The sequence below is a fragment of the Neovison vison genome, chromosome 4 (genome assembly GCF_020171115.1).
Source record: "Neovison vison isolate M4711 chromosome 4, ASM_NN_V1, whole genome shotgun sequence".
In the NCBI taxonomy this organism is placed as follows: domain Eukaryota; kingdom Metazoa; phylum Chordata; class Mammalia; order Carnivora; family Mustelidae; genus Neogale; species Neogale vison.
Window position 1 is genome coordinate 29,926,189 of NC_058094.1, and position 288,358 is coordinate 30,214,546.

General features: G+C 36.3%; 1 protein-coding gene, 1 long non-coding RNA gene and 2 pseudogenes across 2 annotated transcripts; 2 read left to right on the top strand and 2 right to left on the bottom strand.

Moving 5' to 3' along the window:
* Positions 1 to 73,498: 73,498 nt before the first annotated feature.
* On the bottom strand, positions 73,499 to 116,330 carry EMC2 (ER membrane protein complex subunit 2). Its single transcript, XM_044245085.1, has 11 exons — positions 116,267 to 116,330; positions 109,491 to 109,604; positions 108,924 to 108,988; positions 106,240 to 106,325; positions 100,740 to 100,797; positions 92,283 to 92,368; positions 92,075 to 92,134; positions 86,075 to 86,156; positions 85,168 to 85,278; positions 82,902 to 83,006; positions 73,499 to 73,893 (listed from the first exon to the last, which is right to left on the bottom strand). Exons 1-11 carry the CDS (start codon positions 116,304 to 116,306, stop codon positions 73,807 to 73,809), a joined length of 894 nt encoding a protein of 297 aa, XP_044101020.1. The 5' UTR covers positions 116,307 to 116,330; the 3' UTR covers positions 73,499 to 73,806.
* Positions 116,331 to 116,502: 172 nt separating this feature from the next.
* Positions 116,503 to 210,193, top strand: LOC122905530. The gene is made up of 3 exons (XR_006384346.1): positions 116,503 to 116,567; positions 126,021 to 126,126; positions 210,151 to 210,193. It is a non-coding gene; the product is annotated as an uncharacterized LOC122905530 (long non-coding RNA).
* A 29,565-nt stretch (positions 210,194 to 239,758) lies between these two features.
* On the top strand, positions 239,759 to 240,091 carry LOC122905532 (annotated as a pseudogene).
* Positions 240,092 to 244,010: 3,919 nt separating this feature from the next.
* On the bottom strand, positions 244,011 to 244,080 carry LOC122905618 (annotated as a pseudogene).
* Between the last annotated feature and the right edge of the window lie 44,278 nt (positions 244,081 to 288,358).

A 288,358-nucleotide genomic window follows, 5' to 3' on the forward strand; every position in this document is an offset into this window, starting at 1 on the left:
CATTAAGGAGGTCACATGACATGATGAGCACTGGGTGTTATATACAACTAACTAATCATTTATCACCACACCAAAGACTAAAGATGTACTATACATTGGCTAATAGAATTTAAATAAAAAAGAAAAATAAAGAAAAGCTAAAAACAAATCATGAACTTTTACAAATGCATATGTTATACACTAAAAAATGTCAGTATTCACAATTAGCACCTAGAAGAAAGCCAATCACATTGTAGCCCTCAATAAATATTGAGGATTTGATCAATTAAAAAATTAATATTATGTTTTCATATGCAATCACCATTACAAAAGATGAGACTAGCTCTACATATCTTAATCTGAAGGTAGCACACCCCTACACGCAAAAGCCATGGCTGAGTCTGAATGCAAGCTCTAATGTTTATTTACTTGTTAACCTGAAAGATTTCCCCAAACTTTCAGCTGTCAGTTTTTTCATCTGCAAGATGAAGGTAGTAACAATGACTTCCCATTATTGTGTTTAGGTTTAAACAAAATAATAAGCATAAAATGCCTGGAATGTACAGAGTGCTTGATAAATGTCTCTCTATAGCCATTTATGTTTTTAAATGAAGAATAGTTTTTCCTTTTCAGATATTTATCTGAATTAAAATTGTGACAGAGGTATTTAATACAAATGTACTTTTAATTTTACATTAAGAGACATTTTATTTAAGAACAATTTTCTATTGTAAGGATTTACTCTCCTTTGTTTTTAAATTTAACCCATCCTCTGTCCCCTCAACAAGCTCAGCAGAAAATAAAGGCCTAAAAAGTCTAAGGAAGAAAAAAAATTTCCATTTGAGTAGGCCTGAATTTGACACTTAGGAGCCACACAGAAAAAGAGAGGGAAAAAAAAGAAAAAAACAGCAGCTTGAAGATTCTTAAATTAATCATTGATTAGGAGTTTACATAATAAAGGAGGTAGTAATCCAAAACCTGTTTCAAATTAGATGACAGTACAAAAGTGATGTGGAAGTAGTTACTGTTAAATTGGAATTCTTCTGATTACACTATTTATCAGGTAGTATTTCAGATAATTAAATAGAACTATGAGTAACATGAAAGATTATAGTTATAGTTCATGTTTGCACAGGTCTGTGGAGACTTAGAAATTATGTGCAGGCAGAGTTGGAAAAATTCCAGCATGGACCATATTGAATTAGGCAACAGCTGGTGAAGAAGGTTTAGTTTAGGGACTGTCCTGACAGCTGGAGAAAAAGTGATATGTGGTCCATACTAAATGTCACATTAAAAATTAGCAGTAAAATAATTACGAGTTAATTAGAAATGTACTGTCTTGATTTCAAGCTTTAACAATCTTCCTTGGGGCCATTTTAAGACCATTTTAAAGTTCTTTAATCTCCACTCAAGAGAATTTATTTTCTAGCAGGTGTGCCTTAAAGCTAAAAATGTAGACATGACTTAAAATCATTTCCATGAGTTTCAAGCATTTCCACATGTTTAAAATAATAGTCATTTCAATGTTTCTTGAAACCCAGGAAAGGTCATGAGGAGAGGAAGCTGTGAAAACCTTAATCCTGCAAATCTTATGGCACATGGCATGATGCAATGGAGTTTGGAGCCAGAGGCTGGGGTTTAAGCCTCTGCTTTGCTAATTACTAAGTAGAAAATTTGGAAAAGAATTCATGCCCTTTTCAAACCTTAGCTTTCTCATCCAAATTGAGAATGATAACACCTACCTTCCAAACTAATATGAGAAGTGATCTAGGCATAGCACTTATGCAATAAGCCCATGGTTCCTATACTGTGTGCAGAGGCAACCTCGGGGCACTGCAGCACCCTTACAGAGGTGCTGTTGGACATTATAAATGTTTATGGGAAATACAGCAATATTCAAAATCTGTCAACCACTGTGTGAACTACCAGCTTAACACAGTTCATTTTCAACATTAAATCACACTACATTCTTTTCAGTGATGTCACATCTTTGTGAAGCTGAGTTTTGATGGTTGCTGGACAGAAAGCAAATGAAAATCAATATAGAACAGGAAATGAAAGTGGTGGTATCCAATATGATTCGAATGTCTGAGAGAAGTATAGTGCCCAAGATGATCACATATATTTTTAGTAAGTAACTGTGGTTAAGACTAAAATTAGACTACACCAAAATAAAAAGTTTCTTCTGCACAGTGAAGAAAACTATCAGCAAAACAAGACAACCAACTGAATGGGAAAAGATAACTGCAAATGACATATCTGATCCAAAATATATAAAGAACTTATACAACTCAACACCAAAAAAGACAAACAATCCAATTAAAAAATGGGCAGAGAACCTAAACAGACATTTTTCCAAGGACAGATAGATGGCCAACAGCTGCATGAAAAGATGCTCAACATCATTCATCATCAGGGAAATGCAATAAAAACCACAGTTAGATATCACCTTATACTTGTCAGAATAACTGAAATCAAAAACACAAAAAATAACAAGTGATAGTGAGGCTGCAGAGAAAAGGGAACCCTTATGCACTGTTGATAGGAATGCAAGCTGGTGCAGCCACCATAGAAAAGAGTATGGAGGTTCCTCAAAAAATTAAAAATAGAATTATCATATCATCTAGTAGTTCCACTACTGGGCATTTACTCAAAGAAAATAAAAATACTCATTCAAAAAAATATATGTACCCCTGTATTAATTACAACATTATTTACAGTAGCCAAGATACAGAAGAAACCCAGGTGCCTATCCATTGATGAAGGATAAAGAAGGTGTGGTAATATCACACACACACACACACACACACGCACACACAGAAAGAGAGAGAGAGAGAGAGAGAAATATTACACAGCCATAAAAAAAAGAATGAGATCTTGCCATTTGCAACAAAATGGCTTGACCTGTTGGGTATAATGATAAGTGAAATAAGACAGTCAGAGAAAGATAAATACCATATGATTTCACTCCTGTGTGTAATTTAAGAAACAAATCAAACAGGGCACCTGGGTGACTCAATCAGTTAAGTATCTGACTCTTTTTTTTTTTTTAAAGGTTTTATTTATTTAATTAACACAGAGAGAGATCACAAGTAGGCAGAGGGGTAGGCAGAGGGAGAGGGAAGCAGAGAGCCTGATACAGGGCTCCATCCCAGCACCCTGAGATCACGACCTGAGCCAAAGGTGGAGGCTTAACCCACTGAACCACCCAGGCACCCCAAGTGTCTGGCTTTTGATTTCATCAGCTCAGGTCATGATCTCAGGCTTATGAAACCGAGTTCTGGGAGGAGCACTAGGCTCAGAGCAAAGCCTGCTTGAGATTCTTTATCTTCCTCTTCCTGTGCCCATCCCTCCCTTTTTTTTCTCCCTTTAAATTAATAAAACCTTTAAAAAAATGAACAAAGGGAAAAAAGAGATGAATAAAAAACAGACTATTAAATATAGAGGACAAATGAGTGGCTGCCAGAGGGGAGGTGGGTTTGGGGGGTGGATGAAATACATAAAGGGGGTTCAAGAGTACACTTAATTGTTATGAGAACTGAGAAATGTATAGAATTGTTGAATTACTATACTGTACACCCGAGACTAATGTAGCACTGTATACTAATTATACTTGAATTGAAAAAAAAAACTAAAATAACATTTTTTTCTTATCCTTAACAAATTTTTGTATTGTTTTATCTGAAGGAACTACTAAGTTGTTAGTACACAAATAAATTTTAAGTTGTTTGGACTTCAATCAACAGCAGAGTTAGTTGCTTATTTTAGCCTAGAAATCAATGCCATAAATAAAAAACATTAGGAAACTCCCACAGTACGTACCCAAAATGTGTTTGTTTCTTCTCAGACCTGATGTGCTTTCATATGATTGAGCCCTCTTTCTCTCAAAATTTAGATAAATTTAGCTCTGGTCTCATTAATAATGCTCACCATGATTCTCAGACTTTACAGTTTGGTGGAGCCATGGGATTACCTCTGACCAGTGGATCTGGAAAGGTATTAAATGCTGTATTCACTCTTCTCTGTTGAGCCATCCTACTGAGATGAGGAGACAAGTGGAGCCTCAAGATCTCAGTAGCTTCAATGGTCGTGTTACAGTATTGAAGAAAAGCTTTCCTGGAGAGTCACGTGGACCAACTAAGTCAAGTCAATGAGATTTGATGGTTTGTTAGCTATGAAGCATAGACTATCTTGATTAATATTCAAACTAGTTCCTCTATTGCCCTCTTGATCACTCCCTGAAAATGGTTTTCTTATGTTTTAAGTTTTATATACTATATGATTTTCATAATAATCTTTTATGATTAAAAGATAATTGGGTAATAATGGATACTGTAGAAAATAGATTGTGAAGAACACCTGGGTGGCTCAGTTGGTTAAGTGGCTGCCTTCAGCTTGATCACGGTCTCAGGGTCCTGGGATAGAGTCCCAAGTCATGTCAGGCTCCCAGATCAGTAGGGAGTCTGGTTCTCCCTCCTTCTGCCCCTCCCTCAACTTGTGCTCAAGCACTCTCTTTCTCTCTCAACTAAATTAATAAAATATTTTAATAAAAGTAAATAGATTGTGGCCTGATTAATAGAAGTCTGGATGGTGGAAAACTCAAAAAGTAATTGTTAAGAACAACAAGTAAAGCAGCCTGATCATAGTGTGATCCCCACAACACAAATCAGTCAAGAACACATTCATTCATTTATTTAATGTCAAGCTTTGGTTTATAACATCTTAAAGTTTAAAAGGAATATCGCAAACATTTTAACAGGATGATTTCCTTTAATAAAATGTTGGAACCTAGGATTTTCCTGAACAAGATTTTTGCTGTGTTCTTGGGGATTTGGCTTTATATCACAGATGAGAAAGCAATTCAAACAGGCACGCATTTCCATGGGGGGGAAATTTCTGATTGGGCTAGAAAGTAGAGAAGCCATCTTTTCTAGTGGCTATAAGAGTAGGAGGATGATGCTTTGAAAGGAAAATTTAAATAAGTTCCTTGATACTTCAGATATTAGAAAAAACTTTGAAAATGACATCCATAGGTCACCTGAAATCCCCTCCACTATACATTGCTACTTTGAATCATAAAGATTTTATTTTCCTTTTTAAAGATCCCCCTAATAAAATACAATGACTCTTGAAAATAGTAATATCTTAAACAATTCTGAATTACTAATTGACAAGATTTAAGAGAGAAAATGCTCTTGGCTAATGAGACATCACAGTGGTATGAGTGTTCTAGAAATAGAGTAATAGAAGAAAGGAACTATTAAATGGGAACCTCTGATGGGGTGCCTGGGTGGCTCAATCATAAAGTGTCTGCCTCTGGCTCAGGTCATGATCCCAGGGTCCTGGGATAGAGCCCTGCATCAAGCTCTCAGCAGGAAGCCTGCTTCTTCCTCTCCCAATCCCCCTGCCTGTATTTCCTGTCTCACTGTCTCTCTTTTTCTCTCTTTGTCAAATAAATAAATATATTCTTTTAAAAAAAGTAAAAATAAATGGGAACCTGTGAGGTCCCAGAGAAACAAGGTTCTTATATGATGATTTGGTTAGAGTCTGGCTATGTTGTCCTTTTTTGTTTGTTTGTTTTGTTTTGTTTGTTTTGGGTTTTGTTTTGTTGTGGGTGTGGTTTTGTGTTGACTATTTGATAACACAGGATAGTTGAGAAAATGTAGGTACAGAGTAGAAATGAATTTCTAAAACAATAGAAAAGTTACTGAGGTATGAATAGTTGCTATCCAGAATCCCAGTTAAGATTTAAGTTACCAGGACACCTGGGTGGCTCAGTTGGTTAAGTGTCTGCCTTTGACCCACATGATGGGATCCAGTCCTGCATTACACTCCCTGCTGAGCAGGGAGCCTGCTTCTTCCTCTCCGTCTGCCTAACACTCCCCCTGCTTGTTCTCTCTCTCTCGCTCTCTCTCTGGCAAATAAATAAATAAAATCTTAAAAAAAAAAAAGATTTTAAGTTACTGCCCTTATGTTGATTACCTCAAACATACTTCTCTAGCATGAATGGCATATTTTGCTACTAGTCTTCATAGCAATGCAGATCCAAAATGAGAATCTTCAATCTATTAACAGCTACTTTACACGTTAATGAATTAATCAAGCATTTATTAAGGATCTACTATGTGCCTAACATTTAGCAAGATAGTATTTGAGTTAAGAAAAAGAAGAATGGGAATTGGGTATTATTATAATTGAAGGGTAAATTTGTAGCATGTTAACATGTAACAAAAGGAATTGTATTTAACATAGATGAGATGGTTCCAAGTTGGCTATAATGTTCATCTCATTAGAAACATAACTGCCACTGTGGGAATAAGAACTCTCTTATAGCCTGTCCAGTCAAAATCTTTTTCACTAAGCAATTTCTCATGAATTTCAATCAAATGGATCTATCCTCTGATAAATCCTTGTTGTAAGCAGCTCCAATTAATTTGTAATTAGTAAATTAATTTGTAATTTATAAATATGTAATTAATTAATTTGTACAAAATTAATTTGTAAATTGTAAATTAATTTGTAATTAACAAATTACAATACTGCCTTCCAAAAAATTCAAAGGAAAAATAATGATTTTATTTCACTCCAAAAATATACATCCATTAATGTCTCTGATCTTCTTCTTTCCTTTTTTTTTGTAATTATAATATCCTTAAATTTTTTTTGTGTGTGTATAATATCACTTTATTATCCTTTTGTGTGTGTGTGTGATTTCAAATTTTTTTTAAATTTCTTTTCAACGTAACAGTATTCATTGTTTTTGCACCACACCCAGTGCTCCATGCAATCTGTGTAAATTTTTTTTTTGGTAGCTGAAACTGCTCTAAAAAAAAGTCTGTTTTAGAAAGTTTGAATGCTTGATGGCAGAGATTATGTTTTTTTCAGGTCTAAGATGGATAAACTTTTATTTATTCTATCACATTATGAAGAAGTTAGAAAATGTGATAAATTTAGATCTACTAGTGACCACAAAAAATGAATTATTAGTTTAAAGAAGAATTCCACAAGTCCCTTCCCATTCCAAATTTTAACTCTGGAATAAGCGAGGTAACTGATTATTTATTATAATAAGAGAAGTACATTTATTATTTACAAGGTACATTACACTATAAGGAGCAATCATAATTAACACATTGAGAAGAGGAGCACACACAGTGTGGGGATTTTACATACAACTCGCACACAGCTCCTTGGGTAACAGCGATACCAAAAAAGAAGCTGTTACAGCTGGGTACAATTTGGCAATACCCTGAAAAATTTAAGACTTTTGAATACTCTTGGTCCAGAAATTCTACTTCTAGGAAGTTATCCTAATGAAATAGTCATAATGTGAGTGAAGATGTACTTACACAGATAGTCATAATAGTTTCTACTGAAAAACTGAAAACTCGGGGCGCCTGGGTGGCTCAGTGGGTTAAGCCGCTGCCTTCGGCTCAGGTCATGATCTCAGGGTCCAGGGATCGAGTCCCGAATCCGGCTCTCTGCTTAGCAGGGAGCCTGCTTCTCTCTCTCTCTCTCTCTCTCTCTCTCTCTGCCTGCCTCTCTGTCTACTTGTGATCTCTCTCTGTCAAATAAATAAATAAAATCTTAAAAAAAAAACCTGAAAACTCAAATATTGCTCAGTAGGAGATGACTCAATAAACTTCTATAATAATTTCCTATGAGGAAAAATTATGTGGTCATTAAAGATTAATATAGAAGAAGGATAAGTGGCAAAGAAATGTTGTGAATTAAAAAAAAGTCAGAGTATAAACAGTATATAAGGTATAATCTATTATATTAAAATATCTATAGCCATAATTATGGATGAACAGAACAAAGACTTGAAGAACCATAGTAGTCAAAGTTATTATTCACCTGGTCTACTGCAATAACCTCCTAACTGGTTTTCATTATTCTTGCTTCTAATAATCCTACTTCTTTTAAAGTACAGTCATATAGTTCCCAATCCTATCATGTTATTTCCAGTTAAAAATATTTTAAAGAGATTCTTCCACTTTTAGGATAAGAACATTCTCTTTTTTATAATTTGCAGTGGTTACCCCCTGCCTGGTTCTCTCTCTCTCCCTTCTCTTGCCATTCTCTTTCAGAATTATCATAACTCCATTGTCTGCATTTCTAATGACTACATCCCAAAATTCAATTCCAGCAGATGAGAGTGAGGTATTCTTATCTTCCTGGAACTAAGCAGTATTTTCATCTTTCCTGATTTGTACAGTACAAGAGGCTTCAAAAATCTAATCCTAAAGAGGAATTTTTATTTCCTACCATACCAAGAAACAGGCAAACGGATTTTTTTTTAAGATTTTATTCATTTATTTGACAGAGAGATCACAAGTAGGCAGAGAGGCAGGCAAAGAGAGAGGGGGAAGCAGTTTCCCTGTTGAACAGAGAGCCTGATGTAGGGCTGGATCCCAGGACCCTGATATCATGACCTAGGCCAAAGGCAGCCACTGAGCCAGCCAGGTGCCCCGCAAATCAACCCTGAAGCAAGATCTTGGCTAGAGAATAAACAAAAATGCACAAAAGCAGTCAGCCTCTCTCTGAAGTGTTCCTCTGGCAAGCTGTTCAGCCTCCCAGAAGAGCAGCATTGCCACCATTTAAATATAGAGAGTAGAGAATTTACCCTTTTGTCTCTGTCTCTGAATCATAATCATAGAAGAATATTTATACATTAAGAATACTCCTATCTGTCCTCATCACATCTATTACTCACACCATGTATCTTTAATACATCCTTTAACTAAATACATCAGTTTTCTATACCACAAAATGGTCATTGAACTCCGTGACATTTTGTCCCAATAGCTATAACTTTAAGACTTGCTGGCCTCAGTGTTCACTTTAACTTGGTTTCACCTGTATACAAATTAGATGTGAAGGATACACATTGATTTGTCCTAGTTATATAAAGCCCAGGAATGGATTTGACCAATATAAGCTACAAAGACAAAGCCACTGTGAGAAATAGACAGTATATGGCATTGGAGCATTGGCTGACAACGCAAAAGCATTTAGACAAATACATTCAAATACACAGGCCAAATCTTGGCAGCCCAAATGTTTCATGAATTTGAGTGGCTGAGGGAACCTCTGAAGTACAGGGTGTGTGGGTGTATGTGCATATGTGCGTGCATGTGCACGCACATGTATGTGTGTGACTGTTCGTGATCTTATTGTAAAGGAAATCCCCCAAAGTGCAAACAACCCCCCTACGTGCCTCAGGCTTGCACTGCTCATGGCTACAATGAGATAAATTCAACAGTGGGTTGTGAAATGGGGATCCTCGGGAGGCTGATAGGCTAATAGACCCTAATCCTCACAATACTCCACATTAAGATTTCTTTGGAAAAGGCACTCATAAAAGGGAAATAACATGTCCTGAAGGGAGAAACCAAGGTAGACAGTGAACTCTTTCCCTCATAATTTTTTCTTACTAGTCTTTCTGATTTTACAGCATGATATGTTCTGAAACTTTTAGTAAAATGGAGGTTTCTCATTTCAGCCTAACTGCTGTTAATCTGTTCCAAATGTTAAAGTTGCAAGTAAGGTCTGGTAACCATCGCTATAGTGAGCTGATAATAGGAATAGAGCTGATCACCATCTGGTTTGGTTCAGAGTACAACTTGCTGCCTAATATTGCAGAATTTGAGTTGGAAGTTCCCCACATTTCATGAATGCCACAAAAAAGAATTTAAACAAACAGCACTCCCCAATAGTCATATGTCCTTATTTATTGCTCTATAGGTTTGCTAAATATGGAATATCACATTACTAATTTTGGCAAATTCCAGGGTATATAAACAGGCCAAAACCTCTTAACATAAATTATGCCAGAGCTGCCTAAGGATAATTTGAAAAATTCATGGTGCTGGTTTTCCAAAGTTATGACAGAAAACCATTTTAGAAATAAGAAACAAAATTTGAAATTGGTTTCTTGTTGCATGCCTTCCTTACCAATGTGCTGTTGCAGATCTATGAAAGTATACTTGATTCTACCACATTATGAATAAATTGGAAAATCTGATTTTTCTAGAACTACCAGTGATTTTTAAAATGGATTCTTGACTCAAAAAGAGACATTTCACAAGTTCTTTCCAATTTCAGAATTTTCTCCTGTAAGTATTATAATTCTGGGAACAATTTAGCTTTATACAAAGGAAACTTTCTCCTAATTATATTAAACTATTACTAGGTATGATATCCTCTTAAGAGCCTGACAGTCCAAATAATGAAAATTTAATGACAAGGACCATTTTTATCTCTTATCATTGTATTTTCAATGTTTTGAATTACTACTGGCAATAGGTGTTTACTTAATGAATGGAACCCAAGAAATCTATATGGGAAGTGGCAAGTCTTTGAATTTGCTTGAAATTTCTACTCTTAAAAGATAATCAAAAGGGGCACCTGGGTAGGTGGTGCAGTTGGTTGAGCTTCTGACTCTTGGTTTCACCTCAGGTCATCTTCTTAGATGACCTTAATCTCTTGTGAGATTAAGCCCCAAGTCAGGCACCATGATGGGTGTATCCCTGCTTAAGATTCTTTCTCCCCCCTCTCCTTCTGCCACTATCCCCCGTTTCTCCCTTTCAAAAAAGAAAAAAAAGAAAATGAAAAGAAAAAAGGAGCCAGAGAATGTAGAACCCCCATAAATGATGCAATAGTATGCAATGCTCCTTTCAGTTATAATATCTATACTGTCGGGAGACCCCAATTTCCTAAAAATTTGTTGCTCATTTACTTGGGATGCATGCCTCTCAAAATACAAAAGCAAGGCAGAGATACAGTAAGGGACATAGCCCACCTTCACAGACCTTTTTATTTATGTAGTTGTGTAAGTACAGAATATCTCAAGGCACTCCCTCTACTACAAAGAAATAAAATATACTTAGATGTGACTTTCTCAATTAGCAAAGACTTCAGGAATTCTCTCTGAAATTGTTGTCCTAGGCCTCCAATCTCTTAACTATATTAATAATTGTGTCATTTCATTTTAACAAGACAGACTTGTAATATGTCTGCATTAAATACTTCTGAATATCTGAAGGTTAATTCCCTTTGGTTAAAACAACCAGAATATAACCACAGATCTACAAGGCTTGAGTAGAAATCATCTAATTCAGCTTCCCGCATCCGTTTGTAGGCAGAACCAGGTGAAAAAGTATCAAAGAAATACAACTGTATCACTTCTGTCTTTATAAACCTCCCAAGCAGACTTTTTTTTTTTTTTAAGATCTTATTTATTTGGCAGAGATCACAAGTAGGCAGAGAGAGAAAGGGAAGCAGGCTCCCTGCTGAGCAGAGAGCCCAATGTGGGGCTAGATCCCAGGACCCTGAAATCATGACCTGAGCCAAAGGCAGAGGCTTTAACCCACTAAGCCACCCAGGTGCCCCCTTCCCAAGCAGATTTTTAAGAACATCCACTGTATGACCTTCAAAGAATCCTCTAAGAATCAGGAATTTCCTTAAACTTCATTTTCCTTCTACACCTTCTGGCCTCCCCATTTGCTAAAAGAACAGTGTTTGCCTCCTAATCAAAAATTAATGTCTGTGAAGTATGGATTTTTTTTTTTTTAAATAGTATCATTCCCATAGTAAGACCAAGGTTGAAGCAAAAGAGCAAACTTGTCTCCCTGTTTCTTTTTCCCCTTCCTTTTCAATCTTCAAGCTCCTTTCTTTTCAGGATCCACACATCATATCTCAGAAGCCTATTGGGTATTTGCTTTGTTACCCTTCAGACATAATTTTGCAAAGGGAAAAGGTGCCTCTGTACCAATAAATCCCCACAGTATCAAGAAAATTCCTTTGTGCTGTGATGAAGGTGCTTTCTATCAGTCAAGAAAAGAAACACCAGTCCACATGTGCACCTTAAAAGAACCTTCATGTACTTTGTTTTTCCTTTCCATCTGACAGCCCTGCAATCTGGGAAGCTAAGCAGAATTGGGTCTGCTTAGTACCTGAAAAGGAGACAGTTTGAGAATACCCAGTACTATAGGCTCTTTCTCTTCCCACCCCCATTACCCACACTCCATGTGGTGTGCTGGTAGAGAAGGCGTGTTGAATTTCAAATAAGAAATTCCAGCTCTACATGTCTAAAACAGACTTTCTTGGGATATCTGTTTATCTATATAGTTAGAAATGGGGCATGATGATCAGTTACTGAACTTGAAGAACTAGAATAAAGTTAAATAAAGTTACTCTGCCTATGTAAGTTCTGTTTCATCCTCAAGATATAGTTCAAATCTAACATTCTGCCTGAAGCTTAATTATTATAAGCCCTATTAAATTCTTTATCTTCTGTATATTAAACTAATAGTCTTGACCACATGGTTATAGGTTTAATTATTCCCTGTGGTTTTTTCATGTATTGGTCTTATTCTCCCACCCATACTGTCAACTCCTTGAGGAAAGTTAACTATGAGCTTTGGTACAACTCCTTCTTTTACCACTTTATAGATGTGTGACCTTGAGCAGATTTTTGAAACTAACTGTGCCTCAGTTTCCATCTCTAAAGCAGAGTTAACAATACCAAGCTTACCTAGTTATTGGTTGATAGTAGATAGTCAATAAATACTTGCTGATGGATCAATACTTCCTTAATTATTTAGGGTATATTTTTTAAGTATTTAAGGATCATCATTATAAAAATCAATTTCCAGTGAACAGAATTTTAGATCTAAGGATAAGCTATCAGGTAATTTTGCCTTAGGTGCTGTCTTTAAAAAAAAAAAAAAAAAAAAAAAACCTCTTAACAGTTGTGCTTGCTCAGGCTCTGCCTCTCTCAAATAAAAGAGGACCAAGAAGAAATTTGCTTGAGATTTGGTGATTGTTTCTATTCAAAATAAGGGGGAATTTACCACATCTTCATTTTACTGATTCAATACATCTGCTTAAAATCTGTAAAAGGCAAAGGAGGCATGTTGAGAAAATTTGTTACCGGCAAGGTTTTAGATACCCAAAGCTTTTGATACACCATTCGAAGGAGGGGTGAGCAGGACTATAAATATTGCCCAATGAACAGGATTAGAGCAGGCCAAGATATCTCTCATCTCAGCTGTCTTTCCCTCTAATGTAGTGCAGAATGAATAGTCCCTTGGGGGTAATGGGCTTAGCTCACTAGAAACTTCTCCTGTTTTATTTTCTGAGAATAACAAACTAAACATAAATGGCAAGAAAGTTCCATAAAAACCTGCTTACCTTTAGTCGCTAAGATATAAAGAAAAAACTTCCAAGCCGGATGAGCATTTTTTATTTGTGTGTATGAATTATATTATTTTGTAGGCTAATGAGCATTAAAATACTCAGTGTAGTTCTTGTAGGAAGACTAAAAGCAACTAGGCACTTTGTGGTTACTATTCTACATATAATATGCTGAAGGAACAACAATGAATAAAACCAGGTACACTTAGATTGGCTCTTCTTGGAGTACACACCAAAAGATTCAAAGGCCCAAGGCCTGGAACTAAGTGTTGCTGTGATTCAGCAAGCACATGATTAAAAAAAAAAAGAAGAAGAAGAAGAAGAAGAAGAAGAAGAAGAAGAAGAAGAAGAAGCTGTGCAGTATGAGGAAATGACTACAGAGAACAGATTTGTCACAATGCAACTGGAAAAGCAATTCTCTAAAAAGGCTTAGTTTGGATGTGAATTTAGCTTGGATCTGAAAGGAGAAATTGCCCAGAATTTTCTGAATGCTAGCACTGATAGAAAGGCATGTAGCTCCACCAAGCAGGGCTAGCCTTCCAACCCACTCATAACAGCTCTTGATGAGGAAGAGGATTCTGGAAAGGTTGTTTCTTCTCCTTTGATTTCATAATGAGCACTGGAGTTTAGGATTATATGAGCTCATCTAAACTGAAGAAAAGTCGGATTACATTTCCCTTGATATCCAACTTTAGAGAAGGGGATTTAAGACACAGACAATCCAAAACATGACAGGACAAAATTCATTCATCTTCTATACTATTGCCAGTGTGATCTTTCTTTAAACCATGACCCTGTTCAACAACTTTCAATGGTTCCCTACTGCTGAAAGGATAAAATCTAAATCTGGTGGTGTGATATACAAGTTTCCTCATGATTTGGCTACTACCTATTTTCCAGCTTCCACTCTCATCACTTTCTCTCATGTACCCTGCAGTCTAGCTATAACAAAATACTTGTATTTACCTGGATCATCTACTCCTTTATACTTTTATCTATTTGCCTGGAATATTCTAGCTTCACACCACTACTCCTCCTGAACTAAGCAAAGAATAGGCTAATTTACTATAAGAAAATCTTTCCCCAATGAATGAAATAATGTTATTATATTATCCATAGATACCAAATGTCTGTTATATTTTTTAAAAGATTTCATTTATTTATTCTACAGAGAGAAAGAGATCACAAGTAGACAGACTGGCAGGCAGAGAGAGGGAGGGGGAGGCAGCTTCCCCACTGAGCAGAGAGCCTGACATGGGGCTCAATTCCAGGACCCTGAGATCATGACCTAGGCTGAAGGCAGAGGCTTAACCCGCTGAGCCACCCAGATGCCCCAGTTATATTTTAAATAATATAAATTTATACCTAACAATCGAGGGGTAGGGTTGGCAAGGCAGCTCTGTTATAACACATAGCTCCCTTGGCTTATATCCAGAGGCAGTTGTTCAAATTCTCATCAGGTCACAGCCTGTAGCAAAGAGGAGAAAGGATAAGAAGGCCATCAGCTTCCTTTTTTAAGGAAGTGACCCAGAGTTGAATAATTTAGTTCCCATATAACAGTGGTCAAAATTTAGTTACAAGGATACACCTCATTGTGAAGGGGGCTAGAAAAAATAGTCACTAGGTGGGCAGTTTTATCATCTTCTAAAGTCCTAGGGTTCTCTGACCAAAAGAAGGGACATATGGCTTTGAGGTAATTAGTTGACTATGCCATGTGTGCTTAAAGAATGAGCACCGAGGTATGACATCAAGTCTCTAACCATCTAGGAAATTGAGTCTGTGTATGTATATAGCCATGACAACTGGTAAGTTGAATATGGAAAACTCATGGTACGACATCAAAAGAATCTCTCACTATCTTTTGGCTCAGTTGGAGGTAAAGCTACATTTACCTCGATAAAAATCTGGGCAGTCCCTTCTTTTTTTATTTCTTCTGAAATCTTTATGGAGTAAAATGTCATATGCTTACTTGGGTCACAAAGATGCAGTCTTGATTTAGAAACTAAAAGGGCCGTTCTGATACATTTACCACCCTTGTCTTCATTCAAGGATAAGTATTTTTGCCCACCTTCCCCATGTAGGCCTGGCTGCACAATAAGATGTAGAAAAGGAAATGTGGCTTTCATCTTCTTCCATTCTTGTTGTATCTCATAATGTGCTTTCAAAGTTTCATCCCATCTATATCCTCTCTGAATCATAAAACAGACCTTCAAATATTTCATTTGAAATCTTCATCTTGGTTTAGAAATTCACTTAGAATTTTAAATCTAATAGATATTTTAAAAATATATGTCAGTCTCAAGCAGACAAAGAGCCCCTGAACTTCAGAATTCTTTTAGTGACAAGCACACAATTTTTTGAATGAATTTTCTGAGCCCTCCAATATAACTTGAATTGCTCATTCTATATATTCTTTAATATAATAATATACAGACCTGGATGAAGATTTCATCTTTACCATTTCTTGCGTGATTTGCTCAAGTAGGTTATAACCATTTTAGTCCTTATTTCTGTGCATTCTAATGGCCTGCATGGATGTCTGTCTTTCTCAGTCAACTGTCAGCTTTCTGAGGGTAGGCATTATGTTTTTGTACTTAGAGTGCTGTATAAATAAGTGTTCAATAAATATTTAATTAATTAACATTTCTTACTTATAAGAGGAAAGAACAAAAAACTGTAAGGCTGGGTACTTTTCCTTAAGAAGTATACAGTTTTATTGAAAAAAAATTACCTCCTCTTCCCTCCTTAATCTTCTACCCTAGCATTCATTTTTCAGTTTTACCACTGGCCTGTTTAAGTGCTGTAGTTATAATCCTAGCACAGTATATGACTGAAGTGAATTAACATTAAAGCTTTAACTTCGCTTTAGGGAATGTATATCAAGGAATTAATCCAATATATACAAAAGACTACTGTCATAAAATTGTCTACTATAGCAGTGTTTATAATAGCAAGACAGGAGAGGAAGTACAGACAGAAATATATAACAAATAAATATTCACTTGAAGAATTAAGTAGTTTTTAAATGGTTATAAATGTACTGTAATAGCATATAAAGTACCTAAAACATAATGCTTTAAAAAAAGAACAAAAAATTGAATGTGCATTAGAATTACAACTATACGAGTATATGTTTACAGAAAAACAATTAGAAGCGAACATATCAAAATAATAATACAAATCACATGACAATAGCATGATTGTGGGTGACTTTTTACTTCATCTTCCAAACATTCTGTAGTAGTGCTAAAATAGTAATGTGTTTTCAATTTACTATTTTAAAAATTACCTTTGAGGGAGACATTCAGATGTCTATTTTTAGAGGCGACTAACTTAAGAAAGAACTTAAAACTAGAATACAAGTTGAAATGTTTGCATTTTCTAGCATTCAACACTGTGAGGCACTGTGGATATAAGGATGAATTAGATATGGTCTCAACCTCTGAAGATTTTCAAATGGATCAGGGAAAATGGCTTTCAAAAGTATACCTATGATACAGTGTTATGAATCCAATTATTAGTATGAATAAGCAATGTGACTTTCAGAAGAGTGATTAATTCAGTTCAGCCAAGGAAATCTTCACAGAAGAAGTGGCATTTAAATAGGGCTTTGGAGAACAAGTAGGGGTTCACCAAATAGGGAAGGGAAAACATAAGGAGAAAATGGAATCTGAAAACTCAGCATAGTAAGCAATAGGCATGGTAGCTATAATAATGAGAAATACAAACAAAAATTAACATGCTGAATGTTTATCACACTCTGAGCATTTTAAATAGATAGCAAATTTAATCCTCACAAAAATTCTAGGGAGTTGTAAACTACTATTGTTCTTATCATTACCAATTTATTGACATGGAAACTGTTCATAGTAAAGTTGAGAACCCTGTTTGAGCAAATCACAGAGGAAGTGAGAAAAATGAAATCTTGCATCCAGGTCTCTGCGACCCAATAGCCCTGGCTTAACCCATTAGCAACAACAATACTGAGGCAGGAAAGGACCTTCATGGCCCTACCAAGAAAGTTAGATTTTTTTTTTTTTTTTAAGATTTTGTTTATTTGACAGACAGAGATCACAGGTAGACAGAGAGGCAGGCAGAGAGAGAGAGAGGGAAGCAGGGCCCCCGCTGAGCAGAGAGCCCCATGTGGGACTCGATCCCAGGACCCCGGGATCACGACCCGAGCCGAAGGCAGCGGCTTAACCCACTGAGCCACCCAGGTGTCCCGAAAGTTAGATTTTGATCCTAAAAAAGGCAAAACAATTAAAAGTTCCAAAGGTACCTTCGGAGGCTAGAGAGATGAGAGGACCAGTTAGGAGCATAATGTAATAGCTTAGTAAGCTCTGAATCAAGGAAATGAAAAGGGAATTGAGAAAAATGAGTCAAGAGGCATTAGAGGTAAACCACATAACCTAATGACCAGAACTTAGTGAAGAGGAGGAAGGAGGTCAAAGTTTATACCCTGGTTACTAAAAAGACAGTAAATAAATTAACCAAGAAAGGGAGCACAGGAAAAAAAAATAGTGAATCTGATTGGAGCAACTTGAATGAAAACTTTCAGCAGCACATCCCAATCTTTGCACAGTTATAAGCAGTCTATGGGCAGAATTATCTTCTGGAGTTTCTTCTGATGTTTTCACTAATCAGTTGCAATTCTAGATTTTAGCTGAATTCCTTTTTCTCTTGATAGTTGGTACAATTAATAGTTTAAAAATAAATCATTTTGTCATGGAGCTTTGGTTGTTATACACAAACAAGGAATCATGGAATATTACATCAAAAACCAACGATGTACTGTATGGTGACTAACATCACACAGTAATATTTTTTCAAAAGACAAAAAAGTAAATAAATCATTTTTAATAATGAAAATTCACTATTGACATGTAATTTTCTTAATTAGCAAAATTTTTTAAAAAATCCACATTTAAATCAGCTATTTTGGGGCACCTGGGTGGCTCAGTGGGTTAAAGCCTCTGCCTTTGGCTCAGGTCATGATTCCAGGGTCCTGGGATGGAACCCCGCATCCGGCTCTCTGCTCAGCAGGGAGCCTGCTTCCTTCTCTCTTGCTCTGCCTGTCTCTCTGCCTACTTGTGATCTTTGTCTGCCAAATAAATAAATAAAATATATAAAAAAAAAACCAGCTATTTCCTGGGTGGCTCAGTGGGTTGAGCCTCTGCCTTCAGCTCGAGTCATGATCTTGGGGTCCTGGGATCAAGAACCACAACCACCTCTCTGTCGGCAGGGAGCCTGATTCCCCCTTTCCCTCTGCCTGCCTCTCTGCCTACTTATGATTGCTCTCTCCTTGTCAAATAAATAAATTAAATCTTTTTTTTTTCAATTTATTTATTTTCAGAAAAACAGTATTCATTATTTTTTCACCACACCCAGTGCTCCATGCAAGCTGTGCCCTCTATAATACCCACCACCTGGTACCCCAACCTCCCACCCACCCGCCACTTCAAACCCCTCAGATTGTTTTTCAGAGTCCATAGTCTCTCATGGTTCATCTCCCCTTCCAATTTACCCAAAAGCACATAACCTCCCCAATGTCCATAACCCTAACCCCCTTCTCCCAACCCCCCTCCCCCCAGTAACCCACAGTTTGTTTCGTGAGATTAAGAGTCACTTATGGTTTGTCTCCCTCCCTATCCCATCTTGTTTCATTGATTCTTCTCCTACCCACTTAAGCCCCCATGTTGCATCACCACTTCCTCATATCAGGGAGATCATATGATAGTTGTCTTTCTCCGCTTGACTTATTTCGCTAAGCATGATACGCTCTAGTTCCATCCATGTTGTCGCAAATGGCAAGATTTCGTTTCTTTTGATGGCTGCATAGTATTCCATTGTGTATATATACCACATCTTCTTGATCCATTCATCTGTTGATGGACATCTAGGTTCTTTCCATAGCAATTGCACTACTGGGAATTTACCCTAAAGATACAAATGTAGTGATCCAAAGGGGCACGTGCACCCGAATGTTTATAGCAGCAATGTCCACAATAGCCAAACTATGGAAATAAATTAAATCTTTTTAAAAAATTTAAAAATATACATGTTTGATAATTTAAAAATAATCTTATTTTATCAGTTATATGTGACATTTAAACAAAAAGCTAGCTCAATTAGGAAAAGGAGAGATTGAGTTTTGTTCCATGTGCAATGATGATCATTTTTTTTTCCCTGAGGCTTCCAAAAAGACTAATGTAATAGAGGCATCTTTAATAGACAACTTCAAATGCCTTCAGTGTTTCTCAGGGAAATAAAAATGCTGAATGAACTATCAGAAATTCCTACATATCAGGCACTTAAGCAGAAAGAATAGCCTCATTAGGATTTGTTGACTTGGGACCACTCTGCTATTAGAGATTTTTCTTCTCTGGCCAAAGGGTTTTTTTTGCAGCACCACTGAGTCAATCTGCTTTAATAATTATTTTCAAAATGAACATAAAGCAGAATTTCCAAAAAAAGACTTCATGGAGAAAACATCTTGAGGAAGGATAAAGAAATAAGTCAAAAATAGAACAATTGGCTATGGAACATTTTAGAATCAAGTCTATATGCTCCCAGAAATTTTAGGTAACAGTGGGAGACTAAGTTTCTTCATTCTCTTCCTTATTCACTTGAAACTTAGATGATTTAATATAATAATATCATCTAAGCATCTGTAATTCATGGTGCTGAATTAAACCATAATACTCAATGCTATAAAAATATTTAGAGGAAAAAGTACAAAGTATGAAAAGCAATGATTTCTAGTGACATTTTAAAAGCCCATGAAATCAGAAGGCTGGGAAGATGGCAAAGTAAGAGGACCCTAAGCTCACCTGAACACATGGATACAAGATAACATTCACATCAGGATAAGTAACCCAGAACATGACCAGAACACTGGCAGAATATACTCCACAAAGGTAGAGAAAAGGCCACATTTAAGAGGGTAGGAAGGGCAGAAACCCAGTGGGCAGCTAAATAGACATTAGTCATCAACTGAGGGAAGAGAATAGAGGGCACAGAGAAGAGAGAAACACACTACCACACAGGGGAGTCTGCATGGGGAAGATGAATCCCCATAACATTAGGCTTTGAAAGCCAAAGGGGCCGAATTTTGTGGGTTCTTACAACATAGGGACTTAGAGTCTGGAATTTTAAAAATCAGTGGACCCCATTCCTGGAGAGCTAGAGGGCAATCAGAAGCCAAGACCCCACCCTTAGAGAGACAGAACAACAAACAGCCCAATGAGATAGAGCTGTAGAAGCAAAATTTTGAAAAATGTCTGGGACATACAGGAGGGGGAGTTTTGTTCACAGGGGGACTCCTCCAGGAACAAAGGAGCTTGCAGATGCCACTCCCCTCCACCATCCCCCAGCATAAACACATGGCCACCTGAAGGACCAACTGCTTAACTGACTTACAACAAGCCCAATCTTATTTACAATTCATATCAAAACCAATAAAATATCTAGGAATAAACTTAACCAAAAAAGACAAAAGACCTATACCCTAAAAACTATAAAACACAGATGAGAGAAATTAGAGATGATTCAAATAAATGGAAAGACATTCCATTCTCAAGGGTTAGAAGAACAAATATTGTTAAAATATCCATACTACCCAAAGAAATCTACACATTTAATGAAACTCCGATCAAAATACCAACAGCAATTTTCATAAAACTAGAATAAAAAATCTTGAAATTTGTATGGGTCCACAAAAGATCCCTAATAGCTAAAGCAGTCTTTAAAAAAAGAAAAACAAAACTGGAGTATCACAATTCCTAATGTTAAATTATATTACAAAGCTGTAGTAATCAAAGCGGTATGGTACTAGCACAAAAATAGACACATAGATCAATGGAACAAAACAGAAAGCCCAAAAATAAACCCATAATAATGTGGTCAATTAATCTTTGACAAAAGAGGCAAGGATATGCAATGGGAAAAAGACATTCTCTTTAACAAATAGTGTTGGGAAAACTAGACAGCTACACAGAAAAGGATGAAACTGGACTACTTTTTGTATAAATAAACTCAAAATGGATTAAGAATATAAATGTTAGACCTGAAACCATAAAAATTCTAGAGGAGAGCACAGACAGTAATGTCTCTGACATCAGTCATAGCAACATCTTTCTACACACATATCCCGAGGCAAAAGAAACAAAGACAAAAATAAACTACATTAAAATAGAGATCTTCTGCACAACAAAGGAAACAACCAACAAAACTAAAGGACAGGGGCTCCTGGGTGGCTCAGTGGGTTGGGCCTCTGCCTCCGGCTTGGGCCATGATCTCGGGGTCCTGGGATCGAGACCCAGGTTGGGCTCTCTGGTTGGTGGAGAGCCTGCTTCCCTTTCTGTCTCTGCCTACCTCTCTGCCTACTTGTGATCTCTGTCAAATAAATAAAATCTTAAAAAAAAAAAAAACTAAAGGACAACCTACTGAATGGGAGAAGATATTTCATATGTGGAATTTAAGAAGCTAGACAAATGAACAAAGGAAAAGAGAGAGAGAAAGAAACCAAAAAACAGACTCTTAATTACAGAAAACAGAGGGGTACCAGAAGGGAGGTGGATAGAGGGATGGGTGAAGTAAATGAAGGCAATTCAGAGTACTTTTCTTGATGAGCACTGAGTATAATAAGGAACATTTGAATCATGATACTGTACACCTTGAAACAAATTTAACATTAAATGTTAAACTACACTGGAATTAAAATAAAATAATAAAATAAAAAATAAATAAATAAGTAAAAACCCCTAAATTCATTGAAGAGTTGAAGATAATAAATATGAAATAGTTAAAGCCAACTTTGTTGTAAATTAAGTCCTAAAGTTACATGCTTTGACACAGTACTATCCAAACTAATAAGAGAAGACTTATATTATCCCTGAGACAGAGTAGTTAGTGAAGAAGAGGAATGACATCCCAAACTCTTCAAATAATAGACTCACCCCCCCAAAAAAAGTCAAGGGAATTCTCTTGAAAAGTTTTGAAATAGACAGTGAAAATCTTTATTCAACTCTTTATTTTGAGGTGAAGTCATTGAAAAGCCCTAAGGAAATTCATGATATGGATCCAGGTAGTCGCAGCATTACTAACAGTTGTAATAGTAGTAGTGGTACACAACCATTACTTTAAATCAGTACCTATCACTATTCAGTGTTTCATATGTGTCAAATACTGCTTCCAATCATTATGCGACTAATCCCTACAACAATCTTAGAAGTAGAAATTCTTATTCCTGTTTTGCCGATTAGAAAATTAAGGTTTCTCTGAATTGTGCCAAACTTGAAATAACCCCAACTATTTTTTCTCAGAAGAAATAAGCTGTAGAAATATATTTATGCAGCTCAGTGGGTAACATTCCAGTCATCAATAAACATTTATTGATTACTGATCATACATATGAATGGTACTATGCTAGGAATTTACATCGCAAGAACAATTTCCTCAGGATGACAGAATTGATAGAAATCATGATGTTTCTAAATATCTTGAGTTAAGGACTGGGCAATTGGGAATAATTTGGTTTAAAATAGTAACAATTGCAAGAAAATAAAATAACAGATAAAGAACACAAAAGTTATCCAGAAGACTAAAATCAATTTAAAATTTAGACCAGCTATAATAGCATTTGCATAGTCAAAATAACATGAAATGCTAAAAATATGTTCAAAATTGTAGTATTAACTGTATTAGAAATATGGGGATGTAGGATATTTTATGTGGTAGGAATGGGGGTGAGAGGTAAATCCTTATCTTTTACAATGAAAAGTCAATATAAAATACTGAAATATCAAGAAGAAACCACACAACTGAAGACATCTATGTAATGGCAAAAATTAAATAGACATAAGTTGAAAGGATGAAGAAATAGGTGACCTTATAGAATCATTTGACTCTAAGTTATGTGAATACATAATTTGATAAAAATTAAATGAACAGCACAAATTACAAACCATGGTGAACTTCTGAGTAAAAGAATAACAAGCTTCTCTTTCATGTGGGGGAGGAGTCAAGATGGCGGAGAAGTAGCAGGCTGAGACTACTTCAGCTAGCAGGAGATCAGCTAGATAGCTTATCTAAAGATTGCAAACACCTACAAATCCATTGACAGATCGAAGATAAGAAGAACAGCAATTCTAGAAACAGAAAAACAACCACTTTCTGATTTTTTTTTCTGAAAGGTAGGACTGGCGGAGAAGTGAATCCAAAGCGATGGGAAGATAGACCCCGGGGGGCGGGGGCCGGCTCCCGGCAAGCGGCAGAGCAACGGAGCACAAAATCGGGACTTTTAAAAGTCTGTTCCACTGAGGGACATTGCTCCAGAGGCTAAACCAGGGTGAAGCCCATGCGGGGTCAGCATGGCCTCAAGTCCCGCAGGACCACAGAAGGATCAGGGGTGTCTGAGTGTCGCAGAGCTTACAGGTATTAGAACGGGGAAGCTGGCTATAGAGACAGAGCTGACAGTGAGCTCACAGCACAGGGTTACCTTGAACTGGTCACAGGCTCGGTGAGCTCGGAGCGCGGCTGGAGGTCAGACAGATGGGAGTTACTGGGCACTGTTCTCTGAGGGCGCACTGAGGAGTGGGGCCCGGGCTCTCGGCTCCTCTGGGCCAGAGGCCAGGAGGCCGCCATTTGTATTCCCATCCTCTGGAACTCTATGGAAAGCGCTCAGGGAACAAAAGCTCCTGAAAGCAAACCCGAGCAGATTACTCAGCCCGCCCCTGGTAAGGGCGGTGCAATTCCGCCTGGGGAAAAGACACTTGAGAATCAATACAACAGGCCCCTCCCCCAGAAGATCAACAAAAAATCCAGCCAAGACCAAGTTCACCTACCAAGGAGTGCAGTTTCAATACCAAGAAGAGCAGCAGAATTCCAGAGGAGGGGAAAGCAAAGCATGGAACTCATGGCTTTCTCCCTATGATTCTTTGGTCTTCCAGTTAATTTGATTTTTTCCCATTTTTTTTCTCTTCTTCTGCTAAAATTTTTTTAACTTTTACACTTTTCTTTTTTAACGTTTTTAACTAGTTTATCTAATATATATATTTTTTCTTTTTTATACTTTTCTTTTTTGTTTTCTTTTTTTAATTCTCTTCTTTTCTTGATTCTTTTCTTTTTGAACCTCTTTTTATCCCCTTTCTCCCCCCTCACGATTTGGGATCTCTTCTGATTTGGTTAAAGCATATTTTCCTGGGGTTGTTGCCACCCTTTTAGTATTTTACTTGCTCCTTCATATACTCTTATCTGGACAAAATGACAAGGCGGAAAAATTCACCACAAAAAAAAAGAACAAGAGACAGTACTGAAGGCTAGGGACCTAATCAATACAGACATTAGTAATATGTCAGATCTAGAGTTCAGAATGATAAGTCTCCAGATTTTAGTCGGGCTCAAATTTAAATGGGCTAAATGCCCCAATCAAAAGACACAAGGTATCAGAATGGATAAATAAACAAAACCCATCTATATGTTGCCAACAAGAAACTCATTTTAAGTCCAAAGACACCTCCAGATTTAAAGTGAGGGGGTGGAAAAGAATTTACCATGCTAATGGACATCAGAAGAAAGCAGGAGTGGCAATCCTTATATCAGATCAATTAGATTTTAAGCCAAAGACTATAATAAGAGATGAGGAAGAACACTATATAATACTCAAAGGGTTTGTCCAACAAGATCTAACAATTTTAAATATCTATGCCCCCAACGTGGAAGCAGCCAACTAAATAAACCAATTAATAACAAAATCAAAGAAACACATCAACAATAATATAATAATATTAGGGGACGTTAACACTCCCCTCACTGAAATGGACAGATCATCCAAGCAAAAGATCAACAAGGAAATAAAGGCCTTAAATGACACACTGGATCAGGTGGACATCACAGATATATTCAGAACATTTCATTCCAAAGCAACAGAATACACACTCTTCTCTAGTGCACATGGAACATTCTCCAGAATAGATCACATCCTTGGTCCTAAATCAGGACTCAACCGGTTTCAAAAGATTGGGATCATTTCCTGCATATTTTCAGATCACAATGCTCTGAAGCTAGAACTCAACCACAAGAGGAAGTTTGGAAAGAACCCAAATACATGGAGACTAAACAGCATCCTACTAAAGAATGAATTCATCAACCAGGAAATTAAAGAAGAATTGAAAAAAATCATGGAAACAAATGATAATGAAAACACAATGGTTCAAAATCTGTGGGACACAACAAAGGCAGTCCTGAGAGGAAAACATATAGCGGTACAAGCCTTTCTCAAGAAACAAGAAAGGTCTCAGGTACACAACCTAACCCTACACCTAAAGGAGCTGGAGAAAGAACAAGAAAGAAACCCTAAGCCCAGCAGGAGAAGAGAAATCATAAAGATCAGAGCAGAAATCAATGACATAGAAACCAAAAAACAATAGAACAAATCAACAAAACTAGGAGCTGGTTCTTTGAAAGAATTAATAAGATTGATAAACCCTGGCCAGACTTATCAAAAAAAAAGAGAAAGGACCCATATAAATAAAATCATGAATGAAAGAGGAGAGATCACAACTAACACCAAAGAAATACAAACAATATAAGAACATACTATGAGCAACTCTATGCCAACAAATTTGACAATCTGGAAGAAATGGATGCATTCCTAGAAACATATAAACTACCACAACTGAACCAGGAAGAAATAGAAAGCCTGAACAGACCCATTACCAGTAAGGAGATTGAAACAGTCATTAAAAATCTCCAAACAAACAAAAGCCCAGGGCTAGACGGCTTTCCGGGGGAATTCTACCAAACATTTAAAGAAGAACTAATTCCCATTCTCCTGAAACTGTTCCAAAAAATAGAAATGGAAGGAAAACTTCCAAAGTCATTTTATGAGGCCAGCATCACTTTGATCCCAAAACCAGACAAGGATCCCATTAAAAAAGAGAATTACAGACCCATATCCTTGATGAACAGAGATGCAAAAATTCTCACCAAAATACTAGCCAATAGGATTCAACAGTACATTAAAAGGATTATTCATCATGACCAAGTAGGATTTATTCCAGGCTTGCAAGGTTGAAACATCTGCAAATCAATCAATATGATACAACACATCAATAAAAGAAAGAACAAGAACCATATGATATTCTCAATAAATGCTGAAAAAGCATTTGACAAAGTACAGCATCCCTTCCTGATCAAAACTCTTCAAAGTGTAGGGATAGAGGGCACATACCTCAATATTATCAAAGCCATCTATGAAAAACCCACCGCAAATATCATTCTCAATGGAGAAAAACTGAAAGCTTTTCCGCTAAGGTCAGGAACATGGCAGGGATATCCATTATCACCACTGCTATTCAACATAGTACTAGAAGTCCTAGCCTCAGCAATCAGACAACAAAAGAAAATTAAAGGCATCCAAATTAGCAAAGAAGAAGTCAAATTATCACTCTTCGCAGATGATATGATACTATATGTGGAAAACCCAAAAGATTCCACTCCAAAATTGCTAGAACTTGTACAGGAATTCAGTAAAGTGTCAGGATATAAAATCAAGGCACAGAAATCAGTTGCATTTCTCTACACCAACAACAAGACAGAAGAAAGAGAAATTAAGGAGTCAATCCCATTTACAATTGCACCCAAAACCATAAGATACCTAGGAGTATACCTAACCAAAGAGGCTAAGAATCTATACTCAGAATACTATAAAGTACTCATGAAAAAAATTGAGGAAGACACAAAGAAATGGAAAAATGTTCCATGCTCTTGGATTGGAAGAATAAATATTGTGAAAATGTCTATGCTACCTAAAGCAATCTACATATTTAATGCAATTCCTATCAAAATACCATCCATCTTTTTCAAAGAAATAGAACAAATAATTTTAAAATTTATATGGAACCAGAAAAGACCTCGAATAGCCAAAGGAATATTGAAAAAGAAAGCCAAAATTGGTGGCATCACAATACCAGACTTCAAGCTCTATTACAAAGCTGTCATCATCAAGACAGCATCGTACTGGCACAAAAACAGACACATAGATCAATGGAACAGAATAGAGAGCCCAGAAATAGACCCTCAACTCTATGGTCAACTAATCTTTGACAAAGCAGGAAAGAATGTCCAATGGAAAAAAGACAGCCTCTTCAATAAATGGTGTTGGGAAAATTGGACAGCCACATGCAGAAAAATGAAATTGGACCATTTCCTTACACCACACATGAAAATAGACCCAAAATGGATGAAGGACCTCAATGTTTGAAAGGAATCCATCCAAGTTCTTGAGGAGAACAGAGGCAGCAACCTCTTCGACCTCAGCCGCAGCAACATCTTCCTAGGAACATCACCAAAAGCAAGAGAAGCAAGGGAAAAAATGAACTATTGGGATTTCATCAAGATCAAAAGCTTTTGCACAGCAAAGGAAACAGTTAACAAATCCAAAAGACAACTGACAGAATGGGAGAAGATATTTGCAAACGACATATCAGATAAAGGGCTAGTGTCCAAAATCTATAAAGAACTTATCAAACTCAACACCCAAAGAACAAATAATCCAATCAAGAAATGGGCAGAGGACATGAACAGACATTTCTGCAAAGAAGACATCCAGATGGCCAATAGACACATGAAAAAGTGCTCCATATCACTCGGCATCAGGGCAATACAAATCAAAACCACAATGAGATATCACTTCACACCAGTCAGAATGGCTAAAATCAACAAGTCAGGAAATGACAGATGCTGGTGAGGATGTGGAGAAAGGGGAAGCCTCCTACCCTGTTGGTGGGAATGCAAGCTGGTGCAACCACTCTGGAAAACAGCATGGAGGTTCCTCAAAATGTTGAAAATAGAACTGCCCTATGACCCAGCAATTGCACTACTGGGTATTTACCCTAAAGATACAAACGTAGTGATCCGAAGGGGCACGTGCACCCAAATGTTTATAGCAGCAATGTCCACAATAGCCAAACTATGGAAAGAACCTAGATGTCCATCAACAGATGAATGGATAAAGAAGAGGTGGTATATATACACAATGGAATACTATGCAGCCATCAAAAGAAAGGAAATCTTGCCATTTGTGACAACGTGGATGGAACTAGAGCATATCATGGTTAGCGAAATAAGTCAAGCGGAGAAAGGCAACTATCATATGATCTCCCTGATATGAGGAAGTGGTGATGCAACATGGAGGCTTAAGGGTGTAGGAGAAGAATAAATGAAACAAGATGGGATCAGGAGGAAGACAAACCATTAGTGACTCTTAATCTCACAAAACAAACAGAGGGTTGCTGGGGGGAGGGGGTTTAGAAGAAGGGGGGTGGGGTTATGGACATTGGGGAGGGTATGTGCTTTGGTGAGTGCTGTGAAGTGTGTAAACCTGGCGATTCACAGACCTGTACCCCTGGGGATAAAAATATATTATATGTTTATAAAAAATTAAAAATTAAAAAAAAGAATAACAAGCTTGTTCTGAATGTAGTAAGAACTTTTCTGTTGGCATTGCAAAAGAAATGATTAAAGGAAGAGAGGGAAATTAATTGGAAATATATTCCTCCAGGCTAAATAAATATAATAAAGATTTGAACCAAGTTAGTGTCAGTAGGACCAGAAGGAAAGAGGATAACTTAGAAGATAGTTTATAAATAGAATCATAAGGACTTGGAGATTAACTGAATAAAAAATATGCAGAAGGGGATGTTTGGAACAATTAAGAGGGATGTTTAAGATAAGTCAGAGGTTTATAACCTGAGTTGCTAGGCAGAGCTGCTCTCTAAAGTTTTTCCTATTAATTACTACTAATAACATATGTATTATTATGTATTATATGTAAATATATAAAACATGTAATATTTTATTTTTATCATACATATAATTATAGAAATTATATATAATATTCTAGAGAGATACTAATCTGTTGTTGGCTATATATATTGCAAGTATCACTTCTCAGTGTTTTAGCTCTTCACTTTTTTTTTGTAGTTTCAAGTTTTTATTTAAATTCCAGTTAGATAACATACAATGTAATACCAGTTTCCAGTGTAGAATTTACTGATTCATCACTTACATACAACATCCAGTGCTCATTACATCATGTGTCCTCCTTAATATCCATCTTGCATTTAGCCCGTCCCCCACCCACCTCCTCTCCAGCAACTCTGTTTGTTCTCTAGAGTTAAGAGTCTCTTATGGTTTGTCTCTTTCTTTCTCTCTCTCTCTTTTTTCCTCTTTCCCCTATGTTTACCTGTTTTGTTTCTTTAATTCTACATATGAGTAAAATCATATTGTATTTCTTTTTCTCTGACTGATTCATTTCCCTTAGCATAATACTCTCTAACCCCATCCATGTCATTGCAAATGGCCAGATTTCATTCTTTTTATGGCTGAGTAGTAGTCCATTGTATATACATACCACATCTTCTTTTATTCATCAGTTGATGGACACTTGGGTTGTTTCCATAGGTTGGCTATTGTAGACTATGCTGCTATAAACATTGGGGTACATGTATCCCTTTGAATCACTATTTTTGTATTTTGGGGGTAAATACTTAGTAGTGAAATTATTGAATTATAGGGTAGTTCTACTTTTAACTTTTTAAGATTTTATTTATTTATTTATTTGACAGAGAAAGAGACAACGAGAGAGGGAACAGAAGCATAGGGAGTGAGAGAGGGAGAAGCAGGCTTCCCACTGAGTAGGGAGCCCAATGTGGGGCTCGATCCCAGGACCCTGGGATCATGACATGAGCCGAAGGCAGATGCTTAACAACTGAGCCACCCAGGCGCCCTTCTACTTTTAACTTTTTAAGGAATCTCCATACTGTTTTTCAGAGTGGCTGCACCAGTTTGCATTTCCAGCAACAGTGCAAGAGAGTTCCCCTGTGTCCACATCCTTGCCAACACCAGTCGTTTCTTGTGTTGTTGATTTTAGCCATTCTGACATGTGAGGGGCTATCTCATTGTAGTTTTGATTTGTATTTCCCTAATGATCAGTGATGCTGAGCATCTTTTCATGTGTCTGTTGGCCATGTGTATAGTATATCTTCTTTGGAGAAATATGTATTCATGTCCTCTGCCCATTTTTAAGTTGAATTATTTGATTTTTGGGGTGTTGAGTTTTATAAGTTCTTTATATAATTTGATACTAACCCTTTATCAGATATGTTACTTGCAAATATCTCTTCCCATTCCATAGGTTGTCTTTTAGTTTTGTTGACTACTTCTCATCTGAAAACAGGGCTTTTACTTAGTGATATCTGAAGTAACTCTTTACTGTAATACTGTATAAATGGGTATTTCCTTCAACAAAACTAAATGGACATGCTTTATTTTTTGTGTGGACTATAAGGTTGGATGATTTTCCTATATATACAGTTTTATAGCAAAGAATTATTTCAGATATTACTAAGTAAAAGCCCTATATTCATATAGAATCATTGGCAAATTGACAAAATCAAAATGCAAACCAATAACTTGCATGTTTAGCCTAAAATTTCATGTCATGAAAATGGTTTGTTCTTAATCCAGCTGGCTAACAGATATGCCTAATGACTCTTATATTGGGGAATGAATAAAATAGTAGTATGGTATTAAGAAATAACTTAAATTCAATCATTAGAAACATTACTTATATTACACATTTAAAATTAGAATTAAACAAATTCATGGTGCTAATGAAGCAGAAATACAACTGAAAAAAGGACTCAGCCCTACCCAAAGATTAGAGAGATTTATATTCCAATTTTTCTACTTCCTGAACATAATTATATCCAGTTATTTTGCTCACTCTAGAGCCACACAAACACAGACTGGGGCATGTTATTGTCACTGAGCTTTATCCTTACCACAAACTTTGAGGAGATCCATACCTACTCCCCCAACCTGAATCAATTTTTTCCCCTTAGTTAAACATAAGAAAAAATAAACTATAAGACACAGTCAGATGCTTCAGTGCTGAAGGAAACTGTTTTGGTATAATCCAAAAAAAGGGAAAAAGTCAGAAAATTTGGAAGGCTCAGGCCATTTTAGACCACACCCAGTCTAAGCAATGTAGGCACCATATAGGTTCAGCATTTAAGTATTAAATATGTGCAGCCTGAATTGACTCCTACCAATTGACTATCTTATTTCATGCAATCCAAATCAGCCTCAGTGTTAAATACCCTTCAAACTAAATTAAACTGAGCACAAAGCTGACAGACAAAAAAAATGGCAGGAAAAGAGGACTCTTAGGTTGAAAGATGCAACAACTAGTTACTGACTCATCAAGAAAGACACTGGATTGTATTATGTCTTTAATTGATTAAAGTGAAAGTGAATATGCCTAAAAATTCAGCAACCACCATAGCAAATCAGAGACTCTTTAGAGATTTAGGAAGAGAAAAATAATCACTGGCACTTAAAATGCTTCATAAGCTAAGGAGATCAACTTTCACCATAGGTGCAGTCAGATTCTATTTCTTTTCTCAGGTTCAGAGGATTTTAGTATTATTGAATTCCTTTCTTACTTCATTGGGAATTTAGATTAGTAAAAGATAGTGCTTTTGGTATAGAATGCCTTCCATAAGCAATATAATACACATTGCAAAACAATTTATTTTGTTTTTGCCATATTGGAAAGTAAGGTTGTCCATGATCTGAGTTTTGTACGTTGTTTACTCAGCAGTTCTAACCTACAAAAGCTTTCTGTCATGCTACTTTTGAAACAAAAGTATTTTTAATATATGGTAACTCAGGTCCTAAAAGAAATTTATCTGTTTCAGCTTCTCTTTGGTGTAATTTGTTCCTTTATACTGATCTACCCAAACTTTTAATGCAAAAAGAAACAGACCTAGATTGAAGTATCAAGAGAAAACACACCTATTCTTAAAATGGAAAGAGAATAACTGTGCCTACTCCCACTTAATAAAAATCCAGACCCTGTTTTGTTATTTTTCTTCAGAAATTAAGGTCTAATTAGTATTAGATAACACTTAACTGGAATATATTTACTTCTTTTATTCATTTAGAAAGCAAGGCTCTGATGGAACATTTGTGTTTCTTAGTTTTTTTTTTTCCCTTGCTGGCCTTTAACCAGCTTGCTATTTTCCAAATGATATTTCATTTCTAGGCTTTGATACATGCTAATTATTTTACTCATTTCCTTATTACCCAAATTCAATAACTTACTTTGAACCAAAGCAGTGTTTTAAGTGTTGCATCAAAACCTAAAATTACATGAAACTATTTATTAACCTTGTCATATAATGTTATCATTTAGATCTGTGCCACAAATTGGCATTGTTTTCTTTCTTTTAATTTGGTCTCTTTTATTTGAAAATATTCTAAATTAAGTCAAATTTGAAAGTGGACAGATAAATGTACACAAATAGAATTTCTATGAATTACCTTTCTATCAAATTTGGGTAAGTGGCAATGCCAAAGCAGAAGGCATTGATCATTTTTTCAGTATCCATTTTCATGTTATTAAATGGATTTTTCAAAATGTTTTACATATCATTTTGAAAGGGCATTTCTATATGCCATAAGAACTGAAAGTTAGAATGTTTTACATAGAAAAACATCTATGCATCTCAAATGAGCTTCTTTATTTCTTATGGTTAACTGAACTTCTACAGAGAAAATGATACCACGTTACAGTAAAGAATCTCTAAATCAAAAATTGTTACCTGACACAAAGAAGAAATATTAAATGACAACTGTATCCCTTTCTCTATTCTCTAAGTGAAATTGAAGTATTCTTTTTTATTTTAAATATCAACCAGAACTAAATCTAGTGGCAAAAATCTTAACACCCAGTGCTCATCACAATTGCCCTCCTTAATATCCAACACCCATTTTATCCATCCCCTGTCCATGCTCCTCCTCCAGAAACCGTCAGTTTGTTCTCTATAGCTAAGTGTTTTCTGGGAGCACTTGGGTGGCGCATTTGGTTAGGTGGCCAACGCTTGGTTTTGGCTCATGTTGTGATCTCAGCGTTGTGGGAGCAAGCTCCATGTTGGGCTCTGCACCACCCTGGAGTTGGCTTGGATTTCTCTTTCCCTCTACCATGCTCTCTTTCTCTCTCTCTCTCAAAAAATAAATAAATAAGTCTTAAAAAAAAAAAAAAGAATGTTTTCTTTTTTTTTTTGGTCCCCTATGTTCATCTCTTTTGTTAAATTCCACATATAAGTGAAATCATACGGTATTTGTCATTCTCTTATTTCACTTAGCCTAATACTCTCTAGCTCCATCTACATCCTTTTCATCATGTCTTACTCCTTTTAAGTTTTATTTCTTAAATCTGCTCATTTTCTCTCATCTCGTTTTTCTTTACCATAGTCACATTTTTTTCTCACCTACATAGTCTGCCTAACACTTTCCTCCACCAGCTCAACTCTATTTTGAGTACATCAATTACAGCACTAATAAAGATAATGTTATTTCAATGTGGAAAGCACTTTATTAAATTCCCACCATCTACAAGACAAAGTGCACACTGCAGAGTATGACGCACAAAAACTACTTGCTCCTTTTAGATTCCTACCATACCCTGCTTTTATTAATAAATATTTATTGAACCTTATTCTGCTAAATATCACCTTCTGTGAACTATCTGTTTATATACTTTGCCCATTTTCATTGATTTTTTTAAAAAATTCATAAATGTGTGCAATTATACTAAATATTTTTTATCTACTGAAAAATTACTTATCAGCATTTTATATAGTAAGTTTTTTTTAAAAGTTATAGTTATCATTAATTTAAGATAGACCTGAATTTCTGTGACCCTACTTTGTCTAAAGTTATAGATTTTGGTGGTATTACTGACTTACAGCAGCGACAACAGGAAAAGACAGAGTAAGGGAAAAATTGGAGATACAATCTTCTTCTTGGACTCCAAAAGCCGAACCCAGTGACTCATACACCATCCATCTTTGCTTTTCATCATTTAACACCTATATTATTTCCATTTATCATCATCTTCAAACCATCAGTCCTTCTGTGGATCACTCCTCAGAGTGCCATCACCCTTTGGATCATCAATATCCACCAAGGCCTTAGACTGATTCTATCAAGACCCTTCTGACCTGCAATCAACATTAGTCATGTTCTTGCAAAATCTTAGTCTGGTGCCTGCTTCAGGCAAAACTCTGTGCTAAGCCTTGGGGATATCAGGATAAAATGAGTAAGACATAACACTAATAGCATAAAACACAAGTCTTGTGTGAAAAAAAAAATCATATCTCTTTAACTCCACAGATTATAGCTTTGTCTCTTCAAGCTCCTGGAGCCAGACCTACAAGGCCCCTCCAATTCCAGTGATTTTCCTGAGATTTCATTTTGCTTGATGTTACTGCCACATCTAATTTAGAACATTTTCTTGTTAAAGCTCTTCTTTAAATTTTATTATATCACCCTCTTAAAAGCATGAACTTTATTACAGATCTAGCTATGAATCTTCATTGCTCCACCATTTACTGGGTCACCGTGGGCAAATCACTTACATTTCTGAGTTGTAATTTTCTCATTCTAATTAGGTTAGGATACTGTATGAAATGAGATACAGTATATAATGCCATTCATTCAATGGCAATTGCTCTGGAGTTATTTTATTTCCTTAGTTCTTCATCCTTTACTATTTTTTTTCTTCTCCCACTCCCCAAATTTTGTTTAATTTTAATTTTCAAAAATGTTTATTATTTAAGTATGTTGACATACAATGTTACTTAGTTTCAGGTGTACAGAACAGTGATTCAACAATTCTGTACATTAGTCAATGCTCACCATGTTAAGCATAGTCATCATTTGTCACCATATGTTATTACAATGTTATTGACTATATGTCTTATGTTGTATTTTTCATTTCTCTGACTTATTCATTTTATAACTGGAAGTTTATACCTCTTAATCTCATTCACTTATTTTGTTAGCCCCCCCACCTTTCCTTGTATTTGTTTGGCAACCAGGTGTTTGCTCTCTGTATTTATGGTGCAAATCAAAATCACAATGAGATACCACTTCACACCAATCAGGATAGCTAGTTTCAAAAAGATGTGAAATGACAAGTGTCAGCTAGGATGCGGAGCAAAGGGAACCTTTGTGCATTGTTACTGGAAAATGTAAATTGGTGCAACCACTATGGAAAACAGTATGGAAGTTCCTCAAAAGGTTAAAAAATGAAATATCACAAGATCTAGTAATTCCACTACTGGGTATTTATCCATCCCCAAAATTGAAATAAGCCTGAAATTTCAGTCCTTCACTCTCTGTTCTCCCCTCTCTACATTCTCTGTTTTCTTTAGGAATTACATGGAAATCCATGCTTACATTAGTTCCTGTTTGGCCATTTCCCAATTAGTAATCTTCACGGATTCACAAAGGTCTTGTAAGAGATTATGATGCTAAACTTAACAGCACTGTCTGTTTCAGCATCTACATTTAAAAATGTTAATAAAAATATTTGTTTTACACATTCATCTAAAATGGAATATTTGTAGAGCCTGGGAGAGCAAATACTATAGAATGAACAGTGATTAACAGAAATCAGAGGAAGGTCCTTCAGATATAGTCACTGTTAGTTTTTTATGACCTAGCAGACTACTGATAGTCATCATAAAGGTAGTAATCATTATTTAGTTTTAAATAGCCTATTTTTGGGGCTTATATTATCTAATTTATGCCCATAATTAGTCATTGATTAAAGAAAGATGACCTAAGAAAGTCCTTGAGTCCATATTAACACATATTTTGTTGTTGTTGTTGTTGTTGTTTTTTAATTTTTTCAATTTATTTATTTTCAGAAAAACAGTATTCATTATTTTTTCACCACACCCAGTGCTCCATGCAATCTGTGCCCTCTATAATACCCACCACCTGGTACCCCAACCTCCCACACCCCCGCCACTTCAAACCCCTCAGATTGTTTTTCAGAGTCCATAGTCTCTTATGATTCACCTCCCCTTCCAATTTACCCCAACTCCCTTCTCCTCTCTAACACCCCTTGTCCTCCATGATATTTGTTATGCTCCACAAATAAGTGAAACCATATGATAATTGACTCTCTCTGCTTGACTTATTTCACTCAGCATAATCTCTTCCAGTCCCATCCATGTTGCTACAAAAGTTGGGTATTCATCCTTTCTGATGGAGGCATAATACTCCATAGTGTATATGGACCACATCTTCCTTATCCATTCGTCCGTTGAAGGGCATCTTCGTTCTTTCCATAGTTTGGCGACCATGGCCATTGCTGCTATAAACATTGGGGTACAGATGGCCCTTCTTTTCACGACATCTGTATCTTTGGGGTAAATACCCAGGAGTGCAATTGCAGGGTCATAGGGAAGCTCTGTTTTTAATTTCTTGAGGAATCTCCACACTGTTCTCCAAAGAGGCTGCACCAACTTGCATTCCCACCAACAGTGGAAGAGGGTTCCCCTTTCTCTACATCCTCTCCAACACATGTTGTTTCCTGTTTTGTTAATTTTGGCCATTCTAACTGGTGTAAGGTGATATCTCAATGTGGTTTTAATTTGAATCTCCCTGAGGGCTAATGATGATGAACATTTTTTCATGTGTCTGATAGCCATTTGTATGTCTTGACTGGAGAAGTGTCTGTTCATATCTTCTTCCCATTTTTTGATATGTTTGCCTGTTTCGTGTGTGTTGAGTTTGAGGAGTTCATTATAGATCCCGGATATGGTGAAAGTGGGCATCCTTGTCTTGTTCCTGATCTCAACGGGAAGGCTGCAAGCTTTCTCATTGAGGATGATATTTGCTGTGTGTCTTTCATAGATAGATTTGATGAGGTTCAGGAATGTTCCCTCTATCCCTATACTTTGAAGTGTTTTAATCAGGAATGGGTGCTGGATTTTGTCAAATGCTTTTTCTGCATCAATTTAGAGGACTATGTGGTTCTTCTCTCTTCTCATATTAATTTGTTGTATCACATTGATTGATTTGCGAATGTTGAACCATCCTTGTAGCCCAGGGATGAATCCCACCTGATCATGGTGGATAATCTTTTTAATGTGCTGTTGGATCTTGTTGGCTAGGATCTTGTTGAGGATCTTAGCATCCATATTCATCAGTGATATTGGTCTAAAATTCTCCTTTTTGGTGGGGTCTTTGCCTGGTTTGGGTATCAGGGACCACCTTGTTTAAGAATGCTTGGATCAACCAGGAGATCAAAGAAGAACTGAAACAATTCATGGAAACCAATGAGAATGAAGACACTTTGGTCCAAAATCTATGGGATACAGCAAAGGCTGTCCTAAGGGGGAAATACATAGCCATCCAAGCCTCCCTCAAAAAATTGAAAAATCCAGAATACACCAGCTGTCTCTACACCTTAAAGAACTGGAGAATCAACAACAAATCAAACCAACTCCACACATAAGTAGGGAAACCATCAAGTGGCCATTAGTGGCCACACTAATCCACACTAATCCAAAAGAAAAGAGAGAAAGCCCAAATTCATAAAATTATGAATGAAAAGGGAGCGATCACAACTAACACCAAGGAAGTAGAAACAATCATCAGAAGTTATTATCAACAGTTATATGCCAATAAGCTTAGCAACCTAGATGAAATGGATGCATTCCTGGAAAAATATAAACTACCAAAATTGAACCAGGAAGAAATTGACAACCTGAATAGACTGATATCTAATAATGAGATTGAGTCAGTGATCAAAAACCTGTCAAAAAACAAGAGCCCAGGACCTGACGGATTCCCTGGGGAATTCTACCAAACCTTCAAAGAAGAAATAACACCTATTCTCCTGAAGCTGTTTCAAAAAATTGAAGCAGAAGGAAAACTTCCAGACTCTTTCTATGAAGCCAGCATATTAACACATATTAAGTACAAACATGATAAACATGCAAATTTGTCTCAAAATGATTTCCTTCACATCCATAAGGTCAGTCTGTCTGATCCAAATTCTTTAAAAGTGCATCAATATTTCTTGTATCTCAGGAAGTAATGCTAATAGAGTAAACCATACTGACTATTATATCCAATTTGCCTTTATTTTAACTGGGAATGTAAACAACTAACATCTGTGATATACTTGTGGAGGTATACTAATAAGTAGCAACCTTTTCTCTTAGGTCATAACTTAAGAATAAAATATAGTAATTACAAAAATTTTTTACTAAGTCACTTCATTACATGCCACAGAAAAAATGGAAAATAATTTTTAGAACTTCTGAGTTTGAAAAATCATATATTATTGTGAAGTGATCATCCATTCATAAAGCTTAGGAATTATTACCTACATCAGTAGTTCCCAAAATGTATTCCTCAGAACAGTATTTTATGGAATTTTTAAATGTTAAGAAAAATTCCTTTATTGTTTTAGGGGAAAAAAAAATGATGTACATTTAGTTCAGAAAGTATGCTGGAAAGTTCCAGGAAGAAACTAAAATAGATTACCAATATTCTATCACCCAAAAAAATTCACTGCCAACTCTCATTGAACATCTCTACAAATATGTACTATTTGCTAAAGGGTATTTCAGATGGGCAGATACATATACTTTCAGGGAAAAAAATAAAATAATTATGATTATTTTTTATTAGTTTTTTAAATAAATAGAGGCATTATTGAAATTCAGATAAAAGCTTAACCTCCACAGTGGATTACTACATAAAAGAACTCTCTAGAGGTAAGAAGAAAATTGTAAAAATCTTTATTGTCTCTTTTGAAAACTGTGTTCTACCTTTAAACTGTCTCCTTGAGATGAAAGATCTGAGTATCACATTTTTCCTTATACCTAATCTCTACCCTACCCTGATTTTTGTTCTATTTTTCTCTTTATATCATCAAAGCTTTCATTTATACTTTGTTCATCTTTATTTTGTAATAATAATCCCCAGTTGTCTTAGTTCTATATTTAAGGAGGAATAATTTAAATAGGAATAATGAAGATATTACACCACAGGTATTTAAGATTAAATAAGAATTACACATAAATACCTTATAAATTATAACATGCTAGAGAAATATCATTCTTTTTCTATACTCACTTTTCTAAATTCTCATCCTAGAGAAAATAGTTTACTCACTGTATTCCTAGGAGGCTATTTTGTCTTCTCTAAGACTAATGCATATACTGTTGCCCTTACCTTGAATCTAAATTAACATCCAACTTTCAGTATCAAGACTAGGTCTTTCCCCCTTCCCAAGGTCTACAGAACTTTTGACCTGCAGGGACATCTTCATCTAAAGCTGTATAACACTAACATATTAAATCACTAGGCAATAAAAATTACTCTTCGGGGCAACTGGGTGTCTCAGTGATTAAGTGTCTGCCTTTGGCTCAGGTCATGATCACAGAGTCCTGGGATCAAGCCCCACACTGGGCTCTCTGTTTGTCGGGGTGCTTGCTTCTCCCTCTCCCTCTGCCTGCTGCTCTGCCTACTTGTGCTCTCTTTCTATGTCAAATAAATAAAATCTTAAAAAGAAAGAATTACTCTTACATTGCCTACTGGACAGTTATTTGATATTTACGCTAATAGAACTTTCATTCTTATATACTGTCTTTCAAACTAAATTGTAAGCTCTTTAAGGGCATGATCTCAGCATTAGATTTTTGTCTCCATGTGCCTTCTCTTTTATACATACTGGCAACACCAGCATATCCACTTCATATGCTTCTACAGACCAGGGAATATAATTGTGCAATACAGTAGAGGTATACACAAAGTTTTAAGTTAACATAGTAGATACTTATCTAAGCTTTGTCTCAGAGACTTCCAGTATTCAAAAAATAAAACAAAATATGTAACTACAATGAATATAAATCTATAAATCTACAAGTTACAATGAATATCATTTAATGCCAACATTAAAGAGTTAATCTTTATTTTTTTACCTTAAGAATCAATATTAAGAAGATGCTTCTGTGTTTTTAATATTAAGAAGGTACTTCTTGGGATACCTGAAAATCTTTATAAATGTTAAATATCACAGGTTTATGTGGTAGATGTAGATGGTTTAGAACACTGGCTTGTGAGCTTAACATGTGCTGACAATGGGGTGCCTGGGTGGCTCAGTAGGCTAAAGCCTCTGCCTTCCACTCAGGCTATGATCCCAGAGTCCTGGGATGGATCCTGGCATCGGGGCTCTCTTTCAGCAGGGAGCTTGCTTCCCCTCCACCCCAAGAAATCTTCTCTGCCTACTCGTGATCTCTGTCTGTTAAATAAATAAAATATTTAAAAAAAAATTTTTTAAGTCTCAGAATAAGAGACTTTAAAAAAATTTAAAGTCTCAGAAATAAGCTTAAATTTATTTTCTATTTTGTTTATCTTATAAAAATTGAGAAAAAACTTCCTTAATAAGTTCATTTAGATTTTCACTTTTTTTAAGTAGATAAGAGCTTATACAATAATATTAATAATGATGATGAGTTTTCTTTGACCAAAATAAATAAAATAAGTATCATTCTATATAGGCTAATTTCCCATATTAAAATTCCACCTGAAAAGTACCATGTCAACTAATAAGACATAATATTTACTTTTTAACTTTTGGATTTTCATATTATTATATAAGTTTATTATAATGTAAACAGTGTCAGTTATAGGAAGAGTAACTAAGGCACACAACAGAAGTTACATTTGGTGTTCTTAGAATATATGGGTCCAAGTTAACAAGAAGCTACTGCCTCACTGCCAAGAAGTCAAGTTTAATTTGCTTTCTTTTTCTCTCCCTTTTCAAATGGTCAAAATATAAGTTCCACTGCAAACGCAACAACCAGCAAACAGAGATGCCATCGTAAATACATAATGCTGCCAAGTAAGAAACCCCACAGTGACAGATAACAGAACTCCCTACAGCAACTGGAAGATATTCTGGGTGACATAAAGTCTTGAAGCTATACTGGAAATAAAATGCATGCATCTCTTATAAATGAAATATAAATGTGTTCAGTTTTTAGCATTGACATTAACTATTTACTATTACTCAATGGGTAATTTTTCTGTCTGGTTCATATTCATAGTGGGTTAAGAAATTTTTATAAATTTTTCATTCTCACCTTCTGTAATACATAACTGCTATCAAGGAGAGCCAGTTGTGCCTTAAGTAAAATTTTCCATAAGTTGAAAAAAAAAAACCTAAAAAAAAAACCCCTGCTAATTAAAATCACAGTCTTATAACAATTTGAATGCTAACCTTTAGCAACTGAATGACAATCCTCAACAACATCAGTTGGCTTGGAGACAAAATATGAAATCAATAAATACTTATAAACATCCACTTTGCAACAATGTAGGTCAGATGCTATAAGGAAAGAAACTAAAGACAAGACCTCAACTCTGGAGGAATTTTTCCTATACTTAATAGAAATCACTTATCTAGGACAGTTATAAGTCAAAGCAGTATTTTACCAGAAAATCTGATCCCTTGGAGGATGTTATAAGAAACATCCTTTGCCCACAAGTGCTCTAAAGTCTAAATATCCCAAAGCAAAAATTTCAAGCATTACATATCAATAGATACAAAAACTAGAAAAGGATGTTTTAGAGCTAAGATAGAGGTTCGTGATCTCTTTGGTTTTAAATCTAAAATATTTTGCATTGATTTTTATAAAAATCTTTTCCTGTCACATTCATTGTTAACTGTCAGTGCTGAAAAAAACATCCCCAAGATGGCAGAGTAGGAGACCTCACCTTCCATATCCCAACAACTATCAATAATTAGGCAGCTGTTCGTGAAAAAAAAAAATAGCTTTGGGAGAGCTCAGAAGTACACTTAAGAAATTTAGCAACCCTAGCAGAACAAACACCTTCAGAATAGCCACACAAAAAGGAAAGAAAAAAGCAGTTTCATTTTGTCTGCCTTGTCTCCTCGGGCTGGCACTGCTCTTTGCCAAAAGGGAACTTACCAGCTAGAAAAGGTTCCCCTCACTGGGAAAGGGAGAACAGGGTAAGTGATCAGCTTCCCCAACCCTTCAAGTCACTGCATAAAGAATCCACTTCAGTTTCACCTCACCCAGACCCCAGCAAAGCTGAAATGTATAGCTATGGCTAAGAACAAGGAAGGAAAGGGGCTACCAGTATCAGCCAGATAGTGGGAATGACCACGGTTCCCAGTGACCTCCTCTGCAAAGGACCCCTGGAGCTTTTGCCACTGAGGAAACCAGCATAGTCATATAGACCCACCCACAGATTTCACTGGTTTTCACCTGATAGGTTTCCATGTTCACAGAAGCCAGATACCTGAGTTCCTCTCTCCACTATCACATTCCCTTTCTACTCAAGCCTGGGATCTAAACTGGCACTTCGCTATGGCCTCTGCTGCTATGTGATTGCAAGATACCAGCATAGGCCCCTCTGGCTGACCCCCAACACTTTGAAGGTGCTCAGGGATAGCTCCTCCAGATACTCCTTCTCACCTCCAGCCTGATTCCCATCACCAACCTCCACCCCAATATGTACACCAGAGGCAATACCCTGCAGCCATGGGAGTTCCCACTGACAGCCAAGGTCCCCACAGGTGCCAGTGCATTCATAGTTGGCCTTGGCCCTTGCTATTCCCCTGGCCCCTGACACTATGTGGATGTCTGAAACCAGCCCCTGTCACTACACTGGAGCCCACAGTTGGCAATGAAAGAAAGGTTGTATACCACTAGCCCTAACTACTACTACAGTCTGCTCTGGTCCCTAGCCACTGGAACTGGAAGTGCTGATGAGGAAGCAGAAGCCTTGGCAGCCAATGCAGATTCCCCACAATGCTTATCAAGGACAACACTGTTAGATGTTATGGATTCCAGCAGGCCAACCCATTGAGAAATCATGCTCCAAAGGGCTCAGAGCCACCAAACATACCTGCACGTGGTAACCTAAATCAACAGTTCCCATATCACATTCCAGCATGCTCCTTAACACAGGTAAAAGTCTTTCCTTACCAAAGTCAGTCCATAAAGTCTGGAAGGGGTGACTCCTTCTCCAATTTTATAGATACTTATGCTACTGGGATCATGAAGAATCAGGGAAACATGACACCATCAAAGGAACACAGTAAATTTCCAGTAAATGATCCCAAAGAAATGGAGATCCAGGAATTGCCTGATAAAGAATCCAAAATAGTTGTTATAAAGATGTTAACAAAGCTAGAAAAAATATAGACAATTAAATCAAGCAAGTAATTAAAAATAAAATGAGAAATTTCAACAAAGAGATAGAAAACATAAAAAAGAACAAAGGACACATTTTGGAACTAGAGAATATGATGGTTGCACTGAGGATGTTAATAAAACTTCAACAGGGGTGCCTGGGTGGCTCAATGGGTTAAGCCTCTGCCTTTGGTTCAGGTCATGATCCCAGGGTCCTGGGATTGAGTCCCACATCGGGCTCTCTGCTCAGTGGAGAGCCTGCTTCCTCCTCTCTTTCTCTCTCTGCCTGCTTGTGATCTCTCTCTGTCAAATAAATAAATAAAATCTTTAAAAAAATAAATAAAACTTCAACAGGATATTGTACCAGTCTAGCAAAAAAAAAATAAAGATTAAACTCAAAGACAGATCATTTGAAATTATCCAGTCAGATAAGGAAAAATAAAAAATGAAAAAGAATGAGGAAAGTCTATAATATTATGAAACACCATCAAGGGAAACAATTTATACATCAATGAAGTCCCAAAGCAGAAAAGCGGGGGAGAAGGGGAAGAATGTTTATGTAAAGAAATAATGTCTGAGAACTTCCCAAAACTGGGTGAAAATTTAGCTATCAAAATTCATGAAGCTAATAGGTCTCCCAAATTTCAATCTAAAATAATTCTCTCAAGATACATCATAATAAAACTGTCTAAAATAAAAGACAAAGAGAATTTTAAAAGCACAGGAGGAAAATAATTTTCCTCATACAAGTGAATTCCTATTAGACTATCAGTGGTTTTTCTCAGCAGAGAACTTGCAGGCCTGGAGAGAGTGAAATGATATATTCAAAGTGCTAAAAGGTAAAAACTGCCAACCAAGAATACTTTACCTGGCAAAGCTGTCCTTTAGAAATAAAGGCTAGATAAACACCTTCCCAATAAACCAAAGCTGTGGGGAATTCATCACTACCAAAATTGCCTTTTAAAAAAGCTGAAAGGAGTTCTTCAAGCTGAAACAAAAGGACACTAATTAGTAATATGAAAACACATGAAAATATATAATAAACTGGTAAAGGTAAGGATGTAGTCAGATTTGAAATATTCTAATACTGTAATATGATCGTGTGGTAACCACTTAATTTTATGATAAAGGTTAAAGAGAAAAAGCATTAAATACAGCTATAGGTACAAAAAACTTGTTCATAGATACACAATATAAAAAGATATAAATTGTGACATCAAAAATATATGTGAGAGAAAGGAGGAAAAGGGCAGAGTTTTTATATACAATTTAAATTAAGTTGTTATCAGCCTAAAATAATCTGTTATATCTATAAGATGTTTTATGTAAGCTTCAGGAGAAGCATAAAACAAAAACCTATAGTAGATACATACAACATAAGTAGAAGGGAATCAAAGGACACCACAATGGAAAACCATCAACTCACAAAGGAAGATGACAAGAGAAAAAAGAAACAAAGGAACTACAAAAGAGTTTAAAAGGATAGCAATAATAAGCAATAGTAAGTCCTAACCTATCTATAATTTCTTTAAATGTAAATGAGTTAAATTTTCCAATCAAAAGTCATGGGGTGACTAATTGATAAAAAAAAAGACCCAACTATATGATTCCTACAAAAGATACAATTCAATTCCAAGAACTCATAGAGGCTCAAAGTGAAAGGACAGAAAAAGATATGTCATACAAATGGAACCCAGAAAAGGGCAGGTTTACCTACATTTATATCAGAAAAAACAGACTTCAAGTCAAAAAAGGTAGCAGAAAATCAAGGAGGTTATTATATTATGATAAAGGGGTTAATTCATAAAAAATATATAATAATTTGAAATATATACGTACCCCATATCAGAGTACCTAAATATAAGCAAATACTAACAGATCTGAAGGGAATAATAAACAAGAACACAATAATAATAAGGAACTTCAATATCCCACTTTTAACAATGGGTGAATCATGCAAAGTATTAATTAGGAAACACTTATCTTAAATTGCACTTCAGACCAAAAAGACAACAAAAATATACATTCCACTCAACAACAGCAGAACACATATTGTTCTGCTTAGAACACTTAGGTGCACATGAAACATTCTCCAGACTAGATCTATGTGTTAGGTCATAAAACAAATCTCAGAAAATTTAGAAGATTGAAATCATACCAAAAATCCTTTCCAAACACAACAATATGATACAAGAAATAAGAAATAGGACAAAACCTGGAAAATTCACAAACACATGAAAATTAAACACCTAAAGAAACAGTGAGCCAAAGATGAAATCAAAGGGAAGCTGGAAAATATCTTGAAACAAATGATACTGGAAGCACAACATATGAGAATATATGGGATGTAGAAAAAGCAGTGCTAAAAGGAAATTTTATACCAGTAAATGCTTATTAATAAGATCTTTTTAAAAAGGAACTAGAAAAAGTAGAATAAACTAAGCCCAAAGTTAGTAGAAGGAAGAAGATGACAAAGATTTACGGAAATGGAAGGTCAGTAGAGAAATAGAGGATAGAAAATAGTAATAGAGAAATGAAATAGAGAATAGAAAAGCAGGGGCACCTGGGTGTCTTAATTGGTTAAGCAACTGACTCTTGATTTCAGCTCAAGACATGATCTCAGGGTGGTGAGATCAAGCCCTTTGTCTCTCCTTCTTCCTCTGACCTTCTCCTCAACTCAAGAGCACACACGTGCTCTCAAACAAACAAACAAACAAACAAAAAACAGAAAAAAGAGAGAGAGAGAATAGAAAACTAATCAAAAAGATCAACAAAATGAAGAGTTGGTTTTGTGAAAAGACAAACAAAATTCACAAACCTGTACGTAGACTTACCAAGAAGAAAAGAGGGAGGGAGAGAAGGAGCAAGATGGTGGAGGAGTAGGAGAACAGGATATCATCAGATTCCAGGAGTTCAGCTAGATAGTTATCAAACTGATCTGAACAACTACAAATTCAACAGGAGATAGAAGAGAGGAAGAACAGCAATTCTAGGAACAGCATATCGACCACCCTCTGGAAGTTAGGACATGCAGAGAAGTGAATCTGAAGCAATGGGAAGATAGACCATGTGAGAGAGAGGGGCCAGGAGCTGGCAAGTGAGAGAGCAGCTGAGCACAAAATCAGAACTTTTAGAAGTCTGCTTCACTAAGGAATGTCATTCCAGAGGCTAAGTGGGGTGGGTGCTGCAGAGACTTCTCAGGGACATTGTGGCCTCAGGGCCGATGGGGACACAAAAAGACCAAAGGTGTCTGAGTGTGGCAGTGCTCCCAGGTATTGGAGAGGGAAGCTGGCTGCAAAGATGGAGCCAAGCAGTGGGCTCTCAGTTTGGGGTTACCTTAAACTGTGATCCAAACCAGAGTTGGACCACTGCTCTTTGAGCAGAGACCCAACAAGCACCAGATCCAGCGAGACAGACCTTTCTCTTCTGGGAGGAGCAGCATGGGAGTGTGCTGCAGGAACCTAGTGGGTTCAGAGACTCCAAACAGGGCCATGAGCCAGAGATAGAAATGCTCAGTCACAGGCTGGGTAAGCACAGAGTGCAGCTAGAGACCAGGGAGATGGGAGGGATTGACTGCTTTTCTCTGAGGGCATACTGAGGAGTGGGGGGCTAAGCTCTCAACTCCTACTGGGTTGGACATTTGGAGGCTGCCATTTTCATTACCGCCCTCCAAAGCTCTACAGAAAGCATTCAGGGAACAAAAGCTACCAAGAGCAAATATAAGCAGATTACACAGCCTGGCCCCTGGCAAGGGCAGTGTAATTATACCTCATACAAAGACATTTGAGAATCTCTGCAACAGGCCCCTTCCCCAGAATATCAGAAAGAACTTCCAGCTAAGACCAAGTTCACCATCAATGAGAACTGCAGAACTCCAGAGCTAGGGGAAAGCATCTCATAGAATTCATGGCTTTCCTCTCATGATCCTTTAGTCTTTCAAAGTTAAATTTTATTTTTTCTTATCCTATTTTTTAAAATTTTCCTCCCTCCTATTTTAATATTTTGTAACTATTTAATCTTATCAATACTTTTTAAAAATCTTTTTAAATTTTCATTGTTATACTCATATTTTATACCTTCATTGTATTTACCTTATTTCCTGTATGCATATAGGATATTTTATTTAAATTTTTCAAATAAATTTTTTCTAATAGATCAAAATATACACTAGCTTTGTTCTAGTCTCCAGACTGATCTCATTCTTTCCTCCTTTTTTTTAAATTTTCAATCAACTTATCAATTCCTTTTTTAGAATCTTTTTAATTTTCATCTTTATAATCACATTCCATCCCTCATCATGTTTACCCTTATTTTGTATATATATAGTTTTTTTTTTTTTAATTTTGGGAGGTAGTTTCTTCTAACAGACTAAAATACTCCCAAAATCAAGTGTGTGACTCTGTTCTATTTGGCAGGTTGGAAAAAAAAAAATATATATATATATATACATATATGTATATACATGGTATGTATATATGTATATATGTGTGTATATATATATATTTTTTTTTCTATTTTCCCCCTCTCTTCTTTCTCTTCTCCATCTGCTTTTGGGTGACTAATTTATTTGGTTAGTGTGTACTTTTCTCAGGTCATTGGTACCCTTTTATATTTTGTTCTCTCATTCACCTATTCTTATCTGGATAAAATGACAAGGCAGAAAACTCACCACAAAGAAAAAGAACAAGAGGCAGTACCGATGGCTAGGGACCCAATCAATACAGACATTGGTAATATGTCAGAACTAGAGTTCAGAATGACAATTCCCAAGGTGCTAGTTGGGTTCTTAAAAAACATGGAAGATATTAGAGAAGCCCTTTCTGGAGAAATAAAAGAACTAAAGTTGAAATTTAAAAGAAGCTATTAATGAGGTGCAATAAAAAATGGAGGCTCTTACAGCTAGAACAAATGAGGCAGAAGAGAGAATTAGTGATATAGAAGAACAAATTACAGAGAATAAAGAAGCTGAGCAAAAAAGAGAGACAAACAACTACTGGACCATGAGGGGAGAATTCAAGAGATAAGTGATACCATAAGACAAAACCATATTAGAATAATTGGGATTCCAGAAGAAGAAGAAAGAGAGAGAGGGGTAGAAAGTAATTTGGAGAAAATTATAGCAGAGAATTTCCTTAATTTGGTGAAGGGAACAAGCTTCAAAATCTAGGAGGCACAGAGAACCCTCCTCAAAATCAATAAAAACCGGTCCACACCCCATCATCTAATAGTAAAACTTATAAGTCTCAGTGACTAAGACAAAATCCTAAAAGTAGCTCAGGCCAAGAAGTCTATAACACAGACCTCTTGAGGTAGAAATATTATATTGGCAGCAGATATATCCAAAGAGACCTGGCAGGCCAGAAAGGATTGGCATGATATATTCAGAGCACTAAATGAGAAAAATATGCAGCCAAGAATAGTATATCCTGCTAGGCTGGCTGTCACTAAAAAAAGGAAGGAAAAATAAAAAGATTCCAGGACAAACAAAAATTAAAAGAACTTGCAAACACCAAACCAGCCCTATAAGAAATATTGAAAGGGGTCCTCTAACCAAAGAGAGAGCCTAAACATAACAGAACAGAAAGGCCAGACTTATCAAAAAGGAAATAAAAAGGACCCAAATTAATAAAATGACGAATGAAAGAGGAGAGATCACAACCAACACCAAAACATGTAATTATAAGAACATATTATAAGCTACTATACACCAGCAAATTAGACAATCTGGAAGAAATAGATGCATTCCTAGAGACACATAAACTACTCAAATTGAACCAGGAAGAAATAGAAAACATGAACAGACCCATAACCAATAAGGAGATTGAAGCAGTCATCAAAAATCTCCCAAAAAACAAGAGCCCGGGGCCAGATGACTTCCCAGGGGAATTCTAGAAACCATTTAAAGAAGAATTTACACCTATTCTCTTGAAACTGTTTCAAAAAAATAGAAATGGAAGGAAAAGTTCCAAACTCATTTTATGAGGCCAGAATTACCTTGATCCCAAAACCATACAAAGACCACATCAAAAAGGAGAGTTGCGGACCAATACCCTTGATGAACACAGATGTGAAAGTTCTCACCAAAATCTAGCCAATAGGATCCAACAGTACATTAAAAGGATTATTCACCACGACCAAGTGTGATTTATTCCTGGGCTGCAAGGCTGATTCAACATCCACAAATCAATCAATGTGGTACAATACATAAATAAAAGAAAGAACAAGAAACATATGATACTCTTAATAGATGCTGAAAAAGCATTTGACAAAGTACAGTACCCTTTCTTGATCAAAACTCTGCAAAGTGTAGGGATAGAGGATACATACCTCAATATCATCCAAGCCATCTATGAAAAACCCACTGCAAATATCATTCTCAATGGAGAAAACTGATAGCTTTTACCCTAAGGTCAGGAACACAGCAGGGATGTCCACTATCACCACTTCTATTCAACATAGTACTAGAAGTCTATGCTCATGGATAGGAAGAACAAATATTGTAAACATGTCTATGTCACATAGAGCAATCTACACATTTAATGTAATCCCTATCAAAATACGATCCGCTTTTTTCAAAGAAATGGAACAAATAATCCTAAAACTTATATGGAACCAGAAAAGACCCCAAATAGCCAGAGGAATGTTGAAAAAGAAAGCCAAAGTTGGTGGTATAACAATTCCAGACTTCAAGCTCTATTAGAAAGCTGTCATCAAGACAGTATGGTATTGGCACAAAAACAGACACATAGATCAATGGAACAAAGAGCCCAGAAATAGACCCTCAACTCTATGGTCAACTAATCTACGACAAAGCAGAAAAGAATGTCCAATGGAAACAAGACAGTCTCTTCAACAAATGGTGTTGGGAAAATTGGACAGCCACATGCCGAAAAATGAAACTGGACCATTTCTCTACACTACACACAAAAATAGACTCAAAATGGATGAAGGACCTCAATGTGAGAAAGGAATCCATCAAAATCCTTGAGGAGAACACAGGCTGTTGAGCACATGAAAAAGTGCTCCACATCACTCGGCATCAGGGCAATACAAATCAAAACCACAATGAGATATCACCTCACACCAGTCAGAATGGCTATAATCAACAAGTCAGGAAATGACAGATGCTGGCGAGGATGTGGAGAAAGGGGAAGCCTCCTACACTGTTGGTGGGAATGCAAGCTGGTGCAACCACTCTGGAAAACAGCATGGAGGTTCCTCAAAATGTTGAAAATAGAACTGCCCTATGACCCAGCAATTGCACTACTGGGTATTTACCCTAAAGATACAAACGTAGTGATCCGAAGGGGCACGTGCACCCAAATGTTTATAGCAGCAATGTCCACAATAGCCAAACTATGGAAAGAACCTAGATGTCCATCAACAGATGAATGGATAAAGAAGAGGTGGTATATATACACAATGGAATACTATGCAGCCATCAAAAGAAAGGAAATCTTGCCATTTGCGACAACGTGGATGGAACTAGAGCATATCATGGTTAGCGAAATAAGTCAAGCAGAGAAAGACAGCTATCATATGATCTCCCTGATATGAGGAAGTGGTGATGCAACATGGAGGCTTAAGGGTGTAGGAGAAGAATAAATAAAACAAGATGGGATTGGGAGGGAGACAAATCATAAGTGACTCTTAATCTCACAAAACAAACTGAGGGTTGCTGGGGGGAGGGGGGTTGGAAGAAGGGGGGTGGGGTTTTGGACATTGGGGAGGGTATGTGCTTTGGTGAGTGCTGTGAAGTGTGTAAACCTGGCGATTCACAGACCTGTACCCCTGGGGATAAAAATATGTTATATGTTTATAAAAATAAAAAAAATAGAAATTTAAAAAAAAATAAGGGAAAAAAATAAATAAATCTTTTTAAAAAAATGAAAAAAAAATGGATGAAAGGCTTCAATGGGAGATAGGAATCCATCAAAACCCTTGAGGAGAATTCAGGCAACAATCTCTTCCACCTCAGCCACAGCAGCTTCTTCCTAGAAACATTGCCAAGAGAAGGGAACCAAGGGCAAAAATGAACTACTGGGACTTCATCAGGATCAAATGCTTTTCCACAGTAAGGAAACAGTCAACAAAACCAAAAGACACTGATGGAATGAGAGAAGATATTTGCAATGACATATCAGAGAAAGGGCTAGTATCCAAAAACTAGAAAGAACTTATCAATCTCAACACCCAAAGAACAAATAATCCAATCAAGAAATGGGTAAAAGACATGAACAGATATTTCTGCAAAGAAGACATCTGGATGGCCAACAGACATGTGAAAAAGTACTCCACGGCACTCAGCATCAGAGAAATACAAATCAAAACCACAGTCAGATACAAGTTCACACCAGTCTCAGTGGTTAAAATTAAGAAGTCAGGAAATGACGGATGCTGGAGAGGATTCCCACCTATACTGTAGGTGGGAATGTGAGCTGGCATAGCCACTTTGGAAAACAGTATGGAGGTGCCTCAAAAAGTTGAAAATAGAGCTAACCTATGACCCAGCAATTGCACTACTGGTTATTTACCCTGAGGATAGAAGTGTGGTGATCAATGGGCTCATGTACCTGAATGTTCACAGTAGCCAAACTATGGAAAGGACCTGGATGTCCATAAACAGATGAATAGTTAAAGAAGATGTGGTCTATATAAATAATGGAATACTATGCAGCCATCAAAAAACACGAAATCTTGCCATTTGCAATGACATGGGTGGAACCTGAGGGTATCATGCTGAGTAAAATAAGTCAGTCAGAGAAAGACAGTTATCATATGATCTCTCTGATATGAGGAATTTGAGAGGCAGGGTGATGGTTAGTGGTGGGCAGGGAGGGGAAAAATGAAACAAGATGGGATCAGGAGGGAAACAAACCGTAAGAGACTCAATCTTACAAAACAAACTGAGCACTGATGTGGGTTTGGAGGTTAAGGATTGGGTGGCTGGGTATATGCTATGATGAGTGCTCTGAAAAACATAAGCCTGATCATTCATGGACCTGTACCCCTGGGGCAGATAATATATTACATGTTAAATAAATAAATAAATGAGGGAGGACTCAAGTAAATAAAATCATAAATGAAAAAGGAGCCATTACAACTGATACCAGATAAATACAAAGAATCATAAGAGACTACAATGGATGATCATACACTAATAAATGGGACAATGTAGAAGAAATGGATAAATTCCTAGAAACACACAATACATTAAAATTAAATCATGACTAAAAAAATCATAAAAGATCACACTTATCACAAGAAGATTGACTCAATAACCAAAAATCTCCTAACAAAGAAAAGTCCAGCAGCAGATGGCTTCACTAGTGAATTCTATCAAACATTTTAGTAATTAACCCTGATATTCCAAACTCTTCCAAAAATTTGAAGAGAGAACATTCCAAAATCCATTTTACAAGGACAGCACTATTTTGATACCAAAACCAGAATAGAATACAAGAAAACTATAGGCCAGTATCCCTGATGAATACACACACAAAAATTCCAGCAACTAAATACTAGCAAAATACTAGAGACTCAATTCAAAAGCATGTTAAAAGGACCATATACCATAATCAAGTAGAATCTATCCCTAGAATGCAAAGATGGTTAAATGCAAATCAATCAATATGATAAACCACATTAATGCACTAGAGGACAAAAATCACATGATCATCATAATAGATACAGACAAAAAGCACTAAACAAAATTCAAAATTCTTTCATGATAAAAGCACCAACAAGTAGGGTATAGAAGGAATAAAGCTCATATAATAAAGTCCATACCTGACAAGCACACAGTAACATCAAACTCAGCAGTGAACAATTGAAAACTCCCACTAAAATCAGGAACAAGACAATAGTGCCCACTCTTACTACTGCTATCAACAAAGTACTTAAATTTCGTTAGTGTCAGCCCTGGCAATGGTTTTTTTGGATATGACACCAAAGGGACAAGCAACAAAAGCAAAAAATCAACAAGTGAGACTACATCACACTAAAAACTTCTGCACAGCAAAAACAATCAACAAAATAAAAAGGCAACCTAAAACATGGGAGAAAATATTTGTAATCCATACATCTGATAAGTGGTTAATATCCAAATTATATAAGGAACTCATAAAACGCAATAGCATAAATAAATAAATAAATAAATAAATAAATAAATAAAAATGGACATGGATCTGAATTTTTCTAAAGAAACCAAATAGTCACCAGAATGTAAAAAGGCGCTCAATATCAACAGGGAAATGCAAACCAAAACCATAGTGAGATACCACATCACACCTGTTAGAATGACTATCATCAAAATACGAGAAATAATAAATGCTGGAGATGATGTGGCAGAAAAGGAACCCTAGGGCACTATCAGTAGGAATATAAATTGGTACAGCCATTATGGAAAACAATCTCAACGTTCCTTTAAAAATTAAAAATAGAGAGTCAATTATCATATGGTTTCACTTACCTGTGGAGCCTAAGGAATAACACAGAGGACATTGGGAGATGGAGAGAAGTTAGCTGGGGGAAATCATAGGGGAGAAAACCATGAGAGACTATGGACTCTGAGAAATAAACTGGTTTTGGAGGGGAGAGGGGTGGGGGTTGGGTGAGCCTGGTGGTGGGTATTAAGGAGGACATGTATTGCATGGAGTACTGGGTGTGGTGCATAAACAATGAATTTTGGAACACTGAAAAAAATTAAAAAATAAATAAAAATAGAACTACCATATGGGCCATCAATTCTACTTCTGAGTATACATCCAAAATAAATGAAATTACTATCTTGGATAGGCATCTGTACTCCCATGTTCACTGCAGCATTATTCATAATAGCCAAGACAGGGAAAGAACCTAAGTGTCCGCTGATGGATAAATGGATAGAGAAAATGTGGTATATATATATATAATTCAGCTCTAAAAAAGGAGAAGATCCTGTCTTTGTGATAACACAGATGGGCCCCAAAGGCATTATGATAAGTGAAATAAGTCAGAGAAAAAGACGAATATTGTATGATTTCATTTACATGTGGAATCTAAAAATGTCAAACTCACTGAAACAGAGAGTAGACTGATAATTACCAGGGCTAGAGGTTGGGGGAAATGGGAAGATGGTCAAAGGGCACAGACTTTGAATTATAAGATGAGTAAGTTCTAGGAATCTAACATACAGCATGTACATAGTATGTACTGTACACTTGAAAGTTGCTAGGAGAATAAATCTTAAATGTTTTCTTCATAACAAAAACAAAATGGTAATTATATGAGATGAAGATGCATTAATTAATCTTATTATGGTAAGCACTTTGTAATATCTACATGCATCAAATCATTACATTGTGCACCTTAAACTTATACAATGTTATATGTCACTCATATTACAATAAAGCTGGGGAAAAAAGAAAAATAATAATGCTTTTTAACACGCCTAGTTGAAGAAACCTATAAGCTTCAGCATCTTACAGTGCTTTGTCAATAAATAAATTTAAACTTCTTTTATATGCTTCCTTTCCCACCTAAAAAACTGTAAGAAAACAAAGAAGATTCTTTCCATTCACATTTTATTAGCATTTGAAAAACTTCAACTACTTGTATGTTCAGACCTCTAGCATCAAAGCTTAGTCGATGGCTGTATCTTCTAAAATTATACTTTAAAAACATCATTGAACACACCAAGATTAATTTTTACTGTTTGTGTGTATGCCATTATATATAATATCTCTCAAATATTTCCATAATTATTTTAGTTGACATAACATATTAAAATCAGCCCTAATGTCATTAAATCAGGTTTTAAAAAGCATAATTCCTGAACTTGATTTGTTATCCAACTCAAGAGGGCTTATTAAGTAAACTGCTTCTCTGAAACTATTAACAAAAATATTCTGTCTTACATACATCAATACTAAGTCACATGTAGAGGCACCTGGGTGGCTCAGTTGGTTAAGTGTCCAACTCTTGATTTCAGCTCAGGTCTTGACCTCAGGATCATAAGTACGAGCTCCAGATTGGACTCCACACTGGGCTTGGAGTCTACTTAAAAAAAAAAAAAGTCACATGTGAAAACGAAGTATATGAAAAAATCCATAATTATATTATTTAGTTTGATTTTGATTAAGATATGCCTAATTTCTGGGCTTAAAATAACATTAAATCAGCCCAACTGTTTTATATTTTAAAAATTATAAAATTTACTCTAGGTGGCGTACTTCTATAAGTTTGTTGGAGGAATATATATATATATATATATATATATATATATAATTGAAAATAGTTTTTTTCATTTTTGATCAATGACTGTTAAAAATATGAATTCCAGGGGTGCCTGGGTGGCTCAGTGGATTAAAGTCTCTGCTTTCGGCTCAGGTCATGATCCCAGGGTCCTAGGATTGAGCCCCGCATTGGGCTCTCTGCTCAGCAGGGAGCCTGCTTCCCTTCCTCTCTCTGCCTGCCTCTCTGCCTACTTGTGATCTCTGTCTGTCAAATAAATAAATAAAATCTTTAAAAATATATGAATTCCAATATTAGTTCACAGACATTTGAGATCTGTTAATAGAAAATTAAGTGCAAAAAAAATTAAGTGCAAATTTAAAGTTACTAAGCTAAATTAGTATATAATTATTAACACAAAATAGTCCATTTTGATTCTATTTAGACTAGTAAACACCTCCTTGTGGAAAAATCTTTAGAGAAATCTTATGCAGAAAAATGAAATACTGAGAAGTACCCTCCAGAATGAAATAGATATATATATTGTATTCAATTACTTTTACATCTTTAACTTATTTTTTAAAACTCCCTCTCATTCTTTATAAAGACTGCATTTATGCAAGCACCAGAGTTCTGATTCTTGGGTACCACTTATGAGACAATCATATCTTTGGTAGCATGTCTATTTTCTGACTGCTGTTAGTTCCTTTATATCATCATATGAACCATGTTATTTGAATTTCTTGGTAGCAAGACAATGTTTATAGTTTTTCTTCATTTTTTTCTGGAACCTCCCAACTTTGATCCCCCTTGAAAGAATTATGGTCATTTACCCCAGTACTTTTTTTGGTCAGACCAGGGGTGTGGTTACATTGAGGAATTATCAACCAACAGACTGTGTTTTCTCTGGTCCTGACACATAAAACATATAGTGAAATTGGATCTAAAATTAGTTGTCACTGAGTTCAATTCTTTAACCTAACAGCTATAGGTAACACTCTGGAGAACTTGAAACTCATTATAAGTTGATATATTAAGGTAGATGTTGTTACCTAGATTTTTAAAGAATATGCTTTTTGATAAATTTAATTTTTGGTCAATCACCTGATACAATTACATATTCTGATAATCCTTATCCATGTTCTCATGTAATATTTAAGTTCCTTATGAAAGACTTGAATTAACAAAGGATCTCTTAGTAGTATCTCTCAAGTTACTTAGGTATAAACTCACATTTCTTAAAGTTAGTGTCCATTCTCTCTAATTGGAAATGTTCAGTTTTACTTGGACATCTGCAAGCAGATATTTCTCTATCAGTGATTTATTTGCCAAACTACTGTCTCCAAGTTGTTTTGGTGGCAACAGTTTTTTAAGGTAGAGGTAATCTTCCAGGACCTAAAGACCTGAAAATGAATTATATGTTGTATGTTCCTATAATGCCTGTTTTCTTATATTAAACAGTAGACATGCAATTGACCCCACTGGAATTCATTCATTTGAAGCTGAAATGATTTGCTGTGATGTGGTTCTAATTTAACTTAAAAAAAAAAAGTTTATTTATGAGGGAGAGAGAGGGAGGGAAAGAGAGAACATGAGCAGGGAGAGGGGCAGAAGGAGAGGGAGCAGGGAGCCTGACACAGGGCTTGATTCCAGGAACCTAGGATCATGACCTAAGCCAAAGGCAGATGCTTAACCAACTGAGTCACCCAGGTGCCCCAAAATTTAAAATTTTAAGCATCAAAATATTTCTATTAATCTGATTTTTATATTAAGAAACAATGAATGTAGAACAGAGAACTTAATATTATTCTTCTTTTCTACTGTGCCTATTATAATACAAAGCTTACACCCCGATTGTGGTTATTACAATTGTATGCAAAAAGAAATATAAATATACATATATACATAGAAAGATAGAGAGAGAGGAATATATATGAACATCTCCCTGTGTGTAGATATACAAAATTTCTCTTTTTAAAGACCACTGACTCACTTCCACCTCTTTTTTTTTATAAAAAAGTTTAAAAAAAAGTTATTGAGGGCAACTACTATAAATCAAATGAATTCAGTTTGATTTCTAAGAAAGGTAGTATATATGCATATTTAGTATATTTCTACACATACACTATTTTAAAATTACAAAGGGAAAAACATTCCATTCAATATACGAAATATACATCTATACCTCAGTTCTTTATTTGGCATGAAGGGAAAATAGAGTGGCAAAAAACCAAAACGAAATGGGGGAAAAGGTGGGGAGAAGAGAGGATAACACAAAGAACACTATACACAAATATAATGCAGGAAAGAAAATAATACAGATCTCCACAGAAACGTTTGCTTCTTCCAATCAGTCTTCCAATAACCGAGTCAACTGTAGAAAAATGGTTTTCAAATTTTAGTGGACTTCAGGAATGTCTGATGGGTTTGTTAAAACACAAATTGCTGGACTGCATCCTGAGTCTCTCATTTAGTAGACTGTGGTGAGGTATAATAACTTACATTTCTAACAAGTTAAAAAATACTTTGAGAATTGTTAACTAAAATTTTCAATAGTCCATTAATCACTTTTGGTCATTTTCAATATCCTTACTGTTGGGAAATTTCTACAACTTGAGAATGGCTCCAGTTTATATTGTTAATCATTGTATTTTTCTATTATTTATGTTATATATAATCTCTTTGGCAGTCTTATAATATTGTTCATATGATATATACATTAGATTTGTGGGTAACTTTCTGATTATAATTTATTTGACCACAAAACAAAGTGAAGCTAAACTACTTCTGGAAGAAAGATTTGTTAAATAAATTGTATCAAGATGTTCATAGTATTTTTTTGTGTTGAAAGAAAAATGTACCAAGTGCAGGTATCCTGCTAGAAACTAGGATGAAAAACAAGTCCAAATATAGACATAGTTTCTGACCTGTAATTAGAGAATCTACTGAGGGACACAATTATTTGAAAATATAATTAAGGTGATACATGCTCCCAGTGAAAGTTACATGATAACATAAAAGTATACAATAAACTTTTTCTTAAAGATTTTTATTTATTGACAGACAGAGATCACAAGCAGGGAGAGGGCAGGCAGAGTGGGGGGGGGGGGTAGTAGGCTCTCCACGGAGCAGAGAGCCCGATATGGGGCTCGATCCCAAGACCCTGGGATCATGACCTGAGCCGAAGACAGAGGCTTTAACCCACTGAGCCACCCAGGTGCCCCTACAATAAACTTTTTGAGTAGCTAAAAATTTCACATTTCCAAATTGTTCCACATAATCATCAGCACATAAAATTATGGGTATGTTTCCGCCAGTGTAATGAGTGTGAGAGGTATGTCATTATAGCTTCGAGTTGCACTTCCTTATTAAGAGCAAATGATTTTGAACATTTTTCATGTGCATATTTGCTATCCCTCCAGCCTCTTTAAGTGTCTGTGTAAGTCTTTTGCCCATTTTTTTTTTTCTATTGAATTTGGAAGTGCTTTATAGAACAGATGGTTGCAAGTGTTTTCTATGTTTTTTTTTTTTCATCTCTTTTAACTGGTCATTCTCAGAACAAGTTTTTATTTTTGACAAAGTTCAATTTATTCAACTTTTTAAAAAGATTGCACTTTTGCTGTCACTTGAAGAATTCTAGCCTAACCCTAGGTCAAAGAAATTTCTTCCCGTTTTTTTTCCTAAAAACTTTGTAGTTTTATGTTACATCTAGATCCATTACCTATTTTGAGTTAACTTTTTCATAAGGTGGGAAGACTAGGCTGAGGGCTTTACTATCAATGTCTGATTTTTCAGCGTCATTTGTTGAATATGGAATTGCCCCAGACCAATTCCACAACTGAATTGCTTCTGCATCTCTCTCAAACATTTGTTTGCCATAGTGGTGTGGGTGTGTTCTGGACTCTATTTTGTTCCTCTGTTCTGTGTGTCTATCATTCTGATGAAACCACAGAGTCAGTAACAATACCACACTATTTTGATTACTAGAGCTACATATGTCAGTATCTGCTAATCTGATTCTTCCAACTTTATTTTCTCTTGCAGAGTTGATTAGGCTATTCTAGTTCCTTTGTTTTTCACATAAATTTTATAAAGTTCTATCTACAAAGAATCTGCGATTTTGACATATATATTTTCAAAGATTTTATTTGACAGAGAAAGACACAGCGAGAGAGGGAACACAAGTAGGGGGAGTAGGAGGAAAGGCAGGTTTCCTCCTGAGAAGAGAGCCTGATGCGGGGCTCGATCCTAGGACCCTGGGATCATGACCTGAGCCAAAGGCAGACACTTAACAATTGAACTACCCAGGCACCCCTGTAATTTTGATATTACTTGTACTACACCAATAACCCATTTGGAGATAATTAACATCTTTACTATATTGTCTTACACTCCATGAATATGGTATGTCTCTCCATTTATTTGTCTTCTTTCTTGTCTTAATATTTTATTCTTTGAGCAATTGTAATTGATGCTGTTTATTCCTAACATATAGAATTATGGTTTCTGTTGACCTTATATTCTATGATCTTGTAAAACTCACTTACTAGTTCAGGGTGTTTAGGGAGATTTCCTGGGATTTTCTACATAGACCATCAGGTTATCTGTAAATATAGACAGCTTTACTTCTTCCTTTCCAATCTGTATGCAGCTTTACTTCTTCCTTTCCAATCTGTATGTATCTTTCACAAGCAAAGATATCAAGTACTATGCTGACTAGAAGTGATAAGAGTATACATCCTTGCCTCATTCCCAATCTTTGGAAGAAATTATGTATTCTTTCATCAAGATGATGCTAGATGTTTTATTTTCTTAATATTTTATTTATTTGTCAGAGAGAGAGAGCACAAGCAAGGGGAACAGCAGGAAGAGGAAGAAGCAAGTCCCTGCTGAGCAAGGAGCCAATGCAGAACTTAATCCCAGGACATTGTGACCATGACCTGAGCAGATGGCAGATGCATAACCGAGTCACCCAGGTGTCCTTAGATGTAAGTATTACAGGCTTTTTTTAAAAAAATCAGATTAAGGAAGCTTCCTTCTATTGCTACATTAGTTTCTGTCATAAACAGGTATTAAATTTTGTCAAATACTTTCTGTACATCAGTTGATATGATCATGTGGTTTTTCTTATTTTCTTCTTAATGCAATGGATTACATTTACTAAATTGCAAATACTAAAGCAGCCTTGCCTATCTGGAATAAATGCCACTTGGTTGTGGAAACAATTCAGGTCTTTCCATACATGGTGAGCTGATTACTGGACTCAGGTACATCCACACAGTGTAATATTATTTAGCAATAAAAAGGAACAAACTATCGACAGCAACAACACTTATGGATCTAAAGGGCAATATACCGAGTGAAAAGTCAGACTCAGATGGTTTTAAGTTGTACGATTCTATTGATTTAACACTCTTAAAGTTACATTATAGTGATAGAGAAAAGATCAGTAGATGCCAGTCATTAGGGTTAGATGAAGGTATAACTATTAAACAGCAAGAATGAGTTTCTTTATGATATTAAGTTCTAGATTCTGTTTATGGTAATAATAACATGAATCCATATATATAACATTTAATAAACAGAAAAAAAAAAGAGCACATAAATATTGGGAAACCCAAATAAGGCCAGTAGCTGCTGCAATGTAAATTTCCTGGTTTGCCAATATACTATGGTTAAGATAACAGGAAGGGTTCCCTTGGTGGCTCAGTCAGTTAAACATCTACATTTGGCTCAGGTCACGATCCCAGTGTTCTGGGATCCAGCCCCACATCAGGCTCCCTGCTCAGTGAGGACTCTGCTTCTCCCTTTCCCCCTCCCCCCACCTGTGCTCTTTCTCTCTCAAATGAAATCTTAAAAAAAAAAAAAAAAGGTAATAGGAAGAAGTTGGTACACGGGAAATTCCATACTGTTTTGGCAACTTTGTGAGTCAAAGTATTATAAAACATTATTTAAAAAATACAAGTGGGAGGATAGGACTTGCGGCAAGATGGCAGAGGAGTAGCAGACTGAAATGACATCAGATCCCAGGAGTTCAGCTAGATAGGTATCAAACCATTCTGAACACCTACAAACTCAACAGAAGATAGAAGAAGAGCAGCAATTCTAGGAAGAGAAAATCGACCACTTTCTGAAAGGCAGGACATTCAGAGAAGTGAATCTGAAGTGATGGGAAAATAGACCATGGTGGGGAAGGCCGGTTCCTGGAAAGCAGCAGAGCAGTGGGGCAAAATTCAGAACTTTTAGAAGTCTGCTCCACTGAGGGACATTGCTCCAGAGGCTAAGCTGGGGGTAGAGCTCTCATAGGGACAGTGTGGCATCAGGACCTACAGGGTCACAGAAAGATTGGGGGTGTCTGTGTGCCAGAGCTGCCAGGTATCAGAACAGAGAAGCTGGCTGCAGACAGAGACGAAGAGTGCACTTTCAGATTGGGGTTACCTTAAACGGTGATTCAAGGCACAGCCAGGTCACTGTTATTCAAGCAGGGAACACACAAGTGGCATATCCGGGAAGACTCACCTTTCTCCTCCCGGAGAAGCAGCGCTGCAGGAATCTGCTGGGTTTGGAGACTCCAAACGGGGCGGAGTGCCAGAGTTAGCAACACTTCAGCCCGGGAGAGCTCAGAGTGTGGCTGGAGACCAGGTAGACAGGAGGGATGGACTGCTTATCTCTAAGGGCACACTGAAGAGTGGGGCCCTGAGCTCTCAGCTCCTCCAGATCAGAGATTGGGAGGCTGCCATTTCCATTTCTGTCCTCCAAAACGGTATGGAAAGAGTTCAGGGAACAAAAGCTCTGACAGCGAATCCACACAGATTACTTAGCCTGGTCCCTGGCAAGGGTGGTACAATTCTGCCTCAGGCAAAGACATTTGAGAATCACGACAACAGACCCCGCACAAACCCCTCCCCCCCGCACTGGCCCAAGATCAGCAAAAACATCCAGCCAAGACCAAGCTCACTGATCAAGAACGGTGGAACTCCAGAGGTAGGGGAAAGCAATGCATAGAATTCATGGCTTTCCCCTCATGTCCTTTAATCTTGCAAAGTTAATTTTTTATTTTATTTTATTTTTTTCTTTTTCTATATTTTTCTCTTTCCTCTTTTAATGCTTTTTAACTAGTTTCTCTTAACAATACCCTTCTTAAAAAAAAAATTCTTAAACCTTCATTTTTACAGTCATATTTTATCCCTTCATTGTATTTAACCTTATGTTTTGTATATATATAGGAAAATTGTATTTGTATACATATAAAAATTTGGGGACACAATTTCTTCTAATGGATCAAAATATACACTAAATCTAGTACATGGCTTCTGTCTAGTCTCCAGCCTGAGCACATTTCCTCCTCTATTTTTCTTTTTCCACCTAACTTATCAATTCGTTTTTTAGAATTTTTAAAAATTTTCAACTTTACAGTCATATTCCATCCCTTGATCATGTTTACTCTTATTTTCATATATATGTTTTTCTTTCTTTCTTCAAAAACTTGGTAGTTTCTTCTAAGAGACCAAAATACACCCAAAATAAAGTGGGTGGCTCTGCTCTATTATACACACACACACACACACACACACACACACACACAATTTTTTTTTTCTTTTTTCTCCCTTTCTTCTCCCCCCAGGTTTTCAATCTCTTCTGATTTGGTTAGCATGCACTTTTGGGGGGTCTTTACCACCCTTTTAGTATTTTATTCTCTCATTCATATATTCTTATCTGGATAAAATGACAAGGTGGAAAAACTAACCACACACACAAAAAAGAACAAAAGGCAGTATCGACGGCTAGGGACCTAATCAATATGGATATTGGAAATATGTCAGAACTAGAGTTCAGAACAACAATTCTCAAGGTGCTAGTTGGGCTTGAAAAAGGCATGGACAATAGTAGAGAAACCCTGTCTGGAGAATTAAAAGCACTTTCTGGAGAAATAAAAGAACTAAAATCTAACCAAGTTGAAATTTAAAAAGCTATTAATGAGGGGAAATAAAAATGGAGGCTCTTACTGTTAGGATAAATGAGGCTGAGGAGAGAATTAGTGATATAGAAAATCAAATTATAAAGAATAAAGAAGCTGAGCAAAAGAGAGACAAACAACTACTGGACCATGAGGGGAGAATTCGAGAGATAAGTGATACCATAAGACGAAACAATATTAAAATAATGTTAATATAATATAAAAAATATATATGTATATATAATTTACAAAATATAGTAATATAAAATAATATAACTTCTGCCCCTCTCTCTGTTTCGTCTTGCCAGACGAGACAGAGAGAGGGGCAGAAGGTATCTTGGAGCAAACTATAGTAGAGAGTTTCCCTAATATGGCAAAGGGAACAAGCATCAAAATCCAGGAGGTACAGAGAATCCCCCCTCAAAATCAATAAAAATAGGTCCATACTCCATCATCTAACAGTAAAAAACTTATAAGTCTTAGTGACAAAGAGAAAATCCTGAGAGCAGCTCAGGACAAGAAGTCTGTTACATACAATGGTAGAAATATTGGATTGGCAGCAGACATATCCACAGTGTCCTGGCAGCCCAGAAAGGACTGGCATGATATAGTCAGAGCACTAAATGAGAAAAATATGCAGCCAAGAATACTATATCCAGCTAGGCTGTCATTGAAAATAGAAGAAGAGATTTAAAAAAAAACTTCCAGGACAAACAAAAATTAAAATAATTTGCAAACATCAAACCAGCCCTACATGAAATACTGAAAGGGGTCCCTAAGCAAAAAGAGAGCCTAAAAGTAACAGACCAGAAAGGAAGAGAGACAATATACAGTAACAGTCACCTTACAGGCAATACAATGGCACTAAAGTCCTACCTTTCAATAGTTATCCTGAATGTAAATGGGCTAAATACCCCAATCAAAAGGTACACGGTATCAGAATGGATTAAAAAAAACCCATCAATATGCTGTCTATAAGAAACTCATTTTAAACCCAGAGACACCTCAAGATTTAATGTGAGGGAATGGGAAACAATTTACCATGCTAATGGATATCAAAAGAAAGCTGGGGTGGCAATCCTTATTTCAGATAAATTATATTTTAAGCCAAAGACTATATAAAAAGAGATAAGGAAGGACACTATATCATACTTAGAGGCTCTGTCCAACAAGATCTAGCAATTTTAAATAGCTATGCCCCCAATATGGGAGCATCCAATTATATAAACCAATTAATAACAAAAATCAAAGAAACACATCGACAATAATACAGTAATAGTAGAGGACTTTCACACTCCCCACACTGAAAGGGACAGATCATCTAAGCAAAAGAACAACAAAGAAATAAGGCCTTAAATGACACACTGGACCAGATGGACATCATAGATATATTCAGAACATTCTATCCCAAAGCAACAGAATACACATTCTTCTCTAGGGCACATGGAACATTCTCCAGAACAGATCACATCCTGGGTCACAAATCAAGTCTCAGCCGGTACCAAAAGACTGGGATCATTCCCTGCATATTTCCAGACCACAATACTCTGAAGCTAGAACTCAATCACAAGAGGAAAGTTGGAAAGAACTCAAATACATGGAGGCTAAAGAGCATACTACTAAAGAATGAATGGGTCAACCAGGAAATTAAAGAAAAATTGAAAAAATTCATAGAAACAAATGAAAATGAAAACACAACCATTCAAAATCTGCGGTACACAGCAAAGGGGGTCCTGAGAAGAAAGTATATAGCAATACAAGCCTTTCTCAAGAAACAAGAAAGGTCTCAAGTACACAACCTAATGCTACACCAAAGGGAGCTGGAGAAAGACCAGCAAAGAAAGCTTAAACCCAGCAGAAGAAAAGAAATAATAAAGATCAGAGCAGAAAGCAATGAAATAGAAACCAAAAGAACAGTAGAACAAATCAACAAAACTAGAAGTGGCTTCTTTGAAAGAATTTATAAAATCGGCAAACCCCTGGCCAGACTTACCAAAGAGAAAAGAGAAAGGACCCAAATTAATAAAATCATGAATTAAAGGGGAGAGATCAAAACCAACACCAAAGAAATCCAAACAATTATAAAAACATATTATGAGCAACTATAAACCAGCAAATGTGATTATCTGGAAGAAATGGATTCATTCCTAGAGACACATAAACTACCAAAACTGAACCAGGAAGAAATAGAAAACCTGAACAGACCCATAACCAGTAAGTAGATTGAAGCAGCCATCAAAAATCTCCCCAAAAAACAAGAGCCCGGGCCAGAGGGCTTCCCAGGGGAATTCTACCAAACATTTAAAGAATTTATACCTATTCTCTTGACACTGTTCCAAAAAAAAAAAAAAAAAAAAAAGAAAGAAAGAAAGAAATGGAAGGAAAACTTCAGACTCATTTCATGAGGCCAGAATTACCTTGATCCCAAAACAAAGACCCCATCAAAAAGGAGAATTATAGACCAATATCCTTGATGAACACAGATGGAAAAATTCTCACCAAAATACTAGCCAATAGGATTCAACAGTACATTAAAAGGATTATTCACCACAACCAAGTGGGATTTATTCCTGGGCTGCAAGATTGGTTCAACATCTGCAACTCAATCAATGTGATACAATACATAAATAAAAGAAAGAGCAAGAACCATATGATACTCTCAATAGATGCTGGAAAAGCATTTGACAAAGTACAGCATCCTTTCTTGATCAAAACTCTTCACAGTGGAGGGATAGAGGGTTCATTCCTCAGTACCATGAAAGCCACTTATGGAAAACCCACAGCAAATATCGTTCTCTGTGGGGTAAAACTGAGAGCTTTTCCGCTAAGATCAGGAACATGGCAGGGATGTCCACTGTCACCACTGCTATTCAACCGAGTACTGTAAGTCCTAGCCTCAGCAATCAGACAACAAAAAGAAATAAAAGGCATCCAAATTGGCAAAGAACAAGTCAAACTCTCACTCTTTGCAGATGATATGCGACTTTATGTGGAAAACCCAAAAGCCTCCACTCCAAAACCGCTACAACTTGTACAGAAATTCAGTGAAGTGTCAGGATATAAAATCAATGCACAGAAATTAGTTGCATTTCAATACACCAACAAGAAGACATAAGAAAGAGAAATTAAGGAGTTGATCCCATTTACAATTGCACCCCAAACAATAAGATACCTAGGAATAAACCTAACCAAAGAGGCAAAGAATCTATACGCAGGAAACTATGAAGTACTCATGAAAGAAATTGAGGAAGACACAAAGAAATAGAAAAACATTCCATGCTCATGGATTGGAAGAATATTGTGAATATGTCTATCCTACCTAAAGCAATCTGCAATCCCTATAAAAATACCATCAATTTTTTTCAACGAAATGGAAAAAATAATCCTAAAATTTACGTGGAGCCAGATAAGACCCCAAATAGCCAGAAGAATGTTGAAAAAGAAAGTCAAAATTGGTGGCATCACAATTCCAGACTTTGAGCTCTATTACAAAGCTGTCATCACCAAGACAGTATGGTATTGGCACAAAAACAGATACATAGATCAATGGGACAGAATAGAGAGCCCAGAAATAGACCCTCAACTCTATGGTCAACTAATCTTCAACTAAGCAGGAAAGAATGTCCAATGGAAAAAAGACAGTCTCTTTAACAAATGGTGTTGGGAAAACTGGAAAGCCACATGCAGAAAAATGAAACTGGACCATTTCTCTACACTACACACACAAAAAAGACTCAAAATGGATGAAAGCCCTCAATGGGAGATAGGAACAAATCCATCAAAACCCTTGAGGAGAATTCAGGCAGCAACTTCCTCGACCTCAGCTGCAGCAACTTCTTCCTAGAAACATCGCCAAGGCAAGAGAACCAAGGGCAAAAATAAACTTCTGGGACTGCAGCAAGTCCCAATAAAAGGATTTCAGCAAGTCCTTTTGCACAGCAAAGGAAACAGTCGACAAAACCAAAAGACAACTGACAGAATGGGAGAAGATATTTGCAAATGACATATCACAAAAAGGGCTAGTATCCAAAAACTAGAAAGAACTTATCAATCTCAACACCCAAAGAAAAAAAATCCAACCAAGAAATGGGCAGAGGACATGAGCAGACATTTTTGCAAAGAAGACATCCAGATCCAGATCCAACAGACATATAAAAAATGCATTCCACAACACTTGGCATCAGGGAAATACAAATCAAAACCACAATGAGATACCATCTCACACCAGTCAAAATGGCTAAAATCAACATGTTAGGAAATGACAGATGCTGGCGAGGATGCGGAGAAAGAGGAAGCCTCCTACACTGTTGGTGGGAATGCAAGCTGGTACAGCCACTCTAGAAAATAGTATGGAGGTGCCTCAAAAAGTTGAAAATAGAGCTATCCTACGGCCCAGCAATTGCACTACTGGGTATTCACCCTAAAGATACAAACGTAGTGATCTGAAGGGGTGCATGCACCCAAATATTTATAGAAACTATGTCCCCAATAGCCAAACTATGGAAAGAACCTACATGTCCATCAACAGATGAATGGATAAAAGATGTGGTATATATACACAATGCATCCATCAAAAGAAATGAAATCTTTCCATTTGCAACAATGTGGGTGGAACTAGAGGGTATTATGCTGAGTGAAATAAGTCAATCAGAGAAAGACAATTATCAATATGATCTCCCTGATATGAGGAATTTGAGAGGCAACATGGGGGGCCTGGGGGTTAGGGAAGGAAAAAATGAAATAAGATGGGATTGGGAGGGAGACAAAGCATAAGAGACTTAATCTCATGAAAAAACAGGGTTGATTGGGGGAGCGGGGAGGGTGAGGGTGGTTCGGTTATGGGCATTGGGGAGGGTATGTGATATGGTGAGTGCTGTGAAGTGTGTAAGCTTGACAATTCAAACCTGTACCCCTGGGGTAAATAATACATTATATGTTAATAAAAATAATAATAAAAATATGTAAAATTTTAAAAATACAGGTGAGAAAAAAAAGGGGGGCCTCACCTCTGAAAGATGATGAGTCAAAGGTGGCTTTGTTGTATATGGAGGGAATGAGTGCCAAGTTTATAGAAAAAGAAGGTATTAACAACTCCATGGAAATAAATGTGGCTAAATTCGGAAATAGAGGGGAGAGTACAGGAAGATAGTTTACAACAGGGAATCTGAATTGTCCTTTCTGGTTCTGATACTACATAGAACCTTAAAGGCCATTATAGAGCAACAAAGGGAAACTACTGAAGAGTTTTAACGGGAGAGGGTGGTATAAAGATTATTGATGATGTTTAGTCACATTCTAACTACAATGAGAATAGACTGAGAAGTGCAGATGCAGGAGATATAGCTTTCTGGCTATTGTTGTAATTCACGAGTCAGGAGATGATAGCTTGCTTTAGGGTGGTGATGGCAATAAAAATGGAGTAGAATTGGCAGATCCGAAATGTGTAATGCAGCGTAAAATAAACAGAACACCGTTTCTTCAAACAGAAAACATCCATCAGACTGATGACACAGAACTAAACTATTTCAAAGGAATATGGTGGAGGTTGGAGGGGGTTTCCACAGTGGAGGAATTTAAAGAATGGGAGAAGAAAAACAGATACAAGTTTAGAAAACTAAAGGAATTAGGATGTAAAGAAAAACAAAAAACAAAAACCAAAAAGAACGAAGACAACCCGCCTCCAACCCCCCAAAAACAGAAATGGGGCAGTAGTTAGAGGTGGATTCTGAAAATGAAAAGGAGGTATTTTAAAAAAGGTAATGAAATGAGCACTTTTGAGTGTTAATAAGAAGATTTTAGTTGAAATCAAAGAGATAAAAAAAGAAATAATTTAAGGACAAATGTGAAGAAAAGAGATGACATTTTGAAGAAGGAAGGATGTTTTACAGTAGAAATCAGTATGGCAAATTCATGAAACTAAAGTAAGGCTTAAACATAAAAATGAGGGGGACGATGGTGGGAAATCGTTCAGAAAAGGGCAGGGCTACTTCTAGGGTAAGAGAAAAACAGATGAAATCAGGTACAAAAATGTTTGATACTGGGTATGTTTTTCTCTGTGAAATAGTAAGAGAGCTCTATTAGCTTGCTAAGGCTGCCTTAACAAAGTACACAGAGAACTGGGTGTCTTAAAAAACAAATTTATTTCATCACAGCTCTAAAGGCCAGAAGTCCAAGATCAAGGTGTCAGGAGGGTTGGTTTCTTCTGTGGAATCACTCCTTGGCTTGTAGATGGGCATCTTCTCTTTGTCTTCCCATGGTTTTCCTCTGTTGTCTGTGTCCTAATCTTTTCTTAAAAGGATACTAATCATACTGGATTACGGCCCACTCATATGACTAATCTTACCTTCATTATCACTTTAAAGGCCTCTAACTCCAAACAAAATCACATTCAGAGGTAGTGGCATTAGGACTTCAATATATGAATACTGGGGGGGACACAATTCAGTCTATAATAAGAAGTTACTTGTCAAGAATGAGAAGGGAAATAGGATACATCAGAGGTTTAAAGTGAAAAAGGTTCAAAGTAGTTCTAAATAGTCTGAAATAGTTCTCACGATAACTACATGAAGTAATAGCTTAAAAGGGAAAGTTAGTTTAAGTTCAGTTTAATTCAAAATGAAATTATGACTTTAAAAAGAAATGAGTTTATTATTCCACTAAAAAATTGTTTCACAAATCAGAAAATCTGAATTCTAACCCTTGCTCTGCTAATAAGCAATGCCTCTTGTATATATCTGTCTCTTCTTTTTCTCATGTTAAAACAGGAAGAACATATCACAGAACAGACACATGCCTCAGAGTATACTAGAAAGAACACTGACTTGGGAACCCCTGACATCCTGGTCCTGCTCTGTCACAGAAGAGCTTAATTTCTCAAAACCTTGATTCCTCATCCTAAAATGGAATATAGCTAATTAATCTTTGAAGTCTCTTTTAAAGTCCTACAGTTCTATAAAATAAAGTAAAATAAAGTTACTTGGAGAATAAATGGATTATGGCATCAGAAAAAAAGGATTATTTGAAATATTAACCAATAGGGGCGCCTGGGTGGCTCAGTGGGTTAAGCCGCTGCCTTCGGCTCGGGTCAAGATCTCAGGGTCCTGGGATCGAGTCCCGTATCGGGCTCTCTGCTCAGCAGGGAGCCTGCTTACTCCTCTCTCTCTCTGCCTGCCTGACTACTTGTGATCTCTCTCTGTCAAATACATAAATAAATAAAATCTTTAAAAAAAATGAAATATTAACCAATAAAAATTAAATATTCCCAGCATACTGAAGCACAGGTCTTCCATTTCTATCTTTTCTATATCCTCCTCTGTTCCCAAATCAATATTATCCTATAGTTAAGGTGGACTTAAATAGTGTATGCTGAGTTGCAAAAAGATACTACTTTTTTTGTTGTATGTACTCATCTACTTAACTTTAAATCATTATATTCTGAAACAGCATTCCCAGAATGTCCAAAGTACTAGTTTTGCATACTAAAAAAAAAAAAAAAAGCTGATGGATATATTAGTCAGAAACATACATGGCAAAAGTAACAGAAAATCCAAACAATGTCTTAATCAAGAGTTTATTTTTCTCACGTAGTAAGTGTAGAAGTTGGCAAGTGCTCATGTTGGTTCAGGTGTTCAAGATGCCATCAGGTGCACAGGCTCTCACTAATCTTTCTACAAAGCCATCTCTGAAAAGTAGCTTTCGTTCTCCTATTTATTGTGTTCATAGTTGTAAGATGGCTGTTGTGTCTCTAGGCATGTTGCTGACACTTATGGGCTGAAGGAGGAGAAAGAGGCAGAAAGCCTCACTTCACAAAGCTTTGACTTTTTAATTTGAAAGGAAAACCTTTCCCAAAAGGCTTCTGCTCATTTTATTAACCTTAAATAGGCCACAGCCCACACTTAAGATATTTGCACTACCCACTATGGTGGCCATGAGTCACATGCAGCTTTTAAAATTAAATTAAATTAGGGGTGCCTGGGTGGCTCAGTGGGTTAAGCCTCTGCCTTCGGCTCAGGTCATGATCCCGGGGTCCTGGGATCGAGCCCCGCATCGGGCTCTCTGCTCAGCAAGGAGCCTGCTTCCCTTCCTCTCTCTCTGCCTGCCTCTCTGCCTACTTGTGATCTCTGTCAAATCAATAAATTTTTAAAAATCTTAAAAAAAAAAATAAATTAAATTAGAAATTCAATTTCTCCGTTCTGCTGGCCATATTTCAAGTGCTCAAAAGCTAGTTAGTGGCTACCATATCAGACAGCACAAATACAGAATAGTTCCTTCACTGAAAAAAGTTCTGCCTTGGCATCTCAAAGACCATAAGAAATGAAACCACCTCTGTTTTAGATCAATTGTGATATATAACCGAGGGATGAGGTAAGGTAAGGTCCTTATCTCCATGAACAGCAGGGATTTCTGCTCCTACCTGAACAATGTAAGGTAATGTTAACAAGGGGAAAGTGGCGGTAAAAGCAGTTGACAAATGTCTGCCACAACAGGATGATCAGTACATTTACACTGAGGTTTATAAATTACACTTTAACAATGTACTTCATAAAAAATTCCTGGCAAGCAGGTAAAAATTAGAAAAATAAAGTGAAACTTAGGTAACTATTATACAAGGCACTACCTTACACAAATATAATTGCTAAAGTAAACACTACCCTAGTGACTGATAGAAGGTTGAGGTAAGAAAGTAGTGGAATAATATATGAGCACTTTATAACAAACAAATCTGAGACAGCTGATTATGTTGAAAATGCAGTTACTAAATTCACTGGCAAAAAAGAGTGCATCTTGTGATAACAAAGATTTGTTAATAAGAATTACCTTTATATGGGGAAAGTCATTTTACATCTGCTCAATTCTCATGGCAGAAAAATGAAAAAGACTGCAAAATGAAACGATGAGGCCAGATGTGGAGAATAAACTAACAGAGTTATTCAAAAGATTAAAAAACCGATATTGACAACAGGTTTCTTCCTAGAGACTTCCAGGTTGTCAAGTTCTCCATGAATGCTATTTGTCTAAATCCAGCAATGGTAAATATGCAGGAGTTCCTGTATACTATTGTAAACTAACTAAACATTTATATTTATATAAGTAATTATACATGTATGTGACACATAGAACATGTAATTTACATATGTAAATTACAAACTACTACTAACAATACACGCCCTGAATGACTAAATGCCTATTTTTTTTTTTAAGATTTTATTTATTTATTTGACACAGAGAGAGAGAGTTCGCAAGCAGGCAGACAGAGAGAGAGAGGGGGAAGCAGGCTCCCTGCTGAGCAGAGAGCCCAATGCGGGGCTGGATCCCAGGAACCTGAGATCATGACCTGGGCCAAAGGCAGAGGCTTAACCCACTGAGCCACCCAGGTGCCCCTAAATGCCTATTTTAAAAACTGATTTGTGTCTGAATAAAATTCTCAAAGTGTCTCAAAGTTCTTTCTGTTCTACTGAAACATGAAAAATACTCTTGAAGGTAGTATAGTGGTTGTTTATCATGAAAAGAGAAAAAGGAAAAAGAAGTTCTTATTACTACTAAGGAGTAATGAATATGAGAATTGTAAAAATTTTGGTCCTAAGGAAAGTTTAGGTTTTCTTATTTTCCCTAAGTAAAAATAACAGCCACTGAAACCTCTAAAGTCCCCATTGTCTATTTTCTCTTAATATTCTTTTATGTGAAATACTTAAATGTTCAATAAGTAACTTTCATAAAGGTTATAGCATTATAACATAACCTTAGAGCTTTTTATAAGTAAAAATCTCAATTATGTCCTATGGCAAAACAAAAATTTTACAGAGTTATTACTGAACATTATTAAGAAAGATTTATCAGAGTAACATTACAGGACATAAAACAACAGCCTACTGGAATGCCCAGCAAAAATCTTGACACTATAAAGAGATAATCTGCCAACATTTTCCTTGTCAGCAATGCATGCTATGTATTTCTTATCACAAACAAAAAAGAGCTGACTAGAAACTGAATTCTAAAAAATATATCACTATTTGAGTATAACAAAAAGAATCTAGACTCTTCAGAAGCAAGTTTAATAAATCACATGATTTATTTATGGGATTTCTACATCAGGTTGTGGTTTAAAAGAAGTTATATATGTGTGATATGAAGAGAATGATGTACAATCAATATGAATCTTATTAAATCTCTCTTCCGTGGACTTTCTCCATCTTCCTGCTTAGCAATAAAAGGCATTTTTAGGTTTATATAAACATTCTTTACAATTGCCCTCTTAACAAAATATTAGTATATAAATAGCACTAGGCATTTAGTAAATAAATCATAGGCCAGTAAGTTCAATTGTGCAGTTGTGAAATGTAAGAGTTTGAAACCTTAAGACTGGGTGATCTGCAGTGTTTCCAACATGTCTTCGACTGCCTTAAGAGAGTATTTGGTTTCCTTCTTACTTCGACCTGCAAACTGTTTAAAAAAAAATGCAATTAGGTTCAATTTCATGGCAGGTTCAAAATCACAATCTTACCTTCACTTTGCTAACGAGAGTTAACTTTATCTATTTTATCACTAGCATGGAATCAAATATCTTTTCTTCAATAAAACAGGACTTGGGTTTTATTCTTTGCTTTTATTTCCCTTACCTCCAGAGACCTATCTAGAAAAATGTTGCTACAGCCAATGTCAGAGAAATTTTTGCCTGTGCTCTCTTCTAGGATTTTTATGGTTTCAGGTCTCACGTTCAGGTCTTTAATGCATTTTGAGTTTATTTTTCTGTATGGTGTAAGAAAATGGGCCCATCCCATTCTTTTGCATGTGGCTGACATGCAGTTTTCCCAACACCATTTTGTTGAAAGGTTTGTCTTTTCCCACTGCATATTCTTGCCTCTTCTGGTAAAGATTAATTAACCATATAAACATGGATTTGTTTCTGGGCTCTCTATCCTGTTCCACTGATCTACGTGTCTATTTCTGTACCAGTATCATACTGTTTTGATTACTAAAGCTTTGTAATATAACTTGAAATCTGGAATTGTGATACCTCCAGCTTTTTTTGTTGTTTGTTTTTCAAGATTGCTTTGGCTATTCGGGGTCTTTCATGGTTCCATACAAATTTAGGATTATTTGTTCTAGTTCTGTGAACAATACTGCTGGTATTTTGATAGGGACTGAATAAATCTGCAGACTGCTTTGGGGCATTATGCACCTTTTAACAATTACTGTTCTCCCAACCCATGAGTATGGAATATTCTTCTATTTTGCTTGTATTGTCTTGAATTTCTTTCTCCAATGCTCTATATTTGGGGTTTACATTTTCATTAAGTAGTGTGGTAACTTACAAAAACATAAATTTGATTTTAAAACTATCTTCTTTTGACTAGAAAATTTTTATGAAATAAAAAGCATAATTTATAAGTGAAATTTATATTTCTGTAGAAATGTGAATCATTTCTACTTCTTCTAAACAAATGTTTACAGTTTCAACAAAAGTAAAATGTAAATGTAATTTCTATTAAATATTTTAAAGTTGCACATCTCTAAAATTATTTAAAGTCAGTCACAATCTTTAAAATTTTTCTGTAATTATGAGTTGACAAGATAGGTTTCTACAGTAAAGAACTGTCAAATAGTGCTCGCTTCGGCAGCACATATACTAAAATTGGAAGAACTGTCAAATAAAACTCTACGCTACATATTAAAATGAGGTAAACATGTTTTGAAATATGATTTCTAATTTATGAAGTTGTAATTTATTTTATAAAACCAAGCTGGGATTGGATTTTATACTGAAAACAAAATACAATGGATTAAAAATGGTATCTTTGCATATTTAAAAGCCAAATTCATGGCATACTAAATATAGTGCACATAATCAGTAAGAAAAACACTGCTGAACATCCTATGATGATTTTAAAATGGGTTTTCTAATTAGACTGACTATTCTCATCATTTATCAGTTTGACTGAATATTATAGATTTACTAAATAACTGTTCCTTATGCAGTTAAGAGAAGGTTTATTATGAAAATATCTATATTCCCTGAGGCCCTGGTTAAAGTATTGATTAACTTTTGCTATTAGCAAAATATAGTATTTTCAAAATAACATCTAAGCACTCAATACATTTCCTAGTGACTGATCTTCCCTGCAAATACCAATGCTGTCTTAAGCACTTAGCAACTGATTTATGATGTGTTCCTTCTCTTTTAAATAATTAACTTAATTTGGCAAACTTCTCATGACTTGTTGAGAAAGATTAAGTGATCAAGCACAGGTAAAATCACAGAAGCAACAGACTTCAGGAATTGGTAACCTGCCTCTGACCTTTCTGGCTACAGGTTAACATTATGATTCTCCTACTTCCTACACCATTAGCTTCTATGGTTGACTCTTGATTTGATAGAGTAAATAAAGGAGATTTCTAGAAGAAATGCCAGGGGAAGAGAAAAGCTTTTCATAAGAATCAAGATCACTTTACCCTTCACAAAACATTACTAATTCAAGGAATTCAGATGCTAAATATATAATTCATAATAATAAAATACGGTCAATAGCAACACAACATTTAAAACTCCGCCTTTTCATAATTTTCCAAGATGACCAAAGGATGTGGGGTGTGTTATTACTACTATCCAGCTGGTAAATTCACTTTCACAAGGACTTAGCAAGAACAGAAAGCCCTTTCTTTTACTACTGCCTATCCAAAGTAAACAGGAATGGTCCTAATCAGATACTTAAAGGTCTAATTCTAAGAAAAAGCTTTGATGGTTCTGAGCAAAATAGGATACCACATAGTGACATTTACTCCAATATTTTAATTAGCAAAACAGAATAATGAAAATTTTCTGTAGAGCTGAAGTCATAACCAGAATTTTAAAATACAGTACTTTTCTTGATTTGTTCTTAAACATAATAGTAGTAAATATAATCTGTAATTTTTTTAATTAGCAAATTTTTTAAAAAATCACCTAAGATTGTCAACACTACTGACAACCAGTTTAGTTTAGAATAAACCAAACTTATTTGTGTCAGAACAAATAAAAGGAAAGTTGGAAATATAAATCTATCACTTCAAATTTTGTCTGACATGCAATTATTTTGTCTATTCCAGAATTATACGGCAATTTAACTGATTAAGCCGGAATCCTATTTTTCCCTCAAATCATGATTTAATTTTCCATTTCCCAAAAGGATAGTAACAGAATCACCTCTGCAATCATAAATAACATATGGATTGCTAGCACAGACAAATTTAACAGTGTACTAAAGAAGCATTTATCTGGAAAATTATTGTGAGTAGGTTCACATTAAAGTTTTTCATGAGCATTAATCAAACTTGCCTGCCTATACTGAACATGCTAAACCAATTACCTAATTGAAGAGCAAGTAGTAGCCATATTCTGTTTCATTATTAAGTGGAAAGAAAGAAGGAAAACCAGTTCTTAAAATCTCATTTTCTCTAATTTACAAATGCTTAGAAAAACATTACAATAAGAGTATTTATAATATACTTTATACTTGTTTATATGCCTAGACATGAGTCATAAAACTATCAATTAGATCCCAGAGATTTACCTAATTACTAAAATGTCAATCTCTGAAAGTTGTACTTTCCACATTAATCACAAATCCTGAATTTTTGTTTTCATACAGTTAGATTTTACTTAAATAAATTCTTCTTTCATAATTCCCTATGGATCTGAAAGAAAACTCACCAGAAAGCACACTCAAATAATAAAAACTTATTTATCACATTCAAAGATCAATAATTCATCCACTGTGATAAGTGGGAGAAGTTGGCTACAATTTACCTTTGCATAATTTGTGGAAAATAATATGGGTGGACGAAGTACTAGGATAAATAAATTGGAACAGGGAATGGATGAATTTCAGAAACATTAGACTGAGTGAAAGAAGCCAGGCACAAAAGAGTACATAACCTATGATCTCATTTATATAAAATTCTAGTACAGGCAAAACTAATTTATAGTGATAAAAATCATATCAGTGCTTGTCTGCAATGTCAGGACGGACTGACTACAGAGTGCCAGAAGGGACTTCCTGGAGTGACCAAAATGCTGCATATCTTGAATGGGGTGATGGTGAGAAAGAAGTATATATTTGTCAGAACTCAACTGTGCATTTAAAACCTGTGCACGTTATTGTCTATAAATCATCCCTCAATAAAGCAGATAAAAAGGCAAAAATAAATGAAAACAGAAGGTGGAACTATAGAGCTTTACAATAGTGTAATAAACTGCCAAATGACCACATATTTCTCTTCCCATTAAAAGGTGAAGTATTACATCCCCTGAATCTGGGTTGACCATGTGACTTGCTTTTGCTCAATGGAAAATTAGCCCTATGTGACACAGAGACTCAAAAAGGAGCTTGCCTGTTTGCTACTCTTGGAACTCTGAGACCACCACATGAGTAAGTCCAAGCTAGGCAGCCAAATGAGAAACACAAAGCCCAGCACTCCAAGCTGACAGTCAAAGTCAGATATTGAAGTAAGGCCATCAACCACCAGTATAACCATTGCAGAAACATAAATAAGCCCAGTTGAGACTAACAGAATTACTCAACTGAGCCCAAGCCAAACAGCATACCTATAGAATCAAACATAAATAAGTTGTTATTTTAACTCACTAAGTTAGCAAAAGGTAACGGATAGAAGTATTTATGGAATCTGATTCACAGAAAGAACCCAGAGCCTCTACAGAAAAAGCACAGAATATACAAGTTTTAAAAGCACAAAGAAACTTTATTTAAAACCTGTTACTGGTGCCTAAGGGCAAGTAAATTTGGCATGATGGGTTTAGCTGAGGAGTATTGGAGTTGCTATGCAGAAACCTAACAAGACCACCTGAGAGATATGCTGTCTTCCTGCAGTGGTATCTAAAATGACAGAAACTGGCAACAGTTCTTTCTTTGATCCTTTCCTATAGAGTCAAGAGAAGACAAATCATATCTTCAGGAAAGATGTGCAAAACATCGCTGTGGACTACGGAGTTTCTGATACAAAACTCAAATACTGAAGAGTACCAGTGACACTCTTAGAGCTCCTTCCAAAGAACACTGAGACTTTATAAAATAAGTGTAAATAGAATGGATCTAGTTAAGGCAAGATTTAAAAAAAAAAAAAAAGGAACAGCAGGGAGGTAAATGGCAGGGAGGGTACTAAAGAACAAGGTTTAGACCTATGAACAATGGCTTAAAATACTAAAATGATAGGTTCATGTCCGGTGATAAGGTGCATCTCAAAAGGCAGGGAAGTGTGTACTTGTCTGGCCTCGTATTACTGAAGAGACCGGGAGAAAGGAAAACAAAACTAAACTCTGAATTTAGATACTGAATAGAGCTTTAAATCTGAAATGAAAAGAGAAAACAAGTGAGGGTAGACTATCAATCGTTCACATGAGAAAATAACTGAGAAGAGAGTGAAAAACTGTATTTATAGCTGCAGACATTTATATCTGACATTTCTTTAGTGAAAATTATCCCTCAGAAACTTCTATTGTGTCCATCTTGCAGATGAAAGGCTAGGCCCAGAGGTAGTATATAATTTATCCAAAATCACATAAATAATAAATGTCAGAATATGATCTCTCTGATATGAGGAATTTGAGAGGCAGGGCGGGTGGTCATGGGGGGTAGGGAGGGAAAAATAAAACAAAGATGGGACCGCAGAGGGAGACAAACCCTAAGAGCCTCTTAACCTAAGAAAACAAAGTGAGGGTTGCTGGGGATTAGAGGGGGTAGGGATAGGATGGCTGGTTATGGACACTGGGGAGGGTATGTGCTATGGTGAGTACTGTGAATTGTGTAAGCCTGATGATTCACAGACAGGTAGCCTGGGGCAAATAATACATTATATGTTAATAAAAATATATAAATTTTTTAAAAAAGAAACTAAATAATAATAATAATAGTAGTAGTAGTAGTAGTAGTAGTAGTAAATGTCAGAGCCAAACTCTGAACATAGACAATATGGATCCAGCATTTGTATTTTTCTCTTAACTCCTACACGGTAATACTAACTTCCATACATGGGACCCATGACAGAATACAGAAATGGACAGAAATTCTCTAGATTGCTACTTGGGGGAAAATTGACCCTTATTTCTCCTCCTACATAGAAATCAATTCCAAATGGGCTGTAGATCTAAATACAAAAGGTAGAAGGAAAAAACCTCTAAAGACACACAAAATTATCTGTATGACTATGAGTAGGAACTGACCTCTTAAACAATACAAAACATTATTAAAGAATATAAATGATATTTCATTTATATTCCATTAAAGAATATAAATGATATTTCACTTTAGAACTTTCATACATCAATATCATTTGAGAGAAATAGCAAATAAGAAGGTGAAGAAATTTACTGCATATATAACAAAAAGCTCATAATCAGAAAACTAAAAAACAAAGTAAAAAGTCATAAACCCATTAAAAAGAGACTTCATGAAAGATATATCCAAATAGCTAATAAACATGAAAAAGTGTTCAATCTCACTGGTCATCAGGGAGATGCAAAATGAAACTACAAGATACTATACATACTCCAGAATGGCTATAATTATAAAAACTGATAGGACCAAATATTGATAAAGATGTGGAACTACAAGAACTACCAAACATGGCTGGTGAGACTATAAACAACTAATATGGAAAGCAAATTATGACCCAGTATTTCCACTCAAAGGTATACACCCATTAGAAGTACATCTATACCAAAAGACTACACAGCAACATTAATGTAGAATTGTTCAAAGTAGTCCCAAACAGAAGTAACCCAAATGCCTATCAACAACTGACTAAACTGTAGTATGTTCATACAATAGACTATAGTACAATGAAAATGAATGAACTACAGAAACAAAGAGGGATAAATAAACATAACAGTGAAATAGAGTAGACAAAAATGAATATACTATGATACCATAATCAAAAATAAGCCAACATTATGGGATTATCAATCAACACTCTTGAGGTTAACAGAAATAGAAATTAAGAGGATGAACTATGAGGGCTCTGGAATACTGTAATGTTTCTATTTCTTGACCTGGATATCTTTACCTCGTATAATTCATTAAAATGTATATTTATGACTTGGGTTCTTTTTTCTATGCATGTTGTAATAAAAACTGATTTTAAAAATATATTCATGCCATGTCAAAAAAGCACTCTCTGACCTGCTAATTGTTTCTCAAAAATAGCCTAAAAAAACAAGGATGTAGCCTGTAAACCATTACATTAGTTTTTATTATTTATTATAACATTTATTATCTAAGTCTTATCTTTAAAACACACACACACATAAAGACACACTCTAGACCTATTATATGTAGAACCCTACTATAATCTATGCTATCTCAAACTAAATGCATTTGAAGAAGCACAGCCTAGCTGTTTATAAATATTCTGACTTACAATATGCCAACAGAACTAATATCCTCAATTATATATAATAAAAATACATTAAAGTGACTTTAAATAATGTGATCATGTGGACATTAAATTTTTTTAATTTCCCCAACCTTCTCCAATCAGGAGCACAAAAACAAAAGAAAGAGTACCAAAAACAAAATAACAGAAAACAAGCCTAAAGAGAACATCTTCAAAAAAACTACACTAGAGGTAATCCTCCCAAACCCTGTAATGTGGTTTTTATCACCAACAGTGACAATATCTACAAAAGATCGACGGCTGTATGATAGGAGTATGTATGGTAGGATGTACAACATAGTCCTCTACAAGCCACAGAAATGAAAAAAGTATGAACTGATGACTCTACAAATGGCCTGCAAAACCAGGACAGTCTCAAAGCTCTAAATCAAATACGAGGTTAAACAAGTCTACAACCTCAAAATCTCTAATATGTCCAGCAAACACCCTCTTCCAGGAGGGAAAAAAACCTCACAGTGAAGAATAATCACCAGAAACTGAAACCAAATTGAACAGGACAGAAACACTAGGGGTAAAAAAGCAAGATGGTTCAGATAAGAGAAAGGAGTAGATGAGAGGAAGGTAGGGATGTCCACAGGCTGCAAATCCCAGAATAAAATAAATAAAACTAACAACAAAATGCAACATTTCAAGCTGAGAGCAACACCTCAAAATTCAAGATCTACAGAGATCCAAGAGTAGAACAGAAGGCAGAAGACAAAATCTTTCTGAACCAGACTAATTCCGAGAAAGACCATGCATAGAGAAAGGTCATATTTAGCTTCTCTATAACAAAACAGAAGCCATGAAAAGACAAGCTGGCAAAGTTATCCTATCTCTGACGCCCTCACTCCAAAAAAACCCCCCCTAATAAAAACTATCTGATTTAAACAAGGAGAACAGCAACAACAGAAAGAGAATACAGATTAACTCCATAAAAAAATTAATACAGAGGGAAAAAAAAAGAAAATAAAGATTTGAAAGAAAATGAATGACATAAAAAAATTAAAAAAAAAAAAAGAAAGAAAATGAATGACAGTGTAAAGAGGTGAGAAAGGAAATCCAATAAACTTATAATTAGAGATGTGGGAAAAAAACTTAGGCTATCAAACAAAAAATTTTTAACACAAAAGCAACTCTTTGCAGATTAAAAGAGGATTAAATTTACATATTAAATGGGTTTATTGTATATTTAGGAAAACTGACCCAATAACAATCAATAAAACATACTGTAGTAAAACTACTGAATTTTAATGATAAAGAAAAAATTCCTTTGGACATCGAGACAAAAAGTCTATGTCACTCAGGGAAAGAAAATCAGGACAGAATAAGACTTCTTAACAGCAGTATCTTATCCTAAAACACAACGGAACAGTACGTTTAAGATCCTTAAGTAAATATAAGCCAAAGGTTGTATAAAAAGCCAACATTATCCCTCAAATATAAAACAGAGAGACAATACTATCAACATGCAGTCTGTAAGAAGATATTGTTTTGCTATGAGTTCTCTCTGAAGAATCTCCCAGCGACGAGCTTCAAAAAACTGAGAAATGAGTGAAGAAGTTTCAGATAAGATCTGACAAGTAAGCAGAGTACAAAAACTTTTTTATATAGTCTGGCTAGTTTACTTTTAGGCTTTTCTTCCTCCCTTTTAATTACCTGAGATACTCTAATTAATATATAACACACCTAAAATACACTGCACAATTTGTTTCTAAAATACACTGCACAATTTGTTTACCTTTCCTGGATTTTTAGAATCACTTTTTATTTGTCAAATGCTGACTACTGAAATTTCCAGATAGTAAGGCTACTTAAGGGATCTAATAGTAATGCACTGCTTTTGAAAAAAGAAAAAAATAAGTGATCCTACAGGTTAGTTCTACACAGTTAAAATACATTAGATTAAGACCCAAAGGAACAAAAGTTCAATGACAAACATTTGGCTTTGTTAATTTGCTGAAACAAAAACAATTAAGAAATATATTAACTAACCTATATAATATAAAACTATCAATACTGACCTGATAAGCTCTGTTTATTTGACTAGCTGCCCAACTAGCATATTTCATGTTGTCCTTTTTTGTTTTTGCACTTGCTTTTGGATTAGAAGCAATATGACTCGCCGACTAAAAACAAAAAAGAAACATCAAAAACAAAATTCCTTTTTTCTAGCCAAGATAATAAAAAATAAAAAAATAAAAAATAAAAAACATGTAAGAGTCATATCTGCAATGGGATAGCAAAGAATACCAAAACAACTTTAAAAACAAAGTGGAATGAAATTAGTGTTTAAAAATGAAAACATAGTTTAAAATACAAAGTGACAAAAAGAGAAAGAGCATCTTAAATATCTAAATTAATTTTATTAGTTATCCACCACAACTCTTAAAGGTAAAATTAAATACTGTAGAATATCACTTAAATACTATAGGATATTGAAGGTCATTATTATTTTTTATTATGATTTCTAGTTCTTTATTACTGTATTGCTTCAGCTTTCCAATGTCAGAATTATAGAATTACTGAATATTAATGTAAGAAGGAATCTCAAAAATAATTTAGTGCATTTTCCGACACTAACAGGTGAAAAAAAATTTAAGTCCATTAGGAGTGATTTGACTTGACCAAATCAAATTATTTAGAGCTTTAAAAATAGAAAGAGATCCTCACTTCCAATCTAGTTCTCTTTTCACTTTACCAAGAGTTTCCATACTATGTTCCACAGCACCAGTTAGAATCACAGCAATTTGACAGATCCATTCTCTCCTTTTAAAAAATGTACTTAAACAAGGGATTGTTAATCTAGGATCCATGAAAGAATCTGTAAACCACCAAAATTATATACTAATTTTTAAGCATATATTTTATTTCTGGGGAGAGGAAGATCTTTTATCTTGTGTTTAAATATATCTTATTCTTAAGAGGATTCATCTGTGTCATTAAAAAAAAAAAAAATCAAGTCTTTCTTTTATACCTAGCCTGTGTTACAGGTTCTTTCCCACTCCTTCATCCTCTGGCAATGAGGATTTAGGAACTTACTGGCCCAAATCTTATTTTTACAAGTCTATGTCTTTAATGTCACTTTTTTGGTATGAATTTTAGCAAATGAAAGTAATTAAGAGAATGACTCTGCAATCAACCGACTGAGCTGATATCCCAGCTCAATCACTTAGTAAGTCTGTGTTCATCTTTTGACAAATTAACTAGACCACTCTGTATCTTAGGTTCACTTTCTGTGAAATGGTAGTAGTAACAGTATCTTTTCAAATAACTGATATAAGGATTTAATGATTTAAAATAAAAACAGAGTTCAAAACAATGCCCAGCACATAGTGTTATATATAAAATATCATTACTAATCTATTTTTATTCATTTTTAAATTAGTCTTTCATTTATTTGGTAAAAAGAGACAACATCACTATTATACCACACCTCCAACCTCTACAATTGGCACTGGTAGATCCAGGAAAATTTTTGAAATTCCCTGAACTATTTTCTAATCACATTTTGCCATTCCTTTCCTAAAAATTATTTCATTTATATTTCTTCCTGCCTCTATTTCTATAATCAATTCTTTTTCACTGAGCCTCAACAAGACATTTATCGCAAAGTCCTTGAAAAGACCAGAATAAATTAAAATTTCAAAGAATGGGCCTATTAAAAAAAAGCTTTCTGGCTCTAGGAAGGGGCTCATTCTATGTATATTTTAAAGCTCAGCAAATTCTTCCTCTATTTCCCATAGCTCTTATTAACTGACTTTTCTAAGTTCATCACTTGGCACACATAAACCACAGAAATATTTAATTACACGCTTCCCCCAATTTCCAAGCTCTTTTTTGTACCATAGAAAATTTTTAATTTGAAAGTAGAGATTTTTTTTGCTAATGTCTTTTATTGCATACTTTAAAACTATGTCATACAATTATAATTTAAGGTAAGAAATACATATTGGGCTTAAACTAAGATTATCAAAACAATTAAGATACATAATATGGTTTTGTATCTGTTAGCATTTCATAAAAAAGCAGACTTAAATTCAGATAGCATAGAAGATATTTTAAATAATAATAAATAAAATAATTAATAATAAAATAATAAAATGTCAAATAGGATGTATTAACATTTAAAGATAAAACTGCCTTAAAACCTCTTGCCCATTTTTAACTAGAGGAATAAAATACGCTTACCAACAAAATACAAACAGAGGGAAGTGATTGGATGGGATATTTAATGGACTTTAAATGACAGAATTCATAAAATAACATTAAACATGCACCTCTACTCACCATGTAAAGCCCAAACAAAGCTCTCATATTTCTGTTGTTCAGTTTCAGTGCCTGTGCAAAATACTTTCTTGAAAGTTCAAGGTTTTCAAGTCCACCTTGGGTATATTTAACCTGTTAAAAATTGCAGAGTGCTGTAACCTATTTATTTTACTACTTTGAAATACAGCACGTTTCATCATACCACGGGCATTAGTAACTGAAACAGATACTCTGTAAACAAATGCAAGATGTTAAAAGAATTCATCTTAAAGTTGATAAAGCTAAATTTTAAAGCATAACCTCCCTGAAAAACCTATTCTATGAACTTTAAGATCACAGAGTATTTTTTAAAACAAAATACTATCAATAAAAAAACCAATATAATTTCTTTTCAACTGCCTTGCTAATGCCTCACAACTTAATATTTTCTATTAGTAGCATTCTAAATCTATACTTACATACACTGAGTTGCCCTTTACTAGTCACCTTGACATTTATTATTAATGAAATGCTTCTAACCTTAGAGCATTCAGTTGTATTAAAATTCTTAATAGTAAGATAAATACTTCCTACTTCCAAAAATACTGATCTTAGTATGAATGTCCTAGAATATAGATTTAAAAATCGCAATCACTGTAACGTCTCAAAAGTCATTAAATGGTAACAACTGTGGTTAGTTCTTAACTGGGAAGGAAAATACATATTAAAAATACAAAGAATTTCACTGTTTTATGTAAGTGCTTTTATTTTTAAAGCCATATTCCCATTATAATATTAAAAATATAAAGCTTTTACACCTACAGTTCTCATCAGGTGTCTTACATATTTAAATATGTGCCTCACTTAAAGACATATTCTTAGTTCCAAAATAATACCTACACCAACAAAAATAAAATCATGTACACCTGTTGTTTTTGAAAGCACTTACTTCAGCATACTGCTGACAGTATAAGTGGTTGTGTGGATTAGTCATCATTAGCTCCTCTAAACAAAAAGCTGCTTTAGCATAGCTGAAAAATATGAAGAGGAGAAATCAGTTTTAAAAGTCATATATATCATCTTAGCTAAAACAAAAATGATTAAAAATAATTTAAAACAATGCTCAAAAATAATTTTAAAACAATTTTAGTGATGTTACACATTTTATTCCCAAAATTTAAACAGCTTCATTAATAAAATACTTGCTATGCTGAATTTTTTTTTTTTTTTTACTATTTTATTCGACAGAGAGATCACAAGTAGGGAGAGAGGCAGGCAGAGAGAGAGAAGCAGGCTTCCCGCCGAGCAGAGAGCCTGACGTGGGGCTCGATCCCAGGACCCTGAGATCGTGACCTGAGCCGAAAGCAGAAGCTTAATTAACCCACTGAGCCACCCAGGCGCCCTGCTATGCTGAATTCTTAAATACAAATAACAAAAGCTTAAATTCTAAAGCAGCCTGTGAACAATCAGTAAATACTGCATTCTTAAAACTGGGTCTATTATGACTCCAAACATTATTCACAACACAGGCTTCACAAGCTTGGATCAGGTTACATATAAAATAACTTCAAGTCCACTGACTACTGAATAAAATATTCAAATAACTAAAGCGTAAAGAGGAAATAAACATTTTAAGTACCATCTATTCACAAAAATCCTTTACTGACACCTATCTACCAATATATTCTATTAAAAAGACCTTTCATTACTTGTCAATATGAAATTCTAATAAAGTTATAAATTTTTAAACCCATGAAAAATAGATCAAGTTAGTGGTTTTGATATGCACTCTACTAATATTTCATCATGTTAAAGAAACAAACATCCTGCTAAAAATCTGAGGAGAAGACTGCTACAAAGGGTTCTGGAAAAATGGTTTTATACCACATGACTGTAACTTCCCTCAATGTATATAAGTTTAAAGCAATGTGAATATCGTCACTGTTTTTAGGATATCCTAAAGAACACAGATGTTGCAAAATTTATTCCCAGTGAAAGGTGATGACAGTACCCAAAAGAAAAAGGCTACCTACAGTTATTTTTGGATTTGTCACCAACATACAAAGCTACCTATCTTTGATATACTTTTCAAAATATGCATGCTGCAGTTTCACATCCGTATACAAAATAACAGCTAACTTGTATTATGTGCTCATTATGTATCACATACTTTCTCTAGGTGTATTATATGTATTAATTCAATTCTACCAAAACCCTGAGAAGTAGGAAATTATCACCATTTTAGGTTGGTAAGGCAAAGAGATGCAAACTGAAACCTAGGTTATGCCACTCCAAACAGCCTACTCTTAACCACTATGCATACTGCCTCCATGCACTATACACAGTGAAAACTGTGGTGATGATGTAGTGATGAAGAGGTCAGTGGTAACATAAAACCAGGTACAACAATCAAACCCCAAGGGCCAGAGAAACCAAAAACACCCTCTAGATTACCAAAAGTCATAGCATTTTATATATATATGTGTATATATATATATATATATGTGTATATATATGTATGTTATCAAGGATCATACAGCTATTTAGCCTTTTTCATTTTTATACCCCAAACCTAGCAGTGGTTCCTGACATGTGATAGGTAATATAATAAATGACTAAACAAATGACTGAATAAATGTCTAGAACAAAAGTATTATAACTACCGGGGCACCTGGGTGGCTCGGTGGGTTGGGCCTCTGCCTTCCGCTCAGGTCATGATCCCAGGGTCCTGGGATCGAGCCCCGCATCGGGCTCTCTGCTCGGCAGGGAGCCTGCTTCCCCTCCTCTCTCTCTCTGCCTGCCTCTCTGCCTACTTGTGATCTCTCTGTCAAATAAATAAATAAAATCTTTAAAAAAAAAAAAGTAATTATAACTACTATCTAATATCTATTTATCATTCTATAAGAAAGCGATCTCTACCTTAAACACTCAATTTTAAAAAGACAGTTCCTTCTAAATAATTTTGTTTTACTAAGATGACACAAAAATTCATATTAATGCAAAGAATAAATGTTCTCAGATTTAAAAGGGCTGAGCACAACTGTGACTGGTTTTTATACAACATAAAGTAGGATAAAATAGGCAGGTATGAGTTTCTACTTAAAAATAAATGTCAAAAGTATTTTTCTCAGAAATTATTTAGTATCACATACAGAAGAGAATCCCTTCCCCCAATCTTACAAAGTCTAAAATCAAACTAATTTTGTGGATAAAGTATAGAATCAAATACACTTAGAGCTAAAAGGAGCAGAAGATGATCCAATACAATTTTCTCAAGAGAGGTTCATGCAAGAGCATTTAAATCATATGGAAAGTGACCTGAGTGACCATTTTCTCAATTCTCCCCAAAATGGTACATAGCTCATCGCATTCCAAATACATAAAAAAGTTAATTCATCACATACAGTGACTCAGTGATTAGAGAATTAAAATGATTTGAATCTACTTAAAATAACTACTAGTATTAGTATGTTAGAGTCAATAACTAAAGAAAGTTTCAAAGTTCTGTTCCTCACAAAACATTTGTATAGGTTACATATCTACTCCTACATTGCTTTTATCAACAGTATGATTTTTCCTTATAGGATTTTGATAATTCTATTTGGTATTGAATTTCATAATAAGGCTGGACCTACTAAAAGGAACCAGAGTCACGGTCATTATTAACTTATATTAATAATGCCCTTCCTGATATAACATCTAGTTTTAACTGTAAGTAAAGTAAAAAAAAAATTAAGTGTTTTTGTTCAAAATAAATATTTTTGTTTATAATACATATCGGTAGTACTAATATATACATTTTTACTAATTTTTTATATTTAGAACAAGTAAAATGTCTTAATATGGTCAACTACTATGATACATATCACTGCAGTCACAAAATAGGAACTAGAATTTATAAATCAGAAGCAAACTTAAATAAAGGAAACTTAAAGGTATTTAAAAGAAAGCACATGGCAGAATTCTATACCTTCTTTAATCTCTGTAAGGACAATGAACAGGCTTATATGAACATTCTACTTTGGAAATTTATTTGGAGTAAAAATTCTAGACCTATAGTAGCAATGCTGCCTGTGATCTATTATATTTAAAAGAGCTTACTTCTATTGGTTCCTATGCAAAAAGAATGCCAAAATGATAAATATATCTTGCAACTCCGAAATTGCTGCAATTTGCCACTGTGCCCACAAAACTGACATCCCACAGTAACTTACCTCCTCCACCAAAAACAAACAGTAAAACGAAAAAAACCCTACCTACTACAATGACTTGCCCAAATAGGTTAAATGAATTAAATGAACAGATTCTGATTTTCATACAGTTTCAAAAAATCTGGAGATCTTTATTTCCACTCACCCTAAACCTGGATATTTCCTCTGTGTTCGAAAAAATAAATGGTGATTTTGTAAATAACTAGCTTCAAAACCAAAAAGAGTTCTGCAATACAAGATAAAAGGGGAGGATGAACACAATTATCATTTCCCCTAAAAGGAAATTACTTTTCAGGTGCTTTTCTGTCTTCGTATTTCTTGGTTTCTTGGGATTTTTCAGTTCATTCCTCTTAAGTATACATTCAATTCTATCTCAGTGAACTGTTTAGCGACTCAAAATAAAGCAAAACTGAATGTGACCATTACAAGGTGAAGCAAATAATAAATTTAAGTATAGCCTAAAAATAAAGTACAGCCTATTTTAGAATTAAATACAGAACTATTAGAAACATATGCAAAAAAATAAAACTGAGAAAGAAAAAAGAGAACAGAGGTGATATATGTATGTGTTCTCACAGGACGTAAAGCAATAAAAACTGATATATCTGACTATATAAAAACATGAAGTTTCTATAAGTTAAAAACTCAATATTAAAAAGATATATAACAAGGATATATTCTTGACAAAGTTTCATATCACTTATATAAAAAGCTATTAAAAATTTTTACAGAGTTGTAACCAATTTTCACCTCTCAAAACTTACAAAGACTAAAAAAAAAGAACGACAGCACAGCAACCAGTGTTAAGGGTATGCTAATAACTGCAGATGTGAGAGGAAACTGATACTACCTTTCCATTGAAGAACTAGAAATGATGTATCAAAATCACTAAAAATGTGCATATCATTTAATCAAATAATTCTACTTCTAAGAATCTAGTCCAGGAAATGAAATAATTAATACAGAATTATAGTAAGAAGTTTTTTTCTTTTTAAAAAGAAAAAAAACAAACTTTCTATTCTCCTAGGAAACTGATTAAGAATTACTAGAGTACATTAATAAGATGGAATAATATAAAGCCATTAAAATCACACCATGAAATATTTATTGTGATGGGAATGTGTGTCAAAACATAACTTAGTGAAAACCATAAGCTATAAAAAAAAAATAATTCTATCTTGGGTTTCTGTTTCAAGAAGTACTGAAGAAAAAATATATAAATTGTAGATAAGTTAAGATGATGCAACTATACTAGATTTGGTCTTTACTCTTTACTGTGTTTTCCAAATTATCATTAGGTATTTCTTTAATTAAAAAAATTCCTTGATTAATCTGAAATGCTTTTAAAGCTTTTAATCCCAACATCTTCAAAAGGTACAAAAACACTTCAAGTAACTGTCATCTGTTTTAGGGACAAAATAAAACTGATGTTAATTGTTTTAAGCACTCCCAAAATTCAATTTCATGTTATTTAAATTATATATTATATACTTTACAAATGTTGACTTTAAAGCTATGAAAAATAGAATACCTGAAATTAACATAGCACTGTATGTTAACTACACCAGAATAAAAATGAAAATAAATTTTGCAAAAAAGCTATGAAAAATGGAAACATTACCATTTAAACCAAATGCACTACCCTCTCACATACATAAGAGAATCCTGAGTACATTTACATATGTGATCATATAACCATACATACATCTATAAGAACATGATTCAGGAAATAATTTCGTAATGGGAAAAAAAAAAAAATTTGACAGCCAGAGCACAGAAGAGAACTGAAGAATGGTTCCCAGAATACAGTGTACATTCATTAAATCACCGCTATTACTTTAGGTTTTACTAGACATATGCAGATAACTACCTTAATTCTCCATTTCACATTACACATAAAGCCCTTGGCAAAGGTAAGATATAGTATCTTTATTCTATTTTATTTCCTGGGTCAGCTATTTGTAGTATGAGAAAGACGTTAACTATTCATACACAATAAGAATATGCACATAAGAATCTGATTCTATTCCCTCAGAGAGAAGAAACGAAACAATGTGATATACTTCAGATTCAGAAGAACTAAGGGAAAAAAGAAGAAAATCCTGCCTGTAGATGGAGGTTAGCATTAATGCTGCACTATTAGAAAACTTGCACTAAGACAAGGCTAATCCTCTCACACTGGGATTTCCTCCTGTCACTGCATCAATAAAAAAGCTAACAAAAACATTAAATATCCAATAAGCAAGTTCCTACAGCATTCAACATTCTTGATTATTCTTGGTCTTTTGCCCAGGCAACAGAATGCTTCTACTTTGGAAGAGTTGATTCTCTTAATACTAAGGCTAATAAATGCATACAATTGACAGAATTTTTAAAACAGCAGGGAGTATAATACTCTTTGTATATTAGAACAATTTAGACTCTAAAAATTCACAATTTTGAATCACTAAAAATAGCCATATCTATTTTTCTAATGCAGGCCTTTCTACTCCCAAAGAATCCATCTGTATTTGGAAAGAAAAATTTCTCAAACAAAAATAATTTAGCAAATCACAAATGACCTAATTAAAGCAATTCACATATTATAACCAACCAATAAACTGATGATTTATTTTCATTCATTTTGTTCATTTAAAATGACACGATTCATAGCCTCTCTCCAATCTTTCAGAAACTATGTCTTCTGAACTTATAAAATAGTGATAAAAACTGCACTCCTAATAAAATTTACGACTTACTCATGTTCATTGATATAAAGTTCTGCAAGTTCATGCCAGGCTTCTTGGTCCCCAACAAATCTGGTGAGAGGAAAGGGGGAAAAAAAGTGTGTAGATATTCTGTAAATGAACAGCATGGAGGCAAAAAGGAAAATCAAATGCAAATTCCATTTTAATTAAAAAAGATTTATCAGAATAACAAAACACAATCCTCTTGTAAGACACTCACTGTTCCAGATACTCATTCAGTTCCCGAATGGCCTCCACATTTTTCCCCTGGGCTTTTCGAATGGCAATCTTACGCTTTCTTGCAGCCTATAGGTTGACATTAATAAAGGATTAGGCCCTCACGATTCCCTGGGTTTTTGTAAAGAAGGTAATTTGACTGTGCAAATTATTATCTCAATGCCAGTGAAATTCCATTGTAGAACTACTGCTTAGTGGGAGTTTATAAACATACCCCATGACATCCCACTGGGGAATTCAAACATTCCTTTAACAATCACATATGCTTTACTTTTGATGTACACAATGTATGCATCATTTCATTCAAATAAATAACCATCCAGATTCTGATAATTACAAGCCAGCAGGGAATCCTAATCTTTACTCAGCCTAAAGTCCTTTACTCTGTCTCATTCATAAGATTTGTATGTTAAGAGATAGAGGGATAGTGGAGATTAGGGGGGGAAAAAAAATCTCACCATGGCCACTTGAATGTCATTATAAAATCTAGCTCCTGATAACTTTTTTCAGTTTTAAGAGAAAAATATACCTGTAAACTTTTCAAGAATAACCCTGGACCTGAAAAAAAATATTTTATAAATAGACAAAACATGTAAACTTATATTTTAAAGTTTTTAAAATGATAAATACAAATATCAGTATCATTTAGTTATGCATTCATCAAATATGTACTGAATATCTGTTTGACAGGTACTATGCTAAACAATGAAAACATGCCAGGCTTCTTGGCATAGAGTCTCATGAGAAGAAGACACATCAAATAAAAAGACAATGATAGAGATATCTAGGGTGTCAAAGCAACACGGAGGAGAGCCTAATACAGGCTATGGCAGAATGGAGGAGGTGTAAGGGCTAGAAGCAAAGAGGGCCCCAGATGTGATACCTGTACTGAAACAGAAAGAACAAGCAGACATTAAAAAAACAAAAGAGGGAATTGTGTGAAGAAAAGGGCATAAAATGGAGGAGCACAGAACAAAGGCAAAGAAGACAGCAACAGTGTGTAATCAAGACTATCCACTTTAGGATGCAATTAACGGACTGGAGGGGCACCATATCAATATTAAATTTCTATCTCTTTCATCTCTGTTTAATTCAGTGCAGATAGCTAAGCAATAAAACAAACAAAAGCTATAGCTAAGTTAAGTTTATTAATTATGAACATGGTTGTTATTGTTTTACATAATACACACTTCACGAAATGCAGACAAGGGAAGTAAAATGAATGGGGCCTCTTTAGACAAATGGAACTACCTATCATGGGTGAAAAGGGTGGGGGTTTGGCGCTGAAGAAGTGAAAAGTCAGAAAATCAGAGAGAATCAAGAGACTCCCAATAAACAAGACAAAGAGGGGTATTTATAACAAGGATAACAACATTTTGGCAATAAAAAATGAAATGTGTCAAAAATGTATATCCTTGATTATTCAGCTCATGCCAAAGGCCTATCACAATGCCTGCCAAATGGTAGGTACTCAAACATTTTTGGATTAATTTCACTATGTATAACAATGAAAGTGCCATAATAAATGTACTACTAAAAAGCCTCAAGAATTCAGAAAGTAGAAGAAAAGCTCTAAAAGTAACTCAATCCTAAAGACTTTAAAAAGAATATTGGATTTCAAATGAGAGCCTTCTCCCAAGTCTTTCTGAAAATAGGTGGATAAATTAACATATAATTTCAATTAAATATAATAAATATAATATAAATTAAATATATGATATAAATTAAGAAACTAATTTCTTTTGGATATAGCATATCTAATTTCACCAATCCAATATCATCTGAAATGTATTTGACTCTTTATGCCTTTCATTTATGATACTACTACTACTTATTCTATAGACAACATGGTAGAACAGAGTCCACATTTTAAAATAAAAAAGATAAGATACAAATCCCAACTCTTGGCACTTACCAGCTTTCTAACCAAAGGTGAAAATACTACCGCATCTGACATAAGAACCAATTTTTATTTATGATGATAATTTTAAATGAGCATTAAGCAGGGATTTCATCTGGCCGAGATGGAATCAAATTTACCCCATTGCCTAAACCAACGGAAGAATTAAATATCTGAAATAATATTTAAGGCACAGGACACCAGGCAACACAGAACAGTGACCTCTGAGAGGTTGGATGAGTCCTATTTTTATTGCCCTGGCTCACTGCTTTGAGAGAGTTTCAGGGTCCTGTGCAAGAAGAGAAAATCAGGTTGAGTAAAGTGAGCTCTGTGAGTTGAGGAAAAGGAGCTGAGAGCCAGGAAGATCAAAGGCTAGAGTTTGTAGACACAGCATGAGAGAAGAAAGAATACAGAAAAAAAAAACTCTCTATTTCCCCTGAATCTCAAGGGCTTCCCTTGATTACTCAGCTTTGTATTGATCAGTGCATGTGTGTGAAAAAACTACCCAAAGCCAAGGAAAGAACCACCAGAAAGGTTTAAGCGTAAGTGTGTGGAGCTCACACAGGGCTCGGAATAGTGCCTCTTCCTACCAACCAGACTGGAAAATGCCATGATTCCTGTAGCACTGGCAAGAGTATCCAGAAGGATGTAATGGGGAATAACTAGCTAGCCCTATAAGCCATTTCTGGACCTCTTTAACAGAGACCTAAAAGGATCAAATTGTTTTGAGGGTTTTTTTTTTTTAAGATTTTACTTATCTGACAGATATCACAAGTAGGCAGAGAGGCAGGCCGAGAGAGAGGAAGGGAAGCAGGCTCCCTGCTGAGCAGAGAGCCAGATGTGGGCTCAATCCCAGGACCCTGGGATCATGACCTGAGCCGAAGACAGAGGCCTTAACCCACTGAGCCACCCAGGTGCCCCTCAAGTAACTTAATTAACACCCCACAAGAAAGCTCAAGAACATCTTTTGGGAATATAAAAATGGAAAGAAGCAAAGTAAATTTTTGAAGATGACAGTTTTGTTCACTATCTTGACTCTGATGATGGTGTCACTGGTGCATCCAAACATAAAACTTAGCAAATTGCACACCCTACTTAAATATATATTCTTTAACAATTATTTATCATAATAGTTTTAAAATAGTATTCATTGGACTAAATGGTAAAGAGAGTCTTGAATATTTATCAATTTCTATTTATTTAATTCTTATAGTTTTTTTCCTGTAAAATATGCCAATGTTCTGAATTTTTCTAAATGTCTTGTTTGGATCAAACTTTGCAAATGTCAGTTTAAGTCTTAAAAATGAAAACTGTTTCACATTTTATAAGTGATTTTAGTAACAGAGTTAGAATTCCTATTATAAAATATAAAATATTAATGCCACAAATCATCAAACTTGCTACATGCCTTCTGTAACCTTATGTACAATAGGGCTAGCCACCAATTCTTTCTGAAACTCTGGTCAGATCTTAAAAAATAAACTACATGGTTGGTGGGGGGAAGGTATACTACTTAGGAAAGGATTAAAGGATTAAGGTCTACCAGCAAAATACAGACTACAGTCTCTCCCTACTGCAGATGCTGGGACCCAGAAAGAAACAGACCCTTGGCCAACAGAAGGAAAACAGTGTTCTGAGTTCTTTCAGGCATTCTAAAAGCATCTTCTCCCTTGCCACAGAGGCAATTACATCTAATTCTAAAACAAAATTTCAAATATTTGATAAATCACAATAGGCAGCTAACAATTCAAGGTAAAATCTGACCTTTCTGAAATATGAAATTCACCTAAAAAGACAGTAATTATCATACCTGCTTCTGAAAAGTAATCATTCAACAAGTATTCACTGCAGACCTACTATATGCTAGACATTAGTTCATGCAACAGACATATTTTCCCTCAAGAAGCTTTCAAAGGAAGAAGAGCCTACTTTTATTTTAAAAGCAAGCAAACAAAAACTGACTGGTGCTTAGGCAAGCTAAGGGATGAAAGCTCAGTGAGCCTAATTAAATATTTGACTTTCACAGGTTAATGACTAAAATTTTCACATTTGAGAGTTAACCTTCTAAAACCACTCATGGCTAAATAATTATAATTGCTTGTGTACTTTCACTGCAAAATATTCTTTCATCCATTCCCTATCCCTTCCAATTCCACTTGTCCTAGGTTTAGACTCCCATAATCTCTGGCCTAGGACAGGACAGCCTCCAAATTACAAATTATTTCAACTCTGCACCTCCTTCACTATCTCCCATATTATTACCAAAGTTATTTCTAAAAATATCTGGTGGTATTTCCCCAATCAAAATTTGACTATTGTCCATTTTTTTTCTTTTTAGAGAGCACAAGCAAATATGTGAGAAAGGGGGGTGGGGCAGAGAGAGAGAGAATTTTTTTTTTTTTAAAGATTTTATTTATTTATTTGATAGGGAGAAATCATAAGTAGATGGAGAGGCAGGCAGAGAGAGAGAGAGGGAAGCAGGCTCCCTGCTGAGCAGAGAGCCCGACGCGGGACTCGATCCCAGGACCCTGGGATCATGACCTGAGCCGAAGGCAGCGGCTTAACCCACTGAGCCACCCAGGCGCCCGAGAGAGAGAGAATCTTAAGCAGGCTCCATGCTCAGAGCCTGATACAGGGCTTGACCACACAACCCTCAGATCATGACATGAGCCAAAATCAAGAGTTGGATGCCCAGTGGACTGAGAGCCACCCAGGCGCCCCATTCATTGTCCATTTTCCAAGAATAAAAATTAAATTCTGAAGTGTCAACATACCAGGTTGTTCACAAACATAGGTCATCTTGTTGAATCTCCAGTCACTTTGTACAATGAACCAATTCAGAGGTATAAAATATTGTTCCTCAGAACCCCAATTTTTCTCAGAGGTCAATGAGTAGAGAAGAAGGGAGACGTTAACTATGTAGAATACCAGAACCATGCCCTTTCTTCAATAAGAACAGAAATAAAATTTCATTTGAAAAACATATTAAAGGAGGCAGTTCAGAAAGAGAAATACAAATGGCCTTTTAAGCATATTAAAAGATATTCAACATCACTCATAATGCAAATTGTAACAAGATGATGTTTTTTACCAATTACACTGGCAAAGGTTAAAAACAAAAAAGTTGATAATCTACCTTGCTGGGGAATGCAGGAGAAGCAGCACTCTCGTACATCACAGAAATGAATATGGATGGCTAGAAAGCCTTTGTGGAAGGAAATCTGGTGACATCTATCAAAATTTAAAATGCATGGACCTCCAGAATTAGATTCCAGAGTAGGAATCCAACGTACAAATGACATTCACTGCAACACTGTTTCTGGGAGGAAGATACCAAAATCAACCTAAGATTTCATCAAGGGGGACTTACTTCAAGAAATTGTTTTTCAACAAACTAGTTTTCATATATCACACAACACAACACTATATAGCTATTCAGAGGATGATCTAAGGATGTACTAACATATACCATGATCTTTACAAAGACTGCAAGGTAGAATATGCCACCATTTGCATTTCCAACAGTGTTCTCTGTCAAAAGGGACAAACATGCATATTTGTGTGCTCACAAGGGAAAAATCTCTGGAATACGTAAGAAACTGCTAACGATGTTTGCCTAAGTGAAGCAGGATCTGGGATCAGGAGTGAGAAGACAGACTTATTTTTTCACCATATATTCTTTTGTATTGTTTGTTTGTAATTTTTAACACGGGTATGTATTATGTTTCCAAAAAATGTTTCACAATCTTTCAAAAACAGATGTTTTCCCCATATATATTATTTTATATATAAATTTTCATATAAAGTCCATTTCGGCACCCTCCTTAAAGAAAATTCAAAAACTTCCTTTCTAATCACTTCATTCTTTCTTCCCTAGGTAGACTTTTTACTTAACTAGTGCCAAGGGTTCATTCATGAGATACGAAGACTTTCCCCGGTCCATTATCTTTGCTTCCTTTCAACCACACTCATCTTTCAAAGTTTGCAAGGCTCAAAAATTACACAGTAAGTGACTAAGAATTTAACAGTCTATTTTCAAAGTCTATAACCTGTTCACTACATCACTCTGCATCCCTAACACAGTCAAGCTGATGTCTGATTTGTTCTACTATTTCTAGCACCAAGCACACTGTAAGCACTCAACAAATGTTTTTTTAGAGGATTAATAAATGCATGGGAGAGGGAATGAGAGCTTCCTAAAGCCTGAATGAACAACCTCACTTCTATACAGATATCTAGAAACACAGAGGCACAAGACCAACAACAGAGTCATATGATCTCTTTTATACAACGCGAAGAACTACAGTGTAAAAGTTTGAATTATAACTATCAATGAGGGTGAAACTAGACTTTCCCACCTTTGAGGTAATACTTTACAGTTGCTTTGAAAAAAGAAACTGTGATGTCTACCTTTATTCTTAGCAACACCAATATTCCGGTGGCTCATGAGAGATACTCAATAAACATTTACAGAAGGACAGAAGACACTAAGAGGACATCAGATAAAGATAATATTTAATGAAAGAATAATACATTTCTTAAACCTGAATTTAGTCACCTTGTTTTAAAACGTTTACCTAGCAACTAAGGAACTTAGTTACTGCCACTTCATACATGGTTGATAAATGAAACCATTTGGGTTTTTCTTTTAGTCAATCTTAGAGCCACAGAATATGGAAAATATTATAAATAGAAAAATAATTATATATTATCTTAGATCCTGAAAAAGTGAAATAACTTATTAAAAATATCTTCAACTTAAACTGACATTGAAGTAAAATGTTTGACTCCTAATTCCAAGAGAATAAATCAAAAGCTATTGATTCTTAACCTAGTACTTAAAAAAAAAAAAAAAAGAAACAGAAACCTTTTTCAGAAACTTGATTTCATATTTTCAATATTTAGCTACATGAAAAATGAATACCTTTGAAATTGTAGTGAAGTCTTAACAAGTAAGTACATAAAAAAACATTCAGAAAAAGAAAAATGATTAGGACAGTTAAGATTAAAAAATAGCTAAAACCTTTCCGATTTTAACTCTTTTATTGGAAATATGTAGCTAAACTAACAGAAGCTCTATTTTTGATTTTTGATTTTGTTTTTTTTTTGTAATGAGTAGGCCTGCAGCTCTGTCAAAACTTTTCCCTTGCTATTCAAATATCTACCTCTACCTCACCCACCCTACACCTTCCCCACCACACCCACCAAAGACCTAGGAAGTTCCCAGAGGACATTTCCCTGGGATGGGATAACATTAAAAGCAAAAATCTAAACCATTTTACCATATATATTTATATATATATATATATATATATATATAAAATATTGTCTAAATTACATAGTATGGTGGTATATGTGCATATATATATATATATATATATATATATATACATACATACACACAGTGTGGTGGTATGGATATATATACATACCACCATACTATATACATACCACCACACTATGTAATTTACACAACATTACTTATCAATTGTATCTTAATAAAGTTGAAAACAGACTACCATTTAAGCAACAGATGTTAAGTATTACCAGAGTATCAGAAAGGATAAGTAGAGATCAGCATCTTATAGTCCACAATTATACATTAAATGACTTTTTACAAATGTGTATTTTTAATGAAACACCTGCCAAGTAAGAAAAAAACTTTCATGTGTTTGTGTTATGTTAATATAACAATATCTCTTTCTATAAAAGAAGAAACTCAAACTGGTTTTTGTTTAAAAATTTTAAAAATACGATTTTCTTTTAGTAGGCATATGTGTGCATGGACATAATGAAAAAAAAAAACATTAAAATGCCTGATATGTTATCTAAAATCTAACTTTTCACTGAGTAAAAGGTAAGTCTGAAGAAGGCCATTATGCAAAAATAGTAAACTAAAATGTTCTCAAAACTAAAAAAATCTTCAGAGTATTTTTAAGACAAATATTGCTACATAAGTATATTTGGAACAAATAATCTGCCCAAATACTGATGTATTTGTTTAAATCAGGATAAAGTAAAGATGTATCTCATGGGAAACACAATATACGTATTTCTTCTTTACAAATTTATACATATATGTATATACATATACATGTATATTACAGATACATTTACATGTTCCTATCCAAGTAGAAGGCAGAAAAAAGCAAAATCAAATCAAAACACTTTTATTAATTCCATATACTAACTACTATCATGATTTCTTTCATTTTTCATTGAGAACTAAAATATAACTACCCAAAAAAGTTATTTTATCATAAACCTCAAAATATTACAAAACTACTGAGCTCTGCTGGTGTTTATTACAAACACATAGAATTATTTCTTTCTAAATTCCCACTAGTTTCTAATAAGATATCCTATGAGTCAAATTTCACTCAAGAGTGTTAGATCTATTTTAAAAATGTGGCTCAAGATAAAGAATTTAAAAAGATAAAACTGGTATCATATGTATTTTTCCATTATTTTAAAAACTGAATTAATTTCTCTTTTTAAACCAAAATTTAAATAATCTTCAGGACAATTCAGTTTACTTACAGTGTTAGTTGGATCTTCTTGTAAAATTCTATCATATAGTTGTATAGCATCATCATATCTATTTAAAAAGAAAAAAAAATTCAAGAATCATTACTTCAAATTTTAGTGACAAATAGTAAATACAGAAAAAGATCAAACTGGCAGGACTTTAAATGCATTTACAATTACAATCCAAGTAGCTTCTGATGTTCACATAACAGTATATATTTGCTACCGTATCATTTTTTACAAAAAAATTCATGTATAAGGAAGGTATTTATAGAAAAACTTACTTCAAAAATATGATTCAAGAATAACAACAAAAAAAGAGATAAACAAAAATGCACTGATTCTATTTCGCCTAAATAGAAAGGTTAAAATTAGCAACACAGATACCTTTGTGGTCCTACGTATGCCTAGAACTACAGTAAATAAAGCATCAGAACAAGTTTAATTTTAACAAACAAATTCACAAGGAAATGACCTGTGATTTAATTCTCCTTTATTGAATACTTATGATAGCTTTTCTTAGTTGAGCTGGTTCAGTTCAATTCATTAAGCACCTGTTAAATATATACCAGCAATACACTCTGCTGGGTTACGATCTTATAAAGGAAATTGTTAACAATTTATCAATGAGAAAAAAAAAATTTTTTTCAGCATATGTCTAACAAGGCAAAATAAACATTATGCGACAGGGAATGAAGGGGAAGGATATATCAGAAATCACATAAAGAACATCATATACTCTTGTATATTTGGGAATCTTGTTTAGGGTATAAGGAAATAACTGATTCTGAAATTCCTTCCTTATATATCCAAAACCCCAACTCTATTCCAATCAATTTCTCCATTTCTAGACATAGATCTTTAAAGAAAACAAAAAACAATGTTCAAAAATTTTTACAGCAATGTTTCTAAAGCTAGAAGCAACAGCTATATTCTTGAGATCTAGTCATAAGTTTCCTAAGAGAATTTTTAATTTTATATTTTTCTCTTATTGATATTCAATATATGAATATTCTACATCATAATTACCTTTTAACTGAATACTGCCCCACAATTATAGTGCCCAAGCCTCTTTGTGATTATGATCATGCTAGTAGGTAAGAATATTTTAACTATAGCAGACAACTGAGAAAAATAAAAGCAGACTTAATTTGTAAATGTGTTCATACCATATGAAGGCCAAACAGCATCACTACACACTAAGTCAATCAGAGTTGGGTAGTTCAAAAAATTAGTTTGGACCTCAAATACATGGTAATATAGAAAGTATGTTAGCCTCAAAGAAACCTGCAACTAAATGGGGAAACCTAAAATAAAATCACTTAATATTAATAAAACAAAACAATGAAGTATATAAATAAGGTCAAAATAAATGTTATATAGCAGGGGTTCTCACATGACACAGTACGTGAGAATCCCCTGGGAATCTTTTCCAACTACATAACCTCTGGCAAACACACTGGGAATAACAGAAGATGGTAGGAAACCATTCATTTCATTAATATAATGATAACCTGAGTTTTAATAGTTTTCTAGGTTTGGGGACATTTTATTAGAAAACCTACATTCTTTTTATAGTCATTCAGAGAATATACATATAGGGGTACCTGGGTGGCTCAGTCACTTAAGCATCTGCCTTCACCTCAGGTCATGATCTCTGGGTCCTGGGATCAAGCCTTGTGTCAGAATCCCTGCTCAGCAGAATTTGCTTCTCCTTCTCCCTCTGCCCTCTCTCCAGCTTATGCGCTCTCTCTCCCTCAAATAAATAGATAAAATCTTTAAAAAAAACTATACAAGTAAAGCATTAATACCTCATCTTATATTTAAATATATTTGTTTTACTGTAACTAAAAAATAGTAAGTTCTATAAAAACTGACTATATGGTTAATTTTTCTGTGTGTGATATATCAACTTGACTAGCCATATGGTGTCAAGATTAAATATTATTCCTGGGTATATCTAAGGATGTTTCCAGGTGAGATTAGCATTTGAATCTGTGGACACAGTGAAACAGCCTTCCCCAATGTGGGTGGACATTACCCAACTCCCTGAGAGCTTGAATAAAACAACTGCAGCACAAAGAGTTATTCACCCCTTTCTACTGCCTCACTACTTGAGCTGGGACATCTCATCTCATCTTCTGCCCTCCATCTGGAATTTATACCATCGACTCCCTTGGTTCTCAGGCCTTTGGACTTGGATGCAGACTGAACTACAGCACTAATTCTAGGACTGCTCAGCCCCCATAACTGCTTCATAATAAATCTTTCCCTATATATCCTCCCTCCCTCCTCTTACCCCTATATATGTACAGCAATATCCTCTTAGTTCTGTTTCTTCAGAGAATCCTAATACACTGAAGGTCCTCAAGAATTTACCTCTAGCCAGCAATGTTCTCAAACCTACTTGTCTGTTTTCCTGCAGGGTTTCTTTTAAAAGAAGGATCTGGATTATACCCCCGACAAAGTGATCTCAGTGAAGTGGCAAGTAGGCAACTACGTATTTTTTTTAAAATGCCACAGATCACTCTAATTCACACAACTATGCATGAGAATCAATCATTAATGGTCCTGTGTCATGAAGACACATAGTATTCACTCTGTTGGAAAAAAAAACCCAGCAAAACCTTACTGAGTAAAATGACTACATCAGTTTCAATGAAAGTGTAAGGCTTAAAGAATAAGAGTTCGGTAAGTGTCTTAGGACACTTGATTTAAGAATAAACTATTGTTACCATATCAATTTTTTTGTATGGTTGGAAGGTGGGTAGAGAGTAACTATTAAAATGTGTGCTTTGAGAACAAGTACCTCTCAAACCTTTACAAGTTAATTTTAAAAATCATTCATCTTAGCACTGGGTGCTACATGCAACTAATAAATCACTGAATACTACATCAAAAACTAATGATGTACTTTATGTTGGCTAACTGAATTTAAATAAGTGAAAAAAAGGAAAAAAATCATTCATTTTGGACATTTTGGACTCTGGAATTTGTTTGGCTATTCACACATTTTAAGAATGGTCTAGAAATTTTTTTTTTCCTTCTTTCCTTTCCTTTTCATTTCCTTCTGTTCTTTGATTCAAATTACTTCCAGCTAACCTAAAATAATATTTTATTTCTTTTTCTTTATGCTTTTCACTTGCTTACAGAGATGATCCTTTGAGATTAAACTGTACATATACACAAACACAATAAACCAAAAGATAAGGAATAAAGGGATTAAGAAAAATTATATCAGTACATTCTACTTATTAAAAGCTACTATTAACTGAGGTACAAATTAACTCTGTCTTACCTAAAACATCAAACTAAAACACTGATGAAAGAAACTGAGAAAAATCAAAAGATATTCATGCTCATGGATTGGAAGAATACTGGTAACACTTTCATACTACCTAAAGTAATGTAAAGATTCTGTACAATCCCTATCAAAATTCCAATGGCATTTCCCACAGAACTAGAACAATCCCAAAATTTGCATGGAACCACAAAAAAACCCTAAATATCCAAAGCCATCTGAGAAATAAGAACAAGGCTGGAAACATCACACTCCTTGTTTTCAAACTATTTATCACAATGGTATGGTAATCAAAACATTACGGTATTAGCATAACAACATAAATTAATGTAACATATAAATTAATGTAACAACAGGAAATCCAGACACAAACCCATGGCCAATTAATTTACAAAACAGAAGCTAAAAGCATACAATGGGAGAAGGATAGTTTCTTCAGTAAATGGTGTTGGGAAAACTGGACATGCAAAAAAATAAAACTAGGCCACCATCTTTATACCACACACAAAAATCAACTCAAAATGGATTAAAGACATCAACATTAAGACCTGAAATAGTAAAACTCCTAGAAGAAAACATAGATGGTAAGCTCTCTGATGCTAATCTCAGTGATGATTTTTTAGATTTGACACCAAGAACAAAAGCTAACAAGAGCAAAAATAAAGAAGTGTGACTATATCAAACTAAAAAGCTTCTGTACAACAAAGAAACATTCAACAAAATGAAAAAACCTATGGAATTGGAAAAAATATTTGCAAATCATCTGATAACTACAAATATTTGCTGAAGGGTAAATATCCAATACACATAAAAGATATCATACAATCAATGGCAATAAATAAATAAAAATCTAAGTAAAAAGAGGCAGAGGAACTGAACAGACACTTCCACGGAAGACATACAGATGGCAAACAGGTACATGAAAAGGTGTGAACATCAGTTATCAACAGGGAAACGAAAATAAAAACCACAAAGAGCTATTACCTCACACATAACAGAATGGCTATTATCAAAAAGACAAGACATAATAAGTGTTGGCAAGGATACAAAGAAAAGAAAACCCTTGTGCATTGCTGATGGGAGTGTAAATTGGCATAGACACTATGGAGGTCCCTTAAAAAATTCAAAATAGAACAACCATTTGATCCAACATTTCCACTTCTGGGTATTTAACCAAAGGAAACAAAATCACTATCTTGAAAAGGTATTTCCAAGCTCATGTTCACTGCAGCATTATTTGCAGTAACCAATACATGGAAACAACCTAAGTGCCCACTGACAGACAAGCGGATAAAGGAGTCTGATATAATGGAATATTATTCAGCCATAAAAGAGAAAAAAATTCTGTCATTTATGACAACAACCCTTGAGGGCATATGCTAAATATAATAGAGAAAGACAAATACTACAAGATCTCACTCATATGTGGAAAAGAACATAAACTCATAGATACAGAAAACAGATTAGTGGCTGCCAGAGGTGGGCGACGGAGGTGGGCAAAACAGGTAACAGTGCTCAAAAGGTACAAATTTCCAGTTATAAAGTAAGTCCTGGGTACAGCATAGTTACCATAGTTAACAATACTGTGTTGTGTACCTGAAAGTTGCTAAAAGAATAAATCTTAAAAGTTCTCATAAGAAAAAAATTTTAACAACGTATGGTGATGGATGTCAACTAAACTTACTGTGGTAATAATCATTTCACAATATACAGAGATATCAAATCATGTTATATACCTGAAACTAATACAATGTCAATTATATCTCATTTAAAAACGTAACTTCTATACCTTGAATACCTGAAAGGGTAGCACACATATGTCATTACAAATTCCCAAAACAACCCTGATAAGTTGGTGATATTCTCATTTTGCAGAGGAATAAGGCTAAAAGGCTTAAATAAGTTAAATAATGTGCCAGATAAACAATTAATAAATCCTAGAAAGAGGATATAAAACCAACCCTTACTGCAAAACATGATCCCATTTCACTAGGCCAGAGATAGTAAATGAATTGTGCTCCAATGTCAAATCCTATGTATTGGGAGTAATTGGCAAGATTTATGCTGAGAAGCACTCTGGCACTATTCTGAAGCTCAGTAGCAAAAACTCTTACACAATTAATGATGCTGTCATGGGGGTAGGAAGACCTATATCTAGGCCCCATGTTTGCCATTTTAAATGGGATTATACTGTTCCTAAAATTCAGTTACCTTTCCATGGCTTCAAATCTCATGCCAGTTAGTCTCTTGACTCTGTGACTGCCAGGGAACTGTCTTCTCAACTCCTGAAGACAAAACTGTAAAAATAATTGGTAAAAAAGACTTAAGGAGTAGTGATCACATTACATACACCAAGTGGGTTACAAGGAATGGTCTAGATAGTCTTCAGTATATCTTCTTAAATCATTTCATTAGCGTACTCTAACATGAAGTGAAATTAATTAGTAATGAATAATGGGGTAAAAGAAGAACTCTGAAATGGGAGCAACAATTAGTTCTCTGAAGTGGGAGCAACAATTAGTTCTCAAGACTGATCATGATATTAACTGGGAAAATAAGCAGATCATGGGATACACTAATAACTCTTCAGATACTGCCATATTACTCCTCCTTCACAATTGCTTCCATAATGTATTAGGCCCAACTTAAACATTTATAATTTCCTGACCTTTAGTTTCTATTATCTAAGCATTCTCTTGATAAAAATTAAGCTCTTTGACAGTACTTTCAAGTCCCGCAAATACTATAACACTGTATGCCCTGTTGAAATCATGTATTAATCAGTTATTTTGTCAGTACACATACCAGGATTTGGGGTCATAAAACACAGACACCAAATCTATAGATTGCTAATCTCCTTTGGGAGATATCCATAATTCACCCATCAACTTCAATAAATAAATATTTTGAGCACCAACCAAGTTCTTAGCAACATATGAGAATTTTAAGAGTCTTGGAAGCACTAGAAATGTTAAGGATTATAAAAATGGTCCATTCTAGTGCCCAAAAGCATAAGTGACAAAAAAAAATACCTTTCACAAATGAAGATACTATTAATTAGTAATAAAGTTACAACATGATCTTGGAAGTACAGCTTCCAAGTATGTTGCTAAAAATCTGCCACAGTAAGAAAAATATTCAAGTTAGTCAAAACTGAAGATGATGCTTGCTTATTTCTTTGACCATCACACAAAACTCATACTGTTTGATCAATCAAGCCGTGTAGAAATTCTGAACATTTAAAAAAAAAAATCTGTGTTACCAAAAAAGCTACCATTTAATTTGATCTCCTGCTTGGGTTATCAGTATTATATAATTTGATTCTCCTACTTTATCAAATGGCATTTGTTTACTTAAAAAATAACTCAATATTTCCATTAAGATGTGAGCTGCCACCTCTGTGAATATGGAAAAGACTATTTTATGGCAAAGTTGGTTAAGCGTTAACTCTTGATTTCAGCTCAGGTCATGATCTCGGGGTCATGGGATAGAGCCCCAGGTTGGGCTCTACACTGAATATAGAGCATGCTTGAGATTTTCTCTCTCCCTCTCCTTCTAACCTTCCCAGCTTATATAAATAAATAAATAGATAAACAAACAAACAACTCATAGGTTCTGAAAGTAATCTAAAAGGTTTTACAGATTTTTTTTTTTAATTACTAGCAACTCCACCAAAATTAGATATATAGCCAACATAACATAATTACCTTGGGAAAAAACAATGCTAATTCAGATATGCATATGTTTTCCTGCTATTTCTATTTTCTGTTTGCATGTACTTTCTTTTTGGTTTAAACGAGGAAGTAGCATAAAGTAGTACTTAAGAATTCAGGATTATAAAACAATAGAACAAAAAAACCAACACCTCCAGTTCTTGGTTTATGAAAGGAGTATGATAATATCAAGCCTAAATCAAGGAGTAACTGTGAAGATTAAATAAAGTATGATATAAAGCATTTAGTACAGTGTCTTTCACATGTGTTCAAAAATATAGCTATTTTCATTCCTTTATTTTAGAAGTAGTATTAGTATTTTAAGTCATGTTCTGCACGTTAGGATTTTCTAATAATCTAAGAGATATATTTACAACATTGCAAAAGAGTATTTAACATTATATATAGATCTTCCACTTATGACACGGTTACATCCCAATAAACCCATGGTAAGTTCAAAATACTGAAGTCAAAAATGCATTTAATACACCTAATCTACCAAACAGCATAGCTTAGCCTAGCTTGCCTTAATCAGAACACTTATTATAGCCTATTGTTGGGCAAAATCATCTAACACAAAGCCTGTTTTATAATAAATTTACTAAATATTGTACTGAAAGTGAAAAACAGAATGGCTGTATAGGTATAGAATGGTACTAAGTTTATCAATTGTTTACCCTTGTGATTTTCATGGCTGACTGGGAAGTATAGCCCACTGCCACTGTCCAGCATCGTGAGAAAGTATCCTACCACCTATATCATTAGCCTAGGAAAAGACCAAAATTCAAAGTATAGTTTCTACTTGAATGTGTATTACTTTCACGCCATCATAAAGTTGAAAAATAAGTCAAATCATCATGTCAGTGACTCTCTTTGTTATGTCAACAACCCAAAAGATAAACTTGTTTTAAACTATCTAGTTCTTAAACACTATCATAACATAATTCACCTCTTAATTAGATAACCTTCACCAACTAATTCAGATTCTTCAATTCCCAAGATTATTAAAAAGATTCAAGAACATTCCCTCTCCCAAAGTACCTGGTTAGTCTCCCCTACTCTTAAGGGTAGCAATGAAAATGACCTATAAGAACATTCATATATAAGCCATGTACTAAGTCTTAGCTACTTATAATTCATGTAGCAAATTTAAAATAAAATAAAATTAGTTTAAATACCTACCAATGCCAAGTCATCTCGACCATAATCTAGAGCTGCAATCATTACTTGCTCATATATGATCCAAACTAGACAAAGAGAAAAAAAAAACTGAATTTAATGTAAAACCTCCCAACAGAAATTAGCTATTCTTCTTGTTTCTGATATCTTAGAGAACATTACTTGCAACTGAAAATTGATTTATTGCATATCTAGGATTAAGAAAGCATCTTTATATGCTTTTAGTAATATAAAATATTTTAATATCTTATAAGGTTAAAAAATTACTATTATTTAATACCATTGCTCTTCTAAAAAATTCTTTATGAAATACATTTTGACCAGACCAGAACTATTGCTGTGAACTTTAAAAGAAAAATGCTTATTTGATTGCTTCACTACAACCAGCAATTAGAAGTCCTTCTCAAAATAATGTACCATTAGATATCCTGAGAAGTTTTTTTAAAAGAAGGGACAAATCATAGATTGATACAAACAAAAGGAAAAACATAATAAAAAGGTATCTGAAAAAAAGAAAAAGACCTAAAGACCAAAACAGAACATGAACAGAGCAAGAATAAAAGAACTTACTATCATCTCCAAGTTTGGAAGCATATTCATTAATTAATTCCTCTCCAACTTCCACAATTTGCTCACTGTTTCGTGAGTTTTCTTCTCTCCATTTTCTCATTTTATCTCGCATTTCTGAAAAAATAAAGTCTGTTATTATATATATTTGATAACTCAAAAAACTGATAATGAAGTTGAAATCGACTTATCAGGTAGAGAAAACAAAGTCACACTAATATGGGTCTTTGGTATGTCAAAATTCATAGAGCAGAAAATCAATTTAATGGGAGCAACAGATCCTTTAGAAAATTAAAAAGACATTAAAAACTAATGTTACAAACATAAAAGTGATGAATGGCCTCCTACAAAGATCCTCTAACTCTTTCAGCAGCTATGGATCTTAACTTTTTTGAAGTTACAGACAACTCTCTGAACTTGATAAAAGCTAGGGATAATTTTCCCAGGGGAAACACATACATACACACACACACACACACACACACACACAATTATACACAGAAATCTCAAAAATCCAAAGTACTCCTGAAATTCCTACTCACTCCAGAATGTAAAATTTCATCAGGGGATCATATTAGGCTATCGGCACTGAAAGGAAAGTCATTCCAAAACTTCCTTAATAACATTACCGAAGTAGAAGTAATGTATAAAGACACACAACCATGCAAGAAAATAAACAGCAAAAGATTCAGAACAAAGGAAATCTTTCAATTCTCTATATAATAATAAATGAAAAGAAAAATGTAAAGGTAAAAAGCGAGTAACAAGAACAATTCTGTATATTATAAAGCAAGAGGAAACTGAGGAGTTTGAATGCACAGCATATTGACAACAGCAGGAATAATAACAAGGAAAAAGAAAGAATACCTAATCCAGTAAACAAAACATCTTTTTCATATAGTTACAATAGAATGAACTGTCCAATTCACCAATCATATATATGCTTTCTTACTCCTACCTCTGAAAATCCAACATATTTACTTGTCTGAAGTACCAACTTCTTCCTTCTACAGACACAGATATAGAACAGATTTAAACAGTTAAATTGTTGTTGTACAGGAGTTAAGGAAACAATATGCTAAGCCTCTGGAGACTAAGCATAAAAGCACCACAAAGGATTTTCGTTACTTTCATAGACATTATCTGAGCCCCTATAACTCAAAGTCTAAAAAACAAACAAAAAAATAAAAACCCACCAAAAATAGATCCTAAATGGTCTTACAAAATCAAATTAACAGTTAATTCCTTCAACTGACAACTAGAAATCAGCTTGACTTTCACTCTGCACGGTAAATAACCTTGAACTGATTCTTACCAGGCTGAAGAGAAAAGTGAACAGATAAAAATAAATAAATATGCTGAGTGAAATAAGTCAAGCAGAGAGAGTCAAGTATCATATGGTTTCACTTATTTGTGGAGCATAACAAATAGCATGGAGGACATGGGGAGTTAGAGAGGAGAAGGGAGTCGGGGGAAGTTGGAAGGGGAGGTGAACCATGAGAGACTATGGACTCTGAAAAACAATCTGAGGGGTTTGAAGTGGCGGGGGTGGGAGGTTCTGGTACCAGGTGGTGGGTATTAGAGAGGGCACGGATTGCATGGAGCACTGGGTGTGGTGCAAAAATAATGAATACTGTTATGCTGAAAATAAAATTAAAAAATAAATAAATAAATAAATAAAAAGGAGGTCATTCATACCCCACAGGTTAAGGGCTCAGTCCCACAAAACTACCTCGACTTTAGATAGCAATCAAAAGTCAGGGACACCAACATTTCTGACCAATTGGCTATAAAATCTGGGGTTCAGGGAGCCTGGGTGGCTGAGTTGGTTAAGCATCTGCCTTTGGCTCAGGTCATGATCTCAGGGTCCTGATCAAGCCCTGCATCAGGCTCTCTGCTCAGCTTTAAGTCCGCTTCCTCTCTCCCTCTCTGATCTCTCTCTCCAAAATAAATACATAAAATCTTAAAAAAAAAAAAAAAAAGTCTGGGGTTCTCACAACCCCTCCTCCTTAGGTTTCCAAGAATGCCTCAAGGAACTCAAATAAGTGCTTCACTTATTATCATAGGTTTATTATAAAAAATACAACTCACGAATAGCCAAATGGAAGAGGTACATGGGGCAAAGTGAAGGGGGCAAGAGGAACTTTCATGCTCTTTAAGCAAGTCCTCCATCCCAGTACCTTGATGTGCTTACCAACCTGGAAGCTCTCCAAAAGCCATAGCTTAAGGGGCTTTATGTGGGTTTCATTCCACTGGCATGACTGATTTCCAGATGATCTCCCCTCCCAGGAAGTCAAGGGATAAGACTAAAGTTTCAGTCTTGCCTTGGTCTTTTAGATAATGCCCCCAACCTGAAGCAAGCAGCTACCAATAGTCTCATTAGCAGACAAAAATATACCCTTGTTCTAGAAACTCCAAATGTCTTAGAGGTTCTTGTGTTGGAAACTGAGAAAAAAGATTACATGTAAAAAAAATCTGTTCCTGGGGTGCCTGGGTGGCTCAGTGGGTTAAAGCCTCTGCCTTCGGCTCAGGTCATGATCTCAGGGTCCTGGGATTGATCGGGCTCTCTGCTCAGCAGGGAGCCTGCTTCTTCCTCTCTCTGCCAGTTTCTCTGCCTACTTATGATCTTTCTCTGTCAAATAAATAAATAAAAATCTTTAAAAAAAAAAAAAAGAAGAAGAAGCTGTTCCTATCAACTCTATCATTCAGGAAATTTCAAGTGTTTTGGAGCTCTGTGACAGGAACTGGGGACAAAAAAACAAATACACACCCCGTATCATATCACAACATATGTTATCTTTAGATCCACAGCATGAGTTCTCAAAACTCAAACTCTAGCCCCTATACCATGGTTCACTTACAGTGTTAAATCCACATTCACTTTCAACCTGGCAGATAATTTTCTTTTAAATATTTATTTATTTATTTGACAGAGAGAGAGAGAGAGAGAGAATCTTAGAGGGGAGGGGAAGAGGGAGATGGAGACAGAAACCCAAACGGACTCTGCACTGAGCACAGACGGTGACCCAAGGCTTGATCGCAGGGCCCTGAAATCACAACCTGAGGCATAACCAGGAGTGAGACGCTTAATCAACTGGGCCACCCAGGTGCCCCAACCTCACAGATTATTTTAGAAGAGGAATTAGTGCCTTGGGAATATAAATTATTTAGTGTTTTACAGATTTTATCCATTACATTGCCTCCTTTGCCCAAATGCTGAACCCAAATTAGGCTAGCAAGGTGCCAACTTATCTCTTACCTTAAAAAAATTACCTTCACAAAACATATACACAAAACATATACACAAAACATATAAAGTATGAATCTTTAGCTTAGAAATGAAATCTCAGGGTATGTTCCATGAGATTTGAGATCCTGCACTGTTTTCTTTAGCACTCTATCCTCAAGAACTGGAACAGTGCCTGCTGCAAAGTACTCCAGATATGCATTTAATTAACACGTTATTTAGTATATAGCCCAACAGGTAAAGCTAAGTGTGAATGAGATCACCCACAGAAGGCATTTAACCTTTGAATTTTAGACTCTTTGAATTTGATGAAACCTTTGAACCCTCTTTTCCCAGAAATATGTGCATGTTTATGTATACTCAATTTTACATACATTTTCAGGGAATTCAAAGACCACACAAAACTTGTCCCTCCATCAGTCAGAATTCTACTGATCTCAGGTTTAATAACCACCGATAACACAAAGTAGAGTGCTAAGAAAAGAACCTTTAGAGACTCTAAAAATCAAAGAGCAAATGGATATAGAGAACTCACAAAGGAAAGGTCTGAAAAATAAGAGAAGAGTCGTAATGTTATATGAAACCAAGGAAAGAAGGTTTCATGGAGTGATCTGCATAAACAAACATACTGTAGGTGTATAAAAAAAAACAAAAAAACAAAAAACAAAAAACCCACATCCATTATACCTGACATTAGGTCTCCCTAGAAACCTTACTCGAATGAGAGGGCATGGAAAACAAATTATGTTTGAAGGACTGAAGGAAGATAAAGTAGAGACGGTAAGTATTTTTGTAATTATTTTCCCAACAAATATTCATTTAGTACCTATTACAGGCCAGGCATTGTGCTAGACATCATATTCATAACCTGGCCAAATATCCTATTTCTGAGAAACTTGGCTATATACCTTTCTTACAACTTGCCTTCCCACCTCCAACTCCTAGGTAGTATACTTCTTTAACAAACATCATTAATTTTCAACTGGTTGAATAAGTAAACCATATATTCTACTTTTTTGATAGAGCCCAAAAGATTAAAAGAGTGTTAGATTTTCCATATGGGTCTTTTATAAACGTGATAAACTTTCCTATCACAAGAATTATAGTACTTATCAAACAAGTCCTTTCCACAACCTTAATTCATGAGACTATTCAATGGAATTCTGAAGGAGGTCCAGCTGACATGCCCTCCCAAAAAAGTCTAAACAAAAACTATCTCTAAGAGTCCTCTACCATCCTCTAAAATCCTAAAAATTTGTTACTGTAAGTCTCTGAAAGAAAAATCCATAACACTTTTTAAAAGTCCCCTAAAATAGATCTCTGATCCTGAAAAGGTCTGAAACCTTCATTTTACAAATAATGAAACTATATCCGATGAATTAAGTGAGCTACCTATATCTACCTAAGATGCTACAGAAGCTAATTTTTCCAATATGAGAAAAATGGCTTATAATCTTTTTGTGAGAATTTGTTAATGTTTATTATTAATGCCATTAACAATTCACTTAGTCAACAAAAAATGAATGAGCAACTCCAAAATGTCTAGCGCAAGAACAAGATACAACTGGTCCTTCCCTTCATTCTAGGAGAGAAAATTTTAAAACTTAACAAACTGGATAAGTACTTCAATAGTATGAGGACACAGAGTTAAAGGGCCAGGGGTACATTTTGTTGCTTTTTTTTTTTTTTTCTTTTTACAAAATTTTAGCTGAGGCATAGGGTAGGGTGTTCAAGGAAGGCTCTCTCAAGTATGGGTCCTTGGAAGGAAATTCTGATAAATATATAATGGGAGCAAGAGTAGGGCAAAAAAGGAAAAACACTCCTAGTGGAAGAAATAGCATCTGTCCAGCCCTAAAACAAAGAAGGGTAGAACACATTTAGGGAATTCAACAAAAGCCAGCATAGCCAGTTCAGAGTAAGGGAGGAAATATTAAAATAAAACTGGGGCCTGGGCAGGAGCTGGATCATCTTTTTCATAAAGCACTTAATTGTTTAAAAGCCCTTTAACATGCTTTCTCTTTTGTTCAGTCATACCTGTGAAGTAGTTAGTATTTCTTATTCTAAATCCATTTTCTTTAGAATAATCACAGGGTAAGGTCCAAGTTACCTAGTTAAATCACCCTGTCTTCTGGTAGATATGATACACACCTACTTGTTCCTATCATCCAAGAAACTTATATTGAACATACCTGCAAAGTAACACTTTTAAAAAATAGGAAATATTTGAATTATTTTTAAAAAAGCGTTACAAGTAATAGCCACATGTCTACCATCTAGCTTAACCATATATCCTGACACAAGCCTTCTAAAAATATGTATTTTTACAGGTCTGTCCTCTCCATTAGACTGTGAACTTCTAAAAGGACTGTGTGTTACTTAATATACCCAACATCTAGCTCTAAGCACTTAATACTTTTAATATAATGAATTTGCCAAATACATGTAGAAATATTGTTCAGTGAGCTGGAGGCCACAACCAATAATAAATTACTGAATTCAGTTCAAGTATAAAGGAATTTTACCTTTTCCGATATGTTTGCAATTTTGTAATACTGGATAGATACATTCACCATTAAATGGTCAATATAACTTTCAGTCCACATGTTACTATGTCATTGTTTATATGAAGAAGGGATTCACTAAACAAATAAACTGTTAAAATCTAATGTTAAATGATGGGAATAGAAATTTCAATTACACAACTTTGATGCCTTAGAGAAACTCAAGGCTCTTCTCTTAACCATGCTTCCCATTGAAGTTTTTAAGAGAAAAGTCTCTTATAGAATTGGATCAAAGTTTGGCTGCTTCCAGATTTAAAGAACACACTTCACCTTAGATTAAAGTAGGATGCAAAAAGAAGTCCATCACACTTGAGCATATGCCCGAGATAACCAGTTGTTTTCCCTTTCGGAAAAGGAATTACTGTCAGAAAATGAGAAGAAAGTTGCGTTAGGAGTCCAAGTGTGTTTTGAAGGGGAGTGGGGCAGCGACGGAAGACGAGAATTCAGAGACCCAGTTTTGCAGAGAGAACGAAATATAAAGTGACACGTAGAAAAATCAGATTTTTTTATGGATCTTTCACAGCCCTTTACTGCACAGAGTTGTTGTAACCTTTACGGAACACTTAATAAAAGGCCTTACAGGCCCTGTATTTCCTGGCTGCAGGGAAGCTTCAGAAGGCAACTATCCCGCCTCCTCTTCGCGGCCCCACAGCCACACGAAATGCGCGACAGCCCTCCCGCCTTACAATGGAAGCTGCCCCGGGCCACCGTACGGGCGCGGAGGTACGTAAGTCAGTCAGTCTATCGAGGAGCACCGGCGGTGGGGAACACCGCAGACTCCAGTCGGAGGCTGGGCCAAGGAAGGGGTCAGCCTCAACCTCCACCTTAGCCACCACCTCGGCGCGGCCCGTCCAGAGAGAGCTCCAGCGGCTAAGACAGACGGGAGAATCCACGTCTCCACGGGCAGCAGATACTGCCGAACCGCTTCCCAGGGCTTTTGGTCTTTCCACGCCCGCCCGGCCCGCAGTTACCTTCCCAAGTGACATCGTAAAGCTCTGAGACCTTCGCCATCTTCTCAGAACCTGGAGGCAGGGAAATGAGAGGGCGGGGGAGACACCGTCACGTGACCTACGACCGGGTGGTGGCGAATTACGACGCCACCTCTCATTGGTCGAGAAAGCGGAGGGGGTGGGAATCGCTGCGCACGTGCACAGGGCTCTGCGGAGGGGGCTGTTGGGCAAAGGGGCGGGGCGAGCTGGGTGGAGTGCGGCGTTCTCGGACTCTAAGGACGCCGTGGCTTAGCGCTGGGAGGTGGAGCCGGCGTGCTTTGAGGTGACTTTTACAGGGGGGTTTTTAGCAAATGTTTCCTTTTTCCTCTGTTTTTCTTCTTTTTCTATACAGGCGTATTCGTTCTCTTCCCACCTCTTTATTAACACTTTGTTTTCTTCGTGCACTGCCGCAACGTAACGTTCTGCTCCAACCCTTTATTTGCCCCCAACTTTCCTCCTTCCTTAACGGGGTTTGCTCTCCATTTTCTTTTGATGTTCGTCTAAACTGAAACACTCCAAAAACTTTTATAAAATCTCTTTGAGGAGCTAAGCGGGATTCTGCCTTTGCACATGATGTTTGTGTGGCCGAGGTCGTCTTAATGTTCCCATGACTGTCTTCTTGCCACCTGGATCACTACTAGATCTAGAGTCTGCCGCTGTGGATTTGAAAACTCCTAAGACCAGCCAATATGTAACTCCTTATAAATAAATGAATGAATGAAATACGGAATAAATGTACAACTGGGACCGTCCCAGCCCCTGCACTTCTCTCCTCCTCTGGAACGTCACGGGGGAGCCTCCTTTCCCACCAAGCTAATTGCTTTCAGGAACCATTAGACTTAATCTACTAGACCTAGGGAGAAATGTCTGGAGTAGAAGAAAAGAAATTTAAGTTCATACTTATATATTTGGTATTTAAAACCACGGAAACATAAAATTGTAAAGGGAGAATATGTAAAGTGAGGAAAGTTGGCTAAAAATCCTTACATCACACTCTGTGTAGTTAAAGGACAGTGAAGAAGAGGCCGTCAGAATAAAAGGGAAAAAAGAGAGATGTATCCCACAAACCAAGGGAGTAGAACTAAAAGAAAAAGAAAAAAAAAAGGAAATATCAATAACATCTGCCAGAAGTTACATAAGGATAGGAAAGACTATTGAACTTACAAAGTTGAAGTAGATTCTGAATGAGCTCCATTTCTCTCCAAACTTAATAGACCTTGTAGAGTCTCTTCGTTCAAAAAATTAAAAACTCTTCACTCAGAAATTCACATATCCCAATGCTTCAGTAAAACAGTAGAATAAGCAAGAACTCTATCAGATGGATTTGAATCCAGGCACCAGTATTTAGTAGCTGGTTGACTTTTCAGAATGTCTGTCTCTGAGCGTCAGAGTTGGTCATACATAAAAAGAAACTAGTTATATTCTTATAAAAAGAAAAATTCCTCTGAGTTGTTACTGAGATTAAGAGAGATAGTGCATGATGCTCCCATGGAGGTACCAGTCCTTTGGCTGTAAATACCAATTATATGCCGATGACTCCCAAATTCTCCCCTAAGGCCCAGTTCTGGTTTCTTGATGTATTCACTTAGATAGTTAATATGCATCTCTAAGTTAACATATCCCAAACAGAACTCTGGATTCTCCCCCCCAAATTTGACTTTCCCCACTGCAATTGATGAAACTATCCACATAGTTGCACAAACTAAAATTCTAGGAAGTATTGTTGATTGCACACCTCCTGTATGTGGTCTGTCAACATATTTTGTACTGCACTTCCTAAACTTTCCCCAAATCTATTTTTATCTCCACTGCTACTACTTCAGTCTAAGCCACAACCATTTCTCACCGGACTGTAATAGCCTCTTAACCGTGTTAGTTTCATTCTTGCTGTGTAAAATCTATTTTCTATACAGCAGCCCCACTGTCTTAAAAAAAAAAAAAATCAGACTACAGAATTCCTTTGCCTGTGGCTTTCACATGACTCCCCTAGGCAATAAATATATATTCTAAACATTTTACCACAGTTAACAGGGCTCTACTCAGTGTGACTCTCTCCAACATCTCTTACCTTATCGACCATCCTTTCCTCACTAGATCCCAGCCATCCTGACCTACTTCCTATCTGCCTTGGGTGGCACTTGCCCATTACTCCCTTTCCTGAAACGTTCCTTTCCATTATCTTTAAGTGGCTGTCTTCTTTTTGTCTTTTATATCTCAATTTTATTTAAAACTACTATCTACTTATAGGGAGGCCTTTCCAATAACAAGTGGATCCTAGTTAATGCCTTTTACATCATTATTACACTTATCAGTTTGATTTTTTTTTTGTTTACTTATTTTCTGTATTTTTCAGTTATATAAACTCCTTGAGAGTATGGACTTTGTCATTTTAACCTTGGAACATCCAACCTAGAAAAACACCTGGCATACAGTAGATGTTGAATGTGTGAATTAGAATTAGATATTCAAAAAATTAGTGAATTAGAATTAGATAGTCAAAAAATAACAACTTGTGTTAGTGATTATTAGGATAATATTTCATAGTAGTGTACATTTGAACTCTACTCCTTGGTTGTGGGTAGGATATTCTCTTTTTATAGCTAATATTTTCCCAAAAATTGTAAACATAGTGAGTTTGGGACCATACCAATTCATTTTACCTTTCCCAGCCCCTTAACACAGTATTGGCATATGATCTGTGACATACATGTAGAAATTAATAATTGTACTAAATTGTTTATGCCTAACATTTTGTTGAATTTTCTGAGGGGGTGAAGCCCAACAAGGTGCCTTTTCAATACTTAAAATGGATATTATCAGTTATAACTAATTAAGGGAGTAAATATTCTCTAGTCATTTCAACTAAATATCCTTGTAACTAGCTGCTAGTGTCTTTCAGGCAGTAAACCATATGACAGTATGTTAAAGGAAGTCATTTTCAGAATTTCTGAGATGGAAACTAGAATGATTTCATTTTTGACTTAGAAGGTATTTATGAATCATTAAAACTATATTTTTCAAACTTTTTATTTTGCCTGCAACCCATATGAAGGAATATATTTTACATCACACAGTATGCACACGTATGTAAAAAACTGAAAAAAAAACCCTAGGCTTACCATGTGTTTATCCTCTATATTCTCTATTCAAATTGATTCAATTTCATTTTTTTATAAAAACACTAACTGCAATCCATTAACGGGGTAATGCCCATACTGTGAAAATCTAATGGACTTTGTATATGTTTCCCAGTCTGAGGACCTTAAGTAAATGGTTTGTTCAAGTTCTTGCCACTAGTAGGTAACAAAGATGGAAAATACATACACAGGACATAAGCTGTTTAAGTCATAGATAAAAGAGGAAATATTTACAGAAAAATATATTTAAGGGAAAGTTTTTTTGCCAATAGTAATCTCTGAAGTGGGGAAAGTGACTGTGTGTTTACATAGTGTAACACTACAGTTGTCTAATAAAACTTGCCCTCCTCAGGCCAGGAAAAAACTGGTATGTCACTGACAAAACTTCTTTATTCTTCTTTAACATTTTATAATGTAACTATAAATGTAAATAAAGAAAGAAATGTCTTCTATAGATAAAACCATAACCTGAGAACGTAAACATCAATCATACTTTCTATAAATCTTCTTTTATAGAATATTTTCAAAATTTTATCTCTCACCCTCTTACTACTTTGAAAAAGAAGTTTTAATTAAAGTGTGTTAAAAATATTTAATCCAGATTGGGGAGGGTATGGGACATGGGGAGTACTGTGAGATGTGTAAGCCTGATGATTCACAGACCTGTACCCCTGGGGCAAATAATACATTATATGTTAATAAAAAACATTAATCCAGTTTCTCTTATTGAATGCTGCCCAGTATTAGTGACAAATATCAAGAAATTACCTAAGTAGCCAAATATTAGATTATGCCATGTTAGATGTCATGGGAAATAACTATCTCATTTAATGAACTCAGTAAAACAATGGAAAAAGCATATGAATGTTCTCTATGACATACTTTTTTTTAATGTGACACTATCTTGTGATTTTCATTTTTTTTTGCTTGTGTTTGAATAGTTTGAATGATAATACATCAGAATGAATAGGAATCAGAAAGGAATAACTTTGAATGAGCCTGCATTATCTTTAAGGTGGGAGGAGCTTTATTTATCAAGCCATATTGGTCTTTGAAGCCCTGTGGAGTGCTTCTCTTTTATGGTCAAAGTTTACTTACTTCAGTTAATATCTTCAGGCATTATGAAAGACTAAAGCAACTTTTTAGTTGTAATAAACCTTATGACATTTATAAAATAGACATCATTTAACAAGACAGCATAATACCATTTGAATTGATTTTGCAATATCCAGCATCGTCATCATTATTTAGAACCTGCTGTTTGCTTTGTTCTGTCTTAATCATACTGAATTAAAATATTCTGCATTATGTAGCACAGTTTATAACCTCTGTTTACTGTGACAATTATCCATGAGAGTAAATTGGTCTCACTACAAGTCTCATATAAAATTTACTATAGCTTTTAAGTCATGTTATTGTTTCTAATTAATGAATCATAGCCTTTGTATTTAAGGGAAAATATTACTTATTTCATCTTCATTCCATGTCAACAGATTTTCACTGTGACACATTCACATTTGGAAGGAAGTTTTCCTTAGAGTTTTATTTACCAAAAGCCAGATTAACACGGAGTTGTTTTAGGAACCTTCCTGAACACTTTTTATTACATTTCTAGAAGATTATGTAATTTAATATGTCCCACCCTCCAAACACAAGAGCCTGTACCCCCTTTGCTGGCACAACTGTAGCATTTAGGCACTTCTAGTATTTCCAACTTTACCATCATTTTCAATATATGTTGTAAAATGTGCCAGCAGTTCATTTCACATCAAATTATATTATTTTAGAAAGCAAAGGAGAGTCTCTGGGAAACATATCCAGTGAGATCACTTTGGTCCTTTCACAGTAGAATTCACAAACTGATAATTACCCCTCTGTGCCATAGTTGTAACAGTGAAAAGGAAAGTACATCCAGAAGGAGTACACCCAGAATTTCTCCCACATGAGCAATAAATTAGAGCTGTTTCTTTTTAAGATTTATAACCATACTTAAAAGTCCACTTTTTCAAATGATATTTAATTTCCCCAAAGTGCATATTCTGTTCTCATACACATATACATCTTTGCATATGTACCAGTCCTTGTGCAAAAATGTATTTTTGTAAATAATCCTTTTTGTGTACCAAACACCCAGGAGTTTCTGTGAGCTATTATAGTGACCTGATGGTTTCTGGAGCCTATCTAGATAGACTCCATTTTCTGCAATGGAACTATAACTGAATTCTTTACTTGAAAAATGTTCAAAAAAGTATTCAAAATAAATAAATTGCATTATGGGTAAGCTCACACAAAAATATACTTGAATATTGGGGCACTTGGGTGGCTCAGTCACTTAAGCATCTGCCTTCACCTCAGACTGTAATCTCTGGGGCCTGGGATAGAGCCCTACAACCAGCCCTGAGTAGGACTCCCTGCTCCATAAAATTTCCTGGCAGGGAGTCTATTTCTCCCTCTGCCTCTGTCCAACCCCCAACCCCGTTCATGTGCTTTCTCTCTCACTCATTCAAAAAATGAATAGAATCTTTAAAAATATATATATACTGAATATTAACTTACACATTTTTTTCTAAGTACATGCTATTCTGTTACAAATATAATTTTCATTTTTCTACAAACTCTCTTCTATGGTTTGGTAGCATTACTCTAGCCATAGGTGGCTTAAGTTGTTCATTCAGACCTGCAGTTCTGATGGATCTTATCCTTCCCATCAGGCCACAAGTTCATTTCCTTCACTCACCATCTTTTTCTTTCTACTGTCATGCTGACCACTCTTGGCTAGAACTCACTGACATGCCAGTAGCAACACTGGACACAAAGTCTTTTCAGGTCATATCTTTCAGGTCATAAATCATGCTTTTTTGAACATAGGAAGGCTTACTAAGTCAACCCTATGGATTTGTTTGGGAAAAAGACTGGTTTCCCAGCAGAATTCCACTAAGAAAACTGCCTACCCAGTTTACCAACCTCATCCATCTCTATCTCACACCTGCAGAAACACCACAATCTCAATTTTTTTTTAGCGTATGTAACAATTTTTTTAAATTGTAGTTAAAATTCTTTTACTTTAAGATGTAATTTATTTGAGAGAGAGGGCATAAGCAGGATAAGGGGCAGAGGGAGAAGCAGACTCCCCACTGAGCAGGGATCCCAATGGAGGGCTCAGTCTCGAGACCCTGAGATCATGACCTGAGCCAAAGGCAGACGCTTAACCAGCTGAGTCACCCAGGCAGCTCTAACATTATTTTTTTAAATAAAGTATAATTAATATATTGTTGTATTGGTTTCAGGTGTACAATACAATGATTCACCAATTCTGTACACTATGCAGTGCTCCTCATAAACAGTGTATCCTTAATCCCCTTTCTCTAATTCACCCATCCCCCTACCCACCTCCTCTTTGGTAGTCACCCATTTGTTTATTCTCCATATTTAAGCGTCTATCTTTTTGTCTGTTTCCTTTTTCCTTTGTTTCTTAGATTCCACATATAAGTGAGTCACATGGCATCTATGTTGTTGTGAATGGCAAGATCTCATTTTTTATGGCTTAGTAATATACATATACACCACATCTTCTTTATCTATTTGTCTATGGGTGGACACTTGGGTTTCTTCCATACTTTGGCTATTGTAAAATAATGCTGCAGCAAACATAGGGCTGCATCTATATTTTTGAATTAGTGTCTTCTCTGTCTTGGGGGTAAATACCCAGTAGTGGAATTACTGCATTATATGGTAATTATATAATATTTTTGAGGAATCTCCACTGTTTTCTACAGTGGCTACACCAATTACATTCTCACCAGCAATGTACAAGAGTTCCTTTTTCTTCACATCCTTGACAACTTTTGTTATTTCTTGTCTTTTTGGGTTTAACCATTCTAACAGGTGTAAGGTCTCATCATGGTTCTTTATCTTAAAACTGAGAGTTAAGGAACAATAGAAGTGTGCTACCAAAGCTGACACTCAGTTCAGATTACTGCCACCTCACTAGAAGTTTTCTGAGCGATATAATATTTTAACTTCCTTCTGCCATTGCAGATTCTTTTGCATCTTTTAATAATGAGCTTGAGCATTTCTGTGGGTGGGATGGGAACCAAAACAGTCGGGGGGGAATGATTTCAATTGATGCAGTTTTTCTAGCAATAGCAAAATTATGGAATATTAAAAATAACCTCAATCTAGAGAAAAGTCAGACAAACCCAGACTGAGAGCCATTCTATGAGAATAACTGACAGGTACTTATCAGAGAGTGACAGTGACGTTGTATATTGCTCTTCTAAGCTTTTAGACAAATGCTTACTCTTAGATGCCCCTGGACAGATTGTAGTGTCATATATGTAGTGTAATTAAGTGTACAGACTTAACAATTATGAAATAGTCCCTAAAATCATTTGTATTAATTTTAAACTATACATACCATGTATGTAGATATGGAGTTTCATTACATTCCAAGGTAACAGCAATGGAGTATTTGCCAACATACATGTACATTGCTCCCTTCTGAGGAACTTGCTGTGTTTTAACCCGAGGTTGCTCAGTCTAGCTGTGTAATTAACCAGTCTGAGCAAGTTATTTTAACTTCATTAAATCCTTGTTTCCTTATATGTCAAATGAGCATATTAATACTTGCTGATTATAACAAGGATTACAAGTAATAAACACAGAATTTCTCACATAGAGTCTGGTATGTGGTATAATAATACTCAGTATTAAATACAGTTATTGAGTACTTACTGTGTACTTGGCACTTTACAAATTGCACTTTGTAGATTACTTCAAACAACCACCCCACTTTGCAGATGAAGGAACAGTTCAGAAAGGTTGAATAACTTCCCCAAACACACTATGATATACTCCTTTAGAGTAGGATCTTAGTAAAAAAAAAAAAATAGCTTTGTCATTTTGGTATCCTGGGAAGGTAAAGCTTGAATGGGGAAAGCTTTCAGACCATGATGCATATTTGATGCCTTTGAAAGAAAAGAGAGTATGAAGCTGGATTGGACAGAAAGCACGTCATACTATGATTTAGATCTGGGAAAGTATTAGCCAATTCAATGAGAAAAGCTCCTGAGCAAAGATTACCTTTTAGAGGAGTCCTACACTGGGTAGAAGTGACACGCGCTAGAATCCCCACATGTTCAGTCATTGTGTGGGGGCTTCCTGGAAGAGCGTGGCCCCAGCTCAGAAGCGGAGATGAATTTTGAAGCCTTTAAGAGCTGGAAGCTGTCAGCCACCTTTTATTCCTTGCAGTTGAATAGCAAGTTCGTTCTTGAAGGGAGATTCTAAAGATGCACCTCCCTAGCTGCCACAGTAGCGTTGTTATTATTATTCCATTCTGGGTGTAATCTTCCATTTTTGTTGAGAAGTAGGTCTCCTGAAATACTAGTTAGACTGCGAAGCTGTTTAACACAGCTATTAGGCATATGGAAATTCTATTTCAGCTTCCCAGAATGTCTTCTTCTAGTATATGATTAATAGTTCAGCAGTGGTTGCTTTACACCGAAGAAAAGACATGGTAGATTATAGATAATCCACAGAGACTTGAAAATTTGCTTATTTTTTATGAGACACTAATCAGGAATTATTCTTTTCTTGGAAGGGAATTAATGCTACTACCATTGATAAATTACCTAGGATTTCGTATTTTTTTCTTTTTGCAGTCAGATTCCAAGTATATAGAAGTAATTTAGAATTTTTAAACATCTTTCCAAGAATAACAGTTAACTCTGAAAAACAGCAGCATTTCTAAAATTCTGTAACTCAAGATTTCCACGAAGTACTAGAAAATTCCAAAGATACTGTGCTCACAATGCCCCATGACAATTCACTGGATAGCTGCCATACTATCATTGATGACTGCCTGTTAATAAACTTATTCAAGGCCAAATTTTGTTAACACGTTCCTCAAAAAAAAAAAGAAGAATGATTACAAGTCTGAAGTATGAGTGGTGCATAAATCCAAAGGCCTTCATTGTCAACCTGTACTTCTCCCTACTGAATGCCAAGGCAGTCCTAATTAACATTTGCTGTGGTACATAGATGCCCTTCTAGAAAGGATATTACAGGTGCTCCATATCCTGGGCTGCCAGAATGAATGATGTTATGAAAGCAGTAGCTAATGGGAGATGACAGAGTGCTTCCCAGACTCCAATGAATAGCAAAGTTATTGAAGGATTGTACCTTTTAAAGAAAGAATTAAAGCAACAGAAGAGTATTGGTGAACAAAACTTTGGTAGTAATTTTCAGGGAACAACTAGTTATATAGAACACAGAAGCTATGAATCTCAATGCATAAATTCAGGGGTGCAAAAACAAAATTTGCATTTTTAGAAAACTCAATTTCTAATTGAGTTATCTTGGAGGAAGACATCTTAATCTCAGGTTGGAATTTGCCCTTGCTTTGCTGCCTTCTTTTTCAAGGCTACTCTGACTTGTGTGAAAGTGATATTTAGAACCATCTAGATAGCACGCCCTCTATCATCTCTCCCACATTGAATAGGGGTGACCTGTGTTATCAACAAGATATTTCAGAAATGATGAAGTGCGACTTTTGAGGCTGTCATGAGAGATAATGTGTCTTCTGCCTTGCTCTCTCTTAGATCACTCATTCTGAGGAAGAAAGCTCTCATGTCAGGAAGACAATCATGCAGTTTTGCAGAGATCCACATAGTGAGGAACTGAGGTCTCCTGCAACTTGCAAGCCGTGTGAGTGGCACATCTTAGATTGGTCCTCCATCCCCTGTCAAGACTTGAGACCCAGCTGACATTGTGACTTCAGACCCGTGATATATGTTTAGCCAGAACAGCTCAACTAAGCTGTTGCTAAATTCCTGCCCCACAGAAACCGTGTGAGATAACAAATGTTTATTATTGCTTTCAGCTGCCAGTTTTTGGAATGAAGTGTTATACAATAATAGATAACTAATACACTAATCAGAAAGGATGAAGACACTGGCTTACTGCTTGTGCAGCATCCTGGAGCCTTCTCTGCTATCCCAGGCATTGTTCTTTAGTTTGGGGAGGGTAGGTGATTCTGGGTAAACGGCTATTTATCAGTGAATGCAAAGTACTTTGATAACTTATCACCCAGTACAGCCATACCAGTTTTGTATCACTCATGCTTATGTAGTCTCGAGACGTTGGGAAGCCCACCTGGTCCCCCAGTTAGCACTACAGCCCTTCTGTCTCTCCACAAACGCCTCCAGGTCCTGTGGCTCTAACTACTTCTGGATCACATGGGAATTTGAGGTTCCCTCCTTCGGCATACCCTCCAATCTTTTATTTGTTTTGAGTGCTCTCATCTCCGTGACGCCCTGACTAGACAATAAGGCTTCTCTCCCTGGGAGCCTCTAAACTTGAATTTTATAGCTCCTCTTGAGGCTCAACTTCCTTATCACTCCTGCCTCCATTCCCCAACCCCATGAAAGCAATATTTCAGTCTCAAGAGAAGTACCCATACACTTCAGCGCTTGATTCCCCAAGCATTGTCTTAGGATTTTTCCAGAGGCAGCTATGTATATCCTCTCTGATGAGTTTTGAAAACCAAAACCAGAGGGATGATGTTCCTGTCTTCCCAGTTTTCTCCCCTCACACTCTCTCCCTGAGACAGTAATTCAGGGTCTGGAGGAGGCGGAGGCAAGTTTCACTCTCAGAGACACAGGCAGAGAAAGAGAATATCACTTCTTAACCTAAAAATGTATCCTACTTCAAACCCCTCAGACTGTTTTTCAGAGTCCATAGTCTCTCATGGTTTGAAGTGGCGGGGGGGGTGGGAGGTTGGGGTACCAGGTGGTGGGTATTATAGAGGGCACAGCTTGCATGGAGCACTGGGTGTGGTGAAAAAATAACGAATACTGTTTTTCTGAAAATAAATAAATTGGGAAAAAAAATGTATCCTACTGCCCCATCTCTAGAGAAATAAGTGTCTGCCCGCTAAGAGCTGTTATATTGACTGGGATGTGATTATTTCATCAAAGATCAACAGGTTGTAATTAATAGCTCTGATTCTATGATCATAAAGTAACTCTTTGGTTTGCTTTTCCAAGTACCTAGATACCTTGAAAAAGGTACTTTCCTCACAAAGCCAACATCATATACTTCATATTTTTTATTTCTTTGCTAGAGAGATCTTTGCCTGACTTCCCACAATCAGTGTTAGGTGCCCTGCTCATATGTTCCAGTATTCCTTCTCTCTAAAAGCACTTTTCCCACTGTGTTATAATCATTACATATCATCATTTATGTCTATCACTAGACTCCAAGCTCCATTCAACATCTGTGTGTCATGTTCATGATCTGTCCCCAGAGACTCAATAATTATTCGTGGAAAGGCAGAAGCTCCATTAGATCAATGCTGACTGAATTGGGGCTTTATGACCCAGTAAAACTTCCAGGAAAAAGGTAAAAGGTAAAGGAGCCAATATAAGTTGCCAACTTTTTGTTTTGCTAAGTGAGGACATTAAAAGTAATAACTACAATTTAGCTTCATATAATTTCATCTTAAAATTGCTATGTTAACACCAAAGGAGTTATGGGATTCAATGAGAACAGTCCCTAAAAAGGAGTAAATTTAACTTCTTTACCAGAGACCAATGACAGCTTCTACCTGAATTGGCACCACATGGCAGACACATTTGAGAACTGCTAAAAACTTCTTAAATCCCTTCCTTCTCTCAGATAATTTGAAATGTAATGCGCCTATTTTCAAAATGGGAACTCCTAGATTTTTTTTTTTTAAGAAATACTCCCAAGAGGCTAACACTTGGTTTCTTATTTTTATTATCTGTGTCTTTAACAGAAAAAAAAAAAAGTCACTGAATATCTTGGCATGTGATTCACAGCTGGGACTTACTATCCTCTTCAAAATTTTTTCCTCTTTCCCAGTAAAGCCCTGAATGAGTGAACATATTAGAATGTAAGAACTACTGTAATTTTGTTTGTCTTTAAAAATGTATTTGGGGAAATGCTGTTCCAGTCTGATCTAAGAAGAAAAATAAAATTATAGTTGAAGTATTGCATTTCTGGCAAATGTAATTTCTGGCAAATTTATGTTGCCTATAACTCTTGTCTCATAAATTCAACAAAATTCATTTCGATTAAGTTTTACACTAAAGCAACACAAATGTATTATTAGTGTTTTGTTTTACAAGTCACAAAAATTCTTGACAAAACCATAGATATGTAAAGAGCATTTTCATTAGGACTGGAACAGAAAGTACTTATCTCTGCAGATAGGCGTGGTATCAACAAATGGCAAAGACAATAACGAAAACACAGAAGCCATGTTTCTATTTTAAATGTCACTTATTTTGAGAACCCATGGGATAAATTATAGCAGCCTTTGGGAAAACAGAGACATTAAAATTAGGAGATGGAAAAGATGAAATCAGTGATGATGTAATCTAGACCCTTGATGACACAGGAGACTCCCTTAAAGATTCCGCCTTCATGCTGTGTCTGTTCTAATGCTTCAGGCAAGGAGAGATTTCTGAATCTGACTTAAGCTTTCACAAATCTGCTTTCTTCTTATTTTTATTTTGCGTTGTATCGTAATTTCCTTGCTGATCTAAAGGGAAAAAAAGAAAAGAGGACTTAAAATTCTGGTTTTAGTACATTTTTTCTTACAAAAGTACACTGAATAGAATACTGAAAGTAAAAGCATACTGAGTAACTTTCAGAACACTGAAAGTAAAAGCATGTTATTATAAAACAATTTCACAAGTAAATTTCATACCTAAAGTCCAGCTTCTCAATAAAATAGATCAACAATATCCATATGCAGGAATAAAAATTAGAAATCTCATGAATTATAGATCTCTGTACCTTGTAAACTCTCAAGATGAATTATGCTTTTTTTACATTGTCTTTTTTGCCTCATCAGAATTCTTTGAAAATAAAAGAGTAATACCTTTAACTCTGATTAGAGGTATACAACATCTACAATCTGACTTGTGGAAAGGAATCAATTTTAAATGTATTGGTTGTCTCAATTATGATACCACCTGCTATATTAATTTAAGGAACAACTGGGTAGCCAGAAATGGTATTTATGATTATTATCATTAATCTAGCCTGACTCAGTATGAGTGAGTGTAGGGTATAAGAGGTCACACTTCATATATTTTTTAAAATGTAAACTGATCTTGCAGGTTTTTATTTAATTCATGAATAGCTAATAACACGTTTAACCATTAAACTTGAACAAAAGTTTTCCCATTCTAAAAATGCTAGGAAGTGAAAAACAAAAAGATGTTAATATCATTTTTTGAGAAGTGTTCGTGATAAGCGTTGAATATTTTCATACTCTCAGGAACTAAGTTTGGTTTATTACTTACAAAAACAGTTATAATTGGCAGCATAGTATCACTAAGTAGATACTTTAGTGTCAACACAAACAAGATTATCAGCCTGAGCTGCATGCTAAGCAAAATTAACTGAAAAACCAAAGTTCAACCAGAGTACACTTGTCTGATTCTGAGAGTTCTCCACAGTTCAGATTACAGTCAGTTTAGAGCAGTTATATGAGTTAACTTAAATAGACATTTTTTTTAGTTAGAAAAGATAAATAATTTTTTAATTTGAGGGAATAAAAGGTATGTATTAATCAAAGTATAAAAACTCTTTCTATTGAAAGACTCAGATAGCTGAGCTGAAATATGTCTTTGAATTAGCAGTGGACAAACCTTTGAGGAGACCATTGTTTCTGAAGAAATGGTCACTAAGGGATAGACACTCAAATGAAATTGTAGGCACACATATAGTGATCTCAGTAAATACATGACACAGATATACAGACATGCCATTTCTCACAGTTACTGCCAAAAGAGAAACTCAATTAATTTTTTTTTCGATTGCAGTTAATTTATTAAAACACTGATAGTCCTTGGAATCCTAAAATTTTGACTTAATTTCTAACTTTACCAGTTATTCATAACATGACTTGGCATAAGTTCTTGACTCTCTCATTTGATAAAAGATAATAATACCTACCTCAGAGGGTTATTAAGAAGATTAAATGTGAAAATGGCTGTGAAAGCATAGCACGATACCTAACACATGAATAAAAATAAACTTAAAGTGGTTAAAAATAATCACTGTAATGAAGTCATCATTTCATGGACTGGTTCTGTTTTCTTTTCCATTCATCATTCAGCTCTAGTACAGGATGATCTAGTGAACTATGTAATATTTCCTTGGTGATAGTTAAATAGAACCCTGATGTAGATTTGAAAATAATATCTTGGAAGAAGCAAAGTTAATTTCTACTTGTTGCATTTTTATCCACATTACGAATCCATCTACTTTAAATTTGTAAAATCGGCAGGCAGTTGTCTTGAATTTTCAGCCAGATATCCAGAAAGCCCAAATTATTAAAGAATAAGCAACTACCTACTCTAAACTAACCTGTCTATGAAGATGTGGAATGTAATGAGATTCTAATCACACCTATTTTCACATCTCTTCCCACACATAACCTAAAACCAAACCTCTTTAACCCATAAAAAACACTACTGATAAACCCTGCTAACAAGAAATATTTTCTTTTGTCTCTTCTCAGAAATTTCTCCTTAATGTCCTTAGGAAAAAAGCCAAGCTATTAGTGTCATTTAACATAATTTTGTTTTTCTCAGCTTTAAAAGGAAATGAAAGCATTTATCAAGAAAGGAACGTATGTGATATTTTAATGGGGGCTAACATAACACCAGTTCACACACCTTGTGTGTTAGACTCTCATGTAGTTCTTCCAGCCCATCACTCATCCCAACCCCATTCCTTAATACTTCTCTACATAGAATATAAAATAGATGGGGATGCAAGAAGTGGCTTCACATGATTGAAAATATAAGTGTAATTTTTAATGCTGTAATAAAAAGGAAAGCAACAGTAGCATAAACAATAACTTCTGGAAAACTTTACCTGTGACACAGGATCTACTCTCATACCATTAACAGCCATAGTGAAAATCTTCAAGTAACAACTCACATCACCAGGGAACCATATTGGCCTGAAAATGTTGGTCAGTTGTGGCAATGTCTCTGGGATGAAAAATAAGACTAAGTTTCCTAGAACTCCCTTGATTTAGAATTTTAATGAGTGCATGTGAAAAAAGTTCAAGAACAGAAAGAAAGACATAATTCTCCTTTATACTTTTCACATTTCACCACTTCCTTTGGGATACCTGTCAGTCACTCTAAGTGTCTATTTCGGTTGGAGGAATTGGGGTAAGAATGAGAAGAGATCTTATGGATCCTTATCAAGTTAGCTGAAAAGGGAAAGCAAGTGTGTTAGTCTATTTGCTTGGTTTGTCAGTCTCTTCTCTCCTCCCACAATCCTTGCCAGTGAGTGTCGGGTCACATGACAGCTCCCCCAAACACAGCCCACAGCTGATTGGATCAGTTGTGGGTTCTTGACTCAAGCTGAGCCAATGAGATTCATCTTCCTAGGGAGAGGACATAAAGCCGACCCTGGAGTGACCATGTTTGGGCCTGCATAAGTGCACCCCAGAAATCTCCATAGAGCAAGAAAATACTGATTCAGGCATATAAAAAGATGAAGAAATCAGACTCCCTGTGGCTCTGGAGGAAGAGAATAGTGAGAATGAAATCAACTGCCTTGGATCTTGATGGCGTTTTGTTTTCTTGTTCCAATCTCTCAAAAAACCTTTCCCTGATTTTTTTAAATAGTATTTTATCTTTAAATGAATTTCCCATCATTTCTTAGCTAGTTTGAGTGAGTCTTTATTTCTGACAACAAATAACTAAGATAGGAAGTAAGCCTAGTGTTAACTTGAAAACGAAGTTTTGTGGAGATACACTCTTAAAGAGTTACTATAGTTAACTTAGAATGTGTATGACAGTTTGGATCTTTTGTTTTTGTTTTTAGAAGGTTAATACATATATAAGTATAAAGATGCCAAACAAAGGCATAAATTTCATAAATCAAGGCATAACATGTAAAAATAAGAAAAATATTATTTGATCATACTAATAAAACTGTTATAAATAGAGACTACCTTTACATTTAAAAGTTCTTTTATAATATTTAAAGTTTACATATAAATGAAATATATGTCTTGACTGTTTTCCAGTCTCATTTACCCTTTGTTATAATCTTAGATTTTCCTGTTTATATTAATTAGATTTTTATTTTCATCAAATACCTGTACACAGTTTTAAAGGCAAATTTTACTAAAAGGATTATAATAATGCCAATCTTCCTCTCCCAAACCAAACACTGAATTCTTCTAAATATACATTTCCCCTGCTCTTTCTGTATTTCTAAATAACATAGTTTACTGCTCTCAGTATAGCAGTGTTATTTCTTTCAATGCTTTTTTCCTGCTTTTCCCATCCTTTTTTTTTCTTTTTTTCTTTATTTTGTATTTATTTTCAGCACAACAGTATTCATTATTTTTTCACCACACCCAGTGCTCCATGCAATCTGTGCCCTCTATAATACCCACCACCTGGTACCCCGACCTCCCACCCCCCCACCACCACTTCCAACCCCTCAGATTGTTTTTCAGAGTCTATAGTCTCTCGTGGTTCACCTCCCCTTCCAATTTCCCCCAACTCCCTTCTCCTAACTCCCCATGTCCTCCATGCTATTTGTTATGCTCCACAAATAAGTGAAACCATATGATAATTGACTCTCTCTGCTTGACTTATTTCACTTAGCATAATCTCTTCCAGTCCCATCCATGTTGCTACAAAAGTTGGGTATTCATCCTTTCTGATGGAGGCATAATACTCCATAGTGTATATGGACCACGTTTTCCTTATCCATTCGTCCATTGAAGGGCATCTTGGTTCTTTCCACAGTTTGGCGACCGTGGCCATTGCTGCTATAAACATTGGGGTACAGATGGCCCTTCTTTTCACGACATCTGTATCTTTGGGGTAAATACCCAGGAGTGCAATGGCAGGGTCATAGGGAAGTTCTATTTTTAATTTCTTGAGGAATCTCCACACTGTTCTCCTAAGAGGCTGCACCAACTTGCATTCCCACCAACAGTGTAGGAGGGTACCCCTTTTTCCACATCCCCTCCAACACATGTTGTTTCCTGTCTTGTTAATTTTGGCCATTCTAACTGGTGTAAGGTGATATCTCAATGTGGTTTTAATTTGAATCTCCTTGATGGCTAGTGATGATGAACATTTTTCATGTGTCTGATAGCCATTTGTATGTCTTCATTGGAGAAGCCCATCCTTTTTATATAGGTTTTACTTTATTAAACACCCGAATACATTTGCCATCTTAGGTCAAGTAGGATAGAACAATTCTTCCTTCCTTCTCTACATCTTTTCATTTTTTTTCCCTGAAATTAGTAACTACTTAAAGTTTTCTTTTGCCAGTTTTTATTATTCATTTGTCTAAATTTACTGTAATTTTTTCAGTAGTGTTTTATGAGGGTTCAATTATAAAATTCTTATTCCTCTGCTTTTATTTCTCTTCTATGCCCTGTTCCAATCTGAACAATGTGTTCTCTACACATTTCAGTTCTAGGGAATTTTCTTGTGTAATTCTTCAGATGATTTCATTTCCTTCATTTTCTTGTTTGAAAGTTGGATCTTTTGTTGGATTCTCTAAGTTCATTGCTTTTCATCTCTTGTTTCCCATCTCCTTGATCTTTCTGTTCTACTATTTGGGAAATGTCTTCAATATTATCTTCCAAATTTATTAAGCTGGTGTTTTGGGCTATCTTATTTTTCATTTTCAGTCTTCCTTGTTCTCTGTTCTTTTTAAGATAACATGTCGTTCTTATTTTAGCTCTCAGTAATCATCTGTTATCTCTCTGAGAATATTCCTTAAAGCATGTTCTGCTCCTTTCAGTGTCTCTATTTCCTCTAGGTATTTTGTTTTCTCTTTACCTTTTCTAACAACTAACGTTCATGTAGAAGGCATTACACAAATGTCTTGTGATACTTAGCTGTCTGTTTTATATTTAAGTATAATACACTAGAATACTCTAGGGAAGCACTGTGTGTTTGAGATGAATAGGGTGCCTTCTTTTTTTTTAATTTGTATCTGTCAACGTCAGTTTAATTAGGTCTTTTCTTTAGGGTTATTTAGTTCTCCAAAGAAGTATTCTCTTATTCTCCCACCTGTGTGGACATATGTCTCAACATCTGTATTCCAGGAGCAGGGTAGAGAAGGGGGCCAGAGTCCTACCAATCTGTACAAAAATTTGGACTTAATTCTTTTCACTTCAGGCCCATTTCCTATCCTATCCTTCACACTGATTAGTGTCCCTGGTCCAGAACTTCTTGGTTATAGTAATTTATCAAGAAGCTAAAACATTTGTATCCTCCAGGGTAGAAGTAGTGAGAAAATATGGAAGGAGTTACTTAGCTTAGGAGTGTGGGGGAGTAGATGAAATCTGAGGATCTAGCTATTTTCAACCATTTTCCTTGTTTTTAGCATTGAGCCCATTACTACCTTCCCTGGCACGTTGTGCCTCAATGTCCTAAACCTCTCTAGGTTTCTGTAGGGAGAATTAGATGAAAAAGAAAGAAGGAAGAAAAAGACAAAAAGCAGGCTTTTACAGGTAACTTCCTATGTAGGCACCCATGTTAATAGCTTCCTTTACTGAATTCCACTCCCCAGCTGCTTTCCATCTCCCAGAGAATTCCGTTGAAATCTCTCATCATCTTTATCTCCCTTCATTTTTTTTGTTACTCTTTTTTGTTCTTTTTTTTTTCTTTACTTTATTGGGTCTTCAGGAGAATGAGGAAATAGAGGCATATTTAATCAGAAGTTTTCTCCCCACTTCATATAGCATAAATTTAGATTGACTTCTTTTTTTTTTCCATTTATATGAAATATCTATTTATTTAGATCTTTTCTTTCTTTTTTTTTCCAATTTATTTATTTTCAGAAAAACAGTATTCATTATTTTTTCACCACACCCAGTGCTCCATGCAAGCTGTGCCCTCTATAATACCCACCACCTGGTACCCCAACCTCCCACCCCCCGCCACTTCAAACCCCTCAGACTGTTTTTCAGAGTCCATAGTCTCTCATGGTTCAGCTCCCCTTCCAATTTACCCAAAAGCACATACCCTCCCCAATGTCCATAACCTTCCCCCCCTTCTCCCAACCCCCCTCCCCCCAGCAACCCACAGTTTGTTTCGTGAGATTAAGAGTCACTTATGGTTTGTCTCCCTCCCTATCCCATCTTGTTTCATGGATTCTTCTCCTACCCACTTAAGCCCCCATGTTGCATCACCACTCCCTCATATCAGGGAGATCATATGATAGTTGTCTTTCTCCGCTTGACTTATTTCGCTAAGCATGATACACTCTAGTTCCATCCATGTTGTCGCAAATGACTTCTTAAAGATACTTCTGCTCATTGTACTTGCCACATTCTGAGTTTATCCCCAAGGTAAAATACTTTAGGGAATTTCAACATGAAACAGACTAGCATGAAGAATTTTCTGGAATTGACATAGGGAAATTTCAATGATAATGTTCTATAATTTTACTTTTTAAAAAAAAGCACAATATTAGTCAAGAGGAAAAAAACACACCATAGTAGTGGTAGCCACAGTTGGCAGAGTTGTGAATTTTTAGGCAGTGAACACACTGGCTCAATGAGTGGAACAGTGATTCAGTTAATATGATCAAGCTGAGTGATGGAGCTCTAGGGACATCCCCAGAGGAAGAATACCATGTGTTTGCCACTGATCCTATCAGTATGCTTTCCTCTTTAAACTGCAACCTTAAAAATAAAGTACAGAATTTTAGTTCACCAAAGTCACTCTTCACCACCAAAAGTCATCTGAACTCTTAAATATTGGTCAAAACTTCCAATTACTTTATCAGAGTCTGAGGAAAGTCTGGTTATAAACTATATGCTAAGTAATATCAGATTAGTTAGGAAAATAGCTTAGTCCAGTTTACCAAATAAGCGTGTCTTTTCTTAATTTTACCCTGCTTCTGCTGCCATACCATAGATGTAACCATATTGTGGACTTGAAAAAGCTTTGTGCACCTGTGGTAGGCCCAAGTTGTTCCTCTAGACAAACTCTTACAGCTTAAAGTGATCTTTTGAGTCTTCCAGATCCTCATGCACATAAAATTTCACCTGCTATTTTCTTTTTTAGGTGTCACATAATATAGTTAAATAACCACTGAATGAAGAATAAGAGAAGTTTTAGACCTAGCTATATTTTCTGAATTTCCCAGAGTTGTATGACTCAATAACAGATATATGAAAATGCCTTATAAATTATAAAGAAATCTATACAATCCATTCTACCACTTTTAGTTTTTCAGGGAACAGTGATATTTCTGTTTAAGGAATGAAATTTTAATCTTTGTAATGAAAAGACTTTCAGTGGATTAATTTGATGGGTCTAACTTTTAATTAAGATGTTATGATTTCAGAAAATAAAAATACCATAAGGCCTTTCCCAAGTTATACGTTTTTCTTGTAACTAACTATAATGTCCATTATAGGCTGAATTATGCCCCCGCACTCTAAATTTATATTTTGAAGCTCAACTTCCAGTACTTCAGAATGTGACCTTATTTGGAGACAGGACATTTAAAGAAGTAATTAAATTAAAATGGGTTTGTCAGGGTGGACTCTAAGCCCATATTTCTGGTGTCCTTACAAGAATGGGAGGTTAGGACAAAGAAGACCATGTGCAAACAATATCACAGCATGCAAGCTAAGGAGAGAGGGCTGAGTAGAAAAAACCCTGCAGACACCTTGCTCTTGGACTTATAGCTTCTAGAATTGTGAGAAAATCAGTTTCTGTTGTTTAAGCCACCTTGTCTGTGGCATGTTGTTATGTGGGCCCTAGAAAACAAATCCACTGCTTTAGTGTAAAAAAAAAAAAATGTCATTAGTGGCACATGTTGTCCCAGGATAACATGCATTCTTTTCTAGAAATTTCAATAATACCCCAAATATTATTTCTTAGAAACAGAAAAAGGTTGGTAATTTTATTATTTTAACATTGTAGTTCACATTATTCTTGATTATGTTTATTTTAGTTTAAATTTTACTAACAGATAGGGTGATAATATGTTATACCACTTGAATAAAACTGCCTTATAGTCAGTCATGCATTCTGTAGCATTATCAGAGTACATGTGTGATTAGCTTTGTTTTTCTGTTTTACCAAATGAAATTTATCAGGCTAAAGGCTCAAATATAACTAGTATGCGAGTCATTCTCCTGGCAAATGTATATATGTAGATGTTCATATATAGTTACATAAATATATATATATACACCTATATACACACAATTTACATATGTGTATGTTACATGTGTATATATATACACAAATTTATGTATGTATACATACACATATATAGTCACTAAATTGGAAAGGTCTAGGTGGGAGATACAAACTTAGAAGTCACTATCTTTGAAAAATAAAAGTTTCTCATTTATATTTAAGACAACTTGAATTTTTGAACCTTGTAGTTCTGGCATATTGGGTTATTATAATCAATAAACAATGTTTTAAAAGTCTGATTAACTTATTGATATAACCTTACTTGTTCCAATTTATGAATAATCGGCAAGAGGACAACTGCATTTTATTTAATCTAAATATAGCAAATGTTAAATATTATCTTCCTGAATATTGAAATATACTCTTCCTGTATATTTTTTGTCCCAGAGTATTTAATATACAGGGAGATTATATTTGAAATAAATCATGTAGAGTAAAAAGAATATTATGTTGGCATATCCCTTTTAATGGCATGCCTTTAGGAGATTTCTGGTTACTTTTTTCTTGGTTGAGAAAAATAGCAAAGAGACTTGGAATGTCTCATATGAATATGAGTTATTTCTGCCATTTGGAGTACTTTTTCAGTATGCTGGAATTGCTTGGTCTCCAGGAAAGTTCTTTGGACTGAAAGGAGATATTCTAGAATCTAGAAAGCCGTTATGTTGTTATGTATAAAAGTAAAATAGGTGAACCATGAGAGACTATGGACTCTGAAAAACAGTCTGAGGGGTTTGAAGTGGCGGGGGGGGGTGGGAGGTTGGGGTACCAGGTGGTGGGTATTATAGAGGGCACAGCTTGCATGGAGCACTGGGTGTGGTGAAAAAATAATGAATACTGTTTTTCTGAAAATAAATAAATTGGGAAAAAAAAAGAAAAAAAAAGTAAAATAGGAAAATTAAAAGGTATTAATTTTTTAAATAATGAAGTCATAAGCCAAAGATAAAATATGAATCTAAGAAAAGTAACAGTAATAAATGAATGTAAGCTGTTTTCTGTTAACAGTATATATTCTTTCTCTCTTGTTCTTTGTGTTTGTGCTTTTTTCTAAGACCAACCCCTGTACTTGCTTACTAGATTTCATGCCCTTTTTTCTTTTTTTTTTTTAAGATTTTATTTATTTTTTTGATGGAGAGAGATCACACATAGGTTGAGAGGCAGGCAGAGAGACAGGGAGAGGCAAGCCCCCTACTGAGCAGAGAGCCTAATACAGGGCTTGATCCCAGGACCCTGAGATCCATGACCTGAGCCAAAAGCAGAGGCTTAACCCACTGAGCCAGCCAGGCACCAACATGTACTTTTTTCAGTTCAGGCTGTCATTCCAGTAATTCTTCCATTTCTTGCCCTATCATTATTTCTCTTTCTCATGGATCATAAGCAATAAAACATGTTGTGGCTTTTCATATCAGACTTTTGTAAACTCCTTTCCCCAGCTATCTCTATCAAGAACACAAATGACATTCACCATTCTAAATACACTGGTTCATTTTATTTTCTCATCTTACTTGCCTTAGAAGAGCAGCATTTTAAACAGTGATTTCCAGGACACTCATTGTCTTGGCTTTCCTCCTAACCTTCTGGCCACTTCTCAAACTCCTTTATTGGATCCTCCATATCTTTTGACCTGGCAACATTAAAATGCCCCAAAGCTAAGTCTCTAAACACCTCTGTAATCCATCCAGATACATAACTTTAAATGCCATCTATCTGCTGGTGACTCTAAATTTGTATCTCCCCGCTATCTCTCTCCTCTGACTTCAGATTCCTATATCTAACTGCCTACCTGATATCCTTAATTAGATGTCTAAAAAGCATTTCTATACTTAATATGGTTAAAATTGAACTCTTAGTATTCCATTCTTCAATCTCCATCCAAACCAGTGTCTCCAGTAGTCTCCCCTTCCTCAATAATGGTGACTCTGTCCTTTCTGGTGTTCAAACCAAAAAATCGTACAGTCTTTCTCTCATACCCCACATATAATCTGTCAGCAAATACTTTTGGCCTTGCCTTTGAAATATATTCAGAATTTAACCTCTTCTCACCACATCCATCTCACCTGGATTATTTTTGCACTACGAAGGCATTTGCAATATTATTATTGCAATATTATTGCAATATTATTATTTGCAATATTATTATTGCAAATGCCTTCTTATGTCCCTGTGTAACCTTTATCCTCTTATAATCACTATAAAAGCCAAAGTGGGCCTTTAAAATGTAAGTTAGATCCTACCATTTCTTTTTTAATTAAGTTTTTAATTCTGGCATAGTTAACATACAGTGTTATATTAGTTTTGGGTGTACATTATAGTAATTCGTCAATTCTGTACATTACTCAGTACTTATCATGAGAAGTGTACTCTTTTATCCCCTTCTCCTCACCTCCCTCCCCTCCGGTAACCATCAGTTTGTTCTCTATACTTAAGATTTTGTTTCTTGGTTTCTTCTGTTTGTTTCTTTCTCTATTTCTATGGATTTTTCCTTTGTTTGTTTCCTTTGTTCATTGTTTCTTAAATTCCACATATGAGTGAAATCATATGGTGTTTGTCTTTCCCTGACTTATTTCACATAGCATTATACTCTCTATCTCCGTCCATGTTGTTGCAAATGGCAAGATTTCATTTGTTTCTATGGCTGAATAACATTCCATTGAATGCATACACCATATCTACTTTATCTGTTCATCTATCGAAGGACACTTGGGTTGCTTCGTAATTTGGCTATTGTAAATAATGCTGCAATAAACATAGAGGTGCATGTATCTATTTGAATTAGTGTTTTCATGTTTATGGGGTAAATATCCAGCAGTGCAATTACTGGAGAATGCAGTAGTTCTATTTTTACCTTTTTGAGGAAATCCCATACTGTTTTCCAGAGTGGCTATACCAGTTTGCATTCCCACCAACACTACATGAAGATTCCTTTTTTCCACATCCTCGCCAACACTTGTCATTTCTTGTATAGATCCTATCATTTATTTACTCAAAAAACTTCCAACAGCTCCTATCTTATTCTTAACATAAGGCCTTACAGCAGCCATCTACTTTAGTAGCTTCCTATTCTTCTAACCTATTAAATTCTCCTTGCCTCTATGCAGTCCCATTGACTTCTTGCTCTAGCCTCTTGCTCATGAAACATGCTCTAAATAGTACACTTCAAAGCTTTCCCATTGATTTTCTTTTTGCCCCAAAGACCACTTTCCTTGGGGTGCCTGGGTGGCTCAGTGGGTTAAAGCCTCTGCCTTTGGCTTAGGTCATGATTCCAGGGTTCTGGGATCTAGCCCCGGATCAGGCTCTCTGCTCCACAGGGAGTCTGCTTCCTCCCCTCTCTCTCTGCCTGCCTCTCTGCCTACTTGTGATCCTTCTCCCTGTCAAATAAATAAATAAAATCTTTAAAAAAAAAAAAATCCCGAATGGAGATTTCCTTTAAAAAAAAAAAGACGACTTTCCTGTATCCCCACCTTTTTACCAGGTCCCTGTCTACCCCTCCCAAACTCCTCCCCCGCGAAAGTCTCTTTCTCTTTCTGGTCACCTTAATGAAAGCTTCCTCAATGACTCTATTTAGAATACTGTAATTCTTCCTCTACCCAACTCTTGATAATTAGTATACTCCTTTCTGCTCTGATAATCCATACCACTTCTCAGCATCTTGTATGGTGGAGAGTTTGCTTATTTATTTTTGTTTTCTCTGCCACCCTTCATTGAATATGAGCCCCACAAAGAGGGATTGTTGTTTTGTTTACTCTTCTCTCTCCACAGCCTAGAACATTTCCTGGCATATAATTTTAATGAACATTTTAAAAATATATTAATATATACTAATATACTCTTCTTTATTTTTAATTTATTCACAGCTCAATTTTAAATAATCAAAGTCTGCTTTTATTTTGATAAATCATAGCCAATTTACTTTGTATTTTTCTATTGCCCGTAACCTAGTCATAGATTTTCTTTCTAATCATAGGATTATAGATTTTTAGGGTTAAGATGGACCTTTTAAGGAGAAAAATTACTTGGCCATTATGGGCTATTTATTGAACCTTTCTGGACCTTAGTTTCTTTATCTGTAATTGAATAAGTCAAAGTCAGGTGGTAAATCCAGCTCATCCTTTAAATCCATATCCAGTTTGTATGTCACAATATTAGGAAGGTTCATACTTAGTTTTTTGTCTAATATACCAAAAAGTCATTCACTTTCACTAGAACAATTGAAATCATTTTTCATGAAGGAAACTTTCCTTCCAATAATTTAGGAGGTATAAAGAAGGAGAAGGAGGAAATACAGGCTGGGTGCTTATTTTGTTAGTACAGTGGGTGGTGGGGCTTCATCTGAAAACAAGAGGGATAAAAATAGGAATGGGAACTTGGAAAAAAATGGAAAAGATTAGAATGATGACTATGAACAGTAAGGTAGAAAATTTACTGAACCACTTTTGTTAAATATATACAAATCATGCAAATGCTTTTTTAGGGGGAAAATCTGTTAAAATAGCAAATTACAGCTATACAATAGGAAATTAATAGCTGTTCTTTTTAAGAGAAATACAAATAAAAACTTTTTGAGATTCAAAGAAATGATACATTTAAGTAGCTTTAATAGTACTAGAAGAGCTTCACATTTTTTATTAACTATCTTCAAATTTATAACATGTTTTGTGTATTAAAAAATAAAGATAGGGGTGCCTGGGTGGCTCAGTGGGTTAAGCCGCTGCCTTCAGCTCAGGTCATGATCTCAGGGTCTTGGGATCGAGTCCCACATCGGGCTCTCTGCTCGGCAGGGGGCCTGCTTCCCTTCCTCTCTCTCTGCCTACTTGTGATCTCTCTCTGTCAAATAAATAAATAAAATCTTTTAAAAAAAATAAAGATAGTGAAACTTTAATCTGATGAAGTCTTTCATATGTTTTGATTCTTACAGTTTTGGGAAGAATTGTACTTTCTGGGCATTGGAAACAACTGTAGTTTCTTGAAATTCTATTTAAAAATTCATCTGCCTATTCTCAGAATATGAAATTATGAACTTTTAGCTCTTTACTAGTTTAACTCTTTGATTTGTTCATTCATCCAACAGGAAGTTTTTGAGAATCTTCTGCCTGTTGCATGCTATAGGAAATTGTAGGGAATAAACATGTAAAAATATTGTTTTATATCTTGTGCTAAATATTTGAGGATTCTTATCTGGAACTTCACTTCCATGTGTTTTTAACAAGAGCCAGGAATGAGCCCTTCTTTTATCTTACTCTCAATGTCCACTCACTCAGTCTTCAAAGAATACCAAATCTACCTTCTAAATATTTCTGTCAAATGTCTTCTCTTTTCCATGTCCATTACCACTATAAAGTTCATACCCTAGCAATTTCCTGTCACAAGAGCCTCCTAACTAGTTTCTCAGTTTTAGTCTTACCTCTCCAGTCACCTCCATGGAACAATTGGAACTGCCTTCTAATATACAGATCTGATATTTCCCCAATTAAAATCTCCACAAACTCTTTATATTCCCACAATACTAAACCCCTTGAATTTTCTATCAAAGATAATATTATCTCATACATCAATTTTTGCTGTTATTTTTTCTGCAAGTTTACTACATTCACTTATTAGTTCTAGTGATTTTCCTGTAGACTAGGATTTCCTATATTGGACACCATGTCATCTATGAATAAAACAAGTTTTACTCCTTATTTTCTGACCTGGATTAATTGTATTTCTTTTTCTTGTTTCATTTCACTGGCTGGAATCTCCAGGACAGTTTTAGAGTAGTAAAGGGACTTGACTTCCTCCTGATCTTAGAGAAAACATTTAATCTTTTACCATTAAATATGATAGGTGTCTCTAGATTTTTGTAAATTTCCTTTATCAGGTCAAAGAAGTCCCGTTCTGTTCTTAATTTGTTGAGCTTTTATCATGAGTGGATGCTGGACTTTGTCAAATTCTTTTTCTAAAGCTAAGAAAAAAATCATACTGATTTTCTGTTTCAGGCTGTTGATACTGTTAATTCTCATATCTTTTATAATGTATATTTTAAATCTCTAAGAGGAACAATGACACGGATTTTGACTGCAGAGACCTTTTTTCATCAGACACTTTATAGAACTAATGATCTATAGAACATACTGGGAAATGCTAATATATAAAATGTATAACATGGAATAATCCTTTTTAAACACCTATAAGTATTAATGAGGAGTAACCAAGATAATGTAAAAAAAGCATTTAGCTTAGTGTCAAGAACATAATAAAGGCTCAAGATATATTCAAACATTAAAAGCAATTCATGTATTAATTTGAAGCATGAATTGTACATTTATTGTATGCTTACTCTTTCAATGTCACTGTTAATGGTATTATAAATATCGTAAACATGAAAATTAAAATGCCTTGCTTAAAACATGATTAAATTACTGTTGGTTTGTCTTACCCCATAAGCAGAATGTGTGTTTTGTCAAAATTCTAAAGAAGAGTTGTTACCACAGCTTAGATTCACTAGATTTTAATGTCACCCTCCAGAGAGAGGCAAAGGTGTTCCTCAGCACCAACATTGATTATTATTTTAAATTATTTTACAGGTTGGAAATACTTTTGTGAAATGACTTCTGCAAGAAAAGAGGCAGGCATGCCTGTTTTATGAACTAGCCTTGTTCATGAGGTTTAAGGAGATAGTTGATCCTTTCATGTTCTCATTTGTCTCATCATACATTTGGAAAAGCTTCAACTGTGTGGGTAATCTCAGAGATCAATATCTGGGCTTTAACCAGCACTTCTACCAAAAGAAATGAAAACATCTCTAAAAACTCATGGAAAACAAGGCTGTAATTGTTGAACACATGCATGGACACATACCCACACAAAAGTAAATACAGCTTTACCTTATATTTTATTTTTTGACTTGGAGTGTCCCAAACTTATTATTTGCACTAGTGTTATACAACCACAGATAACTTTGTTGGTCAACCACAGGCTAAGTTTTCATTTGGCTTGTGTAAAGGGTTTGTTCTTTTCCATATAAGAATTCTTAGGAAAAGAGAAGAACCAGACAATTTCAAGTGACATGCCAAATATCTCTTTCCTGTTACAAGTTTTGCTTAAAAACTAAGTAACTGTATGGCTCTGGTGATTTGCTGTCCCTGGGACAATGGTTTCCTGACATTTCAGAACAGCAGCTTATAAGAACGCATGTGGGTTTGATATTGCATGTTGTTAAAAGAATCAGTGGGTCTAGACTGGAGTTTATTTTTTAAGTGTATGGTAATAATGTGCTGTATTCCAAACAGAAAGGCATGTGTGCCTAACTCAAAACAAGAATAATTGAGTACCAGGAAGGAGCCATACTGCCTATGCTATTGGGAGTGGGGAGTGAGTAGTGAAAAGGAGAAAAGATGCTCTGGGAATGAGTAAATCAAAGATGTCTGGATTGATAAACAGCTACGGACCTGGTATGACTGTGCATAAAAGTAGTCATAAAGGCCAGGAGACCAGCCTTAAAATCAAAGAAACCAAGATTCAAGCCCCACCAATGCCACTTACCTTAGCTAAATTTACTAATTTCTCTGAGTTTTCTCACCTGTAAAATTCTCATCTCATCTTAATCTTAACTCATAATTTTGTGGTAAAAATAAAAGTAACATGCAAAATATTTTATAAACTACACATAATGGTGAATTACAATCTCTTGCTCAAATGCAAAAACTTAGAAATAATTGCTATGGTCATTTTTAAATAACATCAAAGAAAGAAAAAGAGGGTGGAGTGTCTGGATGGCTCCATTGGTTAAGTGTCTGCTCAGGTCATGATCCCAGGGTCCTGCGGTTGAGCTGGCCCATCCAGCTCAACTGAGCAGGGAGTTTGCTGCTCCTTCTCCCTTTCCCTCTGCCCCTCCTTGCTACTCATGTCCATCCGCAGGGGTGTGCATGCTCACTGTCTCTCTCCCTCTCCCCGCTCCCCCCCAAATTAATAAATAAAAGTTTAAAAAAAGAAAGGAAAGAAAGAGAAAGAAAGAAAGGAAAAGAAAAAAGAAAAGAGGCCAAATTGGTTTTGTTCTGTTTAGTTTTTAAATCCATGGTCTAAATGACGGCAAATCTATTTCTTTGAAATACATATCAACATTTTCTGAGTTATGTAGTTGATGTAATGAATCTATAGCTTCTAACATTGTTGTTTTTCCTCCCTGTGGTTATAAGCACTTATAACCTAGCCCATTGGCATCTGGCCAGTCTCCCCCGGGCTTGAAAATAGTTGTTAGTGGCTTCTGATGACTTCAGCTAATGCCTTAAAGGCCATAAAGGGAAAGAATTGGAAGTTACAAATTGGAAACTTCTCAGTTGAAAAACTTACCTATTTTCTCATATATTTTAGTGCTGTCTTTGGTCTTTCATCCATTTGTAGCTACCTAGGATGAATCAGGTCACAAACAAGTTTTTCGTACAGATTAAAAGTGTGAAAAAATAATGAATACTGTTTTTCTGAAAATAAATAAATTGGGAAAAAAAAGTAAATAATAACACTTCAATCTAATCATTAGATTAGCTGAGAAATTGTTTTAATTTTCTCATACCAAATATATTTAATAAGCATCGTCTTTTATTTTTCTTCATAATTATAGTTTATTTCTTTTATTTCTTTGGCTTCTTGTTTGAATCTAATTTTAATCCTACAAGAATCCTACAAGATACATTTAGTACTCTTTAAAAACATTATTCTCTATGGACATCTTTGCAACAAGATTTTTGAGTTGCTTTAAATGTTAGCTTCCAAGTGCCATTATCTTGTATCCCTGATTTCATTTATGAATATAAAATCCATAATTTGGTGTTCATCTGACTTCTAAGTAAATGCTTTTAAAGTATTGCTATATTTTTTAAAGTACTGCCATCAGAGCACTTCTGTTGACCTCATGTAGCAATAACCCTTTCACTGGAATTAAGAACTCTTTATTATAGGGTTCTTCTGAATTTACAAAATATTATCTTAAGAAGGTCCTTCTCCAGTCTCTTAAAACAGAGCACTATTTTTTTAACTACCATATGTTTATATGCTGGAAAAACAAAAAGCCATATTTTCATTGCAGTCATATGGATTTTAAAATTTATCTAGTGAAATTTAAATGAGAGTACATGGCTTCTATGAATAATTTGGTTAACTCATCTAATCAGTAAGATATTCTTAGATGAATGTTTTTGTTTTTATTATGCCTTATTAAAAGGGTTAATGGTTAAATATAAGATTCATGCCAAACATTTCATTCACATTAATGAAGTCTCAAGTAATTTCATTTCTTTGGTAAATGTGGTCACTCTTCCCTTACTCTATGCAGGCTTTTAGTTTTTATTTCCTATTTCATAAACATCAGAATCATAGTTGATTTCACTATTCTTACATTTTTTCTTTCTTACCCATTCTTTCATTCTCTATGTAGAAATTACAGCATAGAGAAAGGATACTTTACTCCTTTCTCTAAATGAAGTTACTGGTCACAAACATTAACTAATTTAATAAAAACACTATGAAATGATATATAAGGGGGGCTGCAGGTATTACACAGGTTTAAATATTTGAAGTAAAATTTAATGCAGCCAATAAATGGCAAAATTTGTACTCAAATCCAGGTCTTCGGACTCTTAGACCTACACTTGAATTCCCTCCTTGATCTCTCAAAAAAGAACCTTTATTCTTATCACCTATGTAATACACGTTCATTTGTAGACCTTAGAAATTAGAAAGGCAAAAAGAAGAAAATAAGCAACAGCAAATTATAACCACTGTTAACATCATGGTGTACCTTCTCTTTGCTCTACGCTGCCAAATATGGTAGTCACCGGCCACATGTGGTATTAGAGAGGAGTAGGGAATTTGGGTAAATTGGAAGGGGAGGTGAACCATGAGAGACTATGGACTCTGAAAAACAATCTGAGGGGTTTGAAGTGGCGGGGGATGGGGGGTTGGGGTACCAGGTGGTGGGTATTATAGAGGGCACGGCTTGCATGGAGCACTGGGTGTGGTGAAAAAATAATGAATAATGTTTTTCTGAAAATAAATAAATAAATAAATAAGATAAAAACTCAGGGGGCGCCTGGGTGGCTCAGTCAGTTAAGCATCTGACTTCTTCCTCTCAGGTCGTGATCCTGGGGTCCTGGGGTCCTGGGGTCCTGGGATCGAGCCCCGCATCAACTCCCTGCTAAGCCAGGACCCTGCTTCTCCCTCTCCCTAAGCGCCTCCCCACCCCTGTTGCTCTCTCTTGTGTGCATGCATCCTCTGTCTCTTTCACTCAAAAGAGTGATCACACAAAAGATAAAAATTCAGTTTCTCACTTGACCCAGCCATGCTTTAAATGCTCAACAGCCAGAATTGGCTAGGGACTACAGGTTAGCAAAGATATGGAAGATTTCCTTCATCCTGGAAAATTCATTCAACAGTGCTATAAATGTAGAAATGCATAAAGAAATGCATACACACACATGCACCAAGGGGTACATAAATATATAAATTCATATTTTAAGTATAAATGGATCATACTATGTATAATATTTGTAATAGTTTCATTGAACACAGATAAATATTTTCCATGTTAACATACATAATCTGCATAATCATTTTAAAGCATGAATTGTTCATTGTAGCTGTATATCATATTTAATCAAGCTTTTCTTTTTTGTACTTTTAGATGATTAACATCATTTTAATGTGATATGCAGTGCTACAGTGAACATCCCTATATATGCAACTTTTTACTTTTACTGATTTCCTCAGGATGAATCACTAGAAGGTGATTTTTTAGATGGAAAAGTTATGCACAACTTTTAGGAATTTACTATAAAGACTAACTCGACCTCCAAGAAAAAAAAAAAGTAACAATATACATCTTTACTAGTAATGTGAGAACTTGCCTGTTAACTTCCTACTCTAACATAGGTGTTAGTTTATTTGCTTTTTAAATTCATGAAGATTCCACTTCTTTTTGGTTCGTCAGTCTCCTCTGAAGTTTTTAATATAAAAGAAGGAGGATGCCAGCTAAATAAATTGCATGGCAGAAGAATATGAACTAAGTCTGGAAAAAGTTAAAATGACTTTAAATTATATAATACATATAAAGCCATATGAATTATGTATGTCTTTATGTAAATTTTTGTAAATTATATAAGTATAAAATATAAACACAAAAGTATGTTATATATTTTTATAGACATAAATCTTCACACATGTCAACATTTATGATTAGGAATAACTTTCACTTAATACTTTAATAAGCTATCATTATTTTCTGCAAAACATCTTAATTATGACAAATTTGCCGCTACACAGACCATTTTGAAACCACAATAATACATTCCAGGGTGTGTTATGCTGGGAAATTGCCATTCTGGGAAGAATGAAGTCACTTGGCCTTTAGATTGGTGCGTCAGAATATGCTCAAGGAAAGTAATATCTAATGAGAAGGCATGTATGACATGTATTACAATAGCTACTTAATTATAATTCATTAAGTTTTAGTTCCAGTAACACCTATTTATTCCATGAGATTTTTAAAGATTGTGTTCTCTAAATTAAGGATTTTACTGGTCATTAAATTTATTTTACTTAAAGGCACCAGAACTAAAAATATATACCATAAGCTGTGAAACAGACCAGAAACAAAGATTTTTCCTAATTCTCGTAGAATTAGGAAATTTGACTTAACTGGTTCCAGTTCCCTCATCTGGTGACTGATGATCTCTGCTCTCTGAGCTCATACATTATCAGATTTTGTCTTTTATACCCATTCTATCACGTGACCATAGGCAGTACTAACTTCAATACACTACATTAGTTCAAATTAGTTTATCAACTCATCTAATGATCACTTGAAAGCTTTGAAGGAATGGAATGCAAGACAGGTATAGGTTATAGAAATAAAGGCTAAGGACCATAAAAGACACAACTCTATAGTAGGAGTGGGATTATATGGAGTGGGGAAAGTGAGGACTGGATTTAAAAAGACAAATTAATGTGTGGTTTTTTTTTTTTTTAAGATTTTATTTATGAGAGAGAGAGAAAGCACAAACAAGGGGAGGGGTAGAGAGAGAAAGCATGCTTCCTGCTGAGCATGGAGCCTGATGCAGGGCTTGATCCCAGGACACCAGGATCATGACCTGAGCCAAAGGCAGATGCTTAACTGACACCCCCAGATTAATGTTTTTACATTAAACTGGCCCATTTTGTGATATTTCGGCTCAAAGCACAATACATTTATTGACATTTAGTTTGCAACGTTTGGGGGAGAGGGTAAGATTGGGGGAGCTTTGATGCAGAAAGGAAAGTATATATGGTCGGAAGTAAGCTATGAAGAAGGAGAACATTCCAAGAAGAGAGATTAAAGGATATGCTTTATAGGTGGCACCTGGCTTGTTTCGGCAGCATCTATATATCTATCGGCAGCACTCTTAGCTAGGAGACTGAGAAACCAAACGTCAGTCTGAGAAAGTCTGACGCTGAGTCTCTCTATTAGAGGCAGGGGGAATGGCCTTCAGTTTCTCCCTCCCTTAAGCCCATCTTGTTGAGAATGGTTAAATTAATTAAAGCGTCTCACCTCTACCTCACTTCACCCCTCTTTTATGCTTTCCACAATTCTTCAATTTTCTATATTAGTTGATGCTTTTCAATCTGTTTTCTTTTGAAACTGTCATGTATGGATAAGGCTCAATTGGTAGAGCATGTGATTCTGGATCTCACGTTGTACAGTACACATTACAAGTACGCAAGCACAGATTACTTAAACATAAAATCTTTATTTAAAAAAAGTATGCTTTATACATTTGGGTTTGCAACATGGTCATTTGAAAAGGAAATGAATGTTTATGTAAACAATCTGCTTCCAACTGTAACAACAAGGTGATTAAGGGAAAGAAGTTCTTCATGAAGAAAGACAAAAGATCCAAATTATATCAATGAAATTATTTAGATCATTGATATGTTAACTCCTAAGACCAAAGATTGAAATTCAGTGCTTTACCAAAATAGAATTGTGTTTTGGAGACTTACATTACAGCTGAATCACTCTCATTGAGGATTAGAAACTTAAACTCCAGAGTTGGTTTCTGACGTATATCAATAACAATTTGTTAGATGAATTATAAAGGGTTCCAGAAACTGTAGTTATCGTTTCAAAGTGTATTTTTAAAAGCCTCTATACAATAAATGATTAGTAGCTGTCTTATAAGGTAGAAGGTATACATTACCATTCAGGGCACAGGTTTAAAATCTATCATTCCTTTGACTTCTGGTTTATTTTATTGTTCTTGTTCCACTTGTGCTAATCTATTATCTGAGGGTAGCCTCTAAAGCAACCTTGGAATGCTAAGTAATTTTTCCATGTGCACTTACTTAGGGTGATTTCTAGAAGTTCCCACAAGTGCATATGATGTACTTTTAAGTAAGCAGTCTCTCAGAGGGAAGTCATAGCAACATGCAATTGAGAATAATTGGAATATGATTTTGTGTTCTGATAATAATGATGCCATAAGTATAAGATGAGGACATTAACATTTGATTCAGAACATAGGAAGGGTATACTGTCCCTCCCAATAATAAATCACTTACAGAAATTCTTAGTTTATAAAAATTTATTGCTTGAGAACAACATATACTCCCCCCTTTCTTAAAAATTAAGTTACCAGTGTGCCTCTTAAAGTTTCTTTGGGTAGATAAACTTCACTTGTAATTGAAAATTTTACAGTTCCATAATTTTATTTAAATATATTTCTAAAAAACTACCATTAGTTTTGTTCCTTTAAAAGGAATTAGAAGTAATTGAGAAAAATTTAATTCTTCTTTGTCTAGTTTACTAGTTTGGGACTGGCAGTAAATTTCTTCATAATACTGAATAATTCAAATAGATACCAAGAACAAAGGTGCAAATACTTTTTGTGTTTTGAAGGTACAGGGATTAGAAAAGGGATAACCTTAAAGTCTTCAGAGAGGAGATACGAGGCCTAAACAATTTTAAGCAATGAATGAGAGGTTGTTATGCACATAGACATAAAAACTAATAAATACCGATCTCTTCCCTGTGCTATTAGACCTGTTCCAAATGCTATATATGTGTTAACGACTTTAATCCTCAGGATTTGAGGAGGTGGGAAATACTATCTTCATTTTACAGGTAAGACAACTAAGGCATCTAGCTCAAAGACTCTCAGCTAGGAGACTGAGAAGAAACCAAACGTCAATCTGAGAAAGTCTGACGCTGAGTTTCTCTATTAGAGGCATGGGGAATGGCCTTCAATTTCTTCCTCCCTTAAGCCCATCTCGTTGAGAATGGTTAAATTAATTAAAGCGTCTCACCTCTACCTCACTTCACCCCTCTTTTATGCTTTCCACAATTCTTCAATTTTCTATATTAGTTGATGCTTTTCAATCTGTTTTCTTTTAAAACTGTCATGTATGGATAAGCAAAAATTCTGTCAGAAGTTTAGGGAAAAAACATTTCCCTTTTCAAAAACCTTTAAAAAGCTCTTGGGAATCAAAAGCCTTCATGTTTTATAACTGCTGTCACTGAAAGAGGCAGAACGCTGATTCCATCTTTTCCTCTCACTCATGCTATAGCAACCATAATCCTCCCCTAAGACAATAGAGGCCTCTAGCTGAACAGGGAGTAGGGCACAAATAGGAAGGTGAGAAAACAAGCCCATTTATAGAATTCAAAATATTTAAAAATCAAGGTAGTTTAAGATTATCAGTAGTACTAAAATGAAAAAAAAAAAAAGTCTGGGTGAGGAGGAGGAGAGAACAAATGGAAAAAGAAATTTTGGGAAGGTAGCCAGGGAAAGCCTCTGAGAGGGTGGTCCTTGCTCCTTGACCCAAGGCTGAGGATAAGCAAGCCCAGGGGAACAGCTGCAGGAAAAGCAGAGCAGTCCAGGAACAAGTGTAAAGGTGTGAAAAGAGCAAACCCTCCAAGGAAGGGAAAAAAGATCACAATAGCTAAGAGCAATGGAAGAAATGATATGAGGGATTACAAAGAAATCATCAGACAGGACATTTTAGACCACGGTAAGGAAATTTGAACTTTATTCTGAAAGAAATGGGAGCCAGTGGAGAAATTTAACCAGAAGAGAGCACAATCTCATTCACATTTTAAAAGTGCAACTCTGGGGCAGCTGGCTGGTTCAGTTGGTAGAGCATGTGACTCTTGATCTCAGAGTTGTGAGGTCAAGCCCCACATTGGGTATGGAGCCTACTTAATAAGCAAACAAACATATGAATAAGTAAAACTCTGTAGAGAACAGATTCTAAAATGGACATATGCCAGCTAAGTGGAGATATAAAAGATGGAGTTTAGGTGAGAGATCTCTGCTGGAAATGTTATGTAGAGCCCTAGGAGTGGGTAAGATTGCCTGAGGATAGATCCTAGACAAAGAAAAGAAGACGATCCAGGACCAATTCCTGAAGCTATCTAAACTCAGGAGCTTGAGTAAAGGAGAGACTCAAGAGATCCAAGGAAAATTTAAACTCTCTCTGGCTAGCCAAGACTCAGTTGTTATAAAGCATGAAATGTTGATAAGACTTTTGAGCTTTCATGCTCATCCAGTGTATTATCATGAAATGAGACTATGAGTATATGATTTTAATTTTAGTTTATGTTTTTGTCTTATAAAAAGCTGAGCAAATCTGGATTAGATTGAATTAATGGTATTAGCAATCAAATTTTGGACAGTACAAATCAGTATATATTAAGCAATGTAATTATTAAAGAGCCAGGGCTATAGCGTATATTTAATGCCTTTTTAAATCTCCAAATCTGGGGGCATCTGGGTGGCTCAGTGGGTTAAGCTTATGCGTTTGGCTAGGGTCATGGTCTCAGGGTCCTGGGATGGAGCCCCACATCAGGCTCTCTGCTCAGCGGGGAGCCTGCTTCCCCTTCTCTTTCTGCCTGCCTCCCTGCCTACTTGTGATCTCTCTCTGTGTCAAATAAATAAATAAAATATTTTTTTAAAAAATCTCCAAATCTTAAAAATGATGATTCTGACATTAAAGGCATCCATTATCTCATGATGAAGAGTTCAGTTATCCTTGGTATTATATAATAATATTTTATATCTTAGGAGAAGATACAAACCATCCACAATTCAACCACATCCTTTCTAGAAGGATGCTGTATACTATCTGGTTGTCCAATTAGCCCAGTCCACATGAACTTTAATTGACATTTTTCCTCTCAAGCTAAATTTTATTACTTTCAAAACATTTATTGTTTTAAAGTTAGAGCTACCTCACAGTAAACTGTACCATAGAAAACACAAGGACACAAACAGCAAGAGTAGTTTCATTTGATACATTAATATCATCATAGAAAAAGCAACATGTTTAACCTGTCTCATTTTTTGAACTTCAGAATCAAATTAAGCTGGATAAAAAGTTCCAAATTTTCTTCAGGCAAAATTTTTTTTGTTTTCTTAAGCAGCAGTTTTCACTTAATACAATATATCTCTGTGACAAATGCCCAGATTTTATATTAACACAATGTAATTTTCCAGAAGAAATGTCAAATCCTATTGCTGGCCTTTTAATATGGATTGATTAGACACAGTGTCAGAGTTCTATTAAGAACATCTGAAATAAAGAATGCCTAGAAAAATGGGTGCATCAGTGGTAACATTAGTATTTTGTTTCAAGAGAGGGAACTGATTTCTGCTAAAATTGCACATTTCTCTGGGCCTGAATGGATTGGGTAGAATTTCAGAGTGAGTAATGAAGTACAAACGCTTGCATTCAAAATCTTTGTTATTTTACACATGTATACATGGCTGTCAAGGGAGTTTCTGGTTCCTTGTGATATTCACTAGCATTGGGGTCTCTTAAATCATCCAGCTGTAACACAGAGCCATAGATGTGCGCATCCAGTTCCAACACCTCCAGACCATCCCACATTTCTCATGGGTCACATTTGTCAAAGTTCGCTGAGGCTTTTGGACCTGGAGTTGTATCTTCTTCAGTGCTGAAGTGACAACCGTACTGTTTTTACTGCTCCTGTTTACATTTTAATTTTATACGGGGAGATTCTTTCTCTTTTTTGTGTAAAATCTTCCAAGACAGGATCATATATGTAAAAATAACCAATGGTATTTACCTTTTTAAATCATAAGCTAAATAAAATGACAACTATTTTCACCATTAGTTGACCTTGAATCTGACTTCTATCCACTAAGGCCACCCTTTAAAGTTTAATATACACTCACCTACAACTTAGAGTTAATTTTTCTTTATCTCTTCTCTTATTCATCAGGATCAAAGATGGAAAAATTGGTTTTGTACTTTTAGACATGAAGCATCAGGACATTTTAAAAAACATATCTGCCTATATGCTACACTGCCTCTTTTCTTTCTTTTTTCTCCCCTGCAAAATTCCTTATATTCACTTTATCTTCTATGCAAGTTGCCGTGGTTATTTTCTATGATGATATCTTGATACTTTAATATCAAGACTTTATTAAGCAGCTACTATGAGCCAAGAATCCCTGCTCTAGACCCTGGGGATTGTACCAAGAATCATAACAAAGTTAGACTGACTTTCTTTTTGCTATGGAGCTTGTGAATTTAGGGGGAAAATAGACAGATGGTTAACTTTATTCTAGGATGTAAGTGCTCCAGTGGTAGAAGCTCCGTTCTAGGAGAAACATGGAGAGGCTTGCCTTAAACAACCACCTCTCTTTCCTGTGGGATTATATCCCCCCTGTGTAATTCTGCATTATTTTTCAGGAACTTTCAATAGCTCCACTACTTGCTAAATACCCATTTCTTTTCTATGGTAACTTTGCTTTTGTACAAGTTTTACTCTTGTTATACCCAAAAGCAGCATGTCAGTTTTTTAAAGACCCTTCACCTGTAAGCATACGGGGCTTTTCTGTGTGCAGATCCATTAATGTGGAATACTTTTCCTCTTCCTCTGCACCATTTGGCAAGTGATTTGATGCTGTATCGTTTTTCAAATGTCGACATAAGGAGCTGGTGCTTATAACAGTTTTTCCTTGGATTCTGAGCAGCCTTTACTAAAATGTTATGAGACATCAGAGATCCAGAGGTGAACATATAGATCATGCTCCCCAAGAAATCACTCTACATTCTAAACCATGATGTTCCTTATTTTTATTATAATCAGTATATTCCCATTTATGTTCCAGCAAGCAGAGACACAATAGTCATGTTTATCCTTATGACTTCATCATCTCAGGGAGAAATGAATAGGTATTTCAGGTTGTATAACTATCCTTCAAGGTAACATTTGATATAGGTTCCAGTCTATTTTGCTAATGAGATCTTTAAAAAAAAGAAGCTTCCATTGAGCAAATCATTCTTTGTATCAAGGACTCTTACAAACATTGTCATTACAACCATGCCATTTAGGTATTTGTATCCCATATTTTGGGAAAAGAAGTGAGGTTCAGAGAGATTTATAACTTGTGACCCAGCTAGCAAGTGGCAGAGAGAAGCCAGGCTATGAGTCCAGGTCCCTGAGTTCTTTTACTTTATACCACGCTACCTCCCTACATTAAGCAATCTCAGATTTCTTCTGAGTGGTCCTGAGACCACTGGAACCAAGGCTTGCAAGTGTTAGGTGTCCCCTTTCCCTAATAGTTGAGATATTTAATTAGTACTGGACCTACTTGAAGTGAGAATACCCCAAATGCAAACTTGGATGCTTGTATTATGACTGACTTGTGGTAAATTCTTAACATCCATCATGGATTTTAACAAATGACCTAGTTTGCCAGTCCCCCTTCTTCCTTGTGCCACCCCTTCTTTCCCACTCCCTTGGGACGACTTACCTGACTGTAACAACACTAATAATGATTATAACAACACATACATGAACACCAGCCACCATACCCCGCATTCCATGTAGGACTCATTGAATATCACTGAATCCTACCCAAGCCCAAGTTGCCATGCTCAGTCTGATTTTTTATTCTTGTCACCCTCCCTGGGATCTGTCCTGTAGCTAACCCTTGCTCTATCTGCATTATCCTAGTCTTGCTCTCTTTTTCTCCCTGGGCTGCTGATTAAAGAACAAAAAACTGTTGGCAAGCTTATCTAGGTTAACTAGAAGTAAAAAAGGAAATGTATATATTATTTCAGACTATTCTTTTTGCTTAGGTTTTTCTTATTTAGTTGTTTGTACTTAACTTTTTTTTTATTTTTGAATGGATCCTCCCTTCACATTTCCACCAAATTTGTGTTTCTGAAGCTTAACTTCCATTATATCATGCATATGGCATATGCGTTTGGCATATGGCATTTTTAGAGTCTCCCTATGACCTAAATGTTCCTAGTCTGATCAGCAAAATTTATTACAATTTGATTAGAACTTAATATACCTCAGTCAGATAGGGATATTCCCTACTTTCTCCCACCACAGCCAACCTCAAAGCCTTTTCTCATTTCATTGAATTTACTACTAATGGCCTTTCTTGCTCTCCTCCCTGATGATCTATTTTCACCCTTCATTTAAAGTTCCAATTTTATCTATACGCAGACGTCAGCTTCTTTATCATGAGCACACACTAATCTCCCCTATAGAATTCATTATCTGTGCTACTTCTTAAAACATAGAGCTTCCTGAAACATGAACTGGACCAAATGATTTTCCAAGATAAGACTTTCCAGTGGCTTTCCATTCACTTTATTTTATTATTTATTTGGGTGGGTGTGAGGAGGGGCAGAGGAAGAGAGAGACAATCTTAAGTATGCCCAGTGCAGAATCTGATGCAGGGCTTGATCTCAAGACTCTGAAATCATAACCTGAGCCAAAGTCAAGAGTCAGACACTTAACCAACTGAGCCACCTAGGTGCCCCAGCTTTTCATTGACTTAAAGTCAAAATCCAGTCCCCCTGCCATTAGCTTCAGGACCAGGTCTGAGCAGGCCCATGTCCACCTCTTCCTTGTCAAGCCCTAACTGACTAGTTCTTTCATCAAGAGGTGAAATGGGGATTCAGAACTCCAAGAGAAAGAAATCAGCCAACAGGTTTTTACCAAAATTCCTTTTGTTATTTTTATCTAACAATACTGAGTAATAAAAATTTACCCACATAATTCCTCAGACCTTAGCTGGTAAGATTTCTTTATTTCAGAAGTCAGGACAGTTGCAATTGCTGTTTCTAATGTCACTCCTCCACCTCAGATACAATCAAATTCATCCAAAGTTAAAGTCTGCAGACATGTCGGTAATTTCTTCCAAGGATGGCAAGGAGTACAGTGTTATCCATTCTTTTATAACCCAGATGAATGATAGTGTTAGTATCCAATGACCATGTTTCTTATGTGCAACACTGGAAGGTAGGCTTTCACCATTTCCTACCTTAATAAAAACATAAATCAGCAAGGATATATACTTTTTTTAAAATAGAGATTGGAATTTAAGAAATTTATAAAACAGCACATACTAAATTTTTCTTCCTCTATTGTGACTTTATAAACTTTATAACTTTATAAAGTTTATAAACTCTTAGAACACAATGGTTGGATTTTGTGCTACTTATACTACTGTGTTCTAAGGAGCAAAGTCAGTTTTCCAATCTCATTACTTCCCAAGTTAAGAAACAAATATAACATGGAAAATATTCAGAAGTCTCCATCTACAAGCATGGGTCTTATGCCTCATCTCATGTCTCTGGCTGCTTACTGTACCCAACCACACTGACTTCCTTTCTGTTGCTCAAGAGGACCCAAGATACTTCCTTCCTCAGAACTTTACATGCCTGCCGAGAACATATTTCCTTTCATCTCTTTTCATATTAATTGTTCTCTCATGTTTGATTTGTCACCTTCTCAAATAAACCTTCACTGACTACCCAATATGAAAGAGGTTTTTTTTCTTTAATCTCTGTTTTGGAAAGCTGATAATTTCTTTTATAGAACGTTTCACAAGTTTTAATGATTCTATTTATTCACTTAGTTTTTAAAAACTTCTTTCCTACTGTAGACTTCATGAAAGTCGATCATGACTGTTTTATTAACTATTGGATACCCAATATGTGGTAAAGTGCCTGACCCAGAGTTCACAACTAATAAATTCTTGTTAGATGAATACATCCCATTTTTTTACTTCTAATTACAATAATTACTTTTATGTGCCTAAGCCTTGATTCCTCAATTACAGTGTAATATCTCTAAAGAAACAGATCTTAAACCTCTTGATCAGGGCTTATAAATACTTGTCGTATGATATGGCTTATTTATGTATTTGATTATCAGAATTGCAGTCCTTCATACTGTTTCAAACAGTATTTCACTATAATGTTGGCTGATATCTTTTGAGAACTTCTTAAAAGTTAAATGTAACTGGTAAGGGAATTTTAGGTCTTTCAGAGCTTAGAGCTCACACAATTTGGGGGAACTTGTTGAAAGAAAAACACTAGATACACCTTGGGCACTGGTCCTTCGTAGGGATGAAGGACCCTGTATGAATGAATGAACTCTAAAACCCAAGCTTCATTACTAGTTCCACAATAAATCTGCCTCTGTTAATAGACTGAAATCTCGATTGCACCATGTTTCTTTTTGCACTTAGGTCCGGCATTTGCAAGATGTAGTATTTGAGCCACGTGCATCTCACAGATTATTCTGTCTGACCCTTGATGCAGCCTCACCCTTTCTCCCCATTCCCATTGTTCCTGTTAACTGTGTTCAACTAAATGCCAATTGGCTATCACACCACAACAGCTGTTAATACAGTGATACTAAGCTAATAAGGTCAGTAGTTATGTTAGCATTACTCTAGCTTCACATTGCCCTGAAAATCTTATTCTTCCCCAAGTCTCAAGTTTTCTGTTTGTTCTTCTTTAACTGTCATTCTGCATCATGATCTGGCATCTGTCTTATTGATAACAGTAACTATTTTTTGTTTATTTTTTGAATTTTTAAAGAGCAAGGATAAGACAGATGCTCAGCAATCACTACACGGTTCATGCGACTTTTATTTCCCAGCTTCTCAGTTTCTGTACTTGAAGGCAGTTTGTTTTACTGATGAGGCAATAAAGTTAAGGTAAAAAATGGGAATATAGTAAATATGTCACTAGAATTAGAGTCCCTCAAATAAAATTTATTTGCAGCAGCAGCAGAGCAGCCCTCTGCTCTGTTGTCCATATTTTAGGCCAGTGGATTATTGGCTTTCATAGTGAGCTGGAGTGTAGTGGGTCTGGACATGATCTGCTAGCTGTGAGGCAATGTTTATGTTAAAAGATCTGTCTCAGAGATTGGGAATGCTGAAACATAGGTTAAAAAAATGTCTTGAGGGATATTCACTTACAGAAAGCATATTTATCCCATATGAATACCTTCCTAGTCTGGAAAAATCCAGGGTTTTAACCTCTCAGGCAGGAGCTGAAGCAGAGAGTAATGGAAGTAATGCAACCAAAAGGAAGAAGGGATGGCCGTGAGTAGGATACTCAAAGGATTGTGACATTTTGTTTTTTGATAGGAGTCCCCAGAAAGAAACCACATAATTGTGTCCGAAAATATTTTCTTTCAGTCAGTACCTACTACATGCCAAGTACTGTACTCGACAATAGGTGTGTAGCAAAGACTAGAAAAGGAACATAGAGTGTAATAGGAAATAAACACACACAAAACAATGTGTGCTGTATTAGAGGGTTATATAAGGTAGCAGCCACACAAAAGAATAATAACTGTATTGGGGACCAGGGAGGACATCACAGAAGAGAAGAGACTGTGCTGTAACAGGCAGACACTTAATTGAGTTTGCGCAAAAGCGGAATATAAGACAATGATTTGGGTGTGATCCCAGGAAGCACTGTGAGGACGTGAGAAACTGAAGGGAGGAAAGTCAATAAATGGTGCAGAAATGTGTGGACTTCCACTGCGGGCAAGTGAGGCTCCATCTTACTGGTGACTCTCTGGGAAACTGTGTGGAATATGCTTTGAAAATGTTCCATCAACATTCCCCCAGGGGAAGCTGGCATATTTGCCCATCACCTTCTGTCTTCATTAGTTGAAGATTTCTCCTGAGCAAGCTCCCATAGTCAGAGAATACTCTTAAGCAGAATGAAATAGGAAGCCATGGGTGTGGGAGGGAACTGCAGGAATCCTTCAGAGGAGGCCTATGGAGAATGGTTGAGGCACCAACAGTGTCTACTAGAACCGCCTACTCAATAGCTCTTCTGACTTTTATTCCTTGTTAAGAGAATTCAAATTTTGTCAAGGTGTTTGAAAGTATAAAATAACCAATGGATCCTTCTTTGGCTCCAGAGAGTGAATGTTGATCAGTATAAACTAGTCATAATTATACCATTTCTCTTGTCAGTGATCTTTTTTAAGCATAAAACACTGACTAATTAGATATAATGAGATGTTTGCTAGTAGCCTTCTGGGAAATTTTTTCTCAACTTTAGAAGGGTCAGAAGCAGGAATTCATCTTTTCTGCTGCTTGATGTGGATTTATAAGGATATAATGCTTAAAGCTGTAGCAGCCATCCTGCAGCCATGATCAAAAAAAAAAAAAAAAAAAAAAAAAAAGCCGAGATCCAACCAACATATTAAGGATGACAAAAGGGAAAGAAGGAAAATAATTTCAGTTCCTTGACATGTTCTTTGAGCTGTTCAGTTCATAACTTTGGGCCAACCTGCTTCTGGACTTCTTAAAAACTAAAATAATAAGTTTATAATAATAATAACAATACTTAATAATAATAATAAGCTGAGTTTACTGACTGAATGAGGGGCATAGAGAGAGGAAGAGGATGAGGCTGACTTGCTGAACTACTTGAATATGGATGATAGATGATGGCTCATCAGCTGTTTACCTCTTCTAGCAGTAAACTTAATACCTTCTCTATGAATAGGTATAATAAAAAACATTTGCCTGACTTTAAGTATTTATTGTTTTCTGGAATCACCAGTTCCCCATTTATTTAGTTATAATAAGATAGATTCCTGGATCACGGTGAGTTTATTGAACAGTGCTTTCAGACCTCGCTGTTGAGTTACTTTCTCTAGTTCCAGCCTCCACTACAATCCGAGTGTCTTTTCTTTCCATGCTAACTAGCACAGGAGAGGGCTCAGAATTATCTGTTCCAATCCTTGCCCTGTAGATACAAGTGTACATTTGGAGCAGGATAAGAAGTCTCCAGGGAGGGAATAAAACGTCACCATGTTTTTAAAGACTAAACTTTCTGAAGATAAGGTATACGGGTTTCAGGTTGCGAAGGAGTGGGATTCTAAACTCATGATCTTTCTGAGGACAAGTCCTTTCTAGTGGAGAAATAAACTAAAATATTTGAGAAGAGGGCTTACAGAGGGTAGAGGAATTTCTTGGAGGAGGACTGTAGGAGGAGAGGACAAGACATAGAAGAGGAATCTTGGGGTTAGATACCAGGGGCTCATACCCTACAATTATCCATAGCAAAAAAAAAAAAAAGCCTGAACCTATGGAACAGCAATAGAACTACCGTGAGGGGTATTGTTCTACTGCTAAGAAGCCATGTTAACCCCCCAGAAAAGGGTTAAACTAAAACTAGTTAAACTAGGTTAAACTAGAACCTCACCTGAAAAGGGTGCCCATCCAATAGGAACATACTTGCTTATCTTCCTAACATTTGGGAAGAAAAATACATATTTTTAAATATATATTAAATATGTATCAAATTAAAGTCTAGAAAACTTTGATCTTTACTCTTATCCTTGATAAATTTTCCAACATCTGATAATTTTTTTCCTTAGAATCAAGGCAGTCAGAAAATACAGAGTGTACATGTGAGGTAATTATGGACAAGAGGAGAAAGAACTGTTTGTTTGTTTTTTTAAGTTTACTCATTCAACAAAGATTTGTTAATACCAGCTATGTGCCCTTTGTTAGTCTAAGTGCTGGGAATACTAGCATGAACAAGACTGCCCTTATCAAGCTTATACTCTAGTGAAGAAGATGACAATGAGCAAGTAAGCAAATAACAATTTCAGAACGTGATATATGCTAGGATGAAGAACAGGTTGATATTTTAAAGAGAAACTGGGGAAGGCTGACAGCACAGTATGGAGAAACTATTTAACATAGAGTGGTCAAGGAAGATTATTTTTTTGTTTTTTTAAAGATTTTATTTATTTACTTGACAGACAGAGATCGCAAGTTGGTAGAGAGGCAGGCAGAGAGAGAGAAGGAAGCAGGCTCCTCGCTGAGCAGAGAGCCTGATGTGGGGCTCGATCCCAGGACCCTGGGATCATGACCTGAGCCAAAGGTAGAGGCTTTAACCCACTGAGCCACCCAGGCACCCCAAAGAAGATTCTTAATAGAAATAAAATCTCCAGCCTTGGTAAGACTTAGGGCAGAGTGGTAAGCACTGAGACTGGAGATTATGCATTAGAAGGAGTCTGGAGTTTATTGCAAAACAACAGCAAAATGTCACTGGGGAATTTTAGATAGGGGAGTGATGTGATATTATTTACACTATTTAAAAGTTTATTAGGGACAAAAGTAAAAGCAAAAGAATATTTTTTACTGGATGGCTCAGTCAGTTAAGCATCTGACTCTTGATTTTGGTTCAGGTCATGATCTCAGGGTCATGAGATCAAGTGCTGCACTCAGTGCAGATTCTCTCCCTCTCTGCCCCTCCCCACACTTGCTCTCTTTCTCTTAAATAAATAAATAAATAAATAAAGTCTTTAAAAAGATACTGTTAGGATGCTATCACAGTAGCCTGAGTATCCAATGAGTCTTAATTAATTAGTTAAATGGAAATAATTGAGAGCTGTTAGAAAATACTAGAAAAGATTTTTCCTCCATCTTAATGAGGTAGGCTTTAGCTCAAGTAAAACTTCAAAATTGCGTGTGTGGTAAAAAGGTAATAATAATCCCTAATGCTAGTTCTATTAAACAAAAAAGGTCCAAAAGTATAAGGATAGAAAAGGAAAAAATAAAACTCTCATTATACAAAGATGATATGATATGATTGATTGCTTAATAGAAAATCCAAGAGTCCTATAAACAAACTTATGACTGATGAAAAGAAAACAAAATAAAACATCACAGTAGCTGAATTCAAGATCAATTAATAAAAATTGGTTGGGAATTCTATTGCCTACAAAAAAAGAATAGAAATAAGTATAGTAATATTTTAAAATACATATTTAGTATATATTAAATTTTATAAAGAATCCAGGAATTCATTTTTTTCAGGAATTCAATTTTTTAAATGTGCAGAATTTTATGGAGGAAATTGTCGAACTTCATTGACAATTTTCTATACAAATGGAGACTATACCATGTTCATGAATAAGAAGGCTGTCTTTTTAAACATCTCCATTCTCCCCAAACAGACCTTGAACATCCATTATAATTCTTTTTTTTTTAAGATTTTATTTATTTATTTGACAGACAGAGATCACAAGTAGGCAGAGAGGCAGGCAGGGAGGAAGGGGGGGCGGGAAGCAGGCTCCCGGCTGAGCAGAGAGCCTGATGCGGGGGCTTGATCCCAGGACCCTGGGATCACGGCCTGAGCTGAAGGTGGAGGCTTAACCCACTGAGCCACCCAGGCACCCCATCCATTATAATTCTTATCAAAATCCCAACAGGTTTTATTTGCTTGTTTGTTTGTTTCAAAAAGTTGAAAAAGTTGAAAAGGCAATTCATGTAGAAGAGCAAAATTAAAGAATAAGATAATTTATGTGTGGGTGTAGGTGTGTTATGTTAATCACCGTACAGTACATCATTAGTTTTTGATGTACTGTTCCATGATTCATTGTTTGCATATAACATCCAGTGCTCCATGCAGTCTGTGCCCTCCTTAAAACCCATCACCAAGCTCTTTCATCCCCCCTACCTCCTCCCTTCTAAAACCTTCAGTTTGTTTCCCAGAGTCCATAGATAATTTTAAAGGATGAGTGGTAGGAAGAAAGAAAGAAGACACTTTCCCTACAAAGAATCAAAATTTATTTTAAAGTTACAGTAATTAAGACTGTGATACTGACATAGAAACAAATAGGCCAGTAGAACAAAACTGATAGCCCCCAAACTCTGTATATTCATTAATGGGCATTATAAACTTAGGGGGAAAATGGACTATTCAATAAATTGTGCTGGGAAAAATGGATATTCATATTGAAAAATAAAATAAGATTAGATTCTTATCCACAAAGATAAATTTCAATTTGGCTATAAACCTAACTATGAAAAGTAAAACTTTTAGAAGAAAGTACATAAGAATATTTTATCACATAGGTTCAGATAAGGATTTCTAATGCAATACTCAAAAAGCACAAATCTGGGAAATGTACTGAAAAATTTTATATTAAAATGGAATTTTCCTGTAAATAAAAGGCACTAAAAGTGAAAGATGAGCCAAAGCCTGGGATATTTTCAATGCATATAATCAACAAGAGATTTGGTATCTGGAATATGTAAAGAATCTCTCCAAATGACTGAGAAAAATAAAAAGCAACAATAAAAAAATTGAGCAAAGATGACCACCAACTAAATCTCAGGTAACTTGAAGAGCCAATAAATTTATGAAAAGAGGTTTGATCTCACTAGTGAGCAAGAAAATGCAAATTGAAACAAAAATGACATTTCTCCAAAGAAGACATACAATGGCCAAAAGACACATGAAAAAATGCTCAACATCACTTCACACCAGGAAAATACAAATCAAAATCTCAAGAGATGCCATCTCAGACCAGTCACAATGGCTAAAATTAACAAGCCAGGAAACAACAAATGTTGGCATGGTTGCAGAGAAAGGGGAACCCTCTTACACTATTGAAGGTGCAAGCTGGTGCAGCCACTCTGGAAAACAGTATGGAGTCTCCTCAAGAAGTTAAAAGTAGAGCTACCCTACCACCCAGCAATTGCAATACTAGGTAGTTACCCAAATGATACAAATGTCGTGATCTGAAAGAGCACATGCACTCCAATGTTTATACCAGCAGTGTCCACAAGAACCAAACTATGGAAAAAGCCTACATGTCCATCAACAGATGAATGGATTAAGAAGTTGTGGTATATATATATATGTCTCAGCCTTCAGAAAGGGTGAATTCTTACCCTTTACAATGACGTGGCTAGAACTAGAGGGTATTATGCTAAGAGAAATAAATCAATCAGAGTAAGGCAATTCTCATATGGTTTCATTCATATTTGGAATTGAAGGTACAAAACAGGATCATAAGGGGAGGGAGGGAGAATAAAATAAGATGAAATCAGAAAGGGAGAAAAAAAACGTAAGACTCTTTACTGTAAGAAACAAACTGAGGGTTGCTGGAGGGGAAATGGGTGGGGGGATAGGGTCACTAGGTGATGGCAATTAAGGAGGGCACGTGACGTAAAGAGCACTGGGTCTTATATCCAGTGGATGAATACCTGAATTCTGCATCTGAAACTAATGATATACTATATGTTCACTAATTGAATTTAAAGAAAATAAGTTAAAAAACGATAATTAGGGGCGCCTGGGTGGCTCAGTGGGTTAAAGCCTCTGCCTTCAGCTCAGGTCATGATCCCAGGGTCCTGGGCTCAAGCCCCGCATCAGGCTCTCTGCTCCGTGGAGAGCCTGCTTCCTCCTCTCTCTCTGCCTACTTGTGATCTCTGTCTGTCAAATAAATAAAATGTTAAAAAAAACATGATAATTAAATACATTTACTGCCATTACATTGGCAAAAAATTTAAAAAGTGACAAGTATTTGTGAGGAAGAAGAGTATCTGGAACTCTCATATGCTGTTGATGGGGAGTAAACCATGTCAAATAATGGAGAGAAACTGGGCAATATCTGAGGAAATTGAGGATAATTAAGGCCCAACAATTCCTTGCTGGGTATATATTAAAGAAACTCTGGTACATTTGCACAAGGCTTCGGGCACTAGAATGTTCCAAGCAACATTAGTAAGAAGTTGCAAATATCACAGTAGAAAAATGGATAAATTAACTGAGGTATAGTTGCAAAGTAGATCACGAAGTAAATTTAAACAGAGTATGTGTCTGTGTAAATGAATTAAGTAGGCCTACATATTTCAGCCTGCATCAGTCTCAACAATGTAAATTTGAATGGATGAGCAAGGTACAAAAGCAAACTTATATAGAAACTTAAGAATTTACAAAAGAACACAATTTTAAAAAGATACCTAAATAGTTATGTCACTATCTAATAAAAGAACATGCATGAAAATGATAAAGACCAAAGTCAGAATAGTAGTTATCTATAGAGTTGGAGAAAGAGTATTGAGATTTTGGAAGGATAAATGGAGAGCTTAAATTTATATAAATTGTTTTATTCCTTAAAAAAATAACAAGCAAATATCTTCTCCCATTCCGTGGGTTGCCTCTTTGTTTTTTTGACTGTTTCCTTTGCTGTGCAGAAGCTTTTGATTTTGATGAAGTCCCAGAAGTTTATTTTCGCTTTTGTTTCCTTTGCCTTTGGAGACGTATCTTGAAAGAAGTTGCTGTGGCTGATATCAAAGAGATTACTGCCTATGTTCTCCTATAAGATTCTGATGGATTCCTGTTTCACGTTGAGGTCTTTTATCCATTTTGAGTTGATCTTTGTGTACGGTGTAAGAGAATGGTCGAGTTTCATTCTTCTACATATAGCTGTCCAGTTTTCCCAGCACCATTTATTGAAGAGACTGTCTTTTTTCCACTGTATATTTTTTCCTGTTTTGTCAAAGATTAATTGACCATAGAGTTGAGGGTCCATATCTGGGCTCTCTACTCTGTTCCACTGGTCTATGTGTCTGTTTTTATGCCAGTACCATGCTGTCTTGGTGATCACAGCTTTGTAATAAAGCTTGAAATCAGGTAAGGTGATGCCGCCAGCTTTATTTTTGTTTTTCAACATTTCCTTAGCGATTCGGGGTCTCTTCTGATTCCATACAAATTTTAGGATTATTTGTTCCAGCTCTTTGAAGAATGCCAGTGGAATTTTGATCGGAATGGCATTAAAAGTATAGATTGCTCTAGGCAGTATAGACGTTTTAGCAAATGACAGTACAGACAAAAGGTTGATATCCAGGATCTATAATGAACTCCTCAAACTCAACCCACACGAAACAGACAAACATATCAAAAAATGGGCAGAAGATATGAACAGACACTTCTCCAATCAAGACATACAAATGGCTATCAGACACATGAAAAAAATGCTCATCATCATTAGCCTTCGGGAGATTCAAATTAAAACCACATTGAGATATCACCTTACACCAGTTAGAATGGCCAAAATTAACAAAACAGGAAACAACATGTGTTGGAGAGGATGTGGAGAAAGGGGACCCCTCTTCCACTGTTGGTGGGAATGCAAGTTGGTGCAGCCTCTTTGGAGAACAGTATGGAGATTCCTCAAGAAATTAAAAATAGAGCTTCCCTATGACCCTGCCATTGCACTCCTGGGTATTTACTGCAAAGACACAGATGTCGTGAAAAGAAGGGCCATCTGTACCCCAATGTTTATAGCAGCAATGACCACAGTCGCCAAACTATGGAAAGAACCAAGATGCCCTTCAACGGATGAATGGATAAGGAAGATGTGGTCCATATACACTATGGAGTATATGCCTCCATCAGAAAGGATGAATACCCAACTTTTGTAGCAACATGGACGGGACTGGAAGAGATTATGCTGAGTGAAATAAGTCAGCAGAGAGAGTCAAGTATCATATGGTTTCACTTATTTGTGGAGCATAACAAATAGCATGGAGGACAAGGGGCGTTAGAGAGGAGTAGGGAATTTGGGTAAATTGGAAGGGGAGGTGAACCATGAGAGACTATGGACTCTGAAAAACAATCTGAGGGGTTTGAAGTGGTGGGGGGGTGGGAGGTTGGGGTACCTAGTGGTGGGTATTATAGAGGGCACGGCTTGCATGGAGCACTGGGTGTGGTGAAAAAATAATGAATAATGTTTTTCTGAAAATAAATAAATTGAGAAAAAAAATAAGCAAAATAGAAAAGTGTTACTTGAGCAAGTAAGAGGTGATTATGTTGTGTTTAATATTATTCCTCACTATTCTTTATTTTTCTGAAATCTGTATTTTAAAGGCATGTTTGAAATATAGTGGTTGCTAATTCAAGTGCCTAGCACCCATCAGGGGATGTAAATGCAAGAGGTCTTCCAGAAGGACTCTGGCACTTGAGACCCACATCCCCTCAAAGAGGGCAACTCCTGCCCATCCTTACTTATCTGTTCCAGCAGGATTTCAGACTTTGTGTGGCCACATCTTATTTTTCTGGAGAATTCAATAATCTGGACTTCTATTAAGATGTGAAATGGTCTGACTTTTCAAAGTTGGCAACAGATTTGAATTAACTAAACAAAGGATAATGAAACACTATGAGGATCCAAACCAAAATAAATAAATAAATAATGATTGTGCATTGGATTCAGCGTATTAGTTCCTCGTCTGCACCCCACCTCCGCTGTGAGATCTTCTGTCATAATATCTTTGTGTGGGAAGTGTAGGTAAAATATTGTAAAGAGTTTTATTGTGGAGGATGATGTTATTCAAGTGAAGAAGGCAAATGTTTCAGGGCTCTGTAGAAAAATTGTACTCACCGGATTCCCTGGAGCCCTGCAGAGAAGCACTTTGGCTGTGCTAAGGATGATTCTTAGCGTCTTGTGTACTTTACAGTCTGCAAATCCTTCACTGTGAGGACCTCAAAAGAGAAGCCCAGACTTTTCCATTGACTCCAGGCTGTGTCAGCAAATACCAGACCCAGCAGGCCCCTTCTATTATATGTTAAGGCTCCAAACAGCTGTAAATCGTTTGTGCCAAGATCTCTACAAGTGTGACAAACACACAGCATTCTACATACCCCAGGAGGCCAATTAAAAAACTAGGAGACCACAGATCACAGTCTCTGAACACAGTCACCACACCTCTCAGGGCTGATGGCCATGATGGTTTTTTTCTGTTCTCTCCTCATCAGAAATGAAGTTTTGGATTGGAGATTATTTATCCATAGATTTTGGGTTAGTTTTTAGCAGAGTGTTTTGAACTGAATCTCCAGAAAAGAAGCCATTGCCTACATGCTTAGTCCGTACATCTTCTCATCAGCATGTTCTCATATGAGGGACTTATATAGCTGCTTCTTACATGTCACCCAGTCCGCTGGAGAGTTGGGTCAGTTTATACTTTGGATAGAAACGACAGTTATTAAAACCTCCTCAAAAGTGCTGAAAAGATCCTTACGTACTTGAAATCATTTGTGAAACCTTCTGTAGGAATAAATGATACATTTTAATTTACAAGATTTGAGAGCAGAAAATAAATCCCTTTTAAAGGAGCTTGGTTCCATTTCTGTATTCACACATCTTAAATATTTTTCAATTCTTTATCACAGCATTCTTGTGTCTTTAGACTCGATTCATAGAGTAACATATTGTAATACAGTATTAGCCACATGGTGTTGGAAGAGCCAAAAAGGGGTAAATGAACTAATGATCATGTGGTATTCTCAGGAATATTTGTGTCACTGCCAGCTGCCATGATACCTTAGAAACAATTGTAAGGGGACATTACAACAAATTGGAAGTCTTCTGGTGTGCCTTATACCAAAACCAACGGTAGGGAAAACACAATGAAAGATACTGATGTAGAACTCCTGCCTAATGGAAAACAAAATACAGATAAAATAAATATGAGACCTAAGGATGAATCTAACATGATTTTTAAGTCTGTGAATAGATATTTCTCATATTTAGCTATTCTTCACCATGAAAACCCATCAAATTCCTTGAATCTTTTAAAGTAAAGAACTACTCACATCAACTAAAAACACATTAAAAAAAATCTGTATTTACGTTGACAGACTGTATGGATAAATCACACGTAAAATGTATGTTAGGAATGAAAATGTTTACCTAAATAATTCAGGGAAAATGAACAAACCACCACTGAGGAGAAGAGCCAATTGTACACACTAAATTTCCCTATACAGTGGTATAGACCTTTATTTTGTTGTTTAGAAGCAAAAAACAGTAAGATCTGGCCTCCTTTTGCACCAGTAATGATTCAGTTGTATGTGGTTAGTCAAGCTTTATCACTGGGGAGCCTTGGAACAAAACACTTAGATACCCTGTTGTTTGTCTTTCCAATGCCTTCCCACTCATCTGCCTTGCAAACGAAACCACAGTTTTGTTTGAGTAGCAACCCCCCAGCAGCAGGCTTAGGGGATAATTTCTAACTGGTCTCTATCAGTCATAGGAATCTCATTCTTTATTGGGTTACAGGTGAGCATGAAACCCAGTCCAGGGAAATGAGACAGAGGGAGAATATCCTTGAGAAAAGACAGTCTTTGTTCCTGTACTCTTCTTTTCTGCTCTGAATACCCTCTTGTAAAGTTGTAGTCATTTTGTGATTATGGATAGGGGTTAGGGTACAGAAACCAAAAGAATTCCAGAAACATTGACTAACACCCTGGCATTGCTAAGCCTCTGAGGGAGCTGCCTATATCCAGATTTCTTGTCAAGTGAGAAAATAAATTTATGTGTTTTGATGACTCTACAGTGGCCTAAAACTTTCAGCTAAAAGCATTTTAACAAGCATGTTGGACATGAAAAGTTATGCTAAAAAGAAAAACAGAAAGAATAAATAATAAATGTGGAAGGAGTCACTATGTGCCAAGCCCTATTTTTACCATTCAGGTTCTCACTTATGCCTTAGTAACAATCCTATGAGGTAAACACTAACATCTTTATCAGTAAAGATGGTGAGGTATAGAAAGTTTAGCAGTACAAATGGTAAGTGATAGAGTTAGATGCTTAACTGCTATACCCCAACGTAGGCAAACAAGATGATTGTAGATGAAACTGTCAAAGAAGAATGTTCTCAGGTAATGAAATCTAATGAAAGAAGTATAATGGGTTCTCCTGTCATTGTTCACTGAAATCTGTGTTTGTTCTGCATTATTGCAAATATGATGCTGTGATTATACAGGGTTCCATTGTTTCATAAATTTTTGACATTTTTTTTTTGGTAGAACAGTGCCTTGTATTCAATAGCACTAAATCTTAGTAAAACACAGATACAGGGAATTTTTCACAACTCCAAAATGTAAAGCAGAATGTTGTTAATTAAGCAACATGATAACGATTATCTCAAATACAATTTAATGGGAAGGCTGACAAAACAAGCAAAACACTAAGTAAGATTACCATCACCAGTATTCAGTCAACGGATTTTCATTTTGCTTGTAACAGAAACCAGGAAGCAAGGAAAAATTTGCTTTTTCGGCACCAAGCATATAAATAGCAACCATCGCCAATGGGGGAAAAATGCATACCTGGGAAATAGGAATTTGGTACCCAAACTGGTTTCCTATGTGCTTCTAATAAATCATTGTTTAAAAAAATTTTTGTAAAGATATGATACAAAGCCACATACTGGGCACTTATGTGTAGACCTTTGAATGATAACGATTATCTCAAATACAATTTAATAAGAAGACTGACAAAACAAGCAAAACACTAAATAAGATTACCATCACCAGTATTCAGTCAATGGATTTTCATTTTGCTTGTAACAGAAACCAGGAAGCAAGGAAAAATTTGCTTTTTCAGCACCAAGCATATAAATAGCAACCATCGCCAATGGGGGAAAAATGCATACCTGAGAAAAAGGAATTTGGTACCCAAACTGGTTTCCTATGTGCTTCTAATGAATCATTGTTAAAAAAAATTTTTTTAAAGATATGATACAAAGCCACATACTGGGCACTTTTGTGTAGACCTTTGAATGCATTAGTCAATATATTTCTATCTTGAACATATATCTTATAAATGTTAGTATCTCCTCTCCTTAATGATTCATTTCCTAAGTTCAATTTCTTTGGACTTCTCTAGAGTATTTGCTTTCAAATTGCATTACATTCTTGCTTCATTTCTGTTTAGACCCCATACTTCATCAGTACTTTGATAATAAGATGATTTATCTGCAAGCTAGTTTCTATATCACTCTGGCTTAAAGATTTTTCTCTTTATAAAACTGGGCTTATTAAAATATTTCACTTTCTTTTATTAAAGTACATGGAAAACAAGGGAGAACCAAGATGAAAGGGAATGGGTCTGGTAAAAATATTGCTAAGACAATCATGTTGGAGAGTAACCTCTCTTAGAATGCACATTAATTTTTGACAAAATTTTGTTTTAAAAACGAGTCTTTTGAAATGATCATGCATTTTTTTGTCGATTATTACCGTGATGTATTGAACTTATTGATTTTCATATCTTAAACCAAACTTGTATTCCTGAAATAAATCTCATTTGATCAGGAAAAAAAAAACCAGATTACCAAAAATAAACCACATTTATTAATATCTTTTGAAATGGGAGCTGCAATAATACTAGGTATGTACTCAATTTTTAAGTTGATTTCTCTATCAGAAGGGATATAAGCAAAATTTGAAGTAGGCCAAATTTGTCTTCTCTCCCCTCACCTAAAGGTATGGATTTTTTTGTACCGTAGTGGAAGCCTGCACTCACTGTGATCCTTTGGGCAAGTAAAAATAAAAAGACATCCTATGGCCTCACAGTCTTTGTGATAATTGCTTGAGCTAATGCTTGTAAAACGATTTTGTATAACATTAAACATTCTAATGTTTTTATCCATTCCCCTTGTGTCATCATAATTTGCTTATTATTTAGAGAACTGATGTGGCTTGCTATCATCTGTCATAGTTACTTGTGTTTTGGGGTATTTTAGCTAAAGGAAAGAAAAGCTGATGTTAATCCTGAGAAGCCCAAATTTGCCAGTCTTCTAGGGTCATTGAACAAATTTGCTCGGCTACATATTCTGTAGACATTAGGAAATTCAGGACCCTCAACGGTTTTCCAGGTGTTTCACAGGATGGTGGGGGCATGGGAGAGGGTCAAGAAATCCGGCTATCTCCCACTCAGTCCCTGTATCCATTCACTGCCTTGCCTCTGGGACTTTTCCTTATCTGTATGCTTAGCCCATATTCATTTTTCAAAGCTCTATCAACAAATGACTGTTGGGTGAGTAGACAATATTTTATTAAACAAAACAGTTGAGGAGGAGGAATATGCCCAACATAGAAAAGGTAAAGTGAAATTACTCATTAGGAAATTGTTTTAAACTGTGCTATCTTCCCATCTTTGGATATTTCTCTGTCTTTCCTCTTCTAGTACAATCTTCTCTTCCCTGGCCAGAACTCCCAAACCTCTAGTTCATACCCCCAAGCCCAACCAACTGAAAGTTCCTGTCTACATTATGCAGACATTTTTTCTTTTTTCTTCCCCCTTTCTTTTTTTCTTTTCTTTTTTTTTTTCTTCCAATTTATTTATTTTCAGAAAAACAGTATTCATTTTTTTTTCACCACACCCAGTGCTCCATGCAAGCCGTGCCCTCCATAATACCCACCACCTGGTACCCCAACCTCCCACCCCCCCGACACTTCAAACCCCTCAGATTGTTTTTCAGAGTCCATAGTCTCTCATGGTTCATCTCCCCTTCCAATTTACCCAAAAGCACATATCCTCCCCAATGTCCATAACCCTACCCCTCTTCTCCCAACCCCCCTCCCCCCAGCAACCCACTATAAAGAACTTAGCAAACTCAACACCCAAAGAACAAATAATCCAATCAAGAAATGGGCAGAGGACATGAACAGACATTTCTGCAAAGAAGACATCCAGATGGCCAACAGACACATGAAAAAGTGCTCCATATCACTCGGCATCAGGGAAATACAAATCAAAACCACAATGAGATATCACCTCACACCAGTCAGAATGGCTAAAATCAACAAGTCAGGAAATGACAGATGCTGGCGAGGATGCGGAGAAAGGGGAACCCTCCTACACTGTTGGTGGGAATGCAAGCTGGTGCAACCACTCTGGAAAACAGCATGGAGGTTCCTCAAAATGTTGAAAATAGAACTGCCCTATGACCCAGCAATTGCACTACTGGGTATTTACCCTAAAGATACAAACGTAGTGATCCAAAGGGGCACGTGCACCCGAATGTTTATAGCAGCAATGTCCACAATAGCCAAACTATGGAAAGAACCTAGATGTCCATCAACAGATGAATGGATCAAGAAGATGTGGTATATATACACAATGGAATACTATGCAGCCATCAAAAGAAACGAAATCTTGCCATTTGCGACAACATGGATGGAACTAGAGCGTATCATGCTTAGCGAAATAAGTCAAGCGGAGAAAGACAAATATCATATGATCTCCCTGATATGAGGAAGTGGTGATGCAACATGGGGGCTTAAGTGGGTAGGAGAAGAATCCATGAAACAAGATGGGATAGGGAGGGAGACAAACCATAAGTGACTCTTAATTTCTTCCCCCTTTCAACTTTCTCCTTCCAGGCTATGCCTGAGGACCCTGTCATCGCTTATATATTATGTCCATTAAGATATTTTTCTAAGTATAAGAACAGTATAGACTGTTTACTTTGCTGTGCAGAAGTTTTTTATACAAATGGCTAACTGACACATGAAAGAATGTTCATCATCATGAGCCATCAGGGAAATTCAAATCAAAACCCCATCAAGATACCACCTTACACCAGTTAGAATGGCAAAAAATGACAAGGCAGGAAACAACAAATGTTGGAGGGGTTGTGGAGAAAGGAGAACCCTCTTCTACTGTTGATGGGATTGCAAGCTGGTACAGCCACTTTGAAAAACAGTGTGGAGTTCCCTTAAAAGTTAAAAATAGAACTACCCTATGACCAACAAATGCACTACTGGGTATTTACCCCCAAAGACACAGATGTAGTGAAAAGAAGGGCCACCTGTACCCCGATGTTCATAGAAGCAATATCCACGATAGCCAAACTGTGGAAAGGTCTGAGATGCCCTTCAACAGACAAATGGATAGAGATGTGGTCCATATATACAATGGAATATTACTCAGCCATCAGAAAAGATGAATACCCAGCTTTTGCATCAACATGGACAGAACTGGAGGAGATTATGCTAAGTTAAATAAGTCAAGTAGAAAAAGTCAATTATCGTATGGTTTCACTTATTTGTGGAACATAAGAAATACATGGAGGACATCAGGAGAAAAAAAAGGGGGGGATTTGGAGGGGGAGACAAACCATGAGAGACTATGGACTCTGGGAAACAAACTGAAGGTTTTAGAGGGAAAGGAGGTGTAGGGATGGGTTAGCTCAGTGATGGGTATTAAGGAGGGCATATGTTGCAATGAACACTGGGTGTTATATGCAAACAATGAATCATGGAACACTACATCAGAAACTAATGATGTACTGTATGGTGACTAACATAACAGAGAGAGAGAGAGAACAGTATAGAAAGATAAGCAAAAGCATTGAAATTAGAGTTTACCTTTTAAATGGCTTGAAGCACTATGCCAAGTACTCTCATGCATTATTTTAGTTAACTTTCACAACAATTTTGTGAGATAAGTACAATTATTATCCTAATTTTACATATACAATTATTACCATAATTTTAGAGATGGGGAACCTGAGGCCAAATCTATACTACTTCCTTGTCTCTGTTCTTAATATTTTCTTAAAAGGCAAGGATTTTATATAAACTAGATTTAAATAATATTCTGATCTAAAAGGGTGAGATGATGTCCTATCCAGTCAAAAACAAAAATAATCAGTCTCACTGATAGAAAATAATTGGAATAAAGTGATTGTGTATATGTGTGTATGTGTGTGTGTTTACTTTTCTCTACCATTATTTGATTTCATAGATATACTGTAATTAACCTTGGTATACTGTAATTAACCTTGGACCATATTTATCCACTGATTATATACTAGATCTTATCACTTATTATTCTATTTATCCTTATTCATGATAGTTTTTATTCAGCTGTGGATCACCACAGTTTCGGAGAAAATAGACCCTTTCTTTACTTTTGTATCTTACAGAAATTCATGAGTCCTTGTCAAATTAGTTTACAATTTGCCAACATTGTCGCTCCTTTTTTTTCTTTTTGGCATTTTTAAATTGTCTTTTTTGTTTGTTTATTATTTTTAAAATATTTGGGAAAATTCAACCTGCATTTGTGGCTTGATGACAGAATTGGGAGTGCTAAGTTCTGATCTTACTACTCTCCCAAATTCCTAAGAGATCTTTGGCAAATTAAAAAATTAATCTCATTCTCTGAAACGACATTTGAAATTGGGGAAAGTGTCTAGCTCCATAAGGATACAGAATACATTAAGAAAGGGATTATTTTAAAGGGATTTTATAGATTATTTAATAGGATTTTACAATATGCAAAATTAAAAGACATGTAGTAATAGTATGTGTTCTACTTGTTCTGCATGTAAATGCTCTTAATTAAACTCAGTGTAAAAGGACTTTAATTTGCACTCCAAGTAATCTTAGTCACAAGAAAATTCTAGTAATCAAAAATGAAGGATTTTTTCTTTTTATAATTTATACACATAATGAGCTAAGTTGTTCCACAAAGATCATAGGAACTTTGTTATGAAAAACAGTACTTATAGAGAATATATTTGTTATTTACTCCCAAATCTTTAGAAATGCATGGTTATGATGCTACTGTTTTTGTTTTGTTTTGTTTTGTTTTGTTTTGTTTTGTTTTAAACTATTAGGCATCATCTACTGCATCCTACTGGGACTGAAGACGTGGCTCTTTCTTCTCCCCATCCCAACATATAACAATTCCTTCCCATCCCTTATCCTTCTACCATAGTTAAAGCACAATTTTAGTTACATCATTATTCAGTATTCCTATTAGTATAACTTTGTGTTATTCGAAACTGTACCTTTGAAAAGACTATGATTACTTGGCTTTTTACTATCCTTCTCTTTATCCTAAAATTAATAATTTCCTCTTTTTCCTTCATTTTCATTTTCAATATATTTATCATAAATTCAAATTCAAATCTCAAGCTGCCAATTATATGAATCTCCACTTTAGAGTTTAGATACCTTAGATATTCTATTTGTTTTGTCTTCTTGGAAAAAAATCACTCCTATAGCCTTCTGGGCTATCATCCAGACTATGTACACCCCTGGGATTGAACCTGGAGCCACCTGGCCTGCTGCCATCTAGGCTCCTACAACCCTGGAATTGATTTCCGTTACTTCTCCTTGTTCCAAGTTTCCTGTTTCCTTCACTTCCATTGCACTTGCCTCCAATAGGTTCCTAACAAAGGTAAATGGGAGAACATTTTTGAGACTTTGCATGTCTAAAAATGTGTTATTTCCATTCTCGCTTTGTATTAATAGTTTATATGATTTGTGTCTCCATTTGAAGTCACTGTGCCCCCAGAATTTTGTAGGCATTGCCTCATTCTCTATCTCGCAGTGTTTATATCTAGAATTCGAAAACCTTTCTGATTCCAGCTTTTTTTGTGACCTATTCTTTTGTCTCCGGAGCTTGTTGACTGTTTCCTTTATCTCCAGTTTACTGAATTTCACTAAGATTAGCCTTGGTGTGGATCTCTTTTCATTTGTTGTGCTGGGTGTTTTATTTATTTTGTTTTTAAGATTTATTTATTTATTTTAGAGGAGAAAGGAGCCTGTGAGAATGGGAGTAAGAGTAGGGGAGAGAGTCCCAGGCAGACTCCTTGCTGACTAGGAAGCCCAACCTGGGTCTCCATCTCAGGACCTGACATCATGGCCTGAGCCTTTTTTCTGAGAAGGATTAAAAACATCCCTCTGTTTTCTTACTCTCCCTTTCTTGAACTCTGGGCAGGCTAGTGGTGAAATCCCCACGCTCTGAAATCAGACTGTCTGGAATCGAATCCTAGGCTTTCTACTTATTCACAGTGTGCCTTAATTTTTTTGTGCCTTAGTTTTTCCACTAGGATAATGGAAATAATAAAAGTATCTACATCATTAGGCTCCAATGATTAGTCAGTATTATAGGATATGAATGCTTATGTGCACATCTTAAGTGCCATATAAGTTTTTAATCTCCTGGACAGTTAATCTAATGTTCATTCTTTTTTCCCTACCCACCAATTCTTTGTCTTTTTGTCACACTCTCTGGGAGATTTCCTCAACTGTACCTTCCATCTATTATTTTTTTCTGCTTTCAGAAAAAATTTAATTTCCAAGAGCCCTTTCTTGTCTCTTGTTTGCACTATCTTCTCACCCTCTGATAATTTAATGATTATTTGTCAGTTTTCTTATTGAATAGACACCTTTTCCTTCAAAGTATTGTTTTTTCTTTCTTTTTCATTCTTCTTATGTTTCGTGTTAAAGCCCTTCCTCATATGTTCAGTAATCCTGATTATCAGTTCATATTTAAGAATAGGGGACTGAAACACTGATTGGAAGATCTGAACATGAGGGATAATTATTGAACATGAGCATAATAGTAGGATAATTTGGCCGGGACATTTTGTTGATCAGTACCCTAACAAAATTTTAGAATCCTCAGATATTTAGATGTCTTCAGGTACAACCATTTTCCCCTGAAGAGACTCTTCCAATTCCTTCCCAGAGGATAAAGGCCTGGCTTCCAGTGTTCTGGGAGTCAAACAAGCAGAACTAGACATCTCAGTGTTCTGCTTTCAGTAAGGTACTCCTCACTCAACAAGGGTCCGCTCTCAGCCCTTCCAGAGCACTTGTATTATCCTGTCCAAGTAATAGACCTCTCGTCTTCTATCAGATAGTGGTGGTCTGGGAGCTGCATAGAATAAACCGTGTGTCACCAGTTCCTGACATTTTAGAGGATCCTGTAGAATAAACGAAGTTCATCTTTACTGTTTCCACTGCACGCTTGGGATTAAACTTTCTCAAGTATGCTACATCAGTTCTACTTTTCCATCTGCTTTCCAGCTCCCCAGATTCTGTGCTGTTTTTCCTCTTTCATTTTCTTCCATCCACTTGGGTTTATTTCTTTAAGAAAAAAACAATTTTCTGATTTTTCTTGATGAGGTTGGGGGAGGGGGCGAAGATTGATGCGTGTATATTCAATCATCCATTTATTGCCTGGAAGTCGTAGAGCAAAACTTTCATTGGGTCTTTGAGATTGCCCATCTGCCCAGATCCACCCAAGATAGAGATTTTTCCTCAACTCTTAAATTGGCATATTTGATAGAGATTTTATCCCCCCTGCCATGATATTGCAATCTACACAAGTCATCATATTGACTAATTTCTGTGACTTTGCAGATTTAGAAGATTAATCCTTAATACCTAAGCTTTTTATACTTCAAGGCTTTTATACTTACTGAATGGAAGGAAAGAAAGGGCAGCTTAATCTCTGGCCCACCTTCTCTACTTCTTATGGACCATTTTCTGTGGTACAGAACGGATGAGACAATGGAGGCTCTTGTTATGGGAGGTTTAAAAAACAATTGAATGTTTGGTCATCCATGGCTTTCTCCAACCTAGCTATTGCCTGGGCCATCTGTACCCCAATGTTTATAGCAGCAATGGCCACAGTCGCCAAACTATGGAAAGAACCAAGATGCCCTTCAACGGATGAATGGATAAGGAAGATGTGGTCCATATACACTATGGAGTATTATGCCTCCATCAGAAAGGACGAATATCCAACTTTTGTAGCAACATGGACAGGACTGGAAGAGATTATGCTGAGTGAAATCAGTCAAGCAGAGAGAGTCAATTATCATATGGTTTCACTCATTTGTGGAGCATAACCAATAGCATGGAGGACAAGGGGCGTTAGAGAGGAGTAGGGAATTTGGGTAAATTGGAAGGGGAGGTGAACCATGAGAGACTATGGACTCTGAAAAACAGTCTGAGGGGTTTGAAGTGGCGGGGGGGGGTGGGAGGTTTGGGTACCAGGTGGTGGGTATTATAGAGGGCACAGCTTGCATGGAGCACTGGGTGTGGTGAAAAAATAATGAATACTGTTTTTCTGAAAATAAATAAATTGGGAAAAAAAAAAAAACAATTGAATGAAGCATAGACAAGAGATGAAGAGTCCGAGTGGCCATGAGTTCCAACTCCAGTTCAGTTCTCCTTGATTTCATGACTTGCATTTGGATCCTATCTAATTACATGTATTAATAAATAATTATTTGTTTCCCTAAAATAATTTAGTTTAGGATTCTATATCTTACTGTTGAAAGAGTACTGATTAATTTGCTCAAGGATGAACAGAGTTTCCCAACACTAAGAACATGAGGGTAAATTTTATTAGTATAGTAAGCATAGAATTTTTAAATTGTCTATATAAGTATAGACATTTTATTTCTACTTCAATACTCTATTCCTGGAAAAAAAAATAGTTACTGAGCACATCTAGAAACACATATGAAGAAAAACTCCTTCTGTCTTAACTTTCCTTCCCTTATTCAAATCCTAGTGAATTTAATTTAGAGAATGGGGTTTCTCCAGGTTAAATTTTTCTAGAATTCTTCCTTAAAATTTTGGTGCATACTTCTCCTTATCTTCTAGCAGATGTCCAGATAATATGACATGAAATTATTAAATTCAGAATGATTACTCAGCTGATAAGTCTCATCATTCATACTAAATTAGGTAACTCAGGTAGATAATATCTGCCTCCAAAATATATAATTTTAATATAAATATAAATTCTATATACCATTATTTTTGAGATTCAGAAACCATTATGTCTTTAATACAGTTCTAGTTTATGATAATGAAATTATTCCTAGTTTTATAATGGCATAAATGTGTAACTATTTGGGGATAGAAGGACAGAGTACCAAGATTATGGCTGTTTGGTCAAGTGAACAAATTATAATTTGCTGTTTTGAAGGCTTTGTTTCCAATTTTTTAGAAGTTAGCCCTCGGGGCGCCTGGGTGGCTCAGTGGATTAAAGCCTCTGAAGTCATGATCCCAGCGTCCTGGGATTGAGCCCCATGCCCCAGCTCTCTGCTCAGCAGGGAGCTTGCTTCCCCCACTCTGTCTCTGCCTGCCTCTCTGCCTACTTGTGATTTATGTCTCTCAAATAAACAAATAGAAATTGGCCCTCAAATGTTGCCTAATAGCTGCAGCACATGCAACCGCCTATGCAGCCCATCACAGACTATACCACTGCTTATTTTACCTTATCTTTACCATCTCAGCACTCAGAGTATAGGCTATATAGCTATGTCCTTTCTCACCTCTGTCTCCTTTCTCTTCTTATGCTGTAAATTCTTAAGAAAAGCTCTCTATTTATATAAATTGGTTACAAAATCCCCTAAACCTTGATCTTGATCATTTACAATTTCGCCTAATTTAATCATTTAAAAATTTGTGTCACTTTTTTAGAATAGCCATCTTAAAGAGAAGACTAAAATCTTTAATAGAAATAAAAGTAAAATACAAAATTTAACAAAATCACCAACTTAATTCTATCCTCAGGTAAGTAAATATAGTTTCACAATGAGTGTAGATAAAAACCACATGTGCTCACCTGAAAAGACAGTAGAATTACCAGACTGAGAACTCCCTAAGCTTCGAGAACTATAACTCGTCTTCAGTTAACCTCTGACACACATTTCTTTCTTCTCGTCTCTATCTGCTCGTGCTTCAGCTTCAAGTGTTCAATATATAGGAAAAGGGCCATGATACACATAAGCATACCAGAGGGGCTACGTTTTATCTCGGGCAGAAAAACTCTTCTCCATTCAAATCTGGGTGTCCTTAGGTTCCTTTACTTCCACTCCTCTCATTATTGGGGAAGGGGAAGGGATTTCAATGATTAAAGTAATCAGTTTCTATATAGAACTCATGTCTTGTTCCTATAGTTACTATAGTACTATATAGTATATATACTATATAGTATATAGTTTCTATATAGAACTCATGTCTTGTTTCTATAGTTACCCTATAGCGTCTTAGCTGAGAAGCCCGAGTGGGCTTTTTTAGGTGCTATCAAGCTCAGCTTTCGGTTTCTCAAGTTCATCTTCAAGTAAGTCAGGACATCTGGAAGGCCATCACTGTGTTCAATAAAGCTCCTAAAAATTATCAACCTCATAACCAAATGCTATTGAATAAGCATCACTATGTCACTGACCCTTCAGCTTCTGGAACAGGAGCAAAGGGAAAGGAATGGATTTATGGCAACTCATCCAGCGGAGCTGCTATTGTATAAACATGGTGTAACACAGGCAGGAAAGAAAAATAAAAAATCTTTTGGATTGGTAAGGTGCATGTTTTTTCACTTTACACAGATTGTACCAACTGGTTTTTCTGATCTCTGAAAAGAAAAAAAAACTGGTATAAACTTGTCAAATGCTATCACTTATTGTGCATGCTACTTGTAGAATGTGTTTGTGCAGGAGGATTTGCCCTTTCCATATGGTTTAAGTTAGTGGCAAAGTAAAGCTAAACAAGTGCATTTTGAAAGCACGGTGTGAATAACTTCCATTTTAGTTATTTATAGCTGTCCACAGCTATAAGTGTTTTTATTTTAAAATTATTAGAGTAATTATAGGGCAGGAGGTGTATGCTGACCTTGAGGTTTATGTGACCAAGAATGATTCATATAGGAACAACTATATATAAAAGTAGCTTCACTGAACAAGAAGAGTTATTCTTAGCATCTTATTTTACATAAGCATCTTTTATTAGTTTTGCCCCTGGAAGAATTCTTCATCTCTTTTTTATTACCTTGATGTTTTTCCTATTTTTAAAGATGAAATTAGATAATAAAATTAAATTAAAATACAATTACTGTAAGAGAGGAGGCAGTATTTGCAAATGGTATGGGCGTTTTTCTAGAAGACCCAATGAAAGCAAGTTAAAATAATGGGAAACAATTATGATTTCAGTAAATATACCAGTTAAAAAAACTAGCAAAGAAATCATTAACTTTCTCATGCACACAAAAAATTGGTTTGAAATTATACAGAAAGAAAATATTCAATTTAAGGTAGTAATCAACAATCAAAAAATCTAGAGGTGAACTTTTTTAAGAACAAAGAAAAAATTAAACATTGTACTGAAGATGTCAATATATATAGAAAAACTGTATTGTAATGATATAAATATCTAATTTAGTCTATGATTTCACTCTGACCCCAATCAGACAACTGATTTTTTGAAACAGTGAAAAAATAATTCAAAAACTTTTGTGACACGATTGGATACATCAGATTATTGAAAAAAATCTGAAAGAGTGACAAAGCGAGACAGCCCTGCTAAGTATTAAAATATATTACAAATTAAATTAATTAAAATAGTGTGATACTAGGATAGGAATAAAAAGATCAACGGAGCAGATCTGAAAATCTAAAAATGGATATAAGTTCATTTGAGAATTTAGGATAATCTGTGGAAGAAAGACTGATTAGTCAATAAATTGTGTTGGTACGACTGGCTAGCCATTGGAAAATAATTAAGCTAGTTGCCTACCTCACTCATTATACTAAAATAAATTCCAGATGGATCAAAAAAATTTTAAACTAAAACCACGAAAGTAGTTTTAAAAAGACTCAGATGACTGTTTCCAATAAAATTGGAATAGGAAAGGCTTTTAAAATGTGATACAAAACCCAGAGTGCAAAAGAAAAAGACTGACAATTTTGACTACATAGAAATGAAAGTTTTCTCATTATTTAAAAACATCAGTAAAGCCCAAAGATACAAAATGGAAAAAAATGAATATGACAAATATGGCAGACAAGGGGCTAATTGCTTTAGTACACATTTTATTTTCTCAATTTTAATTTTTTATTTTTTAATACATATTTTTAAAACTCTTAATTTAAACATCTATAATAAAGCAAATGAAAAATCAATTGCAGAATGGACAAAGGACTCAAAGTGACTGGCTTCAGAGAAAGTAACTCTAATATAAACCTATAAGAAGACACTCAACCTCACTCAAAATTTTAAAAAATGCAAAATAAGAGAACAATTCAAATTTCTATAAACATATATTTAAAAGATTAAAATTTTATATTAAATATTACAATTTCTGTGTCCATGTAGAAAAAGATGAAAAAATGATATTGTTAATGAAGTTGTGTTAGAATAAGTATACTTCTTTAAAAGGAAATTTGATTTTATTTATCTAAATATAAATATAAATTTCCATTGATCTAGCAATTGCATTTCAGCCATTTAAGCAACAGGTGCCCTCACATAAATGTTGAAAGATATGTGTACAGAGTTTATATTCAACCAATAGGCAAAATTATAGCGATGTTAGTTGTGAAAACATGGAAACCCTTCTGTGAATGATGCTCAACTGAGATCCTTGATTTCCCCACTCAATATCTCTGTCCCCCTACACTCGGCAGTGGGCTTCTTTGTGTCCCAGCAACAAAGGGCTACTGACCAGTCCAGGGAGCCACTAAAATCTCCCTACACCACTAAAGTTGGGATCCATTTTTGTTAGTCAGTCCCTATGACATAAGGATTCTTAAATACTTTCAGTATAGCCTCTGTGAATAAGATATTCACTGCAATTTGTTTGAAAATATCTAAATATTCATTAGAGATCAATTTTATAATTTGTGGTATAGCAACATCATGAAATAGTATGACACAAAACAGTGAGGTAAATTTACATATAACGATATGGAGAAATATCCACAATATATGTTAAATTAAAAAGCCATGTTGTAAAGCATTATGTATGTTGTGATTCTGTTTATACATTGTAAAAGCTTCTATAAATAAGAGATATTTTTAGTGTGAATAGGAAGTATCAGCAAGGATACTTGATACACCAGGAGAGGGAACTGGGTAGTGGCAGTCTATGGAGGTAACAGGGGACTCCTACTTTTATTTTTTTCAATTCCATGAGTTAACATACAGTGTTATATTAGTCTCAGGTAGACAATTCCGTGATTCAACAATTCAACATATTACTCTATGTTCATCATAAATGTACTCTTCTTTCATTTTAAGATTTTATTTATTTATTAGAGAGAGAGAGAGAGAGTATGCACAAGCAGGGGGAGTAGCAGGCAGAGAGAGAGGGAGAAGCAGGCTTTCCACAGAGCAGGGGGAGCCCGATGTGGGACTCTGTCACAGAACCCAGGGATCATGACCTGAGCCGAAGGCAGTCCCTTAAGCAACTGAGCCACCCATGCCCTCGCATAAATGTACTCTTAATCTGGAAGACTCCTACTTTTTATTTATATACTTTTATAATATTTGTTACTTTTCCCTTTTTAGAAATCATTGGTATTGCTTATAAAATAAAAATATTTTTTAACTGACATGAAAGTATTTACCATATCACTGATATTTTGAGTCTCCTTATTTGAGAGTCTTGAAATTTCTTCCATGTACTCTCTTGCAGTCTAGGTAAGCCTGTGAAGTGTTTCTCACAATGCTGTTTCTAGATGTCTAAAGTAAAATACATAGTAGTACAAGGGAAACTATATTGGAATACAATCATCAAAATATTAAAAAGAAAACAAATTTGTGATATAGTAATAGAAATGTTTTGTTTATTGATGAATTTGATAGCAATATCCAGGAGTAAGTCTCATAACTAAAGGAATTTCAAAGAAGTAAGTGTAAATGATAGTTTGGGATATTTACAATATTTACAAAGTGATATGGAAATATAGATGACTTCTACTCATGACACAGTCACAGATGCCACTAATACTACTGTGGTGTTTTTATTGCATAATTGAAGGAAATGCTAAATTTTAGTTAGCTCTTAATAAAAATAAAGATATAATTTTTCCCATCCAAATTTACAGATCTTCTGAATTCTATCCATGGACCACTTGAGAAACCATGGACTCCAGATACATAAGTTTGAAAATATTAGTCCTTTATTTGAAGCAAGTTTTTTTTTATTTTATTATAACATAAAAAAAACGATGTACATATGGTACATCGTTAGTTTTTGATGTATTGTTTTATGTCATTCAGCGAAGCTCTGTGCTCTCCCTGTCTAAAGAGAGCCATTTACAATTGTGAGGTAAAGAGAAGGGAATACTCAAAAAATCGTTCCCGGATCGCTATGTTTTTAAATAGGTCCTAATGTAACAGTTTATAGTATGAAGTTAGCTCAACTTTTCAAAGTACAGTGCATGTATGATATTTTCTGTCTGTCTACTTTCCTATCCCTTTTATTCCCTGTCGGCACACTGGCTTTTCTTTTTACTTCTTTACACTAGCATTTCCCATCTAAGTGCTCTGTTCTCTAATCTTTCCACATGTTTAGATCGTCTTTAGCTTGTTTTAGTTCTAGCTCTTGATCTTGCTTTCAATGGTGTTTGCAATTAACTCCTTATAAATCAAGATGTTAACCCTTACCCACTACTGGGCATGTGGTTTGAAATAGTATTTCAGTAATAGAGGTGGATTTGCAATGATCCATTCACACTACAACAGGGTCTCCTCTGTGACTAATGATACAAAGGGTCAAGGTGACGGGGATTAGTAGTTATGGCATCAGTGGTTATAGAATAGATCAAATTTAACAATCCTGCATAGGAACCTTGGATTGACCCTGTTTTGACAAAATGCTTTCTAATCTGAGACTTTGAGAAATTTTGCTGCCCAAAATTACTCTATTTCTGAAGTTATACCAAATAATGTTAATTCTACTTTTCCAGTTTTAAAACTGAGTTTGTATTTAGTTTGTGTTTTGTAGTACATATGCATGAGTATATGCATGTGTGTTTGGGTATATGTGCATGTGTGCAATGTAATTATAAAGATGGTTGTGACTGATCAAGGTGGAGTGTATATAAATATAGTTTGGTTTCATAAAATACATATTCCAAAATCAAGGAGATTAGGAAATTAATAATCATATGTAGTATAGCTGGGTCATATTAATAGTGAAAGACGAGAAATGTAATACAGCTGGGTTCCAAAAATAGTGTAGCCCTATAGTAATGATCCAAAATCTCTTGCTGTTGAGGTTCTTGATGATCTCATGCATTCAAAGATCTCTTTTAGCTTCCAGTGTTGCTACTAAGAAGTCTGATATCATTCTACTTCCTGATCCTTAGACAAGGCCTGTTTTGTCTGATATTTTTCTCAGTGGAAATTTTTGGATATTTTCTAGACATTGCATATTTATTCAGTAAGTTTTCAAGAGAAGCATTTTATTAAGACCCATCTTATTAATTAGGAAACCGAGACTTGGGTAAATAAATGAGTTGCTCAGTCATAGACGATCGAGAAAGTGCCAGAAGCAAGATTCAAACACAATCTAATTCAAGAGTTTTTGTGCTTTACATTACACTGTAACTGTTAGTACTTTAAGGTTTCAGGGGATCTGAGAGTTCAGTTAGTCCAACCATTTGACCTATACCAGTAATTCACCATTAATTAATTAATTAATTAATTAATTTTCTGATGTAATTCTTTCTCTGAAGTAGTGCACTGATTCCCAGTATAAGCACCAAAATACCACTTTTTATTCTTATGAAAACAATTCCAAGTTATTATAAATAAAATAATTGTATTAGTTACATGAGGAGTCTCTGCTATATCCAAACAATCAAGTGCTATGGACACCAAGGTAAATACCTCATTTCGAATTTTTTACATATTTCACAACATCAGTCAATTTATTTTTAATGCATCAGTCACTCTATTCCATTCCAGTTTACAACTCTTTATTTTTTTTCCTTCAAGTTTTTATCTAAATTCCAGTTTGTTAACATAGAGTGAAATATTAGTTTCAGATGTAGAATTTAGCAGTTCGTCACTTACATACAACACCCAGTCCTCATCACAACCAGTGTCCTCCTTAATCACCATCACCTATGTAATACATCCCTTGGTTTATTCTCTGTAGTTAAAGAGTTTGTTTTCTGGTTTGCCTCTCTTTTTTTCCTCCCATGTTCATCTGTTTTGTTTCTTAAATTTCACATATGAGTGAATCATATGATATTTGTCTTTCTCTGACTGACTTTTTTCACTTAGCATAATAGGCTCTAGCTCCTTCCACATCATTGGAAATGGCAAGATTTCATTCTTTTTATGGCTGAGTAATATCCCATTGTATATAAACACTACATCTTCTTTATCCATGCATCAATCGGTGGACATCTGGGCTCTCTCCATAATTTGGCTATTGTTGGTAATGCTGTTATAAACACTGAGGGGACATGTATCCCTTTGAGCCAGTATTTTTCCAGCTTACTTCTTTTTTAAAGCACAGTGCTTTGATTCCTTCTCATTCAAGACAGCTTTCTGATTTTAACATGCTCCATGCTAATTAACATCTTAAAATCAGTTTTCTATTTCCTAAAGCACTGTAAAAAGTGGCTTGTCTTTTATGAGGTATGTTAAATGTGTCTTCCATTTCTTTGGGCTGTTAATGTTAAATCAGTGAGTACTTCTCTGAAGGGATCATTCCAAAGAATAACCAGTTCAGAGTGACTGTTATATTAACATTAAAAAGTCACTCTGAACTGTTACATTACACATTTTTTTATTTTAGCAAAATGTAATCCTTTTAAGGATTACATTAAATCAGGGAAGGGTTCTATAGTCACACTGGTAAAAATTGGCAGATATTTTATTCATTGAAGAATTTTTTAAGACTTTGACATGCTGCAATATGTTCATTATAATCTCTATGACAGGAACGAGCTATTGCATGAAAAGTTTCATGACTAATTTGACTAGAGAACTTTTTTTAAAAGAAATCATCTTTCACCTAAGATCAAATGGTACACCCTTGGAAAACACTGCTTTGATTCTTATAGCACATCAGTTATAGCCTTTTCAAAAATGCAGTAACAGGTTATGTAGGGAAATAGCCCCTCTTCCTATTGTTAATACATATTTGTCTTATAAGCAAACTGTTAAAACAGGTTTCAAATTTACATAAGTAGATTTAAATAAATAATCCCTCATAAACACTGGATTCATGAAGAATGATTTTGTAAGGAAAAAATTATGAAATCAAACTCAGTTTCATACAAAGGGTGTAGGAAAAAAGGACTTCTCAAATGACTTGCTTTATAATGATAAATTGAATTACTCCAAACACTAAAGTTTTCTCTGTGAATCAGTTTTTTGTTTATTTGTTTGTTTGTTTTTGTGATTCATCAGACTCATATAGTACCCAGTGCCAGGGTGCGTGGGTGGCTCAGTTGGTTAAGCAACTGCCTTTGGCTCAGGTCATGATCCTGGAGTCCCAGGATCAAGTCCCAAATAGGGCTCCCAGGCCCAGTAAACAAATAAAATCTTAAAAAAAAATACCCAGTGCCAATTACAACACATATCCTCCCCCATGTCAATCATTAGTTACCCCATCCCTCCACCTCCCTCCCCTCCAGCAACCCTCAATTTGTTTCCTATGATTAAGAGTCTCTTGTGTTTTGTCTACCTCTCTGGTTTCATCCTGTTTCATTTTTTCCTTCCTTCCCCTAGGATCCTCTGCCTTCTTTCTTAAACTCCACATATCAGTGAGATCATATGATAATTGTCTTTCTCTTATTGCCTTATTTCACATAGCATAATACCCTCTAGTTCCATCCACATCATTGCAAATGGCAAAAATTTCATTTTTGATGGCTATATAATATTCCATTCTCTATATATACACACCACATCTTCTCTATCCATTCATTTGTCAATGGACATCTGAGCTCTTTCCATAGTTTAACTATTTTGGACATTGCTGCTATAAACATTGTGGTGCAGGTGACCCTCCAGATCACTACATTTGTATCTTCAGGGTAAATGCACATGAGTGCAATTTCTAGATCATAAGGTGGCTCTGTTTTCAACTTTTTGAAGAAACTCCATACTGTTTTCCAGAGTAGCTGTCCCAGCTTTCATTCCTCTGTAAAACAGTTCTTAAATACACATCTTCTTTTTCCTCAAATGAGTTGTTACTATCTGAACATCCCAATAAGAGGCATAGGTTTTCTGTTGAGATAATTTGAAGCTAATACAATACTCAAACACATACTTTTTTTTTCAGTTATTCAAGAAGCTTAGTGCACTTTTAAAGAAAGTTTTTTAAAATAACCATTAATCTATGATTAGGCTTTCATATGTTTGGAAGAGACTTTTAGCCAGCAATAGGAATGCCTAAAGAAAGTGGACCCTAATTACCTTATTTGTTCTTTTAATTAACAGGTGGCCCTTCACGTGTTCAATTAACATTTACTGATTTTACTTTGTGCCTATTACTGTGCTGTATATTGAGATAAGAGTAAGAAGACAAGCCACAGACTGGAAAGAAATCTTTGCAAAATAGGTATCTGATAAAGAACTGATATACAAAATATATAAAGAACACTTAGAACTCAACAATAAGAAACCAAAAAATCCAGTTACAAAGTAGGAAAAAGATCTTAACAGGCAACTCACTAAAGAAAATATATGAATGGCAAATAAGCATGTAAGAAGATACTCAGCCCCATATGTCTTTATGGAATTACAAATTGAAATAATGAGATACAATGATACAACTATTAGAATGATTAAAATCCAAAACATGAACAAAATCCAGTACTAGAAACAATATGGGGCAATAGGAAATTTCATTCATTTCTGGTAAAATTTCATTCATTTCCGATAAAATGAAATTTCACTTTGGAAATTTGACAGTTTCTTGCAAAGCTAAACACAGTCTTACCATAGGATCCAACAATTGAACATCTTGGTGTTTATCTAAATGAGCTTAAAATTTATATCCACACAAAAACCTGTACATGAATTATAAATGACAGCTTAATTTACAATTGCCAAAACTCAGAGGCAATCAGATGTCCTTCAATTGGTGAATGGACAAGCAAACTGTGGTACATACGTTGAAAGGAGTATTATTCAGCAATAAATAGAAATGAGCTATCAAGTCATGAAAAGAAATGGAATGATGTTAAATTCACATTGCTGAGTGAAAGAAGCCAATATGAATAGGTTACTTTCTATATAATATCAACTATAAGACATTCTGATAAACGCAAAACTCTAGAGACTATTGAAAGATCAGTGGTTGCCAGGCTTTGGAAGGAGAAAGAGGATAAATAAGTGAAAAACAGGACTTTTAGGCCAATAAAACTATTATGTATAATACTGCAATGGTATATACACGCCATTATACATCTTTCAAAAAATGCCATTATACATCTATTCAAAAATAGAACTATACAACAGAAAGAATGAGCCCTAGTGTGAATTACTAATAACAATGTATCAATATTACTTCATCAACTATAGCAAATTATAATAGGGGAAATTGTATACAGGGTAGGGGCTGGGGAGAAGAGGTTATGGGAACTCCTTGAACTTTCTGTTCCAGTTTTCTGTAAACCAAAAATTGTTCTAAAAAGTAAAATCAGTTAAAGTTTGAGGACTACCAATTTGTAGCATTACATTTTGGCAAGGACCTATATATTTATGGGCCCTTTATTAAAAAAAAAAGCCCAAGTTACTCAAGTTAAGGACATAAACCTCTGTAAGAAACAATAGTTTATGTCACAGGGCTGTCATAGTATAATATACCATTTATTTTCTATACAATTCATTTTTTTATACAGAAGATAAAGGAACCACAATTATAACTTTGATATGGGCTTCTTTATTTTAATGCAGACTGTAAAGCTTCTTTGTTTATTTTTTTAAAGATTTTTTCATGTGTCTGATAGCCATTTGTATTTCTTGATTGGAGAAGTGTCTGTTCATATCTTCTGCCCATTTTTTGATGTGTTTGTCTGTTTCGTGTGGGTTGAGTTTGAGGAGTTCATTATAGATCCTGGATATCAACCTTTTGTCTGTACTGTCATTTGCAAATATCTTCTCCCATTCCGTGGGTTGCCTCTTTGTTTTTTTGACTGTTTCCTTTGCTGTGCAGAAGCTTTTGATTTTGATGAAGTCCCAGAAGTCTATTTTCGCTTTTGTTTCCTTTGCCTTTGGAGACGTATCTTGAAAGAAGTTGCTGTGGCTGATATCGAAGAGATTACTGCCTATGTTCTCCTCTAAGATTCTGATAGATTCCTGTCTCACGTTGAGGTCTTTTATCCATTTTGAGTTGATCTTTGTGTACGGTGTAAGAGAATGGTCGAGTTTCATTCTTCTACATATAGCTGTCCAGTTTTCCCAGCACCATTTATTGAAGAGACTGTCTTTTTTCCACTGTATATTTTTTCCTGTTTTGTCGAAGATTAATTGACCATAGAGTTGAGGGTCCATATCAGGGCTCTCTACTCTGTTCCACTGGTCTATGTGTCTGTTTTTATGCCAGTACCATGCTGTCTTGGTGATCACAGCTTTGTAATAAAGCTTGAAATCAGGTAAGGTGATGCCGCCAGCTTTATTTTTGTTTTTCAACGTTTCCTTAGCGATTCGGGGTCTCTTCTGATTCCATACAAATTTTTGGATTATTTGCTCCAGCTCTTTGAAGAATGCCGGTGGAATTTTGATCGGAATGGCATTAAAAGTATAGATTGCTCTAGGCAGTATAGACATTTTAACGATGTTTATTCTTCCGATCCAAGAGCATGGAATGGTCTTCCATCTTTTTGTGTCTTCTTCAATTTCTTTCATGAGTGTTCTATAGTTCCTCAAGTATAGATCCTTTACCTCTTTAGTTAGGTTTATTCCCAGGTATCTTATGGTTCTATTTATTTATTTGACAGAGATGGGGGGAGACATAAGCAGGGAGAGTAGGAGTGGGAGAAGCAGGGTTCCTGCTGAGCAGGGCGCCTGGTATGGGACTCAATCCCAGGACCCTGGGATCATGACCTGAGCCCGAGGCAGATGCCTAACGCCTGAACCACCCAGGAGCCCTGTAAAACTTCTTTAAAGTTACCTGTCTTTCCCCGTTTCTTTTAAACCACCTCAAATCTGAAAATGATGGGAATGTCTAGGTGACTCAGTTGGCTATGCATCTGTGGTTTTTTTTTTTTTTGTATCTTTTGTTTTGTTTTGTTTTATATACTCCCTTATGTTCATGGACTGGCTTCAGTATCCATTTACCAGTACTGGGAGTTTCCATTTTTATTATATAAGAAATAATACATCATTGCTTTAATTGACATTTCTGATTTTGAAAGAAAAGTAAAATAGACATTTTATTCTAGGTTTGCTCTTTTCTTTCTAATGAATTTGTTGTTCCTGTTCTTTTTTTTAATTTAATTTTTAATTTTTTAATTTTTTTATAAACATATAATGTATTTTTATCCCCAGGGCTACAGGTCTGTGAATCGCCAGGTTTACATCCTTCACTCACCGTAGCACATACTCTCCCCAATGTCCATAACCCCAGCCCCCTCTCCCGACCCTCCTCCCCCCAGCAACCCTCAGTTTGTTTTGTGAGATTAAGAGTCACTTATGGTTTCTCTCCCTCCAGATCCCATCGTCTTTCATTTATTCTTTTCCTACCCCCCAAACTCCCCATGTTGCATCTCCACTTTCTCATATCAGGGATATCATATGATAGTTGTCTTTCTCCAATTGACTTATTTCACTAAGCATGTTACCCTCTAGTTACATCCACGTCGTCATAAATGGCAATATTTCATTTCTTTGATGGCTGTATTGTATTCCATTGTGTATATATATCACATCTTCTTTATCCATTCATCTGTTGATGAACATCTAGGTTCTTTCCATAGTTTGGCGATTATAGACATTGCTGCTATAAACATTCGGGTGCATGTGCTCCTTCAGATCACTACATTTGTATCTTTAGGGTAAATACCCAGTAGTGCAATTGCTGGGTCATAGGGTAGTTCTATTTTCAACTTTTTGAGGAAGCTCCATGCTGCTTTCCAGAGTGGTTGCACCAGCTTGCATTCCCACCAACAGTGTAGGAGGGTTCCCCTTTCTCCGCATCCTCGCCAGCATCTGTCATTTCCTGACTTAGTAATTTTAGCCATTCTGACTGGTGTGAGGTAGTATCTCATTGTGTTTTGATTTGTATTTCTCTGATGCCGAGTGATGTGGAGCACTTTTTCATGTGTCTGTTGGCCATCTGGATGTCTTCTTTGCAGAAATGTCTGTTCATGCCCTCTGCCCATTTCTTGATTGGATTATTTGGTTTTGGGGTGTTGAGTTTGATAAGTTCTTTATAGATTTTGGACACTAGCCCTTTATCTGATATGTCGTTTGCAAATATCTTCTCCCATTCTGTCAGTTGTCTTTTGATTTTGTTAACTGTTTCCTTTGCTGTGCAAAAGCTTTTGATCTTGATGAAATCCCAATAGTTCATTTTTGCCCTTGCTTCCCTTGCCTTTGGTGATGTTCCTATGAAGACGTTGCTGTGGCTGAGGTCAAAGAGGTTGCTACCTGTGTTCTCCTCAAGGATTTTGATGGATTCCTTTCTCACATTGAGGTCCTTCATCCATTTTGAGACTATTTTTGTGTGTGGCTTAAGGAAATGGTCCAATTTCATTTTTCTGCATATGGCTGTCCAATTTTCCCAACACCATTTATTGAAGAGGCTGTCTTTTTTCCATTGGACATTCTTTCCTGCTTTGTCGAAGATTAGTTGACCATAGAGTTGAGAGTCTATTTCTGGGCTCTCTATTCTGTTCCATTGATCTATGTGTCTTTTTTTGTGCCAGTACCATACTATATTGTCTTGATGATGACAGCTTTGTAATAGAGCTTGAAGTCGGGAATTGTGATGCCACCAACTTTGGCTTTCTTTTTCAACATTCTTTTAGCTAAAGGCTAAAGGCTATTCGAGGTCTTTTCTGGTTCTATATAAATTTTAGGATTATTTTTTCCATTTCTTTGAAAAAAATGGGTGGGATTTTGATAGAGATTGCATTAAATATGTAGATTGCATTAGTTAGCATAGATATTTTCATAGTATTTGTTCTTCCAATCCAGGAGCATGGAACATTTTTCCATTTCTTTGTGTCTTCCTCAATTTCTTTCATGAGTACTTTATAGTTTTCTGAGTATAGATTCTTAGTCTCTTTGGTTAGGTTTATTCCTAGGTATCTTATAGTTTTGGATGCAATTGTAAATGGGATTGACTCCTTAATTTCCCTTCCTTCTGTCTTGTGGTTGGTGTAGAGAAGTTCAACTGATTTCTGTGCGTTGATTTTATATCCTGACACTTTACTGAATTCCTATACAAGTTCTAGCAGTTTTGGAGTGGAGTCTTTTGTATCATATCATCTGCGAAGAGTGATAGTTTGACTTCTTCTTTGCCGATTTGGATGCTTTTAATTTCTTTTTGTTGTCTGATTGCTGAGGCTAGGACTTCCAGTACTCGGTTGAATAGCAGTGGTGATAATGGACATCCCTGCCGTGTTCCTGACCTTAATGGAAAAGCTATCAGTTTTTCTCCATTGAGAATGATATGTATGGTGGGTTTTTCATAGATGGCTTTGATAATATTGAGGCATGTGCCCTCTATCCCTACACGTTGAAGGGTTTTGATCAGAAAGGGATGCTGTACTTTGTCAAATGCTTTTTCAGCATCTATTGAGAGTATCATATGGTTCTTGTTCTTTCTTTTATTAATGTGTTGTATCACATTGATTGATTTGTGGATGTTGAACCAACCTTGCAGCCCTGGAGTAAATCCCACTTGGTCGTGGTGAATAATCCTTTTAATGTACTGTTGAATCCTATTGGCTAGTATTTTGGTGAGAATTTTCGCATCTCTGTTCATCAAGGATATGGGTCTGTAATTCTCTTTTTTGATGGGATCCTTGTCTGGTTTTGGGATCAAAGTGATGCTGGCCTCATAAAATGACTTTGGAAGTTTTCCTTCCATTTCTATTTTTTTGGAACAGTTTCAGGAGAATAGGAATTAGTTCTTCTTTAAATGTTTGGTAGAATTCCCCTGGGAAGCCATCTGGCCCTGGGTTTTGTTTGTTTGGAGATTTTTGATGACGGTTTCAATCTCCTTACTGGTTATGGGTCTGTTCAGGTTTTCTATTTCTTCCTGGTTCAGTAGTGGTAGTTTATATGTTTCTAGGAATGCATCCATTTCTTCCAGATTGTCAAATTTGTTGGCATAGAATTGCTCATAGTACGTTCTTTTAATTGTATTTCTTTGGTGTTAGTTGTGATCTCTCCTCTTTCATTCATGATTTTATTTATTTGGGTCCCTTCTCTTTTCTTTTTGATAAGTCTGGCCAGGGGTTTATCAATCTTATTAATTCTTTCAAAGAACCAGCTCCTAGTTTCGTTTATTTGTTCTATTGTTTTTTTAGTTTCTATGTCATTGATTTCTGCTCTGATCTTTATGATTTCTCTTCTCCTGCTGGGTTTAGGGTTTCTTTCTTGTTCTTTCTCCAGCTCCTTTAGGTGTAGGGTTAGGTTGTCTATTTGAGACCTTTCTTGTTTCTTGAGAAAGGCTTGTACCGCTATATGCTTTCCTCTCAGGACTGCCTTTGCTGTGTCCCACAGATTTTGAACCGTTGTGTTTTCATTATTATTTGTTTTTAGTAATTTTTTCAATTCTTCTTTAACTTCCTGGCTGACCCATTCATTCTTTAGAAGGATGCTGTTTAGTCTCCATGTATTTGTGTTCTTTCCAAATTTCCTCTTGTGATTGAGTTCTAGCTTCAGAGCATTGTGGTCTGGAAATATTCAGGGAATGATGCCAATCTTTTGAATCCGGTTGAGACCTGATTTATGACCCAGGATGTGATCTATTCTGGAGAATGTTCCACGTGCACTAGAGAAGAATGTGTATTCTGTTATTTTGGGATGAAATGTTCTGAATATATCTGTGATGTCCATCTGGTCCAGTGTGTCATTTAAGGCCTTTATTTCCTTATTGATCTTTTGCTTGGATGATCTGTCCATATCTGTGAGGGGAGTGTTAAAGTGCCCTACTATTATTGTATTATTGTATTATATGTATTATTGTATTATTGTCGATGTATTATTGTCGATTTCTTTGATTGTGTTATTAATTGGTTTATACAGTTGGCTGCTCCCATGTTAGGGGCATAGATATTTAAAATTGTTAGATCTTCTTTTTGGACAGACCCTTTGAGTATGATATAGTGTTCTTCCTCATCTCTTACTATAGTCTTTGGCTTAAAATCTAATTGATCTGATATAAGGATTGCCACCCAGCTTTCTTCTGATATCCATTAGCATGGTAAATTGTTTTCCACCCCCTCACTTTCAATCTGGAGGAGTCTTCGGGTCTAAAATGAGTTTCTTGTAGGCAACATATTGATTTTTTTTTTTTATCCATTCTGATACCCTGTGTCTTTTGAGTGGGGCATTTAGCCCATTTACATTCAGGGTAACTATTGAGAGATATGAATTTTGTGCCATTGTATTGCCTGTAAGGTGACTGTTACTGTATATTGTCTCTGTTCCTTTCTGATCTACTACTTTTAGGCTCTCTCTTTGCTTAGAGGATCCCTTTCAATATTTCCTGTAGAGCTGGTTTGGTGTTTGCAGATTCTTTCCTTTTTGTTTGTCCTGGAAGCTTTTCATCTCTCCTTCTATTTTCAATGATAGCCTAGCTGGATATAGTATTCTTGGTTGCATATTTTTCTCGTTTAGTGCTCTGAATATATCATGCCAGTTCTTTCTGGCCTGCCAGGTCTCTGTGGATAAGTCTGTTGCCAATCTAATATTTTTACCATTGTATGTTACAGACTTCTTTCCTGGGCTCCTTTCAGGATTTTCTCTTTGTCGCTAAGCCTTGTAAATTTTACTATTAGGTGACGGGGTGTGGACCTATTCTTGTTGATTTTTAGGGCGGTTCTCTGCTCCTCCTGGATTTTGATGCTTGTTCCCTTTACCATATTAGGGAAATCCTCTCCAATAATTCTCTAATATGCCTTCTGCTCCCCTCTCTCTTTCTTCTTCTTCTGGAATCCCAATTATTCTAAGATTGTTTTGTCTTATGATGTCACTTATCTCTCAAATTCTCCCCTCGTGGTCCAGTAGCTTTTTGTCCCTCTTTTGCTCAGATTCTTTATTCGCTGTCATTTGGTCTTCTATATCACTAATTCTTTCTTCTGCCTCATTTATCCTAGCATTAAGAGCCTCCATTATTTATTGCACCTCATTAATAGCTTTTTTAATTTCAACTTGGTTAGATTTTGGTTCTTTTATTTCTCCAGAAAGGGCTTTTATATCTCCAGAGAGGGTTTCTCTAATCTCTTCCATGCCTTTTTCGAGCCTGGCTAGAACCTTGAGAATCGCCATTCTGAACTCTACATCTGATATATTACCAATGTCTGTATTGATTACATGCCTAGCCTTCAGTACTGCCTCTTGTTCTTTTTTTTGTGGTGAGTTTTTCCACCTTGTCATTTTGTCCAGAAAAGAGTATATGAAGGAGCAAATAAAATACTAAAAGGGTGGCAAAGACCCCAGGAAAATGCACTTTAACTAAATCAAAAGAGACCCCAAATTGTGGGGGGAGAAAGGGGATAAAAAGAAGTTCAGAAAAGAAAATTTAAAAAATAAAACAAATTAAAAAAATATTTAAAAATTTAAATATTTAAAAAATATTTTAAAAGATATATATATATATATATATATATATATATATATTTGACAAACTAGTTGAAAATGTTAAAAAAAGAAAAGGGTAAAAGTTTTAAAAAATTTAGGAGAAGAAAAAAATTTAAATAAAATTAAATTAACTGCATGACTAAAGAATCATGGGGAGAAGGCCATGAGTTCCGTGCTTTGCTTTCTCCTCCTCTGGAATTCTGCTGCTCTCTTTGGGAAGTGAACTTGGTCTTGGCTGGATTTCTTGTTAATCTTCGGGGGGGAGGTGCCTGTTGTAGTGATTCTCAAGTGTCTTTACCTGAGGTGGAATTGCACCACCCTTACCAGGGGCCGGGGTAAGTAATCTGCTCAGGTTCGCTTTCGGGAAATTTTGATCCCTGATCCCTTTCTGTAGAATTCCGGAGGACGGGAATGAAAATGGCGGCATCCCAATCTTCAGCTGGAGGAGCCGAGAGCTCGGGGCCCCACTCCTCAGTGCACCCTCAGAGAAAAGCACCCAGTCACTCCCGTCTCCCTGGCCTCTGGCTGCGCTCCAAGCTCACCGAGTCTGCGACCGGTTAACGGTAACCCTGAGCTGAGAGCCCACTCCTCGGCTTTGTCTCTGTAGCCAGCTTCCCGGTTTTAATACCTGCGAGCTCTGCGACACTCAGACACCCCTGGTCCTTCTGTGACCCTGCGGGACCTGGGGCCACACTGACCCCACGTGGGCTTCACCCTGGTTTAGCCTCTGGAGTATGTCCCTCAGTGGCCCAGACTTTTAAAAATCCTAATTTTGTGCTCCATTGCTCCGCCGCTTGCTGGGAGCCGGCCCCTCCCACCCGCGGTCTATCTTCCTGTCGCTTTGGATTCACTTCTCAGCTGGTCCTACATTTCAGAAAGTGGTTGATTTTCTGTTTCTAAATTTTCTGATTTGCTGTTCTTCTTCTCTTTGATCTCCCGTTGGATTTGTAGGTGTTTGCAATGGTTTGATAAGCTATCTAGCTGATCTCCTGCTACGTGATGTAGTCTCAGCCTGCTACTTCTCTGCCATCCTGACTCCTCCCCACTATGTTTGACTCAGGTCATGATCCAAGAATTCTGGGATCAAGTCCACAACCCTGCATGGGTACCCCTGCTCAGCAGGGAGTCTGCTTCTCCCTCTACCCCTAACCCCTGCTTGTACTCTCTCTTTATCTCATGCTCTCTCTCTCTTTCAAATAAATAAGTAAATAAATAATATCTTTCCAAATAAAATAAAAAAATGTTATGGGAAATGCTTTTGGGGGGTTTTGTTAAGATTAATGCACCCTATGCCTGCCTTTATAAGGCCTTTGACTGGTACTTTAATTCTAAGGCAATACATCCACCAGTTCTGGGATGTCTGCCCTGGCAGATTAGCTAGTGGTCGAGTTCTTACTATACGTACCCCATCAGTCTATGATTGGCCAGAAAATTTCACATTATTTTGTACCACTTAAAAGCAAAAGGGGAGGGGAAAAAAATCCCCAAATTGCTATTTTCAAGTGTCCAAGTAAAATTTCAAGTAACAATTGAGTTTGACCAGTGTAGTGCAACCCTGAAGCTCAAGCTGACTCTAAGGCTGTCTTTAATCAAGTTAACCGCAACACACAGCCAGAGGAGTAGGCATTTGCTATTCTGTCCCTCCTTATCAATACAAACTCCTTCTCAATTTTCTAACTTCCCACAGCGATCTTAGTAGCCCCAAACTTCCTCTTTTGTACCTCTCAACCCACTGCAATCTAAATTATTATGTAATTATATTTCTTAGAAGATAAGTCATGAAAACAGATTTTTTGATGAGAACTTTTTTCAGAATACATGGAGTTATTTTAAGGTATGTTCTTAGCAGATAGTTAAAAAGACAAACCAGAAACTTGGATAAGTGAGTGCTGTGTTTTAAGAATTTAGGTCTTGAAGATTATTTTAATACCAAAGGAACGTTGACAACATCTCCGAGTGACATAGATCTCGCTAAAATCTCCCTTTTGCCATGGGTTTGAAGTTGAGCCTCTAGTGATAATTGAGATTTGTAGTATCAAACTTCTTTTCAACAGGAGCTAAGTAGGTCTTAAAATTCTTTATTTTTTCCTGGAGGAGATAGATAGTAAAGAGCTCCCCATCAGTTGACTTATAAGAGAGTCATTGGAAGAAGGAGGAAAAGAAGAGTAATTAATGGGGATAAATACCTTTAAAAAGAGGTAATGAATAATCAATGTTAGAATACTAAGATGTGAAATAAGGACTCTGAGTTCCTATGTCCTTTTAAAATAGCTTTATTAAGATGGACTTCATATATGGTACAATTCATTTGTTTAAAATGTATAGTTCAATGCTTTTTTATTTTTTTAGCATATTCACAGTATTGTTCAACTATCACCACAATCTAACTTTAGAATATTTTCATCTCCACTACAAGAAACCCCATACTCATTACCAGTCCCTCCTCATTACCCACTCACACCAGCCCCATTCTAAGCAACCAGGAGTTTACTTTGCCTTTATAAATTTACCCATCCTGCACATTTCATATGAATGGAATCATTGTGTCCCTTGGTGATTGGTTTCCTTCACCTAGCATAACATTTTCAAGACTCATCCATGTTGTGGCATGTATTGATACTTAATTTCATTTTATTGATGAAAAATATTCCATGTTATGGAATATCGCCTTTTATTTATTATTTCACCAGTTGTTGGACATTTGGGTTATTTTAGCCTTTTGGCTCTTGTGAATAATGCTGCTTAGAACATTTTTATGCATGTTTTTGTGGGGGCATGTGCTTTATTTAATTTTTCCTGGGTTAGATACTTAAAAATATAGATAGATAGAATCACTACATCATATGGTAATACTGTGTTTAACTTTTTAAAGAACTGCCAAATTGTTTTCCAAAAGAGTTGCACCATTAAATATTTTCTGCCATCAGTGTATGAGGGTTCCAATTTTTCCACATTCAATTTCTTTCATAACTTAGCTTTCTCAAAAACAATTGTGTTAATGTATTCATGCATGCTTTCATATAGGCATGCAAAGTAAAAAATCTGGAAGAAAATGCACCAAGGTTTTAATAATTGTTATCTCTAGAAATCAAGAATATACATGAATTTTTCTTCATTTTTTTGCTTATCTATATTTGTAAAAAAAAATAATAAACATATGTAACTTTTTCATTTTGAAGAGAAAGCATGATCCTGTTCATTAGAAGTGGCTGTTCATTAGAACATGGCTGTTCATTAGAAGTAACAAAGGAAGTGTACCAAGGTGGCTCGGTCAATTAAGTACCTGACTTTTGATTTCACCTGAGGTCATGATCTCAGGGTCATGATCTCAAGATCCTGAGATTGAGCCCTTCACCTGGCTCTGTCTCTGTGCTCAGCATGGAACCTGCTTAAGATTCTCTTTCTCCCTCTGCTCCTCCCCACCTATGCAAGGACTCTCTCTCTCTCTTTCTCTCAAAATAAATAAATAAAAGATGCAACAAAGAAGCTTTTTTTTTTTTAAATACCAATGTCTTGACCATCCATCCTCAGAAATTCATATTCAGTTGATCCATGATTCTAATGTGCATTCTGAGTCAAAACTAAACCCTATACCTTCAGTTCCACACAGTCTTATTTGCTGAGTCTTGCTAGAGAGGGGTGGGGTAGGAGGAATCCCTTTCTACAGACTGGCAGTCTCCTGATGTGAGTTGAGTTGAAGCCATTTTATTTATGGTTTGCAAGGTATTATCTTTACTGGGTTACATCTGGAGAGGCTTCCTTAGTATCAAGAGGCTACTACAAGAAACATGTGAAGAGGTGTCCCAGACTTTCTTCTGGCAAGTGTCATGGGAAGATCAGCAACTTAATGTTGCAATGAAACCATCTGGCACTTAAGGAGTTCTTTACCTATAGTAAGGTACAGTTTTTAACCCATCTTCAAAATAAAACAGTCTTTGACTTCATGGATAATAATATTTAGACAATGATTGATCATGCAGTCCTCTGCTGCGTGGTAATGACAGGTATACAGAAGTGATCTGGGGATGGGAGAGAGAAGATGGAAGTGACTCCATAAGAATATGCATCACTGGATATTCTGTATCTGTTGGTTTATCTTTTATGTACAATAGGTGATTGGAGAGAAACTGGGTCCATTAAAATTCTTGATTCTGGTATCTACTGTATGTAAGATACTTCTTGAATGAAGAAGAGAGGAGTCAGCTTCATGGCTGAGTAATGGGGTATTGTGACTTTATGTGTCTGATACCTTCAAAACTAAGGGTATTTGATGTTCCTTTAAGAAAGATCTACTCCTGAAGCTTCTGAAGGCCTTTAACTTAAAAAATTGGAAGCATGCATTCCTTGATAAATCTTATTCTTGGTTCCTGTCTAGGCTGTATTTGGTGGGGTAAAAAGAAGAGTAAAGAGAATGGTTGTCCTTATCAATAACAAGGGGGAAACGTGCTACTGCACTTAAGCAAGCTCTCTTCACAAACGTCAGTTATTTTTGGAAGAATTATTTTTATCTGCAAACCAGTTTTCATGAGTTTTAACTGACAAGGTACATGGTAATTCTGTTGGGAAAGCCAATGATGAGTGATATTATTCAAGCTAACAAATTCATATGTCCCCAAAGAAAAAATTATAAGTCCTCAAAAAATTATTAAACAAAGTAGAATATGAAAAATTTCATAGAAATTATATATAACAGTTCTGTAATATTTCTAAGAATGAAGAGAGCTTTTGTGGGAGTGAAAGCTGTTTAATGTTTTCCCAGCAAAATCTCAAAGCTAAATTTTCCCCCACTATCTGAAATGTGGTACCAACTTCCAAATGGATCTGTAATCCCTGTTACAAGACTTTTTATTTACCCTTTTCTGTCACTGCATTGTTTATCATTATCATTTCTATGTAATAAATCAGAAGTGTTTTGTTGTTTTGGCCTTCTGGCTTCTACTAAAAATAGCCAAATACCTGAAATTTAAAAACTTTAATTTGTAAGCACATAGGACACTCATATCAGTCAGGATTCTTCTCCTGATTAACTTTGGAAGTTTAAACTTTTTAATGTTTAAACATAATAATGATAATGCCAGTTATTTATTATCTCTTTTACTTTGTTTCTTCCTGGGTAAATTTGTGAGTTATACATTCTATTTCTATTCTTCTAGCAGTTACTCTTTTTTTTTCCCAATTTATTTATTTTCAGAAAAACAGTATTCATTATTTTTTCACCACACCCAGTGCTCCATGCAAGCTGTGCCCTCTGTAATACCCACCACCTGGTACCCCAACCTCCCACCCCCCCGCCACTTCAAACCCCTCAGACTGTTTTTCAGAGTCCATAGTCTCTCATGGTTCACCTCCCCTTCCAATTTACCCAAATTCCCTACTACTCTCTAATGCCCCTTGTCCTCCATGCTATTGGTTATGCTCCACAAATGAATATCCAACTTTTGTAGCAACATGGACGGGACTCGAAGAGATTATGCTGAGTGAAATCAGTCAAGCAGAGAGAGTCAATTATTCTTCTAGCAGTTACTCTTAAATAGTAATACAGACTTAACCTAGTAAGTTCTGAGCTGAATCAATAATTCTATCCTCCTTTTGAAATCAGACAAGGATCTTAAAATGTTTTCTCCCATCCCACCACCTATGTTATTCTCAGTTTATTTACACACACACACACACACACTTTATTTTATTTTATTTTTTAAGCAATCTTTACACTCATTGTGGGGCTTGAACTCACAACCCTGAGATTGTGTCATGTGCTCAACTGACGGACCAGCCAAGTGCCCCCGCCACACCTAAACCTAAATTTATCAATATACCTTGATATTTTTTTTGTCTGTTTATCATTAGTTCTTTCAACACACACTTTCCTTATAAATTCAGTTTCCTTCTTGCTGAAATATATTTTTGGTAATATTTTCATAAATATAACCTGTTTCAGCCTTTGTACATCTTAAAATGTTTTTTTTCTAATTTAAAAATTCCAAGGTTTGATGTTCTCAAGTTTCACCATAGTATGTCTAAGCATGGATTTTTTTTTTTACCTTACTCAGAACTATTTGCTCCTTGAATATGAAGATTCATGGTTCCTTTCATTTTCAGACTGCTTCTTTCCCAATCTTTTATTCTGGAAAGAATATTAATTAGATTTGTTAGACATATGTCACAGATTCTCATTCCATACTCCATGTGTTTTTTTAAATTTGTAATACAATTTATTTGTCAATGAATTCAATTAGTTGATTGAGGAATAGCACCCATACAGTATGTTAGGTATCATGTTACTTAACTCCATATTTATCTATATATGTATGTAAATCTAAGCCACTGCATTTAGATGAATTTTCAGATCTGTTTTCAAATTTATTAATTTCTTCTTTATGTGCAATACACTGAATTGTTCATATACTGAGCTTTTCCTTTCAATTATCATATTTTTAATTTCTAGGATTTCCACTTTATTCTTTTTCAAAATTGCTTCTTTTTAGGAGATACTGCCCTTAGAAGTCCTTATCTATATCTTTGGATATTTAAAGCAAATTTGTTTTCACATTGTTACATGTTCTATTGGTTTTAACGTGAATTCTTGGGGCACCTGGGTGGCTCAGTGGGTTAAAGCCTCTGCCTTCGGCTCAGGTCATGGTCCCAGGTTCCTGGGATGGAGCTCACATTGGGCTCTCTGCTCAGTGGGGAGCCTGCTTCTCTGTCTTTCTCTGCCTGCCTCTCTGCCTACTTGTGATCTCTGTCTGTCAAATAAATAACTATAGTCTTTTTTTAAAAATGTGAATTCTCCTGTTTGTTGAGATCCTGGGTCACATGGAGGTCTGTTTTCTTTGAATGCTTCAGGTTTTAGTCGGAATCTATCTTCAGAGTCAGTTGTTTTCAAAGGATGTGTCATGATTCAATCTTGTGAAGTCATTATGGTGGGTGGTTTTATGTCTACCTCTGCCAGTCCCATGGATCTCTCAACCAGTTTTTACAATAATTTCATGACCTAACTTTCTTTTACCAAGTGTATCATATGAACTCAACCCCCTATCCCCACATAGTATTAGTTTAGATTTCTCCCAGATGATTAATTTCCAACCATGACCTAGGACAGACAGCCTATTTTTCTTGCCAAATTCCCAGTACAGTGGAAAGAAATTTTCTAGTCCCTTTCAGGTTCTTTGTTTTACACTGAGAGTGCACCTTTTGCTTCCCATGCCCCCAGGTCAGCAAACTCAACTTTTGTCTTCTTTCCCAACTCTCTATTCTCAAATTAAAACCTCAGTGACTTAGAACATCCAGGGCCAGTAGGCTCACAGCCCATCTGGCTTTAGCTGCCATTCATTGCTTGGCTTCAGATTACCTGTCTTTATTTCTGGCACCACACGGGTGTTTTTATTTCTTGTGTTTGTTTTCAAGCTTCAGTATGGTTATGCCTGGTTTTGTGGTTGTTACATTCTACTCAGTAGTACTACCTGGAGCAAGGAGGAGGGGAGGCCAGTCAGCCATACTGGCGAAGACCTCAGTTTCATCTATATGATACCACAAAGAGAATTTGCCTTCCTCCTTACCGTTAGTTTGCTTACATTTTTACATTAAATAAACCAACAGGTCACATAGGCTGTCTTGAAAATGTAATTTGAGCGGCACATGGGTGGCTGTCATTAAGCATCTGCCTTTGGCTCAGGTCATGATCCTGGGGTCCTGGGATGGAGCCCCGAATTGGACTCCCTGCTCTGCAGGAAGCCTGCTTCTCTTCTTCCACTCCCCCTGCTTGTGTTCCCTCTCTTGCTGTCTCTCTCTCTCTCTCTCTCTCTCTCTGAAAGAAAGAATGAATGAAAGAAAAAAGGAAAGAGAGAGAGAAAATGCAATTTGAATCCTATTGCTCTTCCTCTGTCTTCACATGTCATGGTTGTCAGAGATGTCCGTCTTCTAGGGGACAAGCACTGCACCACATGCAGATTTGCATTAGCATCATAGAAGAACGAAAATAGACACAAACTTAGAGTAGCTTGCATTCTGTTTCTGAGGGTCCTATTTGCAAGGAAAAACATCTTTTCCTAAGTTGGAAACTTTCTTCTTGGCAACTCTATTTCATAGCTTCAGACTCAAAATGTAGCTTTCTTTTTGGTTTGGCAGTCGTAATTGGTGTCTTCATATTATTTCTCTTCTTCTTTAGAATACACAAGTTTTGCTCCTGCTTTTGCCTGCTACGACCAAATCTCAAGAAACTGGAAGGTTACTGGGTACTAGCCACAGTCATTCGCTGCAGTCTGTTTGACCCAATACTTGGTCAAATGTTATGAGATTTTGTGTGTGTGTGTGTGGGTAGGAGAGGTAAAATTATGAACTATAAAACCAGAGTGACAGGAAGGTGCTAGGAGAAATGTTCAAAACATTGGTGTGATTTATGAACATATGGCAAACAGATGTGGTGGAGTAATAGGGACCCCATCTCCTTTTATAAATTTGGATCACATTTGTGTCCTTCCCACATCCCCCCAACTCCAGGTTCATAATATGCTTTATTAAAATTCTCTGCAGGGCATATAGATGATTAATAATTGTTGATGACAGAAATTTGGTTTTGGTAAGCTGCACAGTGAAAGATAAATACAACGAGGCTATTTTAACCTCTGTACATTAAGCTTATTAGAGTAAGTCGTCTCTGTAAGATGGTCTGTGTTGAGATTGTGTGTGATTTATGGAAATGTCACCAATGACCTTGGTTCTGGAAAAATTCTTAAAATCTCTTTTGTTGTTATCATCACTTGAGTTTCAGTTGTCACCAGGGAAAATCCATTTTTGGAAAAAACATAATCAAGGGTGGTTAAAATATGTTTCAAATAAAATAAATATTGGGTAGCTATCTAGGAATAAAAATACAAAGGAAGGCTAGAGATGGATATTGGAAATAGAAATTTATTTGTAACCAGTTTTAAATGTGGTATGGAAGAGAAATGAATAGAGAGAGAAACATTGGAATATTGCCTTTTGATTCTTTCCTCAACTCGAACATGTCTGGAAAATTTGGATAGACCTTTTAATTCTTTCTCCCTTTGTTAAAAGAGCAAGTGTTCTGGAAGTAGTGTCCTTAATACAGTTTGAAAAAAAATTAATAAAATAAAAAATCCTAACAAGCATCTATGTGGCAAGAAATCCAAATAGTACAAATATGTTTGTAGTGAAGAACTCATTTTCCTTTCATCCTTCTCAAGTTCACTTATGTAGAAGCAAATACTATGAGTTTGAAATTATTAAGAAAAGGTCCTAATATTATAAGCCAGCCTTTCAAATAGGAATATTGAAATTTACCACAAATTGTATGTAGTAACCATACTATTTACCATGAGGTAATAGTCACTTGTAAAGCTGGTAATTATAGCAAGATCATATAATTCCCACCTCACTCAAGGGGTATTTTGAGGACATTTTAAAAAGGATAAAAGGGAAAAAATCAGAAAATGATGAGAAAAATGCTGGAGGCCTGGTGATTACTGATTTGGTGAATTTTGCTCTGGCTGGGACTCTGATAGGCAGAACTAGAAGATCATACAGCCCAAACACTTGATTTGCAATTTCCAAAATCCCTCCACTTTTCCCATCCAAAAGAATGGCTGGCAGTTGTCTGGAAGTTGAAAGGAATGATTGCTGGATTGGGCCTCCTACAAAGTGTTAGAGAAGTCAGCATGGGGCAAGTCTGTGCTTAATGTGTGAGGTTAAAATAGAAAAAGAACCGAGAACCGAGGGCTTTTCTTCATGCCCTCATTTTTCACTCAATTAGGGTAAATTATAAGAACAGTAGCAAAAATGAAAACACACATGGTAACAATATCCTAATGCGTTTGAGAAACAATGCAGAAGATGGACTTAACCACCTCAAAAAATTTTGGGAAACTGTTCAGGGGTCTAAATGGAAGTCTGGTATTTTGATTACCTAGACAACTTTCCTTCATTTCTGTTCACATCATCAGCTTCTCTCTCACCTCTATCAGGAATGACTAATAACTCAAGTTTTATACTTGTTTCTTAGAGAATGTATAAAAGAGCTTCCCTCAAAAAAAAAAAAAAAGGAGCATTGTTGCATTTTTTGTGTTGCTGCAATGTTTTGTCCTCAGTCTGAAACTGGGTTAAGACATTTAGGCTTGAATAACTGGCAAGTCTCTTGATTCTTTTCTAAATTGAAGTGCCTTGGTGGTTAACAATTGAAGAATGATTTACAATTTCTGGAGTACTTTGTGGGTTTGGTTTTTAAAACTAGTTCTTAATATTCAAGCTACTTGGAAGCTGGAGCTTCAATAATAGCTAGTCATTTCAAAAATGTGGAATTTATCCAGTTTTGTGTAAATACCAAACCGATATATTTTCAAAAATGTAAGTTACCATAGTCAATTGTCTTGGAAACCAATGGAGAAGCAGTAACTTTTTCCTCCTAATTGTAAACTAATTTGATATTAGATATTTTAGAACTAAAGAGAGCAGATTTTCTTGTGTAGATGACATAGTCCTGATACAGTTCCCATTCACTGTAGTGTGGCCCTACTATGACTTTGTAAATCTCAATATCTTATCAGCTCAAAACTTGAGAATGAAGAGGGAGTTATATTATTTTGTGCATTTTATCAGAATAAAAGTTAATGTTACATTAACCCAAACTTTCAAAAATAAATTCAAATATATTGGTGTCCTATTGTATGATAGTTATGAACTATCCTGCCAATGGGACTGGTTCAGCTCCTGACTACTCTTAGCTAACATGAAAAAAAAAATGCCTGCAACTTTGATCTTTCTTGAAACTAGTCAATAAACCATTGACAATATGTGTAAGCTGAAAAGCATTGAAGAGACGAGGCGACCATATAATTAAGAACTTGAAAACTATCTTTACATCTCACCTAATCTATTCTTATCACCCACTACATTGCTGAATAAAACCTTTACTCATTTTCTCATCAATTCTACAAGTAATTATTCAGCACCCCTTACATATTAAGTCTATATGAGAACTAAGTGTGTCAAGATTTAAAAACAAACAAACAAAATGAAACAGCAGCTAAAACCACTGTCTCTGACTTTTAGTAGTTTATATTGAGGGAAACAGAAATACAGCTGTCTAATAAAAATTGTACACAATATGACTGCTATAATAGAGATATGAACAAAATTCTGTACACATACAGGAAAAGGAAGGACTTGCTACCTCCAGAGAAGCTAGAAAGAAGTCATATAAACTGTGTCTCATGTTGGTGTTTTCCAGATGTGAGATTCGAGAGAGCTGTGAGCAACAACACAGAGCTGTGAACAGGAATATTTTGGAACAGACACTGGTAAGGATGCTATTACAGAGTGCCCTCTATATCATATTAAGAAATTTACTATATTCACTATATAATTAATGAAGAGTCCTTTAAGATTTACATGTAGAGAGATGGACATGATCAGATTTGGGTTTATATAAACCACTCAGATCTATAAAAAATGAATTCTGGGAAATAAACCTGGTGAGGAAAAACAAACAGAAGGCTATTGAAAAGACGGTAATATGAACCAAGAAAACTGCAGAAGGAGAGGATAAAGACAAAGGGAAGGAAATTAAATTCCTCAGCCCCAAGGCATGACTATATATGTTCATCCCTATGTCTATCCATGCCCTCCTCCAGCAAGCTCTCTCTTTAAACTCTTCCCACATTCTACAAATTTCCCATTTGCCTCTTTTAAAAACTATGACATATTTCAGACATTCAGAGGCTATATGGACTAATTTAATAAATACCTGTGACCCCACTACCTTGTTTAGGAAATAAAACATTAATATGAATGAAGGCTTCTATGTGACCCTCCATGTTGGCTCATGTAGCTTTCATTTCTTGATTTTTGTTGCTTACTAATGTTCTAGTATATAAACACACAAAGACTTATTTATCCATTTTTTATACATAGATGTTCAGATTGTTTTCAGTTTTTTGATGTTATAAGCAGTGCTGCTATAAAAATCATTGTATATGTCACTCTCTTTGCACATGGGGACTTTTAACGTATGAACATAGAAGCACAATTCCTGTTAGATTATGCGTTTTCAGCTTCATTAAATACTGCCACATTGTTCTCCAAAGTGTTTATATCCATTGTATTCTCATCAGCAAATTAAAAAATCAAATTATATTAAATTTAAAAATCAGTAAAATAAAACCACTTGGTGTTCCACAACTTCGCCAATATTCAATATTGTCAGACTTTTCAATTGTTACTGGATTGTGTCAGACCTTTTAAGCCATTGAGGATTCTCTGGCTTTTACTATAAGTGAGATGAGAAGCCTCTGGGGGATTTTGAATAGAAGGACAAAATGATCTAAAAATCATTCTGGCCATTGGGTTGAGAACAGAACTATAAGGAAGTAAAGGGACAGAACCAGTTAGACCAGTTAAGTGGCTGTTGCGTAATCTATTCAAAATATGATGGAGGATTAAACTAGGGTGGTAGCAGTGGGAGAGAGAGAATTAAAAACAACCAGCCTCTAAATATGTTTAGAAGGTGGTGACATTTTGAAAGTAAAAACAATGGATTTGCTCTTAGCTTGCAGGCAGAGTATGTGAAAGACTCCAAGGTTTTAGATCAGTAACTGAAAGAATTCAGTTGCTGTTTACAAAGATGGGGAGGAATGCAGGAGGACCTGGTCAGAAGAAAAGATCAGAAGTCAGCTTTGGGCTTGATGTATTTGGGAAGACTATTAGATGTCCAGCTGAAAATAGATAAGTCTAGAATTAATATGATAGTTTAGAACTAGAGTAAAAATTTTGGAATTTTTATCATAGAGATAGTATTTAAAGCCTTGATACTAGAAGCCGTCACCAAAATAGTAGTATAATCAGAGAAGTAAAAAGGTCCATGGACTGAGCCCCTTATCTTAATGGGAGATAAGGAGGAATAGAAGAGGAAAACCAAGACAATGTCTATGCCAGAAGTGGTGGCATCCCAGCAGGGATGACTTGGTGGCTCAGTCCATTAAGCCTTTGGGTCAGGTCATGATCCTGAGGTCCCAGAATAGAGTCCCACATCAAGCTACCTGCTCAGTGGAGAGTCTGCTTCTCCCCTGCCCTGTTCATGCTATCTCTCACTCTCTTTCAAATAAATAAGTTAAAAAAAAAATTTACATGTGTCCCCTGCTGCTGACAGACCAACTAGGCTGAGAGCTGAGATTTGACCATTAGATTTAGCAACATGCAAAGTCATTGCTGATTTCTCAACAACAGTTTTGGTGGAGCGGTATGGGTGAAAACCTAAGTAGAACATTTTTTAAGAGAGGACAAAGGGAGGAAATAATTATTCTGTATGTGATTTTTGCTCTAAAGGAGAGTAGGGAAACAAGACTTGTACTTGGGTGGTAGATTGGGGTCGAGAGGATTTTCTTAATATTGGAAGAGTATTAGCATATTTATCTGCTTATGGGAAAGATTCAAAGAAAATGAGAAATGATAATGCAATGAAAGAAGAGACGGATTCTGGAGTGATGTCCAGGAGTAGCTGAGAGGAGATGAGACTAGCCGATTAGCAAAGGGAGTAGAGACAGTCTTCAGTGCTGGCCAGGGACAAGGCAGAGTAAATGGCATGGCTATAAGCCAAGGGATAGAAGCGGTGGTAAGAAGGCAAAGAGTTGATGGTTTCTCTGTGAAAACAGAAAACAAGCACCAGCCAAGGGTGTGGAAGGAGAGGTGTTAGAAGTTCTAGTAGAGAGGATAAGTATGGCATAGGGACATAGGAAAAAGAAACTTGGAATTGCTCTTTCTGATTTGCAATCTGTTTTGGATTATTTCACTGAACGGGTCTTCTAGTTTTTGTCCTTGCCCCAGATTGATTCTCTTTAACAAGATCATGTTGTTCCGCTCCAAACCTTCCAATAGCTGTACACCTTGCTCAGAGTCTAATTCAAAGTCTCTCATACCTGCTACAGAGTCTAATTCAAAGTCCCTCATACCTGCTACAAGGCCCTATACTACCTGTTCCCATGTTGCCTCCTTAGCTTACAGTTTGCCTTCTGCAACTGCTTTCCCCCTCCCTCACACCATCAAAGCAGACAACTGTGTCTATTTTGCTCACTACTGTATCTTCAGCACGTAATACAGTGCCTAGTACATAATAGGCACTCTAAATATTTTTCAACAAATTAAGCAAAAACAGTTTAATGATAAACAAAGAAGAAGATAAGCAAGGTCATCCAAACTGCCGTCTTTCTCTGAATGGATTGGGTTTGGGACAGACAGGTGATCAAGACTTTTTTTGTTGTTGTTTATAAATTGGGAAAGTGTGGGGCCAGAGAGATGCTGTGCTCATTTAAATGCCACTTAAAGTTGCCTATATTTTCCACTCAAAAAATTTAAGAGATGGAAATTCCAAATGTTTTTTGTGTACAGGGTGAGCTATATAAAGTTTGCAGTTCACATATATTTACATTCAGGCATGGACTAACATAAGCTAACCTCATTCAGTGCAACAAACAGAGCCAAAGTGAATAAAATTCTGTAAAATGTATTGTATTGTGAATGTATTGTCAGTGAATACAGCAAATTATTGTTGCTGAATACATTTTTTTTTTTACATTTTATAATGCTCTCACTATGAGACTAACAGCAGAAAATTCTTCATAGTGCCAGAATGAGGAACAGGCTTCTTTTATCATTATTTCATAAAAATTGCAAATTGTTACTGATTCTGTTCCTTTCTTTTCTTTGGCTGTAAAGAAACTTAGAGTCAAGCATATGCCTCTTGTTTTTGTCAAGCACTTGCAAGCTGTGAGTTCATGTCTGCTCCTTCCATTATTAAAAATAACCACATAAATAACTAGATACATAAGAAGTGAATCATGCATGATTCAGTGATCTGTTTCTGAGTATCTGATATGTAAAAGGAAAAGCAAAATAATACCAAAAGGAAGTTTCACCTCTCCATCAGGAAATGTGCTCAACTTCTAAAATGCATTCTGAGTCCTAACCTTCCTTCTTGCTTCATCTTGTTTATTCCAACATGCTGTTCTCTTAAAACCAATTTGATCTCCTGCATTTAATTTTAATTTCATTTTGCCCTATTACCTCAGAGGTTCTCCATGTTTAGGAAGGATTATTAGTACTTCTAGGTTTCTGCAAGGGATCAAAGCTTAGACAGAACAGGTGAATCAGAGGAAGAAGCCGTATCTTTGGTCTACACCAGTACATTGGTCTTCATAATGATGTTTTTTTCTTTGTTCCTCCAGTAACATTTAGATTTACACTGGAAAATGACCAACACTCCAAAATTTATCTCTTAATCTTTCAAAGGTATTGGTGTAGTGGAAGCAGAGAACTTGACAAGACTTTAAGTGGCTTATAAAAATAACTGAAAGAGCCTATCCTCCCTAAAATTAGGAAATAAAATGTCACCATGAAACTTTAAACCACAGTTAACCCATCATGTTGTCAGTGCCTGAGAGCTAGAAATTATTGAAGTTACTTCCAGTCTTCCTCTTTTCATGAAAATTGGTGATTTTAGAAGTGCAATGAAAGTAATTTTGCTCATAGGAATGCTTGTTTCCTTTGTTGTCATGCTAGAATGATCCACTGGAAAAACCCTGATTAGATCCAGCAGCAACTGACTCAACCCCGTAAGAAGGAGTCAGTCTGTCCCTAACCTGCTATGATGGGTGGAAAAGAGTTGAACTGGGATCTAACTTCAGGAAGTAACAGAGTCCCTAGAGAAGTCTAAATACTGGCACTACTTAAAACGTCAGCCACATTTAATCGTATGAGCGTATCATTTTCCCTAGAACCACCAGAATGCCCATCTAGAAAATTTCAAAGTATCATTTATAAAGTTGTAGTTCTAGAGATCACTAGGTGTGGAATCAAATTATGCATTTTAAATGGGATTTTTAGATTTTCAGAAATAGAGAGAAATATACCAAAAATGAACTGCAGTTCTCTGGGATTTATATTGCCCAGATCCAGATACTCTCTCCACCTCTCTACCCACACCAGTCCATTCAGTCAGTTGGCGCTTGGGGCATTGCAGAACCCTTCCCTTTCTAATTTCTGGTTGTTGTTGTTATTGTTGTTTTCCCCCTCAAAATGCTGCTAGTCATCAATAAGAAACAAAAAGAGGAGTCTCCGAAAGAAAAAATCAAAGAATAGAGTGTGACTCTAGTCATCATCTTAATGAAATGACTGTTGAGATTGGGGAAAATGCAGATATGAGAATGAAAGAGACGACTGGAAAAAAGGAACAAAAGAGAACAAGAACCCCAAAGAAGGTAGGATAACTGCATCTTTATCTTCTTCTGTGGACCAAAAGCAGATCTTATGCAAGGTGGGAAGCACCCATTTGTCTATGTGCCATGTCAGTGGTGCTATTTTGGGGCAAGTCTATCAAGGTCAACAGAATTAAGCCAGCAAGAGAACACCAGCCCCTACTTTTCCCTGTAATTTTTTTATTCTGCTCTTTTTTTCTACTTTTGCCCAGATAGTTAACTGTTTTAGCTCAGCCTCTGATACAAATTTTACCTGTGTCATGACACTAAGCTGAAGAACGTGGTTTTTCTGGAGAAGATTCTTTCAATGAATAGATATTTCAATAACACTCACCTCCCATTTCACCAAGGTTCTTCTTAGGAACAAAGAATCACCTACAGTAAGATGTATTCTCCATAATTTTATTTTATCTTTTTAAAAATTTATTTATTTGACAGACAGAGATCACAAGTAGGCAGAGAGGCAGGTAGGGGGAAGGAGCAGGTTCCCTGCCGAGCAGAGAGCCCGATGCCGGGCTCAATCCCAGGACCCTGGGATCATGACCTGAGCCAAAGGCAGAGGCTTTAACCCACTGAGCCACCCAGGCACCCCATATTCTCCATAATTTTAGAGCTAAAACTCATTTTAGGAGATCATTAAGGGTGAATATGTTTGTCAAAAGTATTAGTATCTTCCTTAGAAAAAGATTAAAATTGATAAGCATAGAGATGATAATAATAACAACACCAAAAATACAGCATTTAAATGTGTCACATGCTGCTCTCAGCATTTTACATGTATTAGGTCAGTCCTTATAATAATCCTATAGGACTGGTATTATTGTTATCCCCAATTTAGCAATGTGACAGTCCCAACCAAGGTCCAACAACCTATAACTGAAATACTTAAGACTCACACCCAGGAAATCTGGCTCTATAACTTGAACTTTTAACAATATTATATTCAAATAAACATTTGTTAGATGAATAAACGGGCAGATTAAAGAATAAAGGGGTGGTTAAATTCAGTAGTTTCTAGATACAGCTCTTGATATGTATTTTGGTTTTCTGATGTATTTTGGTTTGTTGAACTAGAAACCCTTGTGTATGTGAGTTTTATTAATGTCTGGAGATCCAGAAAAACATAGACATACACACACAAAAAAAACCCATCTATACCTGTGTGAGTGTGTATGTATATGTGTGGCAGAGGGGAGAGGGAGGGATTATTTAATTTGGAAGGTTTGCACACTAGAGTTTTTAAGATAATTTGAATTTAACAAAATGAAGACTATCTTTCAAGGACCTGTCTGGTAAATTGGACTGAAATTGGGTCTATCAATTGTATGACAACTTAGAAGAAAAATGGGGTCTAACAGTTTAAGAACCTTCAGAAGTAAACAGAGAATGTGGATTGAAAACAAATTCTTCCTTTTATTCTGGTAATTGATTAATAATTTTTGGAAATAAAATTCAGTAGCTCTCACTTTCTTGTCTTTCTTAGATCTGGCCAAAGAGAGAGAGAAAGATAATACATAAGCCTAAATAAAGTATCAAGAGAAGGATTATCTATGATTCTGGTGAATTTGTGCCTTGTTAAAAGATTTTGTGTGGGTATAGAGCTACTATACCAGAGTTCATTAAACCCCTCACAGAAGGAATCTATAACACATGACACCAGACTCATAAAGTTCTTAGGCCAGTGTAAGGCAGAACCACCATTGTCACAGGTATGTTTTTTGACCAACAAAAGTGATGGATTTGATATTTTGAAACACTGAGAAAGCAATTGGGCTTCTTTGTTTCTAATTATAGTGCTTTCCAAGTTGAGAGAGTGATGGATTAATATATATATATATATTATATATATAATAATATATATATTAATATATATAAATAAAATAATATATATATTTTAAGTAAACATATACATCATAATATATAATATATATTATGATGTATATGTTTACTTAAAACCCATTATCAATGTAGAATGGGATTGCATCCTCCCAGGGTAGCACAGATTAGGTAGGAGAGTATTCTCTGTTAAGTTTCAGGGCCGTCACCATCAACTGTAAACTCACTAGCGGGGACATCCGGGGATATTTTGGCCATGTATTGTCTTTTGCTGGTCACAGGGCCTAGAAACATAATCTATCCCCAGTGCTTCCATCTTGTTGGATTTGACCCTTGCTCTCACTTTTCTAGATTGTGACATCAGATAGGTTGCTTTCTTTTCAGCTTAGTGTCATCTATAAATTTGGTGAGCTTACCTTCTCCAAGCTATAGATCCATGTACCAAATAGAAGCCAAGGGCAGAACCATATAGTTCTTTAGCAATTGCGTGCAACATTTATTAAGAAATTGATAAGTTGGGGCGCCTGGGTGGCTCAGTGGGTTAAGGCTCAGGTCATGATCTCAGGGTCCTGGGATTGGGCTCTCTGCTCGGCAGGGAGCCTGCTTCCCTTCCTCTGTCTGGCTGCTTCTCTGCCTACTTGTGATCTCTGTCAAGTAAATAAATAAAATCTTAAAAAAAAAATTGATAAGCTAAGGAACTAATTTTTGGACTGAGTAACCATCTTAAATGCTGACTATATTGGATGTCAGCTAGGAGAGTAATCAATTTGACAAAGGACATACTAGATACAATTGAAGGCATTAAGATATGTTATATTTAAGTGAGATGAGAGCCTCCTAATATTTCAAAAGAAAATAAAACGTACTTCAAGGGACACCAGGGTGGCTCAGTGGGTTAAAGCCTCTGCCTTCAGCTCAGGTCATGATCCCAGGGTCCTGGGCTCAAGCCCCACATCGGGCTCTCTGGTCAGCAGAGAGCTTGCTTCCTCCTCTCTTTCTACCTGCCTTTCTGCCTACATGTGATCTCTGTCTGTCAAATACATAAATAAAATCTTTAAAAAAAAAAACCTACTTCAAAATTGAACAGTATACATCTAAAAGAAATTATATTAAACCACATTTGCAAATTATTGCATCCTTAACAGTGTATATATAACAAAGAACAGGTACTCAGTTGAATGAATAGGCGTAATAAAATGAAAACTACCATGCTTGAAATCAGTTTATCAGTAAAATAGGCATTCTTTAAAATGTGCCTAGATGGTTGCTTTTTTTACATAATACCTTCATTTAAAAGCTGTTCTTGTCATGTCACTCTCATATACACAGTCTCTTAATGGCTTTCTGCTCCTTACCCTGTTACTTTGCCTGCATTTCTAAGATGTTCTACAATTTGACTTCAACATGCCTACCCAGTCTCCATGTCCACAGCCTCCTGATTGTCCCCAAAACACACCATGTACACATTCTCATTGCTTGGCTCAAGTTCTCCAGGCCTAATACTCTCCACTTTTCTGTAAATTCATCCAAATCTTGCCCATTCTTCAAGGCTTAGCTCAAACCACACCCTCTCCCTAGCAAGCTTTCTTGTATAGCTTCAGTCTGCATGTCTCCCTCTCATCTGACATCAGTTATTCATACAATGAGTATCTGGATGCTAACTGCCCAACATTGTGCCAACAGCATGTGTAAAGTACACTTTCCCTGCTTTGTCAACAGACTGTTTGGATTTGAATTCTTACTGTGCAATGTTCTAGCTCTTTGGCCTTGGGCATTTTCTTAACCCCTTTACAGTTCTATTTCTTCATTTGTGAAATAAACTAATAGTGATACCTATCTCACTATACAGTTCTTCTTATTATTTTTAAACATTGTATTTATTTACTTGAAAGAGGGAAGGAGCATGACGGGGGCGGGGGGTGGGGTGGGGTGGTGGTGGTTTGGGCAGAGGAAGAGAAACAAGCAGACTTCCTGCTGAGCAGGGAGCCCAGAGTCAGGATTCCATCCCAGGACCCCAGGCTCATGACCTGAGCTGAAAGCAGACACATAACTGAGCTGTCCAGGAGCCCTCATTTGTATTATTAAAGGAGATAATTACTTAAACATAATTACTTTTAAGAAATGATTTATTAAGCAAAATATTTAATGAATCTTTGTTGTTCTTCTGTTATGTGAGAGGAAACAGTAAACAGGCAATTGTAACCAAATAATGAGTGTATTGATAGTTGTGCACAGGATGCAAAGCCACAGGAGGGACATGTGACCTAACCTGAGAGATCAGGGAGGCTTCCTGGAAGAAGTGATTCCTAAGCGAAAGACTGAAAGATGAATAAAACACCTACAGCATTCAACTGTCCATACCACTCTCCAACTGCGTGTTCAGCTTTATGTGTAACAGCATTCTGTCATAAGTTTATGAGAAATATTTTTCATGGAATTGGTCTTTGTGAACTTGTTCCTTATCCATAACAGCACACACGCAGTTCCTTCCCTAAACCAATACCCACTCCCACCTCCACCCAGCTTTCTTGGGACATTTTAAATAAAAGATAGGTGCTTTTACCAGGGAGTTATGAATTCAAAATATGATTAAAATACAGAAATAAAATGTAACCTATCAAGTCAGTAATTTCACAATGAAACTGAAATTTCCCTTATGACTAAAACCCAGTCTCATCAATGACTGGAGGTTACAGTTTCTTCTCGGATCATTTTTAAAATTCTTAATAGGGCCTCAGTTGTAGTCACTAATCTCCGGGCTTCTCGGTGCCCACAGGCTACGCTGTTACACAGAACAGTTGCTCAGCTGCATGCTCAGGTACCCAAGTTATGTTACAATCTGCTCATTAGCACCCAGTGAGGGAAAAAGAAACAAACCACATTCCCCTGTGCATGGCATACGCCATCTTCATTTTATTTTTTCTCCCTTCTTTTTTGTTTTATTGTTACATATATTTTCTCACTACTATTGTTTCATATGTATTAATCTTACCTCCAGTTTTGCCTGCTTCCTCCCCTTGCTCCGATGGATTGTAAGCTAGTTGAGGACAGGAGGCATGAAGGGCTGCTGCATCCAACCCTGCAGACTGGGGGTGCCCTGCTTAATCCGGTGGCACCACCATCAGTGCACAATATGAACACCCACTGTGGCTGAGCAATGTGGTTTCCCTGGGGCTCCAGGCAAGAGTTCTTTTGTACTATCTTGGTGTAGCGAAGATAGTCAATCCAATCAATATTAGTTGTTTAATTGATTATTGATTGTTTGAAGAGACAAGCTCATGCTTTACGTTTTTATAATCAATAATCATTTAAAATATTCCATGAAGTTTTCATCTCTAGTATTTGAATATATTTCTTTTCTAATGATCTATAATCCATTTTAAATAATCAGAATAAATGTTAGACTGGTATTAAAACATTTAAACACTGTTGAAGACTAGATATCCGTGTCAATGTAAAATTTTATTTTGAATTAATAGATATATTTGTATCTGTGCCAGTAATAAATCCATTACATTAAATCAGACTTGGATATTAAAAGCACAAATTTACCAGATTTTTATTTTTCCTTGTAACACCTCACAAAATATTCTTCGGTTATTTATGAAACAGTGACTAAGGCAAAACCCTTCTGGGAATATATATTTCATTTGAAAATAAACAATTCAACCAGTATGTTTTAAACTAACACCAAAATGGATAATTCTGGAAATAACAGTTACACGATAATATGTACTACTGCTTGGTGGTTTCTTTCTTTTGGCTGATTTCATGATTTACTGTATTTTCTCCAAAACTGACTAAAGGGAGGTTTTTCTAAGAGGAAGTAGAATGCAACAATCATATAAACTTCAGAGCTTAACATGTAAGTAACCTCAGAGAGAGCTCACAGATTCACATTATAGAGGATGATCGCTATAAATTATTTTACAAAAAGCAAATGCTATAATGACTTTACATTTGGAATCAATTGAAATGCACAAGAGCTTTTAGGTTGACTTTTGAACCCCTTTGATTTGTGGCACAGATAAGAGTAAACGATGGACTAATTAGTTTGTGCACAGTTTCTTGGTGAGTTAATGAACACGGTAAAGTCAATAGTTGCCTATTTCAGGCTACCTTAAGTGCGTTAAGCACTTGAAGCTCTTTGTTTAAATCTGGGGGCCTGTCATTGGTACTTGAGGAATGTTTTCAGCTTCTTAGTCATCCTTGAGACGGGTGTTTCAAGACAGGCCCTCTTTGATTTTCCATCTTGCAGTAAACTTTGGCTCTTGTTTTATGTCCCCTAACCTCAACTGTTTGTGGGGCTGTGGCCTTGCCTTAATTGCTGCTTCCTACAAGTTGTTCATTCTGATCAAGATCCACTGACTCACCCTTCCTAGAGCTGCTCCACCCCCGACTGAGGGCCGAGCATGCATGGGTGCCCGTACACGTGTAATTTTGTCTGTGTGTTTGTGTTTGTCATTATGGATTGCAGAGAAGAGAACTACGATGCATCATCTGCTTCCTATATGTACTTCCTATAGGGTCGGTACTCCCTTACTTTATTTTCTTTAAACTTGATTAAAGTTTGATTTAGAAGCTGAAAGTGTACTTGCCCAATTAAAGCATATTTAAGGAGAATACAAGGAAACAAGTGAGACCAAGAGGCCACATCGGCTAGTCAAGGTTACACAAACAGAGCCAGAGCTTATGCACGGGACTCCATACCTGCTGTCCTGAGACTGTTTCTCGTTTTCTACTTGCCGCAGAAGCTCCTCAGGCACTTGTTCGAAATGTACATTTATGGTTCCCACCCCTCCCCACCGCATGGAAACCTAGGGATAGGTCCCAGAAACACTGTGCTCGTGTATCCAGAAAGTTCAAGAAATGATAGACGTTTTAAATGATCAAGAAATCCTGGAATAAAGGATCTGAAAACCCAAATGACTTTTCCACTTGAAGTATAGTTTTATGGAAAGTGTCAGGCACCTGAAAATAAGGGTTTATAGTGACAAATGTCTTTTCAGGACTGATTATGGCCTTATGCAAAGTTGATGCCAATAAATCTTTTCTACAAAGCCCAAGTCTCAGTCCAGGCTGGCAGTAAATCATTTTCCCTGGCACCACAATTCCAAAAGGAAAGCCAGTGAGGACAATATTCTGAATGTTGCTTTCCTGGCGCTGGCAATCTAAAGATTAGTCGCACTGGCATAGCTTTTTTCTCATGACCTGTTTTTAAATTAAGAATAGGAAAATATAGTCATTTATCTAGGTAGAAAATTATAAAGACTGGAAATAAGGAAATAAACCAGAGTCTAAGATCTCCAAGGGGAAATCAGTGTTCTGTGCGTTAAATGAGCAGACTTTTTTTTGTGTGTGTGTGAATAAATTAAAGGTATAGCACAGTAACATTCAATGAGACACCAAAAGAAAATAATGTTAATTTATAAAAAGGACCTTATTAACCTACAAGTTAGGACTGACTAAGGTTATTAAGAATTTCTAAAGCTATTTTTTTTTCTAAGAGACATTCTTCATTTTCCTCACTATTTCACCTTAAATTTGGTTTTAAATAAGGTCTACTATTTGTTTTTTTGCTTTGTCTTATTTTTTAAGCCTACAATTGCCAGAATCTCAATCTATGTTAAATTTCTTGAATAAAATCACCATTAAGGAGAAAGTGTTTCTGCAAAGGCATTTAGTTAAAAAAAAAAAAAAAGTAGAAGAAGAAAAGAAAAAGTGAAGTTTTAAAACAGCTGGTAGCTAGCAAAGACAGGAATCAGAATGCCTAGTAATAGCAGGACACCAGCTAATATCAACAAGAGATGGACGGAGGAAGGAAGCAGTTCCATTGATTACAGAAAAGAAAGAATATGGTTGACTTCAAATGTCACTAATTTGGGGGAGAGGGGAGAGAATGTGATCTCAATATTGATTCATTCCATCTGAAAAAAATCATAAAATGTGCATAATCGTATCAGGTCTTTTGTGAGTCAGGCTCATGAACCTAAGAGGAAAGGAAGGTTTCTTGATTAATGCTACCTGGAACCAGGGAATGTGAGGTCTAATTTAGAGACTTCTCTAATTCTGATTATGGATACATAGGAATAAGTTGAAAATATAATCTTTTTTTTTTAACTTTTCAACAAATAATCCTTCAAAATGTATAACAGGATAATTTTACCCCATATCGACAAGTTGGGAATGTGATGGGGAGGGGGCAGTCATCCTTTCTTGGCTCACCTTGGAGCTTCTCTGGCTGAGCCAATCCAGTCAGAATGGGAAGGGCTACCAAGGGGGAGAATGCAATAGTGGATTTTAATTCAGTCTTTTTTTTTTTTTTTTTCATGAAAGACGTGGTAACAAGGATGAAACACTCAAAGAGCTGGGATGCCTTGCTGGTTATGCCAATTCTGCCACATAGGCACAGAGACAGTATATGACTTAAGGTGAAAATACAAGTCCCGCCTGTCAGCCTTTGCTCACTCATCTGGCCACATTGAATATTGGTAACTGCCCTAGCTCTTCTGTATTCTCTCTTTGAGGTAGCTTTCCGTATTTCTGCGGATTGGCTACTGGCTATTAGAGATACTCTGGGGAAAGGAAAAAAGGCAACTCTTATTGCTTGTGTTTCTTTAAAAGATTTTATTTTTTCATTTGAGAGAGAGAAAAAAAGAGAACACAACCAAGGGGAGAGGCAGAGAGAGAAGCAGGATCTCTGCTGAGTTGGGAGCCTGACTGGCTCAATCCCAGATTTGGAAATCGTGACCGGATCCAAAAGCAGACGCCCAACCATCCAGGCCTCCCAGATGCCCCTATTGCTTGTATTTTAAAAATCTAAAGACTTTCTACAGCAGAGATTCTATCTACAGGGTCAGTTTATAACTCCTGCTATCACTAGGGCAAGACAGTGAGACTTTCCTTCCCCATAAGCACCAGTCTGCCCTTGAATCACTTCATTCACCTTCAGTGCCACCAATGATGTTCCTTTAAACATAATTTTCTCTGAAGAAGATGCTGAAGAAGTGGGATATCATGGGACCTTCCATAGGATGCTATGGTGAAGGGATGATGGTCTCTGGCCATGAAGCAGTCAAAACTCAATATAGAAGTATGACATCCCAGGCAGGAAACCACGCTTGTCAAAGGACCAGCCACTAATGATTAATCCAGATTTGCTTTTGGCATCACTAGATTCCTCTTCTGGTCTTATTTTGTGTGCAGCCCAGAAGAGCCTGATTTTTTTCTGTGGAAAATCCAGTGATTGGATTTTCTTCAAGACTAATCAGTAATTGATTAACCTCCTTCCCTTCATTTGGGCAATTGCTCCTCATCACTAAGAAGTTTCCTCTTAGACTAATGTGCCCACATTAATATTTAAATATTTAGATCTAGTACCTGTTCACTAGCTTTACCATCTTGAAAATTATATTTGCAAAAACTTTAATTTGTTAAGCTCATCTTTCAGAATGATACACACTTCCAACTTTTAAAAAAGTGTTGCAGGCCCAATTCCTGATTTTCAAAAATAAAGTTATGTAGTGTGTATCGTTGACATATTTTTCAGCTCACTCAACAATATCATAAGCATTTGTTTTTATGACTACTGATTCTGATAACAAGTATGATTACTCTAATGCCATATCAATTCTTTAATTGGAACCAGGTATAATAAATCATGCTACATATAGCTTATGATTAATTAATTTGAATATCTGCTTCCATTTAGTATGAAACCAAATAAAAATATCTTTATAAAAGGTAAAAGATAAAGAAAATGTTATAATGTTTAGAATATAGGGCGCTTGGGTGCCTCAGTGGGTTAAAGCCTCTACCCTCGGCTCAGGTCGTGATCCCAGGGTCCTGGGATAGAGCCCCACATCAGGCTCTCTGCTCAGCGGGGAGCCTACTTCCTCCTTTCTCTCTGCCTGCCTGTCTGCCTACTTGTGATCTCTGTCAAATAAATAAATAAATTTTTTTTAAAAAAATTAAATTAAAAAAAAGATGTTTAGAATATATTCATGAAAATCAGTATCACCATTTTTTTTTTAAAGCGAACACAAAAGATATATTTTAATCCCTTTAAGCATGGCCTTTAGGGTCAAACTGGTCTCACTTGCTATGTTAACTATGTCCCCAGGCTCTTTTAGATCCTCATTTTTACTTATATGAAAATAGGAGAAATGTTAACATTTTAAAGCAGTTAGCACAATGTTCAACACATCATGATAGCAATAATTAATTGTTATGGCACATTGTGTTTATGTTTACATTTTTGTTTCTCAAAGTCGATAATCTCAAAAAATTTGTTGCACTATAGGAACTTGTAAAAACCCAAATTATGAAAAGAAAAATATTTTCCTTGGGTTTGATTTGAGGAATATTATATATACCCTGGAAATTAACAGATTTAATTAAAATGAGCCTGTGGGAAAATATACTGCTTCTGAGAATAGAATCAAACTTCAAACTTGTCATGCCCCCAGAGGAACTCCTCTTCTCTGACTCCTACTTCATCCCTACTTGGTTCATGGCTTTCCCATTTGAGTCTTCGTTCCAGGTTCTCAGAGTAAAAACAGCGGAGTTACCCTTGACTGCTCTTTTTTCTTTCCCATGCCAGATCAAATTCAACCACAGATCTTGATGGCACTCCCTTCAAAATATCTGACTATTTATTTCCACATCCATTGCTATTTCACCTGGTCTAGCCTGAAACATTAAAAATAAAATCTCATTTTGATCTGCATTTCTGTAAATATAAATAAGTATTAAAATATCCATGACTACTCTTTCCAGTTTCCATTTTGTATTTTGAGCCTAATCTTTAAGAAATTCTCTACAGATATTTTAAAATAAAAACCTCAAAATGAAGACAACTATTTATTTTGTGTCATAGCCTCTGCTCTTTGTAAGTAATGCAATAAAAACATACCATAAAATTCTTACTCAAATAAATCATAGCATACAAATGTAGTCATTGCAAACTTCTAAATGATCGTTTACTGATCAGTATTTAATTATCTGTACAAGCTGTATTGCATTAAACAAGCATTTATTCTATCATTAACTGGGGGGTGATCCTTTGTAGCATCATTTCTATATCTTCTTTGTTTCATTGCTTTTCTTCTCTTGGAGAAGTATTGGGACCATGAAAAGCACCAAAGAAGAGGAAGACGACATGTGTTATTTAGCCTTTCACACTGATCTTCACTAACCCGTGTTTTCATGAGCACCAGATTCACCAAGTTTTCAAAGAGGAACAGCAAGTGTTTGATGATGAAGGGAGTTTGGATTTAATTTTCACTTTGAGACACATGGATACTATTGCCTGAAAAAAACATCGGCATTCTGAGGATGTTCAAGCGTTCTTTCTCCAGGACCTACCAATAGCCCCAACTGCATATGAGACTCTGGTGGCTCTGAGAGCTGTCAAAGCAAAGATGTTAGAAACCAGCTGCCTCCTTGATTCATCCTTTGAGATCAGACAAAGGTGTTGGTGGACTTTCCTGCCACCAAATCCTTATACCAGCAACTTGCACACAGAATTTGCTCTTACAGAAACGTGATTCAAATTATATGAGGCAAAAAAGAAGAGCAGTAATAAGAAAGATAACTGGGTCCTGCAGTTGACTGAGCACTTTCCATGTACTCAGGACTATTTCAATCACATCTCACATATTGTTTTTCATCTCTAGGATATAAATAGGCGAACAGTTATGGGCCGCCCTTAGAGGAATGGCTTCAAGTAGAGTTATGAAGAGCAGCCAAAATCTTCAGGGCAGTTCAAAACCACCTTACAGGGTGCCTGGGTGGCTCAGTGGGTTAACGCTTCTGCCTTCAGCTCAGGTCATGATCTCAGGGTCCTGGGATCGAGTCCTGCATCGGGCTCTCTGCTCAGCAGGGATCCTGCTTCCTCCTCTCTCTCTGCCTGCCTCTCTGCCTACTTGGGATCTCTCTCTCTGTCAAATAAATAAATAAAATATATATTTTTTTTTAAAAAAACACCTTACAGACAAGTATTTTTAAAGGTTAAGGTAGGAACTTTATGAACACAGTGATGTATTTATTTATTTGAGAGAGAGAGAGAGAGATCGCGTGTGTGTGCGCACAGGTGGGGGAGAGGGACAAAGGGAGAGGGAGAAGCAGACTCCCCGCCGAACACGGAGCCCGACACAGGGTTCTTATCCTAGGACCCTGAAATCATGACCTGAGCTGAAGGCAGGCACTTAACCAACTGAGCCACCCAGGTGCCCAAGCACAGAGAGTTCTATATAGGAAATCCTTCATTGATATATCATAACAGTCCTTTGAATAAACACAGAGTCTGAGACACTCAACGGTGTGACCTGGAAGTAACAATAATCTTGTCCGCATCACTAAAACTGTTTGTTAACCATCCTTAAGTATTTTTTGTGCACCAGAAGTTTCAGATGTACTAGATTTTTTCAGAATTCCTGTATTATTTAATATGTGTTGTTTCTCTATTTCTTACATATATATTTTGATTTTTTTGATCAAGAAAAAAATTTTCCTGCGTAACTCTTCCTCCACTGTCAAGACCAACATTTTACTATTTTCCCCCCTAGAACTAGAACAATGCCTAATGTACCAGCAGATGTTTCTAATTCGGAATGTCTTATATTCTTTCGAGGGAAAGAAAAAGTTTAAACTTAAGTAGCTGCTCTTTATCACTTGATCAGGTGGTGGAAGAAAAATATCACTGTTACAAAGTACCTCTTCTTTATCTTTCCTTCTTTATTCTGCAAATTTTCTCATTTCCATCTTGGAGGCAGTAGCTACTAATAGCCAGTTCACATCAAGGCTGTTGCCCAAACCCTTTTCCTAAGCTCAGAACAAGTTTAACCACAAACTTGAACTTAAATGCAAGCATCAGATTCTGTGTTGGGTGTTTTTGTTGATTCTGGCGGTCTTTTAAGTTTTTATTTATTTATTTGACAGACAGAGATCACAAGTAGGCAGAGAGGCAGGCAGAGAGAGAGGAGGAAGCAGGTTCCCCACCAAACAGAGAGCCTGATGCGGGGCTCGATCCCTGGACCGCGGCACCATGACCTGAGCCGAAGGCAGAGGCTTTAAACCACTGAGCCACCCAGGTGCCCCTTGGCAGTCTTTTACCACCTTCTTTTGGTTCTAGCACCCAGCTTGTGTTTCCCATAACCACACATCACCCTGCTAAGCAGCTGATGTGTTTCAGAGAAGTGGCTGGATGAGTAGCACATGTGGCTCAGGCCTAAACTAATTAGCATTAACTTGGTCCATGATTAGTTCAGAGAGACAGGAGCATAACCTAATTTAGTGCGACTGGAACCAAGCCTGAGACTTTAAACCAAAGGTTAAGGAAATAGGACACATCAAGTACATTGAAGAGGAAACATGCAGCTTGAGAGCTATTGGCATTGAGTTTAGAACAACCAGAAAGATTCTTCTGAGACTGAGCTGAGATCTTGGAGGTTGTTTATCACATAGCATTATCCCAATAAGCATGAAAGATATGATCAGGTTCCAGATATTTGAGGTGTATCCTCCTGACTTAACCCCATATTAGAATATTACCAGCAAAAAGTAAGATAAGATATATCAAGACAGGATGATAACATTTTTAATGCTATGGAAAATAAATTCTCTTTCTTCTAAGATTATTAAGCTTGGAAAATTTGAGCCTGATACTGGAAGCCATCTTCCCAGACACAAAGAGGGATTCATTCCAGAATGAAGCTAATCAGAGATGGTGATGAAAGACAGGTAGAGTCAGAGGGAGCAGAGAAGGAGAACCAAAAAGCAAAAGGGAAAGCACAACTTGCAAGAGAAAGAAGAGTGAGGCAAAGAAAACAGAGAAAGAAATGAATTAGAGGTATCAGTTTTGCATGCATATGTTAGGCTACAATAGCCCCTGTGGCTGGCATTTTCCATATAAGAAATACAGATATAGAAACTGTAAGTATACTTATTCAGCAGTGAATCAGTGCCAAACACTGTTAAGTGCTCTCATTAAAAAATCTATAAGTCAGTGTAACCCTAGGAGATTGTTAAAATGAAAAAAACATTGGTATGTTAAAAAATAATAATAATAAAATATAATGTATAAAAACTGTCATAATAGAGAAATATAGTAAATGCTTTGGGAACACAAAAGAGATGAACTCTATGAGTAAATGAATATGGGTAAGTATATGGATAAATAGTTCACATAAGAGGTAGATAAAAACTGAAGGATAAACTGATGCTTAGTAAATAAATTATCAATGAAGACAAGGGGAAATCTTGTCTTGGTATTAGGGACTTTTAAATTAATGTGTGCTATTAATACACCTCACCGGTTTTCTTCAGTGTTTTCTTTTTAGTTGAAATTTTGCTGAACCCTCTTGAGAGAAGATGGTGAGCCACATTGCCTGGTGTGGGTGTGTGATACTAGAAAGCATCCGCTAGACGAGATTACACGACCAATTCCGTGGGATGATCCAAATGGCAACTGAGTAACTCCTGCTCCTCTTTCCAAATGCTTCCTCAATTCATCTAAAATGTTTCATTTCCTTCTGTCACTTTACATGAAATCAATCTGATTAGAGGTTCATTTGAACAAGCAAGTCCATTTTTCAAAATGACAGGATAAAAGGTATTTGGGGAGCGGGAGGGGTTAGAATTCTTTATGCCTTAGCATTAGTTTAGACTAATACTTGCTTCTATCCAGCCACCTTACAGGGTACAAGAGACACATCCAGTGCAGATGGCGATGTTGTGGACTCGTCAGAACTATATATTACAGTCAGAAAGATCTGATTTGAATCTTGTCTCTACCTCTTGACTAGCTTTATGCACTTGAGAGGATTATTTGATGTTGGAGGTGTCTCAGTTGCCTCACTGACAAGTGAGGGAAATGTGTTCATACGCTATTGTTATGTCACGTACACACGTTGACTAGCGCAGTGTCCAAAGCCTGGTGAAGCAACCAAAAAATGGTAGTTATTAATATTAGGATGGAGAAAAAGTGGTAATTTTGTAGCAAAAACAATGAGATCCTGGATGAGCGTAAGAAAACAAAGACATACTTTGCCTTTTCAGTACTTTTGCCTAAGATGACAGTGTGGCGATTAATGGTGGAGTCGAGGTGCAAGTACATCATCACATGTCCAATGCTTTCAGTGACAGTGGATTAATATTGCCTCAACAGCTGATCTCTTCCATGATTCTCTCTGGCTTTTTGTTTTTGCCGACTGTAACCTCTCTTCTTATGACTTCTCTTATTCCAAAGATAGGACATATAAGTGCTTAAGGGAAGTAGGAAGAGTATCTTAAAAAAAAGGTGAATATTTTAAAATTCTGTATTCTGGCCTACTTTGCAAAGCCATATTTTACCATATCTAATTTTTTTCAAGTATAATTAACAAAGAGTTTTATCTTAGTTTCAGGTGCCCACTATGATGGTGCAGCAATTCTATACATTGCTCAGTGCTCATCACTTTAAATGTAATCTTAATCCCTTTCACTCTCTCACGCATTCCTTCACTCACCATCCCCAGCAACCACCAATTTGTTCTCTATATTTGAGTCTGTTTTTTCTCTCTCTCTCTCTCTTTTTTTTGTTGTTCCTTTATCTTATTTTTTCTTAAATTCTACCTATGAGTGAAATCATATAGTATTTATCTTTCTCTGACGACTTATTTCACTTAGCATTGTATACTCTAGATCAACCCGTGATTGCAAATGGAAAGATTTTGTTCTTTTCTATGGCTGAGTAGTATTCCACTGTATGTATATACATCTCCTTTATCCATTCATCTATCAATGGACACTTGAATTGCTTCCATATCTTGGCTATTATAATGCTGCAATAAACATAGAGATACACGTATCTTTTTGAATTTGTGTTTTCATATTCCTTGGGTAAATTCCCATGAGTGGAATTGTGGGGTCATATGGTAATTCCATTTTTAATATTTTTGAGGAATTTCCATACTGTTTTCCATAGTGGCTACACTAGTTTGCATTCCTACCAACAGTGTGGTGGGGGGGGCTCCTTTTCTCCACCTTTGCCAACACTTGTTATCTCTTTTGTTTTGCTTTGTTTTTTAGATTTTATTCATTAGAGAGAGAGAGCTTGAGAGCAAGAGGAGGGGCAGACATGGGGGAAGAAAGAGAATCTTAAGCAGGCTCCATGGCCAGTGCAAAGCCTGATGCAAGGCTGGATCCTATGACCTGGAGATCATGACCCAAGCAGAAACCAAGAGTCAGATTCTCAGCCAACTGAGCCACTCTGGCTCTGCACTATGCCCCGCCCTCACCACCTTATGCTTCAGGTTCTTTCACACAGGTTAGAGCAAACTCAAAGCCACACCCTTGAACAGTGATAGAGCAAAATTCCATTTCAGTTTGTTTTTTCCCCCCAGACCTGGCTAATGTAGTTAATTGACAGAAGCAACTGCATTTTTTTTTGGCAACTCCATTTTCTAATCAGCTATATAAACTACAAACCTCAAGGCAATTTTTCTCTTGCCAGGGGCTGCCCTTGATGGCAAAGTAATTACTGTATTAACAGCATTCACTCAATTTCAACTCTGAGGATTTCTCCCACAAAGCATGCTGGAGAAAAGTGCCAGGCCACAAGGCAGGTTAATAAAACAACTTTGCCTTCACCCTGACTGTGTAAATGTAAGTGCCCATGCTCTCTGGTCTATTCCAGCTGTGTAAGGCAGAGGTTTTTTTGTTTTTCTTTTTCAGTTTTAGTGTATAGCAGTATATTATGGTGTAATTGTTTATGGGACCAGTGACTCCACAGTTTTAAACCTAATATTTATGTCTTGAATATGAAATGCTCAAATATTGTTTTGTGCATCTAGCAGGGTTGGTCTCTGCCATGACACCATACTGAATTATTTTTGGTTCCCCAGGCTGCCTCTTGCCCTCAGGTCTTGCACATGCTGAGCTGCTGAGAACCCAGTCCACTGCTCATTGACTCCTTTTGCAAGTCTAACCCCTGTTCACCATCCAGGTACCAGTTCAGTTACCACTTCCTCCAGGAGGCCTTCCCTAAAGTCTTAATTCTGAATTAAGTGGCATGCAGTCCTGCATGCTCCTCACATTACATTTCCATTGCTCCTTTACTTAGTGGAATTCTCACCTAGACTGAATTTTCTGAGATCAGAGACACTGTTTTGTTCATAGAATACCTTTAGCAGCTGGGAAAAAATATTCGTCATAGTATCTTTTCAGTAAATATCTGTTGTATATTTCACTTTTTGTTCATAGTTATGTTTTAGGGATTTGGGTTTGGTTTTTTTTTGTTGTTGTTGTTGTTGTTTTTTGGGGGGGGTGTTTGTTTGTTTGTTTGCCCTGTGCTATAGTAAGCATTTTCTCCCTTCAGTTAACTTTGGCTAACTTTGATGGCTGTGTGGTTTTCTTTAGAGATGTAAGCAATGAGATGTGAGCAGATATGACATACAGCACATCTTGGTAGAAATGTTAGAAGCACTTGCATGGTTTGACACTGCTCCCCTTCTTCCTACCTTCCACAGTCAGCAAATCATCTTTCAAATAGTGGCCACTCATTCTGTTAAAAAACAAAATTCAACCTAGTAAATTTGAAGATCTTTATTAAGGGATTCATGAATCGGACAGCATCCCATGTAGTATAGAGGGAAGCTCCCAGGAATTATACAAAACGGAAGGTTTTTATAGGAAGGAAGGTGGGGCAAAAAAGTTATGAGCAAAGGAAAAGGATTGTATCCGGTGAGGTCAGGAGCAGAAGGTTTTATCCTGCAGATTGCCTTACCTTCCTTTGAAAGATGGAGAGGGCCCAACTGGCCGATTATTTCATTGGTGCTGATCAGAGAATTCACAACTGACAGTTAATATTACATCCGTGGGGGAGATTGAAATTGCAATTAGATTTAGAATTAAGCCCCCGTTTGGAGACTCAGCCTAAGTGACACTATTTTGGGTCTGCGGTTTCCTTTTTAATAACTCAGACTTGGTTCAAAGAGAGAAGACACGTGATGCAAGCCAAGCACAAAAGCCCAGTAGAGCCAGGTCATTTGAATGACAAATGACTGTTGTAAATTGCTGAGATTTGAAGATTGCTTGTCATCACAAGAAAAGTTGATTAATAAAGAAATTGATACCTAGTAGCAAGGCACTACTGTAACAACAAAAAACTAAAATATATAGTATTTGCACCATGCCTACTATGGGAACCCTAACATTAAAGGAGGCTGGAAAAATGCCAACCTATACTATCCAATCGTGAAAATTTTGGTAAGACTGTCACCTGAGATCACTTGAAAGGCAGAAAATACACCTATGAACTTGTGACTTTGGCAAAGACTTTTTGAAACAGAATGTTGCTTATTGGGCATTATAGAAAGAGGTGAGCTGAGAAAATACTTGGCCTTTTTTTTTTCAACTAAGTATGGGAGAGAAAGGGAGAATCCAGAAATCCAGAGACAGAGTTTAAAGAGAGTTTCTCATCTCCAGCCAGTAAACTATTTACAAATTAAGATAAAACCTCAGTGCAAAGACCAACTCAAGGGCATGGAAAGTCATTTTCTAGTTGTGTGTGCATTTTCTTACATGGAATAATTTGAATTATTTTTAGTGAATTGAAGCATACCAGAAATTCAGCAACTTGAGCATATTCTGAATATGAAAATACCATTGTAATATGTAGGCAATTTTAAGGATAATTTCAAAGGAACTTTAAAGTGAATAAATGGAAGAAAAGCAATATATATTATCTCTTCTCTTGTAGAAGCCCATTATAAAGATTAGAAGGCATGAGCAGTTATGCAAAATTAATATTATAAAGTGCCTATAAAATGTTTTGTCATCCTTCACAATATGAAGAGCTACTATTTTCATTCTATTAAATTAAAGTACACCTAATTAAAACTATTACCACTCCTGCTTATTACTAATAAGACTCAAACTTGAGAGCAAAAACCAAATCAAGACTGTTGTCACAACACTATTTCTTCAGACCTCTGATTTCTTTAAAGTGATCCCTGGTAAGTCATTTCACTCATACAAAATGGCTCAGCATAAAGAGACCATAGATTTGGCCCAAAGAAAGTCAAAGAGTTCAAATTATCTGTAATGAAGCCTAGAAGAATGCCTCCTAATTATAGGATATGGTTATTGGCAGGAGCCGTTAAGAGGAAACAAAGGTATCAAAGAAATGAACAATATTTTTGAAAGAGTCATAATACCCAAACTGACACTAGCCTGAATTGAAAGGAGTTATGATTGTTTGAACAATAAAACTATTCTTGAGCCCTCAACTTTCTATAGGTAAGCTGAGGAAGCTGTTCAGTCTCCACAAAGGTGAGAGGATACAGGAAAAGGAAGGACCTCCTGGAAGATGATGCAAAGAGTCAAGAAGGACCATAGACTATGAATCTACCTTCAGGAAACAAAACTGAAGACTGATTAGGTTTTCTACACTAACTCAAGTTAGTAGACCTTATAGCAATTTCTCATTGGGGTTTCAGAATTGCTGTGGGTAAGTGATTGCTGGCTTCTCCCTTTCTTGCCCTTGCTAGACAGGAGTATTTATTATGGGTCCCACTATTTTATGATGGCTCTGTGGGGTGCAAATAACAAGTCAAGGAGAGCCATGTTTGAGCATAATATATATTCTAAGAGCCTGAATTTCAATCTAGATGTTTTGATTGAATGAGACCTTAGAATATTGTTAGAATAGGGTGACTATGTTTGTTTATAGGAAGGAAGTGAACATTTGTAAACAATGGTAGATTGCATTATTTTACAAATATTCATTCCCTCCATATCCTTGCCACACTTCTTTGTGAACCCAGTCCACTTTCTTGCCCACAGACTTTAGCCTAGGTAATATTACTTTCTTCGGCTGAGAGAATATTCTCAGTAGAAGTTTTAAATGTTCTTGCATATTTTGCATGGCTTGGTATCTAGTCTCTTGATTTTTCCCTCCAAAATGAGAAGAGCCAAAATGTCCAACGTGCTGGCTTACTCCCTTAGCCTAGCCAAGGATGAAAATACATGTTTCACGGAGGCAAAATCTAGCTTTATCAAGCTCAGCTAAATCCGCCAGAACCATCATCCTCATGAACTTGAGCACATGTATTGTTATAACCCACAAAGACATTGGGGTTATTTGTTACTATATCAAAAGCTAGCTTACATAAGTTTTGAATGAATAGTTGCTGAAAATAAATAAGGAAGAAATGTATTGTTCATAAAAAATGCTTGGTTTACATACCAAAACCAAGTAAATGTCTGAATGTACATAACTAAACAAAATCTCAATAAAAATTATTTGTAGGTGGAACTTATATATACTACTTGAGTTTCTTGGATATTTGGCTAGTTGGACAGAAGTTCTAACCTAAGTCAAAAGAACTGACCCTAGGGGCGCTTGGGTGGCTCAGTGGGTTAAGCCGCTGCCTTCGCTCAGGTCATGATCTCAGAGTTCTGGGATCAAGCCCTGCATCGGGCTCTCTGCTCAGCCAGGAGCCTGCTTCCTTCTCTCTCTCTCTCTGCCTGCCTCTCTACCTGCTTGTGATCTCTCTCTATCAAATAAATAAATAAAATCTTTAAAAAAAAAAAAAAGAACTGACCCTAGATTCAATGACATAAAGGGGATTTTAATAGGTTTTATAGATCACTTACATTTCTTTAAAATAAAAATCAAGAAGTATCTATAAACCCAAAATTCTAAAAGAAATTCCAGTATACATTAGAAGATGGGTCAACATTTCCAAGAATCTGGATACTTAAAGAGGAGCCCTGCAGATTTAAAAAAGAGAATGCCAAAGTTGAATGTTTGGGACATTGATTGTTTAATGTTGTATATGCATGCGTATTTGAGTAATAAAAATTTTTACCTGGAATGTAACTCAATTATATATTACTTGTGCTTTGAATTTTCTTCATTCTGTAGTAAAGATTACTTATTAACTGGGAAAAAAAGACTAAGGAGTTTTATTTTAAAATGTGTTTTGAATAGCATCCATGTGTCACTGAGAGAAGAATTGAATCGATAAATGTGGCAAAACCTCATGGAATTATGAGTTCAAACATTACTTAGAAGAACAGTATGGAGATTCCTCAAAAAGTTAAAAACAGAACTACCTTAGGGTCTAGCCCTTGCACTACTACTTATTTACCCAAAGGATACAAAAATACTGATTTGAAGAAACATATGCACCCTGATGTTTACAACAGCATCATCAACAATAGCCAGTTATGGAAAGAGCCCAAATGTCCATTGACTGATGAATAGATAAAGAAGTTGTGTGTGTACAACACACAATGGATATTACTCAGCCATGAAAAGAATGAAATCTTACCATCTGCAAAGACATGGATGGAGCTGAAGTGTATTATGTTAAGCAAAATTGAATCAGTCAGGGAAAGACAAATACCATAAGATTTCACTCATAGGTGGAATTTAAGAAACGAGACAGATTAACATAATTGGAGAAAAGAGAGAGGCAAACCATAAAACATACTCTTAACTCTAGAGAACAAAGTAGGGACTGCCGAAAGGGAGGTGGGTAGAGGGATGGCTCAAATGGGTCATAGGTATTAAGGAGGGCACTTGTGATGAGTACTGGGTGTTATATGTAAGTGATGAATCACTAAATCTACTCCTGAAACTAATATTACACTGTGTGTCAACTATCTGGGATTTAAATAAAAACTTGAGAAAAGAAAGTTAATTAGAAGGAATACATACAGAATGAAGTTATCTAAATAGCCTTACTTAAGAAGGTCTGTCATCTGACTACAGAGCTGACTAATTTCCTTACTCATCTTTTTTTCCCCATCATTCATCTTTTTAAATGGTTTTGCAATTGTAAGAGTTAGCGTCATCAGTGTTATTTTTAAATTCCTTTTTTGCAACTAGTACATTTTTAACAGTACAATATCACAAATACTTCTTCAGCAGTTACACATTATAGAATTTTTATTCAGCCCTGTCAAAATATAATTGCTACATCCAACCTAAACAATTAAAATCTAAATTGTGAGGTAGTAGAGATTGAGAAACAATCTCATTACAATGAATCAGCATCACTGGAATAATTCTCCTAATTCAAGTTACCAATTAAATGAGTTAAGTGAAGTGGTTAATATTAGATTTATTATATCAGTAACATTAAATTTAAATGGTAAAACTAATAAACAATGTTCTGACGTAAGCTGAGGAAAAGGGGAGAAACCAAGGAAGAAGAGATGACCCAAAGAACATTCTTTGGGGCCCTTGTGCAAGACCCCAACAGCTGTGCATTTTGGCAACATGTAGTTTTATAATTAACAACTTATCAAGCCCTTACTTGTGTGTTAACTTTGTGTGTGTGTGTGTGTGTGTGTGTGTGTGTTAACTTTTGAATGTCCCAGCAGCCTAGTGAAGGAGGCCGACTCGGAATGTCCATTCTGCACAGGAAGGAGACTGAGGTCTGAGAGGTGGATGCCTCCCCAAAGCCTGTAAGTTGTTTGGTGCACAGAATCAGAATTTATACTGAAATCTTCCAGCACCAAATCCAGGGTTCTTTCCTTTCCATTTTCAGGGACCCATGGAAAGGGACTTAAGATTATGGGCACCTAAAGACCAAAAGAAAGATCGGGATGATGAGGAAGTGGGAAGTAAGAAGTGGAGATAAACACAGAGAAACGAATGAGTATAAAATAAAGCACATTTCCTTTTGAAATGATTTCAAGTGTGAAACTTCTGGGGGCGCCTAGGTGGCTCCGTCAGTTAAGCGACTGACTCTTGATCTCAGCTCAGATCTTGATCTCAGGGTTCAAGCCCTGCCTTGGGCTCATGCTGGGCAGGAAGCCTACTTTAAAAAAAAAAAAAAATCAAGTGTGAAACTTCTTTGTAAACTTGAAAACCTATAAATATTATTTCTAAACTGTGCCCACTCCCACATGAGGGAAAGGAGGAGAACGACTCCCTTCTTTTCCCTTCTGCTTCATTTTAATTTTTTCAAGTTTTTATTCAAATTCCAGAAAGACATTATTTTTAAAAGCTTGATTTATTTACTGGAGAGAGAGAAAGCATGTGTGCACATGGAAAGAGGGGCAGAGGGAGAAAATCTCCAGCAGACTCCTTGCTAAGCCCCACTTAGAGCTCAGTCCCATGAGATCATGACCTGAGCTAAAACCAACAGTCCCATGCTCAACTGACGGAGCCATCCAGGCCCCCCTAGAAAGACATGTTTATAAGAACTGGCCCCATTTCATAGATCGCTAATTTTGTGAAGTTTTAAATAATGAATCATATCCACAAAAATAATAGAAAGGATAAGAGAGCAATGGCAGGGTCATAGGGAAGCTCTATTTTTAATTTCTTGAGGAATCTCCACACTGTTCTCCAAAGTGGCTGCACCAACTTGCATTCCCACCAACAGTGTAAGAGGGTTCCCCTTTCTCCACGTCCTCTCCAAAACATGTTGTTTCCTATCTTGCTAATTTTGGCCATTCTAACTGGTGTAAGGTGATATTTCAATGTGGTTTTAATTTGAATCTCCCTGATGGCTAGTGATGATGAACATTTTTTCATGTGTCTGATAGCCATTTGTATGTCTTCATTGGAGAAGTGTCTGTTCATATCTTCAGCCCATTTTTTTTTGCCTGAATCTTTTTTTTATTAAATCATTTTTAATTTATTTTTAGCATAACATTATTCATTGTTTTTGTACCATACCCAGTGTTCCATGCAATCCGTGCCCTCTCTAATACCCACCACCTGGTTCCCCCAACCTCCCACCCCCCCACCACGTCAAACCCCTCAGAATGTTTTTCAGAGTCCATAGTCTCTCATGGTTCACCTCCCCTTCCAATTTCCCCCAACTCCCTTCAGCTCATTTTTTGATATGATTGTCTGTTTTGTGTGTGTTGAGTTTTAGGACTTCTTTATAGTTCCTGGATATCAACCATTTGTCTGTACTGTCATTTGCAAATATCTTCTCCCATTCCGTCGGTTGCCTCTTTGTTTTACCCCAAAGATACAGATGTAGTGAAAAGAAGGGCCATCTGTACCCCAATGTTTATAGCAGCAATGGCCACGGTCACCAAACTGTGGAAAGAACCAAGATGCTCTTCAACAGATGAATGGATAAGGAAGATGTGGTCCATATACACTATGGAGTATTATGCCTCCATCAGAAAGGATGAATACCCAACTTTTGTAGCAACATGAACAGGACTGGAAGAGATTATGCTGAGTGAAATAAGTCAAGCAGAGAGAGTCAATTATCATATGGTTTCACTTATTTGTGGAACATAACAAATAGCATGGAGGACAAGGGGAGATAGAGAGGAGAAGGGAGTTATGCTGTTATGCTGAAAAAATAAAAAATTAAAAAAAAAAGAGATTAACAAATAGCCAGCAACTATCTTCCTTAAAGGAGAACTGGTGTATTGAGTCCTTCACGAATCCATTCATTGAATAAGTATTTGTTGAGTACCTGCTACATACCAATCTTTTGATCAACTAAAATGAAACTTAAAAGAAATGACCATCTACTCCAGGAGTTAAAATTTAACAGATGTGTCAAGATTCCTACATGTGAAATAAGTAATAAACTCATGGTGATAAATGGCTTTTTTTTTTAAGAAGAATGGTTCACGAAATCAGTTCTTTGGACACATAAGAGACTGGGTTAAATAAGGTGCTCGGTTGTCTGGAGGAAGCTTAGGCCACCTTTGGGTGAGGCCCTCACTTCATCCACGACTGGCGTCTTGCCAGGCAGCACCCACTCGGCCCTTGCCCACACCATGGCTTCAGTCTCAGAGATCTCCTACATCTACTCAGCCCATGTCCTGCGTGACCATGAAGTGACAGTCACAGAGGAGAAGACCAATGCCCTCATGAAAGCAGCAGGTGTAAATGGTGAACCTTTCTGGTGGGGCTTGTTTGCAAGGGCCCTGACCAGTGTCCCATCAAGAACCTTGTCTGCAAGGTAGAGGCTGTTGGACCTGCCCCAGCAGGAGGTTGGGCTCCATCTACCATGGCTGCCTTCCCACCCTGCTGATGAGTAGGAGGTGGAAGCAAAGAAAGAAGAATCAGGGGAGTCTGATGATGACACTGGCTTTGGTCTTTCTGACTAAACCTCTTCTGAACCTGTTCAATAAAAAGCTGAACTCTTAAAAAAAAGAGTATCTTCCTTTCTCTCTTTTTATAAATAGGACTGATGGATGGAAGGAAGGAAGGAAAGAAAGAAGGAAGAAAGGACAGTCTACAGGGGAATCTTTACAATTTCATAGGGGAGTTAGACTTAAGAGAAGTTTGATCTTACAGGTGCGCGATATTCATTTAGGTGAGTTTTAAGAGCAAGAACAAAGATGTAGGAAGCAGGCAAGCGAATATAGCAGTATGCTAGGAGAGTAAATTACTAAGAGGCTTGCTACTACAGGTAATACAAGTTATGTGCATATTTATACTTGAAAATCTCTGCATGCTTCAGACAATACCATTATAAAGGAAGACCACAGCTAGCACAAGTAAGATGAAGGTAAGCAGATCTGTCAAGATCACAAGGGCCTCTAGCTTCTTCGGAATCCTTTGCTAGCTCAGTGGGTATCACAGCTAAGAGAGAAGCATGGCTAGAACATAAGAACCTATGCTGACTTGAAGAGCTTAAGTTCTGCTTGAGAAGTACCAATCTGTGAAATCCCAACTGTTTTAATGAAAATAAGAAAACTGCTTTCATGAATATACATTGTTCATGTCTTCACTGAGCTGTTGCTGCCTGAAGTGGGACAAACTTTTAACGGTACTTGAATGGCTTACGAGTGTATAGGTACTAGTATTGCTTCGTTTTGTAGAGAACATAGTCAAGAGATTCCCTATGCTAATTGATTTCAACTTTTTGGGCTACAGTTCATAGTAAGAAATACATATTATACTGCAATCTATATACACATTCATAACTATGTCTATATTGATAAATATTACACATACAAATTGTTACAAAGCAATACATGCTTAATGTTTATATGGCGTAGATAGTGTTTACTGTTTACTGTAACTGTGGTGTCAGAAGGTATAAATTTCCTTTATTGTCATTGCTTTTTTCTCCCCTGTAGTCTTCGGGTTTTCATAGAGACTCCTTAAATAGCATCTGAGGTTTTAGTTCTTTTAGCTTCAATCCCATGACATTATACAGGAGCCCTACTGATATGGAGCAAGGTGTAGAATGAGGGGAAAGTATGCTACGGGCCTGTGATCAGGTCTCAGTTTTTTAGTGGGTCTGTTTTTTAGTGAGTCTAAGCTGGGTATTTCCCTTCCCTCAGGCCAGTTAGGTTTACTAAAACCCCAGTCAGTTAGGCTCTGGTAAAACAGTTTCCCTTGAGGGTAGACCTTGCTAAGAACATATTTCAAAACATGTTCAAAATATGGTTTCTTTTCCCCTTCTCTGTCTAGAAGTACTAGGGGATTTGTCTCCCATCTTCACAGCGAGAACATAGGAGCTCTGCAGGTAAAACTCTAGAAATGGGAGAGTCCCATTAAAACTGGGTCTCCGTGGAGTTTTTAACTCCTAAGCTATTCTACGTGGAGCTATTTAGTAATTCGTCCATTACAGTTCAAAGTATTCTTACAGATAGAGGTTTCTGCTACTGGCTGCTTCTCCCGCACTTCTACTGGTATCCTGTAATTGTCTCTATCTTCCTGTCTGTCTCTCTGTTTTGGGTAGTAACACTTTGTCCTTTGACCTCAGTTTTTTTTTTTTTTAAAGATTTTATTTATTTGACAGATCACAAGCAGGCAGAGAGGCAGACAGAGAGAGAGGAGGAAGCAGGCTCCCCGCTGAGCAGAGAGCCTGATGCGGGTTTCAATCCCAGGACCCTGAGATCATGACCTGAGCCGAAGGCAGCTGCTTAACCCACTGAGCCACCCAGGTGCTGCTGACCTCAGTTTTCTAATAACTCTAAAAATCGATGACTTTCAGTTTGTTCAGCTTTTTCTTGCTGTGAGGATAGGAATGACAACTTACAGACTCTTTCAATACTTTATATTATGTGCACTTAATATGTGTTTTTCTATTCCATTTAATTCTTATTTAAAAACATTGCTGGTTTTGTGGTGCCTGGGTGGCTCAGTCCGTTAAAGGTTTGCTTTTAGCTCAGGTCATGATCTCAGAGGCCTGGGATTGAGCCCTGCATCGGGCTTCCTGCTCAGAAGGGAATTTGCTTCTCTCTCTGCCCTCCCGACCCTCATGCTCTCTCTCTTTCTCTTGCTCTCTCTCTCGTTCTCTCTCTGTCTCTCAAATAAATAAATAAAATCTTTTAAAATACATACATGCATACATATAAAAATAAAAAATTGCTGGCTACAACCCACCAAACTGGGTTAATTTGGTGATTTATAAGAGTATTTAAAAGAAACACAACTGAATTATTCTATAACTTAAAGTGGGGAAACTATGACTCCAGGAACAATGAAAATGATGAGTTTGAGTAGATAAAAATGTGAAAATAAATACAGCTAAATAAAAAACAAGTGACTGGATAAGAAAAAGTATATGTTATACATAAATGGTTCATATCTCTAATATATATAAAAGCTCCTAAAACTAAAGAAAAAAGACAATCCTATAGAAAAATGGGCTAGATATATGAACAGAATTCATAGGAAAAAAATGAAAATGGCTGTTAAACATAAGAAAAGTTTTCAATTACATTCATAACAATAGAAGTGTAATTTAAAACTTCACCGAGTTATTATTTCTTTCTTATCAGATTGGGAAATATCCAAAAGTCTGCAACACAAAAACAATTTAAAGTATTTCAACTTTTCTGTTGAAAAGGCCGTGAAGAAATAGCATATTAATATGTTGTTAAGGAAATACAAAATATTTCTAACTTCTGCCGTGAGTGGAGTTTGTCAATATATAGCAGAATTATCCAAGCACTTATGCTTTGATTTAGCAATCCCACTTCTAGAAATCTACTACAAAGCTATGTTAAAAAAAAAATAAAAAAATAGCTTCACAGGAATTCATTGAAATATTATTTGTAGGGGCGCCTGGGTGGTTCAGTAGGATAAGCATCTCCTTGTTTCAGGTCATGATCTCTGAGTCCTGGGATTGAGCCCTCCAACCTGCTCCCTGCTCAGTGAGGAACCTGCTTCTCCCTCTCCCTATGCTCCCCACCCCCCACCAATGCATGGGCACACTCTCTCTCTATCTCAAATAAATAAATAGAATCTTTAAAAAAAAAAAAGAAGAAGAAGAAATGTTATTTGTAATAATAAAGATTGTAAACAACCCCAATGTTTATTAATAAGGAATGGATTAAATAAAACCTTGCTGTATCAATACAGTGGAATACTTTGCAGCCCTTAGAGGCCAGAGAAAGCTCCCTTGCCCCTTTCATGTGAGGTTACATTGAGAAGTCAGCAATCTGCAACCCAGAAGAGGGTCTTCAACAGAACACAACCATGCTGGCATCCAGTTTTGGACTTCCATCCTCCAGAACTCTGAGAAATAAATTGCTGTTGTTTATAAGCCACCCTGTCTGAAGTATTTGTTTTAGCAGCCCAAATGGAAATGAGCTATCAAGCCATAGTAAGACATGGAAGAAACTTAAATGCATATAATTAAGTGAAAGGAGTTAATCTGAAAAACCTACATACTGTATGATTCCAACTATGTGGTATTCTGGGGGGGAAAAACCTATGGAGACAGTAAAAGAATCAGTGGTTTTTAGCAATTAGGGAGGAAGGAGGGGAAAACAGGTGGAACACACGGGATTTTTAGGGCAGTGAAACCACTCTGTATCGTATTATATTAGGACATACATGTCAGCATACATTTTCTAAAACCCATAGAACATACCAATAGTGAACCCTAATGTAAGCTATGGACTTGGAGTGACAATAATGTGTTCACGTAGGTTCACTGATAATAATAAATGTACTATGGTGCAGAATTTTGATAGTAGGAAAGGCTGTATGTATGAGGGCACAGAGGATATATGTACAGAATCTCTGTACCTTCTGCTCAATTTTGCTGTGAATCTAAAACTACTCTGAAAAATAAAATCTATTAATATTTTTAGTAACAAACTATAGAAATGATCCCTGAAAGTATAATCTTATTATTATCATAATTTTTTAAATAAGGAAAACAAACCTGACAAATGGTAACCAACAAGAGAAAAATACCATTTCCCACCAAAAGGAACCAGTACTCATTGGACAGATGGTTGATTCCAGTTATGAATCAGGAAATTTACTGATGAGCATTTTGTCAGCCAGAAAGCCAAGAAATTATCAAAGGCTACCATGGTCTTGTCAAAGAGACTCAGGTGTCAACTTGGCCTATTGACTTGGGCCTTTGAACATCAATACGGATATTAACCACAATGGATTGACACAAATCCAATATATTCAAATTTGTAAATTCAATAATTAAAAAACTTCATTGATCATCATTTTCTTGATAATGGACTATACATCAGGGAAAGCAGATAATTGATGTTGAGAAAGTTTACTTTAGGAAAATCTTCCATCTACTAAAAAATGAAGAAATGATGACATTTTCACTATTTTATAATCCCTAATAAATTAATAACTATAAACAGTAATCCTCAATGACTACTACCTTCACTGAGAGTGAGACAGAGAGACATTATGTACATATTCAGAGAAGTATACCTATGAAGAACTCTCGATAAAAAATATCAAGGCCAAATCTATCAATATCTAACTACGAATTAGTAAGAAATTAAAGGGATGGAGGACCATGTTAAATGGTACCATGGAAATGTAAGCAGAATAGGGGGAGTAGGGTTTCTGTAGGAAAAACCAACTAGTGTCTTTCTTCAATAGCCATACCAAAGAGAAGAGAAGGAGAGAGAGGAAGAAAGAGATAAGAAAAGACTGGGGGGAGAGAGACAGGGAGGAAGAAAAATTGCAAATAAAATAGGAAAGAAACCTACATATAAAAAGAAAATAAGGGGCGCTTGGGTGGCTCAGGTGACCTGACCTTCGGCTCAGGTCATGATCCCAGAGTCCTGGGATTAAGCCCTGCATTGGGCTCTCCGCTTGGTGGGGAGCCTGCTTCCCCTTCTCTTTCTGCCTGCTGCTCTGCCTACTTGTGATTTCTCTCTCTGTCAAATAAATAAATAAAATCTTTTTTAAAAAAAAAGAAAAAAAACAAATACCAAGAAAAAAAGAAAATAACAAGATTGATATACAAACATCATTTGGATCCTTATTTAAATATTTATTTTTAGAGATTTATTTATTTTAGAGAAAGAGTGCATTTGTGTGGGAAAAGAGGCAGAGGGGGAGAGAGAGAGAGAGAGAGAATCTCAAGCAGATTCCACTCTGAGCCCAACTTGGGGCTTGATCTCAAACAATCAGAATGACCCTTTTGTACAGAAGTCTAAATAATTTTGCATAAGCAAAACATTCCAATATATGGCCAACCTTTGACACTTCCTATCATGATCCATTTGGGGAAAAAAAACCCATTAAGTGGGTTTCAGAAAGACAACAAGGACATGTGCTGTGGAAATGTTAAGAAGGCCAAAGCTGGGTGGCTCAGTGGGTTAAGCCGCTGCCTTCGGCTCAGGTCAGGATCTCAGGGTCCAGGGATCGAGTCCCACATCGGGGTCTCTGCTCAGCAGGGAGCCTGCTTTCTCCTGTCTCTCTCTATGCCTGCCTCTCTGCCTGCCTCTCTGCCTACTCGTGATCTCTCTCTGTCAAATAAATAAATAAAATCTTTAAAAAAAAAAAAAAAAAAAGAAGGCCAAAGCCAAAAAGGCCTGGAAAAGGTCATTGGATTTAGTCAGAAGTCAATAGTTACCCTTGAAAGAGTTTCAGTGGGTCATGAATATTCATTAACTATCTGAAAGAGAAGATCTGAGGGAAAGAAGACTAACTCCATGGGTTGTCACTGTCAGTTAGAAAATTATCAATAGTGGAAAAAAATCTGTGCACATGCAAAGACAAATAAGAATATACCAGTGGAGCCTGTCTAGGAATGATGCTGAAGAGTGAGAATGCTCTATCTGAGGAGTAAGGGAAAGTCCTAGAGCAAAAGTAGCAGCCCTTAATCTGGAAGAAGAAGAGCTTTTTTTCTGAGATGAGTACAAAAGACAAGTAATGTCCAAAGAGGCCAAGTGGGTCACGATGGAAGAGAAGAATTCCTAAGGGTCAGCAGAGTCGAGGGAAGGAGGCAGATGGCCAGGAGGAGGCTGTATGATCTTGGAGAAAGAACAATGTTTATCCCCTTGAAGGATAATTAAATCTGAGACACTGAGGAGATAACTTAGGTTAATGTTGAATATAATATGAAAGGGAGTATAAATATTTATTCTTTAATAAAACATAGTTTTAATACATATAATGTGGAAAAATTTGGAAAGGGTGGTAAGATCTTTCCCCTTATTTGTCAGCTTATTTCATTTGCTTATTAAAGATGAGAACTCTCCGTTAAACTCTAAGTTCTATGGGAAAGGCCATGGTCTGTCTCATTTATTTTTGTGCCACTGACTAACAGTGGCTGGAAGATAGCAGGTAGTTGGTAAATAATAGTTCAGAATTTATAGGTGTGCTTTGGTTCAGGAGGCAGAGTGGAAGTGCAGGGCACAAATGATAGGAATAAATACTTGATTATCACAGAACAAGAAGACTGGGTTTGTGAGTGAGAAAAGAGGTCTCAATGATAAACATTTTTGAATCATGAAGCTGAAAATGACCTCCCAGGTCTTCTAATCTTGATTCCTGTTTCCAGGAAAGGCTCGCTAAATTTTCCAGCCTTAAGAAACAAACTCAACCAGGGGCGCATGGATGGTTCAGTCAGTTAAGCATCTGCCTTCAGCTCAGGTCATGACCCAGACCCTCATTGGACTCCCTGCTCATTGAGGAGCCTGCTTCACTCCCTCCCTCTTGAGTTCTCTGGTGCGCGTGCTCTCTCTTTCTCTCTGTCTCTCAAATATATAAATAAAAATCTAAAAAAAAAAAAAATCAACCAAAACGATTCAAAGTACCAGGTCATGATCCCAGGATCTTAGGATCTAACCCTTTGTCAGGCTCCCAGCTCATTTAACCTGCTCCTCTCTACCCTACCCCCGGCTCTCTCTCCCTCTCTCAAATATATAAATAAAAAATCTTAAGAAAAAAAAAAAAACTCAACCAAAAAGACTCATAATACCAGCAAAAACTACATTTCATTTCATCACTTGATATTTTTATTATTACCCAAATATGAAAAATAGAAATATAATCACAAGCTTTCCCTCTTCAAGAGTTCACTTTCATTTCCTACACAGAGCAGCATCACTGATCTTTTTGAAGTCATTCCCATAATACTGGGGCTTTCACTCCACTTCTAATGCCTACTCCAGATACACCCAAAACAAAAGGCCACTGTGAGAATTGCAAGTTCTAAAACACTGGATGACTATGAAGAGAGATGGAAAGCAAAGGCATTATGTAACACATTTCAGTTGTGCCAGTAGGTCTTGCTGTTTCTGACTCAATAAGCTGACTCCTCTTCTAAGACTAACAAAGCAGTGCAGCATCCAGCAAAAAGCATCAACTTTGGGGCCAATGATCTAGATTGGTTTTTGAATCCCAAACACAATTACTTGCTTACTATGTAATTCTACTTAAATTATTCAACTCCATGCAATGAGGATGATAATAACTTGTAGTTTCAGGTTGGTTTTGAAAATTACAGATAATGTCTATAATGTACTTGGTAAAAAGCAAACACTCAATAAAGTGCAGCTAACAATATTTTTATCCAAATACTCTATTTTGATAGCCAAAATGCCACAGCTAGGGCCATAGTTAGGTATTATGAGTTTCTGGCCATAGTAAGTGAAACAGGGCAGTGAAAAATGAGTCTAAATACAGAAAATTACTTGAAAATCTGTTTTCTAGAAAAAGATCTGTGTGGGAAACAGATCCCACGCCCCTCCTCTCAATTGTAAACTGCAGGGCAACCGCAGTGTTCACCTCCAGGAAAAGACTGGAAATATTTCTCTGAAGAGGGTAAAATAGAGGAGTAGAAGATAGCAGAGTCATTGGTATGCCTCATGTCACACTAAAATTTGTGGATATTAAATCAATATTTACATTCTAAATGCTGAGCTATCCTGCCTCCTCCCTCATTCAGCTCCCAGGACTCTAACAGCCAATTCTCTAATCTGCAAGCAAGAAATTGGAAGTTTTCTTGGGGCAAAGTAACCAGCCAATAAAAGAAGACTAAAGATACTGAACATCAGAAATTCAATGGAAAAAAAGAAAGAAAGAAAGAAATTCAGTGAAAGGACAGACCACCAATAGTGAAGCCCACAACTGGTAAGCACTGCTCACACACTCAAATTTGCAGTCAGGTTTTCAATGGGCTTCTCTTTGGGGAAAAAAAAAAAAAAAAAAAGAGTGACTAAGGATCACCAGACAAATAAACAAGGGAATGGAGACTATTAAGGGAGAAGAAAAGTTTACTTAAAGAAATCATCCTAAGATGTATAAGAAACAAATATTATAATTATAAGGCAAGGTTAGTATGCTATTGAAAATGGAGGAGGAATTATTCATAATTTTTTAAAAGTTCTTTTGGAATTAAAAAAAATGCAGAAATCAGAAACTCAATAGAAAGACTGGGGAATAACACTGCAGAAACCTTTCAGAGAATAGAGTAAGAAGACAAACAGAAAACAAGAAAGATAGGCAAATAGAGAACTAATCCAGGAAATCCAATACCCAAATAAAAAGATTTCCAGAGAGAGAAAATACACAGTGAAGTAGAGGAGATCAGCAAAGAATAATCAACAATATGTCCCCAGAACTGAAGGACTTGAGTTTGCAGACGGAGAGTCCTGATGAATGTATCTGCTTTGGCATACTGGACAAAAAAATGAGCCACACTAATGTCAATTATCATACATTTTCTGAACACTGAAAGGAAAGAGAAAACTCTACCCACTTCCAAAAAGAAGGTACAAAGAAGGGTCAGGTATTAGAATGGCTTTGGACTTCTCAACAGCAGCCCTGGAATCTGTAAGACATTGAAACAATGACTTACAAAATACTGAGATTTTTAACCTAGAATTTTGTACTCTGACTACTAATCAACTGCGGGGGAAAATAAAGACATATCAGACATCTGAAGTCATGAAAATTGAGGTGCTGTTACTCTCTCAGTAAACCGTTGGAGTATGTGTTACACTAAAGGAAAACATAATCCAGGAAAGAAAAGATACATAGGAAAGATGTAGGAAATTGGGAAAAGTCAAACAACTCCAGGGAGGATTTCTTCAAGAAAAATGAAATTAGGAGAACACCTAATATGTCTGGATGTATTTGAAGGGATATAAAAGGCGAAAGATTTATGCGGTGTGAAGAGAAACCAGAGTATATAGAAGGATATAAACAACTAAAAGTGGTTGAAATTAAATTACATATTTAGTTGAAGATATAAAACTACAAACCAAAGGATTAAATATGTAAAATCACTAATCTAAGGGGGAAAAAAAACAAGAAAATGAACTAATAAAAAGAAAGTAAAACTAATCCCAGTATAGTATGTGGCTCAGCAGGAAATAACATTGAACTATTTATAAGAATTCAAACACAATGGAATATTACTCATCCATTTAAAAATATGAAATCTTGCCATTTGCAACAACATGAATGGAACTAGAGGGTATTATGCTGAGCGAAATAAGTCAATCAGAGAAAGACAAATACCATATGATTTCACTCATGAATGGAATTCAAGAAAGAAAATGAAGGATCACAGGGGAAGGGAAGGGAAAGCAAACAAACAAACAAAAAGAAAAAAAAGATGAATTCGGAGAGGGAGATAAACCAAAAGAGTCTCTTTTTTAAAAAAATTTTTAAATTTTAATTTTTTTATAAACATATATTTTTATCCCCAGGGGCACAGGTCTGTGAATCGCCAGGTTTACACACTTCACAGCACTCGCTATAGCACATACCCTCCCCAATGTCCATAACCCCACCCCCCTTCTCCCAATTCCCCTCCCCCCAGCAACCTTCAGTTTGTTTTGTGAGATTAAGAGTCACTTATGGTTTGTCTCCCTCCCAATCCCATCTTGTTTCATTTATTCTTCTCCTACGCCCTTAACCCCCCATGTTGCATCACCACTTCCTCATATCAGGGAGATCATATGATAGTTGTCTTTCTCCGCTTGCCTTACTTTGCTAAGCATGATACGCTCTAGTTCCATCCATGTTGTCGCAAATGGCAAGATTTCATTTCTTTTGAAGGCTGTATAGTATTCCATTGTGTATATATACCACATCTTCTTGATCCATTCATCTGTTGATGGACATTTAGGTTCTTTCCATAGTTGGCTATTGTGGACATTGCTGCTATAAACATTCGGGTGCACGTGCCCCTTCGGATCACTACATTTCTATCTTTAGGGTAAATTCCCAGTAGTGCAATTGCTGGGTCATAGGGCAGTTCTATTTTCAACATTTTGAGGAACCTCTATGCTGTTTTCCAGAGTGGTTGCACCAGCTTGCATTCCCACCAACAGTGTAGGAGGGTTCCCCTTTCTCTGCATCCTCGCCAGCATCTGTCATTTCCTGACTTGTTAATTTTAGCCATTCTGACTGGTGTGAGGTGATATCTCATTGTGGTTTTGATTTGTATTTCCCTGATGCCGAGTGATATGGAGCACGTTGTCATGTGTCTGTTGGCCATCTGGATGTCTTCTTTGAAGAAATGTCTGTTCATGTCCTCTGCCCATTTCTTGATTGGATTATTTGTTCTTTGGGTGTTGAGTTTGCTAAGTTCTTTATAGTTTTGGACACTAGTCCTTTATCTGATATGTCGTTTGCAAATATCTTCTCCCATTCTGTCAGTTGTCTTTTGGTTTTGTTAACTGTTTCCTTTGCTGTGCAAAAGCTTTTGATCTTGATGAAATCCCAATAGTTCATTTTTTCCCTTGCTTCCCTTGCCTTTGGCGATGTTCCTAGGAAGATGTTGCTGCGGCTGAGATCAAAGAGGTTGCTGCCTGTGTTCTCCTCAATGATTTTGATGGATTTCTTTCTCACATTGAGGTCCTTCATCCATTTTGAGTCTCTTTTCATGTGTGGTATAAGGAAATGGTCCAATTTCATTTTTCTGCATGTGGCTGTCCAATTTTCCCAACACCACTTATTGAAGAGGCTGTCTTTTTTCCATTGGACATTCTTTCCTGCTTTGTCGAAGATTAGTTGACCATACAATTGAGGGTCTATTTCTGGGCTCTCTATTCTGTTCCATTGATCTATGTGTCTATTTTTGTGCCAGTACCATGCTGTCTTAAAGATGACAGCTTTGTAATAGAGCTGTCATCCGGAAGCTGAAGTCCGGAATTGTGATGCCAAACTTTGGCTTTCTTTTTCAATATTCCTTTGGCTATTCGAGGTCTTTTCTGGTTCCATATAAATTTTAAAATTATTTGTTCCATTTCTTTGAAAAAGATGGATGGTACTTTGATAGGAATTGCATTAAATGTGTAGATTGCTTTAGGTAGCATAGACATTTTCACAATATTAATTCTTCCAATCCAGGAGCATGGAACATTTTTCCATTTCTTTGTGTCCTCCTCAATTTCTTTCATGAGTACTTTATAGTTTTCTGAGCATAGATTCTTAGTCCCTTTGTTAGGTTTATTCCTAGGTATCTTATAGTTTGGGTGCAATTGTAAATGGGATTGACTACTTAATTTCTCTTTCTTCTGTCTTGTTTTTGGTGTAGAGAAATGCAACTGATTTCTGTGCATTGATTTTATATCCTGACACTTTACTGAATTCCTGTACAAGTTCTAGCAGTTTTGGAGTGGAGTCTTTTGGGTTTTCCACATATAGTATCATATAATCTGCAAAGAGTGATAGTTTGACTTCTTCTTTGCCAATTTGGATGCCTTTAATTTCCTTTTGTTGTCTGATTGCTGAGGCTAGGACTTCTAGTACTATGTTGAATAGCGGTGGTGATAATGGACATCCCTGCCGTGTTCCTGACCTTTGCAGAAAAGCTTTCAGTTTTTCTCCCTTGAGAATGATACTTGCGGTGGGTTTTTCATAGATGGCTTTGATAATATTGAGGTATGTGCCCTCTATCCCTACACTTTGAAGAGTTTTGATCAGAAAGGGTTGCTGTACTTTGTCAAATGCTTTTTCAGCATCTATTGAGAGTATCAAATGGTTCTTGTTCTTTCTTTTGTTGATGTGTTGTATCTCATTGATTGATTTGTGGATGTTGAACCAACCTTGCAGCCCTGGAATAAATCCCACTGGGTCGTGGTGAATAATCCTTTTAATGTACTGTTGAATCCTATTGGCTAGTATTTTGGTGAGAATTTTTGCATCTGTGTTCATCAAGGATATTGGTCTATAGCTCTCTTTTTTGATGGGATCCTTGTCTGGTTTTGGGATCAAGGTGATGCTGGCCTCATAAAATGAGTTTGGAAGTTTTCCTTCCATTTCTATTTTTTGGAACAGTTTCAGGAGAATAGGAATTAGTTCTTTAAATGTTTGGTAGAATTCCCCCGGGAAGCCGTCTGGCCCTGGGCTTTTGTTTGTTTGGAGATTTTTAATGACTGTTTCAATCTCCTTACTGGTTATGGGTCTGTTCAGGCTTTCTATTTCTTCCTGGTTCAGTTGTTGTAGTTTATATGTTTCTAGGAATGCATCCATTTCTTCCAGATTGTCAAATTTGTTGGCGTAGAGTTGCTCATAGTATGTTCTTATAATAGTTTGTATTTCTTTGGTGTTAGCTGTGAAAGCTCCTCTTTCATTCATGATTTTATTTATTTGGGTCCTTTCTCTTTTCTTTTTGATAAGTCTGGCCAGGAGTTTATCAATTTTATTAATTCTTTCAAAGAATTAATAGTTTCGTTGATTTGCTCTATTGTTTTTTGGTTTCTATGTCATTGATTTCTGCTCTGATCTTTATGGTTTCTCTTCTCCTGCTGGGTTTAGGGTTTCTTTCTTGTTCTTTCTCCAGCTCCTTTAGGTGTAGGGTTAGGTTGTGTACCTGAGACCTTTCTTGTTTCTTGAGAAAGGCTTGTACCACTATATGCTTTCCTCTCAGGACTGCGTTTGTTGTGTCCCACAGATTTTGAACCGTTGTGTTTTCATTATCATTTGTTTCCATGATTTTTTTCAATTCTTCTTTAATTTCCTGGTTGATGAATTCATTCTTTAGAAGGATGCTGTTTAGTCTCCATGTATTTGGGTTCTTTCCAAACTTCCTCTTGTGGTTGAGTTCTAGCTTCAGAGCACTGTGGTCTGAAAATATGCAGGGAATGATCCCAATCTTTTGATGCCAGTTGAGACCTGATTTAGAAGCGAGGATGTGATCTATTCTGGAGAATGTTCCATGTGCACTAGAGAAGAATGTGTATTCTGTTGCTTTGGGATGAAATATATCTGAATATATCTGTGATGTCCATCTGGTCCAGTGTTTCATTTAAGGCCTTTATTTCCTTGTTGATCTTTTGCTTGGATGATCTGTCCATTTTTGTGAGGGAAGTGTAAAAGTCCCCTACTATTATTGTATTATTGTTGATGTGTTTCTTTGATTTTGTTATTAATTGGTTTATATAGTTGGCTGCTCCCACGTTGGGGGCATAGATATTTAAAATTGTTAGATCTTCTTGTTGGACCGACCCTTTGAGTATGATATAGTGTCCTTCCTCATCTCTTATTATAGTCTTTGGCTTAAATTGAATTGATCTGATATAAGGATTGCCACTCCTGCTTTCTTCTGATGTCCATTAGCATGGTAAATTCTTTTCCACCCTCTCACTTTAAATCTGGAGGTGTCTTCAGGCTTAAAATGAGTTTCTTGGAGGCAACGTATAGATGGGTTTTGTTTTTTTATCCATTCTGATACCCTGTGTCATTTGATTAGGGAATTTAGCCCATTAACATTCAGGGTAACTATTGAGAGCTATGAATTTAGTGCCATTGTATTGCCTGTAAGGTGACTGTTACTGTATATTGTCTTTGTTCCTTTCTGATCTATCACTTGTAGGCTCTCTCTTTGCTTAGAGGACCCCTTTCAATATTTTCTGTAGAGCTGGTTTGGTGTTTGCAAATTTTTTCTGTTTTTGTTTGTCCTGGAAACTTTTCATCTCTCCTTCTATTTTCAATGATAGCCTAGCTGGATATAGTATTCTTGAATGCATGTTTTTCTAATTTAGTGCTCTGAATATATCATGCCAGCTCTTTCTGGCCTGCCAGGTCTCTGTGGATAGGTCTGCTGCCAATCTAATATTTTTACCATTGTATGTTACAGACTTCTTTTCCTGGGCTGCTTTCAGGATTTTCTCTTTGTCACTAAGACTTGTAAATTTTACTATTAGGTGACGGGGTGTGGACCTATTCTTATTGATTTTCAGGGGCATTCTCTGTGCCTCCTGAATTTTGATGCTTGTTCCCTTTGCCATATTGGGGAAATTCTCTCCAATAATTCTCTCCAGTATACCTTTGGCTCCCCTCTCTCTTTCTTCTTCTTCTGGAATCCCAATTATTCTAATGTTATTTTGTCTTATGGTGTCACTTATCTCTCGAATTCTCCCCTCGTGGTCTAGTAGCTGTTTGTCCCTCTTTTGCTCAGCTTCTTTATTGTCTGTCATTTGGTCTTCTATATCGCTAATTCTTTCTTCTGCCTCATTTATCCTAGCAGTGAGAGCCTCCATTTTTTATTGCACCTCATTAATAGCTTTTTTTATTTCAACTTGTTTAGATTTTAGTTCTTTTATTTCTCCAGAAAGGGCTTTTATATCTCCTGAGAGGGCTTCTCTAATATATTCCATGCCTTTTTCGAGCTCTGCTAGAACCTGGAGAATTGTCATTCTGAACTCTAGATCTGACATATTACCAATGTCTGTATTGATTAGGTCCCTATCCTTCAGTACTGCCTATTCTTTTTTGTGCGGTGAATTTTTCCGCCTTGTCATTTTTTCCAGATAGGAGTATATGAAGGAGCAAGTAAAATACTAAAAGCGTGGCAACAACCCCAGGAAAATATGCTTTAACCAAATCAGAAGCGATCCCAAATCATGAGGGGGGAGAAAGGGGATATAAAGAGGTTCAGAAAGAAAGAGAAAAAAGAAAAGAAGGGTAAATGTTAAAAAAATTTTAGCAGAAGAAGAGAAAAATAAATTGAAAAAGAAAAAGAAATTAAATTAACTGCAAGACTAAAGAATCATGGGGAGAAAGCCATGAGTTCCGTGCTTTTCTTTCTCCTCTGGAATTCTGCTGCTCTCCTTGGTATTAAAACTGCACTCCTTGGTAGGTGAACTTGGTCTTGGCTGGATTTCTTGTTGATCTTCTGGGGGAGGGGCCTGGTGTAGTGATTCTCAAGTGTCTTTGCCCCAGGCGGAATTGCACCACCCTTACCAGGGGCCGGGCTGAGTAATCCGCTCGGCTTTGCTTTCAGGAGCTTTTGTTCCCTGAGCACTTTCTGTAGAGTTCTGGAGAACAGGAATACAAATGGCGGCCTCCTGGTCTCCGGCCCGGAGGAACCGAGAGCCCAGGCCCCACTCCTCAGTGCGCCCTCAGAGAACAGCACCCAGTAACTCCCGTCTGCCTGACCTCCGGCTGCGCTCCGAGCTCACTGAGCCTGCGACAGGTTCAAGGTAACCCCGATCTGTGAGCTCACTGTCGGCTCTGTAGTCGGCTTCCCTGTTCTAAGACGTGTGAGCTTTGTGACACTCAGACACCCCCGATCCTTGTGTGACCCTGCAGGACCTGAGGCCATGCTGACCCCGCGTGGGCTTCACCCTGGTTTAGCCTCTGGAGCGATGACCCTCAGCGGAACAGACTTTTAAAAGTCCTGATTTTGTGCTCCATTGCTCTGCCACTTGCTGGGAGCGGCCCCTCCCCCCAGGGTCTATCTTCCCATCGCTTTGGATTCACTTCTCCACCAGTCCTACCTTTCAGAAAGTGGTTGATTTTCTGTTTCTAAAATTGCTGTTCTTCTTCTCTTCAATCTGCCGATGGATTTATAGGTGTTTGCAATCCTTAGATTAGCTATCTAGCTGATCTCCTGCTACCTGAAGTAGTCTCAGCCTGCTACTTCTCTGCCATCTTGACCCCTCCCCCTCAAAAGAGACTCTTAAGCATAGGAAACAAACAGAGTTTCTGGAGGGGAGATGGGTAGGGAATGGGGTAACTGGGTGATGGGCATTAAGGAGGGCATGTGATGTGAAGAGCACTGTGTCTTATATACAACTGATGAATCACTGACCTCTACCTCTGAATCTAATGATACATTAGTTAACTGAATGTAAATAAAATTAAATTTAAAAAAGAATTCAAACATTAAATATTGATTTAACTAACATGATGTAACTATATTGGAAGGAGAAGAGTACAAGGGAAAAATATATAGGTGGGGGAGATAGAGACAGGCAGAGGGATGAATGGTTTCAAACAAAAATAAATGCTAGATCTTTATCTGGAGGGAGATGACATGAGATAATATCTAAAATCAAGATGTAACAATAAAACCATGTTGCTTAGGAATATGCAGGTAAGTTATAAATAAAAAAAATAATTTTGTTCCTGGAAATTAGGAAATAAGGGAGTAGTAAAAGAGGGAATTGTTTTACAGAACAATTTAAGTTAACTATGTGTATGCATATCTTGGAAAATTTTAAATACACAGAAATGGAAAAAGGACAAAGAACAGCTAGCAAGCTAGCTTTAGATTCCTTATAGTAATAATTCTGATGAAGAGTAAAGAGGAAAACAGTTGGCTTCTACAAAGAGGTGACCATTTGAACAAATAATGTGGATAGTGTAAAGAGTGATAGAAATATAGGCTCATGGAAGTTGTCTGCATCTGTGTTTGGGAGGGGAGGGCATTGGCCCTAAGGACATGGATTGTTAACTAAAACTATATTATACCTATCAATAATTTCCAATGAAGTAGATTAACTCTAGACACAAAGGAAGGTAATATTTAATAATAATACTTAATAATCTACAAAGTTCCTAGAGACACTGCTCAATGTTAATTTTTAGGTTTACAATCTCACGTATTTCCCTGATATTTAGATTGAATTGAACTGAATTTAGTAAAATATCAAAGAAAACATGTGAGTCCTGTTCTGTTATTCTGTTGGACCACACATAAGAAAGGACAGTAGTAAGAAGCAAAATTCTTTAGGTTTATAAATTTCTGATGTTTTAAAGATTTTTCCATTAAAATACAGCAATTTGCAAAAAGGTTTATAGTTGTTAAATAACAGAGCATCCTATTGAAGACAACACTTGGTTTTTATGGCACATTTTTCAAAATTTTAATGATTAGGTATTTCCATTAAGAATGAATATTTTTTAGCTTTTAATTGTAAATTAAGAATATTATGTATATAATCATTTTAAGAAGTAATCTAATAGTTTTATCATTTAAAAGGGGAGATTGGGGGTGCCTGGGTGGCTCAGTGGATTAAAGCCTCTGCCTTTGGCTCAGGTCATGACCCTGGGATCCTAGGATCAAGCCCCACATCGGGCTCTCTGCTCAGCAGGGAGCCTGCTTCTCCCTCTCTCTCTTCCTCTCTGCCTACTTGTGATCTGTCTGTCAAATAAATAAAATCTTTAAAATAAATAAATAAATAAATAAAAGGGGAGATTGTTGGTGTGCTTAGGTGGTGAAGTCCATTAAGTGCTGACTCTTGGTTTTGGCTCAGGTTGTGATCTCAAGGTCATGATCTCAAGGTCATAAGGCTCAGCAGCTCAGCGGGAGCCTGCTTGGGATTCTCTCTCTCTCTCCTGTCCCTACCCCTGCACTCGCACATGTGATGTCTCTCTCTTCTAAATAATAAATAATTTTTTTAACGAAAAAAAATAAAAGGGAAGATTGTTTTGCCAGCTTTAGCCAAAAAAATTCAGGAGGAAAATTATAATAAATGTTTTTATATTCTGGCAATTTTCTTTCATAGCTTATATCTGGTGACATGATATACCAATTAACAAAATACTAAAAAATTCTTTATAAACAATTTTTTTTAATTAAAGGGTTTTTTAAACTCAGAACCTTACATAATTTGCCTTTATATATGTGTGTATGAATGTATGTATACAGGATCTAATTAGACTGTCCTTGGACATTACTTAGTCCATTCCCTGTTTTTGTCCAAAGAGGAAATTGAAGAACAGAATGGTTTAGTGGTTCTCTAATGCTAATATGACACAGCTGATTGGGGGAAGAGCAGTTAAAAAAAAACAAAAAACACCTTGGTCTCCTTATCCTCAGTCCCATTCTACTTCTGTATCATCAGTTGTAAAAGAAATAGAATTTTTGGTCATTATGAATTTAAATGAAAAAATTTTTAAAGCATAATTTATTCCTTGATGACAATAGCAGGAGGAAAAGGACTTTTACAAATTATTCAATCAGAGTTGGGACAGAAGAGATTTATTAAGGAAAATGGGGAAATTTTGGTAAGGTTGTTGATTGGCAATATATCCCAATCAAATTTCCTACTCTTCTACTTAATCCTAAATAGTGTATCTATAAAAGTTGCCTTTCTCACTCTTCAGTCTGTACAACATGGAAAGATGGAACTCTGGAAGAAAGCCAGGCTTACTGCCCTGAGAATTTAGAGAACTGAGTGTGGGTCTGTCTGAACAGCTAAAATCTAAGGTGAAATCCCCTAAATGAAGGAGCAACTGAGTGAGAAACCCAGAAATCTGCATGTGAATTCCCCTCAAATTATTGGCTGACTGCCTGTAAATATGTCAGTAACAATCCAAGGAATCTAGCAAAGGTAACAACTGGGGAAGGTTCTAAGAGCTAAGCAGAGATTTTAGCTGTTGCCCCCCACAAGTAAAACACACTTTGGAGCTGAAATCCAACTGAGTTGGGTGACCTTGGTAAACATCATGGACTTTCTATGAAGTTAGGAATAAAGACTAAAGACTACATCACCAAAACTAAAACATAAACCTGTCCTAAAATAGTGAAAACGAAGCTTCCCCGAGTTAAAGGTGATCTGTCTGTAATTTAACTGACCGCTAGAACAAAACTCAATACTTTTCAGAGGAAGATCCAGAGACTCTACAATGTATTACCCACAGTATAACAATAAAAAATTACTAGAAATGGGAAAATGTGACTTAGAGTCAATAGAAAGAGACCAACAAAGGACCTAGGTGTTAGAGTTGGCAGAGAAAGACTTTAAAATAACTGTAATAAATACGTTTAAATGTCTACAAGAAAAGATGGATATAACATATAAAGAAATGGGTCATGGGGAATAAAGATTCGAAAAGCAGAAAAGAAACTGCCCTTATTCAGAGACAACATGATTCTCCAAAAATCTATTACTTCCAATTAGTGAATTCAGCAAGTTTCTAGGATATAAAAAGTCAGTATTCTTATACTATTTCAACAATCAATTGGAAATAACATTTCAAATAAATATTTTTTATAATAGTGTTAAAAACCATTAAATATCTAAGAATAGATTTTTGAAAAGGTACAGAAGATCTCTACTTTGAAAACTACAAGGTTGCAGGAAGAAAGGCTTAAAAAGTAAAGAAATACACCATGTATATTGTTGCAGGATATTGTAAAGATATAATTCCACCTAAAAATGATCTATAGAATCAGTATAATTCCAACTCAGAATGCTGGGGGTTTTTTAATGGAAATTGGTAGTCTAACATTGACTGTTAGTTGGAAATACAAATGTCCAAAATTACTAAAATAATCCTGAGAAAAGACAAGTTGAAGGACTTAGACCACCTGATTCTAAGACTTATTATTAAGCTATAGAAATTAAGACAATGTTTTATTGGCATAAGGAAAGACAAACAGATGGATTCAAAAGAATAGAGAATCTAGAACTAGACATTCCACCCCATGCCCATGTATATACATAGCCCATTGACAGAAATGCCAGAAATTCAATGGGGGTAAAAGAAAATATTTTCAACAAATGATGTTAGAACAATTGGATATTTGCATATCCTGACTGGTACATCACAGCATATAAAATAATTAACTTGAGGTGGATTGTAAACCTAAAAACAAAAACTCTAAAATCCTTAGAAGGAAGCATAAAGAATATCTTTGCAAGAATTCAGTAGGCAAGTATTTCTTGGTATATAAAAAGCAGTAACCATAAAAGAAAAAAAGAAGATATATTGGACTTTATCAAGATTAGAAACTTCTGTTCATTAAAAGATACCCTTAAGAAAATGGAAAAGAAAATGGAAAAATCACATATTGATAAAAATCAATCAAGGCTAAGTGAAGTTGTACCATTCAGCTTGCATGCAGTGGATATACAATTTTAACACAGGTCTTTTGATGTCATTCATATTTTGTTCTGGAGAAATAGAAATATCATAAATCTTGACACTGCAAAAGTACAGAAGTTGAAATTTTAAAAATGGGCAGCAGAAATGGAAGTTTGGATAGTGATGTAAGTAGCATCTTACTGACATGAAAAGTAAAGAGAAAAACTTCATAGTCAGACGGAACAGGCAATAATGATTTCAGTATAATAATTAAAGTCAATTAGTAACCAGTACAAATCAAAGTAACAATAGGATTATTAAATCCTAGGCTTAATAATAGGATTATTAAAACAAGTAGTAAGTAACACGAGTAGACTAAATACTCACCTTTTATAGTTGAGAAATAATAGATAATATCCAAAGTTGCTAAGTCAAATACTAGCAGTGAAACATAAACATTTAACTTGTGGAAAACTGATTTAGAGATGAAGGGATAAGGGGATTCTGCTTTTCATTTTATGTCCATTCTTTAATATTTAATTTTTTCCATACAGAGCATTTATTCCATTGTTTTTAGACAGAGAGATTAATAGATAATAGGAAAAGAGGGAGGGAAAGAAACCTACATACCTAGAGGTTATCACTGCATAATGAAGTTTCAATGATTTCTTTCTTCGTTACAGCTGTCTGAATAGCCAACAATATTTTTAAAATTTCAATAGGAAAATAAAACTGGTTTCCCTTTGAAGAACCAGAAAAAAATTTTTTTAAATCAAGTGAATTACTTCAAATTAGTTTAATACTTTATTGCCTATCAGAAAATAACATCTGGAATTTTCTGGTGGGAAAACACTTCAGAATGTCAAAGTACTATTAACTTCTTGGTTTGGATCACTATATTACATTGAATACAAACTACTGTTATTTCAGTTGAATTCTGGAGTGTCCTTCACCTCAAAGTGCCACGTAGGACTGTAGAATAGTTCCCTACAGTTGAGCAAAAAGCTCTCACAATAATAAATTACTGTCAAATGTCACTGAGTTCTTTGCAATTATTGTGGGAGTGAAGAAATCCTAAAAATACCCTTATGGTAGTGTCTTTACCATTTCTACTGACATAAACTCTTTTGGGATTCTTCTCTAAGATGAAGTCTACACCCATAATTATGTCATCATGTATGCAGAAGTGTCATTTTTGCTCAATTCTTGTAACTTGTTTATAAGCCTGGAAGAGCAATAGCGAATGGTAATGGCCAGAGCCATCTGCCACTTAGATACTAGTGTTCCCACTAGAACTGTAATGTTGGTTCATCTATATCCTAAATTAGGTGTGTAGAGAAAAAAAAATACATGCCTGTAAGAATGCATTTTATAGCTAGCAGAGTGTTGTTCCAGAAACTAGTCATCAGGTTATCTTGGCCATTGTAAATTCAGTACATCTGGGAATTATTCTCAGGAAAACATTGGGTAGAAGCTCTAACTAGTGGCTTGGACTTTGTTTGACTACTGGAAGGACTGGAAAAAAGTAAACCACATGTGAAACTTCAGTGTATAATCTACCAAGCTAATTCCATGACACATGATGGTGGAAACCTTGATCAGGAATCCTTATTGATTTTGTAAGATTATATTAATGGTTTATGGTAGACTCCTTCACAAATGGCAATGAAATGTTCCCAATTCTCCTACTGCTTTATTCCTAAGTCTGCACCAGATATTTGCAATCAACTAATGCTGTGTGTGTGTGCATTTTTTCCCTTAGTTAAATTTAGGATTCTCTAAGAACCTTGCTTGCGTAAGTATAGTGAAATAGTTAAAAGTAGGGATGTTGATATCAGATCTGGGTTTGAATCCTTCAAGCTCGATTTGCTAGATAACCTTCATCAATATAGTCATTGTGAATGTCGGTTTTCTTATCTACAAAAAGGGAATGAAAACACAACTCAGAGAATTGTTGTAAAATTAAATATGATAGTTTATATAAATCACCTAATGCAGTGGTTCCCAAGTTGTATGCACACTGGATTTTCCTGGGGAACTACAAAAAGACCTACTGATTCCTGTGTTCCATCCCAAAAGGCTGTGGTTTAATGGGTCAGAGGTGTGGACTGAGTTTTGAAATTTTGTTAAGGTCTCTAGATGACCCTAACACACAACAGGTTTGGAAACCACTGACCTAGTGCATAGCAACACTGGTATAAGGTGCATATGGTCTAAGTGTTTTAAAAACATTATCTAACTTAATATTTGTAATAATCCTAAGAGGCAAACACTATATAACCCCCAATTTCCAGATGATAAACTGGGGTTTAGAGATATTTGATACCATAATCAAGGCCAGGTGATTATTACAAAGCAGAATCAGTATTTAAACCCAGTTTGCCTGAATCCAAAGCCAAGCCCTCAGTTGTAATTCTACCTAGCCCCAACCAAATTTCCTATCCATAGGAAATTTGAGGTAAGGCATATTTACAATCTCAGTTTGGGGGGAAAAAAAGAAAGAAGGAAAGAAGAAAAGAAGAAGAAAAAACACATACGTGAAATCCTTTCACGTGTGTCATTTGTCATTAAGTAAATGCAAATTAAAACCACAATGAAATACCACTACACACCTAACAGGATGGCTGAAATTAAAATAACGGACCATATCAAGTATTAACACGGTTGTGGAACTGCAGGTAGAAATAGAAGTGTTTCAGCCCTTTGGGGAAAAAAGCTGGACAGCATTTTTTTTTAAAGATTTTATTTATTTATTTGACACAGAGAGAGATCACAAGCAGGCACAGAGGCAGGCAGAGAGAGAGAGAGAGAGAGAGGAGGAAGCAGGCTCCCCGCTGAGCAGAAAGCCCGATGCAGGGCTCGATCTCAGGACCCTGTGATCATGACCTGAGCCAAAGGTAGAGGCTTCAACCCACTGAGCCACCCAGGTGCCCCAGCTGGAAAGCATCTTAAAAAATTAAATACACACCTACTGCATGATTTAGCCGTTCCACTCCTAGGTATTTACCTGAGAGAAATGAAAATAGACATACACAAAAAGACTTGAATACAAGTATTCATAGAAGTTTTATCTACAATAGCCCCAAATTGGAAACAACCAAATGTCTTTCAATGAGTGATTGGATAAGCAAGTTATGGTATATCCATGCAACATCCAACATACATGGATAAATATCAGAATAATTATGCTGATTGAAAGCATCCAAGAGAAAACCAAATACATGCCATATGATTCCACTTATATAAAATTGTAGAAAATGCAAACTAATATATAGTGACAAAAAGCAGACCAGTCGTTACCTAGACTAGGGTAGGGGAGGTAGGAAGGATTAGGAAAAGACTCAAGAAAACTTTGGACATAATAAATATGCTTAGTACTTTAATCATGGTGTGGTTTCAAAGGTGTATGCACTTTTCAAAACTTGGACATGTTTTAATACACTTTAAATATGTATAGTTTTTGTATCAGTTATATCTCAATAAATTTATTGAATATACAATTTTTTTTTAAAAAAAAGCTCTTCTCTCAGGGTGCCTGGAGGGTTCAGTCGCTGAAGTGTCTGTCTTCTGCTGGGGTCATGACCCCAGAGTCCTGGGATCGAGCCCTGCATCAGGCTCCTTGCTCAGTGGAGAGCCTGCTTCTCCCTCTGCCTCTGCTGTTACCCCTGCTTCTGCACTTTTTCTCTCTCTGTCAAATAAACAAATAAAATCTTAAAAAAAAGCTCTTCTTGTTTAAAGATTTTATTAGCTAACTAGAAAAGCATTACATATGATTGTGATATGATTTGTGATATGTGATATGAATATGATTTTTATTTTTTAATTGTTTCTTTTTCTTATATGCTGCAGTGATTTCTGATAAGGCTAAGCTTCATTTTTCAGTAATGAAATAGTGCCTTTTTAAAAGCCTGTTATATTGTTTAAAGATAGTACAAATACCTTAATTGTCTAGATGAAAATAAAAACTTCTACCTTAAAAAGAAATTAGGAATATCATAGACTAGAGAAAGGTGTATAAAATTTTACAATATGATTGCTTTTGAAATTCAAAAATTCTTGAGTGTATTCAATAGTTTGCAGATTTATCTCATGTATCCTGATCCATTTGTTAATGGGCAATTATGAGAGCACACTGTTGGTGAGAATATCCATGCCGGTAACTAAAAATATATCTGCCACACTTAAGTCCATTTACTTTCTGAGGGTCAATTTGCTGGAGCTTTTGCTTGTCTTTTTCTCCTTTCTTCTCCAAAGGTAAATGGCACAGCAGAATCTTTAGAGACAAAGTTGCATTTCAACAAGCTGGTTTGGGGATTTGTTCATGTCCTGTGCTTACAATTATTTATTGCCTTATAAAGGTTATGGGTAGGTAAATATAACTAAAGGTCGATGAAACAGAATATTTTACAGAACACCCTATTTGCTTAACATGTTAGAACTTCTAGCATTTAAAATTATTTTCAAGAATGAATATATTAGAATTATTACAACTGAAATATTCATGACATATCCATATAGATAGGAATAGATTTTTTTTTTATTTTTAAAACACCTTTTTTAAGATTTTTTTTTTTTAAAGTAATCTCTACAACCAACATGGTGCTTGAACTTACAACCCTGAGACCAAGAGTTGCATGCTCGGGGTGCCTGGGTGGCTCACTCGGTTAAGGGTTCGATTCTTGACTCTTCTTCATTTGGCTCAGGTCATGATCTCAGGGTTGTGAGACTGAGGCCCTGGTAGACATGCACTGGGTGGGGAGCCTGCTTAAGATTCTCTCTGTCCCTCCCCCAGCTCCAAAGGGAAAAAAAGAAGAAAGAGTCACATACTCTACTGACTGAGCCAGCCAGGCACCCTGGAATAGCAGATGTTTTGTTTTCTTTTAAAAATTTATTTAAATCTTTAAATAAGAGAGAGCAGGGGAGAGGCAGAGGAGTGGGGGAGACTCTCAAGCGGACTCCTCACTGAGGGCAGGGCATCCTCTCACAATCCTGAAATCATGACCTGAGCTGAAACCAAGCATCTAATGCTCGACCAAGTGAGTTACCCAGACGCCCCAAATAGATGGCTTTTAAATGCCTATAGAGAAGATTCCACAATTTTACTTTTATAATCTATTTTGTGGTAACTTTACCTTCAAGCCAGGACTAAAAGTAAATTCTTGCTTATTCAGAATTTTAATGAATGATATATTAATAACTAACTTCATATACTGGTGAATAGGAGTTGCCCTATGTAGTATACCTTAACTTCCAATTTATAGAAGAAATGTGTTATAATGAAATACATGAAAACAACACCCTAGAATACCTAAACGATCTTAAAAAAAAGAAGAATAAAGTATGAGGCATCACTCTTCCAGATATTAGGGCCATTTATATAATGACAGTAATCAAGGCAATTGGGTATTGGTGGAGGAAAAGATGGATAGATCAATGGAAAAGAAGAAAATCCAGGAAGAGACCTATACTCTATCCATCTCAATATCCTGTTTGTCATATTATGTGATAGTTTTGCAAGATGTTAACATTGGGTGGAACTGGGAAAGTGTACAAGGGATTTCTCCAAATTATTTCTCACATGTGTACATAAATCTACAATTATCTCAAAATTACAAGTTTAGTTTTAAAAGGCAGTAAAATAATAGTGAATGGAATGGAATATAATTACTTTGTTTTGTTTTAAAATGAAATACAGGATTTTACAATTCTCAGTGGTTTTTATTATAAAGATGAGTTAGCACATATAAAGAGGAGAAAAAAACAACTCATTACTTGAAATTTTTAGTTAATTCAATTTTCGATGAATAGGCATTGACTGTACACAGAATTTCAATAATAAGACCTCTGAGAGTTCTGTAACATTTTCCAGGTTTCAGGAAGAGAAGCCATTAGCAACTTAACAACCCACAAATCTGTTGGCCTCCATGCATGACCCGGGTCTAGGCCACCTGATTGGTTCTCATGTAATGCAATAAGAAAAGGATGTTCTCATCAGCACATCAGAATATTTAAATTTTGCCTGTGAGTATCTATTTCACAATCTTGAAATATATAAGCAAGAGTACACCAAATTGGGACACATTAAAATATGGGTATGAAGTTATTTTTGCACAGTATCCTTGCAAGTAATCTGACCTATGATATTATAATGGATGTTATAATTGTCAAAGTTTTGTTTTGTTTTGTTTTCTCTAAAGCATGGTCTTTCCTATATTTTTAGAAGAGATTAATATTGTAAGAGTGGGCTGGTAAAATGTAATATATTTTGAATTAGATACATTTTCAAACATAGCCTCACAAACTTTTAGAAGTGGATGGATTGTTGAAAATGTTTCATAAATGCTTCATACAAAAGTCCCCATTTTTTTCCCTGCTGCTCCATTTCTGCTGCAACCATCTCAACCCATGCTCTTACGTCGAATGAACAATTAAGCAGCCTACTAATTTCTTAACGCTGACCTATTCTCACTTCCCACCCTAATCCCTCCCCCTCACCATCCCCATAGTGACCTTTCTAACAGGAAATCGGCTTACCCTCTGCCTGCTTGGAATCCAACCATTGCTTCTGATTGCCTAAAATATAAAATCTAGACTTTGCTGGGCATCAAGGTCACCTAAATGGAGGCCCAGCCTACCTGCCACTACTGAATACACATCCTATACTCTATCATGGCCGCTCTTCTCAGTCTTCTCAGAACACATCGTGCTTTTGTTCATGAGGGTCCTTCCTTCTAGAATGCCCATCTTTGCCTCTGTCTGGTCTATGATCTCACCTCCTCTCTGAAGCTGTCCTCAATATCCTGAGGCAGTTCATCACTTCTCTTTTTTTTCTCTCTCTGGGGATTTTATATGGAATAATAGTTACTATTTCTTGAGCGCTTACTAGGTACCAGGCACTGTGCCTAACTAAGCATCTTACAGACGTGATCTCATCTAATCTGCCCAGCAGCCCTATGAGGTCATGTGGCACTTTCACACTGTCTTCTCATTCATTGTTTTCATGTCCACATCCTCACTGGAAGAGACCAGTCTCATTTGTCTTATTGGAACCAACTCCTCGCATAATGCTTGATAAGATCAAGTGCTCAGGAAACTGAGTAAATGTTTGTTGAGTGAGTGAATGATGGAATGAGTCAAATGAAATAAACAAATACAATAGGGTGCCTTAGAAAGTGGCTTATTGGAACTGGCTTCCCAAACAAGTATGTGACCAGAGCCCTGGAATATGCTTCCTAACTCAAATATCTCTCTCCTTGCCCCTGGCATGCTGCCTCAAATCCCCATGGTTCTCAAGAATGCCCTGTATTTATTTTTTTATTCTTACTGCCACCAACCTAGATTGGACCCTGTCTTGCCTCTTATTTGATCTACTCATCTACTTCCATATCTTCTCCTCTTTAGTTACTGTAGTCACTTTGGAAGAGATCGACCTTCCTAAAATACTCATCTGATTATATATTTCTCTTGCTCAAAAAACACTTGTTTTCTAGAGGGGGTTCTTTTGCCTGATTTTCAACAGTCTCTACAATCCGGCTCTTTGATCATGCATGTTACCTTTTAAATCCTACGGTCTAATCCCAGTGGAACTGGGATAGTTACTATCCCAACTGAAATAGTTGCCATCCTTACTCCATGCCTTTGTTCACTATGCCTTCTCTGCTTGTCTGAGTTGCCTCTTTCCCTATATTGTCTGTAAAAATTATATCCCTTCCATAATGCTTTCCTAGAACATACCAGTCAGGAAAGACCTCTGTTTTTTCTTATATGTTCATTACATTAACAGAGGGCTTCTGAGAGACATTTTATATTTTAGACAGCTCTCATATTCAAAGCGAGCTCTTTGAGGGATCAAGTAGACCTTTTTTGTTAACTGCCCACCTCATAAATGATACCCTTTTTAAAGAAGTGCCCCCTTCCCCATGTAAGGATGAGTTCTCTGCAATGTGTTTCTGCCATATTACCCTGTGTCTCAGACCATAGGTGAATAGATCAGAATGGGCCCCTTAACTATCCTGGGCCAGAGCTTCTCAGAGGCTAAGTTCTTGTAAGATAGGATCCTCTGAGCTTGAATCCGTCTCCTAAAGGCAGAAGCTGGGGCCACTGGTAGTGCTGTATGTTGAGGCTGTGTCCCTTCAGAGGGACCATTTTGTTCATAGACGCAAAGGGAAGCCATCTAGGTAGATGCAGCTTCGGGTGTGGGGTACAAATACATGCAGTGACCTTGAGTAGCCATAATATTTTCCTTCGTAGCTGTGGAGGCAGAGAGAGCTGGGTTGCAGAAAGATCACCTCCAGATATCTGGTGGTGAAGGCCAGAGGAAAGACTAAACCAAAAAAATCCCCAGAGAAGCAGCTCTTTATGAGAATTAAAACATGAGCCAGCAAGAGAAGAGGGGGCAGAGGGAACCAGTGCCTGGTTCCTGTCAGCTTTCCTGATCCTGGGTCCAGGCCCTGAAGAGACCCATTCCCCGTGGTGTTGCTGAGAAAATGCAGGGTTCTTTCAACAAACTCTTTTTTAGTTCAGGGACAAAATGAGTTGTGCTTTCGTCATCTAATCCCATGAGGCTGAGAGTAGATTTTTAGAGAAACTTGCCACGTCAGGTATCTGGTGGATACATGTCTTGAATGGAGGTTAAGACGGCTGATTCAACCTTAGCCTTACATTAAAAACACCTGAGATGTTTTTAAACCTACCAATTTCTACATCTGACTACAGATCAATTAGATGCAAATTGGCTTGGATGGGAGGCACTTGATATTTTTAAAATTTTCCCTGATGATTCTAAAATGTGATCGGGAATTATCATGGGCTAGATGTTATAAAAGCACAAACACAAGGGAACACTGGTAGCATATTAAGCTATTTTTTGGTTAACTCATCTGTGCTGAATTGGTTATCAGATTACACAGTCTGGGAAAATACTTGGACAGTAAGGCAGGGTCAGGATGGCATCAAAGCCTTGGGGAAAAAAAAAGCTTATAAAAAGAGGGAGGATAGGCATTGACTTTACTCCATATTTTTTCAGACTGCAAATTATGAGGGCACTAGAAGTAGTTGCATAAACCAGTAGCTGATCAAGTAGAAGGAGATGGGTTACCATGACTCTTTTAAATCCTCAGATGTAGATTTCTTTTAAAATGATACCTTTAAAAACATTATTTTGCTAAAATGTTAAATTGGAAGTCAAGCTTCACAGGCAGCATGAACTTGCAAGAGTATTAAAATATAACTCTTTAAGGCTCTATGCTTGGGGCACCTGAGTGGCTCAGTCAGTTAAGTGTCTGCCTTCAGCTTAGGTCATGATCTCAGGGTCCTGGAATCGAGTCCCATCTTGGGCTCCCTGCTCACTGGGGAGCTTGCTTCTGCCGTTCCCCCTGCCTTTTCGTTCTCTCTCTTTCTCTCTCAAGTAAATAAATAAAATCTTTTTAAAAAAATGGCTCTATGACCAATTTCCCCCACATTGTTACATCAATTATGACTTCATCTTGCTTAAAATGTTGTTGGTACATTTCTTCATGCATTCTGACTGGTATTGTAGCTCATTTAGTGTTCGTCTTTTGTCTTCTACTTAAAAGCTCCTTGAGAGGAGTAATTATGGTATTGATCTTTGTACCCTTCACAAGGAACCTTCTACAATTAGAGCGTTTTAGTTTTATTTGTTGTATTAACTATATCATTTAGACATAAATTCTACCACCAGTAATGGTCAATGATACCACAATGGCTTAAATGATGGGTTCATTTTTCTCCTATAGCAAGAAATCCAGATACAGGCAGTCAGAGGCTGGCACAACTTCTCAAAGAAGCCATTAGGGATGCACATTCTTTTCATTTCTCTGCTTCTGCCATCCTTACTGTTTAGCTACTCACCCATGGACATTACAATGGCTGCAACAGGGGCACATCTGCCTTAGGCTCAGGTCATGATCTCAGGGTTCTGGGATCCAGCCCAGGGTAGGACTCCCTGCTCAGCATGGAATCTGCTTCTCCCTCTCCCTCCCCCACTTGTGCTCTCTCTTGCTCACTCTGCTCTCTCTCTCTCTCTCTCAAATAAACAAAGAAAAAAATCTTTAAAAAAAAAAGATGGTTGGGAGAAGGGGGGTAGGGTTATGGACATTGGGGAGGGTATGTGCTTTTGGGTAAATTGGAAGGGGAGGTGAACCATGAGAGACTATGGACTCTGAAAAACAATCTGAGGGGTTTGAAGTGGCGGGGTGGGGGTGGGAGGTTGGGTACCAGGTGGTGGGTATTATAGTGGGCACAGCTTGCATGGAGCACTGGGTGTGGTGAAAAAATAATGAATATTGTTTTTCTGAAAATAAATAAATGGGAAAAAAAAAAAAAGATGACCGCTACACCCATGCATTATATTTTTTGCAGGCAAGAAGAGGACAGATTCAAAAGGCCCAAAAGGATCATTCTGGCCCAATCTATCCTTTTAAAAATCTTTTCTGGAATCTCAGCCATTAACACTTCATTGGTTAGAACTAGACACATGTTTATCCCTGGACCAATACCAGAAAATAATTAGGGAGAAAGGAATTATGGATTGGGGTTGAGTCAGACAGAAACATTCACATAAGGTTTGATTGTAATTAGAACTGAGGGGACTGTTACCGATTATTTGGCACCTCTTACTGAGATCTGACAGATGAGAAAACTGTGGGCCAGAAATGTCTGAGATCCACAGCCAAGTAACGGCAGGACAGAGAATAGACTGAGATCCAACTATCACCATTCCTAGGCCATTGAATGTTCCATACATCCACATACAGATCATTAGAAGTTCCTATGTTAGAAGCTCTGAGTCATTCCTGAAAACAGAATTTAGAACATTGGAACTTTGTTCAGATGTCTCCAAAAGAACCTTTCCCTTCCTATAAACATTCAGAGAAACAAATGGGGAAACAGACCTTCTAGTCTTCCTTTGACTTAAAAGACGGCAAAATAAACCTTCAGACTTTCTGGGAGACAGGCATATCCTCCATAAGTTGTCCTCTTGGCTCTATGTAACATGCAAGGTTGTTTTTTAAAGTCCTAATGCAGAACAAATTCATTACACAGTGAAATCCAAAAGTGGTCAAGTGCAATTCCAGTATTTTCTCTTTTCCCTTAGTATATACTACCATTGAGAACGTTTGCTAGGAAAAAATAATTAATTTATTGTTACTATCAAGTGATCTTAATACTCTTGACACCCCCAAAATAAGGTTTGTTAATTGTATGACATCTAAATAATTATCATTCCATAATTTTTCTCTTTCACCAAATGACCAATCTTAGCTTTTTAGGTATGACAGACACATTCTTCAAAAAAAAAAAAAACACCAAAACTTCACTTCAACCAACGAACATTCTACAACAGTTTCGATTATTAGTTCTCCACATCTATGATTTTTATCATCATGAGTAAATGCTGAATAAGTGACAGCTATTATTAAGTTCAGGTGAATGTAAGTTCAACAACAAGACAACAGATATATATCTTTGAAACAGTAAATCACATTAAAACAAAATCAGTTATATTTTTATCTTGTTTAAACATATTTGGGCCTGGATATCTGGGACTCAGAATTTCATAATAATATCATTACTCTCATACAAATATGCCTAGCTCAGCATATATGCATTTGAACCATTCATCCATCTGCTGTCATGTACTACTTTAAGAATTTATTCAGCAATAACCTCGCTACCACCACAAATTCTGTTGGGGAGAAGGACTTCGATGAAAATTCTACTTCATAAGCTATCATTTTAAAGAGGGAGGCACAGTAAAGGGATGTTTTACCATACATTTTGTAATAACCCTACATAGTTTTTCTAAGTCAATTTTAATCTGTTTGGGGTGTGTAGTTTATCGGTTATATTTCCGTTTCCATGGCAACAGATGCAATCATCACATACACATTCTGCAGCTGGGTAGACAGGCAGTCTCCTCTGAGACTTTAACTTGAGAATTCAGCAGTGTGTGAGTAAGAGGCAGGCATTCCTCCCCTCCAAGAGACTGAGAACACTGCCCTTCTAGGATACCAGTCTCAGGTGATAGCCAAAGCAAGGCTTCCAAATGCAACTCTTTCTCCAGCTTTCTCATGGAACAGTTGAGACATCTTTACCCAAGGCAGAAAGATACTTCCATTTCTGCTTTTAGAATTTGGGACTTCGGTTAAATAAAACACAATGGAAAACTGAACACTTAAGTACCTGGTTCCCATCCATTTCTTAAGACTGCCTGTGTTTCTGAAGTGGAAATTTATAAAAATTCAGTTCAGCTGTTCTGAAAATAAAACTCAGATGATGATGAAAAATAAAGTTGTAGAAGTCACTGAAAAAAAAAGTAGGAACCAAAGAAACCTTCAGTAACAAAAAAATCCTTGAGTCTTTCTTGATGTCTTGAAAGTGAGATATCATAGGTTCATTTAGCTACTTCTTCCAAAGGCAGCCAAATAGTTGACTGTTTCAAAAAAAAGATGCTTTATTTTTTTGTTATAGGAAATCTGAAATATACACAAAAATAGAAAATAAGTGAACCTTATGTACACATCTCCCAGATGGAGTTATTAACAACATTCTTATACTTGTTTTATCTATAAACCTCCACATGTTTTTGACAGATTATATTAAAGGAAATCATGTCATTTCACTCATACACATCTACTGTGTCTCTGATATAGGAAATTTTAAATAGAAGGATTTTTAAAAATCTAAGGATATTTTTAAAATATCAACTATATTCTTTTTTTTTTCAATTTATTTATTTTCAGAAAAACATTACTCATTATTTTTTCACCACACCCAGTGCTCCATGCAAGCCGTGCCCTCTATAATACCCACCACCTGGTACCCCAACCTCCCACCCCCCCCCGCCACTTCAAACCCCTCAGATTGTTTTTCAGAGTCCATAGTCTCTCATGGTTCACCTCCCCTTCCAATTTACCCAAATTCCCTACTCCTCTCTAATGCCCCTTGTCCTCCATGCTATTTGTTATGCTCTACAAATAAGTGAAACCATATGATAATTGACTCTCTCTGCTTGACTTATTTCACTCAGCATAATCTCTTATCAACTATATTCTTATCTGTAACACTTGAAAAAGAGCAATCAATTCTTTGGTTTCAGAAATATTCTGGGTTAATAATAATATGAAAATGGATGATGTTAATAGTTGTTATTCATTACTTAAAAGATTTGTAAATAAATGACTTCCATGAAAAACTATGAAAGATTTATTATTCCTATGGAGAACAAAATACTTAATTTTTTTTTATTCTGTCCTAAATATTTTCATCCTCTTTCTAGATGAGGCACCAATTTCTAGTCAGTTACTATCATTTTGCAATAGTGTAGAGAACACCCGTCAAAGAAGTTTATTTTAATTGAAATAACATTGGGAAATCTCTGATTCAGTCTTAAGTTCCTTTTTAGTAGGCCCATAAATCAGTGCCAAGAGGTTATCTTTACCCATATGCCTGTGATTGCTTAAAACTTTTATGTGTATGAAATCTGTTTCATTAAAAGCCATTGATTAAGCTATTTCTCCATGAAAACCTTTCTTATATATGACTAGTATTCCATTTGTTGAGTGTCTGTCTTTGCCTGTCCACTTAACTTCTGTGAAATTCCCTCTGATGTTTTTCCTTATCTTTCCTGGCTAGTCTATTTCTCTGTTCATCTGTGAATGTTTTTCTTTCTCTTTCTCATTTTTTCCCTTCATTTTCATCTTTCATTTCCTTACTAATCTCTGACTCTCCTTCCTAGTTTTTAAATTTATTGACTATTAAGCAATATTCCTTATCCTTAATTCTAAAAATAGATGAGAAAAATATATGGGGCTTGTCTAAAAGAAAATAAAATGGTTTTACACTTTCCCTCCCTTTTTTAAAATTGAGATATCATTGATACATAACATTGTGTTTCTAGGGCACAACATAATGATTTGATATTTGTATATATTGTGAAATGTTCGTAAGTCTACTTAACATCCATCAAAAATGGTTTTTCCTTGGCTTTCTTCCTTCTTTCAAAGTAGTAGCTCTCCTAGCATGTTTGTTTAGGGGGTATATTTAGTCATGCTAATAGGTAGCTATACATTGCATGTTTACGGAATATGGTTTCCAAATTCTAAGCAGTTTTGTAACTAGAATTTTACTCACTCTCATGGCCTTTATGCTAGTAGGATAAAGAAAAGTGTACAATGCCCTGATTTTTGGAAAAGGTCAATGGTTTAGAGAGTTTCAAAATGTCACTCAGCAGATGGGTGTAGACCCCTCATTGCTCAGTATTTATTTAGTAAGTTTAAAGGTATTCCAATTGGATTCTGGCATTAAATACAGATATTATGGGTCTCTTTAAAGCCTTACATCTGGAGGATGTCTTAGAGACGATATACTCTAAAAGTCCTTCGTTTTAGGGTGCCTGGGTGGCTCAGTGGGTTAAGCCTCTGCCTTCGGCTCAGGTCATGATCCCAGGGTCCTGGGATGGAGCCCCGCATCAGGCTCTCTGCTCCACAGAGAGCCTGCTTCCCGCCCCCCTGTCTCTTCCTGCCTCTCTGCCTACTTGTGATCTCTCCCTCTCTCTCTCTGTGTCAAATAAATAAATAAATAATCTTTAAAAAAATAAATAAATAAAAGTGCTTCGTTTTACTGGTTGGGAATTAAGACTAAGGGAGGCTAAGTGACTTCAAAGGGTGGCCTTTTCGGGCGCTTGGGTAGCTTAGCAGGTTGAACCTCTGCCTTCAGCTCAGGTTATGATGTCGGGGTCCTGGGATTGGGCTCCACATCGGGCTCTCTGCTCGGTGGGAGGCCTGCTTCCCCTCCACCGCTCCACTCTCTCTCTGCCTGCCTCTCTGCCTACTTGTGATCTCTCTGTCAAATAAATAAATAAAATCTTAAAAAAGAAAAAAAGAAATGGGCTGAGAACTAGAACCTTAATGACTACCAGTTCAGTATTTCCCCTACAATTTCCAAAAATAAGGGGTGATTATATGTTACGTGGTGTGAGAAGATAGTGCTCTCTCACATCAGTATAACCTGCGTTGTGAGTCTTTTTCCAGGGTGCCTGATGCTTTCACACTCTTTGACCCAATAGGTCTAGAACATTAAAACACATTTTAAGGACATTTTAACACATTGGAAGACAGTTTAATCTGCTTTCACGCAGAAATGCAACTACAGTAGCCCCTCTTTTCTGAGGGGGATACATTCCAAGACCCCAGTGGTAACCTGAAACTACAGATAGTATGGAATCCTATATATGCTATGTTCTTTCTTAAACATACACACCTATGATAAAGTTTAATTTATAAATTAAGCACAGTAAGAGATTAACAACAACAGTAATAAAACAGAACAATTATAACAGTGTACTATCATAAAAGTAATGTGAATGTGGTCTATCTCCAAATATTTCATACTCCACTCACCCTTCCTTTTTGTGACAGTGTGGGATGATAAAATGTCTATATTGATAAGATGAACCTAGGTGAATGATACAGGGTTTGTGACATAGCATTAGGCTACTGTTGGTCTTCTGATGGTAAGTCAGAGGAGGACCATCAGCTTCCAGCTGACTGTGGATAACTGAAACAGTGGAAGGCAAAACTGCAGGTGGGTGGGGGCTGGGGGGTGGGGGGACTCTAATGGTAACTTACTAGGAATAAGTCAGCTATCCTTGCAAGGGAATTTCAAAATAAGAAACTCCTCACTTATGAAGCAGGAAATACTGGAATATTTTTCTAAAACAGCATTCAAGTTTGCATCTGTGAAAGGAAAAGGATGTCCACTCTTTCCTTTATCTTTAATGATTCAGTGTATTTATTGGCTTTATAGAGCCCCTGTCATTTTTGTTCTGTTTCATTAATAAGTTCCCAAGGAATACGCCACTTGCTTTAATTAATGATGAAGTATAAATGGGTACACAGCCACATTCTAATTGTGTTTAAAAGGCCTTCAAAGGGGCGCCTGGGTGGCTCAGTGGATTAAGCCGCTGTCTTCGGCTCAGGTCATGATCTCAGTGTCCTGGGATCGAGCCCCGCATCAGGCTCTTTGCTTGGCGGGAGCCTGCTTCTCTCTCTCTCTCTCTCTGCCTGACTCACCGCCTGCTTGTGATCTCTCTCTCTCTGTCAAATAAATAAATAAAATCTTTAAAAAAAAATGTTAAAAAAAAAATAAAAGGCCTTCATAATAACAGTGATGAAGAAGATAAGAACATACATGTCCTAAATACTTAATTATTTGATTTAATTCCAATGCCTTTTGCTTTCTAGAAATAACTTCAGGAAATATGTTGGGATGACCTATTATTTTGAGGCATTGTTAGCTTTATTTAATATTTCTCTCACATATATTTTTTTAAATTGTTAGCCTTATTTACATTTTTGTTTAAAATGCCTGTTTTAGGGGGTGCCTGTGTGGTTCAGGGGGTTGAGCTTCTGCCTTTGGCTCAGGTCATAATCCCAGGGTCTTAGAATTGAGCCCCACATCAGACTCCCTGATTAGGGGGGAGTCTGCTTCTCCCTTTCCATCTGCCTCTCCCCTGTTTGTGTTCTCTCTCTCTCAGTAAATAAATAAAATCTTTTAAAAAATAAATAAAATACCTTTTCTATGACACACAACTTCACTGAAGGGATACATTATTAACTGCTCATTGTAGGTTGGAGTTAGAAGTACTGATGAAACCACTGTCCTTGATTCTATGTGTCTAATGAGAAAAATAAATAAGTAAATATTAGAAATGTCACTTTGGTGAGGTTATTAACAATGTTAAATTATAGGGAGTTTCCTCTAAAGGGGAAAAGAGATGATAAAACATGTCTACTTGAAATGGCTTCATAGTTTAAGCAAACAGCATAGCCAAAAAAGAAAAAAAAAAATGTCCCACCCAGCAGGAAATGGTAAGAACTGCCTTAAACTATTCCAGAAAAATAGACTGATTCAATAAAAAGGCAGAAAAAAAATCAGCCCACAAAATCAGTTGAATTTTGATTGAAATTGTCAAGGATTTAGTCTGGAAAAACACAATACCGGGAAATCTAAATTTCTTAAAGAGTGTTAGAAGCGCAGCCCCTAGGAAAATTAATGAGGGCTATGAATAAAAATAAGGATACTGGTCGTATGTTGTAATTCAGTCTTTCTTTCCTCACATTAAGCTTTAAGTATGACATTGTACAATGTCAAATGTAGCTAATTGATTTATTCCAATATTATTAAAATGTACTCACTGAGATTGCATACTTCCAGATCTCTGTACTTCACATCTAATTCTTGCTATGAACTAAGAAAATAATTTCTACAAAAATACTTTCCAACATCCTGAAAAAAGTTCTTAACTTGTAGTAGCTTTTCCCTAATTATAGTATCAAATAACCCAAAACCATGAATGGTTTGTAGTCACAGGAGTTAATATAACAGAAAGAACGGGGAACTTCAAAGTCAGTTTAAATATTTACATCCTAGTTCCCAGTCAGTGACCTTGGATAAATTATTTCTCTTTTCTGGACCTCTGTTTTCCCTATTGATAATTACCTTACTGGGTCTCCTTTACCAGCCACCTAAGATTACATATACCTTGGCTTGTTGTGTTGTAGATGTTTAATTAATGTTTGTTTCTTCCATTTTTTTAAAGATTTTTAAAAATCATTTATTTATTTGACAGAGAGAGAGAGAGAGAGACAGAGATCACAAGTAGGCAGAGAGGCAGGCAGAGAGAGAGGGGGAAGCAGGCTTTCTAATGAACTGAGAGCCCGATGCGGGGCTCGATCCCAGGACCCTGAGACCATGACCTGAGCCGAAGGCAGAGGCTTAACCCACTGAGCCACCCAGGTGCCCTGTTTCTTCCCTTTTTATGACTAGGATAGAATCTGAATTTAAAAATGGATATCTGAAAATGTAGGCCAGTGTTCTTTTCCCGTAGGTTTACACAAATTGCTGCAATAAGCTGGAGCCCCTCCCCCCGCCCAGAGAAGGCTGGGGAATAAAGGCTCTTATAAGAAAAAAAGAAACCTTAATCAGTTTGAGCATGTTTACATAGACAGTATGTGCAAATCAACTGTGGAAATGATGCTTCAGGTTTTTGTATCTCCAGCACTGAGTGTATGGTAAGAATCTTGGTGGGAACACAAGTACTCTAACACCCTGTTTGGTGTTCTGCACTGCTATTTAAAGATGTTTTCTTGTACATTTCAAATTTTCTCAATGAAGCCTGGTATTTTTCCTGATTCTTAATAACTTGATTCTCATAATGTATAATGTTGAAACATTTATTTTACAAAGTCTGTCAGTAATAATAAAAGAGAAGTGAGCATTTGTATAGAACACCGCCACCTTTTGGTAAATTTTAACAAGAAAGGGCTGTTTTCAGAGAGCTGTCAGGAAACAGGTTTTTTACAAAACTCAGAGTGGGCTAGGCAAGAGCGACCTCAAATATATTTACTTTTATTTAACAACTCCATTAGTGGTTGGATGTAATATAGGCAAGTCAGGGACACCTGGGTAGCTCAGTCGGTTAAGCATCTGCCTTTGGCTTAGGTCATGACATGGGATCAAGCCCTGTGAGGGACTCCCTGTGAGTGAGTACATTTTAATAATATTGGAATAAATCAATTAGCTACATTTGACATTGTACGATGTTATATATAAAGCTTAATATGAGTTCTCCTGCTCCCTCTGCCTCTCTGCCCCTTTCTCCTGCTCATATTCTCTCTCTCTCAAATAAATAATTCAAATCTTTCAAAAAAATTGCTAGTCAAAGGATTTTTTTTTTTAAGATTTTATTTATTTATTTGCCAGAGAAAGAGAGAGCGAGAGCGAGCACAGGCAGGCCGACTGGCAGCAGAGGCAGAGGGAGCAGAGGCAGGTTCCCAGCCGAACAAGGAGCCCGATGTGGGACTCGATCCCAGGACGCTGGGATCATGACCTAAGCCGAAGGCAGCTGCTTAACCAACTGAGCCACCCAGGCATCCCAAGTCAAAAGATTTTTCCCTCTTATTTTGGATTTACTGAATTTCTAGATAGTGCTCTAAATTCTACCATTTTGACAGCAACTGGGTACACTTAAATTTTCAATCTTTGTCCCATGCTATCAAAGGGCAAAGTCACTGAAGATGGCCACTCTTCCTTAAGAAGTCATGCTTTGAGAAGACAGAACAGTCCTAAACAGCAAACTAAAGCTTCACATTTACCGTACACTGTCACTCACACATTCCCGCATAAGATTTGTATTTTCATTTTCTTTCTAGACCCATCTTTAAGAGCTTGCCTTACATTTGCTATTTTCTTTTCATAGGTCAGGAAACCCTAACTTAGGTAAATTAAATACATGAAAAGTCACACCTTGACTGGTGCAAGGATGTTCTGGAAACGCTGTCTGCTGACTCCAAAAACGTGCTCCTAACATTTATACTCTATTCCTGAGTATGTATGCGTGTCCCTTTGAAAGGGAACTCATCGTCTAGGGTAGAAAACAAGCATTGCCTTCCCAAATGAAGAGGAGGCTGACTCTGTTACCCACTCTTAGAAATTCCATGTACTCCAAAGACTTCAGTCCTCCTATTTATTCATCCTGCAACCCCTACTGTAGCCTATCTCTTGAATTCAAATTCCAAAGCCATAGCAGTCATTTCTGACATGACAGAGACTCCATTTGACCAAATGGAATGCTCCTTTTCCTGAAATAATTTTCCCTGCCAAAGTCACTCCTAATGTTTTCCTTCTTCCTCTTCCCCCACATCCCGTCAGTTATAGAATGGTATCCATTGTTTAATTGATTCAGTCCTTAAATAGTTCCAGAATGTATGCTATGCTCCCAGAGGTAAAATCTGCCCCAGGCACAGGCCTAGGAGCAAAGAATATCGAGGTAAGTCGCTGTCCTCTGGGCTCACAGTGAATGGATTTCCAATTTTTATTTAATGTCTTTCGCATCCAACAATTTCTTTCCACTCTCACTGCCAATATTTTAATCCAATTTATCATCTTGTCGGGATCAGACCCTTGCCCGAGTTTCCTAGCTGCCGTCTGTCTGCTTCTATTCTCCCTGCTTACCCCCAGCCTGAGCTCCCATCCCTTATGCTCTATCTAACCGCTCGACTCCCTACCAGCAAAAGAATCGTTCTGAACCTTGCTACGCAATTCTGCTTCTATACTGCTAAGTCTTTGATGGCTGCTATTTGCTGGCAGAATCATGTTCAAACCTATCAGCCTGTTTTTCAAGGATCTCTATAATCCTCCTCTCCTCTCGTTCAGCCTCATTCACCGTCATAGGAAAACTTGATTCTCAGATTCCCTCAGTCAGAATCATATAGACATCTTATTAGAAATATAGATTTCTTGGGCACCTGGGTGGCTCAGTTGGTTGAGCGACTGCCTTCAGCTCAGGTCATGATCTTGGAGTCCCAGGATGGAGTTCTGCACTGGGCTTCCTGCTCAGCATGGGGTCTGCTTCTCCCTCTGACCTTCCCCCTCTCATACTCTCTCTCATTCTCTCTCTCTCTCAAATAAATAAATGCAATCTTAAAAAAAAAAGAAATATAGATTTCTTGTCCACCAATGAATCAGTTTCATGCACTGCATCTAAAAAAATTGAAAAGCAATCCCCAACATCTGGCAGCTGCCCTAGCAATCACAAGTAGGCCATGGTATTCTCCTGTTGAGCCCAAACAATTTCACAGAACACCAGCGTCAGACAAGGCCACTTGGTGACCATGATCACCAATCTGTAATCAAGTGTCAGCAGTGACACTTGATTGGAACTGTGCCCAAACCACAAAAGTGACAAAATACTCCTTGTCCTGAATGGTATGATTGATTGCGCTGCTTTACTAATTACTTTTAGAGTATTGCTTGGTTTCTTCCACCTTCTAGGTAAGAGTTATGAAGATACCCAATCACAGAATTACCCCTGCTTCTTTTTTTTTTTTTTTAAGATTTTATTTATTTATTTGACAGACAGAGATTACAAGTAGGCAGAGAGGTAGGTGCGGGGGGAGGGAAGCAGGCTCCCTGTCAAGCAGAGAAGCAGAGAGCCCGATGTGGGCCTCGATTCCAGAACCCCAGGATCATGACCTGAGCCAAAGGCAGAGGCTCTAACCCACTGAGCGCCCCTACCCCTGCTTCTTGACAGCATCTAACGTAGACCAAAGCCCTGTTTCCTTAGACCCTCTCCCAAATTACTAGCAAAAGTTCAAATATTATAGTCTTTTTTTTTTTTTAAGATTTATTCATTTATTTTAGAGAGAGAGAGAGAGTGAGCAGGGGTATGGACAGTGGGAGGAGAGAAATCCTCAAGCAGATTCCCTGCTGAGCACACATTCAGACCCAGAGACTCAGGGCTTATTTCTAGGACCCTGAGATCATGACCAGAGCCCAAATCAAGAGTCTGCTGCTTAACTGACTGAGCCACCCAGATGCCCGTATAGTAAGTCCTTTCTAACACCCTCTTACTAAGATACCACATGGTTCTCCCTCTTTGCAATGATCCGTAAACCCAGCCTCCTTCAACTGCAGGTTTATTCTTGGTTGCCTTTGACTAGAGGGTATTGACAGATCATGTGAATTCTCATTTTATTGTGCTTCTCAAGTGAATCCAGAGAGGAGACCAAGAACCACTACCACAACCAAACCATCCTCTACTTTTTTCCTGTAAACACATCATATGCATTGTTACTTATCTAAAACCTTTCAATCCTTCTAAGCTAACGTATGGTCCCCTTTATCACTGAGGGCCCCTTGGCCCTGCCATCCCGCAACATCTGCTCCTTCACCAAATTCCTACCAGTGACGCCCATTTGGAACCCAATACAACATACTGCATTGCTCCTCATCCTTTAACATTGCCTGCCTTTCCTCTCCTTAAAAGCTACAGCTCTTCAACATCAGACTTTCCAAAAGAAAAACGATCAGTTCTAATCACTATCAACGAAGAATCTTCCTGAACCTCGCTTTGCAATGTCGCTTCTTTGTTCACACTCCTTTTGTGGCTGTTGTTTCTAGCAGAATTCAGTTCAGATATTTCAGCCTATTATGAATGAGCAAGCTGAGACAGTTCAGTTTAAGGCCCATCAACGCAAAAGATGGCGAGTGAGTTCTAGAAATGTCAGGTCTCTCTGCTAGGGCCAAATCTAGAAAGCAGCCCCCAGAAAGGTTTCAAAGGCCAAACAGGTAAATACATTGCTGAGCATGCAGTAGGAAGGTAATAAATAATGGGAGAAATGAATGAAAAGTAATTAATGGATCTTATGTGTCTAGCAGAATTATTTATCATCAGACATGTTTGAACAGTCCTACATAGTGATTTTATTTCTTTCCAATGTGTTCTCTATCTTTTAGAAAAAGCGTGCGTATAATAACAGGGTTTTGTTTTTTTGTTTGTTTTTGTTTTTGTGAAGACCCTTTTTTACTTCCTATTTATTTATTTATTCCTTTATTCATCACATTTTCCATGTGTGAGGTGCTGTGCTAGGGACTAGTGATACAAAATTAATCAAGAAAGACAGAGTTCTGCTCTCATTAAAAGCACATGATTTACTGGATGGAAATAGACAATTAAAATTAAATTACTCTAAATTATGCTACAGTACAAGGGCTATTGGACTATGTGGAATGGACTCTGGGAAGGAACAACTTAAAATGGACACCTAACAGATTAGGAGTTAGTCATTTAGTAGAATTGTAATGAATCTTTAAGATATATGTGAAGGTCTTTTTAAAGTACACTTTAAGCTACTTGCTTAAATGAAAATTTTTAGATATCAAAGTTTAAGAAGTTATTTTCTGAGGTCTTTACCACCCAGCTAGTGGTTGCTAGCTGCCCGCTTTTAAGATACTTCATTTTTGTGTCTCCAACATTCGTGTTCTTTATCTATGTCCTTTTATATGCGTACAATTCCTTTTTTTTTTTTTGAGAGAGAGAGAGAGAGAGGGAGGGAGAGAGAGAGAAATAGGGTGAGAGGCTCCATGTCCAGTGCAAAGCCGAACTTGGGGATCCATCTCACAACCCTGAGATCATGACCTGAGCTGAAATCAAGATCAGTTCCTTAACCAAGTGAACCATCCAGTCGCCCCATGAACACATCTTTCTGTTCTAAAAAGTATTCCATGTTGGAAGATCTTACGAAGCTTTCTTTTGTATGAAATTCACTTACAGCATAGTGTCAGATCAAAAAGTGGATCCTCCACTGGGAAATAGCTTGACACATCATGAGTACTAACTTTAAACATTCCTGGGAGCTGTCACTGCTTATGCATATTGTTGTTTAATTACTTTTTTCCTAATATTATACAGACTACATGGGTAGCACATGACAGAAAGGCAGGGTCCATGTCTATCTTATCCATGGCAGCATGTCCTTCCCACACCTAGCACCATTTGTTTTCTCTTCTTTTTTTTTTTTAAAGATTTTATTTACTTATTTGACAGAGATCACAAGTAGGCAGAGGCAGGCAGAGAGAGAGGAGGAAGCAGGTTCCCCGCTGAGCAGAGAGCCCGATGTGGGGCTCGATCCCAGGACCCTGAGACCATGACCTGAGCCGAAGGCAGAGGCTTTAACCCACTGAGCCACCCAGGCGCCATTTCTTGCACCACATCCATGATATAAAGAAAACGGATAATGCACCTCTGCAAAAATTAGAGAGAATATAACCAATAGTATAGAGAGGCAGAAGAGGGTAGAACAAAACAACCCAGAGGGCTTTGAATCTCACTACAGACAAGATGGTAGCATTTGAAATGATTCATGTAAAATGATCCAAAATTCTTGTGGCTTCAGAGAAGGTACACAGAAATATGTCCGCATATGCTCACATTTCGAATAAGAACTTGTGGTTAGAGGAGGATTATTGAACGAGACATGATCCTTTCCTTAAGCAACCTACAGACTAACTGAGGAGACAAGTCTCAAGAACAAGAAACAACCTGGTACCAATTAAGTGCCAGGCATGAGGTGCAAAGAGTTAGAGCTTGATGGGGGTGGAGAGAATAACGAGGAAGAAGAATATTCTTTAGGAATTTAGAGCTATACCCTTTTAGGTGCTTGTGCATGTCAATTTGTCCCTTCAGAAATAGAAGTTCTTAAAGGCTAGCAGTCATGCCTATTAAACTGCCTGAATTCTGATGACTAGGACAACTTCCACATCAAATGTCATACAGTCTCCCAACCTCTGAGGTGATTCTAGCTTCTCTATAGCTGTCCTCAATAAGGTCATTCACCTGCATCCTCTACTAAACTTTGGGGTTAAACTCCTATGTACTAACTTTTCCAAAGCGTGCCAATTTTGCCGGCCCTCCAGTCCTTCAGCCTTGACGTGACTCTCAAGACTTGTGGTCTATGTTTTCGTCTTTTAACTGACCTACTTAAACATGATATACCAGTCTTGTCCTCTCACCAAAGTTAATTCCTGGCCCTATGCTTTCCAAGATAGAGTGTCTGTTATCACTGTCGCCTCTTTGCGCTAGTTATCTGTTGCAGCACAACAAATTACCTCAGAATTTAGCAGCTTAAAGCAATGTACATTAATTATCTTGCACAGTTCCTTAGGATCAGGAATCTAGGAGCAGCTTAGCAGAGTAGTTGTGGTTCAGTCACTCATGAGGCTGCATCCAAACTCTCAGCTGGGAATCTCGTCATCTAAAGGCTTGAATGGGCTTGGAGGATCCTCTTCCAAGCTCACTCACATGGATGTTGGCAAGATGCCTTAGCTCCTTGCCACATGTGCCTCACCATAGGCCTGCTCACGGCTTCCCCCAGAGAGAATGATCGTAGACAAAGAGAGAGAGAGACTATGCCGCCTTTTGTGACATACGTTGTTAGTTCCACCTTATTCTGCTCATTGAAAACAAGTCACTAAGTCTAGCCCATACTTCATGGAAAGAGATTACACAAAGATGGGAATGCCAAGAGGTGAGGACTATTGGGGGTTATTCTAGAGGCTTCGCACTATACTCTTTCTATAAGGTGACTTTTCAGTTCTTCATCTGAAGTAGTTACCTTCTTTTTCTTCTTTATTTATTAACTTCCTCATGGAGTTAAAGTGAATTTTTTTTTAAAGATTTTATTTATTTATTTGACAGAGAGAGAGATCACAAGCAGGCGGAGAGTCAGGCAGAGAGAGAGAGAGAGAAGCAGGCTCCCGCCAAGCAAAGAGCCCGATGCGGGGCTCGATCCCAGGACACTGAGATCATGACCTGAGCCGAAGGCAGCGGCTTAATCCACTGAGCCACCCAGGCGCCCCTAAAGTGAATTTTAATACATTTGTCCGCAAAGCTATATGAAGTTACTATTTTATACATTAGCTTCAAAATAAGAGTTCCCTTTCCTCCTACTGACAGATTTCACCTTTCAAGAATGAAAACATACTTTTCTTTTCCCCTGATACTGTTTTCCACTAACTGCTGTAGGTTACCATTTCTTGTTTATTTTGATTTGTAAGTTTGTCGGGATAACAACACAAAGCATTCCTTAAACTCACAATATCAAGAAGCAAATAGAGAATTCTTTCTCCTCCTTACTGCCAACTGAAAATATTCATATCCAAATCCCTTGCCACTCAGTCAGCAAGCCAAACCCAATTCACTGAAAAAGTGAGCATTTGCTAAACATTTTTTTCATCTACTTCTACCAAAGAAAGAAACATATTAATGTGAGCACTGTTTTATTTCATAAATAATTGAAATAATTCAGGGCTCGAGTCTTCAGAATTTAGAGGAAGCAAGAATCCGACAACTAAAACATAAGCGGCCATGGCTTGATTCAGTGCAAGTTTCTTTCAAGCCAGGTATAAATCGGAAATTGGCAATCCAGGTCATGGCCTCCATCATGCAGGAGTTTACAGTTGTTGAACATGTTAGAGCTTGGATCCTGAAACCATACCCATTGTTACTAAGAAAAGCAAAAACTAAGAAAGCAAAAACTGGTCTGATAACCCTCTTCTTGCTTTTAAGGAAGGAACAGAGCTATTTTTTCATAAATGGATGCCTAGTTTGGTGGCACTGAAAAGATTGTCTAAAGAAGGAACAATGCTACAATATCCATGATGGGATGCTGGGGCAGAAGTCTCTTGCATTCATGGATTTGTACATAGATCCTTGGTCATGTGTATGAACAGAATGAAGACAGGACTATATTCCACAGCAGGTCACCACAGCTGTGTTTACTACAGCACCTTTGAGCTTAGTTTCCTTAAAAGTGAAATAGGAATAATAAAGATCTAGACTTGCAGATTTGTTTTAATGGCTAAAGTGTGTTAAAATACAAGCAAAAGAGCTGGCACATGGGCATTCAGGAAATACTGATTCTTCTTCCTTTTGTGTCTTATCAAAATGTGCTGAAAATAACTGCCAGAGAGCTTTTTCATATAGCTATTGTCTTGTTTGCTGGTGTGTAGAAGGGAAGCTTTTCTACCTTCTGCATGCAGGACATGATATTTTTAACTATATTCTGAGGATTTAAGAGAGAACTGAGCTGAATATTTAAGTACTCTCTGAAGTCAGTGCACGATTTAGGAAATTATGTATATTAGAATGTTATGTTGCAACATGATACAATAAATCCCAATGAAGCTGTGGTTCTCAATTCAGACTGTATTAAGTTTCTCTGCTTAAATTTTATTATAGGGCAGATCATTGATATCAAGTAAATCAAGCCAACTATGAAAGCATCACTACTACGAGAAAAACATTTTAATGTATCAAGAAACCACTCTGAAATTTTTCACAAAATACACCACTTATTTCAGAGAAATTTGCTTGAAGTTTGCTAATGTTGAGTTTTGCATTTTATTTATATTTACCAAATGCTTTGCAATCTCCTTTATTTCCCATTTCCCATGACTTTTGATAAAGGATCAAGCCAAACCACCAACTTGGAGAAGCGATTTTGCTGAGGTCGAAGACTCCATTACACCACACTCCAATTGAAAACTTAGAATAATTGGGTCTACAATATTTTGTAGAGGTCCTCTACTATTAAAATAGCAAAGCTATAGTCTTGAACCTTTTCTCATTCTGTCTTCCATTAATTGAAAATTGGAATGTATCCCAGACCTCCTTCATTTTGCCCACAGAACCAAGATGAGTCAGCACATTCTTCACATCTTCTACTCTTCCAAGCCATTTTACTGTTCCAATTTTTACTCAATTGTTTTTCCTAATAGAACTTTATAAAATTCTCTCCTTGTCATATTATCTTGATTTTCTTGTCATGTCCATGCTTGATATATATTTTTAAAAGATTGCATTTATTTATTTGAGAGAGAAGGAGATCATGAGTGGTGAGGAGGGGAGGTACAGAGGGAGAGGGACAAGCAGACTTCCTGCAGAGCAGGGAGCCCAACTTGGAGCTCGATCCCAGGATCCCAGGATCATGACCTGAACCAAAGGCAGAGGCTTAACTGACCAAGCCACCTAGGTACCCGTATGTTTGATATATTTTTAAACAATATCCCAACCTTGCTCAGTATTCTTCATTTCACACTACCCAAATTCAAAGGGAATTGATAAGTGAATTTCAGATTTTAAATTTATGATGATAAATGTGATTATGAAGGGAAGACAATTACTCATGTTGGAAATGAGTCCATTTTATCACTGTAGACCAATTTATGAGAAAGCCTCAGGAGAATAAGCAGTCATTTGGTGAACATAGAACCAAAATGAACAAAGTTAATTAGATGATATTCCTAGTTAATATCTTTAAGCTATGATTGCTTGATGCCTCTCTTCACTAAAGAGTATGCTACTAAACAGACTGGGTGTTTGACTAGTTTATATGAGAATGTTTTATAACTATATTGAAGGCACACAAACCTTCTGTAATGTGTTTTGTCTTCCTCTTAATAGGCTCCATGCAGACTCAAAAACATGGGGTATATTCTATAGTTATAGCCTATCTTTTCTTTACTAAAACACATGACTGATTGGACTTAGACGTTTTTACAGTCATCTTGATAAATCTTGGGTATTCTTGTATCACCTTAAATATCCATTTGCAGATAACTACATCTATTGATGGTTGTATCATGTTATTTTTCCAGAATTAATCATGAAAGTGTGTCTTGACACCTCTTGTGTCCCTCCTCACGTTCTCTTAATGTACTTCTAGCTCACGTGTTATGACAGTCTGGTGTACACAAGTATAATGAGACAGCAC

Excerpts from the sequence above, each read along its gene's own strand:
- EMC2 (XM_044245085.1), bottom strand. The coding sequence starts at position 116,306 with ATGGCGAAGGTCTCAGAGCTTTACGATGTCACTTGGGAAG. Across the intron at positions 106,326-108,923 it reads GTCGAGATGACTTGGCATTG|TTTTGTCTTCAGGAGTTGAG; the intron begins GTAGGTATTTAA and ends TTATTTTTACAG. Across the intron at positions 85,279-86,074 it reads ACTGTCAGCAGTATGCTGAA|GTTAAATATACCCAAGGTGG; the intron begins GTAAGTGCTTTC and ends AATTTTTAACAG.